The sequence below is a fragment of the Mustela erminea genome, chromosome 5, assembly GCF_009829155.1.
Source record: "Mustela erminea isolate mMusErm1 chromosome 5, mMusErm1.Pri, whole genome shotgun sequence".
NCBI lineage: Eukaryota > Metazoa > Chordata > Mammalia > Carnivora > Mustelidae > Mustela > Mustela erminea.
In genome coordinates this window covers 39,198,788-39,416,020 of record NC_045618.1, presented here as the reverse complement: position 1 = coordinate 39,416,020, position 217,233 = coordinate 39,198,788, and the positions used below count along the sequence as shown (strand labels likewise).

At 46.7% G+C, this 217,233-nt stretch overlaps 2 protein-coding genes, 1 long non-coding RNA gene and 1 pseudogene across 7 annotated transcripts; 1 reads left to right on the top strand and 3 right to left on the bottom strand.

The window, feature by feature from the left end:
• Nucleotides 1–5,902: 5,902 nt before the first annotated feature.
• LOC116589808 lies at nucleotides 5,903–8,164 on the bottom strand. The gene is made up of 2 exons (XM_032341458.1): nucleotides 7,199–8,164; nucleotides 5,903–6,144 (listed from the first exon to the last, which is right to left on the bottom strand). Exons 1-2 carry the CDS (start codon nucleotides 7,949–7,951, stop codon nucleotides 6,133–6,135), a joined length of 765 nt encoding a protein of 254 aa, XP_032197349.1. The 5' UTR covers nucleotides 7,952–8,164; the 3' UTR covers nucleotides 5,903–6,132.
• Nucleotides 8,165–32,760: 24,596 nt separating this feature from the next.
• Nucleotides 32,761–194,600, bottom strand: CGNL1 (cingulin like 1). 5 transcript variants are annotated; one of them, XM_032341441.1, is made up of 19 exons: nucleotides 194,366–194,600; nucleotides 130,778–132,373; nucleotides 129,929–130,023; nucleotides 127,767–127,872; nucleotides 124,973–125,074; nucleotides 124,281–124,429; nucleotides 122,776–122,911; nucleotides 113,094–113,306; nucleotides 63,665–63,871; nucleotides 62,713–62,817; nucleotides 58,946–59,098; nucleotides 57,866–58,036; nucleotides 54,513–54,674; nucleotides 51,547–51,636; nucleotides 39,117–39,200; nucleotides 38,323–38,447; nucleotides 37,264–37,372; nucleotides 36,813–36,976; nucleotides 32,761–35,847 (listed from the first exon to the last, which is right to left on the bottom strand). In XM_032341441.1, the coding sequence occupies exons 2-19, from the start codon at nucleotides 132,359–132,361 to the stop codon at nucleotides 35,712–35,714; spliced, it is 3,891 nt and encodes a 1,296-aa protein (XP_032197332.1). In that variant the 5' UTR covers nucleotides 132,362–132,373; nucleotides 194,366–194,600; the 3' UTR covers nucleotides 32,761–35,711. The 5 variants fall into 5 exon arrangements, with proteins under 5 accessions (XP_032197332.1, XP_032197334.1, XP_032197333.1 ...); XM_032341443.1 differs by lacking the exon at nucleotides 194,366–194,600 and adding an exon at nucleotides 154,027–154,049; XM_032341442.1 differs by lacking the exon at nucleotides 194,366–194,600 and adding an exon at nucleotides 153,848–153,996.
• LOC116589810 lies at nucleotides 159,342–159,989 on the top strand (annotated as a pseudogene).
• A 5,376-nt stretch (nucleotides 194,601–199,976) lies between the features above and the next one.
• Nucleotides 199,977–215,716, bottom strand: LOC116589811. Its single transcript, XR_004285399.1, has 4 exons — nucleotides 215,608–215,716; nucleotides 215,206–215,301; nucleotides 204,845–204,947; nucleotides 199,977–200,370 (listed from the first exon to the last, which is right to left on the bottom strand). It is a non-coding gene; the product is annotated as an uncharacterized LOC116589811 (long non-coding RNA).
• Nucleotides 215,717–217,233: the final 1,517 nt, after the last annotated feature.

Sequence of the window (217,233 nt, the reverse complement as noted above, 5' to 3'; positions counted from 1 at the left end):
TCCTACCCACCCACAGTAGCAGTCACACATTCCTAAGAGCTGTCCTGAATTTCCCTGCTGAAGCACAGGTCTATAGAAAATTCCAGATATCTGTGTAGACACTCTTTATTCTCTTGAAATCAACCACTGAACTGAACCTCCTTCTTTCACCCTACTTCTAGAATGCTCCCATATCTTCCCTGCCTCTGCTTTCAGAATTGTCCTTATCACTCTCTGCTGCACCCTCCCCAAACTCTCCACTGGCACCTTTTGTTGAGGGGCTAACGAGAGGGTCCACTTCTCCAGCAAAGTCATAAGCCTCGGAGACTGTTGACTTGATATTTCTTGGCAGAGACAATGAGAAATTGAATCGCTGGACAAGGACACAGGGTAGGTGAGGCCAAGCAAAGCCAGGCTTCCTGCTTCTGTGTACCCTCCTCACTCTTATGTCTCTGAAGCTTCCCTTTTCTCCCTCTGCCATTCAGCGGTCACAGTCCTGGCATATTCTCCTGTTCTGAATGCTAAACAGAAAGTAAATGTTCCCAATAGAAGACAGACACATTTCCAACCCAAAGACAAGGGTATTGAATTATAGAACAGCTCTGGCTGAAGTAGAACAAGAACTACCCCATATTCATGGGGCGTTGGAGAAGAAGAGGGCAGGCTCTAGAGATAAGCAGACCAAGAGGAACCCAACACCCCGGCCAAGTCATCCAGATACACACCATTTATAAACCTGTCTAGACATGGGGCTGGAAGTCGCTGCTGGTCCACTCTGGGGAATCCAAGCTCATTGAAAATAATCCTGCCTTCACTAGTTAACTTGTGCACAGATGAACGAGTGAAATATAATATAACACGGATGAACTGGTAAAATATAATAAGTTCATTCACAGAACACATATGGAGCAAGTCCCTACAGTGTGCCAGGCATTGGGGACGCCAAGATGAAGACCACTCCCATTTTCCAGGCGTTCATTTACAATCAGTTTGAGAAGACAGGCAGGTACTTAGTAAAGTAAAACGGTATCTACCCCTTCGATGGCACTCTCTGCATTCAAACGTTTCCAAATACACCAACTCAATGAACCTTCCGGGCATCTCCATGAGGAAGGTGCAGGTCTGTCTCCTGTTCTGCCGAGGAGGAAATCACAGCCCTGGGAGGTGGTGTGACTTGTCCATGGTGCCAGAGCTAGTAAGGGGCGGGGTTAAGTAAACTCCCATCCAGCAGCCTGGCTCCAGCGTCCCGAGGCCAACCAGCTCACTCTGATACTGGGTGGAAGCAGACATGAGAAAGTCCAAAGCACTGTGGTGGGCAGGGGAGAAGGTGGGGGGCAAGCCGTTCCTCCAGCAGAGAGCAGAAAGCCTTCCCCAGGAAGGCAGCATGGGGGCTGGCCCCAAAGGATGAGAAGGAAAGGTCGGGGCATCCGGGGCCAGAGGAAACCAAGCGGTCAGAGAGTCTGGGAAATACTGTGTTATCTAGTTTAGCTTGACCTTCAGAGCAGAAGGGACTGGCTAGTAGAGCTCAGATTGCCAAGGCCTTGAATAAAGTTGAGAATCAATCCACAGGTGGTAGGGTGCTATTAAAGGTTTGGGAGCAGGGCAGGGACGTGCTCAGGCAGCAGAGATAAGAGTCTGGATGGAAAAAAAAAAAAAAAAAAAAAAAAAAAAAAGAGTCTGGATGGAAGGCAGAGACTGCAGAGCGAGCATTTTGGCGTCTGCTGAAACGGTATTGATGTAAGACAAAGAGGCTCTGTACTAGGGCCACCAGCAGCGGTAGAAAGGAGCGGAGGAATTCAAATGGCAGAAAATCAACAGCACTGAGTGACCTAGCCCAAGCGGGAGGGTTTTTGTGAATTGTAGGTCACCTTAGTGAATAGTCAGCCAATACCTGTATAGCTCCTGAGGGAAGGGGAATCACTAAAGGTCACATGATTCCTTTCTCAGCCCCGGGACTTTGCCGTGCATTAAACGCAAAGGGGCAAATCTATAATCAGGCATTCTTCCGACGTTTCCAAATAGCTCAGTGGGCTTGTAGTAGAAAACTTGCAGGTGCAAAGGCGGAAACCTTACGTATTTATGTTTTCAGGAAGACGTTCTGGTGACTGTCTTTAAGAGGAAGCCAGCTCCACCCAATGTCAAAAAAAAAAAAAAAAAAATTCTCACAGAAGGGAAGGAGTAAGTCTGGTGAGAAATGTTAAAGGAATTAGGGCCCTTCCTGAGCAGAGCTGCACAAGGAACAGCCCCTTCTGTAACCCAGTGCTTCCTTCCACGAGTAAGTCAGATTTGCCTGAATGCTTCTGGATTGGTGACTTCTCAGGAAATCCCATTTGGACTGATCAAGATATGAGTAATACCCGTATTCACATCTATACCAAAAATGAAATAGCCGATTTACAATGGGAAGTAGGGTTTTTTGCTCTTTAAAAAATAAAAAAGCCCTGAGACGTTTAATAAATGTGATTTCACGCAGGATATCCGATCTATTGATGTTATGACTACCATCTTCTCCCAGGAACAGTCTCTGAGCCAAGGATCCATATGATTACCGAGGAGGTGTTCTGAGGGGAAACCAGGAAGGGAGTGGAGACAGAGGAAAAGGGAGAACCAAGCAAGGACACCATTTTAGGGTAAGTTCCAGATCCAGCCTGATGCTGTGGACAGCTCTGGAGTACACAGTGCACCTCAGAGGTAGTCGTGCTTTAAGACAAAAGGGTGTTTGTACTCTTACACTGGCCAGTCATTCCCTGGAGTGGGGGTGAAAGGGAGGGCAGGGAGGGAGGTATATGGCTCCCAAGCACTGTGGATCTCTGTAGGGGCAAGAACCTCCCTGGCCACAGGAAATCCTCTGAAAGTCACAGGTACAAACTATTAGCGTCAAAACACATGGTTAACAGTTAGGAAAGAGACACTCAGAGCTGATAAAAGAGGGCCGAGGAGATTGAGGTGGGCACCAACCATGTCCACAACATCTATGTATTGTGTCTGTATAAAATCTAGATGTATATGCAGATACCAATGGGTGTGTAATATGGTATGGCTCAGAGTAAAGATCTCGGGTACAGCAGTAACCACAGCCACGGTGTGACCTGGAGAGTCCGGTATAAACCAATCTGAACACAGACATTCTGAAAAATTCAGAGAAAGGACCCCTCGATCTACAGAGGGGCGAGGCAGGATCCAAAAAACCAAGAGGCTGGAGAATCTGACCAGAGGGAATGTGACAGGAATAAATCTATGGTCCTCACCTTGGGTCCAGAGTCAACAATGGCACCAGGAGGAGGGAGAGGAGACCCCACACAGCAGCGTTGTGTACTAAAGCCACATGTGGAACTCAGCTTGGTCAGTAACTCCACAGAAGCCAACCTTTCCATGACCCAGAACATTTCACCTAATTTCACCATACATTAGAGAAAGGCAGGGTCTGGACCAGAGAGGCAAGAGGCTCTGCTGTGTTGTGTGAACCATTCCATGCCTAGAGTGTGGCCTTTGATTCTGGGTGCCACAATTTTTTTAAAAAGATTTATTTATTTGATAGAGAGAGAGAGAGAGGAAGCGGCAAAGTGACAGGGAGAAGAAGGCTACCTGCTGAGCAGGGAGCCCAACATGGAGCTCAGTCCCAGGACCCCGAGATCATGACCTGAGCTGAAGAGAGATGCTTAACCCACTGAGCCACCCAGGCACCCCTGGGCACCACGATTTAAAGAACATGGACCACCCAAATGATTTTAGAAGAACATGACACAGATGATCTATGAACTTGGCATCAAATAACGGGAGATGCAGGTGACAAAACTGGGGATGTTGTCTCTAGAGAAGGAAAGACCTGGGAACATGTTAGTGCCTTCAGTTCTGTCCCTGTGACAGAGCAGTTAGACATGTTCTGTGTGAACCAATGTATAGAATGGGGCTCAGAAGGTAAGATCTGCAGGGAGATGGGGTTCAATGTAATCTAAGGAATATTCCAAGAGCCAGAGCTAGCTGAGGAGAAGGACTAGAGAGGAGAACGTGGAGAGGGAGAGAGTGATGGGCAGGGCCCACTCCAGAGGTAGGCGGGGCACTCACCATCACCGGAATGTGGCTGCATGAACTGTCCCCAGGCCCACTCTGCACTGAAACCACATGGGGGACTTTCTAATAATAACTTTCTGGGATGACAAACAGAAGTACATATTCTGATAAACTTACCAAACTTTTGCCAGCATTTGTATAGGACCAGGGTCTGGAACCACTGATGGATACATCTCGTCAAGGATGTCTAGAGGGAGCCCAGGCATCAGGTAGGGAAGGAGGCATAGAGAAGATGCATGTATTCCCTTCAAATCCTAGACATCTCTGGCCCTGGGACTGTGGGATTCTAGGTTTTACATCGGAGAAGTCAGTCCAAGAAACACTATTTGATAGAGAACACAGGCTTTGGAACCAAACGAACCTGTGTTTACATTCAGGCTTCTGCTGGGAAGTCCTGGGCAAGTCGTTGCTACTTTCTAAACCTCAGTCTTCTCACCTGGGAAATGGGAGCTCAGCCTCCACCTCTTAGAGTCATTGTGAGGCTTGAATGAGAGTACAGAATATAATGCAATGACTATAGCATATGAGGTCCCTTCTGAAGAAAAGCAGGAATCACCTGGTCATTTTGTGGGTAATGATGAGCGTGAAAGAGAATGGAACACTCTTTAGATTTGGAAAAAATTCTTCAAAGCAAATACATTGAAAGTTCAATCCCAGTGCGGAGGGAAGACATTCAGAAAAGAATAAATGCTCTTATTTCCCCGTGTTTGGTTTGCTCTACAAAGAAGGACTAATACAGAGAACTTATCTGCTCTTAGCGTGTATGAAAGAGGATCGTACAACTTCAAAACAAAACAGCATTCGTTAGTTTTCAATCCTAAGGGGACCAACGATACTCACTAACATTCCTGCCTTTATACCTCTAATGAATTCATGCAAGCAGGCTTTCATAAGAGCTGTGAGGCAAATATCAAGTTTACTATAAAACAGGACATGCGGATATGAACGATGCTCCAAATTCAGTTTGCGCTGCTCCCAGTACCCAACTGGCCCCTTCCCGCCTGCAGGCGGGGCCTTTCTGTTGTGACCAAGGTCACTGGGTGCAGGGCCTTTGTATGAGGTTGGAAGGGTGTTCACAGAGACGGGACTTCAGGCTGGACAATCTAATGTTCCTCTTGGTAAGCTGGGCCCCCAACGTGGGGCTGTGCCCACCAGAGGAAAGGACACCGTTTCTAACCCACACACAGCCATATGGGCCCCGCTATCACTGGGCACGATCCTCTCCCCACAAAAAAGCCGTTCCTGCCCTAGCTTTCCCCACTTCAGCTGATGGCGGCTCATTCCAGAATCCCCGGAGGCATCCTTGACTTCACCTTCGTCTCATACCACACCTTTTATCTATGCAGCTTTACCTTCAAAACAGGTCCAAGGTCTGACACCTTTTACATCACCACCCCCTCTCCCGTGGATCCTTCAAATACAGCCTCCTCGCTGGCCTCTCTGCTCCTACCCCCGCACCCCTCTGGTCTCTTGACAGCACAGAGGCCGCCGGGATCCCTGTGAACCCACACACTCCTCTGGGCAGACCCCTGCAATGACTTCACAGCTCCTCAGACAAAAGCCCAAGTCGTGGGCCTTTGGTTTGTGTCTGTCTCCCTGAAGATCCAAGGTTTAGGAGTCACAGGTCTGTTTTGTTCATTCCTCGAACCCAGAGTCTGCAGCACTGCCTGTCACCAAGTAGGCATCAAGTAGAGCAGTCTTTTTTTTTTTTTAAAGAAGATTTTATTTATTTATTTGACAGATCATAAGTAGGCAGAGAGAGAGAGAGAGAGAGGAGGAAGCAGGTTCTCCGCTGAGCAGAAAGCCCAACGTGGGACTTGATCCCAGGACCCTGAGATCATGACCTGAGCCGAAGGCAGAGGCTTAACCCACTGAGCCACCCAGGCGCCCCCAAGTAGAGCAGTCTTGAATGAGCGAGGGGTCTTCCCACCGTCCCCAGGGCTCCAGCGTACTCAGTCCCCGTGAGGTCCCTGCACCTCTGGATGGGAGCAGTGCTGGTCTCCGGGGCTCGCCGGCTCTGGAGAAACACCCCCTTCTGGTCCAGACCTGCCTCTGACATGGCTGTGATGGCAGCACGTCAGCTCAGGCCCTCCCCTGCGGGAACGTCAGCAATCTCTCAATAAGTCAGAACTTTAGAGAACAAAAGGAACTCCTGATCCAAACCTACACAAAGCCTTGCAGCAGGGAAGTAGAAAGGCTGGGCTAAGACAGGGGAGGAAGGAAAGATATCTATAGCAGTAAAAACGAGGGAAATTAGTCACTCCCTCAGCTGTGCTGGGACCCGTGTTAACCCTTGATTGAGCTCATTCCTCCCCACGTCTCCATCACCCTCCTCCACGGGAGGGCTTACGTCCAGGTTCTTATCAGGAAGAAGTATAGACTGCCCCGAGGAGTGGTGGACAGACTGATACACTGGCTTCCGGTGGCGGCTCTGACCTGAGGTTATGTTTCTTCTTTGGGGCTTCACACCTCCCCATGATAACTCAGGGCCTTTGCATAGGATGTGCTCTCAGGCTGCTTTGCAGCTTTGACATTCCAAAGCCTTGATAAACAGAATGATTCCCCAACATTTCTAGTTTGTTATTTACTCAGATCACAAACTGCCATGTTCTCTAAGTCATCAATAGTTTATCCTTATAATAGGAGAAGACTTTGGGTCCCAGGGCGGCCGTGCAGGCTAGGTTCTGGAGAAAACTGGGCACGGGTCCTTCACTGGACATTCAGTACCGCAGGAGGAGCTGCCCCCGCGGTAGGTCCCACACCCATCCCCCCATCTTCCAGCCTGCCAGCCTGGGGACTATTTTTTTTTTTTTTAAGATTTTATTTATTTATTTATTTATTTGACACACAGAGATCACAAGCAGGCAGAGAGGCAGGCAGAGAGAGAGGAAAGGAAGCAGGCGCCCTGCAGAGCAGAGACCCCAATGCGGGGCTCGATCCCAGGATCCTGAGATCATGACTCGAGCCAAAGGCAGAGGCTTAACCCACTGAGTTACCCAGGCACCCCAGCCCGGGACTATTTTGACTTTCTGGAACACATTCTGCACCTTTACCTCTCTGTGCTTCCACATGTCTTGGGTTCCCTGGGACCCACACTATGAGGCAGGCAAGTAAAGGAAGGTTTCAGGGGTGCCCTGAAGAGACCCACCTGTCGTGGAGTTGGGGAAGCAGGGCTGGGAGAGGGAGGGGCGGCCTTGTGGTGCAGGCATACCAGAGGCTGCGGCTGGTCCCCTGGGGTGCCCTGGAGTGGGGATGGCCCTTCAGAGCTGTGCCCAACTGAGGCAAGGGGGCGGGGCCCCTGGGGAGGGGTCAAGGGCAATCCCAGTGAGCCATGGACAACTGGGAGGACCCTGAGGGAAGGAGGGAAGCAGAGCAGAAGAGCCGGGGGCAAGCTGAGGTTTGCAGTGGCAGAGCTGCGTCCTGCTTCAGATGTCATCAGGAGAGTTTTTTCCACACAGATCTCCGAAAACCCTATCTCTCCATGTTTATTATCTCCCCCAAACAACAGTCTCAGCGAATAAGAAGACAGACATATCATAAAGGCCAGGCGTTTCCTCCCGCCCCAGTTTAGATTTGCGGACAATGCATTTACGACTGTTGCACCACACAGGCCAGCACATATACTCTGAAAATAGGAAACAGCCCGATGAGAGGGGGCTGGGGGGCTGCTCGCCTGCATCCTGTCTCCCACGGGGCCAGGCCCGGCCGGATACCCCACGAGAAGCCCACTTCCGTCCTCACCATCCCCTCCCTCAACAAAACCATCCAGGAGGAAAACATTTCCCCGTCTTCGGTGGAGAGAGACCTTTGTCCCGCCTAGATGAGGGCTAAAGGGGAAAGTACAGCATGACCAGCATGACCGGACACTTCCAAAGCTCCAGTGTTCCCTCCACATGTCCATGCAGCCTCCCCAACGCGGCTCTGTTCAACGCATTTGTATTCAGATCATGGGTGTCTTATGATCTATCACTTTATTTCATTTTGCTGAAAACCCTACAGGGTACAAACAAATGTGAACTTGCCATAAGTTAAAACCCCTTAAGGCATCACTATCTGTTATAAACACTTGACTAAAAGAAAGCCTCAAGGGTCACCTGGGTGGCTCAGTCGATTAAACATCTGCCTTCAGGTCAGGTCATGATCCCGGGTCCTGGGATCGAGTCCCATGTGGGGCTCTCTGCTCAGTGGGGAGTCTGCTTCTCCCTCTCCCTCTGCTCCTTCCCCCTTTTCATGGCTCATTCTCTCTCAAATAAATAAATAACATCTTAAAAAAAAAAAAAAAGTAAAAGAAAGCCTTGTCAGTTCAGCTGGTCTGGTATATCACTCTGGTTGGACCATGTGAAATGAGATCAGAATAGAAGCCATTTTAGCCAACTAAAACCCCAAATCAATCGCACTGTTCGGCAGAATGGCTTATCTCCGTTCATGTATTTCGCCTCTATTCACCTACGAATTGAATGGTAAATGTATCGCGTAGGCTGTATGGTATGGGATGTGTCGAGTACTGTCTTAGGGCTGTAGGAAATGTGAGGATGTGTAGGAATCGTCCCCCGACCTGGGGAAGCTTCCAGTGGGAAGGAATGAGATATGTGGGCTGCGTGAAGGAATTATGCACTTGGAGCCTACAATGATAGCAAAGTACGCACGGGCAAGGAGAATGGGCAGGAGGATGGCTCTGCACAGAACCTTGTGTTGCCATGAAGTTTGCCATTAAATTTCATCCCAAAGTCTCTGGGGAGCCACTGAAACCCTTTAAGCAGAGGAGTCTCATGGTGCCCTGTTGCCATCAGACTGTCAGGGGTCCAGAAGAGACTATGAACAGACGGGGGTTGAAGGCAAAGCGCAGGGCTTAGAGAGCCACAGATCTCTAGAGATCAGCCCATGCCCCACAAGAGAGGCTCGGTAACTGTCTGTTGAAGAATGAATGAGTGCAGGGGGGCGGGGGTGGGGCTGGCGGATGTTGCGCAACAGCAGAAGAACTGGGATCTCTGGAGAGGACAGGAATTGGGATCTCAGGAAGTTTGGAACGTGTTTAGAATACCCATCATGGGAATCCAGGAGTTAACAAACAAACAATGGCTAATAGGTGTGGCCATCATTAGCCTTCGGAGAAATGCACATCAAAACCGTGACAGGATACTGCTTCAAATACACAGAAATGGCTCTAGTCAAAAAGATGAACAATAACAAGTGTTGGCAAGGATACAGAGAAGCGGGAACCTTCCTGCAGCGCTGGCAGGAATGTCAAATGGCTCAACCACTCTGGAAAACGGTCTGGCAGTTCCTCAGACAGTTAAACATAGACTTAACATGGGACCCAGCACGTCCACTCCCGGTATCTACGCCAAAGAAATGAAAACATACAGCCACTCACAAATTTATAGACAAATGCTCATGGCAACATTATTCATAATAGCCAAAAAGAGAAACCACCCAAATGTCCACCAGCTGATAAACAAATAGACAAAATGTGTTATACTCATACTGTGATATTGTGACTTCTAATGAGAAATATAGGAGCACCTGGGAGGCTCAGTCGTTAAAAGTGTCTGCCTTCAGCTCTGGTCATGATCTTGGGGTCAGGTTCTCCCTTCTGCTGGAAGTCTGCTTCTCTCTCTGCCTGCCGCTCTACCTGCTTGTGCTCTCTCTCTCTCTGACAAATATATAAAATATTTATAAATGAATAGATAAATAAATAAAATGTGGAGCCAAGTTCAATGGGTACATGCAGGTGGGCAGTGAAGGTCACATCAGTCCTTGTCTCGGGGTCAATCACAGGCTGGGTCAGGGCAGTCCTTATTGCTTGAGGGGGTAGTTTCCATTCCCCTCATGGGATGCTTTGCCCACAGTGTCTTTTGCCTGAGTTGGGATAAGCTAGAAAGAACTTAATCAACTAGAAAGTGCAGACTGACTAAGGTCAGAACAAGAGGTAGTTAAAGTCTTCTCTCAGACGGAACCCTTAACCTGTGGGATCTCATGTCTCCAGATATAGTGTCAGAAAGGAGTTGAGTTTGTAGGATGCCCGGCTAGTGTCAGAGCATTGCTTGTTGTGTGGGGCAAATTTCCCCTGCATCAGAGTGGAGTCCAGAACCCAAGAGATGTACAATGAAATACTGTTTGGCCATAAAAAGGAATGACACGCCAATCCATGCTACAACGTGGGTGATCCTTGAAAATATTACATTAAGTGAAATAAAAATAGTCACAAAAGACCACATATTTCATGATCCTATTTACATGAGATATCCAGAATAGGCAGATCTAAAGAGAAAAAAAGCAGATTAGTGGTGTCCTGGGGTGGGCAGGGGGGTGGGGGGCTTGGAGAAAAAGTGGAGATTGACTGCAAAAGGTAAGTATGGGCTTTGTTTTGAGAGTCATGAAAATGTTCTAAAATTGATTGCGGTTATAGTTACAAAACTCTGGATATACTAAAATCCACTGAGTTGTACATTTTAAAATGAGTGAATTATGTGGAATGTGAAATACATTTCAATAAAACAAAGAAAAGACACACTGGGGCGCCTGGATGGCTCAGTTAGGCATCTGCCTTCGGCTTGGGTCGTGCTCTCTGGGTTCTGGGATCGAACCCTACATCAGGCCCCCTACTCAGCAGGGAGTCTGTGTCTCCCTTTTCCTCTGCCCCTCCCCTCGACCCATGCTCGCTCTCTCTCTCTCAAATAAATAAATAAAATCTTTAAAAAATATATACTAACCGCATATTTGTGAATAAGAAGTTGACATACACACACACACACACACACACACACACACACAGAGGACCAGGCCGTGGGCAGGTCCAGCGTGGGACTAAGGTGACTGCAACAGAGGCGAGCAGTCTTTCTCTGAGCAGCCCCAGGGGCTGAGGGAAGAAAGCAGGTGGAAAGACAGTAGCAACTAAGGATAGCTAATGTTTGCTGAGAGCGTCTATGATCCAGGGACTACAGAAAGCTTTACCCACATTATCTCATTATAGGTACAAATACACACATATAATTATTCATCCCATCCTGCCCTGTGAGGTAGGTGCTCTCATAAATCCCAGCGAACAGATAAGAAAATTGAGTTCCAGAAAGAGGAAGTAACCTGCCTACCGTCCCACAGGCGGTAACAAGGAAGGCCTGGGGACAAGGCCCAGGCAGCCTTCCCCTGAGCATGTGCCCTGAACGGAGGGTGAGGGCTGGAGGCGCAGGTGGAGGTCAAGGACAGTAGGATGGCCGCGCGCTGGGAGGGCCCAGGTCCCTGTGGTCTCCATAAGGACGAAGGACTGGTTCTGTGAGGGCGACAGTGGCGTGTGGAGCTAGAGCGCCAACTAAGGAATTTATGGTTCCAGCTCTGGCTTCCTTCTTGGAGACGTGCCACATTCCAAGGCGTGGAGTCCGTGAGGCTGAACAGAGAGCACAGGGACTGGTCGTGGGGCTTGGGCTGTGAGGGCAGACTGCTCATCACCCCAGATGGTGAAATGATGGAAGTTTTCCAAATCTCGAAATTCTCCAAAGTTTGAAGGGATGTACATGCCTAGGGCATATCCCAGGGGGAAAGTTGAGGGGAACTCTGTCACTTACCAGCCAGATGTGGAAACCAAACCTGCGAGAACCAGGACCCTAAAGGATACAATTACCTCAGCCCGTGGCTCCCAAACTTGCCATCACCTAGGGCAGCGTTCAGGAATATCCTCTAAGAATAGCACCTTTGGACAGATTTTGACTATTCAATCACATTTTCACACGTAATTATTTTTCAACACTTTCATTAACTGGACAGACTCACAGTTGCCAGTTAGAGCTTCTGACCAGTTGGAGACCACCACCCTTGCTGGCTGGGTTGCCAGAAGCCACAGGCCGGGAACCACGGATCTCATCAGCCAAGGAGGCAACACTCGGGAAACTGTAGAATATTTTTCTACCAAGCTTTCCAGAGTAGTGGAATGGCCTGCAGTCCCCCCTGAGAATATCTGCAGCCCCATCGGGGTGCACCGGCCTGGGTCAGCAACCTTGACCTTGCCTTGTCTCCTGTGGTTAGGGGTGGCTTGTGACAGATCTGTGGAGGGTTGGGACAGCTGCGGATCTGGCCAGGGCTTGGGACCCTGGAGGACAAGGTGCTGCTTATTTAATTACTGAATGAAGCCTAGGGCATCGAGATTGCATGAAGACTTCTTCCTAGCTTTCTAGAGTATGGCCAAGTCTGTGTGATTTTGTGCCTTTCAGTAAAGGTCTAGTGTCTAAATTGCAATGTCCAGTCAAAATACAAAGCAAGCCAGTTTTGGAATTTTTAATTTTTCAAAGAGCCACATTTCAAAAAAGTGAAAGGAAAGAGATAAAATTAATATCAATAATGTCTTTTAAGTCACTAAATCTAAAATATCATTTTGATACTAATAGTGAGGTTACTATTTATAATAGTAAAATAGTAATGAGATATTGGATATATTAGGGGTACTAAGTGCTCAAAATCTGGTGAATGTGTTGTCGTCTCAGCACATTTCAGCTTAGACTAGCTACACGTCAAGCGCTCAATAGCCAGCGGCTACACAGCTAATGGTGGGGGTGTGGGCAGCACGGGGATGCCTTCCTCAGACCCCAGGCAGTGTTGCCCCTGCTTATTCCAACCCCAGGAAAGCCCTTCTCTGAAGGTGCCCTCAGGGATCAGCCAGGCCAGCTACTCAGCCAGAGGGGGGCCCCCTGCTGATGCAGCCTGGGGGGTCAGGAGGGATAGACCAGCAGGGGCAGGCCCCTTGGGACAAGTTTTTCTTGTCACTTATGGTGTTCTCCTGCGTTTTGGACGCTTGTAGCCAGAGCCTGCCAGCCTCGCTGCCCACAGAAGCCCCAGGACACATTCCTGTCTGGCCAGAGGGCCCACAGCCTGCACTCTGGCTCCTCTTCCAGACAGGAGTGAGGTTACTCCAGATGCTCCCCACAGCCCCTCAGCATTGCTGGGGGGATTCTCTAAGCTCACATTGCCCATCTCAGGAGGAGAAGGAGGAGCTTGAGCCCCCTCTGGATGGTCTGTGGGACATGCTAGACTCATGCTTGGCTATGCCCTCGGTGCTGCCATGAAGGCCTTGAGGTCTCTTGGGCCTGTGTGTCTCCTACAAGTGTCTTCTCTTTTACTGTTGTTTTATGGTCTTAAAAGAGCTGAGTACTCTATGAGTAGGGTTTCAAGAAGGAGCAGTGATAAGTGAGTGAGTTCAACCTGCCGCTTCACCAAAGATCTGTGCCATCTTGCTGAGTTACTTTGTATCTCTAGGCCTCTTCTCCTCTCTGAAAAATGCTGCCAATAATACATACCTCCCAGGGCTATTCTAGGAATCAAATGAGGCAGCATTTATAAAACACTGTAATAGTAACTGCGAGGTATATGATATGTACTCAGCGCACCATGGTTCCTGTTTCCAGTTACTAGATCTGCACTGAGACAATGGTCTGAAGGCAGCAAAGAAATATTCAGCCTCTACTCAAGAAGAACTTCCTAAATTCCTAAACATTAGATCCTGGAGGTTATCATTTGCTGAAGATGTCATCTTCCCACACCCATGAAACCTGAAGATTATGACGGGCAGACAGAATGCAATGGTTGCTTTACACACAGTCCTCTCTGGAAGCAGGAACCAAGGGAGATGGCTCTGAAATCACCAAGAATCAGTGCATCTCTGATGAGTCAATATCACAGGGACTCAGGACTACCGAAATAAGGCAGCTCACTGTCGCTGGGAATCTGAATTGCTTTATTTCCAGGTGGTAGTTTGTTGGACTATTAGAACTATCTCTGAGCAACTGTAAATCTAAAAGTGGGTTATAGCAACAAGTGATGTAGGGTAGCACCGCAAATTGTATTTAGAGCTAGAAAATAAATCTGAATTTAAACAAGGAACATCCAGGCTAGGATTCTGGACTGCTCAGGCTGCGGAAACACACATCTCCCCTAGGAGCTGGGTTTCAAAGGGGGCTTATCCATAGAATCTGATATCTTTTTATCCAGGGAGAGTTGATAGAATAAGAAGCTCATGCAAAGAATACTTAGGAATACACAGACTTTGGTGAGAGAGAGAGAGAGAGGAACCTCGCTTCTCCGAGGAGTGATCATGCCTGACCATTTTCAGAGGAAATCAGCATACGCACTGATATTAATGTTGGGGGAAAGCAGTTTATGTGATTTATAGATGATGAAAAACCGTTTGAGAAGGATCTTTGGCAAAGACTCTTTTTAAATAAGCCCTGGTTGTGAGGAATGTTCTCCTAGGCACAGAGAACTGGCAAAAGGGCAAGAGGGAAGCAGCATTTGTGAACAAGAATTGCTGCTGGAGAAGAACTCAAAATCCTGGAGGCTTCTGGATCCTGGGCTTTGGACCATTCTTGTTTCTTCTGAACATTTTTAGTGATTACATCTTCAATGTTTAGGAAAATGAAAATAAGTAAAAAGAAAAATTCCTTGAAATCCTGGCACCAATCTCAGCTTTTTCATGAATGATCTTTGTATAAGAGGAAAGATCTAGAGAAATCTTGCGGATGGAACATGGTACTGTTCCTCCAACAATGCTGAGCTTATGGCCTCTGCATAGAGAGGGATTCTGTAGGGCTGGATTTGAGAGGGCCTCAGAAACTAGTCTACTCTGTTGTGGATTCACACATGCCCCATCGCAGATATGCTCACGTAAATACTGGCACTCAGAGAGTTCCCTCGGGAAAGGCCAACATCTCACTGGCCTTAACACACCTTAGCAGGGATCGCTTTGCTTTAATAAGGCCACTTTCTAATAAGGCCAATTTTTAATAAGATCACTCTGCTTTAAAAGCAGAGCACAGGGTGCCTGTGGCTCAGTTGGTTAAGCGACTGCCTTTGGCTCAGGTCATGATCCCAGGGTCCTGGGACTGAGTCCCACATCGGGCTCCCTGCTCCATGGGGAGTCTGCTTCTCCCTCTGACCTCCCCTCTCATGCTCTCTCTCACTCCGTCTCTCTCTCTCTTGCAAAATAACTAAATAAAAATATTTTTTTAAAAATAAGTAATATAAATAAATAAGTAAAAACAGAGCACAAGGCTCCAAAGGAAAGGGAAGAAGTCCAATGCTCTGAAAACCGCAAAGAACCATACAAAGAGAGTGTCATAATTGGTCCTAAGTCTGGGATTTTAGGTAAAAGTGTAAAAGAGCCTCCACACTGAAGTCAGGTATCAGTAGGAATGATCGTCTAAACACATGCAAACATGAGACATGAAGACCCCATACACCTGCCAACTTGTCCTGCAGAAAGATAAGAGGATCACGGCTGATTGAGAAAGTCCTCTGCACTGTGGGACTGTGAGCTGGGGAGTCATTGGGCCAGCTGGCCTGCGACTGGCTGGCTTTAGAGACTGTCATGGTGGCTGCAATGAAAAAGCATGAAATCCCCCTACAAGGGGAGTGTAATCAAACAACTGTACAGGCACTTCGGACAACAGCTTGGCATTCCTCAGAAGGTTAAGCAGAGAGTTACCTTATGACCCAGCAATTCCACTCCTAGGTGTATACCCAAGGGAACTGAAAGCATATGTTCAAATAAAAACTTGTACACTTACGTTCATAGCAGCATTATTCATAATAGACAAACAGTGGAAACAGCTCAGATGTCCATCAACAGATAACTGGACAAACAAAATGTGGTCTATTCACACAACAGAATCTTATCAGCCATAAAAAAGAATGGAGTATCAGTACATGCCACAGAGATGAACCCTTGAAAGCACCAGGCTAAGTTCAAGTTAGACACGAAAGCTTATATACTGTATGATCTCATGAATGTAAATTGTCCAGAATAGGCAATTCCATAGAGACGGAAAGCTCATTAGCGGTTGCCAGCGCCAGGAGGATGGGGTGGGGAGTTGGGGCAGGGAGGAATGGGGAGTGACTGGTATGCATATGGGATTTCTTTGAGGGATGATGAGGACGTTCTGAAATTAGATAGTATTGATAGTTACACAACTGTGAGTGTACTAAAAGCCAATGAATTGGGGTGCCTGGTTGGCTCAGTCACTTAATCATCTGCCTTCAGCTTAGGTCATGATCTCAGGGTCCTGGGATCAAGCCCTATATTGGGCTCCCTGCTCAACAAAGAGCCTGATTCTCCCTCTCCCTCCCTCCAACTTGTGCACTCTGGCTCTCTTTCTCTCTCTCTGTCAAATACATAAAATCTTAAAAACAAAAAACAAAAAACAAAAAAAACACAACGAATTGTGTACACTTTAAATGGGTGAATTGTATGGTATGTAAATTTTTTTTTTAAGATTTTATTTATTTATTTGACAGACAGAGATCACAAGCAGGCAGAGAGGCAGGCAGAGAGAGAAAGGGAAGCAGGATCCCCGCCAAGCAGAGAGCCTGATGCAGGGCTCAATCCCAGGACCCTGAGATCATGACCCTAGCCAAAAGCAGAGGCTTTTACCCACTGAGCCACCCAGGCACCCTGGTATGCAAATTTTATCTCCATAAAACGTATATTAAAATAAAATACATGAAAATCCCCAGAATGCTTAATTTTCCCTTTCTGATGCCCAGAAAAGTCTTAGCCTCCCTCCAAACACACCAAATATATATCAGCAACTAGCCTACAAGAAAGAGTGGGGATTGAGCAGAGTGGAGTAACCCGGTGGGAAGCTACTCATTCCATGTGAAGAAACCAGTGCACTTTTCTTTAATAACTGACAGTGAACTGTCTAAACACTTTCATTATCTGTGAAAACACTACAAAGACAAAACAGCAGAATCAGAAGTGTGAGACCAGCCCCCCGCCCCGACCACAGGACACACCTTTGGCTTTGGTTGCCTGTTTCAGGAAAGTAGAAGGCCAGCTCCACAAGGCTCCGCCCTGGCAGGTGCACGGAACAGGAAGAGGAGCTGGGAAATATTGACGCTGGTGGGAGAGACAGAAGCACACACAGCCAGACACTGTCATCACAGTGCGGGCTTCCCCCAGTCATGGGAGGAAACAGAACAGAGAACACTCAGTCCGATGCCAGGAACCTTTCAGATAGGTCTCCTCCTCAACCAATTTTACCTTCTGCTGACAATTATACTTCTGTATACGCAGCTTCCAGCAAAACACCCAACATATGTGGGAGCTCAATAAATATGTGGTTCATGAATTAAGAGCAACATCACTATGACAGCAAAAAAAAACAAAAAACAAAAAAAACCCCAACTTCAATGTCGTACAAAAGACTCTTGGTTCATATACATAATAATTAGACAAATTACTTGATCTTTCTATGCCGAATTTTTCTTTTTGCTAAAATAGAGAGAATAATGGTATCTATCATGTAGGCTTATCACAAGGATCTGTAATGAGCTCATAAATAACCACCTATAGTACAGTAAGGACAAATGAGTGTCAACTGTCATTGTTATTCCATGGAACACTGTGCAGCTGTTAAAACTGTGCTGAAGAAATATATTTTATACATGGAAAAATTCATGGTAATTTGAAAAGCAGATTATGTATTATTGGAATTATATGGAATTATGATTCCAAATTTTACAAAATAAACATGCAGAGAAAAAAATCTAGAAAAATATACATGAAAATATTAATAGTTCTTTCTAGATAGTGAGACCTGCTCCCCTCCTCTTCTTCTTCTTATTCATATTCCTGTAACCAATAATCTATCTGTATTTATTAACAATAAGTACAAATTACTTGAATAAGTGAAAAAACTTAATATTCCATTTGGATTTTTAAAAAAGCATTTGACATAATAATTCCAATTTTGGGACACTATTCTGAGAAATAACCCCAAATACCAAAGGAAATATTGCTTAGCTTATAAAAATTAGGGAAAGTGTATTTTCTATTCGTTATAAAACAATATAGTGATTTTAAAAGATATTCAGGATATCCTAAAACATTAGAATAATGCTTTAAATATTAGAAAATATTACTGATATTTAGTAAACTAGAGTCAAAATATTGATCTCAAGCATACAAGTAAAAAGATTAAATATCATAAACAAATTAAACTAGAAAGAATTAGGAAAAAACATTAACAGGAAAAATCATCTTTAGCAGAAAGCATGTTTGATTCTCTGTCCTTTGTTGATTAGTCAACTCCATTTGTCACTTTTTGAACAGAACAGGGTAGATTCTTTCTCAGTGATTCACAGATTAACTTAGAAACTTCGAGACTTGGGGCACCTGGGTGGCTCAGTTGATTAAGCATCTGCCTTCAGCTCGGGTCATGATCCCAGGGTCCAAGGATCAAGTCCTGCATCAGGCTTAGCTTAGGGGAGTCTGCCTCTCCCTCTGCCTCTGCCTGCCGTTCCCCCGCTCCTTCTCTTGCTCTCTCTCAAAAATAAATCAATAAATCTTACAAAAGAAAAAAAGAAACAAACAAACAAACTTCTGGACTCATTAGAGCATCAGTTCTTCCATGGGTGACTGGTACCCTATTATTACACAGGACTAAAATCATCACATCTATTTGGTCTAGGAGGAGAAAGGCCCAGAGGAAATATGCTTTCAGTTCACAAAATCATACAGTTTAGGTAAATATAGCCATGATCACTGATCAAAATGTGAGACAAAAGTCATTTCAATTCCAGCATCGATGAGGTCCCTCCTACAGAGATGAATAATGAGACACAGTCTTCACCATGGTGGAGCTTACCACCTAATGGGGAAGGGCAAAACAACTACCAGCTAACATGATCCGGGAAGAGCGACATTAGAGCTAGGACCAGGGGAGCCCAGAGAAGGGAGCAATTTGTATCTAAAGGGTCAGAGAAGGCTTCATACGGGACTTTTGTACTAGCATGGGTACAATTTTGGCAGCTGGTGGGTTGAACAGTCAAAGCCCAAGCAGGGATGATGTCCTTCATTGAAAAACTAACAGGCAGAGTGTAACCGATGACTCTCAAGGCTCTGTGTTGGTTTGAAAAAGGATCAAAATCAGCCAAATGGCCCTTGGAGCTGCTAACAGGGACAGCCCTTGCATGAAGGAGCAGAGCTTGCAGACATCTGGGGGGACATGGCAGGATGCCATCTCACTCAGGAGGGCACCTAATTCCAACCTGTGTCTCAACAGGGCTGGTCTCTACTGACCACAAGGTCTGCCTGAAGGAGGTCCCCATGGCCACAGGCTAACCTGAACATTCTGGACCCCACAGTTCCTACTCCAAGTTCTAGTTCACCTTACACTCGAGACAAAAACCATGCTGGAAAAAACCTTGAAAGTTATCAAATATACTCCACTCCCCAGGGAGGGACTAGATGAGGAGAATTCTGAGGGCCAAGCAGATGTTAGTTGGGGTAGTTTCGGGAGTGGGGACAACCAGCAGGAGGAATGAGATCCAAATCACTAAGCACTCCCTTCTACAAATGTGTCCTTACATGCTGGACAGCTTGATGCTGAGGTTGGTGTGCGTGGTCATTGGGAGGCAAATCCCTGCAACAAAGCCTTAGGAAACAGCAATCTCCCCCTCCATCCCCCCCACCCCCCCACGCCCGCTGTCTCCTTCTAGGTTTGTCCAGTGTGGTGAATGTGGTGCTCTCTGCTGCCACCCAGTGGACATACTGAGAATAGTCAGGGAGGAAATGCAATCCCAAGGTTCTCCCAGTGCATCAAATTCTTGGCTGTTCTGAAAACTCTGGGAGTGAGGCCAGCAGTCAAAGTTTTAACAAGTCCTCCAGGCTACTGTGATGAACACTCAAGTTAAAAAAGCAACGATTTAGACTCAAGTAGTGATTTGCACCTTGGGACGTTTAAAATGGATAATTAGAGAATTCTCAATGGGGAGAAGATGATTCTTCTTATTGATAATCAAGGATAATACTAAATGTTACCAGCCACTTAAAAAAATTATTCATCTCTTTCTCAAACAGGACACGAAAACATAAAACTCAACCCTCTGGTTTTTGTTGTTGTTGTTGTTGATCCAGAATCTCTTGCTTATAAATATCACTGCTTCCCTGTTTCTGGGAGTCTTCCATCAACAAAGTAGGGATAGATGGAACATACCTCAACATCATTAAGGCCCTATACAAAAGATGCACAGCTACTATCCACCCCCAATGGGGAAAAACAGAGCTTTTCCCCTAAGGTCAGGAAGAAGTAAGGATGTCTACTCTTGCCATTAGTACTTAACATAGTACTGTTTGTCTTAGCTTCAGCAATCAGACAAAAAAAAAAAAAAGAAGAAGAAGAAGAAGAAAGAAAAAAGAAAGAAATAAAAGGCACCCAAATTGGCAAAGAAGAAATGAAATTTTCACTATTTGCAGACAATACATGATACTCTATGTAGAAGACTCCACCAAAAAAATTGCTAGAGCTAATACACGAATTCAGCAAAGTAGCAGGATTTTAAATCTATGTACAGAAATCGTTGCATTTCTATATGCCAATAACGAAGCAGCAGAATAAGAAATCAAGGAATCGACTCCATTTGCAATACACTAGAAACAATAAGACACCTAGGAATAAACCTAACCAAAGAAGTAAAAGATCTGTACTCTGAAAACTATAGATGACTTACGAGAGAAACTGAAGAGGATGCAAAGAAATGGAAAAACATTCCATGCTCATGGACTGGAAAAGCAAACATTGTTAAAATGTTTATATATCATCCAAAGCAATCTATGCATTTAATATAATCTCTATCAAAATACCACCAGCATTTTTCACGGAACAAGAACAAACAATCCTAAAATTTGTCTGGAACCACAAAAGGCCCTGAATAGCCAGAGCGATTTTGAAAAAGAAAAGCAAAGCTGGAAGCATCACAATTCCAGATTTCAAGCTCTATTACACAGTTGTAGTGATCAAGACAGTATGGTACTGGCACAAAAACATAGATCAATAGAACAGAACAGAAAACCCTGAAATAGAGCCACAACTCTATGGTCAACTAATCTTCGACAAAGCAGGAAAAAATGTCCAATGGAAAGAGGCCAGTCTCTTCAACAAATGGTGTTGGGAAAACTGAACAGTGATATGCAGAAGAATGAAACTGGACCACCTTTTTACACAAAATAAATTCAAAAATAAATTCAAAATGAATGAAAGATCTAAATGTAAAATAGGAAACCATCAAAATCCTAGAAGACAGGTCACCTGGGTGGCTCAGTTGATCAAGTGGCTTTCTTCGGCTCAGGTCATGATCCCAGGGTCCTGGGATCAAACCCCACATCAGGCTCCCCGCTCAGAGGAGAGCCTGCTTCTCCCTCTCGCTCTGCCTGCTGCTCTGCCTACCTGTGCTCTCTCTCCATCTAATAAATAAATAAAATCTTCCAAAAAAATCCTAGAGGAGAGCACAGGCAGCAACCTCTATAACCTCAGCTATAGCAACTTCTTACTGGACACGTCATCGTTGCCAGAGGCAAGGGAAACAAAGAAAAAAAAATCAAGATAAAAAGCATCTTCACAATGAAGGTAACAATCAACAAAACTAAACTGTAGCCTATGGAATGGGAGAAGATATTTGCAAATGACATATCTGGTAAAGAGTCAGTATCTAAAATCTATAAAGAACTTACCAAACTCAACAGCCAAACAAATAATCCAGTTAAGAAATGGACAGAAGACACCAATAGACACTTTTCCAAAGAAGACATCCAGATGGCTAACAGACACACGAAAAGATACTCAACATCACTCATCATCTGGAAAATACAAATCAAAACAAATAAGAGACACTACTTCACACCAGTCAGAATGGCTAAAATCAACAACACAAGAAACAACAGGTGTTGGCAAGGATGCAGAGAAAGGGGAACCCTCTTACGCTGTTGGTGGGAATGCAAGCTGGTGCAGCCACTCTGGAAAACAGTATGGAGATTTCTTAAAAAGTTAAAAATAGAACTACCCTAACTACCCTATGATTCAGCAATTGCACTACTAGGTATTTACCCAAAGGATACAAAAAACACAGATTCGAAGGGGTACATGCATCCCACTGTTTATAGCAGCAGCATTATCAACAACAGCCAAAGTATGGAAAGAGTCCAAATGTACATTGACTGATGAATGGATAAAGAAGATGTGGTGTGTGTGTGTGTGTGTGTGTGTGTATGCAATGGCATATTACTCAGCCATCAAAAATGAAATCTTACCATTTGCAATGACATGGAGCTAAAGTGTATTATGCCAAGCGAAATAAGTCAGTCAAAGAAAGACAAATACTATATTATGTTGCTCATATATGGAATTTAAGAATCAAAACAGATGAACACAGGGGAGGATGAAAGAAAAGAGAGGAGGGGAAAAAACCACAAGAGACTCTTAATGACAGAAAACAGAGAAGTGATGGAGGGAGGTGGGTGGGGGATGGGCTAGATGGGTGATGGGTAGAAGGCAGGCACTTGTGATGAGCACTGGGTATTGTATGTAAGTGATGGATCCCTGAATTCTACTCCAGAAACAAACACTGCACTGTATGATAACTAACTACAGTTTAAATAAATTTTTAAAGAATCTTCCAAAAATAGGGGTGCCTAGGTAGCTCAGTCCTTAAGCATCTGCCTTTGCCTCAGGTCATGATTCCAAGGTCCTGGGATCAAGCCCCATATTGGGTTCCCTGTTGGGCAGGAAGCCTGCTTCTCTGTCTCCCACTCCCCCTGCTTGTTCCCTCTCTCACTTGTGTGTCTCTCTGTAAAATAAATTTTTAAAATAAATTTTTAAAATTTTTTAAAAATTATTTTAAAATTTTAAAATAAATTGTTAAAAAAAAATCTTCCAAAAATGTAATCCCAAACCCATTTTCTAGCCTCACCTCCAATCATTCCTCTATTTCATTTATCTAGACTCTAACACAACTGGCTGATTCTCTGAATCCAGGCATTCACCCTGTCCTTTGTACCAAAGAGGCACCCATCTGTAAGATTAAAATCTCCTTCACAAAGCCTTCCCCAATTCCCCCAGCCAATAGCAATCTTTCCCCTCATGAACCACATCATAGTTCCCCTGTATCTCTTCTAGCGCTCATTTTTCTGCCCCCCTCGTTTTTTCTTAGTGGTCATTTCTTATCCCTTTGAGTCCAGGGACTGAGTTCTACTTATCTCAACGTAGGCCAGTGCAGAGCAGGTGCACAGCTAAGGCCCTTAGAAAGGGGAAACGGAATAGCTTTGGTCTCACGAAATAGCATCTCAGAACAAATGTTGGAAATAAAATCGGTGGGATGCAAATACTGCAACACAGCAGTAACTTAGGAGCCCCAAATGAGCTGGGCTAGGCTGGGAAAACAAACATTGGTATTGTTGAAAGTCCTCTCTGCGACTCCACCGCTGATGGCCTGGGCTCTGGATATGCAGGTCTGCTAAACCACCATTGAGGCCAGTAGTGACCACAGCTCCCCCTGCTGGCCACTACAGCGATGGCACTAGGACTCACTTGTAGGTAGCCAGCCCTGTGAAGCCTTCCATCCCATCAGTCTCTTAGACCCTTAAGGAAACACCAGAGAACCCAGGAGCCTTTGGAAAACTACACACCTGCAGCCACCATTTATACATGGTTATTGGGGCCACCTCCCACAGACCCTGAGCCTTTGGTACAAATCTCGTAATGCCATCTCAGGAAAATAAGGCTGACCCTGGCTGACCCCAGGCCACTTGCCCCAACGGTCCCAATCCTCAATGCCTTCGCCAATAAATGTCCCTATATTTAGGATTTTGACCATGTGGACCTGCTAAAGGAGAGAAACTCAGTGGGTCTGACAAAGGGTGGGACAAAGAAACTGGGACAAAGGATGTTCTTAAAAGAGAACAAAAACCCAGTGGGAAATCAGAGAGTAAGGAATCCAACCCCCCTCCCCACTCCCTGAGAGAAAGTGTAAGAAGCAGATGAAAGTCGCCAAAGAGGGACCAAGGGATGTGATGCCTGAGTGCACAGGTGGGAAAGGACAGTCCACAAGGCAATCTGGGGCTGACACAGCCATGGCCCAGGGCTTGACCACAGAGTCCTAGGCATTTCCTGGCACAGGGATTTGGGTGCCTGGATCCCTTCTGAAGGCCTAGGCCTCTTCAGACAGATATTGGCCTCTTGCAGTGAAGCCCCCTCATGTATTTGGCAATAGTTACCGGAGAAAAAGCCTTGTGGCAGCCTTCCTTCAGGATCACCTCACTGGGTCAGGAGCTCTAGTCCTGAATGTAGCCCAGCTAGTGAGTCGTCCAAAGGCAGGTTCCCTTTTTTGTGGGGAACGTTGGGGAAGAGGCAGCCTGAGGGGTCGTGGGGGGAGTCCCAGGGCCCACGGCCACCTCACCATCTTTTAAATCCCTTCAAGTTGCTTTCATTTACTTTTCTGTGAAGGTGCCCCATGGGGACACTTACAAATTCTGGGGCCTGGATGAAAATCAAGAAGTTGGCTTGGAAGAAATAAAAGAAACTAGAAAGAATGGTTGCTTCTGGGTAGAGATTTAAGAAACCGGGGTCAGGGATGGAGAACTCTTTTTTTTTTTTTTAACTGTTTTACTCTATTACATGATTTGCATTTTCTAGTCTATGCTACTTAAAAAACACACTAAGCTTTAACAGAGAAAAAACTGAAAGAAAAACAATGGACAGATCTCCAAAGAACATCTTGTGAAATAAAGCCCACTGGCAATACAAAAGGACATTAACCTGATGAAAGAGATTTTCCTGCTCTTCAGGAAGAGACGTAAATTAGCAAGCTGCGGGCCAGGAGATGTGGGGGAAAGACCACATTTGTATATTATTAGTGTCTGTGTAAACTGCTGAACCCTTCTGAAAAGCAATTTGGTGACACTTCCAGTGACTTAAAGATTTGTTTTTCACCTCACACCCCAGTAATTCCACTTCTGACCTCTACCAAGGCAAATAATTTGAAATATGGGTTTAAAAAAAAAAAAAACCCTACAAATACAAAAATATTCACGGTAGGAAGGCGAAATTTAGACTCCTACACACCCAATAATATGGCCATGGTAATGTACTCAATGGCTTGTTTTGTAGCGTTGTAAAAAGTGATAAAGATTATCCAGTATCAGGAAACTGGCTTATCGGAATGTTAAGCGACCACACCGCATATATAAAATCACATAAACACCGTGGTTGTGGTTATGTTCAAAGAAACTGCACAAGGAGAAAAGACTGGAAAGAAATGTGCTAAAATGCTCATGACCGTGGAATCAGGCTGGTGGGGTTATTTGCTCATTTTTGGTAATACCGTTGTCTTATTTTATTTGGAAAAATAAACACATAAAGAAAGAAATGAGGTCTTTCAGTCCCTCTAGCTGCCGTGCGGGAGTACCCGTGAGGCCTCTCTCGGCAAGTTAAGGGGTGATCCTATTTCCAGAATCTTCCAGCTGGGAAATGCCTGCTGAAGGAAGAACACCATAATGGCCGCCTCCATTGCCATACTGTTAGAGGAGCTATTCCTGGGATGGACGGATTCCAGCCACTATGGTGGAGCTAAAAGGGAAGTCTACCAAACGAAAGCACACATTCTGATCAGAGAGGGGCCGGACGGAACACAGCAAAAGAAACATGGCAGCCAGGCCCCAGCTGGGCTGAGTGATGTGCGTGGCGCCCTCCTCACCCATGTGACCGGACAAGAAAGGTTGCAAGCACCGGGGCCCATCGAGGCAGCAGCCAAGGAACAATTGCAATTCCAGGCCAAGACTCGGTGAGTCCTGGGAGGACAGAGGATGCCACCACTCTTTGTTCCCTAGGGCAGATAGCCAGTGAGACCTTGGTCTTTGTGAGCCTGGAACTAGGCGTGTGGGCACCACAGGCAAGCTGAAAATGCCACTTCCCAAATGGGCAAACCACTGGGTGTTCCTTCAAATCCGTACTTGAATATTTGTCCGCCATATTTGAGAGACAGATGGGTAAAGAAGGGGAAGGAAGGATCTCTGAGGCAACATCCCAAATGTGGACATCCCAAGTCAGCCAAACTAGAGTCCTGCCCCTGTCTGCGTTCACTATTAGAAAGCAGCTTAGTCACCACACCGTTACTCAAGTATGCCCCTTGGGGGGGTCTCCCCACTCCCCAGTGCAGCTGCCATCTCTCCCCCTAAGGCTCTCACCTCCAGTCGTCCCACATCCCATGCTTCATTGACCCTGGACGCTGCCACAACTGGCTGATTCTCTCAATGGTGGTTGTCTCTGGAGGGAGAAAAGGAAAGAGCAGGGAGTGAGGGGCAAAGGGAAAAAAATCTTCAACTTTCTCTAAACATTTTATTTATATATGGGAAGCAGATATGACCCAATGCTAGCCACGGTTAATTCTTGGTGGTGGGAATACAAATTCCTTAAACAAACAAACAAACAAACACACCCAGACTCCTTAACTAGAAATCCTCAGAGATCTGTTGCGGTGCTAACTTTGTGCATTTCTGTCTTCCTCATATTTGCTGCTTCCTAAATCCCTTTGTTGCTGATATTGGTAACAAAGTCTGGACATATACTGGTACTTCTCAGAAATACCCATGCCCTCCAGGCTGCACCCCTCTAACCATCACAGGGCTGAGCGAGCCCGGCTTATCTTGGGCACACCCAACCTTTCCGTGGGGCCTGGGAAGGCCGCCCCACGTCAGTGAGCCCACAAACACTCTGTACCTGAATTTTAGAATCCAGCAGCAATGAAATAAACAAATCAAAGAAAAAACCGGCCTTGAAGGGGAGGAGACAGTAGAGACGGTTTCTTATTCCAGAAAAGGAAGCTGGTTTGGGAAGCCACGCATGAGACAGGAATGGATGCTGCTTGGGAGAGTCCGGGCTTTGGATCACGGCTGATCAGATGAGGAGGTGGTGGCCAGGCTGAGGGGAAGCCAGTTTTGTTTCCTAGTCCTTCATCAACCAAATGCCAGGAGAATCTCCCCAGGGAGACTGGACAGTGACTTGGCATATCCCCTTCGAGAGGAGCCAGGAGCTAGAGTGAGTCTGTTACCTTTGACAGATCCAGTTCCCCCTGCCTAGCTCCAGGGGAGCCCTGTGGCCATCTCCAAAGAGCCCTGGATCCTTGGCTGTTGATAGGCTGGGAACTGCGGGGAACCCCTGGCACCCTGTGAAAGGCCAGGCAGCCCTAGCCCCAGAGAGGGACCTCAGCAAACCAAGGAGCCAGACCACAGGCTTATCCATCCGGCCCTTTTGAAAAGCCAAAGGGCATTTAATCCGAGATAGCTGGTTTATCTTAATCTCCAAGCCCTTCCCTGGACAACAAGCCTGTCCTGAAAGGACTAGCAGGCTGAGGTTGGCCAGGTTGGCAGCCTGCTGCTGGTGGGATGGGGGCATACAGAAAGGAGGGGGTCGTCCAGAAGTTGGAGCGCTGTGACCTCAGACAAACCACCCAGACTTTGGGCCTAATGGCCTCCGCTAGGGAAGTCTAGAGACGTCAGTGTTGACGGCTTCAGAGGGGCAGCAGGGAAGAGTGGCCAACGACCCGGGAAGCTCCGGGTCATAAGAGCAGCAGACCAGGGGCTCTCCCCAAGCTCCACTATTTACTAGCTGGTGACTTTGGACAAATTATCTCTCTTTCTGCACATGTTACCCAACATGGGAAAGGGGTTTTAACACTAGTCCTCTCACAAGGCACACATTAAATCAGATAAAAATGCAAAGATTCCTGGGCCATGTGTGTCTGCCCAATTGCAGCCTCCACCCTGTTAAGGGATTTTAGATGTTCATAAAGCATCAATCCTACACATTAAAAAGAAAAAAAAAATCATTCAAGTGGATATGTTCCTGGGATGCAAGAGTGGTTCAATATTTGCAAATTAATCAATGTGATACATCACGTCAACAAGAGAGATGATAAAAGCCATATGACTGGGGCACCTGGATGGCTCAGTGGGTTAAAGCCTCTGCCTTTGGCTCAGGTCATGATCTCAGGGTCCTGGGATTGAGCCCCACATCGGGATCTCTGCTCAGTGGGGAGCCTGTTTCCCCCTCTCTCTCTGCCTACTTGTGACCTCTCTCTCTGTCAAAAAAAAAATAAAATCTTTTTTTAAAAAGACATATGACCATTTCAATAGATGCAGAAAAAACATATGACAGAGTACAACCACCATTCATGATAAAAACCCTCAACAAAGTAGGTTTAGAGGGCACATACCTCAACATAAGAAAGGCCACATATGAAAAAACCACAGCTAACATCATACTCAAATGGTGGAATACGGAAGGAAAGCTTTCCCTCTAAGGTCAGGATGCCCACACTCATCACTTTTATTCAACACAGTAATGGAAATCCAAGCCATGGCAATCGGGTGGCGGGTGTGGGGGAGGGGGAGACATACGAGGCACCCAAATTGGTGAGGAAGGAATAAAACTTATGCTACTTGCAGATGACACACGATATATAGAAAACCCTAAAGATTCCACCAAAACACTACTAGAACTAATAAATGAATTCACTGAAGTCACGGGATAAAAAATCAACATACAGAAATCTCCATTTTTATGCACTAATAATGAAATAGCAGAGAAATTAAGAATGCAGTCCCATTCACAATTGTACCAAAAATGATAAAATACCTAAAAATAAACTTAAGCAAGAAAGCAAAAGACTTATACTTTACAAACTATAAAACACTGAAGAAACTGAAGATAAGACAAACAAATGGAAAGATAGTCCATGCTCATGGATTCCAAGAAAAAATACTGTTAAAATGTCCATTCTACCCAAAGCAACAGACTTAATGCAGTCCCTATCAAAATACCAACAGTGGGGGGCGCCTGGGTGGCTCAGTGGGTTAGGCCACTGCCTTCGGCTTAGGTCATGATCTCGGGGTCCTGGGATCGAGTCCCGCATCGGGCTCTCTGCTCGGCAGAGAGCCTGTTTCCCTCTCTCTCTCTCTCTCTCTCTGCCTGCCTCTCCATCTACTTGTGATTTCTCTCTGTCAAATAAATAAATAAAATCTTTAAAAAAAAAAAAATAGAATTACCGGGGCGCCTGGGTGGCTCAGTGGGTTAGGCCACTGCCTTCGGCTCAGGTCATGATCTCGGGGTCCTGGGATTGAGTCCCGCATCGGCCTCTCTGCTCAGCAGGGAGCCTGCTTCTCTCTCTCTCTCTCTCTCTCTGCCTGCCTCTCCGTCTACTTGTGATCTCTGTCAAATAAATAAAATCTTTAAAAAAAAAAACAAAACAGAATTACCATACGATCCCAGAATTCCACAACTGGGTATTGTCCCAAAGAATATGAAAACACCAATTCAAAGATACATGCACCCCTAGGTTAATTGTAGCATTATTTATAATAGCCAAATTATAGAAAGAGCTCAAGTGTCCATGGATAGATGAATGGATAAAGAAGTGATATAGAGAGAGAGAACGCCATATTATTCAGTCGTCAGAAAGAATGAAATCTTGCCATTTGTGACAGCATGGATGAATCTAGAGTGTAACACTAAGTGAAATAAGTCACTCATACGTGGAATTTAAGAAACAAAAGAAATGAACAAAGAAAAAAGGAGACAAACCAGAAAGAGACTCTTAACTCTGGAGAACAAACTGATGGTTGCCAGGGAGGTCGGTGGGTGGATGGGTAAAGCAGGTGAAGGGGATTAAGAGCACACTCACCAGGATAGATGCTGATGTGTAGAATCGTTGAATTACTGTATTGTACACTTGATACTAACACTCTATGTTTAACTCTACTGGAGTTTATGCTATCATTTTTCTCCATAAGAATTTTTTTACATTTATTTATTTATTTAGGGAGTCTCTAGACCCAGAGTGGGGCTCGTACTCATGACCCTGAGATCCGGAGTCCCATCCTCTTCCGACTGAGCCAGCCAGGGGCCCCTAACTGTGATCAGCAGACTCCACCCTTCCCCAGGCAAGAGTCAGCCTCTGCCCACTTGCAAGCATCCAGAGCCCCGTTCCCACTGGGACCGCTCCTCCCGGGCCCACAGAGACTATGCTGTCGCCTCCGGGAAAGCAGCCCACCATCAAGCCGGGGGGGTTTCAGTCTCCAACCCAACCACCTGACGTTCTTCAATGCGCGGTTCTGGGGTGAGGGGTTTTCTCAGTGACCTCAGTGGAGAGCGTTCTGTTGAGAACAACGGGTTGATTTTGGATCGCAAATGCGATTTTGAATGTAAAACTAACATGAAAGGGACACTCTACGATGAAGATTATTGTTATATGTGGTTCTAGAAGGATCTCACCAGAGAGTAGCCTGGGGTTGGGAAGATGAATGTTCCCTGAGAACCATCCAAACTCCAGGACTTGCTGATGTTTCCGAAAGAACACCTTCCGTGCAACGAGACAGTGGCGAGGCCCAGCGACCTCCTCGAGCAGCCATCCCACCCCAGACTGGGCCCAGGCAGCGAAGGCAAGCGCAACACCAAGCGGTTGTTGAAGGTAAAATGAGAGACGCAACAGCAAGTGGCACCACAGACAGTTGGGTTAGACGAGCAGCTAAAAATCTGTGACTCGCCTTGTCCATGAGCAAAAAATCTGTGACTCGCCTTGTCCGTGAGCTCTGCGACTTCAAAGGCTGATTTGATTTCCACCTGCCTCTAACTGCTGTGCTGAGTGGGACAGGCAACAGGTGGCTGAGCTGCAGAGAAGCTCACACCTGAAGAGACTCTGAAAGAGAAAAGATCAGGAGGCCTGAGGGGTCAGGAGCAAATGAAAGACCTCTGTCCTCCAGGGCGGTGAGTGTGGGGGAGGGACAGCAGAGCTTCCTGGAGAGTCCCAGAACCAGACCCAGACTCTGGACCTGACAGTTCCATCTCCAACCACGTGCGCTGGGTCAGGAACTATAAATGGGAAAAATAGACAAATTTGGTAATGTCATAAACATATGAAGGACTTAATATTTAAATCTAATTTCCACTTAGTTTAATAATCACCATTTTGATAATTATACTGTAGGCTCCTACAGGTGCTAGACTGTGACTTAAACCTTGTACTTGCTACAACAAACAGCTGGCCTGGGCTAGCAGGTTCTGCTCCAAGGGGGGCCTTCCCCACTCCAGATGTGACTTAAGTCAAAACACCCAGCTTCTCCAAGCCTCCATTTCCTTACCTGCCCAAATTTCTGCCTTTCTCATGAAAGCGTTTAATTCTGTTTACCCAGAAAACCTCTGGAATCATGCTCCCCGTAACCAAGAAGTCACTGACAATCTGTTGTGAGACCAAGGGGGATTCCTCGTGGTGGGAAACTTTGCAAACATCCCCGGCACAATGGGTAGCATTGTTGTGTCATTTGGAACCGTGCTGGCACATTGTTTCCAGCCTCGATAAACCTGGCATGGGGCTCAAAATCTTGCTTTGCTCACAGAGACAGGCGTGAATGCCTGCGATGATTTTCAGCGCCCTGTGCTCAACGGGTCTGAGAGCAGGGTCAAGGCGTGCAGGTCCCTCTGCAAAGCCTGGCACACCACCTCCCTGTGGGGTTGTTCAGCTCCTGCCAGGAATGGTCTGTCAGGTCATTTCCCCCTGTCATGTGAAAATTTGGAAAACTTTCTGGTTAATGACTATCTACCAACAAAGACAGAATCACTGCTGCTATCAACAAATTCAAGGAAGAAATGTCGAGAATGCAGACGAGGGTGCCACAGGCCCGGAAGGACTTTTCCCTTTGGCTCTGGGCTCCCCTTGGGTCTCCTATCCCCACCAGGAGGACCCTGAATGGGTAGGTTGGGGGGTAGCTGCGGGGAAACATAGACCAAGGCAAGGGGCATAAATGTAGTTTCAAAAGCAGATAACACCAGAAGGGACACTTCTTGCTACAAATGATAAAATGATACCTCAATAAATCTGACCTTAAAGAAAAAAGCAAACATCTATACAAAATCTTTGAGGACTTATTAAAATTAGAAAATCTCATTTATATCTGAGATGCTCCCTCTGATCAGAATAAGAGGGGCCAAGGGCTGGGTGGGTGGGATGGGTGGCATGTTTACATCGCTGGGGGCATCGAGGGGGCAGTGGGTAGAGCTCTGGGCAGGAAGCAGCACCCCCTTGCAGGGGCCCAAAGAGTTCAGTGAAAAGCTGCACTAGAGAGCAGGCAGTTCTGGGAACACACCAGGGCTCCTGAGGGGCTCAGAGGAACAGCAGCAGGAAGCCAGGACCAACGTAGGACCAGAGGCACAAGGAGGAGATAGGGTCACCCAAGTCCTGTGGGAGCTGGAGCCATGATGGAACCCCCACCCCCCACCCCATAGGAGCCACAGCCAAAAATTTTGCACAAAGCACAAAATGTTTCTTTGATAACAAAGAAATATCCAACCCCTATGTGCTCGTCCTGGCTGACCCCCAACAGAGCAGCCATAGGTCACCGAGAGAGCCCGGGGCCTGCAGGGATCGGCCTCCAGGCCGCAGGGCAGAGAATCTATCTGAGGACAAAGAACCAGCCCTGTAGGTCCCATTCATGGAGAAGGAACCCCCTTCCGTAAACTGGGGACCCCGGTACCTGTTGTCAGCCTGCTATCAATCAAGAGAGATCAAGTATAAACTGATGGCAGGAGGACCCGTTTGAGTTTAGGAACAAGGAATAAACAGGGTGTGTTTTGTTTCTCCTCAGTTACAAACACACTCCCCATGTTGCCTTTTCCTGCAAATGGGTAGGTCGGATTTCTCAGAACACCAGCATCTGCAGGCATGTTAATTCTCCCAGTGTTTACCACGGATCTGCGCCCACCCTTCTAATTTCAGAAACCGGTTCTGGGCATGAAATGCCACCACGTTCCTCTTCCTCAAGCAGCCTCCAGCCATTCACCTTGGCTGTTTCTGGGTGCACCCGGAGCCAGGCTCTGGAGAAAACAAGGGAGTCAAAATAATGGCAGAGTCAAGATTCCTGTCGGGTGACAGCATTTATTGAAAGGCAATCTTGCTTCATCCAGTTCACGTACATGGAGGTAGCTGCCCACAACCATCTCTTCCCCATGACAGCCCAAAGCAGTCAAACATCCCCAAAGCCCAAGTGCAAAAGAATAAGCTTCTTGCCTTTGTCAAAGAATGCTCCGAATCAGGGAAAAAAAAAAAAAAATTAAAAAGATATACGATGATTGTCTCCTCGGCATTGCATTTGGCCACATATTGGTTTATTAAATAAAATATTTTCTTTTCTTTTTAAGCTAGCTAAAGAAAATATGGAGTAGGGTTAGTTCTTAAAGCAATAAACGGGAGAGGGAGGAAGGAGTATATAATAAAATCAAAGAATAAGAGCATGTCAGAGTTGGAAAGGACCTTGCACCACAGTTCTCATTTATCCTAGACGATCTTGGGCACTGAGAGCACAGGCCCCATCAAGGTCACCCCGTCAAGGTCATCGGGGCAAGGAGCGTGAGGACTTGAAAATATCTCAAGGCCCAGCTGGCTGCTCTTCCCACCCCCCTACACTGCACACCTCACCGCCAGCACCATGCCCATGTAGAGTGTCGCCCAGGTTAACATTTACAACGGCCCATCTTTGACCATGAGGATGCAAGACTTTTTCACAGGGATCTCTGTTCTCTTTCCACGCATACCTTTGCTTCTTGCAGCCAACCTCCCGGTAACCACGAAAACTGGCCAGAAACAGTGACTTTCTCACAAACCCGAGATAGACACTTGCCCCCTAAAGTTCTTTCACCTCTGATCTTCTCTGCTCCCACCTGAAGTTACGAGTGGGCTGAGGCATTTTTAGGCAGACCTCTTAGCAAACAGCTAATAACAGTGGAAGCAGCAGGGAAATCAGGAATATATTGAGTTTTGGAGAACTTCCTGGGAATTCCAGTGAGTCAGGCCTGTTGTGTCCCCAAGAGGACAGAGGGGCTCCAGGGCTGGGTATGGAGGAGCTCGGCCTCTGTGCCCCTTTGTATGACTATGGTCCTGCACTCCAGGAGGGGATCTGGGTCTGTTGTATCACGGCTGTGTTCCCGGTGCCAAGGACTGTGACTGACACATGGTGGATGCCCAATAAATTACTGGCTCTATGAATGAATGGTGAAAGGGACAAATCTCTCCATGCCTCAAATGAGTAAGCAGAGGCAAGGTTCACTCCGAGCCAGCAGAGGAGGAGGAGGGCTTGGCTGTCCAGGCTCCAGGAGCCCCGCCTATTGGGGAAGTGGGTGGTGACACCAGGCGATCACTCTGATCACTCTGAATCCTATTCAGTGGGCTCTGTGACCTGGGGTAGGTAGGGCTCCCTGCTCCTCTGGTTCCTGCATGGAGTTCTCTGGTCCATGGGCTTGCCATCTCTTAGGACACCTGGGGACACTGCTGACCCAACTGAACATAATCCTCTCTGCCCCTGTATACATGTACATCCTATGTGGTTCTCTCTCGGGCCATGGCCCTACTGAACTGTCCACTCTGCCCAGGCCCTGACCTGTGGGGGCCTGTCTGTGCCTGGACTTGGTCTCTGGGCATCCCTGGGACCGGTCACAGTGGGCACTGACACCAGGAAGGCCAGGCAAGACTGCAAGTTTCCAATTCCTCCCTCCCTGTGATGCTGTTCCAGCAATGTGGCCTCGCCCCAGAACTCACCGAATCCCGGTTACTTCGTGCCTGGTGCTGGCCCACGTCCCTCTGTCCCAGGAAGTCAAGGGGAGCCTTCCAGTCTGCACAGACACACCTCTTGTCCAGCTTTATCCCCCTCACTTTCCTGACATAAACTCAAGATCCGGCTCAGTCGGCCCCTTGCCTACACATCCCCCAGCTTTCACAAACTTGCCTCTCTCCCTGCTTCCCCACAGCCGCACACGCCTGCTTATCTCCTCTCCTCCCTCTCCCATGACCTTCCTGGAGGCCACCCGCCTCTTCCTCACACCTTCCCACTCCCCACCCAGCAGCCACCCGAGGCCTGACGTGGGTGGAGAGGAAAGGACCAGTAAGAAATGACCGAAGGACCCCAACCCTCTGGAAACCACATCATCTGTCAAAAACCTGACTTACCAGTCTTCCCGCCCCAACTGTGGCAAAGAAATTGCAGTTGGTGACTGGGAATTGGTCTCAGCATGGTTCAGAAATTGTAACGTCATTCTAGATAAAATTAGTAAGCAGGCCACAGAGACCAGTGACTTCTGACTTTCTCTCCTTCTGTAAGTTGTTCACCAACACCACTTGAATTTCTCTTCTCCGGATGAATTGTCCCTTATCACTATGACAATCCCTTTTCTCCAACTCTGATGTCAAAAGTAGTCTTGGTGTTCTACCCTCTCTCATCTCTGCGTCTTAATACTTAAAATCTAGTAGCTCCATGTTTTAAAAAATAGTAAGACAGATGTGTGGAGTTTACAAACAAGCCGCCCCACGAAGCTTCTGGAACATTCCACAGTGGAAACAGCAGCAGCCCAAGAGAATCTGTATTCAAATATGTACAGTCTATACATCATCTCCTCCCCCGTACAATGGCTATTTGATAACAATTAGCATTTTGGGCCCTTTCCCTCAGCCGGGGAGGGAGGGGGGGCAGGAGCACCACTACAAACGGTAAGGCAGACAGCTATGCAGAACCTGAGCTCCCTCCCGCCGAATTAGAGCCTCCAAACCCCACAGTGAGTGATGGCTCCTATGCCTTGTGCATCAGCATTTAAACTGCTAGTTGTCCGGCCAAGGAGAGGTGTGCCACCACTCAGAGACCCCAGGAGGGATGCAACATGGAGGAGTCAGCCTGTTCTGTAAGGAGGAGGCGCGGGGGTCTCCGGGCTCCGCCCTGCGTAGACACTGCCTCTCCTGCTCCCCGCTGCCGGCGGCTGGCTGCTGGGCCCCGCAAGGCATGACTGGCGGCCGCCGCAGCCCCGGGAGGGGCCTCAGATCTGGCTGATGGCAGTGCTGTCCTTGGGGAAGGTGTAGCTCAGCGGCACCTCATGGAGGCTCCCCCCGTCCGTACTGAGGTCATCATCGTCCGTGTCGTCCAGCACCTTGCTCGGCAGCTTCTTAAGTCTGCTGAAACAAGAGAGGGCGCATGTCTCGGCCCTGGGCTGCAGCTTATCTCTGGTCAGGGGAGGAAGGAAGGGTCTGGGGCTCCTGTCCCTCCCCCTGCCCCCGCCGCTGGGATGGCACAGAAGCACGGGAACCAGTCTGCTCCCAAGCGTTCCTCCAGCGACAGGGAGCAAACAGCCCACGGGCGGCTGGTGTTGCTGGGGAGGGCTGGACAGGGTTGGGACAAGTTCAGCAGTCCTGGTTTTTCCTTTCACCTCAAGCTACGGTATGTCTCATTGGGGTGCTGTTACTGATCCTGTCTTAATTAAAAACGTTGATAGCTGGTTTACCGTGGGTTGTCTGCATTCACGTTTTACAGTAGTGCATTAATTATCTACCTTGATTACTGAAATTTTGGGTGCCCGCTTAAATGGTGCACTCTAATGCCAGTCCTGGGGCCATGGTCTTGATGGACAGGCCCCATTTTTGGATTCTCAACGGGCTGGGGTGTTCTGCCCATTTCCAAGAGAACCATAGCCAGCCTCCGAGAAAGGCTCAGCTCTTTGCAGGAGCGTGAACCGAAACTCACCCAGTACCCCAGTGACCCTCGGGTGGGTAAAGGGACCCCCACCCCACACCCCTTCCGATCACGGCAGGGGAGTATCAGAGGCAGTTCTGTCTTTGCCGCGACCATCTAGCCCTCACAAGGATAGGAAGCCAAGCTGTATCTTGTTTCTCCCTAAAAGCAGGACTCCTAAGGGCTGGTCTAGGGGACCAGGGTGCTGGGGGCTAGGCCTCCTGCTCTGAGCCCCAGTTTCCCCTTATGGATAAGCGGGATGAAACCTGCCTGGCTGACAGCAGGGGACTGGGATGGGGATGACACAGGCGAGGGGGCCGCAGCCGGCGTCCCACGGCAGCCGTGAGCACGCCTGGACAGCACCACACTCGCCTCGGTGTCGGGGGACGGCAGGGCCGCCGCTCTCACCCACCTCAGGTCCTTCTTCATGGCGTGGAGCTGCCCCTGCAGCTGCTCGTTCACGTCCATCTGCTCCTCCAGCTCCCTCTGCAGCTTCTTCTTAGAACTTTCCAGCCTGTCGATCTCCTCCTCCGCCTCCTCCACCTGTCGCTTCATGGCTTTCAGGCGCAGGCTCAGCTGCAGGGGGAGAGCCGGCAGGCTGAGTGCGGCGGGGGCGGGGAGAGCCCGGCACAGAGGGGCCCGCAGTCCAGCCGCGTCTCCCCAGGCGACCGCGGGACAGCAAGGGAGCAACCGCCTTGGCTCCGGGGCTCAGTTTGCTGAACCCCCAGCCTGCTAAAGTAGGCTGGAAAGGCCCCCTTGTTCCACGACGTGCCTGGGGAGAGGGGAGGACAGGACCGGCCTCCACAGCTCTACCGCCCGCCTGCCTGGGGCAGGAAGTGTCATCTGACCGTGAGGTGCCTCACCTGGTCCTTCTGGTCGGTCAGCGACAAGTGCTCATCATCCACCTGCAACACCAGCTCCTTCACCTTCCGCTCTAGCCGGCGGTTGCTGAGCTGGAGACTGGCCCGGTCCCTGGAAGGGCAGGGGGAACACAACCGAGGACCCTCTCATCCAGCCCCCCAGGAGGCTCCGGCCAGACTGTGAAGGAAAGGAAGCTCCAGCCAGGTGGCCTGGTCAACTCATGGCTTAGGGCTGGAGACACATGATAGTCAGTCTGGGAGGAAAGGGCTGCTCCCTGGACTGGTGAGGGAATGCGGGCTCCACAAAGGGGAACGCCTGACCCGAGGCTGCAGATCCAGCGACAGGCAGAGCTGGGATGGGGACTGCCCCGAGCTCTTCCAGTCCCAAGCTTTACTTTGTAAGGTGGGGGGTCCCCGACTGCTGGAGCATGAGCAATGTGGGTCTGCTCCAGGCTGCTCCAGCCCAGCCCCAAGTCCTATTAAAAACATAACGTACAATGCTCTGTGCACACACACCTCACCCCTTCCAGGAAGCTGAGGGGCCAGGAGTAAGAACGGAGGCCAGCCAGGCTCAAGCCAGTGCCAGCCCTCAGGCTATGATCTTGGAGCTAGGTTGCAGAGAATCTGCTGGAAAGGAGGGCAGCCCTCTGATCCCAAATACCTTCCACCCACTATGGGGGTCCTGCCCATTTCTGAGCCAGCACTGGGCCTCTGCCCCTGCTCTGGCCCTAGGGGCAAAGTCGACCCCTGCCTCTACTCCAGCTCCAACTCAGTAGCCGATGAGGCAGCCTGGTGTGCTGATGGGTGGAGAGAAACAGCCAGCACAGAGTGGAAGCTGGGGGCTCAGGCATGGGAGGCCTCGCTGTAGTCAGCTGGCCAATACTCAGCCACCTACCTTCCCAGTGCTTACTGGGTTGGGTCTTGCTTGTCTCGTCTATTGTCTTACTCTACCTTCCTCAGAGGAAGGCTCGTGAGGACAGGAAGAGACACAAATGGGAACGCACTGTGCAGTGAGACCACCACTGCCTACTAGGCCTCTGCACCTCGGCCGGCCTGTCTCACCTCTCCTCGCTCTCCAGACGGTCCTCCAGCTCAGCGATCCTGGCCTCCATCTGTACCACCAGCCCCTCTTTGTTGGACCGGTAGGAACCTTCCAGGTGGAGAATCCGGCTCTTTAAGTCCTTGTTCTGGAATCAGACAGGGGTGCTGTGGGGGCTCATGCGTCTCCCACACTCTCCATGCAGGGTAGTGCGGGCTGGGGCGCGCCCACAGTCAGCCACTGCAAGGACCGCGGCCCCCACCCAGGAAGCCTGGCCCTGGGGCACCCCGGGGAAGCCAGGCACGTCTCCAGGGAAAGGCCTTGCGTCGGCTCCTGGCAGGCTAAAAGAGATTCTACCACATTCCCTTGTGAGCCCAAGTGAAATCTTTGGCTGCCGTAGGGCTCCTGGATGTCAGGCCAACAGGCGTGGCCTTGTTTTTGTATAAACGTATGTGGGAGGTGGGGATGGCAAGAGAAACCAGCTCCTGCGCCAATATCATATATGATCTTGGTAAAGAATTTACATGAATAGCATGTAAAAGAAACGATTCCAGGAAGCTCTTTTGGCAACTCATGGCTCTTTTTCACTCCCTTTATGTCAAATCTGGGTTCTTAGGATCTAGGAGACGCCACCTGCAAGTCCTCCCCCACTAGCTGCTCAGTCTCCAAGCGGATTTAATATTACTGGGAATACCTCTCTGGAAAAGGTCTTCAGAACACCTCCACCTCTCAGGTGAGTTAGGCCCCAGAGTTCTTGGGGTGCCATGCAAAGGAGACCCCACCGAGGGAAGGGGGTCTAATCCAAGACCAGCCTTACCTGCCTCTCCAGGGAAATCTTGTCACACTCCAAGTCCTGCTTGATGGCTCTCTCCTGCAGGAGCTCGGCCCTCATCTGCTCCACCTGCCCCAAGGAGAACAAAGCCCCGCAGTTAGAGGGGCCGTCTCTGTATCCAGGGGACTGAATTCCAACCACCAAGATAGCTTCTCTTCATCATGCCATCTCCTCTTGGGGCAGGAGCTGTTGCTTAGAAACTCTTGGTTTCATGATGATTGCAAAGACAAGACACAAACAACGGTAATGGTCGTAACAAACCCTGCTGTTAGGGGCTGAATGGTGTGCCCCCCTCCAAAGAAATGTATACTGAAGTCTACCTCCTAGTCCCTAAGATATGACCTTATTTGGAAATAGGTCCCTTATTTGGAAAACCGAGCTCAAGTGAGGTCATTAGGGTAGGCCTTAATCCAGTATGACCAGAGACCTTATAAAAAGGAGAAATTTGGACTGAGGGACAGACATGCACCCAGCAAAGTTAACCCCTTGAAGAGGGACACGGAGAGAATGCCACGTGAGGACGGAGGACCAGAGGGAGCCATCTATCGTCAGGGACTGCCAAAGAGCCAGAAAACCTCCAGAAGCACGGAAGAAGCATGAGAGAATTCTCCTACAGGTCCAAGGGGAGCACGGCTCTGCTGACACTTTGATTTCAGACTCTGGGGCTCTAGAGCTGTGAGATAGTACATTTCTGTTCTAGGCCACCCCATTCGTGGCACTGTGCGAAGACAGCTCCAGAAAAGTGGGTTCACCGGCCTCGCACTCCACAAGTACCATCATTGTCCCCACAGTCCCCACAGCAACACCGGGAAGTAGGTAATCCTCCTTCTGCAGATGGCACTGGGGCTCAGAGAAGCTCATCAGCTTGCACGGTGCCCAACCACCCTGGCCAGCTCGCCCGGCTCGGACGATGTTCTCAGGGCATAGGATGTCCGGTGCTAAAATTGAGCGTCCAGACATCATTCGTCCGGGGATGAGTCAGCAATCCAACTTGCCCAAGATGTACGCAGCTAGGAAGAGGGGGAGCTAGCACTCCTCTGAGCTCCTGACTGCTGCAAGACACGTTCAAACTTCAGGAAATTCTTCTACCCTTAGCATATCTCAGATGCTGCTAGACTGCTCCCTTCGTGGGCTGGAAACAAAAGTCCACAAAAGTCCCTGGCAAGGGCTGAGCGTTACAAAGGATTTCGTCTATGTTAACAGGACATGGGCCTAGGGGGAGCAGTCCCCAGAAAGAAATCCCGCGGCCTGCCTCTGTTTCCCAATCCCCAGGGCTTTCTGGGCAGCAGTGACTGGAGCCCCAGACCCTGTTCCCAGGACTGTCCAGCAGAGGGCAGCCTGAAGAAGCCGGGAGAACTGAATGGGGTGAAGCAGCAAAATAAAACCACCCCTTCCTTCATAAGATGGGGGTTCAGCCTGGGTAAGAGGTGCACCCACGGCAGTCCTTGGATGCCTACAGTGCACCTGTGATGGTCTCACTAGCCTGACCTCCACTTGCATTTTCACCACCTGTACAAGCCCTTGAGTAAAGGAAAAGCCCAGCCCTCCCCTGCCTTCTGCCTGGGCGGGAGCTGGGAGGCAGGGGTGGTGGTGGCTAAAAAGAGAATCAGAGGGAACACAGCCATGCTGGGCCATGCTTGCATCTGCTCCCATCTCCCACTATCCTTGCCACGGTGCATGCACGGAATGAAAGGCAGCATGGTATGCGTGGCCCAGAGTGGGTTACAGGGAGGGCTGAGGAACAAAGCTGGTGATGGGTGGGGTCTGGACCTAGAGGAGGCTGGGCCTCTGCCCACAGGTAATGGAGTCCCCGTGTGGCCAACATAAAAAAAACCCTGAGCATTTTTGCATTTCTGACTGTCAGGCTTCTAAGTCAGGGGGATTCAGAATTCTATAGCAGGGACACTGACGCCAGGGGGAGTGATACACGTGACCAGAGAAAGCAGGACTAGAACCCACACCAAGCCTACTCACAGCCCACTACTCTGCCTGCCCTGGCTCTCTGGACCAACTTGGTGCAAAGACTTCAGCTCTCTGGACCAGCTTGGTGAAAAGGCTTCAAACAGATCAAGGGTTTAAATAAAGCGGTCACAAAAAAACCAAGCCCTGGGAAAACGGCAATCTCCTTAGGGCACCCTTATATGTAAGCACAGGGTAAAAATGTCAGCAATGCTAAGGATCAACCGGCAGAGCACGGAGAATTCCATCCAAGGCCCAGCTCCCACCCTGTCTGGCCCCAGAGCCCCTGAGAAGTAGCTATTACAAAGGTGCTGGAATATTCCAATAACTGCCACATGAGCACAAAGTCCACAGCTAACGAATGCGGGCTCACAACCCCACTCCGCCCGGCCTCCAAACTGGCTGACACACCCCACAGGAGCATGGAGGACGTCAGTGGTCCTGGGCCACGGGACTGCCATGTGCCTCCTGTGGGGGGAAAGGGCTCGGTTCACGCCCCAAGGGCGGAGGCCAGGCCTTCACCGGGAACACGGTTAAACTGTCACTGTAATGGGAAGTCATTACCCAGCCGAGCAGCAGAGGCCCGGCTTCTCCTCTGGCTCTGAGTTCACCTGTGTGTGACCTCAGCCACCTCACGTCCAGTAAGCAGATTCATTTCTAACACAAGGCACCTGAATGAATCAGCCTGTAAAGGCCCTTTGAGGTGGCCGGCCACACCGTGAAAGCACATTCTGGTGGGTGCTCTGTGGTTCTCCCCTTGCAGAAGCCAGAGGCCCCTGCCCCCATCCCCCCGCCGGAGTAGCCACCCCATCTCTCCAGACACCGAGGAGTGTCCCGGGAAAGGACGTGCATGTCCGTGCGTGTTGGGGCAGAACTGGTCTTGGAATGACGGGATGGGTGACAGGATGGGTTCATTCCTTTGCTCCAATGATGTTATCAGTCCTAGGACACTGACGAAGACCAACACAGGACCTGCCCTCACTGTAGCCTCATGGGGGACAAAAGAATAAGACCCATACATGTGGGGGCATGGCAGTGATCACAGCACAGGCATAGAGGGCCAGGGAAAGGACGCCTCAGTTGTGACCCACCTGAGAGGCCAGGCCAGGCTGGAGAAAGGGGCAAGAGAGGGAACACAGCTTCCCAGACCAGGGCTACTGGTGAGTCAGAGCGATGGTAATCAAGAGGACGGGGTGCTGGAAGAACCAAAAGGACTGGACTAGACATGGAGGGGCAAGGGATACGCAGGTTAAGAGTGAGGGGACAGGGAGCAGTCCCACGGGGGCTGTTATTACATGGTGACCAGAGCGAGCTTGGATTGTACTTACTGAGGGAAGTCTTGAGCATTTTTACAGTGCTGTTCACTTAGTCCTCACCCCCCACCCGCCCGGAGGAGACAGGTCCTATACCAGCCCCTTCTACCCCTAGAGTCCAGGAGAGGCTGCAGGCAGGTGAGGACACGAGGCGGTACCAGCTGAAGCCACGGGCCTGATGAGCTCCCCAAGGAGAACTGTATGAAGAATGAGGAAACCCCAGAGCTGTGCCCTGGGGAGCAACCCCTCCCCTGACCCATCTCCCATTAGGAGAGACTGGGATGAAACCAGGACACTGCCCTGTCCCACAAGCCAATCAGGGTGAGGACTGAGGAAGGTCAGGCAGAAGGAAGCCTGGGGGAAAGCTCCTGAGCCAGACAAGAAGTCAGCTCTGGAGGGCTCGGCAAAGAGGGGAACCCGAGTACAGAACCTGGGACGGTGCTGGGTGTGAAGAGATAGGTAAGCACCTCTCCTCGATCTCCAGTGGTGAGGAGATGACAGCCACAACTGGAGGGCTGGGGACGTGAGCGCCCCTAAGAGGACTGCAATAGTGGGGCCTGGCACCTGTTAACTGGCAAGGGCGAGAATCACGGAGAAGGGGCAAGTTACAGACACTGGGCAGTAACAAGAATGGAGCGGACCAAGGAGACTGTGTATGGGGAGGATCAGGACACAGGCCTAGTGCTGGGGGCAGCATGGTGGGGGGTGGGCAGAGAACAGAACTTTCTCTGAGCCTCTGAGAGAGAGCACAGCGTAGGACTTCACGGGGGCAGCTCTTGTAGCTCAGACGCATGGGAGGGAGGGAGGGAAGGAAGAGAAGGAAAGGGACATCATTTTCCCAGAAGTGGGGAATAAGGAAGAACTATGGGCTTGTGGAGAAAGAAGGAAATTTAGAAATTTAGTCGCTGTGAGGCATTAGGCTGAAAAATACCAAAAGACATAGAAGGGCGGCAGAGCGGAGACGAGGGTGTGGTTGTAGCTGACTGTCCACGGCATCTGCTTTTAGGCGGTCGGGTCCTGGTTTCTGCAGCTGTGCTCCAGGCCCGAGGACCACGGAGGGCAACATCAAGAATCAAAGCCCCTGGTGACATGCCCGGGGTGACTCCAGCGTCCTACACATGCCTGGGCCCGTCAGTCCTCCTGCCGCTCTCCGAGGCAGATATTATCACCCCTTTCCCAGGTGGGAGGTTCAGGAATGTTGGAAGCAGCTTTGGGATTCTAACCCAGGCTTTCTGGCCGAAAATCATTCACTCCTTTTCTGCCTCCCAGCAAACATGGAAGACCCAGGTCTCTCAGTGAAGGAGAGACCATTCTGGCGGGGACTTCCACAGTCGAGCAAGGCAGACAAGCTCCAGGGAGGGACTCAAGGACCACCAAGGGGCCACGCGGCACTGGGCCCAGACTGGGAGGGGTTCAGGGAAATCCCTGTGACTCAAAGCAGCAGCCGAAGTCTCCCTCCCTCAGTGCCACAGAGTGGAAAATCTGGGTCCTGCCACGAAATAGGCCTCCCAGTGCAGAGGAAGACTCAGGGGGCAGCATCCCAGAGGTCTCCTCAGGTTCAAGACCTCCCTGGAGGGACACCTGGGTGGCTCAGGGGGTTAAGCATCTGCCTTTGGCTCAGGTCATGATGTTGGGATCGAGTCCTGCATCGGGATCCTTGCTCAGTAGGGAGCCTGCTTCTCCCTCTGCCTGGCTCTCCCTCTGCTTGTGTGCGCTCTCTCTCTCTCTAGCAAATAAATGAAATCTTAAAAAAAAAAACAAAAAACAAAAAGAAAAACTCCCTGGAGAGTCCTAGGCAAATGATGGTGCCTCCCAAGACCCCCCCCAAAACAAAATAAAACAAAAGTCATTATTAATACTGCCCTATATCCCCTCAAAAGATGGCTATTAAGATGGACGTACAAAATAAATCAGAGTGAACTACAGGAAGGAACAAGTGCGCAACCATAAAACTTCACAGTTGCTGGGACTAGGCCGCCCATTTTTCCTGACTTTTTTGCAAACCAGGCATTTTAGCAAGCAGGAGAGGCTTCTTTCACTTCTTCAATAAGGACAGTCTGACAGAAAACTCTCAAATAAATCCACTACATGGAGCCTTATACAAGGAATACCGTCTGGAGTGACGGACAATGTTCCCAAGGCTGGGTTTCACCGTAAACCAGAAATGTTTTAGCTCTGCTCAATACAGCGATCCCTAGGACCGGCCCGATGACTTGAGAAAATTCCGAACCAGATCCTCCTTACCCTGAGCCCACAGTGGCGAGAAGGGATGAGAAGAGAAGGGAAGACACGAGAAGAGGGGAGGGGAGAAGGGAGAGAGAAGAGCCTCCGGCTTGGCCAGCTTCCTCCTAGAGACCAGAGAAGTAAATCTGAGGCTGGGAAAACATTTCTTTATATAAGCTTATGCTTTCCGCGCTGTTTACCCTTCAACGATACTAAATAGACCGAACAAAAACTTTCCAGTCAAATTAAAAACAGAACAGGAGCTGAAGGCAACAGTTTATCACAGCTGGACTGAAGGAATGCTAAACCCCGAGCATTTTGATCGGAAATAACAGTATCAGATTCCGGCGGGCTTTATGTCAGGCAGCCACGACCTGAGCCAGCTCTCAGGATTAGAAGCAGCTGCCTTCCAGGTTAATGAGAAACCAGAGATATTTATGATCGCTAATAACAACATCTCACCCCATCACCTGTGTTTACCATTGGGCTGTACGTAGGGGGTCTGGGACCCTATACTCCTGGCTGGTGTTAAAAACACCAGGAAGATCCTCCATCTTAAGAGAGGAAAATCATTATTAACTAACTATACACAAGGGGTTTTAGGCTGCCCGTACAATCAGAGCCAGTTCTGAGACCAGGATTATTTCAATTCAAAGGAAAGCAGCCCCATTTTGATCTTCTAATCACTGGCTGCTCAAAGAGCCTGACTTCCCGGTACCCTATGCCACGGGAAGCCTGACCCTGGTGCAGAACAAGGAGCAGGGGTGAGCTGACCATCAGAGCGCGGTTCCAAAAATGAATGAGAGGGCCGCAACTTGAGCCACTGGGATTCCCTCTGTTGTTGCCAAGGCCACAGGGAAGCCTTACTCAGCCCCTGGGAAGACTGTAAAGCCGCCCAGAGCTCTGGAGTTGGTATTTTTCCTCCTGTCTGCCAGCTGCCTACATTAGAAGAACCCTCTTTCCACTGGACTGGGTCATCTCAGCTTCCATGGCCAGGGAAGCACCTCTCCACGGAGGCCCAGTTCTACTGTTAACTGTCTGTACTCAGCCACCAGCAACAGCACGGCAGTGCCCAGTAACTAGAACAGCAGCCTGTAGGACACATTTCGAAAACACCAATGCCGGGCCTCTCTTTCACTGTGTAAATCCTGGACTTACTGAACAGTCAAGAAAAGATCATTAATCTTCATCCATATTAAGAGACACCGTGGGGGCGCCTGGGTGGCTCAGTGGGTTAAAGCCTCTGCCTTCGGCTCGGGTCATGATCCCGGGGTCCTGGGATAGAGCCCCGCATTGGGCTCTCTGCTCAGCAGGGAGCCTGCTTCCTCCTCTCTCTTGGGCTGCCTTTCTGCCTACTTGTGCTCTCTGTCAAATAAATAAATAAAATCTTAAAAAAAAAAAAAAAAAAAAAAAAGAGACACCGTGGCCTTATATTTAACTTGGGAATAGAGGCCCCAAATGCATTTGGAGAGGTCTTTACTAGTCTTAAGTCTGATGCTGGAATGATGGGAACAGGTGGGAGGGAGTATCTGGAGTCAAATCCTGGCTCGACCTCCAAGCTTCACAAGCCTAGGTGGTCACTTACTCACAGCCGAAAACAAAGACACAAAAGCATGCGCGGCAGGGGACATGGGGCCCGGCACATAGCAAATCCTCAGTAAAGACAGCAATTGTAAATGGAGACTTGGTTTTGGAGAAAGGAGAGAAAAAAAGGATTTTTTTTGGATTTAAACAGACCAAAGCCAGTGAAATACCCAGTATTTAAATCAATTTTCCTTCAACTTATAAGTCAGAAACCTCCTGAATCAGGTTTGAAACCACATTTGGGTGAGAAAACAAATACGCTTCACCTCTGTTTTACAGAGTAAGACACGATTTTATCAAGTCTAAATCCGTGCCTTCTCCCGGTTAGATTTAGAAACAAAATTCAAACATTTAAAAAGTTGGGGGGGAAAAAATTCCCATTAGGATTTCCTGAATCCATCAGTCTAAAAAATTATATCCTGAGCATGTACGGAAAAGAACAGTTGGAACTCACAAATAAATGTGCCCAGCATTTACTGAGTGTCGAATGTATGCACAAGAAGGGGGAAAAACAGACAACGGGTAGGATGTTTGATCTCATAACTGCCTTTTCTATTCTCTGTCCCAGGGAACAATTCAGTTGAGCTTCCTCTAGGTCTCCCTTTCTGCTGTTCTTACTCACAAACCCACCACATTAATCTAATGTACGCTTTTGTGTATGCGTCACTGTCTGCTCCACAGTCTTCGATGGCTCCCCACTGTTTTCAGGATAGGGTCCATTCAATACCCTCTAACTGCCTCTCCAAACTTACCCCCTGTTATTCCCTTATGGAAACCAGGAACCCGATCAAGTTACAGTAGTCCATTCATTGTCCCACAAACACTGTAAATACCCTACTTCCCAAGCCTAATTCGCACTACCCATTCTGTCTAGGATTCCAGTCCTACTCCTTGGTTTGTCTAAATCTTGCCCTTTCTTCAAAACTAGCTCCAGGGGGCGCCTGGGTGGCTCAGTGGGTTAAAGCCTTTGCCCTGGGCTTGGGTCATGGTCTCAGGGTCCTAGGATTGAGCCCCGCATCAGGCTCTCTGCTCAGCGGGGAGCGGTGCTCCCCCACCCCCGCCCTCTGCCTGGCTCTCTGCCTGCCAAATAAATAAATAAAATCTTTAAAAACAAACAAACAAAACTAAACTAACTCCAGGTTCACCTTCCTCTAAGAACTCCCACCATCATCCCTTGCTATCATGGCCTTTCCTTTGTGAGCTGCCTGAATCCTGCACTTGGCACTTCGTATCTGTTGCTTTTTGTTATTAATTATCCATTTGAGGGGGCATCCTCCATCTCTCCAAACACAGCACTCACGGACAGGGGCCAACCTGATCATTTCTGCAGCCTCCCCACCATGCTATTTGTGTACACGGTAGGTCTTCCCAGCACCAGTAGAGAGAAGCCTGTTTGGGGAGCCAGGAGATTTGCGACCAGCTCTGCAACTGACCACATGTGCGAGCCAGCGGGATCACGGGGGGCCCTGGGCCTCAGATCTCCTGCGCACTGCATGAGAAGTCTGGGGAGAGGAACTTGGAGGTCGTGCCAGATCTAAGAGTCTGTGAAAGGGGTTGGCTCATATTGTGAAAACTTTTTTTCCCCCCAGATTTTCTACCTAAGCCCTGCCACTAAGATGAGGGGAAAAAAAAAAAAGAGAGAGAGAGAGAGATGTTTGGGGAAAGTAAAATTCAGAAGAGGAGCTTATAAAAAAGCAGAGTTTAGGTAAGACCTATAACCTTTTCCCTTTTCAGTTGAAAGAGCAAGATCCAAAAAGGCTAACTCCCCATTCATTCCCTCTACAGTGCCTGGAAGCAGTCTGCTGAGCCTTGCAGGCTGACACTGTAAATCAGGTTGGAGATACCAGACGGGAACAATTTCCTATTCTTCAGGGAATGTCCCTGTTAAGGAAGCATCACAGGTTGGTGCTTGGCAGGGACAAGAGACAGGGGTCTTAAGTTTGGAAGTTTCCCCTTTCTCTGATTCTGGCAGGAAGGCCGTAGGCCCGGGGCCCTACATATTGACCTAAGCGGATCCAAGATAGGGCCCGACTGTCGGTACCCAGGGCTCTTCCTTGGAACCTTTACTTTGTAAGGCAAACAAGAAGTCTCAGACTGACCTCAGAGTTGGGTAAGAATTAAACGCCGTCCTGCGAGGCAGGCATTTGTTCAGCTAGCTCCCTACGCTACCCTTCCTCACAAATCCAGAGGCAGCCGAGGCCAGAAGAGACGCCTTACCTTGGGGTAACGTAACTGTTTCAGCAATTCCTACAACAAGGGGACCACAATGCTCCCTTCCTCCACTACGACAGGCACCAAGCTTTACCCCCTGCCCCCCACCTCAGGGAGGGCAGGGACAAGAAAGGAAATAGAAGGAGAAAACAGAACCAACAGGGCGAACAGGCTAGAGGCTGTGGAACCGTCCCTCGGGCGTGCACCTCAGACGCGGGGTAAGGTTGGGGACTTCAAGGGACTCAGACCCTTGGTCAGACACAGCCTCGTCAGAGGAGCTCAGCGTTGGAATCTGGAGAAGAGAAGCACTTTCACAGATGTTAGAGATGGTGCTCAGCGACGCTGGGACCGCCCTGGGACCCCATGGGGCTGGCACAGGAGTCAGACCCGGGAGTCAGACCCAGGACTCACGAGCCCATGAGCTTTCCAGGAGACCAAGCTCGTTCCCTTAACCTCCTCCCTGGCCTTCCTTCAAGTTCTGGGCTCAAAGGATCTTCAAAGGACCCTGGCCACATCGCGGAGAGCAGTTCTATGCCTCAGGAGCTCAGGTGAGAGGACGAAGAAACCGGTCTGAGCGATCAGTTTTCATCAGGTTGGGCCATCAGCTGAGCTGAGCAAGGCAAGCCCTTTCTGTTCCAGTGTGTCTGTGTTTTGTTTTTGGTGTCAAACAGGGGCCTTGGAAAGTCTGTTTTGCCTGCCTGGTTATTGACAGGATGACAGACTTCGCCACCCTTCCTCCCCCCCTCAGCCACAGGCAGCATTAGCAAAACAAATCAAAGGCTGCTTCTGTTATCAGGAGTGCTTAGCAGATCCTGAAATGCACCACGGTACCATGGGGGCTCAGCCACGCTGGCAGAAACGTGTCATCAAGCACGTTTCCCTTTTCTACCAGGGAAGAACCTAACAGATGCAGACTTTAGTACCAACGTACAAGGGCTCAAGGGTCAAGGTTGGATGATCCATCTGGACTTGAGGTTTTCAAGACAGACTTTCCCTAAGCTTCTGCAGCTCCTGCTTGCTGGGCTGCACACCCCGCGAGGAGGATGGGACTAGCACAGCCCTGGAACGTGCAGACAGAACTTAAAGCTGCGCTCAGTGGGAAGAGAGGGCAGAGCCTTGGCCTGGAATTTCTGCACTCTCAGAAGCCAAATAGCATGACTATCTTACTTGTTTGCAAACAGTCTGTCAATAGGGTGCCTGGGTGGCTCAGTTTGTTATGGGACTGCCTTCGGCTCAGGTCGTGATCCTGGAGTCCTGGGATTGAGTCCCACGTCAGGCTCCCTGCTCGGCAGGGAGTCTGCTTCTCCCGCTGACCTCTCTCCTCTCATGCTCTCTCTCTCTCATCCTGCCTCTCTCTCAAATAAATAAATAAAATCTTAAAAAAAAAAATCTGTCAATAGGGAAACAATGGCTGATGGAAAAGAAGCCAGTGATTCCCCTTCAACTTTGACGAGGGGCTGCCATCTTGGAATGGCATCGTCCCCAGGCTTTAGAACTTCCGGTTCTTCCTTGTCCTGAGGGGAAGGAAAGGTGGGGCATGTGGGGAAGTCCAAGAACGACCAGAGGAAAGAGCTTCTTTGGATATAGAAGATTTTGCCCAAATTCATGTGTATTTCAGATTTTTAATTTTAATTCTTCATAAAATAGATAAAATTTCCTCATTTGTACTCAGCATCACCCAAGGCTTTTAGGTTTAGTTTGCTTTGTTGAATTAAGAAAGTGCCTGAGGGTGCCTGGGTGGCTCAGTCAGTTAAACATCTGCCTTCGGTTCGCGTCATGAACCCAGAGTCCGGGGATTGAGTCCCACATCCGGCTCCCAGCTCCACAGGGAGTCTGTTTCTCCCTCTGACCTTCTCCTCTCTCATGCTCTCTCTGTCTCTCTCTCTCAAATAAATAAATAAAATCTTTAAAAACAAAACAAAAAACGTCCCCGAAACAAATCAAGAGGTGACGAGTCTTCTGAATGTCTATGTATGGTTTCTCTGGTACCATTTTTAGAGCCCAGCACACAACTAAGTTGTCATGGAAAACACATCCTTTCAGAGGTTTCTACAGACAGCCAGTGGTATCATGGATATGGAAAGCTGAGGTTACTGAACACAGATTCTTTTCAAAACTGCCACTCGGTGTGCTGAATCCTGTCCCATAATGTTTCCCCATGTGATATGTCAAATCATTTGGGCAAGGCAACCAGTTAAGGGGACCACCGCTCTCCAGTGACAGGATTCCCTATCCCCAGGACAGAACTCAGCCGCTCTAAACTCTTTTTTTTTTTTTTTTTTTAATTAAAAAATGGAAACATGGGGTGCCTGGGTGGCTCAGAAGGTTAAGCCTCTGCCTTCAGCTCAGGTCATGATCCCAGGGTCCTGGGATCGAGCCCCGCATCGGGCTCTCTGCTCCGCGGGGGGCCTGCTTCCTCCCTCTCTCTCTGCCTGCCTCTCTGCCTACTTGTGATCGCTCTCTCTCTGTCAAATAAATAAATAAAACCTTTAAAAAAAATAAAATAGAAATAAAAAATGGAAACAAAATTCAAAAACCATCGGATTATATGGAGTGTCGTTTGGAAAATTAGTTCTATTAACTCCAGTGTGAGGACAGCCAGTACCGTCCCTGGCTGCCTCCCAGGGTTGCTGTACAGATCGAAGGGAAGTAGAATTCCTCACCTCTGAGAACTGCAGAAAGCATTCACTCGGAAGAGGTGGTTGCTGTCCTGTGAAGGCTTCATAGGTGTGTGTACTGCTATTTAGCTGGTGAAGTTCTTAAAGGACAAGTCTGCATCGTATCCTCCACGTCCCATGGCACTAACACTGCACCAGCTACCCAGTTTCACACAGTTGCTTGTTGGACTGATGATTCTTAGAGCCTCTGCTCTAAAAGCACTTTGTCTACTAGGGCTAATAGACTGTTACCCATAACCATTCTGGAAACTTCCACTTTGTGTGCTTTATGTTATATATTAAACCTCCTTCTTCACGGCTTCCTACGGGGAACACTACCCAGCCTTCCGTCACTTCTATAAGGCAAGAACTTTTCTTCCCTCCTCTAGCTGAATCCTTTGCTTTTTGCCTCTCACATTTCCTTTTCCAGGAAGGACTATCCGTTCATCATTCAACTACAGACAGTACCTGTTCCCTGCTCCGAGTGATCCTCTCAGACAGCAAATCCGAGTTATTTCTTTCTTCTTCCAGTTCCATCTCCAGCTGAGACACCTTGTCCTAAGAAAGAAGGGAGACACAACACAGTCTTACAGAACTCGCACTGACCCAGGTGGGGTGCATGGATGGCCCTGGGGAATGCAAACCTCCAAGGCCGATCAGAGCTGAGTTATCACCAGAGTTCGGGGAGAGGACGCATCTCCTTCTCAGACTGTCAGAAAAACCGTGTGGTATTGCTTTCGTAATGGAAGATGTAATTGTGCATTTCAAAAATTTGTGAAAGGAGAAAAAATATTACCCCGAACCTAACATAAGCCTAAGGACATTTTAGCCTGTTTCCTTCACGTCTTTTTTCCCCCTTAGGAATCAGTTCTTTACAAAGATCTACCTAAGCCTAAGGTCCACAGGTTACCTGTTAAAAGGCAATGTGGGAGCTCAGACATCATCCAAGACACATTTCTTTAAAAATTCCAAGCTCTGGACAATGCTTTCCCTCCTTCCTGCTCAGTTTCCAAGAGCCTTGCAGGAGTAAAGGCTATGATGTACTATTGCCTGTGCCTCTTTTCTAGGGCACCTCAGACACTTCATGCATTATGTAGTCAGTCCCAAATCTGCACCTGAGGAGCACAGGGACAGCAGTGGCCCCATAATTCCAGAAGAACTGTCATTTCTGTCTTCCTGGCTGGCTCCTCGCTTAACACCACTGAGTGTTAAGAGAAAAGCATGTCAAAGTAGCTGCATTTAGGAAAAAAGACGCTTCTAACACAAACCACCCTACCTAGCATTAGGGGCTTGTGAGGTCTGTGCACAAGTTTCTCCTGTCACCTGCCCATGTATCATATGTCTGGATTAACTCCGCGCCATACCTGCTAAAAAGCAATCGTCATCGTGAGTTTTGAAACATGAGTCTGCAGAAAAACACTGGAAAAACACTGTCTCTATAGTCGTCAAAGTAGGGCTGACAAGCTATGGACGTCTCCAAACGGCCCAAAAATCAGACTTACTCACGTGAATGAGTAAATGTCTGTGAATGCCTTCCCTGCTAGTGAACGACATCTTCAGGGAACCCAGAAAGCTCTCTCCCGTGAGCGGACAGGCTCGAAGACCAAGTTGGAACAGAACGCCGGGCTCTGCTCAGACAGTCCTATTTGTCCTCCGGTCCCTGACGCCTTGGAGGCCATCTCAACAAGGATCCCCAAGTGCCGCATTTACATAAAACAGCCACCTGAGTTTCTGCGTTTACAGAAAATGCCTGGTGTTGAGAGAGCTCTTGAGTCCTGAGAATTAATTGGTTAAGTGCTAGTGAAGGAAAAGGCAAGACATTTGTCACGGCGAGACAGTCCTCCCAGCTGCCTCTGAGGGGAGGCAACGCTCCTGCAGCGTGCTGCCCAGCGGTAGGGCCTTGAGAGCTGTTCATTTTGTCATTAATGAAGAAATATCTAAAACAGTGCCCAGGGGCAAGGGACGCTCCATCCTGTCACTGCTTCTAGACCTTGAGCTGGCAGAAGGAAATGTTCTTTCAGTCAGAATGTTCTAGAAGAAGATGACAACCCAATGCTTAACTAAAAGCACCTCCTCACAGTCCTCTCTTCCTGTCTAAAGTCTGTGCTATTCAAAACCCACCAGGAGCATTCAGGGGCCCAGGTCAGGGGTCCATTACACCAAAGGTTCTCACATAGCTGCCCAACATGGCTTTAGCTTGCTTCGAACCAGACTGTCTGGGTCCTTGACAAATCACTTCCTAGTTAACTGGGTTGACCTTAGCTTGCCTTAACATGACCCTCTCTAATGAGATCAGAAATAGGAACTATAGCAAAATACACAGCAATCCTACAAAAGGACAACAAAACCATGCCAGGTTATTCCAGTGTCTAAAAAGGGCCCATCTAATAAAATCTTCAATGGCTGAAACATCCCTCCCTAGATGGAAATTGCTACAAAGAGGTTTTAAAAGTTATTTTTATTTATTTGCAAAATTGAACCTGACATTCCACTGACTTTAAATTCAAACCATCTCTCCCTGTTCTTGAGCACTGTCTTTTTATCAAAACCTTGAGAATTTTAACTTCTCCTATAAGTCTGGGAACTGATTCTCTCCCTCTCTAAATTCCACTGGGATGTGGGGTATGTGTGTGTCCAGCGAAGGGGAGGGTGTTCTGGTTTGGGGCTGGGTTTGATCTTGAGGACTATTCTTTTTCATAAGCTCAGGTGGACTGATGTTAGGATTCGTCCTGTCCTGCCCAGGTGCTTGTTCATATTTCGAATCTGTTACTCAATTCCCTTTTTTTCTACCGTGTTGTGTTTTCACCCCGTGAACAGGCCACCCCCAGGTGGTGACCCCAGTGAGCACATTCTGACACACTGTCTTAGACTACGTATATATGGTATATCCAAAAATGAACTGAGCCACAGTTTGCTGCTAGCTTTGGCAAAGCTGGACCATCTGTCAGGGAAAAAAGGGCCAGAGTCAGGAGAGACAGGAATGGAGTGTGTGGTGTGACAGAGGAGCTGCATGTTCCCAGGAGGTAGGTGGTTTCGTCCTGGGGCACAGCTCAGCCCCTCCCTAGATCTGCGGTAGTTTTGTGGCCTCTGTAGTTGGAAGCACTTCCCAAAGCAACCAACAGAAAATGCATCGTCTATGTGCCCTTACGTAAAGCCACCTGGCCTCTCTGGAGCTCGGTTTTGCTTCCTCATCAAGACAAAGAGGACACTGTGCTAAACTGTTTCCATCACTCCTTCTAGCTCTGACATCTCATGAGTCTGTGAACTACCAGCTTCTTCCTCAAATCAAGAAATGACTTTACTCAGGTCTGCCTGTTTCAGGGAATAAAAACTGAAGGATCCCAAAGGCTCGGGTGTGCACAGAGAGGCCACTTGTCTTGCGCCCCACGCTCACCCTGCAGGGGCCCTGGCTCACGCCCGCATGGCCTACAGACCTCCATCTGCTTGACGAGTCGGCCTCGGTCATCCTTGAGGTGAGTCTTGGCCTCCAGCTCGTACTCCAGGTCCTTCAGCGTCTGCTCCAGAAGCTGCCTTTTCGCAAGTGCTTCATCTTGAGCTCGCTGGTAGTCCCGTAGCTCCTCCTCCATCAGGCGCACCTAGAAGGAGGGCTGGGTGGTTACCCGGGCTGCATCGGGAGAGCATCTGGACAGACAGCACAGAGGCGGACCCCACAGACGATCAGGGGGTGCCCATATCCTGCAGTCCAGAAGACCCTGAGCCAGTCCTAGCTCCCTCTGGGCCTCAGTTTCCTCTCCTCTAAAAAGCGGCAGCTTCCTAGCTATAGGGAGCAACCCATGGGGTTATAGATTCAATTTTGTACATGTTGGCCAGCATTTTGAAATTTAATAGAACAGAAAATATCAGAGTACAAAGAGATATTGTTTTATGAAACCTCTGTATTAGACTCTCATACATATGTATGGATGCACATATTACTGGGTTGCGATGCAAGGTGTTGTTCTGACTATAGAGGTCACGGCCAAAAACACTTGAAAGTCACCGAACTAGGTAAGTGCTTCCCACAGTGCAGGTCATTACCCACCTGTACCAGCATCATCTCAATGGAGGGTCAAAATGAGGGGAAAATAAAAAACGAAATTAATGACCCCAAAACAACTCACAGGCACCAAATCCAATAATACAAACAGACATAGGAGGTGAAACCATCTGCTCTCTAGAAGAAAATCCTGCCTCCGCTGTCATAATGTACAGTGTTTTTTTCATCCACAAGGTGGCACTGAACTAACAGCTTTGAAAAAAATGCAACAAAAAGATTGACCCGTGAGGGGTCGTCCCTGTTTTCTACTTCTCTGGAGGGTCCCCGAGGGGACCAGCCACCTCAGCACATTGCATGTTCCTCAAACATCTGCGTGGATTGATTCAGTGAAGACCAGGGCTACGTGTTTTGTTTCCAACTTCCTTCCCACTTGGGGCAGATACAGGGTATTGCGTGAAAGCAGTCTTCGGAATAACTAACTAGTCTGGGGCTTTAGTTCCTTGATGACAGTGAGGGGCATACTCCATCAGAGCACAGCGTCCTTTGGGGGTGATTTTCACAGAGGAGCTGGGGATGCCTCAAAGTCTTTTGGGGGTGGGAGACAACAGGTTAGGATAGTTTCAGAAGCCCAGTGGCTAGACTTTAGGAAACAGGTTCCTGGAAGCTGACAGGAAGCCCTGACCTTTCTGTGAGAACGGCACAGCCTGAAGAAGGCCTCTCCAGATAAAGCCCCTGGTCCGACGTGGTGCTAACAGTCCGTCCTACCATCTTGCGAGGGCTCTGTCAAAAAGAGCACTCAATGAGGCCATGCCCCAGCAGATGTGGAGAGCATCTGGGATCACAAGCAGTCCTCGCTACACTAGTGATGCCTTTAAGTAGTCAGAGCTGCCCTTCGCTAAGTGGGTTTCAGACAAAAAACCAACAGTAAACTCAAGTCTTCATTCTTTAGAGATAACCTTCCTCAGAACTCCTCTGGCTCCACACCAAAGGCAAAACAGGTCAAATGTCTATTGCTCTTAAAGCAAAGAAGGCAGTGCTTTTCCCCGAGGACAGACCCCCTGCCCCCCTTATGTTAACGGACAGCTTTATCTCGGCTCAACCAAAACACAGGGTTGGGGGCCATGAACAGAGGCGAGCTTGAGTTTTCTGAGGATCCACTGTGACCCTGGCTTGCCAATTCCAACAACTCCACCGACTTCCACAGCTCGATGCAGGGCAGTATCTGCCTGCACTTTCCTTCCAGAATGATGAGGTGTCCATCTCTGCCATTCTGACCGAAGCTGTGTCTCACAGGGCTGCACCACTGACAAAAATCGAGGAAGAGCCATCTTTCGTTTTCATCATGAGGAATCTTTTTTTGAATGACTGCTCTTTTATAAACAAGACTGGTCTCCTTTTGGCCATAACTAATCTCTCTGGATCTCAGTTTCCTCATCTAACTAGAGAATCTCTAAAGTGTCTTCCAATCCAAAGATTCTGGCAGAATAATAACCATTACACAAAAAGCAACAGGAAGGGGGGTCATCGTGACCCTGTGATTTTTCTGAAATCAAAGCAGCAGAACCCTGTATTTGTTGGTGTTCTGGCAAATATCCGAATCTCCCCCACAATCTGCCGTAGAAATACAAATGACTTTCTTTTAATGCCAGAGAGAACTGTGATGTCACTATGCTAATTTCAGTTATGGGGGCCCTGCCTTCATACGCCCCTGCAGCAGAGGGGACCTGTTATCAGGATCCTTTCAGAAACATTCTAGAAGTCTGTAATGAATATCCTTTGTTCTTTCACACAGTACCAGCACTGACTCATGGGCGACATTTCTTTGATCATCAAAGATATTAAAAGTTTGTTTTTAAAGAAAAACTTGTTTTCCTGTGGAATCTTGATGCTCTTGGCCCTGCTTATGAAAAAAAGCAAAACCTTGGACTCTAAAAAAAAAAAAAACCTTAACATTCGTGTCCAGGATATACAAACCCTCAGCTCTCCAGCCTCACGCGTTATCTCATTTCATTATTAAATCATCGCTATTTGGTGTGTTTTCAAAGAGGTAAAACCAGATGCTCAGAAAATTGGGGTAAGTTGCTCAAGGTTATCCAGCCGGCAAGAGGCGTAACGAAAAACTGACATACACTGTACTTGTGTTTTAGAACTTTCAGCTTTCCATTAAAATAATCAAAAACATTCCCATGATTTTTCTCAGTTCTTTATAAATCAAGATTGAAGGGAGCAAACACTGGAGGTACTTTGTTCTACTATTTCTAAGTATAAAACTAAAAATATGTTTTAATTATTTCAGTACTCATAAATTCCTGAAGATTTCTTTTTGTCCCCATTATCATTGTCCTGAAGCTCACGTCCACCACACGCGCTCTCATAAAAGTCCGTTTTATAAATGAACGTCAAAAAGCAATTATTTACTATAATCCATGTTCTAGAGTTAAGTTAAAACACCAGTATACATCAATCCTTAAGACACAGCTGGGTATACCAGTGGTGCTCCATAAATGGCCGCTAAACATTTTAGTCAGAAACTCTTGAATTAATCGAGAAAATGGTAACTTTAAAGTTATGTCAATTTCACCCCAGAGGCCCTGGGACTTTGTGTCTTTGAATGCCATTTGCCCCATGTGACCATCCTAAAGGTTAACACTGAAGAATCAAGTCCAAGTGCTGTCTTCCAATATACCCTGAGTCTCTCCTAGAAGAGGTTCAAGGCAGTCTCCCCGGATACTTTGAACAAAGCGAGGGTGAGGTGGGGGTAAACCAGGAACCGATCTGGCCAGGTATTACCTCATCCTGCAGTTTCATGGCAGTCAGACGTGACTTTTCGGCCTCCAGGGATTTCTCCTTCAACTGCCTTTGCATTTCTGCAAGCTCCCTGCGATTTTTCTCCTTGTACTCATCCAGCTGATTCTGGAGCTCCAGGGTTGATACGCGGGACACCTCGACAATGTCAGCCATCTGGAAGGAATGACATGGGAATGACATGGGTGTGAGCCCACCCTGTGACGCTCCAGCTGGGGCCTGAGAACCAGGTTTGGGTTCCATCGAAACAATACATCTCTTCCTCTTCCTTCTACAACCTCCCCAAAGATTTTGCAAAGCACCTGGTCATGGGCTGTCCAGGCTTAGTCACCTGTAACATGGAAGCAGCAACAAGGAGCGAACAAGCACACCTTTCATGGCTGGATACATAGCCCAGGGTCATGCCCCCTTGCTTTGCCACTTACCAGCTACGTAACTGGGCCATGCACTTAAACCTCACTGGGCCTCTGTGGTGTCCTCATGGGAAATATTAGAATCATCATATCTACCTTACAGGGATGTTGTCAGAATTAATACATAAGGGAGAGAATTCCAGTTACAAAATAGCTAGTATAGTGACTGGTACACAGTAGGTATCAGAAGATGGCAGGCATTCCTGTTGGCTCCTAGAATCGGGGGAGCCCCTCAGCTCTGTGCTTCCCCCCTTCTGGGGATTTTAGGGCAGAGGTGGGCAGAGATAAGAAGTAACAACTACTAGACTTTGAAACTGCCTTTCAAGTTCCTGGACAAGAAAGAGGGGTGCAGATGCAGACGTTACCCAGGGTTCTGAATCAGATAACATTTGTTAAGTCTGCCCTTACGTGCCAGGCTTCTTTGGGTAGTTGCTGAGAGGAGTTGGGCCCAGAATCCAGAGGATACTGGCATTTTCTAGACCAGTTTCCCTTTAACTGGGATTCTCAACAAGTCCAAAGAGCTGCTTCAGGGGACCTGGGAATCTGATGCATGCCTGCTTAGACAAAAGGGCAGGCTCTCAACAGGTCCTCAGAGAGCACTGGGCCCCAGCCCAGGTGTTCTGCCCACATCTCTCGCTCCCCTGGCTCTCACCTCCTTCTGCAGTTTCTCGATGGTCTTGTCCAGGTGCCACCGTTCATTCTCCATCTCGTTCTTCAGTCTCCTTAACTGCTCCTTCTGCTCTGTCTCATCTTTGAGCTTTTCAGACAACTGCTTCTGCTCCTGGGTGGCCCGACTCAGATTTCTCTGCAGACGGCAGGGAAGGGACAACGCAGTCACCTACTTATTGGGTCAGCCCCAGGAACAGGCAGCAGAGGGAGTTCTGCAGTCACACCTCAAAGCAATCAGACCTGCTACATGGGTGATAAGGAATAGGACCGAAGCAAAGCCATCACAAGACCCAAGGACATGGTTGGTTCTGAAATTCAGGGACCCAAATGCAAAGTTGACTCAGCCAAAAACATGCATGAGAATAAAGGGGCAGACAAAGGATTTATTATAGAAATACAGAAGATGACCAAGGTTGCTTGGGCCAGAGATTAAGGACAGTGTCTGAAAACATGAAATTTCCAAGTTCGTGCTTGCAAAGAGAGGTAAAGATGTACATCAGACAAACCTGAACCAATGTGGCCATTTACATCCTGTACTATACAGCAGTACACCTCACGTTCTAGAATTCCCTCTGCTCTGCAGATGCATCTTAGTTAAAATAACCAAAAATGAATCCATGAGGAATGAGAACATTGACCCATAGGTCAAGAGTCCACCTGGGTGGAAGGAGTTGTAATCCACAGAATCCTGGGTTGGACGCATACACAGAAGAAAAAGGAATCTGGCAATCCACAGGGAGATAAACTTGATGAGTAGTAGGTGTGTAATGGAAAAGACACTAGTTAGAAAAGTGCAAATAAGTGTTGATTAGTGATTCAGCACCAAATCCTAGCACTTACCATAAAATGAAACTATCTTGGGTGCACTATTTCCCTAGGATGCCCTGAAGCTCTCACCTCACCCGGTCACAGAGCCTGACCTTCTTTATGTAAAAACACAGAACTCTAAAACAAAATCCTAAAGTATCTTAGAACGATCATGCTGGCTTTTTTAAATGGCCGAGTGCTAGGGCCACTGACATAAAGATACCAAGAAGGGGCAGAGCTCAGAAAGGGGCAGCATGACCCAGACCTGGGCTAGATCATCTAGAAAATGGTCTCAGGGACTGAGGGCTGAATGTGAGTTGCTACACGCCTGCTTAGGACTCGTGTCTTGTGTCCCCGCAGATGCTGTTGGAAAGACGATGGTTTATATCTGTACAGTGCTTAACAGTTTACAAGCTGCTCTCACGCATACCAACTCAGGCCTCTTGAAAACACTCCCAAATCACTTGGGGCACTGCTGGTTTGCAGAGCACAACCAGCCATGCTACTGGCCAGCCCTGTGACCTGGGTCCAAAAAGCCACCTGTGGAGGCCTTCTGGCTCTTCCACTCTGCTAGGACAACTGCACTCAGAACCAGCCAACACAGCTGGGCTGCTGAAGTTAATTGCGGTGGGAAACCAAGGTCAACAAAAGCCATTGGGAGAGAAGAAGGTGGTAAATGGAAGGTCATCAGAAGTTCAGTGTGGAGGCAATTAGCAGGAGTGTGTCCCACCATAGTCCAGCTGGGCATACACCAGAAACAGGGTCACCTCCTGGGATTTGTGTTTGTGCTTGATTTTGTGGTGCTGGAGGGCAAAATGGAGTATGCAGGGTAAGGTAAGCAAGGTATGGTTCCTTGTGTGGGAGAGAACTCTCAATAACGTACCTCAAAATGGAAATTCCCGAAAAGCAACAAATGCAGAAGGACATGAGTGTCTTCCTATAGGATCCAACTCAACCCGTGCCCCTGCAGACCCCCCAGCCTCTCTTTTCCTCCTCCTGGATCCCACTCCTGGAGGCTTCAGGCCAGCAGCCAAGCCAGGCTTGGCTCCAGTCAACCTCCATATGGTGTGTGCATCTCTGTTTCCCCCTTAGCTGAGGCAGGGCTCCCCGTCTGGCCCCGGTCTCCCGTGCCACTGGAGACACCAGACTCACCCACTCTGAGCCTGGGTCCCCGCCCAAAATCCCACATACCCTACCCTGACACTCATACATTTGCCTGGAAGAAATGTTGCTAAATTATTTAAAAAATATTTCTTGTAACTTGCCTCTATTACAAGGTAGTAAGATCTGTCAAGGCAAGGAAGAGATACCCATCTGGGTATGTCTCATAGCCCAGCTTCACAATGAGGGCTATGATAAGAACTTGGTGGCTGGAAATTAATACCTATCCCCAAAAGTGGTCTAAAGACTTGGTATGTCAGAGTCACAGGGTGAGGACGGAGTATTCTTAACTTTAAATGCAGATTCTAGCCCGCTGTGATGGAGTCACAGTTTTTCTGACTACCGAAGGCCCATAAATTTAGAGTTAAGAGTTACCCAGAAAATTCTAACATACTTTAAATTTTAGAGATACTGTTGAGAATAATGTTCTGCCTCCTCAGTCCCTCCAGAAATGTATTCCAATACACCACTGCTGATAAAACGTGTTCCAAACTCACACCCTCCCCATTGTGCAGCTGGGAGTTAGGAGTGAAACGCTGTTGCTACAGTGGCTCTATTTCCAAGACCAGCGATACAAGCCCACTAACCAAAATACTGGGACAAAAACAGGCGGGAAAACGATCCGTCCGGAGAACACAAAACACAGGTTATTTATAGCGAGGTATAGTGAGTCGTACCCTTGAGCTTGAAGACCACCGTCTGTCAAGACACAGAGCCTTTTCCTGTATGACTGAGGAAGGCTCCTGTTAGTTCCTGTTAACAATCCGAGTGGCAGGTGTGCCCACGGCTCACAGGAATGAGAGGCTTGGTCAAACGGAAGCTGGGACTGCGTCTGAGCTGCAATCAGGCATTAGGCAGATTTTCAAATCTGAACGCTGACCGCTTTGTCAGCCCCTAATCTTTTTCATATGCTCCTTCCCCATCCAACGTTCTCATGGAAAACGTTAACAATCTCGTCTTTGACAACAGCACAGAATCACTGGCTTTGGCCTCCTCAGAAGCGGCCTGAGGAGTGCTTGGTGCTGGTTCTTTAAAGGCCGGAGAGGGTAGGAGGAAGGACATACCTGCATCCCACTGAGGTCTCTGTGCAAACTCATTTTAGAACTTCAGGGCAGACTTTTTTTTTTTTTTTTTTTGGAATGTACTTCCTACAATCTTGGTAACCTTCAAATGGGAAAAGCTAATTTTCTAAGAATCTACTGATTACGAATACAGATAGCTATCTAGTTTCAAAAAAAAAAAAAAAAAAAAAACCGACTTCCCCCTGCTTTTAATAGCTGTTCTGAAGGACCGCACTGTGTGGAGTATGCTTGCCCAGAGGAGAGAGGAAATTGGCTTCTGCCAGAGAGCTGACTCCACACTGCCTCGGGGACCGAGCCTGCCGACCTTCTCGCACAATTCATATTTTATCTCTGGAAAGCTGTCAAGCTCTTTAATGTCTACACCAGGGTTTCTCCACCTCGGCACCTCTGCCCTTGGGGGCAAGACAATCACGGCTGCGGGGGCCGTCCTGGTCTTTGTAACACCTTCAGCAGCAGCCCAGCCCTGCCCACTCGACGCTGGGAGCGTGTCCCTGGCTGTGACAAGCGAAAATGTCACCAGACATTGCCAGATGTCCCCCGGTTAAGAACCACAGCTCTAGACTGAGGGTCTGAAATCCAGTGTGGTTCTTACTACAGGAAACTCCCTGCAAGGAAAGGACCCATGGCGATCTATCCATGTCTGTCCCATGCTGCTTCTCCGGCATCTTTCCTGAGGAGTAAAGACAACAGCTGTGTTTACCTGCGCGTCTTCCAGCTCGCTCTCCAGGGTCCTTCTGGCTGATACAGCTTCTCTTTCTTCCTTTCTTGCCTGCACGAGGGCCTCCTCTAATTGCCGGCTTTCACTCTGCAATGACACACGGGGTCAGAGTGCACACGGATGCATGTTGTGCCTAGAGAGCGGGCTCGGGGGCGTGAAAGGAATGTGGGAGACATCCAAGGACATAGCCAGCAGCGGGCCCAAGGTGGCACACGACAGGTATGCTCTCAGATGTGTGTGCCCGACTACAGCTCCCTATTCCGCCAGAGGTGAACGTGTGAATCATGGGCGTGACTGAAAATACATATCCAGCCTCACGTTCAGAGCTTCGGAAAGAGCAGGTATGGAATGGACGTGGGCACACACAGTTCTGGAAAAGGCTTCCAGGTGATTCTGATGAAGGAGCATTTGGGGAACCCCTGTTGGAACACGTCTCCCCGTACACTGCTTTTGTCCCCTCTTGGACTGCCGGTGCGAGCTCTCACTGCCCCCTGTGCGAGGGTCTCTGGCTAACAGCCTCCCACTTCGAGAGACCCGGCAAACTAAGTAATTGGTGCAAACTGGTGCGGGTTCAAAATCCACCAACTATGTGTTAAAGAAGAAAAAGTTACCATGCGTGACAATGTCTGATGGTGGTATTAGGACCAGTGTCAAAAAGTGGAGGGTGCCTGACGTCTGGGTGAGCGGGGACGCTGGTGTTCCCCACTCTGACCTCATCAGCCCCGTTCCCACCTCCTCGACAAGCTCACCTCCCATTTATGCCATCACAGAGGAACAGCAGAAAGGGGCTGCCGAGACGATGTGGTCACCATTGCTTCCACCTTTCCTACTAAATCGTGATAGTAAATCCCCTTGCGTTTCCAAATCCACAGACACAGGAAAAAGGAAGGATCTGCAGCGGCCAGACCTGGGTGGAGGGCCCAGAGAGCCTTACCTCGCACTTCTTGAGCATTTCCTTTGCTCGGGCCTCGTCGCCCTTCATGTCGGCAATCTGCTCGCGCAGGCTGGCGACGCGCTGCTCCAGCTCCTCGATGCTGCCCCGCAGCTTCTCATTCTCCTCCTGCAGAGCCTTCACGTGCATTTCAGCCCCCTGCTGGCTCTGCTCCGACGCGCTGCTCCGACTGGCCAGGACCTCGACGTTCTGTTAAAGACACGGATCGGGGGCACGCGGGAACCGCCGTCAAGGGGCTGTCCCCGGCTGTGAGCACGGCTGGCATTTATTAAAAACCCGCGACGTGCCAGGCCCCGTGCACAGCCAGGGATCGACATGCTAGAGCCTGGAGGCCAAGTCCAGCACGTCACCTGTTATTAAAAATAACGTGTTCCTGGAGCATCGCCACATATGCTGGTGAGCACGCCGCCTGTGGCAGCTTCCACGCCGTAGCCGCGGAGCGGGGAGAGCCCGACGCCGGCAAGGGAAGGCCCTTGGTGCTGCAAAGCCTCAAATATTCACTCCCTAGCCCTGTACAGAAAACTGTCATCACCTTTACCTGCATTAAGTCTTTGACATGGGATTTCAAGCTTTTAAGGAACTCTAGGCCACGGGTACTATCACCGTTTTAGAGACAAAGAAACGGAGACTTGGATAGATGAGGAACTCGCCCAAGGTCACTTAGGAGGAAGTGCACCTGGGAAGACCAACTCCAGAACCTGTTCTTGGGAGCACTGCCTTCTGCCAAGTCCACATCCCTGACCCCTCACCACGGGCAGGGCCCCTTGGCGGAAGTTCTAGATGAAGGACGGTTTCTGTTTACAGTTTTTTAAGGTCCAATACAAAACGGAAATTAAAATTCACTTGAATTATGAAAGAGGTCCTCGTGCAAGCTCTGGGCACCATCTTCTGAAAATGAGCTCTGGGCTGCCCAAAATTCCTAACAGAAAGACATGGCGACAATTACAGTGTGATTACTGCTGATTCCCAATGTTGCGTGGGCTTTGTTTTTTGGTTTTTTTGGGGGCTTAGTAACATGAAGTGATAAATGGCCTTGTCCAGAATTCCACTTCTCCCAGAAGATCTCTCGCCTCCCATTTCTCCACTATTCTAAAGAGGCCAACGTCAGCAAATCAGATCCTCACGGAACAGCCGTGCAGATGCCTACAAGGAAGGGAAGGCCCAGTGAGGACAAGCGTTGGCTTTGAAAGTTATGTCATGCCCCCGGGGAGAGCTATGTGCAGGAACTGCTTGTTTGCTTGCATAGCCTTCCAGAAAGATCTTTAAATCTCTTGACAGTACAATAAGCTATATTATTCTGAACTTAACCAGTTAGAGAATTTCAGAAAACAGAGTATCTTTTCAAATGCAAATGTTTAATTCTATACATCTGGGAACACCCATCACAGTCAAGCCACTGGGTCAGAACACAGCTGGTGTCCCAAAGGAGAAAACTCAAGTGCCCGACCACTAAGGGGTCTCAGGACCACTAGGGCATCCTTTCCTACCGAAACCAGCAAGATGAACAAGGAGAAATAAAGTGTGGTTGAAAGCCTGAGGAAGGATCCAAAGAATCCGATAACTGGTCAGACCAGGGAAGGAAAAAGAAAAGTCTAGATTGCCCATTCCTGCCCTAACTTTCCCATTAAAGCATGAGACTACAAAGCTAGAGTTATAAGACAGCAAGGCACTGGCGTTAGAATAAACCTACAATTCAGTGGGACAGAACTGAGAGCCCCCAAGCAAATCCAACATTTACAGTCGATTGATTTTCAACAAGGGCACCAAGAAAATTCGATGGGCAAAGAAGAGTCTTCAGTAAAGGGTGGGGCAGCTGGATATTCACAGGTAAAAAGATGAAATCGACCCCCTTTCCTTACACCAAACACAAAAACTAACTCAAAATGGATCACAGACCTACATGTAAGATTTAAAACTATAAAATCCTTAAAAGAAAACATAGGGGTAAATATGTGTGACCTTGGGTTAGGCAAAGTCTTAGATGCCATCCCAAAAGCACAAGCAGAAACAACGAAAAGTTAAGCCCTTTGGGGCTACCAGTGAGACCATCAGAAAGTGAAAAGACAACCCAAAGAATGAGAGAAAACAGTTATAAACCCTCTATCTGATAAAGGGCCCATATCTAGAATATATTTTTAAAATTCTTCAATAATAAAAAGAGAACCCAATTAAAAAATGGGCAAAGAGGGGCACCTGGGAGGCTCAGTCGGTTAAGCATCAGACTCTTAGTTTCAATTCAGGTCACGAAATTAAGCCCTGCGTCAGGCTCTGTGCTAGGCATGGAGCCTGCTTAAGAGTCTCTCTCTCTCTGCCGCCTGTGCTCCTCCCCTGCCCCCATGCACATGCGCAGTCCCTCTCCTTAAAAAAAAAAAAAAAGGTGGGGGCAAAAGGACGTGAGTCAGCCCCTTTCCAAAGAAGAGCTACAGAAGTCCTACAAGCACCTAAAAAGACGCTCAACGTTATCAGTCATCAGCAAATGCAAATCAAAACCATAACGAGGTGCCACTTCGCACCCAATCAGGAAGATAACAGCAACGGTTGAGGAGAACTCGGAACCTTACACATTGCTGGTGCGAGTGTGAAACGGCGCCGCCACTTCGCGAAACAGTTTGGCAGTTCCTCACAAGTTAAACAGAGCTACATGACCCAGCAGTTCCACTCTCAGTGTATACCTAAGGGAAATGAAAACATGGGCCACACAAAAGCTTGCACAGAACATCACAGCAGCATTATGCCTGACAGCCAAAGAGTGGAAACAACCCAACGATCCAGCGAGGGATAAAAGGGCAAACAAAATGCAGTATATCCACATAACGGATGAGGTACTGACCCACACTACAACATGGATGAATCTTGGAAACGTTATGCTTGGGGCACCCATGTGGCTCAGTCGGTTAAGCATCTGCCTTTGGCTTGGGTCATGATCCCGGGGTCCTGGGATCGAGTCCTGCATCGGGCTCCCAGCTCCACGGGGAGCTTGCTTCTCCCTCTGACCTTCTTTCCTCTCATGCTCTGTCTCTCAAATAAATGAATAAAATCTAAAAGCAAAAAAATTGACAGTGGTGATGGCAACGCAACTCTAGGGACATAGTTGAAACAGGTGACTTATATGTCATAAGAAGTATGTCTCAACACAGCCAGGGGAAGACAAAGGAACCCGGGCTACAGAGTCAGGAGAGAGGGGAGAGGCGAGGTGCCGACCTCAGTAGTCTGAGGTCCCGAGGCACCAGGGAGAGGAAGAGCAGGCTGCACATTCTAGCCGGTGTATGAGCACACGCATGCACTGCTCTCTTGTTCACCCAGAAATCTCTGAAAACCACATCTGATGTGACCTGAATGGGGGCCTAACTGGCCCCCTGACGCTGTGTGTGATGTCTAGGACTTGGTATACTCTCCGATCTCAAGTGGTGGACGCCCCTCCTGAGGCCTGAGGGAGTTCAGGCCGGGAGGATCGGCCGGGCAAGGGAATAGCCAAGCGGGGCAGTGGGGCTCTGCTCCAGGGTCAGCCTTCAGTAACACAGGCTGGGTGTGCCTCCAGGGGCTCTGCGTGGACGGAGAGGCTGAGTACTGTTTGCACGCACTGTCAAGAGACAGTATGTTTTCCTCTGTATCTTCCTAGAGGGGAAGACTACATTATGTTTACAAATAAATTTACCTTAAACCTCTGTTAGCATACTTTTCTAGAACCCCTCCCCATCCCTGTGTCCCACGCCCCATATACACCCAGGCCTCTATTTTATATCAAGTCCATAGGCCCAACTTCCTTTTCTGGCAACCATACCTGATCCCCATCATATCCCTTTGTTCAAGGCAAGTCCTCCATGACTTCCCAGCAGAGGAAACAAAACTGGTCTTGAGGTCCTCCTAAAGCACCCCCTTCCAACTCTGAGCCTTGGCCTAGGCATCACCTTTTCCAAATGCTTACTCCTGTGTCTCAGGAATGGGGTGAAGGGCAGCAGAGCTCTACAGGGCCCAGAGCCGGTAAGGACTGACTCAGGACGAGGTCACCAGAGACAGTACTGCTGACCTCACTCAAGTTCCTATGAGCCTTTGATCTGAAGTCCTGTCTGTCCGCAACAAGACTACAGCGGCTGTTACAGCATTAGTAAACTAAGGAGCTCACCATCTCTAAAGATTCATTTAGCCGTTATCTCATTACTAGTGTAAAATCTGCTTTTTTAAAAATTAACATCTAATGTATTATTAGCCCCAGGGGTACAGGTCTGTGAATCATCAGGCTTATATACTTCACAGCACTCACCATAGTACATACCCTCCCCAATGTCCATCAAAATTTTAACTATTATTCATTCCAGCAAGCAGTCACAAAGTGTCAGCAAAAACCAACTCTAAGGGACACCTGGGTGGCTCAGTGGGTTAAGCATCTGCCTTCGGCTCAGGTCATGATCCAGGGTCCTGGGATCAAGTCCTACATCAGGCTCCTTGCTCAGCAGGGAATCTGCTTCTCCCTCTCCCTCTGCCTGCCACTTCCCCCTGCTTGTGCTTTCTCTCTCTTTCTCCCTCTGAGAAATAAATAAAATCATGAAAACAAAAAACAAAAAAACCCCAACTCAAATTCCTCTGCCACTCCAAAAGGTTGGAAGCACCTTGTAGTCATCACCACAAGGGCAAAAGTAGCAGATGTGCTCCGTTCTGTTGTTTGTCAAGACTGGACCATCCCTTAAAATGGCAGTGAGATCATCTCTTCACCTTTCAGGCGGCCAAGGTCAGAAGGCGGTGAGTGGTGTGAGGTCAGAGGTTCTCCTCGTGCCACAGCTGGGGGTGAGGGAGGGGGGCTGGAAACTGGTATAAGGTCCTGGGGGGGGGGGGGGGGCAATGTGGTAGTATTAATCAAAATTATCACGTATATTGCCCGTGACTCCACACCTCTTCTTCTCGCACTCATCCTACATGTGTGCAAAGTGCCATAGAAACAAGATGATTAACTGTGGCATTATAATAGCAAAGGATTGAGCTGAACTAAATCCAACTGATGGGGCATTTGTTAAACAAGTTACATCAGTTCAATGATAAGCTGTGCGGTGGGAAAAAATAAAGGAATGAGGAAGTGAGGAAAACACAAGGGACAGAACGGGACACAGAAGGGAGGTTTACATAAAAGGAAGGCAATGGGAGATAACTAGGTCATCCCCTGGCTACCCGAGAAACGGGTAGCACGGGCTGGCCGTAAGGAAGGGAAGCAGTGTTATGGAAAGGAGGACAGGGATATAATCCATTGCAAACTTTCTTGTAACTCTTGAACTATGGAACTTCGAGAGATATTACATTTTTAAAAAATAAATACTCATTTTCTTGGAAGAGACTATCCATGCCCACAGGCACTTGGGAGGGCAACCGCCTCCCTAGCCCAGTTTTCGCCTCCTCCAGCCGTGAGGAACCCTTCCCCGACACATTCGCAGATATGTCTGGGCCCTGAGAGATAGCGGAGCCGAAGCCCCGGGAGCAGCTGTACAAACAGCGGAGAGCCAACGAGATCTCCCACGCGGGTTTACATAGCTCAGAAATTCCTTTTCACCACATATAGCTGGCAGAGTGGAAAAGGCCCAGATGGCCCAGGAGTTGCGCTTATGTGAGCACATCTCCAAAATTCCCACCCAGCAACCCGAAGGGAGAGACATCCAATGTGGGCTGATGAGAGACATCCAAGGGGCTGCAGAGAACTGCCTTTCAAGGTTTGGGTTTTTCCAACAAAACTGCCTATAACATTTTGCCTCTGACACCACGGTGTGTTTCATTCTATTCCAGGCCTCTTTTTATATTAAGATCCAGTGCCCATGGTGCTCTGGAAGAGGGATCACGTCTCCCCTGCAGCTGTGCTGAGCCCTCTCCTCCTCAGCAAGCCCCTCCACGTACGCCTGTCTCAACCCACCTAAAGCAGACGTAAACCACCTCAAGAAAGGAGTTCTCGGGAAGGAGTTCTCGGTTGGCGAGAGCAGATGCAAACCCAGGCTGTGCCCATTTCGCTGCAAAGCATCTTTTAGCCTCACAGAGCCTTACTTCTCTCACTTGACAAAAGCGGATGAAGTTACCTCCTGGTTCACTGTTGTCACTATCGAGGCAGGAGTCCTCGCCACTGACAGGATTACCAAGCCAACGAAACCCACGTATGTTCCCCAAAGGGCAGGACTTGGCACAGTTCGCTTACTGTGGTTCTAAATCCTCAAACTTGGCTTCCGACCACAACCTGCACGTTTCGGGCAGCTACATGTCATAAGGCTGTATTTCCTCAAAGAGAGACCTGAGATCTTCTAGTGGTCTTTCCAGGACAACTGCACTGGACCATTCTCTCATTCCAAGGGCAAATCAGGTTTCTTGGTTGGCTAATTCATTAAAAACTTAGCCTCATTTCCAGTCGAGGATGGTCTGCTAAACTAATGGCAACGAAGGAAATTTTTCAAAAATAGACAAACAGCATGTTTCAGTGTGCTGAATTTCCACTACTTTCAAAATAGTTGACTTTTAAACATATGCTCCAATTACTCTTTAAAAGGGGAGGAAAGGATATACAACTGTATCACAAAAAAAAAAAAAAAAGGCAAAATCCCAGTTTTTGCCGGGTACCACCATTCCCTACAAATGACTCGCTTATAAATTGGCCCATTTCCATGAGTTAAAGCCCACATTTAGAAATGCTCACATGTCCTCTGGAGCCACAGGAAACTTTTATCCGTGACGAGCACAAAATTCCCAAACAGGCAGAAAAAGCCACACCTGCGTGTTTGTTCTGATCCAAAGGCGCTGATGCACTTTCCTTGCAGGAACAGACACCGTGTGGACGGGTTCACTCCTGGCTTGGCGAGAGCAGACCTAACACGTGGTCATAGCGGGCTTTACTAATTAACAAGGCCTCTGGCATAGCAAGCTTTTGTCCCTTTTCTGTCTCCCTGTTTTGCTGAACGAGTGAAAACCCCTGAGGCATGGAGGCCAGGAGTCCAGGCAATGGAATGTTGGTCTGCGTGTTCCACGCCACTGGCCGCCCCCACACTCCCGTGTTTTGAGGCTGCGGGATCTCAGCCGACGGCGACCCAGAGTGGCCCCTGGGTCAGGCCATCTGCTGGAGGTTCCTGCCTTTTCACCATCACAGCTGTGGACGTCCACTTTCACCTCCCCAGGGAGCACCTGGGGCCCAAACAGCCAGTCCCTTTCTCACTTGGAATGTCGGAGAACCCGGTCCCCTGTGTGGCGTCCTCAGCATCCCCCTCACAGGAGCAACAACTAAGCAGCATACATTGTAGTCATTAGCCTCTCATTTCATCCTTTCCCTTGTTGTCCATGAATTTCCATGATGTAAAGCCTCCAAGCCAGGACTTTACACTTGCCTGAGCCTCAGACTTACCTGGGGATTCTCGAGAAAAGCTCACTCTGACTCGGGAAGCCTGGGATTCTGCATTTCTTTTCTTTCTTTCTTTCTTTTTTTTTTTTTTTAAGATTTTATTTATTCATTTGACAGACAGAGATCATAGTAGGCAGAGAGGCAGGCGGGGGTGGGGGTAGCAGGCTCCCTGCCGAGCAGAGAGCCTGATACAGGACTCGATCCCAGGACTCTGAGATCATGACCTGAGCTGAAGGCAGAGGCTTAACCCACTGAGCCACCCAGGCACCCCAGATTCTGCATTTCTAACAAACCTCCAGTGAATGCCAAAGATCTCACTCTGAGTGGTGAGATTAAGACAGAGGAGAAGCTGTTGTGACCTTGGGGCATTCCTATGGAGGCCCACAGCATAGGCCTCAGCTGTTCAAGTCCTCTGAGCTTCCTGCTCTGATTCCAGGGCCCAGCGTGGGCCATCAGGTGACTTGGACGTGACCGCAGGCTTTGCAGCCAGCCCACAATGGGACTTATGCAAACCTTTGACCCCTCTGAGCTCAGTTCACACCATTAAAGAAGTATAACAAGTAAATTAGCTCTGAATAGATCAGAAAATTAAAACAAGGTAAGAGATAGAGAAGCTTGAAAAAGCGGGCATCCCTACACTCACGGAGAGTGATGGGGTTTCCCTTCCTCCTTGCTGACTCTGCCTACTTACCATTTTTTGGGCAGAGTGAGGTTGAGCCACAGAAAAACACCATCTCTTAAATCCCTGCTCTACATCAGAGCTTCCGAAAATTCTCTCACTACATTTCCCAAATGCCAACAGCATTCCTTCCCCATGTATCTGTGGTTCAGAACAGAATCGGTTATACAGTTGGACTCCGCCGTGAGAGGTTTGTTTGTGTTTTGGCAAGGGAGCAGCACACGAGTGACACAGGAACCCATGTGGCAAAGGGAACAGTGGAGAAGTCGAGGGTGCTCATTATCCGAACCCCAAATATCTTCAAGGAAGTGCTAATGCCAACAGCAGGCACAGCGGTTAGAAGATGTGGATTCTGGACCAGACTCGGCTAACAGTTCGCTCTGTAAGGCGCTCAAGCCAGTCCTTTAACTTCGTCGGCCTGCCGTTGGCTCCCTTGTTCATGATTGGGCTCATTCCAGTGTCCCGCCAGCTCTCACAGTCTGGGATTCTAGAATGAACTTGAAGAAACTGGGGCAGTCATCAGGCAATCGTGGAATTCAAGAATTCCAGAGGCTTTACTCATTTAACATCATGCTTCAATTTCATTTTTGCAAAGGCTGCCAGCTAATCTCAGATCCTTTTTACCGGTGTCTGTACCCTGGCTTCTGGCCGTGAGGACCCTTATCCAAAGGTGGGCAACTTCTGGCCACGGAGTGGAACAAAGTGCCACTTCATTGCCTTGACTCACCGAGTTTCAGTGTATTATATTTAAAGAAGATACCGTTTATATCCCGCTTTTCTCACTGCCCTGGTGGTAGTCTTCCTTCTTACCAAACCACCTCAAAGATACTCCCTTTTCAACAGATTCAGTTACCCAGTTTTCTCTACATACCTGTGTGATTACAGAGGTTAAAAATATCCCTGGTTTTCTTCACAATATTCTTGTGAAGTAAGTCAATATAATTCCCTTTAAATAGTTAAAAAACCTGCAAGATTTGCTCTCAGACGTGGCCTGTCGTGCAGACACAGGTCCCAGACAGAAGTTACACTAATAAAATACCTCACATTTGTTCACAGAATGCATTTGACATAGGTTCTCATTTAAGCCACGCAACAAGCCTAGAGAGAAACCCAAGATGGGGATAAAAACACCTCTGATAAAAATACTCGGCCCCCAAATAGGTCAAGTGCTTTTCCCAAAAAGCTACACGCTCACCAGTTTAGGCTTTGACATACGGTATGATTGCACTGAGAGGAAAGGTCCAGAACGGGCAAATCCACAGAGAAAGAGAGTAGACTAGTGATTGCCAAGGGACCAGGGAAGGGGGGATTCAGATGATGTAAGGGGGCTGCTTCACCTGGGGGTGAGGGACAGTAGCTATGGGTGCCCAACCTTGTGAATACATAGACGTCATGGACTGTACATTCTAAAAGAGTGAAAATGCTGAATTTCACGCTAGGTGAGTGATATGTTAATAAAAACAAAAGAAAAAGAATTCTGGCCTTGGCATCAGCTGACCTGACCCGGCCCCTCTTGCTCCTCTCTAAGCTTGGTCTTCCTGTTGTTCTAATCACGAAGGGGGCATTGCTCCAAGCACAGAGCGATGCCCTGGGCGCACGGTAAGAATTGGATCAATGACAGCTGCACATTAAGTTCAGGTAGCCAAGGGGAGCCTGGGTGGTTCCGTTGGTTAAGAACCTGCCTTTGGCGCAGGTCATGATCCCAGAGTCCTGGGATGGAGCCCCGCATCGGGCTCCCTGATGAGCTTCCTCCCCGCTTCTCCTTCTCCCTACTGCTCCCCCTGCTTGTGCTTGCTCATTCTCTTGCTCTCTCTCTCTGACAAATAAATAAAATTAAAAAAAAAAAAAAAAAAAGTAAATTCAGGTAACCCAAAGTCACACAACCAGGAGTTATATCCAGCTTCAAATCCCTGTCTCTGATCTCTGCTACCTGCTTCTAGGTTCTTCCAAGTACAGCAGCAGCTTCATTCATCCAGAGAAAGGAGAAGATTGATACCTGGCAACTGGGGGGTTTGGCGATGTCCACCCACCCACCCACCCTGATTTAAAGCCAGTGGGAGGAGAAAGGAATATGCAGTTATATCATGCAAGGAGTTTCAAGGGCTTCTCTAAAAGAGCCTTAGGTTATAAACTTTGGGGTTTGTTTTTTTTTTTAATTTTTGTAAAATTTTATTTATTTATTTGAGAGAGATGGGGAGCGTGAATGCACAGGTGGGGGGAGGGGCAGAAGGAGAAGCTGACTCCCCGCTGAGCAGAGAGCCCCATGTGGGATTTGATCCCAGGACTCTGGGATCATGACGTGAGCGGAAGGCAGCTGCTTAACCCACTGAGCCACCCAGGTGCCCCAGGCTATAGCTTTTAGTTATGCTTTTGCCTTTATTCTTGTTTTATACCACTCCTTAGAAAGTTCTTCCAGCATCCCTGGGTCCTCTCGGTTTTCAGGGTATAAAGGAGCCTCACGTCATATTTATAAGACACCACTTCCCTCATCCTGAGGGCCGCTGTCTAAGGTGATCTCGGAACCAGCAAGTAGCAGTTCTTGTTTATGGAACCCAACATCCTCCCGCCGTGTGGCTGTTCCTGCGGGGAGCTGCTAGCTGGCCGACGGGACTGCCCCCACCCGGTACCATGCACCTAGAGTTCTGTATCACCAGGAAAATATTGGGGGGGAGGGGAGGGGCAGGAAAAAAGCACCCAGTTATTTTGTCACCGACAGGCCAGACAGCTTTCCAAATGGTTAAAATCAGCTCGCTGTCAACACACACATGCCCAACAGGTTGAACAGGATTTTTAAAGAGAGAAGATAAACAAGCAGGTTCTCCAGAGCATTGCCAAGGCAGAGTTATGGCGACCCTCCGAGATTAACCAAAGGCTCAATCTAGAAGCCAGTAGGTCCTAATTGCATTCACAGTTCTATACTGTTCCCTTCCCAGAAATCTAGTTACTATGAAAGCTGAGCCTTCAACTTTTCCATTTTGCTGCTACCGTACTTCTACACATACGGAAAGGATTAACCTGAAATTGGAGAAATCACTCCATTTAAAAATTTTGAATAAAAATTCTTAGACCAAGAACTCTCAATCAGATGACCGTTCCCATATGTGCCTCTTCTAGCCCCCAAGCTAAACCAAATTTCCATGCAGAGAATTGTCCTCTTCTCCCTTTGTCCCCCATTTCTGTGGCCGAACAGGGACAGGACAAAGAAAAGCAACTGGCTGGACCAAAACTCTCCCCAAGCTTTGAGGCTGGTTCCCACAATAGCCAGGATTAAGACATACGACAAGAATGACCTTTATTTATTTCCTCCTTCAAAGATGTTGCCTGTTTCCTGGGACAGGGCTGAGCAGACTGAGCTGCTATCAAGCCTACGCAGGATCCTTGGGCCCTTCCCTGCGGGCCCGCCTGCTGGGGTCGGCAGCCAGCTCTCACAAGCAGAGGGAGCACAGCCAAACAGGGATGTCCTAATCTAGGTGCTAGGGTCACCAGCCCACTCAGAGTTTTGGCGCCAATAACAACTTCTCTGAATCACGGTTTGGTTTTCTTACAAGCAAGGGTGGTGTGTTATGGATCCATTCACTGCCCGGATCAGGGAAAATGAAAAATAATGGTGCCAAGTGTCCAAACACCAGTCACTGTATAAAGAGCAGTGTCCAGGAAAGAGTGAGTATGTACCACCCAGAAGTTATAGAACAGAAATCGCAGATTTCCTTTACGACAGAGGCTTGAAGGAGGCGTGGTGAGTTTCTGGCCTCCTTCCCCTCAGACCAACTATCTCTGAGCCATGGCTGCTGGCACAACTCTCACTCACCAGCGTAAAGAGAGAACAAAATGTCACCTTTCCTGTCAGAAAAGCTGGCCAGGTCCTAGCTCTAAGAGCCACTTCCTGATTCACAAATGCCCCTCCCACTGCTGCAGCAATCACGGGCCAGGGTCCCGCAATAACTCTGATGAGCCAACCTCCACCCACACCCTGCCATGACCCCCAGGAGGAATGTAACATGAGCAAGATAGACTTTTCTTCGTTAAGCCCCTGAGATGTGGTTATTGCAACATAACTCAGCCGATCCCATCAGGGAAAGCCCTACTACATACAGGTTCAGCCTGCCCGTCTCCAGTCCCCAGAGAAGAAAACTCTAGGTCTAGGACAAGCTTCATCCTAAAGAGCCCATGGGGCTGTCACAAGGAAAGATCATGGGCTTCTGGAGTCAGGCAGACTTGGGTTCAAATCTTGACCCTGCCACCCACTGGCCACGGGACTCTGAGCCAGTCCATTGGCCCTGAACGGATCTGCAGTGTTTTCAACTTTGACATGGCAATTCTATTACCTGGCACACGAGGTCATGGTGGGGATGAAAGGTCACGAATGTGAAGAGCACAGCATGTGGCCAGCCATGCAGTATGCACTAAAGAAACAGCAGAGAACGTAGTGACCCACACACCATTGTCTTTGCCCTGCTCTGACCACTTACCAGCTGTGCACCGGGAGCCTCTGCTTCCTGCTCTGCAAAATGGGTGAGTAGTGCTGTGCCCACTCTCAGGGTGGCCGCAAGGGCTCCGTGTGAGTGGGTCTAGGGGCAGCTGCTCAGAAAATGAGACTACCCCACCTTCCTCCAGCCTGTCCCAAGGGAGCCCTAGTGCACCGAGGGCCAGGGAGGCTGTGACCCCCGGTGCCTGGAGGGCCCAGTCCTTGACCGGCCTTCTGCCCTGGACTCCCAGTTGCTCTCTGGGCACTGGCCTCGTCCCCCAGCCCCAGCCAACCCACTGGTTGCCATTTACCAGAGCACAAGCAGTGCTTCTGCTAGGGACTCTGAACTTGGAGACCTACCGAACTGCCCCCTGAAGTTCCCTCACCAGCCCAGGTGACCCATGAATTTGAGAAGTCACCTTGAACATTATCCACAAAGATCTGGGCACTGGTCAGGGGAGGTCCCTCCCCGGGGCTCCCACTGAAAATTCAGAGAGGGAGCCTGGCGGGCCCTCTCTGCGCGAGCGTCAACATAGCACTCAAGCGAGGCTCTTAGAACAACTGGCCACACACCCAGGACAATCTGCCGTTTGCCACCAGAGCCCCGGCCAAACACTTGGAGGGTCCTGAGAGCTGTGTCCGTGGACAGTGACTCAATGAAATGCTATCGTGGGTCCTGACACATCCCAGATGCTCACAAGGCTCGGAGAGTGGCCTACATGGAAGGAATGCCGGAGGCAGGACGGAGCCGGCAGCCTGGTCCCAGGGCAGCCCCTTGCCTGCTGTTCAACCTGGGGCAAGTCACAAGCTCCCTGAGTCTCCTTTCCACAGCCATCAAATGTCTAGGGCAAGATAATCCATTATGGATTTAAGCACACCCACTGAGGGACTACACTGGATAATTACACGAGTTGTACGTAGGGGGCACAGTGCCATTCTTAAAGAGTTTAAAGTGCCACAAATGCATTAAACATGTTCACAATTAAAATATAAGTAGTCATGGGACGGCTGGATGGCTCAGTGGGTTAAGCCTCTGCCTTGGGCTCAGGTCATGGTGCCACGGTCCTGGGATCCAGCCCCGCATCAGGCTCCCTGCTCAGCAGGAAGCCTGCTTTTCCCTCTCCCTCTCCCCCTGCTTGTGTTCCCTCCTCTCTCTCAAATAAATAAATAAAATAAAAATTTTGTTTAAAACAAAATGAAATATAAGTAATCACAGCCTGAAGAGAGGGTTGTGAGCACGACGGTCTCATGGCCTCCAAGACCGCGTCTGTCTCTGTGATTAAGAACATGGCGCCTGCAGGGCAGATAAAGTTTATTTCCTCTCTCTGGCCCACCAAAGTTTCCATTTCTCCAGATAAGTTAAAACAGACCTGGATATTATTCATTCGTTCATATCTGACTCATAAAGTGGTACAATGTCAGCACTATTTGAGATACCAATTTCTCTGGTTCAAAGCCCTATCTGAATCTCCAATACTCCCCCCCCCCCCCCGTCTCTGTCTACCCCCGCCATGTGTCTAGCAGATAAGCAGCCATCAGTCTCAGCTTCCAGGGGCTGGAAACACACTGCCTCTCAAAGCAGGCCCTTCCGTTTCCTGACAGCTCTCAGCCATGAAGACATCTTCATGCTGAGCTGATGATATCTGCGTTCCTACACGTCACTGGGACCAACCAAGAATGATACAGTCCTTCCTCACGATGACAGCGGTTCCACCATGTGAAGCCCCATACCTCCCGCACACCACTCTCTCCTGCCCTTTCTTCTTCAGGCGAAACTTTCAAAGGTCCGTCCTCACCCACTGGGGCATGGTATCAAGTACTCTTTCAAGTGTGGGTCCCCAAACCAAAACAATGCTCCCTGAAGAGTCTGGCCCAGTGTCCCCCTGATTACCAGATACCCCAGGCTCCGGAGACAAAGTCTTACAGGAAATAAAACAGCCGGATCCCTCCCAGATACAGGTCTGCACAGAGGCCAAAGAGGAAACGGGTGCTTACTCAAGCCCACAAGCCAGAGAAAGCTTCCACCACCTGGAAACCTACAGACAGACACCCATGAGACCCCACCCTGGAACCCCTGTGAGCAACACTGCTAGGACCCACGGTGACAGTCGGGATGTCCCCGCAGCAGCTCCACTCCTGCTCCCATCTCTTCTTTGGCTCCTAGCCCCTTTCCACTTCCCCACCCCACCAGGGCATCTCCACCACCCCTCTGGCTCCCCAGTATTTCTCAGACAGCCCCAGAGCTCACCCTGTCACCCCAACACTGTGCTCTTTGCTTGTAAGTTTTCTGAAGGGAAAAAGGACTCTTTTTCCCTTAGCCTCCTTTCCCTTCCATATTTCTCTCTTTTTATGGCCCACACCCTCCACCCTGCCGCTTCCAGTCGGCGACGGCGACAAGAGAAGAATTAGGCACAAACAAGTCAGCTGCAAAAGACTGGGAGCAGGGGACAACAGTCGAAAAGGACAGCTGCCCAGCTTCACGGTCGTACATCGTCCTTCTCCCCAAAGACCTGTTGTCAGTATCAGTGTTTCTTAAGGCCATATCTAAATGTGCTTGGCAACTAGTAAAATCCTCCAGGGGTTACAGTTTAAGTAACAAATTGTTCCGAGGGGCAGCAGCACCACCCCATCCCGTTCCAGGGCTAGGCCTGAGGAACTGGACCAGAGGCCCAATTCCCCAGTGGCCCCAAGTGAGCTGCTGGTGGCATCCCACAGGACAAGGCCCCGGGCCGGACAGGCACAACAGCATATACTGAGCGCTCGCTCTCTGCTGGCACTGGCCCATTCCCAGGGCATCTCACTCAACTCCTACATGACCCCTCCCCTCCTGAGCCAGACACCGTCAACTCCTTTACTTAGAAGTAAGGAAATGGAGACACTAAGAGGTCAAGTAACCTTGGTTTCAAGGCTAGAAAGCAGTCGAGCCAGGATATAATCCCAGGAGACCTGACTTGAAAGCCCAACAGACTTAAGACTCAACGGTGAGCCCCTGGCAGGTAGGGAGGGCCTGCATCTCCCTCTGGGCCCACCCCCGTGCCTGGCACACACTGCACTCAAATTCAAGTTCAATGAATCAATTGGTTCTCTCTGTTCTTCAGTGTCTAAGTATATTTGTATCTGATGGCAGTCATCAACACACACACTGCCCCAGTGCACATTTATTTTATATCACTTTTTTATCATTAATGTACACTACCTCCACTGTCATGTGCTACATCAACTTTTGTTATCTGACCTGAGAACCTAACCCCCGATTTATAACAATGTTGCCATGAGAAAATCCTCCCAAACACCCTGCATAAAAATAAATTTTTAGCACCTTCCTTTCCTAAACCGAGGCCCCAATTAGCAGATTCCTTCATTAGGGTACAGTTTACCTTTGCATTACTAAGAGACCTGTCCTGACTCAAGCCTGCTTCTCCTCACTGACTCTGCCTCAGGAAAAATGCCTGAATTTCAAAGGAATGTGTGAACTGGAGACTCCTCACAGTTTTCACAAAGGCCCCATTCTCAATCTGAATTTTTGCACAAAATTGTAAGTTCTGAGAGGCACTGCGTCTCGCTTAACCTGATAAGTGATTCTCCTAATTAGTGAATCTTAAAAGGATTTAACAGGTATGATGCTAAGTGAACTAAGTCAGAGAAAGACAAACATCACATGATTCCACTCAAATGTAGAATTTAAGAAACAAAACAAACAAAGAAAAAGAGACAAACTAAAAAACCAAACTCTTAACTATAGAGAACAAACTGGTGGTTACCAGAAGGGAGCAGAGGGGCGGTGGGCTGGGGGGTTTGGAGTGGGGAGAATGGATGTGGGGATTAAGGAGGGCACCTGTCTGACGAGTACCACGTGTTTGATGGAAATGTTGAATAACTCACGGTATTTTATATCTGAAACTAATAAAACACTATATGTTAACTATACTGGAATATAAAAAAAAATTTTTAAAGAAAAAAAAGAATTTTCAGTTCCTTGAGATGGCTAAAAGGTTCAGCTTGGAAAGGGTCTGACATCTTGTAGCCACTCATTTTCCAAATGAGCAAACCAGGACCTGGAGAGGTTAAGTGACGTGTTTCAAGTCACACAGTGGAATTTCCGCCATGGTGGGAAGTCGGTGGACTCAGCATTATCTATTAACCTTGGTTGTACCTCTCCTGCCCTTGACAAGGACAAGGTGAACACACACCTTCCCTCTAGCACGGCCTGGGAACCCAAGCAGTCCAAGACAGTCCTGTGTCCATCTGGCCTCAGAAAAACACAGAAAAGACTCTGTTTCGGCCTCCTGCCCCCAAGCAGTCACCAAGGAGAAAGGGTACAAAGAAACACATCCTTCTGTTTCCTTCTCAACCTAAAAGATGTGTTTTTTTCCCCCCATCCCTCCCCTCACCCACCAAGGCCAGGCTCTTACCTCCTGGCGTCTGGAAAACGAAGACACCTGGTTCTAACACTCAAGGCCCCACTCCACTTGTCTACGGTATGTCTTCCAGACGGGCTTTGCCCAAAGGATCCTCCACCACCACACAGCTCAGCTCAGCGTCAACCGTGACTCCTGACATAGAACAAACTGAATTCACACTCCTAGCCTGGCTTCCAGATCTCAGCCTGAATTCAACTAACTTTGCCCGAGACTCCAAACCCTGTATCAGACCCCACTCTCTACTCTGTGTCTCAGAGGACAGATCTCTGAAGAGGATGTAGAGCCCTCTTCAAAAAGTACCGTCCAAAAGAGAGCTGTGGGGCACCTGGGTGGCTCAGTGGGTTAAAGCCGCTGCCTTTGGCTCGGGTCATGGTCTCAGGGTCCTGGGATCGAGTCCCACGTCGGGCTCTCTGCTCAGCAGGGAGCCTGCTTCCCTTTACCTCTCTCTCTCTCTGCCTGCCTCTCCATCTACTTGTGATCTCTCTCTGTCAAATAAATAAATAAAATCTTTAAATTAAAAAAAAAAAAAAGAGAGAGAGCTATGTAATACGGCATTTCTCCCAAAGTAGTCTATAAATCAAACTACTGTGGAAAATTCTTTGGGGGGAAAAAACAACTTTTGTAGGCATATAATCTGAGAAATTCTTACAGCTGAGTCCTTTCTTGGGTAACCATAGCCCACATATTAAAGGTTTTGAGAAGTCCTGTAATAAGAAAAGCCATTTAGAACTTTATCTCGGGAGTCCTCAAATTTGTCTCTTATATATCCTCTGCTCTCCATCCCTCCTGCCACCATGCCAGTCTAAGCTGTCACCATTTCCTTCCTGAACAACAGCAGAAACCTCCTTCCTGGCTGGTGTGCCCACAGCCCCTCTTTTGCTCTCTCCAATCTATCCCCCACACATGAGGGCAGGAGAGAGTGTTTTGAATCCCCTGCTTAAATGTTTCAATGGCTTTCCCATGCTCTTAAGGAGAAAGACAAAAACAAAGAGCAAATCTTCTTAACTTGGCTCACAGGGCTTCCATGGTCTACCTACCTTCCCAGACCCATCACATCTCATATTCCTCCTCACTCACCCCATCCTTCCACTGGCCTTTTTAAACCATGTTTGCTCCTACCCCAGGGCCTTTGCACCTCTACCTGGATGACTCTACCTCCCCAAAACATTAGCTCCTACTCAGCCCAATCATCAGTTCCTCAAGGAAACTGTCCCTAACCCTTCAGCCTAGGTCAAATCCTGGCCCCTCCCCTCCATGAGCCTTGTCACTTGTCACAAAGTTGCAATTTTCATCTACTTATACAATTTTTTTTTTTATCCTTGTATATTCTCTCCCAGTGGGCTGTACACCTTCGGAGAGCAAGGAGCACATGTCCACTTTTGCTCAGAAGGATTAGTATAGTGTCTGGCCCAAAATAAACACTCAAAATTACACACACACACACACACATACACACTGAAGCAATCAATGGGAGGCAAGAGCACATGACGTGAGAAAGAAAGTACAATACAGTATACTCTGTAGTACAGACAGAAACCAAGTGTGATGCTATGGGAGGCACGGGAGACTTAACTCCACCTGGGTGAGCCGGTAAAGCTGCAAAGTGCTCAGTGCCACACAGAGAAGGGAAGGGAAAGGCTGTGCACACCAAGGCAAGGAAGCCAGCCATGGCTGGCTGCTTCCTGCTTGATTCTGCTCTAGGAGACTGTTAAACCATCTCCTCTAGCACAAAGCCTAGTGCTCCCAAGTGAGAAGTGAACCTCTCCCTGTAGGTCAGCAGGGCTCAATTACATCAGGGGAGCCTGGGGGCCGCCCTCCCCCACGTGCGTACGTGGGCCAGCCTCCGTCTCTGCTGCACGGTGCACACACCCAGATCCCGGTGGTCCGGAGATGAAAGCTGTGGTGTGCAGACTCCTTGGGGCCTGCCCCATGCCTCGCCCTTCCTAACCCTCCTGCTCCAGTGGAACCGCCCCATTTCTGGAAACTGCAAGCCTCTCTCTGATCCCACTCTATGGCTGGCCCCTGTCCTCCGTAATATTCCTCTTGAGGCAGAATAAGAAGCCTAGATTAAGAGGGATCAGGTCCCACGTGACCCTTTACTGCGGGCTTTGACTTGGCTGTTTCCAAGTTCAAGCATGTGTGTACGTGTCTTCGGTCTGTTCCCTATCCGCAGGGAGACACACGCCAGACACTCCTCCAAGATTTAGCCAAGAGGAGGAATCCCATCAGGAACCACTCCCACCCCTCCACTTCCCAGCCCCCAGTCTCACCAGGCCTGTTCTTTGTTCCACAAAAGCAAACAGCTGGTTCCGCCTGCCAGGGCAGATGAGGTACACACACACCAGGGCAAACAAAGAGGCCCTCTTGCACAAGACGTTCCTTCCTGCGGGGCTGATGCGGTCACCGGCACCCTCTGTTTGAAGTCACTGGCTGTGCTGGGCACCCACGGGGACCTGTGGTCACTGGGCACAGCACTCCCTGCCCTTCTGTTTCCACTGCCACCCCAGGTGGACCTAACCAAGCAGCCTGTGGGGCCGGGATATCTGCTGCCACTGTGATTGCTGGGGTGCCGCTCACACCAAAAGTGCAGCCCACTCCCCTGCACGGCAATCCTTGCCCAGGCCTCCCCTCTCCTCTCCTACCTGGCCTGCCGGCGTCCATCTGTCGCATGTGCAGAGTGCCAAGGACCGTGCAGCCAACGATCCAACAGCACCCTCACCACAGCTCTGCGGCTCTGCTCTCGTCCCCATTCGACGGATGGGAAAACCAGGGCACAGACTAGTTAAGCGACATGCCCCAAATCATCCACGCCCAGGGTCCAAACTGGGTCTACCTGAATAGAGGCCCCAGGCCACCGACCACTTTTTTGAACGCCTTGGTAATTCCTCTACAAAAGGGACCTGTTAGGGAGTGGAGGACTGTATTAAACCCAAACGTTGGGTCAAACATAACTCTCGGTCGGTTGGGTGGACAATTCCATGGATAATTAGAACCATTTTCTTGGAAATAGTCACATTTTGGTTTTAAGACCCCACAAAGAAGAAAGTGGGTGGTTTGGGTTTGGTCTCTCTTTTTGAATATACTTGCTGCCTTTGGGAGTGTATCCAATTACACGTTAGTCAACCCTGTGAGTATTTTCCCTAAAAACACACATTTCCTCCTCTCGTCTCTCACCCGTTTATCTTATCTCCACTCCCCAGAGCTCAGGAGGCTTCCCTCCACGGTCACTCCTGGTTATCAGTGTTGCTTCTACAAGCAACATTTATCTGGATTGCTAAGACATTCTTGGCCTTCCAGAAATATGCTTTCATTTTTCTTGTCAATTAGTTACTTTAGATGCTTCCAAAGTTACGCTTTCCTAGGAAAATAGATGCCTTCCAAACTCCCTCACCCTTCACGTGCCATTAACCGAAGCTGCAACAGAACGGGACCTGAAGACTTTAAACTGAAGTCAGTCTATACCTGGAAAAATGATGCTGGTCGTCATCCAAGTGACATTAAACGTTTCCCAAAACAACGGGCACTGGCTTAACTCTCTTTCTTGGTGTTTATAAGCACCTCCCCCAGAACCGCTCGTCGATGCTGTAACACGCGGAACCTGAGGACAGGAGGCTGGCTCTACTTTCGTATTTTCCCAGACAGACTGACCCTTCCGAAGGCTGATATCACCATAATCCTTTCCTTCTCTCCTTGGCGGTGCTCCTAGGTCAAAAGGCCAAAGTAAAGCCCTTTCTGAGAGTCACCAAGGCATAAAACCAGAAATTCAGGTTATACAATAAGTTTGGTTTTAAAGAAAGCGGGAGGTAATTGGCATGAGGAATTCTTGACACGGAAGGGAGGCCTTCTATGAAGACAGGTCAAAACATCCTCAAGGCATGAGAACTGGCAGCGGTCTCAGAGTCGCTGCGTTTTACAATCCACGAGGAAGCTGGTAATGAGACCAACACAAGGTAAGCCTAGTGGTCACAAGCTGACTGACAAAGCAAGAAGACTATTAATGATATAATGCAAATGAACTGCTGACAACTGGTTTCTGGGGGACATCTGCAAGCTTGTTCAGCGGCTTTGCAGGAAAAACCTCCTCTAGAGACAACAGGGAAGGTCCCTGGTTCATGGCACAGAGGGTATCACCTAGCTGATTCTCTAACCTACAAAGCCCCTGAGAGGATGTTAAAAAAAAAAAAAAAAAAAAGACCCTTCCTCAAAGAATTTTGAAGTGATGACAACCATCTTCACAGCTCCTCTTCTTTTTTTTTTTTTTTTTAAGATTTTATTTATTTATTTGGCAGAGAGTGAGAGAGCACAAGTAGGCAGAGAGGAAGGCAGGCAGAGAGAGAGGAGGAAGCAGGTTCCCCACTGAGCAGAGAGCCCGATTCAGGACTCAATCCCAGGACCCTGAGACCATGACCTGAGCTGAAGGCAGAGGCTTAACCCCCTGAGCCACCCAGGCACCCCACAGCTCCTTTTATATTACCAATGGGTGATAAATCCCTAAGAAAAGAGCAAAGAGAAAGCAACTACCTACAAAGAAGAGGAGCTACCTTCTGCCTTTACAATCAGCATTCTACAAGAAGCACACGGAGATACTCAGAGGGATGGCAAAAGTGCCAGTGTGTGAGCTCATGCCTAGACACTCAGGTTTCCAGGGAACACCCTTGGCCAAAATCTGTTGGATGGCATGCCGGCTGAACGCAGCATACCATCACCAGTGGCCGGAGTTCAGGAACGAACAGAGAAACACATAATACTGTTGCTCTGGGATGGAAAATATAACACACACCAGTTTGCAATTAGTCTAAAATAAAGAATCAGGCCCATTTAGGCCCAAACAAAAAGAACAGAAAGTTCACGGGATTGGGGCCTTTCCCAAAATAAAATCCATCCTTCCTAATGCTTCTTAATTTTGTATTACTATTTTTAAAGGCCTAATCGTCTACACGAGTCATTTATTATAAGCCGCTCATGAGTGAGGAGTGTGAAATGCTGAGTCTGGGTGCAGATGGGGGGAAAAAGACCAAGAGACGGGACAGAGGCCGATGGGACAGAGGCCGAGACGAGCTCTTTCACACCCTGGACTTAACAAAACCATGGCGGGAACCTAGAGATGAGGAGAGAATAAAGAGAATTCTTTGTATTTCCATCATAAATAAAGCTTTTTGGCCTCCAGTTCGGAACACAGAGCCTTCTCACTTGCACACTATGCAGTTACAAATATTCACGTGACGGCTATGCCTTTAAAACAGTAAGTCACTAGATGAGCCTATAAATGTAAAATTGTTCCATGGCAAGAGCACAGGCCTGTAAAAAGGATGGTCTTTGGAGCTTTCTTGACTTGTAAGATTTAAGCGATTTTCAGGTTGGTATCCCCAACCGGTGCTTCCTACATCTCTGAGTGGTTACCATTTCTCTTACTCTTCTGAGTCTGGGGGAGCCCAACCGTGGCCGACGATTTCAGATTTCCCCTGCACAGACTGAGGACAGAAGTCTGCGTTTCTTGGAGATGGAGACCACGTCTCAGTTTTCTTCTCAGTCACCATGCCTGGAACAGTGTCCTATGAACAACTGAACTCCATAGATTTTTGCCATTTGCCGAACACCCCCGAGTGGGGAAAATTACTAAGTGCCTGTGATAACCACAGCAGAGGGCAAGAACAGAAGTCCAGACTTCACAACCTCACTGCATCCAACAAATGGTGCTTGGAGGATTCTGGAGTTTGACGGTGTGCTTACTTAACGCACGTGAGGCTATCTGTGTCCGCACCAGGGTTGACGCAGTGGAGCTTATGGCCCTCCAGCAGGCCTCCAGAGCTTTCAATCCTCCATTCTATACTTAATCCCCAAAAATGAAGAAAAAAGAAACAAGAGGTGTCATTTTACCTCTTTTCAGTTTAGTCAAGCTTATTTTTAATCCTTTGCCTCTGCCTGTTGAGATCATTTGGAATCTCGAATCCATGGTCTAGTAGTTGGGCTCTCTCTGTCTGCTCTAGGTTTTCTGGTCATGGAAAACAAGTTCACAGAACAGGGCCAAGAATCCTGTCTTCTATCACTAGGCAACGCCTTCCAAATCTCTCTGTAACCCCAATCTCCTTGCCTAGTAACCCTGTTAAAAGATAAAGCACATGACTTCTGTGAGTTTTCTATGACTTTCCGGGATTACCTCTTTCTTCAGCTCTTACTCAGATGTTTATTATTTTCCAAAGAAGGGCAAAAGGATCAACGCAATTGACCTTTATTGCCATGAATGTCATTGCAAATTTAAAATCATGAATTCATTATTAAAAGCATTAGTTCTAGTCTAATCTACTTCCTTTTCTGATCTTTTTTCCTGATATTAAACCAGATCTCAGAATCACAAATACTCAAACCCGCATCTGCCTGCTTGACTGGTCCCCTTCTCCCACCAGAGCAGAAGGACAGATGTGCTACCATAATTCTCAGTGTCAAAGTCAATCTGGAAATACAATGCCCTTACCACAAGGGCTGTTCGAGCTCCAGGGCAATGACTGATTTCTCTCTCAGTCACAGGTGAGCCTAAAGCCAGTACAAATGACAGCAGGCATGTGTGGATCTTAGCATCTGTCCTCTTTCTCTGCTCAGGGTCCCCAAAACTCTGGGCTAGGAAAGAAATGTAGGTATAATTTTCAAAACTATATGTCAGAAGAAGCTTTACTTCCCCGTTTTTACCTCAGTATGAACAGCAAACATCATGAGGTTGATCACGTTTCTTTTTTCACTCTGACCACCAGGAATCTCAGGGATCTCTAGACAACATAGGTGGGCTCTATTTGGTGTCCAGTTTCCCCAGGATTAACTCTATTTGAATTTCTATTTCCTATAGTTTTTTAATCTTATCATACATGCTTTTGTGAGTGGTATCAGAATCATCCTATAAAATATATCAGAATGTAAACAAAGTTGCAAAGCTATTGCTTAGGGAAATTTCCCTTCCAAATGCGAGCCTGGCCACCCTTAGTATTTGCACTGTGCTATTTGGTAAAATTGCAAGTGGTCTTCTGAAATGTGTGTGATGCCTCTGAGGAAGGAAATCAGATCAGACCTATTTCATATTCTGGGACCACTAAGAGGGTCAGACCTTCTTAGTCCTCCATAAGTGGTGCCTATCTTCCTGCCTGCCAGCTCTCCTTCATTCTGCCCTTATCAGTCTGAGAAATCGAAGTCTTCGGATGATAAATAAAGTGGGCTCCTCCAGATTAGTTCTCCTCCCTGTGGATGTCACAGAGTGAAAGCCTTAAATGAAGAAATAAAGCCTCTTTAGGAGAATCCCTGGGCATGAGGCTGGTGCGGTGGGGAGGGGAGAGTTGGTGTCACCGGTACCATGTGAACCCCACTCAGGATGAACCCCATTTTTGAGAGCACTTTTACCAAGAGCATCTCATTGTGAATTTATGCTGGGCTTGAAGGCAGAAAGAGCAGACATTTCTCTTACTGCATCATGGCATCGGTATCCGTTCCTCTTCTCCCTCTTGGCCACGATGTGGGCACCTCTGGGTACAAGGACCATAAGTACAGCAAACAGTCGTGCACACGGTAGATCCATGAAGTATTTGTTCTGATGCTCAACCGTTCATTGCATCAGCTAACAAACCTGTGAGTGCCTGCTGTGTGCCGGAGAGGGTGCATAAACATGAATGAGGAGGGCATGGTCTAGCGGGGTGGACAAGGGTGTGTTAACCACAGTGCAATGTGCAAGAGAGCTAACAGAGGTACACGGGGCATGCAATGGAGAAAGTTGTGCCATCAAAAAGAGGTGGTTCAGGAGGACCTCAAGGAACAGGTGCTGAACTGGGTGTTAGGAGATTTCCCCAGGTAGGTTTACTTTGTCAAATAAAATCTATTTTTCAGAACAGTTTCAGATCAGAGAAAGGCTACTTAGCTAATTTAAAAGTCCCACAGACCCCATACTCAGTTTCCTCTAAGATTGCATCTCTTATTAGTATGGTACACTTGTCATAATTAATGACCCAGTATTGATCCATTATTATTATTATTAACAGAAGTCCATACTTTATTTAGTTTTCCTTAGTTTTTACTTAATGCCCCTTTTCCGTTCCAGGGTTCTACGGAGGATACCACATAACATCCTGTCTCCTTAGGGCCTCTTGGTTGGGACAGTTGCAAAGACTTTCCTTAGTTTTTGAAGACCGTCCAGGTTTGAAGAGTACAGGTCAGATATTTTGCAGAATGTCCCTCAACTGGAATTTGTCTGATGCTTTTTGCATAATTAGACTAGGGTTATGGCTTTGGGGGAAGGAGACAACAGAAGTAAGTGCATTCTCATGACATCAGACCAAGGGTATATGTGATCAATCACTGTTGTTGTTGACCTTGATTACCAGTGTGTGTCACATTTCTCCATGGACCCCCACCCCCCAAAAAAGTTATTTTTTTTCCCTCTTTCCACATTGTCGTCTGTGGAAGGAAGCCACGACGTACAGCTCACACTTAAGGGGATAGGGAGTTAAATGACCTGCCTGAAAGCAAAGTACCTATATAAATTATTTGGAATTCTGTAAGGGAGGTTTGTCTATTCTTCCTCATTTATTTATTTATTCAGTCATTTGTTTATGGACAAATGGATACTTGTATGGACCCTTGGATATTTATTTTCTATACCCAATACTATTTTATCTTACTGCTCAAAAGTGTTCAGGAGCTCTTTCAGTTGGCTCCTGAGTCCCTTAGCCATACCTGCAACAATATGGTGTGTGCGTGCGTATGTGTGTGTGTGTGTGTGTGTGTGTTTCCAAACGTACGTACGTGTGTGTGTGTGTGTGTGTGTGTCTTTCCAAACTTTCTGGCACTACCAGGTAGGTTTTTATAATATGGCTTCTAAACAGCAAAGTCCCACCATGTTGACATCTTCAAGCACACCAGCGCGAAGACAGTACAGAGAGCTTTAATATAAGAGAGGACCTCAGAGTTGTTCATCTAGTGCCCTCCTCAGGTCACCTCAGTGCCTGAGGTCACAGAGCCCTTCTGAGGAACCTCTGTTTTCTATTACTTAAGCTCATTTCCCTTATTTTTCCACTGTTCTGACTACCTAGTATTGCCCACTTGTGAATGCCCAGTCAACCACAGAGAAACTGTGTCCATCACTGAATCTCTCCAGGTAACCAAGGGACCTCAGTAAGGCTGCAGGCTGAGCAGGGTCAAACATGTGCCTGTGGAAACTTCAGACAGTCGGGAAGGTGGCACTCTTTGTTTTCCACAACAGTTGAATTTTCCTGTGCTGCCTCACTCCCTTCTGGTTTAAACAGTCTCTTTTGGGGAAATGCTCTAACTTCCTCACATCCAGGCCTCATCACCAAACCTAAAGTCCAGGAAACAACTTAGGTGGTAAGGGGCCTGGGAAGTACACCTTAATGGGGGCAGACAGGTCTAAGACCATTCAGTAGGGTACAAACAGCCTCTTCAGCAAATGGTGAGGGGACACCTGATATCTACATGCAAAAAAAAAAAAAAAAGACATTAGAACCTGAACCCCACACCATCCTCAAAAATTAAGTCCAAATGGATCACAGACTTACATGTAAGAGTCAAAACTATAAAAACTATAAAACTAAAATAATAAAACCCTTAGCTGAGGGGCGCCTGGGTGGCTCAGTGGGTTAAGCCTCTGCCTTCAGCTCAGGTCATGATCTCAGGGTCCTGGGATGGAGCCCCGCATCGGGCTCTCTGCTCAGCAGGGAGCCTGCTTCCTCCTCTCTCTCTCTCTGTCTGCCTCTCTACCTACTTGTGTTCTCTGTCAAATAAATAAATAAAATCTTAAAAAAAAAAACAAAAAACCCTTAGCTGAGTAAGTCATCATGACCTTGGTTTAGGTAATGATTTCTTAGATATGATACAAGTAACAACAACAACAAATTAACTAAACATCATGAAAATTTAAAACGTTTGTTTCTCCAAGGACAGCATCAAGAAAGTGAAAAGACAATCCAAAGACTGAGAGAAAAATCTGCAAATTATATATTTGGAAAAGAGACTAATATCTGAAATATACGAAGAACTATTACAATTTAATAATTTTTTAAAAATCCAATTCAAAAATGGGCAAAGGACCTGAACAGACAGTTCTCCAAAGAAGACATATAAATGGCCAATCAGTACATGAAAAGATGAGTCATCAGGAAATGCAAATCAAAACCACAATTCAGGCCATTTCACACTGTTACATTGGCTATAATCCAAAAGATAAATAATAATAAATGCTGGGGAGAATGTAAGGAAATTAGAACCCTCACACATTGCTGGTGGGAATATAAAATGGCACAACTACTTTGAAGATCAGTCTGGCAATTCTTCAAACATTTAAACATAGAGTTACTATATGACACAAAGATGCCACTCTTAGATACATACCCTAAACAAATGAAAACATCTTTTGCTACAAAAACTTGTACACTTCATATATTCTGTATGTATACACAGAGACTGTAGAATACTGGAGACTCTTTTAAGGAAGACAATCTTTTTTTATTTTTGTTTTTAAGATTTTATTTATTTATTTGGCAGACCGAGATCACAAGTAGACAGAGAAGCAGACAGAGAGAGAGAAGAAAGCAGGCTCCTTGCTGGGGAGAGAGCCTGATGCGGGGCTCTGTCCCAGGACCCTGAGATCAAGACCTGAGCCGAAGGCAGAGGCTTAACCCACTGAGCCACCCAGGTGCCCTAAGAAAGGCTATCTTAAGGCTTTTATTTTCATACCTGGCAGCACCTGGACTTGGACCTAACACTAGTTCATTTGGACACATGACCTCTAATTCTAGACCTGCACATTATAAGAAGAAGCCCGTACAGGCAAGATTCTCAATAACACTATCTTCAAAGCTAGCAACTAAACACAGTTCTAATCACCCAGTCCCATATAGATACCTGCCTCAATCTTGGGCCATCTTCTCTCTCTCTCTTTTTTAAAGATTTTATTTGTTTATTTGAGAGAGAGAACATACACATGAGCTGAGCAGGGAGGGGCAAAAGGAGAAGGAGAAGCAGACTCCCCACTGAGCAGGAAGCCCCACTCAGGGCTCGATCCCAGGACCCCAGATCAAGATCTGAGCCAAAGGCAGATGCTTAACCAACTGCACCACCCAGGTGGCCCCACCTTGGGCCCTCTTAAAAATATACATCATGTGAACAAAAAGTATACAGATTTATTTGGTAACACCCAATGACAAATTTTATTATTACCAATTATCAGAGAATACCACCCCCTTCAAATTCCTAAAAACATTAGTATTTTTTTAAATGTAGTCTAGAATGAGACAGACAGCCAACAGAATAAACAAGCAAAAAAAAAAAAAGGCAGTCTAAGCCAGTATGCCAAATATTCCCACTAAGCATCATTCTTGCCCATAGAAACAAAAATAAACCAAATTTCTTCTTTAATAGCTTTTTTGACTTTGCATACCTGAAAAAAAGTAATGTTGACTCAAGGGAAAGAAAACTAAGGAGGTTAAATAAACTCAAGAAGAGAAAGGAAAAGCTGTTCTTTGGAACTCACTTATAATCTTGAAAAACTCATCCCCCAAGGAGTGGTGGTTCAGATCGTCATAATATATATGAATTTCCAAACTTAACCCGACTTCTCTGAAGTACACGCAAATGATATAGGGTATCTGATCTTAGTCTTTTCTATGTGTTGTGCAATTAGAGTTTAGTGTGGTTGTGCTGTATTTAAGTCTGTCCACTCAAAAGCTTTCCTCTGCTAAAATCTTGGCTTGCACCAGGAAACAGTTGAACTGTGCTGGGAAAATCAGTGCCAAAGACGTGAATTATCTCCACAGTACTTCAAGCATGGCAGGCAAGGCCAAGCCTACAATTGCTGTGACATCAGTAAGAAGTTCTAGAACACATCCTCACAGTGGGAATATAAAACTAGGGCAGAATTCAAACAGCTTCTTCTTTAGGATCATTTAACTATTTCAAGTGCCCATTGGGGCCAACCAAGATTGGTAACTCTAGCTAGTTTCCCTCTTGTGCCAAAGACCTTTCCTTGGATGTCCCAAAGGCCCTTCAAACTCAACATGGTCACACTCAATATAAATTAGATGGAAGTATTCACTCAATTACCACTCTGCTAAGACTCCTCTGGATTTTCAATGTCTCCAATATTCATCTGGTCATTTGGTATGAATGTCTAAAGGTCACGCCTGACAACCTGTTCTCAGCCATTCAATCAGACCATGGCTACAGGCAGGGACTCCAGTTTAAGGACTCAGATAGTAGAAATGAGGCAGAGGAGGATTGGCAGATTAACCTGAGAGCTAGAGGCTAGCACACATCATGATAATAACAGTTTACTTCTTCCAGAAGCATCCATCGTCTTTCTTGCTAAACCCTGTTTCTCTTTTACTCACTGTTAGTTAACCACCTCCTTCTTTCTTCCCTCCCCACCCTCTCCCTGACCCTTGCAATGATACCATTCCCATTTCCACAGAGAAAAACAGAGTCACAGAACCCTAAGGTTTGGTTTACATTTTTCTGACAGGTAACTTAATACAGGAGAGGGAGGGAAGCTTGATCTGGGCCAAATTTTTTGGCCACATCTGGTAGCCAAGCCCTGTGGGAGATAAAGTTTCAGACTTCAGCACAAGTGAGCCCAACCCTGTCCTGTAGTATCAACAAGGCAGCTGACCCAAAAAGGTCATCCTCTCAGCTTGTCTAAGTAGTCTGGGCTCTGCTCCTGACTCGCCCTCACCTCTGATTCCAGTCCCTTGACTCAGCTACTCATAAACTCAAATTCTGGCTCTCCTGATTCTGGCCTGGTTTGCTGACTTACCTTGGCAACCTTTTTGATTTCTCTACAAGGAGAATGCTAGGCTAGAGCTCCATGAGGCTGGGGCACCAGAAGAGGTAGCAGGTAGCTAAAACCTTACTAAATCATTGTCCAGGGAGCTATGTTGCTGCCAATAAAGAAAATGCAGATGTTCTACACTTATTCACCGAAAGACACTCCAGATATACTGTGAGAGGAAAATATGCATTTGTCAAAAGTATGACCTGAAACATATATTTATTTTTGTGGTGCCTGGGTGGCTCAGTGGCTTAAGCCTCTGCTTTGGGCTCAGGTCATGATCTCAGGGTCCCGGGATCGAGCCCCGCATCAGGCTCTCTGCTCAGTGGGGAGCCTGCTTCCTCCTCTCTCTCTGCCTGTCTCTCTGCCCACTTGTGATCTCTCTCTGTCAAATAAATAAATAAAAATTTTTAAAAAGAAACATATATTTATTTTTTCCTATCATATGCTCTTATGCATTATTCAAATTATTTGAAAGCACGCTTTTTCTAAGATTTCTTTTACTAAAGCAACTATAAAACAGAAAAATTCCTTAAAATTATTACCTGAATGGGGAAAATGGCAAATATGATAATTTATATATCCTCTACCACTTAATTTTAATTTGCAAATATAGATGGGTTTGTAAACCATAAAAAGGATGCATTCTCATTCTGTTGATGATATAACTAAGGCTGTGAGTGGTTGAGTGGCTTATCCAACTTGAAACAATCCATTGCCCAGGAAAAAGAAAAAATTTATTTTTAACCCCGAGATTTATCTATATTTACTATTTTAAAGTCCTTTTCTGGGGCACCTGGGTGGCTCAGTCGGGTTAAGTATCTGCCTTCAGCTCAGGTCATAATCCCAGGGTCCTGGGATACAGCCCACGTCAGGCTCCCTGCTAAGTGGGGAGTCTGCTTGTCCCTTTCCCTCTCCCACTCCCCCACCCTCATTCATGCTCGCTCACTCTCTCTCTCAAATAAATAAATAATCTTTAAAGTCCTTTTCTAGTAAAATATACATTCTTTTCAAGAACTCATGGAGCATATACCTCGATAAACCATAACCTGGGCTGTAAAACAAATCTCAACAAACTCAAAACAAGTGGAATCAAGCAAGTGTGTTCTTTGACCACAATGGAATTCGACTGTAATCAAAAGAAAAGACAAGAGGAAAATACCCAAACACTTATATAAGTTAAACAGCCCACTTCTAAATAATGTATGACTCAAAAAACCCTGAAAGAAAAGAAATAAGAATACATTTAGCTGAATGAAAATTAAAATACAACATATCAAAATTTATGAAACACAGCTAAATCTGTGCTGAGGGGAAAATTCAAGGAGGAAAAGTCTGAATTCAATGATCTAAGCTGCCACCTCAAGAACCTAGAAAGAGGAGGACATTATAAACTCAAAGCAAACGGAAGGAAGGTAATAATAAAGATAAAAGCAGAAATCAATGAAACTTCAAACATAAAACAATAGGGAAAAAAGTAAATTAAACAAAAGGCTGATTTTTTTTTTAAAGATTTTATTTATTTATTTGACAGACAGAAATCACCAATAGGCAGAGAGGCAAGCAAAGAGAAAGGGGGAAGTAGGATCCCCGCTGAGCAGAGAGCCCAATGCGGGGCTCGATCCCAGGACCCTGGGATCATGACCTGAGCCGAAGGCAGAGGCTTTAACCCACTGAGCCACCCAGGCGCCCCAAGCCTGATTCTTTTAAAAGATCAGTAAGATTGACAAACCTCTGGCAAAATGAGAAAATAAAGATAAAATACAAATTAGTAATATCAAGATTGAAACAGGGCATTGCCACAGACCTTGGAAGCATCAAAAGGATACTATAGGAATACTACAAACAACTCTATCTACGTGAATTTGACAAGTCAGAAGAAATAAGCCAATTCTTCGAAAGCATAAACTACCACAGATTACCCGAGATAAAACAGATCATTTACCTGTCCCATACCTATTAAGGAAATTTAATTCATAATTTAAAAATTCTCAAAATGAAATCTCTAGGCCTACATGGTTTTGCTGGAGAATTCCACCAAGTGTTTAAAGAAGAATAAACATGAATTCCACACAATGTTTTCCAAAAAACAGAAGAGAAAGAAACACTCTTGATTCATTTGATGAGGTCAGTGTTACCCTGTGAAACCAAAACCAGACAAAAATGGTACCAAAAGAATATTCGCAAAAAAACCCATAACTATAGACCAATATCCCTTACAAGTATAGACACAAAAATCCTAAACAAAATAACAGCAAGTAGAATTCAGCAACATATAAAAAGAATGAAACACTAAGACCAAGTGGAATTTATTTTGGAATGCAAGACTGGTTGAATGTTTGCAAATCAGCAGAAAAATCACATGGTCAGTTCAGTGACGCAGAAAAAGCATTTGACACAATGCAACACCCATTCATAAAAACCACAAACAAAAATAAAAACTCCCAGAAAACTCTGACTAGAGGGGAACATCCTAAACTTGATAAAGAGCACCTACAAAAGGCTTATAAATAACACTGGATTTAATGGTAGAAGACTGAATGCCTTCCCATTAGGATCAGGAGTAAGGCAAAGATACCCATGCTCACCATTCTTCCTCCGCAGAGTAGTGGAAGTGTTAGCCAGCATAGTAGGGCAGGAAAAAGGAAAAAAAAAAAAAAAAGCATACAGATCAGAAAGGAAGAAATAAAACTAACCCAGATGATGTAGTTGTCAATATAGAAAATCCAAGAATGTGTCCTCCTCCTTTTGAAAAGGCTGTATGAATTCTCGGCTGGAGTGTAAATTTTTTAAAAGTGAGTATTTAAATGTGAATCATTAAAATTCTTCTTTTGACATCTTTCCAGGGGTGTCTCTTTAAACACCTGCTCAAAGACCAAAAGAGACCGCTACCACTTATTGGACTACAGTCCTAGCTTCATCAGACCCATGAATGCCACTTGGAACTCTTTAAAACCTTAAATCCAATGCACATTTTCACACCTAGGCTCAATGCTACCGACAGTCCCTATAATCGGGAGGCAGAGGTCATCCATCTTGGGTGACAAAAGGTCCATTTATCCTCTTCTAGCTTCTCACACCTCCCATTTTATTTTCAAAGCCCTTTATTTAGTAACCACATGTTTTTAACACGGCAGTGCAGCCAACACGGCTGTTCTGCGCCTAGGATCACTGTGGGCCAGTACCCCTGCGGCAGAAATCCTGCCCGGGATGGCACCGAGCTCATTTAGGCTCCATCCTCTGCCGCCCTGCTTGGGTCGCTCAGTCATTTTTCCTCCATTTACCCTCTAGACCACGGCTCAAACTCCCGACTCCTCTGTCTCTCGTGTCCTGATGTTCCCAGCCCCCCAGCTTCCTATCCACACCACCGCCACCCCCTCCCCCTCCCCCTGATGTTCCCAGCCCCCCAGCTTCCTATCCACACCGCCACCACCCCCTCCCCCTCCCCCTGATGTTCCCAGCCCCCCAGCTTCCTATCCACACCACTGCCACCCCCTCCTCCTCCCCCTGCCATCCTTCTTCCTTCCCGCCTCCACCGCACCTCACTGCGCCCATCACACTTCCAAATGACAACTGTCCCCCTTGCCCGTTTCTAATGCTGATTTTCCCTGTAGCTGGGCACTGGCCCCATCCCCGGTCCTGCCCCTTCTAGCTCCTGTCCTTCCTCTTCCTCCTCTCCTCCTTTCTGGCTTGCTGTGTTTGTCAGTCCCAGCCTCCACACGCTCCCGTCTTGGCCCAGCTGCCTTCCCCAGAAGTCCATGTGTATTTACAGAGTCCGTGTGGGTTGGCTGCCGACGACTGCTGGCCAGTGTGCTAGAAAAAGTATGACCAGGAACCAAACACTATGTGCTGGAACCATCTCTAACCGAGTCATGGTGCCTTCCTGGAGGTCTAGGGAAAGGAGAAGGGCAGCTGGCCGTCTAGGGCATCGGGCAGCTCTGGATAGGGAAATGACTGCATTCCTACTTCAGAGAGCCATGTGCGACCCAACACGTGGTCATTTGGACCACTCCCTGACACGTAAGGCTGCCTCTGGCTCCCCGCGTATTTGTTAGCAGCCTAGGCTTATCCAAGAGCTAACTAGAACTTCTAAACCCGCTTTCTTTATTGCTTTGGGTTGCTTTCATTTCAGGGAGGGGAGAGAGCAAATTCTACAGTGAGAGCTCCCCCACTCCCAAACAAAGTGCCTCTAGAAGCAGGCATGCTTTTTTGACTTGACATTAGGAAGTTTACGCAGTTCTACCTTCACCTAGCACCTGTGGTAAAAGATTAAGACCTGCTCAAGAAATGGGGCTGGGGATGCCTTGGGGGCTCCGTGGGTTGACTTTCAGCTCAGGCCATAGTCCCAGAGTCCTGGGATCAAGCCCTGCATCAGGCTCCCTGCTCAGTGGGGAGGGGAGCCTGCTTCTCCCTCTACTTGTGCTCTCTCTCTCTCTCTCTCTCTGACAAATAAATAAATGGAATCTTAAGGAAGGAAGGGAAAGAGAAAAGGAGGGAAGAAAGGCAGGTAGGAAGGAAGAAGGAAAGGGAGGAGGGAGGAACAAAGGAAGGAAAAAGAAAGGAAGAAAAGGGGCTATGAATTTAAAACGAAGGCTGTGTGGTGTAGGCTGGCCGGGAGCCTGTCCCCCTGCCTTCCCACCGAGCTCTCAATGTAGCTCTTGTTCTCTAGCAGGAGGAGTGGCTCCACATGAAGCCAGGTCTCCTGACCTGGGATGACATCTTTATCTCATGGACACCATGAATATGGTGAGCAAACAGTTGTCCCCTGCTGGACACAGTCATGACCGATGTAGATGAATGCCCACTGTAAACACGGAGACAGCAGCCACCTCTCAACAAGAAGTTATTTCCGAGTCATATTATTTTGTTAGCTCAATGCCAGGCCAGGCTCTGACTCACTTCCACCAGAGTTGTGTCAAGGTCAACATCGGTGGCTGCAAAGAGGTACAGTAAATTATTAACCCTGGTTCTCCACGGGGCCCAAGCCAGCCACAGAGGTCACCACCTGCCAGCCACGTTTTCTCCCCAGTTCAGCAGCGGAAAGTTCACGGTACACAGCGCACGCATCTGCCTCTGCCCGGAAGGGTCACTGAGACAGAGACGGGGAAGGGCAGCGAGCTGGGGCTATAAGGGATACTGGTCGTAACAGGATGGGGAGCAGGAAGCTGAGCAGGCCAGGTCGGCGCCCAGCAGCTTGGAGCCTCAAGACACAAAGTCCCAAAGCAGCAGTGGGAATCTGCTCCTCGCACAAAGTCAGGGGCTAAGAGACAAAGAAGGAAAACACCTGGCCAGGCAGAGAGGACCCTGCATATCAGAGAGCGTGTGGGATTCCAACGGCGTACCGCTCCTTTGGATTTGGCACATGCTGGACTCAAGTCCGGAGTCCTATTTATAAACCCAGCTGGCTCTAGAAACTTCCCTGAACAGACTCTGGAGGGCAACCCCAATGCCTACTTTCCAGAGCTTTTTAATGCTTTGGCTCTTGCTCCAAAGCCATGAAGAACTCCGTGCTTTCCAACTGGATTTGCAGGCATCAGAGGCTTGTCTGCCTAGTCATCTGGCCACACTTCTCCTGGTGCAGGACCCACATCTGTAGGCTCTTGGGCAACACAGGGATGCAAAAGGCAAAGTTTTCACATCCTCTTATGCCACATCTGCCCACATACTTTCAGATCCTTCTCAACGCCACCTCTTCTGGGCTCTGCCATTTACTTGCCTGACTTTCTCCTGTCTTGTTCCCAAAAGTCTCTGATGCACATCCAGCCCTTTTTTCTAACCGCAAGTGGACTCAGAGTTTCCCTAAATCCAGACGCAGCCAATATTCCTTCTCTGGACCACACACTTGAGAAACATATGCAGAAATTTAACAAAAAATCTTAACAAAAAGAAAGAAGACGAGGAGAAGTGTTCAAAGGAGAAATATGTGCCCTTGGCCATATTTTCCCCTCCGTCTGTAATTCCCTGAGGATAAGGCCCATCTGCAACTTTGGAATTTCTCAGGAAAGGAACCAACCTCTCCCCAGTCCCTTCTCCCACCCAACTCCTACCCGCTGCCGACAACACAGCATTAACTTTGTTCTTCACGACGAAAACTGCTGCAATCACCCTGTGGAACGGACATCTTGCCCTTTATTTGGTCTCTCATGAAACCAGCCGAACAATGCTGGCTGCAACAAGTTCTGTTCCCCAGTGATCCCTGGGGCAGGAGGAGTTTTCCATTACATCTGCCTCTGACTTGTGCTTACCCACACTTCCAGGATCCGAGCGTGTGGTCACCACGAACACATGACTTAATCGGTAGCTCAGAACTCACTAGGTCACGTCTCATCGCTGCAGAGGACACCTACCCCTCCAATGGCTTTCTCCTGGGATCCATCTGCCACCGACGATACGCCTCAATCCATTCACGGCAAATATAGAAGCCCTCAAAAATATTTTGTTAGTAAGGAAGTACGTGAACACGCAAACACATCTATCAGTTGCCTAGGGTGAGACTACGGAGGATACCAAAATGAACAGGGAAAATGGGTATCCCTAAAAGTCTCAGGAGACAACAACGCAGAGTGTCCTATCTCCAGCTCAGGATGTTCCCTCCGTCCGGAATGCCCTTTCCCACCTGGAAGTCACCTCACTGACTTTCATGCTCCCAAGACATGTCCATGTCTCATGCCCTCTTGGGGAAGTCCCTTTTCCTGGCCCATCTACATGGGACAAAATCAGCCCCTTTGTATTTCTGAATAAAATGCTGGATGCCTTCACGTCTCATGATGCCTAGTGAATACACAGCTATGGGCAAGGCGAAACGATACATGTTCCCGGAGGGACAGAGGCTCTGGGGATCTTAAAAAAAAGGGCAGCAGCTACAAGACCACAGGAAGAGGACGTATGAGCTCAGTCCAAAGGGACAGCGGGATTCTAACTGGCAGAGACAGGGAGGGGGTCTGGGGCAGGAGAGGCATTGGAGACAGACAACTAACATGACCTAAAACAGGGCACATATGGCAAGGGCTTGCCAAGGGGACACAGGGCAAGTCCAGGAGGAGGACAAAGGAAAGCAAATCAGAAAAGACAGACTGACGCCAGACTACATATGACTCTGGGAGACAGGCTCTGTTGGTACTGCTTTCCCCATAGAGAGAGGAGGATTCTGGGGATGACACATGTGGTCTGCCAAAGGATGCAGTCATCACTCACCTGCCATGCTTAAGGTCACACAGCCTTCATCTGTGTAAAAAGCAAAGAATCTATATGCACGCATACTCACACACACATACTAGACATGCAGATTCCAGTCTCTCAACAGTAACACATGGTGAAGGCGCCTGTCCAGAGCACTGCAACATGGTTAGCAGCATCCTCGGCCTCCACCCACCAGATGCCAGCAGCTTTGCCCTGGTTGTGACAACCAAAATTGTCTCCAGACGCAGTCAAATGTCCCCCAGGACATGTGGGCAGAATCATGCCCAGCTAAGAACTCCCAACACAGACTACCTCCCAAAGAGGTCAGGAATTACAAGGATAGGGAGGAGGAGAAAAACTGAGGGTATTTTGCTGATTGGTGCACAGAAACTGAATTTTTTTAAAAATGCAATGTTACTCTACAAAATAGGGCGCCTGGGTGGCTCAGTGGGTTAAGCTACTGCCTTCGGCTCGGGTCATGATCTCGGGGTCCTGAGATCGAGTCCCACATCGGGCTCTCTGCTCAGCAGGAGGCCTGCTTCCCTTCCTCTCTCTCTGCCTACTTCTCTGCCTACTTGTAATCTCAATCTGTCAAATAAATAAATAAAATCTTTAAAAAAAAAAAAAATAAAAAAATTAAAAAAAATAAAAATGCAATGTTACTCTACAAAATAAAATATGGTACCCCAAAAAAGGATCTCCCTGCTGCTAAGCAGTGGAGACCAAGCCCATGTCTCTACTCTGTCTACTGGAGGGGACCTCAAAGCAAAGGCCCAGAGGTGGCAAGCAATGCTACTGGGGGCACGGGGGTTTGAGAGAAACACATAGTTTTCTGGAGGCAACAGAGATGCTTTAGTGTGACTGGTGCCGGGTTCACCACAGAAAGGGTGAAGTGAGGACCAGGGCGTAAAAGGCAGGCGAGAGGCAGCTTACGCAGCACTCTGTAGCAGGAGAGAAGCCGTGGGGGGGGCTGCGGGGGGGGCAGCTGCACCTGCAGCAAGAGGGAGTGATGGGGAGGGGCCGAGTCAGGAGGGGAAACAGGAAGAGCATCACCAACCACCCAGGCTGACCTTAAGGAGGCTGAACTGCGGCAGCGGCCATGGAGAAGGAGATGAGCCAATGGAAGGGAAGCCGCGGGCGCAGAAGCCACGGACCCTGGCAGCAGACGGAAGGTGAAAAACAAGGCAGAGACAGAGACCCCAGGGACAAAAAGTAATCATTTCCCACTAAACTCAGGGGTTCCTGTGTCCCACCTAGCAGAGGCACAGATCTGTACCCCCATTTCATTGTACATGGGATCAACTCAAACGGTATGAAAGGTTTTATACACAATTTTTAAAGAGTTTTCCTCTCACTCCATCCACCTGCTTATCCCCAAAGGCAATCACCATTTACTGCTCTGTATCCTTCATGAGCAACTGAATACCTGCACAAGTTGAATACCTACCTGCACAAGCATATACACATATGCATTCATTTGGGGCTTGTTTCTGTTAATACGATCGGTATTCCATTTACAATAAAAAGGAATTAAAAACAAGGACCAGAAAACTTCTGGAAGTCCATCGCAGACCCAGACTTAGAACCCCGACCTCTCCTTAAGCTGATATTCTGTTTCGCTGTTGTACATTCTGATTCATTCACACGGAGACTACTTAGTGAGCACTCCACAAAGTGTCAGAAATATAAAGCGTTTAAGATGGTCCCTCCTTTCAGTTGAGGAGAATGACCTATGACTTAACAGGAACGGTCCAAGGACACAAGAATTAGAGTAACAGTGTGGCAGGGTGCTGTATTTCTGCTGGAGTCAGTAAGCTATTAGGAAAAGCGACACAGAAGAGATAGCTTTGTCAAACTGTGGATTAGGTATCTTTTACTAGACACCACACTGTCCCCGAACTCAGCAGCCTAAAATAACACTAAACATTTACTAGCTCACAGAGTTTCTGAAGGTAAGGAATCTCGAAGTGACTTGGTTGGGGAGCTCTGGCTTGGGTTGTCTGATGAAATTGTATTCAAGGGGCGCCTGGGTGGCTCAGTGGATTAAGCCTCTGTCTTTGGCTCAGGTCATGATCTCAGGGTTGTGAGATCGAGCCCCACATCGGGCTCTCTGCTCAGCAGTGAGCCTGCTTCCCCCTCTCTCTGCCTGCCTCTCTGCCTACTGTGATCTCTCTCTCTCTCTGTCAAATAAATAAATAAAATCTTTAAAAAAAAAAAAGAAAGAAAGAAAAAGAAATTGTAGTCAAGATGCTAGCCAAGACTGCAGTCATCTGAAGGCTGGAGTGGGGCCAGAGGATCCAGCTCCAAGATGGCGCACTCACATGATTGTTGATGGGGTCTCAGTCCTTTACCACAAGGGACTTCCCACAGGCTGCCTGTGGGTCCTGACAACATGGTAGCTGGCTTCCCCCAGAGAAAGTGACACAAAAGGAAGCAAGGAAGAAACTACAGTGTCTTTTATAACCTGGCCTTGGAAGTCAGACTCTACCATTTCCTACTGGTCACCCAGATCACCCCTATTCAACACAGGAAGGGACTACGAAGGGGCAAGAGTACCAGGAAGCCCAGGTCACCGGGGGTCATCTCAGAGGCTGGCTACCACTACGGCCTTGTATATCCGGGTTTGTTTGGATGTTGTACCTATTTCTGTGTCCACACTGCTCCTTCTCTAATGGACTTAAAGCTTACGACATGTTCCGTTTTCTGCTTAACATGATCAAATAATAGTGCCAAATTTTTCCACCAAGTAGAAATCTACTTAATGATCTTGGCAGGTCTTTAGAAAAATGTTCATCAGGCAGAGTTTAGAGGGTCAGAGAGAGTATAGAGGATCAGGGAAAGTATAACACAGATTAAGTAGGATTTCTGGTAATAAAATTAAAGTGTTTTTACTTTCAGTTGTTAAGGATTTAACTACTTGCAATATTCTAGTGGCTGCGACAGTCCCTGCTATTGAAAAGAGACCCTCTCATTACACAGCCCAGTCCGTGGGCTGACCGTATTCATGCCTGGGCACGCATCTGGTTACTGGCCCTCAGTGAGAGGCTACTGCTCCTGTCTCGCTCACATACCTGAGCTCCGGGTAGCATCCATGGATGCCTCGGAGACCTCAAAATATTCCTTCCATTTGGGGAGACAGGCAAGCACACCACAGAGAAATTCTCACTACTTCTATAAATGCATGAAGGCATTTCCAGCACTGAGACATTCAACCACCTTAGCAGACAAGAAACAAATGACAGCTTTCCTCCTACAAACCTCACCACCCATGGAGCAAACTTCTCCCTTCAATCCAAGGTCCCTATCCACCCTCATGCACTTGCTCATGGACACAGACTATAAATCCAAGCAACTAGTACTGGCAAAGAGCAAAACCTCACCCGCCCCCCCCAAAAAGTGGGGCCCCTCACAATCTTACTCCTTTCCCTTTCTGCCCCTCAGCAGAGAGAGGGGAAGGTAAAAACCCCATTAAAAATGCAACCATAGGGACACTTGGGTGGCTAGATCAACAACCCACTCCCAAGATTAGGAACTGAGGCCAACGTCACATCTCCTGAATTACTTGAGCCTCGTCCTCTGGTCAGGCCTCAGTACACGTGGGAAATGGACAAGGCAGGCAAGGCAGGGACAGCATGACTTGTAGACCAGGCTGTTGTGTCACCCTTCCTGAGGCCAGGGTAAGGTGTTTTTTTTATTTCCTTCCCCACCCAATTAAGGTTCAACACTTTCTCTTCACACTGCATGAGAATTCACTGCGATTTTCTGGGTCATCGGAGTGCTCTGGGTGTCCTGAAAGCCTTGCCTCCACCACCCCTCCCACTGGAGCTGCAGGAAAAAACGCCCTCCTGCTTAACCACACTCATGAAGCCTCGAGGTACCATCATTAAAGCCTGGCCGATGTCCTACCCATCCCTGTGTGAGGAACCTTCCTAATGCAATCTGGCATCATTTCTTCCTCCTGCTCTGGGATGCTCTCCACAGAACAGCAGCAGCCAAATCCCCTCGTGATTCCGGAGAGAAGAGCTCCATTACTGCTGCTGTCCGAACCAGGAAATCGAGGTCCTCCTTGTAACCACTTTATTTTTTTTTTTAAGATTATTTATTTATTTATTTGACAGAGAGAGAGAGAGAGATCACAAGTAGACAGAGAGGCAGGCGCGGGGGGGGGGGGGGGGGGGGGGGGGGGGGGAGGAGCAGACTCTTCACTGAGCAGAAAGCCTGATGTGGGGCTCGATCCCAGGACCCTGAGACCATGACCCAAGCTAAAGGCAGAGGCTTAACCACTCAGCCACCAAGGCGCCCCACCACTTTATTTTATGAGGTCCTCCCCTCTGGAAATCTTAACTGCAACTGGAATCTAATTGACTCCTTAAATAAATGCAATCTATTTTAGCTCCTCTCCCAGGTCAACGTTCTTTCTTGGTCTTGCATTTAGGGTATTTAAATGTCCAGGATTTCTAATTGTCAACTGTGAGTTTATTAAAAGTTGCTGTGTACAAAGATAGCAGCTTTAAGGGATGCTAATGTCCAGAAAGGCTTGAAAAGGTCCTGGGGGAGGGAAGTTCTCTTTTTCACTTCTAATTCTTAAGTATTTGGTACGCAGGAGACACTTAGGGTGTCCAGGTACAGAATGGATGGACGTGCCACTTCTCTCCTGAATTTTGCCACCCAAAGCAGTAAAACTTTCCTGCTCTCCCCACCTGCCTGCGACTCCACCACAGCACCAAAACATCATCCTCTTACCTGCAAGGCTTTCTTCCTACAAGACTGTAAACGATCTTCGAAGCTAGAGACATGGCGCGCCCACCTCTGAACTCTCAGTGACTGACACCGCAAAAGCATACTCCCACGTTTGTTGAGAAGGGAATGGCTGTCTCTGGGACTCTTACTCTGTCTTCCACAAACACAGCAAGTGAATCTGGCAGCTCAGTTAAAGCACCAGGAGTGAAGTGCAGAGATGTCCTGTTCACCAAGGACCCCCACACTTGGGGTCAGAATCGCAGTGGGGAGGGGGCACATCTAGGGCTTACACTGTGGCTCCCAAACAAACATGCTAGGACATCACACCATGCCTCCTATGTAGCTTTTTTTTTTTTTTTTAAGATTTTATTTATTTATTTGGCAGAGACAGAGATCACAAGCAGGCAGAGAGGCAGGCAGAGGGAGAGAGGGAAGCAGGCTCCCTGCTGATGCGGGGCTCGATCCCACGACCCTGGCATCATGTGCATCATGTGCCGAAGGCTTTTAACTGACTGAGACACCCAGGCACCCCTATTCAACTACTTTTTAATCAATACAGAATGTAAAAGAGCAATGCAATGACAAAAAGAGTCGTTTCTTCAGGAAAAAAAAATGGAGAGAAGAGAAATGAAAGGAGACCTTGTTTAACCTTGAATCTTCCCCATTTCACTTTTGCCGATGGAGAGTTCTAGGCCACCCTGGGCACACGTGAGTCGGTGGAAAAGAGATACTTCCCTTTACCCAGCCAAGTGCAGCCCTGCCACTTCTTCTGTTCTCAACAGCGGCAATGCAGAGCGAGCGGAGTACCTGAAGGGAGCAGGCTGAGGAAATAGGGATTTCTTACAGGTTCTCTCACTATCCTGACTCCCATGGAGAAAACAGAAATGAGATTTTCCCCTGAAACAACCCTATCTTTAAGAGAGGCAATTCCATTGATCCTGAGATTAGCAGTGGTTTTGCCATCTGACCCTCTGCTGACCTTTTGCTTTTATTTTATTATTTATTTATTTACTTACTTACTTGTCAGAGAGAGAGAGAGATCACAAGTAGGCAGAGAGAGAGGGAGAAGCAGGCTCCCCACCCAGCAGAGAGCCCAACGCGGGGCTCGATCCCAGGAACCTGACATCATGACCTGAGCAGAAGGCAGATGCTCAACCCACTGAGCCACCCAGGGGGCCCAACCTTTTGCTTTTAAAGAAACAGTTTACAGGTTGTAAGAAAAGAGGGAATAAAAATCTAGAAGTGACACAGGAAAGAGCACTAAAGCATGTCTTCCTTTTTGTAAGACTGAGCGACATTTCCAGATTGTTCGGTGAAACACAAACACGAAGAGTCATAATTTGAGGGCAGCTTTGGAGGCGAGAAAAAGTTGCGACATTACTGAGTTTGAATAAAATTGATGTAAGTGTTATAAAATTTAAAACGTGGACGTAATGTTAGAATGACAGACACTCTAGGGAGCGAAACAAGATGAAAGCACAGAGATCTGTATATAAATATGTAAATGCAAAAACAGGTTGCTTCTAGAAGTTTCTCAAATATATCATTCATTAAACCAAATCCAGTGCTCTTGTGCCTGCTCTCCTGTTCCTGGACCTGGCTGCTTGTCCTCACGTCTCTGCACTTGCGTCATCCCCCGCCTCTCCTACCCGAAGCCTTCCCGGTCTGCCAGGAGTGGCAGGAAAGCCTGTCCTAGGTCCCTAGAACAAACACCAAGTAAATGTGCCCTCCCCAACTGAAAACCACTCAGGTGTCATGGCATTAAGGCATTCAATGAGTCCTCCTATCCCTCTCCGCCTCACCTTTTCTATCTTAAAGTCTTTTTGTGTTCTTAAAACACACACACACACACACACACACACACACACACAAACCCAAAAATGTGTGTTATTATAAAAAATTTTAAACATTAGCAAAAGTAGAGCACATAGTAGAATTAGCTCTTTACCCATCACGCAGCTTTGATACATAGCAACACACGACTAATCTTGTTTCCTCCACACCTCCACGTACTTTCCCCCAAGTGGATTATTTTAAAGCAAATTCTCCAGACAGCCTACCATCTCACCTAAAAATACTTCGGTAAATTTCCTTAAAAGATAATGGACTCTTAAAAAGAATAACACTATTGTCACCCCTAAAACTTTTGGTTACTTTATTTCTTGAAATCCTTAAATAAAGAGACAGTGTTTAAATGACTCCAGTGATTTCCTTTCTTTTTTTTTTTTAAGATTTTATTGGGGTGCCTGGGTGGCTCAGTGGGTTAAGCCGCTGCCTTCGGCTCAGGTCATGATCTCAGGGTCCTGGGATCGAGTCCCGCATCGGGCTCTCTGCTCAGCAGGGGGCCTGCTTCCCTTCCTCTCTCTCTGTGATCTCTTCCCTTCCTCTCTCCTACTGTGATCTCTCTCTGTCAAATAAATAAAGAAAATCTTTAAAAATAAATAAATAAATAAATAAATAAATAAAAATTATAAAAAAAAAAAAGATTTTATTTATTTATTTGACAGACGGAGATCACAAGGAGACAGAGAGGCAGGCAGAGAGAGGGGGAAGCAGGCTCCCCACTGAGCAGAGAGCCTGATGTGGGACTCCATCCCAGGACCCTGGGATCATGACCTGAGCTGAAGGCAGAAGCTTTAACCCAATGAGCCACCCAGGTGCCCCAACTCCAATGATTTCAAGTGTGTGTGTGTGTGTGTGTGTGTGTGTGTGTATGTATTTGCTATTGGTTTGTTTGACTTGGGATCCAAATATGGTCCACGTGTTGGATCTGGGACTCTGCCTCTCCAAAGTCTCTTTTAATCCGTACCCATCTTAACTTGTATTGTTCCACAAGGCTCCAGCCCAAACCCGAGTGGCATTTTCCCACCTACGAGGTGCTGAATATGCTGGACTCAGTACCCCGGGCGGGCTCGGCCTCCACGCTCGAACACCACTCACGTTCCCTTACACGCTGCCTCTCCTGAGCACAAGCCACCTCCTACAGCACTTGATGTCTGGGGCATCTGCTCTTTCCTCCTCTGTAGTCAGCTCGAGTGTTACTCCTCCCCGCTACAGTCTTCTGGAAGGTACATTTATCTGATTTATCTTCATAACCTTCATAACACCTTGCACTTGGCCATGGTTCGGTAAGTAAATCTGTAAATGCTCGATTTACAAATGATACAAATGGAGAAGTGAAGGACGGCGGCAGTCGGCCACACATCTTCATCGTCCCTCCGCTTCCCTCATCCACTCACAACTGAGGTAGCTGTCACTTAACTGCTGTCTGTTGGGGTCGTAAAACAGCCTGCTGGCCCAGAAGTCATACCACACAATACAAAAATAAAAGTGGCGGGGCGCCTGGGTGGCTCAGTGAGATAAAGCCTCTGCCTTTGGCTCCGGTCATGATCTCAGAGTCCTGGGATCGAGCCCCATGTCGGGCTCTCTGCTCCGCGGGGAGCCTGCTTCCCTTCCTCTCTCTCTGCCTGCCTCTCTGCCTGCTTGTGATCTCTGTCTGTCAAATGAATAAACAAAATCTTAAAAAAAAAAACTTTATAAAAAATAAAAAATTAAAAGTGGCTCCTTTAACACCCTCAAAAGGCTTGTGTCTTTTAGACACATATTAGTCCTTCGAAGATCGACACTAACATGATGACAGTGCTCCCCACAGACAAGATTTAGTCGTTTCCGCAAGAAACCATTCGAATTCATCCATGAGAGACCCCAAAACAGTCTAACATCTTAGGACTGTCAGGACTCAAAGGGAATCTCCCCTTTTGTCTGTTTATTCCTGTGATCCACAAACGTTTACTGACCTCCAAGTAAATGCCACACACATGAGGAATGCCAAATGGGAAATGACGACAGTCCTGAGTATGACAGGGGAGATAAAACCCAGGACAAAATTTCCAGCATCCACAGGTCCCTGGAAATGGTAAGGCCCAAGAAGCAACCAGGGGCCTTTCGTGGAGGAACTGGACATTTGAGCTGAGCCCACTCTCTGGAAAACCTGGAAACACTAAACCATTTGCCCTTCTCTTTTGCACAAGGAGTTGCAGGTGGGAAGGAGAAACTAATGCTCTTAGACGCGCTTCATTTTTCTCTCAGACAGCAGTCACTCACAACCCCACTCCCTGCCCGTTTCTTCGCTTCGGTCCTGGCCAAGGCCACAGACTCAAGGACAGAAAGGACATCTCCTTTTCAAAACTAGAACAAGTCTTATAACCCAAAAAGTATGTCAGGAAATATGGTGTCAAAGTCCTTAAAGGTCCTTTGAAAGAATGTCCTTTGACAGAACCCACCTTTCCAATAGACATGAAGATCCAGTTCCCTACGGGAGGAGAACTCAAGTAGCTCACCCAGTGACCCAGACCACCACGGCTTGGAGGGAAAGATCTGCTTCATTCTGCTTGAGGAAATCCCCCCAAACCACAGCACTTGTGAGTTCTCGTCCGGGAAGCAGTCAACCTGTTCTTAAAAAGGCGTAGCTGCTTAAGTCTACACAAACCACTCTTACAGAGTACCTATTTGGAATACCTGTAAAATGTCTGTAACAGAACCTGACAGTTTTCACCAATTGTCGCAGTAATGTAAAACTTTAAGTGCTCAAGCTCAGGCCAGGATGAAATATTTGTTATTTGACAACTATAAGATAGCACTTAAGGGGTTTTAGGCCCCAGGACATTGGCAAAAACCAGAAACACTAATGCCAGACAGTTGGGCTGCCTCCTAAGACTTACCAAGTAAGTCTTTTAGTCACAGTGGTGGTAGGAGTCCCTCCTCTGGGGCAAGAAAAGGTTAAAGGCTTGTGCACACACACATTTAAGAGACACTCTACCAAGTTTAAAAATATATTTAAGAATATATTTAATTCACTCTCCTCCAAGTAGTTAATAGAATAATCTTAAAATTCTGTTATAGAATAATCTTAAAATTCTATTCTAGAATACCCACATCTAAATCATTTAATAAAAAGGCAGCTTCTGTCCACTAGACTGACGTAATTTTTTCCATTAGATATGATTCTGTCACATTTGTTCAGCAACCACCTTCAGAAGCAAACGCTAACTGTCGCAAAGAGACAATCGTGATGCTCTTTAAGAAACTGCATGGAAACACAAAAGCAAGGTACAGAGATTCACAGAGTCATAGCAGGGTTTCTTAAAAGACCTTCCACATCACCATTGAAGAAAACCCAACAGGAACCATGCCACAGGGACTGATAATCTACTTAAGAGGGGAATCTGTCTTCCATTTACTTTCACTCATCAGACATCACACAGATGTAGCTGTGTGCCAGACACTGTGCTAAACTCAAGAGACAAGGATCACACACATGCTGTCAATGTGCTGATGGGTTGAGTTTGGCCCCTACCATTCTCTTCCTGCTGATTTAAAAGCCGGGAAATCTCACATCAACATCCAGATATCTGGCTTCTTTAAGAGAGAGAGAGAGAGAGAGATTGCAACATGGGCCCAGGATCCCTTGACTAACAACTTTCAACAGCAGCACAGAAGCAACTGACCCTATAGCAAAGACCCTACACACTTCCTAGTTTGCCACAGTCTCCACCGTGCCCTACTATTACCCCAACAACACACCCGGAGGCCCACTCATTTATGTCCTTTTTGGGCCCTGAGGTACTTGGGTTTGCCACTCCCACTCTAGAGAAAAAAAGAGGGGGGACAAAAATGACCCCTGGCTGAAGAAGCTCAGAGTCTAGTGAAGTCGGTAGACAGGATGAATTACAACATGGTATGTTATAAACTACAGCAGAGGAATAAGCAGGGAGCTACCAAAACCCTATTGAAGGGTACCACTAACCCCATCGAGAGGAGGGAGGTACCCAGTCACCATCACAGGGGAAAGGACACTTGGGGAGGGTCTTAAGGGATGAGAAGATGGTCAGGCAGAAAATTGGAAGGAAGTCAGTCCACATGTGCACAGAGTTGAAAGGACTAAAACAATACGGAGTTTTCCGGAGACAGGGTTGGGCAGAGAAAGGACCTACTACACTAACAATTTTGAACTTATGTCTGGGGCAATGGTGAGCCAAGAGAGCTTTTAAGCAGAGGCTGACATGATCAGATTTGTCCTTTCGGGAAAAGATGCCGAAAACCTTGAGGAAAATAACCTGGGGCAAAGCTGGCATGCACCCCTTTGGATGCTACAGGGAACCCCTTTGTGTGGGTTTTCAGGTGCTCAGAAACCCTATGTTCTCTGCCCACGACAGGCATCTTGGTGAACTCACCTGTTACTTCTTTCGCAGACCGGTACGCGTCAATGAAGTTATCTTTCTTGAACAGACATAATGAAAATGCTGTAAATTAACATCCAGTACTGACCTTTGGAAGGGTAAAAATGCAACAGGCAAGGTTTCTACAGATTATCTCCGTTCCACTCACCTACCCTGCTTCCCTTCCCCACTTCCAGTGTCTCTGAGAGGACGCAGAAGCTTCTAACAAAACCCCTTGCCTCCCGGGTGTGGCACAAGCTTAACTATCCTTATATTTAAATCACTATAAACATGCCCCAAACCCCCTCCTCAAATACCCTTCATTATCACCCATGTTAACTTGAGCTTTGGTGCAAGGTCTGGAGGTGGTGAACACACGCCGGGTTCAAAGAAGAATCATCTTACTCAGTAGCTTCCTAGCATGTCCCCCAAGAAACAACAGCCCAGAAAAGCCTGGAGTGAGGACACCAGGCGGCTGCCCAGAAAGAACTGAAGATGGGAAAACACACACACATCCTCTCAAAGCAACAAAAAATTAAATCAGTTTCCATCTTCTCCCCCAAACTAAAGCATATCTCAAAAAAAGCAAAAGAACAAAACAAAACAAAACAAGAACCAAAAAAACAAAAACCAAGGCAAATCACCGAGAAGAGCTTTAAAAAAACAGTCTCGGTTATAACAACCCCAAACAGACTATTTCCCAGACTTTTTATTGTTATAACAAACAAAACCATCTTTCACTTCTTGTCATTTGCAATTACCATGCCGTAATTGAAAACCAGTGAATCACTATGGAACTTCGGGGAGAGGGGGGCCTACTCCCTCAGAGCTGTTGCTGTCATCGTCACAGAATGACACAGCAACAACATCAAGAGTTCTTTCCTCACATCTCTAACCTGTGCATTGCAAAGACTCTAAAAACTTCATGCTCTGTCATTTCTCTCGTTCCTTTAAGGCGGCATGGTATTTCGGAGCATTCTCCCCTTCAAAAGACCTCAACATAATTTTTCAATCTATTCGCAGGAGCCAAGAATTCAATTAAGAGAAAAATTATCTTGAGAGGGTTTGGACAATTCAGCCCATTAACCCTCATGGAACTCTGCTGAGAAAAGAACCTGAACCGTGCAACGGGAGGCGTCCCGTGTCAAAAGGAACCGGTCAAGGCAGGGGCAGGGGTGAAGGATTCCAGAAATCTGGGCCCAGCCTGCCACCCTGCCCCATTAGCAAAGCCACACGGTGCCCCGGGCCGCCGAACCTGAGGCCCAGCCAGAGGGGTCCAGCTCTGGGTTCTGCGAGAGGCTCGCGCATGGGCCTCCAAATCTCACCTCGAGTGAAAGCATCACCCATGTAACAATTTTTAGATTACAGACTCAGGATGGTCAACAGCAGCCCTGCCAAGCTCTGTTTCCATGATCTGATGAAACTGAGCTTCACTGTGTAATGGAAAACAACTGGCACGGGTGTGCGCAAGGTGGTCTTGCCCCTTCATCTGTCCCCAAGCCGATGCCCGGGGTCCGGCCAGACCTGGCATGGTGCCTCACCTTGGTGGCTTCTTCGACGCTCTCCCTCAGGGCCTGCAGCTCTGCGTCGTACTGCTCCTTCAGCTTGTCCATCTCCAGGTCGTGGCTGGAGACCTCTTCCTTCAGGGCTCCCTTCAGGGCGGTGAGCTCCCGCTCCCGCTTCCTCAAGAGCTCCTCCTGCTCCTCCTTGGCGATGAGCAGATCCTGAAGATCCTGTTTTGCCTGTAGGAGTTCCTGGAGAGAGGAAGCACAGAAGGGGAGGTGAGAATTAAACCTCTTCGCTGAGGGCCATGCAGGTCCTCCCCAGCGGGGCGGCCCAGATGGGCTGCCCTACTCCCTAGCCATCCTCCGACTCTCTCCTCCCCACACCACCCACCACTCTGGACCATCGCCCCCTCTCCCTTTCACTCCTTTGAGGCCATCATGCCCTCGATTTGTCTGTCATGGCTTTTTTGAGTTTGATTTAATTTGAGAGAGAAAAAGGGAAAATGATTCCATTTTCATTATTTTGAAGGGGCACGTCTGCCTTCTCCACCTCCTTTCTTTCCTGTGCAGTGAAAGGTCTGTCGCCCTTGCAGTCAATGGGCTTTTGCGTGCTGTCGCTTCAGTGGGGGCCATGCTGACGGGCCGGCCTCCCTGCCTCCACACCACCCCTGGGACCCAAGGTCCTGGGACTGGGGCTGACTCCGCCCCTTCTCCCCCTGACCCGCTCCCTGCTCTGAGCAGGTGCAACACTCCCATCTTCTCCTTAACTGCCAAGAGTTTCCGAAGAAAGTCACAAAACTGGGGCAACAAGTTCCACTACAAATCACATTACCTAAACCCAAGTGTGTCCTGCCAGAAGCTCAGCATTCCTTTTACTTCACCATCTTTGTCCCAAACCCACTGAGCTCTCGTCAAGCCCCAGACACCCTCTCTTCCTGCGGGCGGGGACTCCAACACAGCCTGCCTCAGCTTCCTCGGCACCCAGGCTCTCCTGTGCACACCAGGCCCTCTCCACCCACAACCACTTCACGCACACATAGCTGCCTCTCACCAGCCTGCTCCAAGCCTTTCCTCCATCAGTGATTTTTTTTTAAAGATGTTTATTTATTCATTTGACAGAGAGAGATGCAGCGAGAGAGGGAACACAAGCAGTGGGAGTGGGAGAGGGAGAAGCAGGCTTCCTGCCGAGCAGGGAGCCCCATGCAGGGCTCGATCCCAGGACCCTGGGATCATGACCTGAGCTGAAGGCAGCTCAACTGACTGCGCCACCCAGGCGCCCCCATCAGTGATCTTTCTTCTGTCATTCTGTTCTCCTCTGTTTCTTGGATCTATGTCCTTTTCCTCGGGGCATAAGAATCCCCTGGGTCAAAGGCAACAAAACAAAACAAAAACAAGCTTTTCCATGAAACTTCCTGAAAGTGTAATTTCTGTTCACTATACTTCTTGACCACCGAGTCACTCCCCAATCTCTTGCTATATGGCTTTGGATCCTACTGCACTAAGACTGCCCCCTCCAAGGTCATAGTGACCTCTTAATCACCACATCCAGGCTTCATCCCAGTCCTCATTCTTCTCGACCCTTCTTTGACCCACCCCCCTCCACCCCGTCTCCTTAAAATTCTCTTTGGCGTTGCAGTTCAAAGACAGTCCGTGCTCTTCCCTCAGGCTGCTGCTTCTACCACAATTTCTTCTGGCTTTTCTCTCTTTCTTCCCAAAAGCTAAGATGATCCCTAAGAATGCAACTTGCATTCTTTTTTCTTTTTTGGCAAGCTCATCCATGTTTCCCCCAACTATTAATGCTAAGCAAGTAACTCCCAAACCTTTACCTCTGACTCCTGCCTGAGTTCAGACCTGCACTTGCGGCGACCTGCCAGACACATCCATCTGGATGTCCCTTGGGCACCTCAGGCTCAGGAGGTTTATATTTTTCAGTGAATTCATCAAGTTCTTTCTTTTCCTCCTCCTCTGTTCATTATTCTTATAAATGGCATCACCTGCTTGAGCTTGGAAGCGTCCATGACCTCTCTTGCCTTTGTCCTTGTCCTTGACCACTCAAAAGTTCTTTAACATCTTAGATCCTTTCCCTCACCTCCCTGGTGTAGGCTCTCTCACCACCCACCTGCTTCCTGCGTCCAGCCACTCAGCTGGGGCCCCTATGACATTATCCACACGCATTCCCTTGTCTCATGTGCCTTTCTTCCCTCTTGGTCCCGCCTCTCTCTGCCTCTCAGAAAAATCTCTGAAGACATAGATCCAGCAGGACCTCCTCCAAGAAGTCTTCCTTGACTGCCCCTCCTGATATCCTTCTCACTTTAGCTGGACGTCTCAGAACACGTAATTCTTTTACCTTGCAGTCCACACAGACTCTTTTCTTTTCTACCCTGCTAGACTACAGCCCCTTGAAAGAAGGATATTGATCTGATCATATTTTTGGTGCACGGATCAATGATATCGGGAATGTGTCTGTTCTGAGTATAAGTGAATTAACATGTGCAATACCCAGAAGTCTGCAGATAACAGAATTCTAAACAAGTGTCTTTTTTTCACAGGACGCACACATCCTGTGCTCTTAGAGCTCCCGTGGAATCAGAGGAACGGCTGCCACCTGGGGACCCGAGGCCTCAGAGATGAGAAACTTTCCATTCCAGGGAGTATGTGACTCGTGAGGGGATGAAAATATAACTGGCAATGGAATCTCTTTCCTTTTCTCTAGAATATGCACATTTTTGAACCAGGGGAACCCCCGCGGTCCCAGGGAAGAACCACGCTGCAGAGACCAAGACTTCACCCTTCCAGAAACTCGCAGGCAGGCACTGATGGAGTCGGTGAAATGCCGAGGGACTCATCCAGGTCACTACAGTAATTTGAGTGCCTCTGAAGCACCAAGCACAGAACACATGAGCCAGTCTTAGGAAAACGGAGCCCATCCTTAGATTTGTCAAAGGGGGACATCCTGCTTGGTGCGAGGCTGACGGCCCCTCCTCCAGGAGGACCAGAGATGCCTCCATCACTGTTGTTACCGGCTACCCCTGCAGGTCTTCCTGGGCCTTCTGCCAGCCTCTCCGTAGAGTCCCTGTGATTCTAACCCCTGTTTCCTGCTCTTACTCTCACACATTTCTCAGTTGTTTTGATGATAAGGCAGTTCCTCTTCCCACACTTATCTTTTCCAGAATATAGCTGTGCTTTGTGTCGCCTTTTGTGGAGTGTCACCAGCGCATGTCAAGAACCTAGGTTTTCACAGTCTGTTTGACACCAACGTGCTGTTATCTGTGGTTGCGGCTGTCGCCTGGGCAGCCCGTGTTGTACAGATCCTATCAGATTACACCGCACTGTATCATTTAGCAGCCCTTGGAAGTTGTCCAGGGTACAGACCAAAGGCAGAAGAGATTTCAAAAACCTTACTTCACCACCTCAGCAGCCTTACTGCCAATCATCTCAAAAATATAAATTTCAAAACACAAGTAACTGTCCATCGGAGATGAGCATGTCTCTCTAGGGACACCAATCAGAGAAAACAAAGGGAGGTCTTGGCCAGTCAGAATCAGCACTTTCAAAACCTCTATGCATCCAGGCTCGCTGCAGATACAAAACCATCCGGGAGATAAAAACCGAATGAATGTGTATGTGTGTATGTGGGCAGGGAGGGGCTGCAAATTTGACTGTGCCTGGTATGCAGTAACGTAAAAAGAATTGTGCTAAGCATTTCCAAAACTCCTAGGAGTTTTGTTACTCCTATGAATATTCAAGGCGATTAACAGTATTCTCATTCTTTTTCTTTTTTTTTTTTTTAAAGATTTTATTTATTTGTCAGAGAGAGAGAGTGAGCACTGGCAGACAGAGGCGGAGGGAGAAGCAGGCTCCCTGCTGAGCAAGGAGCTGGATGTGGGACTCGATCCCAGGATGCTGGGATCATGACCTGAGCCGAAGGCAGCTGCTTAACCAACTGAGCCACCCAGGCGTCCCAACAGTATTCTCATTCTTAAATGTAAAACAAAACAAAAAACCTAGAGCTCTGAGAAACTAACATGACTAGGACCACACAGCTCACACGTGCAAGTCTGGGACACACTGGAGACCGCTGCCCTTCTCTTTACCATGCAGCCCCTGTGGGCCTAACAACAAGCCTACACACTCGAGGAGGAGAGGGGCAAACAATTACACCGTGCTTGCTCAGTCTCTTCGAAGCAAACACAACAGAGCACTGTGTCTGGCTGGAAGTGCTCTAAGGAGGTCCCTCTCCCTAAAGAAAAGGGACAAGCCCAGAACCTGAAAGGAAAAAAGAAAAGCTGAAATAAAAAGGAAAGTACACTCTGGCACCTGGCTGCTATTAGCAGCAGCAAGTGGCTGTCCCGACAGCAGGTGCGCTGAGACCCACACACCAGAATACCAAGCCAGCAGCTCACTTGCCCATAGAAAGCCTCATTTCACACACCACTGACTCACCAGTAGTCCACGCCAAACTGAGAAGAATGCTGATCTCCTCTGTGTGCATGTTTCCCAGAAGTTATAGGTCTCTATCGGAGGCCCACACTCATTGAGAGGACACAGAAAAGGTCTTATGACAAAGCTGTAGCTGATAGGGAATTATGTAATTTATTCCCCCAAAAGAGTAGCCTAGAAAGCATATCACAGTTGACAAAAAATGTATTTCTAGGTTTTTGTTTTTTTTTTAATTAAAATTTGTAAGCTGTGCAGTCCTGTCCTACCAGGGTTTTACTGTTAGAGACCTCATTTCTGAGCACAGTCTATCCTCGGATCAATATAATTTCAATACCAGAATATTTTAAGTACTCACATCTTGGAATATGCCAGAGATAAGCCATTACCAGTCTCTGCTGCAAGGAGGCCCATCCCATCAGCACCACAGGCTCCCATCAAAGACGCTGGTTGGGGATTAGAAACTCCCCCGTCATGGTACTTAGAGCAAGGACTCATGTTCACCCATTACCCCCAGACTGGAGAGGAATGAATTTACCGACAAAGAAGTGGTTGAAAACTTATTTTGTAATCACTTTTGCAACTTGACTTAAAAAAAAAAAAAAAAAAGCCCAGAACGATCAACTTTTTAACAGAATAACAAAGTCACCTCTTTTTGGTCAATTCTATGGTTTATCCTAAGAGAATGGTATTTTTTACTCTTTCCTTCTTTTTTAAACTTTATTCTCTCTTACTGTTACTTTACTGATTTTGTGTTGGTGTCCAATGTTATTTAACAAAATGCGAAACATTAAAAGAGCTTTCATGAAAAATCTTGTGCATTTGGCAAGCCTCCCCAAAATAAAAAGCCTTCAGCCTTTTTCAAACACTCAAAAATAGAAGTGTTTAATGTTCATTGTGTTTAAGAACCTGTTCTAAGCCAAATGCCATGGAAAACTTGGCCATAACTATCATCTGTTATCAGACTCCCCCAGGCCACTTTTCATTAAGATATAAAGAATAAATTGAATGTGACAAGGAGATAGGGTCTATTTTATTAGTGGTATAGAAACCATAGGTCATGTTTTCACTACTGCTGACAAGTTAAAGGCACTGATTGAAACAGTGAGGATGAACCTCCAGAGAAAACCACTCTGACACCGAAAACTAACTGTGCCCTAACTCATCTTGCAGAAAGACAGCAGTAGATGCTGTTCCTCCCATTACAGGAAAGAGGCAAATAATCAGAAAGCCAACAATATCGGCTATTTTCAGAGCAGATGTGCTGCTCTGTTTCCTTTTCTGTGTCTTTCATCACCAGCCTGAAAACACATCACTAAAACTGAGGCTCATATCCTTATCCTAGTGACCACTAACAATAAATAAATAAATACACTATTTAATTAAATTATATTCATTCATATATGCTCAGTGCATTGTGCTTAAAAAGACAAAGAAGCATGTGGTTCAATTCAGAATTATTTCCTTTTCTTAAATAGTGACAGTTCTAAATTAATTTCAAAACTGAAATTTATTTATTCATTTGCTCTATTGCTTGGCACCGTGTGAGGCAAGACATGGGGGAAGAAGCATAACTGACGTTCTTGAACTAACTGGCTAGCAGAAGAAAGGGGCAGATATAAAATAGATCAAGGTCAAATGGGCTAAAACGAACCTATAAGGAAACAGGATTTCAGGTGAAATGACAACTAACAATTAGAGGTTTCAGTTAGTGAGAAAATCCAGCAACTTAAAAGACTTCCCAGCAGCAAAAATAACACCCTCCCCTTTTAGAATCAATAAAGTGTCCACACAAGAATCATAGGATATGGCGAAGTCTTCTATTTAAATTTGTTTGTGAAGCTACATTTTTATTGAAAGCCATAAACTGTTCAGTTGACATCATTTCTGGGAACTTACCCCTAGGAAGTCTTTCTAAAGAACTAAAAGGACACATGTGAAAAACATTCAACACATTTTTACGTCATTTGGGGAAAAAAAAAAAGAGAGAGAATCAATAAATAGAGAAAGATGATAAAATTTATTATGGCTTATCTCCCTAAAAAATGAAATAGGAAGAATCTAGATTATAATAAGGAAAAATGAACTTTCTAAAAGAATTCTTTATTTATTTGAGAGAGTGAGAGCAGGTACGTGCAAAGAAGGGGCAGAGGGAGAACGAGAGAGAATCCCAAGAAGACTCCACAATGAGTGCAGAGCCCAACACAGGGTTCAATCTCATGACCCCAAGATCATGACCTGAGCCAAAACCAAGAGTCAGATGCTCAACCGACTACACCACCCAGATGCGCCTGACAAACGAACTTTTAAAAAGCAGGTATCAAAGCTGTAGGGACACTATAATTGTCCCTAAATTATAGAAGGGTAGATGAAAGCTATCAACAGATAGGGAGACAATGAAGAAATAAATGTAGATATTAAAACAGAAAATATAGAAATAAAAATGTTTTCACCACCCCTCCGTTCTAAAATTCCATTTTATAATTTAAATTTTTATTTATTTATTTATTTATTCTGAGAGAGAGAAAGTGAACATGTGAGCAGGGGAGAAGAGGCAGAAAGAGAAGAGAGAGAGAATCCTAAGCACGTTCCATGCTCTGCCCAGAGCCGATGTAGGGCCCCATCTCACAACCTTGAGATCATGACCTGAGCTGAAATCAAGTCGGACGTTTAACAAACTGAGCCACCCAGGCGCCCCCATTTTATGATGTTTTAATATTTCTGCAACAAATACACCATTTTCAAACCCCATTCTTTTTTTTTTTTAAATATTTTATTTATTTGACAGATTGAGAGAAATCACAAGTAGGCAGAGAGGCAGGCAGAGAGAGAGAGAGAGGAGGAAGCAGGCTCCCCACGGAGCAGAGAGCCCGACGTGGGGCTTGATCCCAGGACCCTGGGATCATGACCTGAGCCGAAGGCAGAGGCTTTAACCCACTGAGCCACTCAGGTGCCCCTTCAAACCCCATTCTAATGTACCTTGTCTTTGTAACTCAGTCCCGAGAAGAAGGCAGAGCCATGAGAAGAATATAATATCACGAACGTGGCAGTTTTTAGGATAAAGCCATTGGATTAAAAAAAGAGAAACAGGTGCTAAGGAACATACCCAAGGCCTTCTCAGGAGAAAAGGTCTACGTGGAGACAGAGAGATGCTCATATAGGAGAAGGGAAACAATTCCCCTCTGCCCGTATGGTAAAATGAATTCATGAGCACATCTGCAACTGGGTGGCCACCAGCATTCTTTTTTCTGCCACCACCAAGTCATAGGGAAGAGACTCTAAGTTCCAAAGAGCGAGATCTAAAATCCCTCGAGGGAATTACTCCCAACACGAAACAAGGAAGGGAGTGAAAAAACACTTGACAGCCCAGGCGTAGAGGCAGCCAGAAACTTGAACTCCACAGCCAGAACAAAGACAAGACCCAGGCCCTTAGGGGGAAAGCTGCAGAAAATGAGAAGTAAATGCTGACAAGGTACCTTTACTGTTTTACTTTTTTATGGTTTCTTCTTCTTCTTCTTCTTTGTTTTGCATTGTTCTAAATTGTGTATCATTTATTCGTTGGCTGTTCCTATAAACTGAAGCTTATATGGAAATAAGCTTCAAAACTATGCCAAAGGGGCGCCTGGGTGGCTCAGTGGGTTCAAGCCTCTGCCTTCGGCTCAGGTCATGGTCTCAGGGTCCTGGGATCAAGCCCCGCATCGGGCTCTCTGCTCTGCAGGGAGCCTGCTTCCTCCCCTCTCTCTCTGCCTGCCTCTCTGCCTACTTGTGATCTCTCTCTGTGTCAAATAAATAAATAAAGTAATTTTTTAAAAAAAAACTATGCCAAAAATACAGGTTATGATAATTATAGCCAATATCGAGACATCTAAATAGGCAGAGATAAAAGTTCTATTTCTGATCTTCAATTATACCCATTTCCAATTTTTAAAAAAAAGTAGACATTCACAGCCTATGTGTGTATCTACCACATTAATAGGATGGCAGTCTAATTCACGGAAGAGATAATAACTGTCTTTGAGAAACCACACAATCATTAACAAACGCTAAGCAGAAGAGTCGGCTTCATTTACTGACTCATGGATTGGTAAGAACTAAATAGTCAATAGGGAATATACTGATATGGGCAGAAGCCAGACAGGCAGCCTGTGTACACAGCAAATGCATCCCATTCATTCATTTACTCACTCACTGTTTCACTCATAATGCATCCATCCAACCATCCGCCAAATATTTGCCAAGTGCTATATGTCCCCGGCACTGGAACAGCTGATAAGGATAAAACGCCAAGCCAACCACCACCAACCCTGCCTCCTAGAGCTTACATTCTTATGGGGGCCTTGAAAAAAATCTGTGATAAGTGCTATATGGGCATAAGCATCTTTAAAATACTTTCCCATAACTAGCATCACTTACAAAGTGTTTTTGTCCAAAGTTTAACCCAAATCTATTAGTGTTTAGGCGTAATTTCAAATGTACTGGAAATGTAGGAGACAGTGGAACAAGTTAATGGACACATAAGGAAATAATCAGACAAATCCAGAATGTGGGCCATTGGTCCACATTCCATCAATGGAATGGAAAGGGAGCAGGAAATAGGAAATTGGTGGCAGAATACTAAGATAAATAAACTCAGAGAAAGAGAACAATGAAAGCAATACGGGATTCTTGACTGGATCCCGGCTTGGGGCTGGAGGAAACAACTATAAAATATACTGGAGGGACAACCGGCAAATTTTGAATAAGAACCAGGTATTGGAATTATTGTTATATTATAGGAATTATTCATTGTTTTAGGTATGATAATAGTATTGTCATAACAAAATTCCCTAATTTTTTAAAGATGCATGCCAAAGAATTTAGGGGTGAAGTGTGGCGTTATCTATAATTTATTTTGAAACGGCTCAGCAAAGATGAAGAGATGGACAGATGAAAAAATAATAGGATAAATGAATGGACATGAAGAAGTGGGGAAGTAGGACAAAATGTTGACAACTGTTGGATTTGGGTTGGGGCTCTATGGAAGTTAATGAATTACTCTTTCTACTTTTCTGTACGGTTGAAATTTTTCCTAAGACAAAGTTTAAAAACTATTACAGAGGATGCTTTTCGGGAATCTAGCCATCGGCACAGCGGAGCAAATGCACGTAATGGAATACGGCTTGTAGTATCCAGACTCCACACACCCTGCCCCCCCACCCCGCCCCATCCCATCCTCTCCGGGCAGATGGGGCCTGCCTCACCACCTGATCCCACATCCCCCCACCACCACCACCTTCCTTACCTCAATCAGAGCTCCCTTTTCCCTGTCCTCAGATCGTTTAGCGCTGTCTAATTCATCATGCATCTCTGACAGCTGGTCCTGAAGATCCCTGATCTCGGTCTGGTGCTGTTCCCGTTCCATCTTCACCTGGAACAGTCTGGCAGGGGAAGAGGCCCATCAGAGAGATTGTGCTAAGCCTTACATTTTTTTTCATCCAGTCTGATTTCAAACATACAGACGGTTAAGCAGAGTCATCAGAAGCCCCAAGGTGTCTCCCATTTTGCATTCTACACTGAACAAGGAATCACAAACCAGAAAAGGCACTGGTGAGAACTCATGTCTGCAGTTTAATTTGCCCAACAAGAAGGCAAGTGAGCACTCAAACCAATGGGGAAGGCTATACAGTGACAGCTTCTCCCCAAAAGGAGACCGTAGTGTACAAGAATTTAGATGACAAGAAAGAAATTGACCCAAAAAAGCAGAACCTCTTCGATAATGCTTTCACTAAAGCCATCCCACTCCCTACCCCCTATCCTGCCCCCAGCCCTGGAAGAGCCAGTAAATTACGGCCTACTTGGCCAATCTGGCCCACGGCCAATTTTTCTAAGGAAAGTTTTATCGGAATACAGCCATGCTCATTCATTTACATATTACACACAGTCATTTGCACAATACAATGGCAGAACTGAAGAGGTCCAACGAAGACCATATGGCCCATAAACCATAAACTATTTACCGTCTGACAGAAAAAGTTTGCCAACCTCTGCTCTAAATCAAACTCACAACTATTTTACCTTTTGGTTTTGTAAAGTCTTCACTACACCTTAAATTTTATTTTATTTTTTCTCACCAATGTTTCTAAAACTAACCTCTAGGCATGTTTCAAAAACAAAATCTACATCATCAAAACTGCAAAGGCAATCAAATGATCTTATTATATAGTTCTTGAATCTCCTCCTGCTTAAACCTTCACTTAAGATCTCTACTGTGTCTGCAGAGCTTCATAGCACTGGACGTTTGCAGACTTGGGTTTCAGAGCCTTTTGTCACAGATTTTAAGATGACGCAATGACAGGGCCATCTTGGCTTTGACTCTCCCTCTCTGCAGACTCAACAGAGGCATAAGCACTGGTCAGCATCCTTCAGAATAAAATTCACAAACTGGGAGATCACAGAAGTCACAGGACATGTGCTTTTTGGAGGCTAGGGCCAGGCTCCTTGAGATCTCTGTCTCTAGGTATCCCTACTCAGCATTCCCTGCTTCCCGCTTGCCAGCTCTAGGAGCCCCTCTCAGGGCTGAAACTTTACCAGGCATCCTTTAAGGTATACAACGAATTTGTTAAATCATTAGCCTTCCTGCTTACAGTCTGTGTGTGTTACCAGCTTCGCAATTTTACAAGGATGAGAAGGAGAAAAGGAAGGGTCAGTAGCTCCTCTAAATATCTGGAAGGCTGGGTAGTACTGAACAGACAAGAAGGTTCTGGCCCCACTGGATGCAAGAACCCAGGCTCTGCGCCCAGAACTCACTCCTCCAGGTTCTTCCGGAGCTCCCCTTCGCTCTCTTCCAGACGCTGCTGCAACACGGAATTCTCTTCCACTTTACTGTCATGCTGGCCCTGGAGCTCTTCCAAGCTTGCTCTCATTCTCTCTCTCTCTTCTTTCATGTTCTGCTGATTCTAAGATGAATGCATGTGATTTTCAAGCTTCTCCAAGGAACGTTAATGTAATCCCACAGAAGGCTACCCCGAAACTCTCATGGACTCCGTGTCTTTGCACTCATTTATTAAACAACTTAATCAAGCCACATAATTAGGCCTGGGAGTTTGCAACTAGAAAGAACATTAAATACTGAATGAGCTGTAAGACTTCTAAAAGAAATACCAAGGCAGCTAAGGTTCAGTCTGCTAGTTCTATTACTCGGTTTGGATATTTTACATGCATTTAGTTTCCTACTGACCCGCCCGAATCCAACAGCGCTTTAATCCATCAAAGCAAACAGTGTCTATGGGTTTCAGTTACTTCAAAAAATTTAAGAAAAAAAAAAGTTCTTTGGACAGCAGGAGTCAAATATGCAGGAATTTACTCAGTGATGAGAGGAATGTTTCTTTGGGGCAGGGGCTGGACACTGGCTTTCGCTTCACTTGGGCATCCAGATTTGCTTAAAATATTCTTTGTAAGACAGAAATTTTAAAAATGACATAAAAGAAAAAACCAGATACCTTGACTTCTAGTTGAAGCTGTCTCTGAAGTTCAGCCACTTCTGTGGTCAGCTTGTTTTTCTGTTCCAATAGATCTCTGACTTCGGACGAAGGATTAGAAGCCTGTAATTAATTGAAGAGATACCCTAATATACATGTTCAAGATGCTTTATTTTATCTTTCTTCCAAAATGTAATCCAAGCAGTAACATCAAAATCCTAAGACCCAATTCAAATGTAAAGCCCTCCAAAGGAAGGGGCACCAGGAAACCCTCCGGGAGTGACCGAAGGGCTCTGGACCTTGATCAGGGTGGTGTGTACACTGACACATACCTTATATTAAAAATTCAACGAACTTGACAGTTAAGATTTGTGCAATTTACTGTATAGACGTCATACCCCAATAAAACAATGTAAAAAGATAAAAAATAAGTATTTGTTGAAGATTCCTCCACTGCCTAAGGTTATACCCAAAGCCCACGTTTCTGTGTTCCCAAGGCCCTTCGTAAAATCTATTATTATAAAACTTCCATTACACTGGGAATCATTATTCCAGAACCTGAGATGTTCTCACTCTCTGCACAGGTCTGTATTCAAGTAGTAAATAAATGTATGTTGGCTGAATTGGCTTTCTTCTTTTAGAGGCTGCATGTCCACAAAGAAGGGAGATAGAACAAAGAGGGGTCTGATTAGAGAGTCTATTAGAAAACAGACTCTGATCTGAGTATTAATATTAACGATCTCATTTTTTTTTCCCTCATGAGTAGAGTAACAGGATAATGCTCTCAAAACGATTTGGCTAAAACTACAGAGAAGTGGTTAGAACGCCACAAAAGGGGAAGAGAGAGGATAAAAGGCAGGAATCAAAACTAGAAAAAGACATGTCTTGGGTCTCACGGGCCTGAACCCAGGTGTGAGTTGTGTGTGATGAACTTGGAATGAGGTACTTCCTCACTACTCCTGTGAAGTTAACCGAACCCAACCATCCACAAAAACACAGGATTTCCTATCTTCTTAGGCAAAATGAGAAAAATCCATTATGGAACTCTAAATCCAACCCAATGAGGGAAATGACACATTGTTGTCACACGAATGAAAACTCTACCTACTCTGCTGTTTCCAGTATGGTCTTTCCTTCTCTCAGAGGAAATCACTCCACTGACACCAAAAAGGTAAAACTCCAGAGCCTCTGCCCACAAATAATCACATTCAGAAAATAACGGGGAAAGAACAGGAGTAGAAAAGTCTGGGCAATTAAGCAGTCATGGTGCTGTGATCTTAGCAAGAAGTCTAAAAGCTATGGTTTATCTCATCATCTCTGGCTTAACGGGTTTCCCCTCCTCTTATCTCACCTCTCTCCAAAAGCTACAAAAGGAATGAATTTCTGCAAATACCTCATTATTCATTCCTCTCCAAAGCCCATCAGTGACGGCCCATCACCTTCAGCCAAAAATGGAAACCTCTACGATTTCTGAGGTCTTTTCTATCTGGCACTTCCTCCCACATCCTGCCTCTCTGATCCAGCTACACTAAATTGCCTCTAGTCCCCTAAGCATCACGCACACCGGCCTTTTTGTATTTGTTCATGCTGGTCCCTCCACCTAGAACACTCTGCCTTGCCTTCTTCTCCCAGAGCCTTCCTTACTCTTGGAGACACTGTTAGTGTCCCGGATTCCAGAGGGCTTAACCTAACTTCCCTAGTTTGGTCTGGATACCCATAGCCTGTAACCCACAAAGATAATCTTCACATCAAGGCCAAAGGATGTATCACCCTAAAAATATGCAGTTGAGTGAAAAGCAAGAGTCACCCTGATAATTTGGATTTAAGAGTTTTAGCACAAAACCCCTAAATCAATTTTAAGAACTATGTAGAGCCCCTGAAGCCTGCCTATAAGCTAGGTGTATAATTTAAAGATTCCCCCAGGGGAACAGTGCCTGTGTGCATGTGTACATAATCGTTTTAATGGATGCCATAGCAGCAGTCATGGGTTAGCTGAGCGTTGACCAGTAGAGAAAAGAGGGAACTGAGGCCTAAGAACATCCTGTATATTTTATATGCATTTAGACAAACTTGCTTTGAATTGTCTCGGGTATTATACTCTTTCCTTTCCATGCAGAATTCCCCGGGAGGGACAGAGAAGACACACAAGCAAGAAATGGGTCCCAGTTCAAGGCGGTGCAGGACTGAGGAACAAGCTTCTAGCCATCCCTACCAAATGTTGCTTCCTTTCAGGGTACAAGGTGTGTCGGGCACGTAGTCAATGTTCATCCAACATGAGATGACTCCTTCAACAACAAAAAAATCTCCACGGGCCAACTGGATTCAGTACAATAAATGGAACAGGCAGTTTTAAAAAAAAAAAAAAGAATTTGGCCCCACGCCACTCCTTCCTTTCTCTTCCACCCACACCTGCTGGCTTTACCAGTCTCTAGTCCTTATTCTCTGACGTTCTAGAGCGTGGGTCCGGTCACACTTACCTTCTTCCTTCGGGACCTCGGATTACATTAGGGCTCTCTGTCCCTGATTTCAGTTTGTCCTTCCTGTACTTATTTTCTCTTTCTAAATTTCACCACCTTTCTGTTTCATCTTGCTACAGGTTACATATTTTTTAAATACAATCTCTTAAACACCTTTCTGAAAAAAAGGCAGGCGCACCATAATATTTACAACATGGATCTGCCATTTTAGGTCCTGCTCACTACTCGGGTAACTTCCCACTTACTGCAATAACCCAAGGTACAGGCTGGAGGAACAGCAATTTGTTTGCCACATTCCACGTTAAATGCCCTCTGCAGAATACAGAACTCCAATTTACTTGATTATTTCCTTGTGTGCTCCCTGCTGCTCGAGACTTCAAAGTCTGGATTTTCTCAAAGACCAGGTTGACTTTCCGTTTAGTGGCGTCGTCATTATCGGTGCTTCTGGGAAAGAGGGAGCAGAAAAAACAGTGAGGGGTATGACCACAGGTCTCGGGATACCTGAAGTGCCATGACATACAAACAACAGACCCGTTTAAGAAGATCGATGGCAAGAGGTATGAATTAATTAAGGCTACAGACAAAGCCAGTGTGAGGAGAGCAGGATGGATGATGTATTTCTCTCCAAATAAGCTGTTCTATGTTAACATTCTGTCTGGGACGAGGGTTCCCATTTCCAAGAGGGAATGTAAAAGAGAGGCACCCACATTCTGAGCCTGGAGAAAACATACAGTGAAAACTTAGTAATTTGTTGTTGTTGGACTCAAATGACTTATATTCATTCCAGCAAGGAATTTCTTGTGTGTGTGTGTCTCTCTCACACACAACCCACAACCACACTTTACTTATAAATCTTATGCTAAGAATGATCTACAGTGACCTTAACTGGCTTTTTAGTCTGTGTTTAAAAAAATAAATCGCCCCAGCTGAGACTGTCAACACCAGAGCTTCGTCTACACGTTCACAGATAATGATCAGAGAGTTTTGTTTGTTTGTCTGTTTCTTAGAGATTTCATTCATTTACAAGCAAGAGAGAGAGAGAAGCAGACTCCCTGCTGAGCCAGGGGCCCGACAGAGCTCGATCCCAGGACCCCGAGATCAGGACCTGAGCCAAAGTCAGATGCTTCACCGACTGAGCCACCCAGGAGCCTCAGACAGTTTTACTAACTTCGACCACACCTTCTATCACACATTCCTGGCAATGAGAAAAAAATTTTTAAATACGTTCCCTCAAATAGTCACCTCCTGTTAACGTCTGTCTCACCAGTCTCTCAATAAATCATGAGCAAAAAAATATATAAAAGAATTTAGAGAAAGAATTCTAAAAAGCGAAAGCTCTTCTCCCTGAATCTTACCATGGTAAAACCCTTCACAGAGAGAACCAACATCTAGCTCTCGGCTAGAAGAATCTCTTCAGTTAGTCCCCACCCCCACCCCCAGGCCAAAAAGAGCCCCTCTCTTACATTCTGAACCTATTTTGTCAGCTCGATAATTGTAAGGTACGATAAAAAAATGTGAAGTTTTGATACCAATGAGTACTTGCCAAGTGACTTGCAGTCACGTCGGGTTGTAAAGTTTTTTTCCCCCTTTTTAATCCTATCTGATGAGACAATGGAAACAGAAACTGCAAATTCCTGACCTAATATCTCAGCAAGGACTGAAAACCAGATTACTCAAACTCAACCTCCAAGATAAGTCTGTGAAAAGCAGTGCTTTTAAATGACTCATACATGCTTTAAAAATCAAGGAAGCAGGGGCTCCTGGCCAATGTCAGCTCTCAGGAGGGGAAGAGGTGGTTTTATTTATCACTACTAATACGGGACAATTGATTACTACTGCATACATGACAAACTCAAGGTGAAAGAGTCAGTCAAAACTGAGGAGGAGACATTCTTCCCATCTTTGAACTTTTTTTTAAACAATAGAGAGTCATTTGAAAAACAGGGGTCCCTGGCTGGCCCAGTTGGAAGAGCACACAACTCTTGATCCTGAAGTTGCGTGTCCAAGTCCCACAATAGATGTAGAAATTACTTAAAAAATAATAATAAAGGGATGCCTGGGTGGCTCAGTTGGTTAAGCCGCTGCCTTCGGCTCAGGTCATGATCCCAGAGTCCTGGGATCGAGTTCCGCATCGGGCTCCTTGCTCAGTGGCGAGCCTGCTTCTCTCTCTGCCTCTGCCTGCTGCTCTGCCTGCTTGTGTTCTCTCTCTCTCTCTCTGACAAATAAATAAATAAAATCTTTTTTTAAAAAAATTATAAAATAATAATAATAAATTATATGGCTTTATTATAAAATGAGTTTATAAACTCATTTTCCCCCTGCTCTTCATACCCACACCCAAGACTCAAAAACTGTTGTGCAAACTCCAACCACTGACTCCTAAGCCTCAAACAGTTCACACAGTGCAGGAAGGGAGGGCAAAACAGAAGGTCTCAGAAAAGGAAATTAAGACCCCCATCGGTAAGGATGAGACTTTGCTCCTTTAAGGAAAATCACTGACCCCTCTTTGAGGTAATTGTAAAGTATCTGCTTGGCCGTCTCCTCATTGGTTTGTTGAGTGAGCTCTTGCTGGCCTTTCAACAGATCCGGAGTGGCCTGGAACATAAAGCCAGTTATTAGACCACAGGATGAAGTTTCCAGGAAGAAGGCAAAACCCTGAAGCAGAAGCTTCCAAACACATTCCTACTTTCCAAAAACAATTCCTCAGGTAAGGATCCTCATTACAATGGCTCCACCACTCAGTAGCTCCATAACCTTGGGCGACTTACTTAACTTTGCCTCACCTCAATTTTCTCACCTGTAAATGACAGATTAATAGTACCTACCTTCACAGGGTTGGGGCAATCCTAGAATCTATAACAAATAAATAGTGCCTGACACTTACCAACCTTATCATCATTTTTACCACTATCATTATTTTTTATGGGTACTACCAAAACACTAAATATACCACTTAAGTCAATTCCGTCCCTTTAGGAGTGACCTAAATTAAAATTAACCTAATTTCTCAGGCCAGATATTAACCCAGTCACTCAACGTCAGGAGAAAAATCAATGTATCTATACAAACCGAAGCACTGAACCTCGGTGTGGAAACAAATTCTGCACACCTGCAGATGTCACACAGACACAAACAGGAAAAACGAAGCAGAGAGTGTCTGACAAGTCCCCTGACAGAAAAGTCCACGACGGGATTCTAGCTGTATCTGAGTTAACCTGGAAAACCATACAATTGGTAGTAGGTTGAAAACTCTGTAGGGGAAAACTGAAAGAAGTCGGATATGCCGTTAGTGAGGGTCTGCGTTCCTGTAGCCTCCTGCAGCAAGAAAGGAAAGGCCCGCGGGCATTACCTGAGTATTGGAGGTGGAAGTAAATGTCTTCACAGAAATCTTCTTGGCGCCAGAGTCGGGCAAAGTTGCTGGTGGCCGATTCTGTAACATCAGCTTTGCCGTGGCTGTTTTGATTTCCTCCTCCTTTTTATTCTGTGCTGGGAGGGAAGAAGCGTGTGTGTCTGTACTCTCCTGACCACCTTTGTTTTCTGGAACTTTCCCATCTTTGCTCTGCTGGGGAGGCCTGAGGTGGGCCCCCTGCAGCCTCGCGAAGGCCCGGCCCACGCTCTGTCTCCCCCGGTGCTCCTGAGCCGGTGACCTCTGCGGGCACACCTGAGACGGGCGGAGAAGGTGTTCGCTGGACTTGCCCAGGTTCCGGCTAAATTCGTTTAGGTACTCGGGGTTCCCCTGGAGACCAAAAGGAAAGGCACTATCCACGCTTCTGGACCGCTTCCTGTCTTCCGGGTTGATTCTGTTACGCTTCCCAGACCTTCCTCTCTTCTGGAGCCCAGGTTTTTGGTCAAACTTTTCAATCAGCTGGTCCACACCAGGAATTGATCCTGTATCAATATCCCGCCCAGTTCCTGGCAAGAAGGGGATATAGCGTCTGTTTTCATGACGGTTCACATTGTCGGCATGGATGGCACATTCCTGGTCATCAAGTAAAAATCGGTACAGAGAGTTGGCCGAAGTGGGAGTTGCCGATGAGGAAGAGGACCTCCGGGACCGAGCTCCATCCAGAACGGGTCCCGCAGAATCCTGCCGCCGGAAGGGAAGCACGTCCGGCCTGGCCTTCTTGGTCTCGGGATGGGTGTGTGGGCTGTGGGCTGTTAGGGACCTCCCACTAGGGGACAGGGCCTCCTCCACCAGCCCCTCCTTGGTGCAGCTCTGAACATTTACGCACACTGAGGTCTGCTTCTTGGGGTCATCGATGACCACAGAGCTGCACAAACGAATGGCCGTCACGTTCGATTTGCCCACATCTTCCAAAGGAGGGCCAGTAGGCTGAGAATTACCAGGTTTCGGGAAGCGAGTCCAAGCCTGCTTATTGTTGGAACCTTCTTCTGGTCGAGTGTTTAGCCAATTACTCTCAGGAGGCTGGGGGTTTTTTAAGTTCAAGTCATTCTTTTCCGGGTCATAGGGCTGCAAAAGCTCGGGATGCCTCTGAAAGTTCAACATGTGGGATGGCTTCACTGGCCCCTCTTTGCATTCGAGAACCCCATTCTTGCCCTCAAAGAGAGAGGATTGTTTCAGGTTTCTCACTGGGCTGGGTTGGGCATAAGGATTTTCTGGGAGCTGCAATTCCTCAACGCTGGTCTCCTCCAGCACAGACCCGTTGCTGGAATCCAGGGGCAGGTTACTTCTCACTGGAGATGGGAATGATGGCCCATTTTCAGGAAAAGATGGGCCAGCCATACACCGCTCTGTGTTATTCAAGACTATGTAGGGGTGGCCATCAATTCCCTGTACCCGGATACTGACACCATAAGAGCCTGCCTTCGAGGGTTGGGAATTCCGTGACTTTTTGCCGTCATCACTTGCGAGTCTCAGATGGACGCCATATTCTTGCTGCACATGTTGATATTCACCGAAATACAGCTCCATGGTTCCCTGCTCCTGTGACCAGGGAAAGACAGGGTAAAAAGAAGACATTAGGTTGGAATTACACCTGTTTAAATGAAGATGATGAGGGGAAAGTTCAAAGAAAGCGCAACACTTTAACCAGCAAGGACACTTCGGAACCAACTGCTCATCCAAACAGGCCTTTCTGGATGCCCTCCATGACCATGGAGTTGTCAACACCAGGCTTGAAACCTGGCCTCTGCGGGGAAGACGCATAACACCTTTGGCATAACCACCTTATTCTGTTTCTGGCTGACAGGCCGTTCTGGTTCCTTTGTTTTTTTTTCCCTTAGTTGGTTTCCTCACACCTTATGCTATTTATTTTTAACCAATAGGATGTTCCAGTTACTAGCATTTGAGAACAAGGTACTTTTCCATGAAACGATTAAGACTGAAGGCATTCTGATGGTCACCACTTTCTCTTCTCTCCTTCCTGTTGGAATAGTGCTTTCTACCTTTTTTATGCACAATCTTGCTTTGAAGTCTTTCTATTTATTTGGATATAATGTTCAGAACATTGCTTTACTTTGTTCCTGAGACTGACAATGAGAGCGGATGATTAAGAATAATTTTTCATCATTTTTTTCTTACCAAAAAGGTTCTAGTAACACATGGATCTGAAAAATGTTACAAAAAACTGAAGACTTGAGGTCCCTTATTTTGGGGTGTGTCCTAATGCCAAGGATCAGTGCCATGACCTCTCTGGGGCGTGGCCACCATCGTCAAAGACCGAACACAGATCACCAGGCAGGACACCCAGCCCACCCCACACCCTGGGGCCTCCCACCAGAAAATCACTTCCACCCCCCCTTGGAGAATTCCGACAGGAAAGAAGCCCCAAGAAGAGCAGTAGCATCAGGTCACACATAACAGCTGTCTCATTTCTTTCACTCCTAGGGGCCTTTTTCAGGTTTCTTTCTATTCTGGAGTGAGCCTGGGAGCACATTTTCCAAGAAAATCATCTATCTGATCCACATTTTCAAGTTAATTTGCAGAGAATTTTACAAATTATGAATCATTTCATCTCCTTTATAATTTCTCATTATCCAGTTACATTTCTTTGTGCTTTCTTCACCTAATTTTTGATTGAGCAAGTAAAACGTGATCTCTCTCTATATATTTTTAAAAATAATTGTTTCCCTAAAGAGTAGCTCTCAACATTTCTCAATCATTTCCCTTTTTTAATTTTCTTATTGAGTTCTAGCTTCATCTCTATTATTTCCTTCTGCTTTCCTTTATTTTACTTTGTTGTTTGGTTTCCAACTTCTTGACTTGCACACTTCATTTATTTATTTTTATTATTTAATTACATCCCATGAGTTGTGATATCTGACTGTGTCATTTAGGAATTGCCTTGGTTCCTACTAACAAAGAGACCCAACTTAGCAACTCTGGAGTTAGGAATTTTTTTCTCCAGAGGCAGGAAGTCCAAGGCCAGAATGGATGATGGCAGGATATTTCTGAGGAATACCTCTTTCATCTTTTCCATTTATCTACTTTTAGCATGCATTAGACACCTTAGGATTACAAAATGGCTAATCCAGCATCACATACGTCAAAAGTTCATTAGGTCAGCTGAGTCAACCTTTTTAAGGAGGTTTCGTGGAAGACCCACCCATCAATATTATTTTATATCTATCTCATTGGTGAGAACTTAATCATATAGCCAACCCCAACTATAAGGACAGATTGAGAAATAGGGATGTTTAGCTGGTCACTGACACTCTCAACAAAATCAGTGTCCTGTTGACACTGGGAAGGCAGCCAATAATTTCTACCACAGTAACGTTTTTAGCATTATTTCCTAAGTAGCTTCAGTCTGTGGATTTGATTTCTTCTTTGATCCATGAGTTGTTTTTGAAAAAGTTTTTTCATATCCAGTAAGTCTGCTGTTGTGTTGTTTTGGCTTGGAGGGTCCCTATTTCTGTATGTTGTGAATTTCTACATGCACTGTAGTAAAAAAAATTAAGTTTCTACTATTCCTTCCTTTTTAAATGTATTGAGGTTTCCTTTGTGGGCAAATGTATGGATAATTTTTGTCAACATTTACTGGGTAATGGGTATAGTCTCTTTTTTTAAGGTATGGAATTCAAAATATATCCATATAATTTACCAATTTTTTATTCAGCAACAGTACATCCTGATTTACTTAATCTTTCCAATTTGTCTTGAGTCTGCCTGGATATATCTGTCTCTTACCGGCCTAGTGCTGTCTCTTCTGTTTGATGATTATTCTTCTAAATATAAAACATGTTAGACATCATCACCTCCAGGTTTACAAAGGGGAACAACTTACAGAAGGACATTCATGTGCAAATCCATTTTTAACTCACCGACCCCAATGATTTCACGACGCCTACTTTTATTTTCAGGCTTATCCTGACAGTATTAGGCGATTTCATTTTTAATCAACATTAAACAAGATATAATGGAAACTTGGATTCTCCAGCTTCCCTTTCCCATCCGATCACATTCCCCAGAGGAAACCAAGTGCAAATGTTAGTTGTTTCTCTAGTACTCATCTCTATGTTGCTCAGTAATATGCCTAAAATCAATTGCCTAACTCACCAGTTTTACATATGGGCGATGACATACCATACAGGCAAATTTCTCATTCTGTTAGCTTCTCAATAATATTAACTATATTTATATTATGATTACATATTAATAATCAACCAAAATAATATATAAGTATTATATAAATATTTATTCACTAAACAGCTACACTGTAGGCTATGGCCATCTTTCTTTACAAAACTTTAACTTGTCTAGGGTTAGTATCTGATTGCTAGTCTCACTTGTCTTATTCCCAATACACCTACTTATCCTTAAATCTTTTGTCAGCTACATCACGTTAGATGTTTACCAGTACTAATTTCAAAATAACCAAAACATCAGATAATTTGGTGATCTTTTCCCCTGGTGCCCTGCCCTCTGCTGCCTTCCATCCCTGAACCTTTCATTAGGGTCTTACATTGCTCTCTTCCTTCTGTGCTATACTGTGTCCAAAATTTCCTCTTTCTTAGTTTACCCAATTGGTCTGGGGGAGTTCACTTCTGGTAGCTTTTTAAGAGGTCCAAGGGAGTAAACTTTTTGAGTCCTTGGTGTTTTGAAAAATGTCTTTATTCAATGCTTAGTTTGATGATGGAGAGTCTAACTGGATTTAGAATCCAGGTTAGAAATAATTTTCCCTCTGATTTTTTAAAGAATTACTTTGTTATCTTGTACCTTCCAGGGATGCCATTAAGAATTCTTCTATTGGGGGCACCTGGGTGGCTCAGTGGGTTAAAGCCTCTGCCTTCGGCTCAGGTCATGATCCCAGGGTCCTGGGATCAAGCCCCTTGTCGGGCTCTCTGCTCAGAAGGGAGCCTGCTTCCCTTCCTCTCTCTCTGCCTGCCTCTCTGCCTACCTGTGATCTCTGTCTGTCAAATAAATAAATAAAATCTTTTTAAAAAAGAAAAAAAAGAATTCTTCTATTAGGACAGCCTTTCCTCTGTGTGTGCCCTGTGTACTCTTCTCTGACAGCTTTTAGGACCTTTTCTTCATCTCTACTGTGGTTGAAATTTCACCTGATGTATCCTAGTGAAGGTCTTTTGGGTTTGTTTGTTTGTTTAAGATTTTATTTGTTTATTTGACAGAGATAGTGAGAGAAGGAACATAGCAGGGGCAGGAGAGAGAGAAGCAGGTTTCCCACTGAGCAGGGAGCCCAAAGCAGGGCTCAATCCCAGGACCCTGAGATCATGACCTGAACCGAAGGCAGACACTCAACAACTGAGCAACCCAGGGGCTCCATGAGTGAGGGTTTTATAAAATATGGGCGCTTGGGGTGCCTGGATGGCTAAGTCAGTTGAGTGTCTGCCTTCAGCTCAGGTCATGATCTGAATCCTGGGATCAAGCCCCACTTTGGGCTCCCTGCTCAGTGGAGAGCCTGCTTCTCCCTCTGACTGCTTATGCTTTTTCTCTCTCATTCTCATTCTATCTCAAATAAATAAATAATTCTTTTTTAAATGGGCACTTAATATACTTCTCCAATTTGGAAATTCATGTCATTAGTTCTATTAAATGTTCTGGTGTTATTTCTGTGCTAATGTTCAGAGAACCATTTTATTTTGCTATCTTAATACTAAGATATTAGTAATGTTGTATCTTTCACACTGAGTTTCAACTTTTTGGATTTTTTTTTCCTCAACTATTTCTCAACTCTGTCTTTTTAGTTTTTCTTTTTTGAGAGCTACATCCTCACCTTCTCCTAAAATTCAAGTATTTCATTTGTAATCCCCAATATCTCCTTCTTATTCTCTAATTGGTTCTGTTGCATTCTAAATGCTATTCTCATTTTAGACATGAAATAGCTTCTCTCTCTCTCTCTCTGAAGATACTTTAACTTTTTTCAAAAGAAAAAAAATTTTTTTTCCTGCTTTCTGCAATAGGTCCATCTTCTGTAAGGTTTCTCATTGCCGGTCCGTTTTGGTCCTTTCTTTCCTGTTGAAGCTTTTCCTAAGAGGACTCAGATCCTTGGCCGTCCAATCCTATTGAACAGTACAGTCCTAAAAGCAGATTGGAGCCTCTGCAAGCATGAAGAGGTGTTATTAGCTGGTGAGCTTCAAGGAATAGGGTGTACCAAGATTTCCAATGAGGGACACGCACATTTCTGTCATTTCTGTATCTTGGGCATTTTTTTCTGGACTGGTCTGATTTCTCAAGGAAAGAATCTGGGGCTGCACGAGCTTGGCTGCTGGTGTCAGGGAACAGGGCAGGGGAAGAGCATGGAGGTCCCAGCTCTCATTCAACCCCCTCTGTTTTCAGCCGTCCCTATCTGCTTCCAAGATCTGTCCAGTTCAGTTTCTCCAGGGAACAGACCTCCAGCCTGCTCATCGGGGTGGGGAGGAGGAGCAGAGGCAGATGGAGGTCTAGATACCAGGGTGTAGAGAGAGCCCTGGAGAGCTGGTTGTTCAAGGCACTCACATAATTCCCTAGGTTTCAGCCCCTCATCCCTGCCTCCTAGGGCAACGGACGCCTTCCATCTCTGAGCCTCCCAGGGGCTCTGCAGGGTAGCCACCTCATCTCTCCACCACCACCAACTCAAGGGCCTGTCCTCCACTGGTGAGCTAGCTCTCCTCCACGAGGTCTGCCATTCCTTGTCTTCGAAGCTTGAAACACTCTTGTGCCTTTACTATCTTCCCAGTGGAATTCTGAAAAAGGGATACATCTCCTGCCTGTAAACTGATCTAGCTTGACAAGGCTAATAACATTTTCAAAATACTTCAAAACTAGGACAAAAACAGCAAGCGTGTCTTAGACTGCGGAAGCAATGCACAGAGGCCAAGACCAGAATGCCTGGGTGTGCCCCGGTCCCGTACGCGAGCAACACTGGCCCGTGTTATTCTGGATCTTTACAAGCGTTTGCACTCATTAAAGTTTATAACAAATACTTTTTTCAACAGAAGAGTTTCTAAGCAAACAAATGTGTTCACTGCAATGTTTTGTTTATGATATTTGCTAAATGGGGTCACATTTTACTCACCAATAATCTCTTCTGTGCTGACTCTAAGTTTTCTATGAAAATATTCCTCCTAATATTTATTAATAAAATTCTTTTCTAGGGTTTTACAGCCCCTTTCATTAGCTGTTGCTACTACAGTCAACACTAATTACATTTCAATCTTTGAATAAGGCCACCTTGGTTTATTATAATCTTAGCTCCCTGTTAGCAAATTAATCCGCATATTTGAATTTCATGAAATGTCCACAATTTACATTTCCTTGACAACAAACCTCAATCCAATATTTTCACAGAATGACATTTCCCGGCTGGGCACTGGTGTTTTAAACAAATGTGGATTTCCTTCCCAAGCACAGTGTAAACACTGAATTAATGAATGAATTCAAGGACAGCTGTTCATTTTCAGACACCAGGCCCCGCTACAATCCTAATGCTCTCCACAGAACACACTTCTCGGCTGGGGACGAAGCCCAACCAAGGACTTACATAATTTGGCAATAAATGCAGACCAATTGCCAGAAAGTAACATTGTGGCACTTGGCAAATAAAAGTGGTGTTTTGGAGTGGAAATAATGCTTTCGGAAAAGACCATTAAATGATGATAATTGCTTTAGTTAGCGAGATCAGGGAGTGTGTTTCTGAGTAAGAACAAAGAGGTTAGCACTTGGAAGAACTACGAACATATGCCAGACAGAAACAGTTCCTCTCTCTGGGACATCACATTTTATCAGCTGGGCACAGAGATTAGTCACAATGCTGGGTCACACATCGCCACCTCATTGCTCTAATTCCCCATGGCACCCCCAAAACCTGGAAACCTATTCACCAGCCCCTCCAAAGGCCCTGCCAGCTACCGTGGAAACAGAGTTAGGCATTCGGAAATGTCTCCACCACGGCTGGCCCTCCCTCCTGAGGCTGACAGTCCCCACGAGCCAGGCCAGGCTGGCCCAATCACCCAGCAAGGCTCCTGGCATGGGAAAGGGATTCTGTGGATGTCTGCTTGGAATGAGTAACTCCCGTTTTATCATACAAGTCACTTAAAAGAGCGCTTCAACTAGGAACTTCAACTAGGTAAAAGTGAGAAATCAGACTGAGAAAAGCCAAAGATTAGCAAAATGCTTACTAGTTTTTAAATGTACTTATTCCCGGGGCACCTGGGTTGCTCAGTGGGTTAAGCCTCTGCCTTCAGCTCAGGTCATGATCTCAGGATCCCTGCTGAGCAGGGAGCTTTGCCCTCTCCCTCTGCCTGCTGCTATGCCTACTTGTGATCTTTCTCTCTGTCAAATAAATAAATAGAATCTTGAGAAATAAATAAATAATGTGCTTATTCCCAAACATGACAGAAAGAGGCAGTCTTACCTAAACTAAGCTTTACATTCTTTCTTTTCTTCTTTCCTATCTACCTATCAGTTCTGTGGTGCAAACATAGGAAACTGAACAAACTTTTAAGGTTTCGAAGGAAATGTCTTCACACAGTCAAGACTTTGGAAAACTGGGGCACCTGGGTGGCTCAGTTGGTTAAGCAACTGCCTTCGGCTCAGGTCACGGTCCCAGAGTCCCGGGATCGAGTCCCACATCAGGCTCCCAGCTCCATGGGGAGTCTGCTTCTCCCTCTGACCTTCCCGCCTCTCATGCTCTCTCTCACTGTCTCTCTCTCAAATAAATAAATAAAAATCTTTAAAAAAAAAAAAGACTCTGGAAAACTCCCTGGGAAAACCATTTCAAAAATAAAGTCTGAGGTTTGAAAATGAAGGGAGAGTGCTGACTAACCTACAGAGTTCAGTATGGTTTGAGTAAGATGAGAAGGACAAGCAACATCTTAAATGAGAATGAAGAGGGGCGCCTCGGTGGCTCAGTGGGTGAAAGCTTCTGCCTTCGACTTGGGTCATGACCCCAGGGTTCTGGGATTGAGACCCACACCGGGTTCTTTGCTATGCAAGGAGCCTGCTTCCTCCTCTCTCTCTCTCTGCCTGCCTCTCTGCCTACCTGTGATCTCTGTCAAATGGATAAATAAATCTTTAAAAAAAAAAAAAATGAGAATGACGACCAAAAGTTTTCCATCTGGGGGAAAAAATTAAAAATTAAATTTTTAATACTGTGTGCTGCAGCTTCCCCCTAAATCTATCCACTTCACACAAAAAGTAAGTGGATAAAGAGAACGGGGAGGAAAAAAACCTATCGAAAGACTCTTTTTATACTAAGGATAGATGTTTTGGAGAATCCACCAGGAGCATAAGGATCGGGGGCCACAAGGACTAACCAATCTGATCACACTCGGGCTGGAGCACAGCACCCGGCTGGCTTTCCAGGGACCCCCATGTCTCCTCTGGAAGTCTGCTCCCTCCCGTCCCCACAGATGGTCCCAGTACATCCTTCTCTGTTCCACTTTTGTCCATTTTGATCCCACTCCTCTTTCCTTACTTACCTGGTTAGCATGTGTGTTACCAATATATTTATAATGTTCTTTTCTTCCTAACTTTATTTTTTTTAAAGATTTAATTTATTTGTTGGTTGGTTTGATTGTTGGAAAGAGAGAGAGACAGAGAGCACAAGCGGGGGAGTGGCAGGCAGAGGGAGAAGGAGAAGCAGCCTCCCTGCTGAGCAAGGAGGCAGATGCAGGACTAGGCCCCAAGACCCTGGGACGGTGACCTGAGCCAAAGGCAGATGCTTAACTGACTGAGCCACCCAGGTGTCCCTTTTCTTCCTAACTTTAATTCTAAAATTTGGTGACTGACATTTTATATTCGACATGGTCTCTGAAAGAAAATACAGAATTCATGTCCAAATAATGTTGAAGATATATTATTCATTCTTTTTCACCTCTTGACCCTAAAGCGATTTCTAAAATGTTCTCCCCACAAGAGACGGAAGCTGACGGTTGTGAGGACAAGCAATGGAGCCCAGCACCCAGGTGCAGCGTCGGGGGGAACGTGTCTGACATTTGAGTCCAGTCCAATCCTGGCTCTGGACAATTTCTTTAACATCTCTGAGTATTTCCCTATCTCTAGAGTCAGATTACTGATGATGACTGCATAAGGTAATAGAGAATATTAAATCATATACTGTAGGCTAAAGGAAATAACAGAAAATCATAAGCAAAAAAAATTTAATATGGCGCTTACGGCCTCAAGAAAGCTAAGTTCTTGGGGCACCTGGGTGACTCAATCTGTTTAGCAGCTGACTCTTGATTTCAGCTCAGGTCATGATCTCTGGGTTGTGAGATAGAGCCCCGTGTTGCGTTCCACGCCAAGGTTCTCTCTGTCCCTCTGCCCCTCCCCCACTATCTTAAAAATAAATAAATAAATAAAATTTAAAAATTTAAATTTAAATTAAAAAAAAAACTAACTTGGATCATAAAATATTTTTAAATAAGAGGCAGAGGCTAAACACCCCACTGGTTCACCAAACAGCATTAACCACCAACATCCTGAAATAATTAACCAATTAAGAAAGCAGACAACAGCTGAGAATCTAAAGTACAGTGCTGTGTCCATAGTGGGAATTCAGTAACTAATTGCTGCAAGAATAAATGTCTTTGTTGCCAGGCGCACAGAAAAGACCTTAACCAGAGAGACCCATGACATTTGCTATATGGAGTGGAAACCCAAACACACAGACACAAGGTTACCTATCACTGCTTTTTGCTATAAGCGAAACTCGAGCCCCCAAATCCTCAACACCGCCCTCCCTTTGTCACTGACAATCCGTGTAGACATAAAATAAAACCTACCTGCCGTTCCTGACACGACACTTACCTACAACTATCTACACTGAAGCCAAATATCCAAGAAATTCACCTCCTAAAACCTAGGGGCATCTTCTTACGTTTCTCAAGACACTTCTCCAGTCTTGTCACTACATCACAGTCAACTTCGCACCCTGGGGTGCTCCTCAAGTTCCGCGCATACGTTAGGCTCACATTCCCACTAATGCCGTTAGAACATTCTACCCGGCCACCAAGAGGCCACCACTGACACAGGTACCCAGCAAGAGAATCCTCACCCTGTTACTATGACCTTGACTTCAAACCCTTTCTTCCTCCATTAAAAATGATCTCCCTTCAGCTACAAAAACCTTGTCAGCTACCCCCACAAGGCCTGCCCGCTCTGGATTCCAGGACAGTCCACCTTACCCCGCTCCACATGGTCACGGCTCTTCTATTAATCAGTTCTGTCCCAACCGCTGCATTTTAAGTTTCTCAAATGCACATAGTGGCTGCACCGTGCCACAGCAGGTACTGGAAGCTTTCTCTGTAACCTGTCTGTTCAGAGCCTCCCAGCCCCTATTTTCTCCCTTTTAGGGATGTGTCAACGTTTGATGGGCCAGTGATTTCCAAGGTCACACCTCGCTCAGGGGCAGCGATGGATTTAAGCCCAGACCCTCTGTCCCAAAGACCTGAGCTCTTTCTGGGGCAGAGATCATGTTTTCATTCTTCTGCCTCCCACAGCATCTGACACAATCACACTGGCGTGGTCACTGGAAAGCTGTGGAAAACGCGCCCCCATGTCCCACCGCACCAGCATCCAGCAAGCCAGCCTCTGTGGACTGTCAGATGTCAGGAGCGGTGTAACCCTCCAAGGAGGCCTTCCTCTGGCACCTAGGACAGTGTCTTGCATGTAGCAGGCACCAGATGAACGAATAAATGAACTAAAATTAATAAAGTATGCACAATGCACATGGGCTTTTTAAAAAATTTGAACAGTATTTAAAAAGCCCAATCTTTCCCATATCAAATCTCCTATCCTACCGTTCGTGGGTGCTCCTATCTCCAGCTGTTATATGAGTCACTGTTTTTTATTTTAAAATTTTAGTTATTCATTGGAGAGAAAGACAGAGAGTGTGCATGATCAGGGAAGGACTGCGGGGGGAGGGGGCAAAGGAAGAGGGAGGAGCAGACCACCCCGTGGGGCCTGACTCAGGGCTCGATCCTAAGACCATGAGATCAGGACCCTGAACTGAAGGCAGATGCTTAATCCACTGAGCCACCCAGGTGCTGCTGTGTCACTGCTTACTTAACACACTAGAACCTGATCAGATCACAGTGGGTTTTTTCCCCATCCCCAACAGCCGCGTTTATAAGACGCACGTACTTCAAAACAGAAAATAGGCCCTGGGTTATCAAGCATCTCCTCAGGGAGGTAAAAGGGACACTGGAATTCCAACAATGCCAGCTGCAACCAGCCCGGTTCCCAGAACTCCCCCAAACACGACCGCTGCAAAGGGAATTCCAAAGCCAAACATTCGCCCCTGGAATATATGGTATGTCTTCTGCAAAGCATCTCCTCCTGGTCACTCAAAGTAAGGTTAACCAGGGAAATCTGGCCATCTTTTTCCTCATCAGGGAAAAGATGGCGGCCGCTGGCATCCTGAGCACATCGCGCCAAACGACTGCAAGGGTCCATGGTATGCAGCCTTCCCACCTCCCTGCACCCATCAATTCCTAAACCAACCAAGTGCCCTAAATGCACCCCTCAGTTGTTTGCACAGGACCCAGAAAGCAAGGCTCTAAGTGACAGGCACCTGGATTTGCCCACAGACGCTTCCTGAGTCCCACACGGCAGGACTGCTAAAAGCAAACGGAAGATCACACTGGGTAGCCACCCCAAAATCTTAAAATATATAATAAAAATAAACCTAAAGTAGCACAATTATCATATGAGCTCACTGATATGAGGAATTTGAGAGGCAGGGCGGGGGGTGGGGTGCTGATGGGGTTGGGAAGGAAAAAAATGAAACAAGATGGGACCGGGAGGGAAACAAACCATAAGAGACTCTTAATCTCACAAAACAAACTGAGGGTTGCGGTGGGGGGGGGGGGGGGTTGGGTTATGGACATTGTGCTATGGTGAGTGCTGTGAAATGTGTAAGCCTGATGAATCACAGACCTGTACCCCTGGGGCAAAAAATACATTATATGTTAATAAAGAATTTAAAAAAAAAAAACTAAAGTAACAACCCAGCAGATTTCCACATGCATAAATGCAGGTTGTCTATTAGCCATTCAGTCTCACCCCGAGTCAGATAAACTCCAGATGGACGACAATGGGCGACAAGGGAACGGGGGACTATCCCAGGGCCCAAAGTCACACCAAACAGGCTGCATCTTGCTCTCACCGGTTACTCAGGTTAACTGGAGAACGGAAAGTTCTTTGAGATAATCTGGGCATTTCTGAAGTCCTTTCCCTGCTTTTCCCTTCCTGAAGCACTCCCACCCCCTCATCTCCAACTTCTACTCTCTGTCTTCTGCCCCAGTCTCCCCGTTGGCTGAGCCCGTTAGCACGAGAGTCTCAACTTACATTTGGAAGCTGCTACGGTGTGAATGCTTGTATCTCCCCCACCTTCCCAAATTCATGTTGAATTCCTAACCGCCAAAGATGGTGGTATTAGGAGGTCGGGGCCCTGGGAGGTGCTTAGACTCTCAGGAATGGGATTAGTGTTCTCTTAAAAGAGACCCCAGAAAATCCCCTAGCCCTTTCCACCTCATGAGGACCCAGCAAGGAGGCATCAGCCCTGAACCAGGAAGAGGGCCTCTACCAGAAGGGGGGACATGCAGGCACCTTGATCTTGGACTTCCAAAACTGTGAGGAATCCACTTCTGTGGTTTATAAACAACCCAGTCTTTGGGTCAGAGCAGCCTGAAGGGTTGACGGCAGAAATGAACAGGATATAAACAAACACATAGATTCAAATGAAATGGGTGGGGAACCAACACTCACAGCTCCTTTCAAGGCAAAGAATCTATCTCCTCTTGGGTCTCATTTCCCAAGTGCAAAATCCACCTCCCTCCCCAGTCTCGAGGGGCCAGAAGCACCTAAAGCAAAAGTCAGAACAGGGAGCTTTTCTGCCTGCCCTCCTGCCTTCTTAACCCCAGCCCCAGCACGGGTGGGGCTGTCTTTGTTTATGCAGAACCACAGAAATATCATCACTTTATGCAGATGTGTCGGGTACAGAAGTTTCACAATTCAGGATGCTCTTCAATAATTAGAAATTGAAGCAGTCACCAGAAACAGAAGGTTCCATTACGTAAATAAACAAAAGTAATACTTTTTTAGCCTTTTGGGGTTTGTCAGGATATTCTTTGGTATTCATAAGAATACGGGTATTTTTAAATTTCACTCTCTTGAAAGCATGCTAAAAAAGCCCACTCAGAGCCACACTATCTTTATTGTGTTAAAAATACCTTTGCACAAGCAGTTTGTGATGTTAAAACCTATTCCTAGGTGTCCCTATTTTAGTCTTTTGCAAGCTTGTATCAGTACATGTCCTCAAAGAAAAAATTCTCAACTTTTATCATTCTTATGATAGCATACAGCCAAACCAAATCTGTACATTCAACAAAGTATGTTTAAGAAGCCAATACAATTCAAACTCACAACACAAATTTTATACCGAGGATAAAGTTCATTTTGCTGAAACTGAATCACCGTATATTGTGTGAGCAAGACAGTGACCCTACAGTCCAGGCAGGTCCTCCTGTTCTCACGGCGCACGTGTCACCTTGTACAAGCCTCCGTGCCCTTTCTTTATTCAAACGACTGCGTAAACCTTCCTTTGGGCCACCTGCCACAAAACTACCAGGTCTTCCTGTGATGCAACAGCCTCATTTACGTGCCCACAGTATCTCGGTTTTTCTTCCGATAGGTCATGATAATTAAAATACACTAATAATACCTGAAGCCCAGCCCTTGTAAACGTAGCCATTGGAACTGAGTGTTGGTATCCACAGACGACCTGGTCACTGAGGATATGCTGACCCTAAGCTTCTGTTTAGTCACACCCAAGTTCTCGCGGAGAGCCTCTCTCAGGGCTAGGCCCCCTCCTACCACAGAACTTCAAACAAGTAATTCAAACAGTGACAAGTGCTGTGAAGAAAATGAGGCAGGGCAAGGAGAGAACAAGGTGGTGGTGAAGACCCGTCTGGGCTACCATGGTCGAGGAAGGCCTCTCTGGAAGGGGAAGAGTTGACTGCAAGGCTAGGGGGAGGCCTTTGCAAGCTGCGTGAGCGCCAGGTAGACAGAACAGCAAGTCTAGAGTTCCCAAGAACGGGATGTCCTATAGGAGTTGGAAAATTGGCAATAAAGTCAACTCGGCCAGAACAAATTGAGAGGGAGGACGAAAGGTGTCGGGGAGGGCAGAGAAGAGGGCAGGAACCAAATTATGGGGATGTGCGGGCATCCGAGAGGGCTCTGGGTCTCATCCCAAGTCAGGTGGTGGGACACTGACACCAACGCGAGTCAAATGTTCGTGAAAGCCAGGGGCTGGGTGAGCTCCCCTAGGAGGTAACGCAGAGGGAGAGGCTGAGGACAGAGCCCTGGGGCCTTGCTGTGTAGTGTGCTCCTGGACTAGAGTCACAGCGTCCCCTGAGAGCCCCACGCAGACCCAGCGAATCATGATGGGCATTTAAGGAGATCCAAGGAGGGCCTAGCCCATGGCTGCAACACTGAGAAGAGAAGGAACAGACGGATACCAGAGCAGGGACAGCCAGGGGAAGGGAGAAAACCAGGGAGTGTGGTGGCCTACAAGCCTGCAGAAGCTAGTGTTTCCAGAAGGAAGGACGGTCCTTGAGCCAAACACTGCTACTAAGCTGATGAAGACTAGGGAGCATTGCTGTTTTAAGCAGCGTGGAGATCAAAAGTGACCTTGGTGAGAACTCTCTCACTGACTAGGAAGGCAGGGAAACCTGACCACAGTTGGCAGCAGCAAAACAGAGCAAAGACAACTCTTTCAAGGAATGTCAATTATCACAGAAATGAAAATACAAAAATACAGGCAGTTGCGGAAAAAATTAGATGCCTCCCTTGCCCAGCCCACTCCCCTCCACCCCAGTAGGAGATCTCTGGCGGATTTGCTCCCAATTGCTCAGGAATGCAACTGCAGCCTAGGAGGTGCCAATGAAACGCAAAACCTGGTATTCACGCTCGAAAAATCCTGAGCCAAACCTTCCCTAATTTTATGGAATATTACTTCTCTCCCTCCCTCTGGCAGTTGCCCATTGTCCTGGTTGTGGCTGAACCTTCGAGGCTGCGCCAAGAACAGCTGAAGCGGTATGGTCTGCATTTAATTTAGACCAACAGTAGAAGTCCATGGAAATACCTTTTCACCCTGGCAATGCCAGAAAAGACAGAAATAAATCCAGCCTAGAAGAATCCAGAGGGAAAGAAGTCACTCCTTTTCCCTCTCCTACAAAACCCCTTGACTTATCCATGCCCATGCCGAAGCAGAGGAGAACCTACTAGAATCATGTTCTGAAGGGAAAAAGGCTTTCAGAGACCATGTAGCATACCCCTGACAGCTATTAGATGAACCACTTTCAAGCTCCTTAGTTCTCAGCTTTTAGACCCTAACTGCTGCTCTGGGATCCAGCCCCACCTCCATTACCACTTCTCCCACACCGGTAACACAGGAGCAGCAATTCCAGTTTACTTTCCTCTGCCTGCTCCCAATATTGACGTTAGTCCCTCATCTCTGTTTCATTGTCCCACAACTCACCCCGCGGGAGCCCTCCTTGCATTCACAAGAATGACAATAATGTAATTAACTCTTAAACACTCACACTGTGTACCAAGTACTCTTCTAAATGCTCGTATACTAAACATTAACCTTCTGAACTGTCATGTCCAAAACTAACCTCTGGACATTAGCCTAATGTTGAACATTAACACACACACTTTAATTTGGATGGGTCAGTGATGACCGTATAGAAAAATACCACAAGAAGTGAATTTACTTAAAGGTCTCCTTTTTCTCCTAGGGGCTCAATTTAGAAAGGTTTTGTAATAAAACCCAAAGTATAATTTGTTTTCCTGGCTGGCTCTCCCCAGCTGGAACCTTCTCTGAGTCATCGTGGTGGAAATCATGGTGTGAAGCTATGGCAAATTCACTCTGTACACTTTGACTGTCCTGAGGGTGGCAGGAAGCAGACATTCGTATCAACACAGGTGCCAAGTCGTGAAATGAAACAGGCAATAAAAAGTAAATAACTTTTTTGAACCCTAGACATGAAAAAGATCACTACAAAGGGAAGAGAAAAAATGAAGAGGAAAAAGGAAGAAACACAAAAGGAAAACAATGAAAGGAAGTCCCTCCCTGGCAGTTAAGAGCTGTTGTTTTTTTTAAATCGCCCATCTGGAAGAGTTGAGGGCCATCGTACATTTCTCTGGAGCATCAGGTACATTTCTCTGGAGCGTCAGGCTTGCCGTTATTTCCTATGCCAGTGACAGCTCCTGTGATTTCTGCTTCCACGGGATGAGCAGACAGCTGTAAGGCAAAGACACAATGATCTTCTAAAGAAGCTAAAGACACCTCATAATACAAGTAGAAATGTGGAGAACTCACAGCAGCATCCCAGAGAAAAATCAGCCTCGAGAAAGCCTCAGTCTTTAGTGAGGATATTTTATCAATCACATCCACGTTGCAAAGTTAGGGTTCACCAAGCACTTCCAAGCTCATGATCTCGGGCAGGACAGCAGCACGTGATGCTGTCCGGCTGACCACAGTGAAGAGCTGGGACTCGAGTCCAGCTCAGAGCCCCTGGAGAGTGTGCTTCCTGCTTCTAAAACCAGGCCCTCCTGTTCTCTCATGGGATCGGTATGCTTGGGGAACGGGGTTATGTTTTTCTCCAACTAAGTGATTATAATCTCTCCACTGAGCAGCATTCCCTTGACCCTAATGCTTATCTTTTGCCGAAAGTGTCCCATCATAGCATCAGACAATTGAAATAGAGGCTTTATCCTTGACATTTCATACATAAATGGACCTAGACCCATCTTTTACCCCCAGATCACTGGTGGAAAGGAAGGTCCTTTGTTGTTTAGAGGTAGAAAGGGAATCAGTGATTTGGTTTAAGAAAGGGTCCCTCAACAGTGCAGGGGTGCCTACCTTTCTTCTAGAGAGTGGGACATTAGCCTGCTCACCACAAAACACCGCAGGCTGAGTGGATGAAACAACAGAAATTTCTCTCTCATGTCTCTGGAGGCTGGGAAGTCCAAGATCAAGGTACTGACCAATTCAGTTCCTGATGACAGCTCTCTTCCTGGCAGATGGCAGACTTCTCACTGGGTTAGCACAGGGCCCCTCCTCAGTGCCTGTGTGGGAAGAGAGATCCCTCTCTCTTCCTCTTCTTCCAAAACTACCAATCCCACCGAGAGGGCCCCACCCTTATGACCTAACTTGATCTAACCCTAATTACTTCCGAAAGGCCCCATCTCCAAAAGCCATCACATCTAGGGTTAGGATTTGAAGGGAACACAAACACGTAGTTCCTGGCAAGTGAGTAGGGACAAAGGGAAGCAGAGGGAGAAAAGATTATGAGAATCCTGTCACCCAGTGGCAAGGAACCCCCACACATTTGGGAGATATAATTAAATATCTCCAAGTTTTTTCTAACTCTGTTCCCTGACAACTGAGTCTTCAACTCCCCATTTCTCTCTCCTAGAGAGCCATCAGACTGAATCTAGCTGTATTACAAATGTATGAAACAACTTCACAGAAGGGGGTGAGGAGAAAAGGAAATGATCTAAATAACTCTAGAAATGAGTGGAGCCCAAAAGCAAAAGGAACGATACACGGTATTTTAGGGTAGTTGATAAAGTTGTTTCCCAAGAGGAATGTGTCAACAATGCTGAAACCACTATACGTGTATACTCTGGATAAACAGTTAAGTCAATGGATGGCAGATGGTGGGGGTCTTACTTCTCCCTGTTAGAGGTAGAAGGCTACAGATTTGCAAGAGAAGAAGGCTAGAATGATCTTGTGATAGTGGATTCCACTTGGAGACACCAGTGTGATCTCGTTTAGCTCGATATCAATACAGATAGTTACATATTTATAAATACAGTATATACATATTTTTCCTTGCTCTGTCAGTAAAGACGGCTTAGGAGCAACAATACTGCAGTAGCAATGCACACACCTAGCACCCACGTCTTGGTTTATAACACTGATAGATGATCTGGTAAAAGGAACCAGGGCTCCTTGAAGAAATGGCCACTTCCAGGACTGGGGCAGGAAACATACAAGAGGGCCTGGAGCATCTTGTAGTGCCAGAATGTAAGTAAGGACTTTAATTGGGGGAGGGTGGTGGAGGAACCATGAGAGACTGTGGACTCTGAGAAACAAACTGAGGGTTTTGGAGGAGGGGAGGTGCTGGGTAAGCCTGGTGGTAGCTATTAAGGATGGCACGTATTGCATGGAGCACTGGGTGTGGTGCATAAACAATGAATCTTGGAACACTGAAAAAATAAAATTAAATTAAAGTGCTCTAAAAAAATTTTTTTAATTTTTTTTTTTTTAAACCCACAATGCTGGGGCGCCTGGGTGGCTCAGTGGGTTAAGCTGCTGCCTTCGGCTCAGGTCATGATCTCAGGGTCCTGGGATCGAGCCCCGCATCAGGCTCTCCGCTCAGCAGGGAGCCTGCTTCCTCCTCTCTCTCTCTGCCTGCCTCTCTGCCTGCTTGTCATCTCTCTCTGTCAAATAAATAAATAAAATCTTAAAAAAAAAAAACAAAACCCACAATGCTTATAGTAACGGAGATATATGTTGGACATATGGGGTTTCCAATGGCCAAAGCTGAAACACTTTGAGGAACAGATAAAGAAGTATCAAAACCCAAAATATAAAAATAAATACCTGTGAGTACAGGCTGGTATAAGCAAATGATTAAATAAATGCATAAATAGAGCAAGAGGGACAAATCTCCCATGCAGAAGAGATTTCCAAATAACTGACTGAGACAATCTGCCTTAAAGGAAGGAGAAAAGAACTCCTCACTCCCCAGTGCAGGCTGCAAGTGACTTCCTTCCAGAGAGGACAGGATGGAAAGAAGAAAGAAGAACTTTGCAATGGAGAAACATGACAACATGACCTCAGCCAGGTCCCCACGTCAGCAAGTTAACATCAGCCCTGATAAGTCATCCTGACAGTATGTGCTATGAGGAAAATGGCATTTGACCTCCATCGTCTTCCTCGCCAGGCCCCTACCGCCATGTAATCAGGAGAAAAGCAAAGGGCAAATGGCAGTAGAGGGGCATCCTATGAAATACCTGACCAGTCCTCCCCAAAACTGTCAGCATTATCAGAAACAACAGCGGTGGGGCACCTGGGTGGCTCAGTGGGTTAAGCATCTGCCTTCAGCTCAGGTCATGATCCCAGAGTCCTGGGATCGAGTCCCGCACTGCGCTCCCTGCTCAGCGGGAAGCCTGCTTCTCCCTCTCCCACTCCCCTGTTTGTGTTCCCTCTCTCGCTGTGTCTCTCTCTGTCAAATAAATGAATAAAATCTTAAACAAAGAGAGAAAGAAAGAAAGACTGATTGATTAGTCATCCCAGGAACTATCTCAGCCCCGAGAAGCGACAGCTGCCGGGAACTCGGTATCCTAGATGGGATCCCAGAACAGATAAAGGACAGTAGATAAAAACTAAGCAAATCTTTAAAAAGGATGGACTGTAACTAATAATAATTTATCAGTATTTGTTTCTTAATTGTGACAAACCAAATGTATTATGTCAACAGAGGAAAGTGGATGGACAGTCTATGAAAACTCTATACTCTCATCATGATTTTGTTATGAATCTAAAACCATTCTAAAATAAAAAGTTGTTGGTTTGTTTGTTGGGGTTTTTTTTCAAGTAACATTAAAAAAGAAACCACCAAGCAGTCCAACCCACTGCTGTGATCCTTGTGGTCGCTCCAGAGCCAACACGTGTAATTCCTGATATCTCCCACCTCGGGCCTGGAGGAGGTCACAACCCAGGTACTCGGGGCGCTTGGGTGGCTCAGTGGGTTAAAGCCTCTGCCTTCAGCTCAGGTCATGATCCCAGGGTTCTGGGATCGAGCCCCGCGTCGGGCTCTCTGCTCGGTGGGCAGCCTGCTTCCCTTCCTCTCTCTCTACCTGCCTCTCTGCCTACTTATGATCTCTGTCTGCCAAATAAATAAATAAAATCTTTAAAAAAGAAAAAAAAAGAACACAGATACTCGTGTCCTTGACCACATCATCAGGCATACCTCCCTGGTGAGCTCTCAAAGCTCTGCTCCTGGATGGTACCTCTGCCAAGAAAAAACAGGGTAAATAGTTCACCAGGACCCTGTGAACACAGAGCATCCCATCACAGGGACGTGGAGAGAAACCCAGCAAGGTCCCTAACTGAAAGGCTGCAAAGTCTGTTTCCCATAAGACAGAGGAGAGCTAAATGACTAAAAATTGCCAACTGCATTGTGGAAGGGAGAACGAGCACGTCGAGGGCTGGGCACACACGGAAGCTATACCTTCCGGGGAGAAGGCAGCATGGGGCGGAGTTTAAATGGGCCGTCAAACCAAACCCATTCCCCAGTGTCGCTTATGGACGACGGAACTCGACCTTCCTCCTCCATCTCAGAGCCAAAGAGCACGCTTCTCCTTACACAGAAACGTTAATTGGATGAAAAACAGAAGAGCTGAGGGAATCACAGAACAGGAGAAATCAAACAGGAGAAGACAGAGAAATCGGGATGGAGAGCAAGAAAGTAGTAGTGAGAAATGAGAGATAAGAGGGAAGCATGTTCACAGACTAGGATATTAATTAAACTTGCTTGATAGCCTGGTCCGCGTTTCCTGTCACAGTGACAGGAAACGCGGACCAGGCTATCATTTGGGCTGAACAGAAGGAGTGGCCAAGTTAAAACCCCATTTAAAACATTCCTTAATAAGCACCTGAGGACTCAGCTGCCCTGAGTCTCCATGTCTCCCCAGCAGAGCTCTTCACCACTGCTCCTCTCCTATAAACGCTTGTGCCCCTGACAGCGTCCCCAAGGTCTCCGACACCTTGGACTGTCCCCCGCTGGGACCCAGGCTATCACCACCCTGCTATGACCTGGACCCAGTGCTGCCAAAGCCCACCGCCACCGAGTCGAAGACCATGTCTGCCACGCGGTGACACAGATCCAACCCCAAGGTCCACCAGACACCCAGGCAACATCTCCCTAGACTCTTGCCCAGCTTCCTCCACAGCAGGTGTATTTTCTTGTTTTAAATTAATGTCTGCCTTCTCCGTCAGACTGCAAGTTCCATGAGAACAGGGGCTGTATTGGGTTCTTCTCACCATTTTACCCCCCGTGCCCTACAGCTTGCCGGACAGTGAGTTTGGGAATTGACTGACTGATTGAATGAATGACTCAAGGAATGGAGACTCCTGCCCCTACCCCAGTCTGAGACCTCCAAAAGGAAAAAAAGTACATTTCCATTCTGATGCCTAGTGCAGAGTCTGACCTTGGAATCAGCCTAACGTAGAAATGGCAGCATAAAGAGACATTAGGTGTCTAGTGCTTTTAAACACACCAGGTACGTGATTAATAGTACAGTAATAAATAATCCCGATCCCTCACTGAGCATTTACCAAGAAGAGAGCACCGTGCTGAGCAGTCCAATACATTGTTCAGCAACCCTGCCAGGGAGCTTATCACGTATTGCCATTTGCAGGTGAGGCAACGGAGGCTCCCAGGGGTTGAATCACTCCCCCAAGGCCCCCCAGATAACTGTGGCAGAGCCAGAGGTCACCGAGGCCGGCCCAACTCCCAGACGGCAAGGAGGCCTTGTTAAGAGCAGGGAAGCGAGGGCAAGGGTACAGGGGATGCTGACTTGGGAAAAGGGAAAGCAGAATGAAGTGCTGTCTGGCATTCTAAGAAGAAGAAGAAAATTCTCGACAACTTTAAAGAGGTGGTCAGCCATGGTTCCAGCAGCCCTGGGAATAGAGCATCTCCCGCCCCCATGAGAGAGATTGGGTGGGTCACGACCGTGGGAACGGGGCGGGGGGCGGGTTTCCACCCCAACACACAGAGAGCGGGATGCTGTCACTCCCATACTTAACAAACTGGAAAAGGGCTGGGGATTAAATGAGATCCTCAGTGTGGAAGCACTTTTTCAACCATACTACACTGAAGAAAAAGAAGGCATCAAAACCATATTTCTGTGGGTCCTTCTCTTCCTTTAACAAACCTCTGGTATTTGGAGACTCTGAACACGTGGCAATCGTTCAGTCCTACAAAGCAGATGGACGCAGCACACAGGGGCTCTCGAGCAGATTCAAGTCGCTGAAAGAACACTTAGGGAAGAAGTGGCCCTCTCGAGGCCCACGCCGGGCTCACTGGGAGAAAATCCTGAGGGACCGGCCTTACTCCTTCTCTGGCAGGGCTGTAAGCAGGGAGCAGCTGGATTTCTGAAAGACACCTCCGGGTCTCTCTTGGGGTCTTCGGTTCCACAGACATTCACCACAAACTCACCCCGCAGAAGAAGCACGCCGGGCCTGGGCAGACAACAAAGAGGAAGGCAGGGGGTGGAAAGGCAGGAACAACCCACACTGCGCGTCCAGCACGGGCACGAGGGGCAGGTGGGGAGCTCCCTACTGCAAGGGGGCAGGTGGCGTGCGGAAGACTTGAAGGCAAGAGGGCACCTGCAACTGAGTGGCTTAGGACGACAGCACACATTTATTTTTACTGTAAATGGAGTTCAGCTGTCTCACTGGGCTAACATCTAGGTGTTGTCAGTGCTGCCTTCCTTCTGGAGGCTTTAGGGGAACATCCGTTCCATAGCCTTTTCCAGCTTCTATTTTTTTTTTAAAGATTTTATTTATTTATCTGAGTGAGAGAGAGAGAGAGAGCATGACAGAGGAGAGGTCAGAGGGAGAAGCAGACTCCCCATGGGGCTGGGAGTCCGATGCAGGACGCGATCCCGGGACTCCAGGATCATGACCCGAGCCAAAGGCAGCTGCTCAACCAAGAGAGCCACCCGGGCGCCCCTTTCCCAGCTTCTAGAAGCCAGCTGCACCGCTTCGCTCTTTGGCCCCTTCCTCCAGCTCCAAAGCCGGCTCATTAGCCTCTTCTGACTCTGCCTCTCCTCTGACATCTCTCCTCCCTCCCTCCCTCATGAGAACCTGCGATGACACTGGCCGCACCCAGATAATCCAAGAGAATCTCCGCATCTCAAGGTCCTTATTTTCATCCCATCCCTTTTGCCATGTAAGGTGACATATTCACAGGTTCCAGAACTACAATGTGGATATCTTGGGAGGGGAGCATTATTCAGTCTGCCACCCAAATACATGGACAGGGAAAAATCAGCCTCCAGGAAAGAAAAAAAAAAAAATTTAAACGTTCAGAAAGCAGCAGGGATGAGGTGAAATCTTGCTTCAGCTTCCCCAGTTCTGATTTCCTGAGGCTGTTCTCTCCTGCCCTTGGGGTCCCTAAGATACCACTCATCTGTTCTGCCAGTTGCCTCAGAAGATTCTTCACTGTGCCCTGGCCCCAAACCATATACCCAATAGGTGGTAGATCATATGAGATGCCCTGAACCGCTAGAACCACAGAAACCCAGGAAACATAGGCAATGTATTGAGAGATAAGGAGCCAAACAGACCAGCAGACTAGACGATGGGTCAGGCTGAACAAAATGAAGTTAAACACGGAGAATCAAAGGCCCCAAAGAAACCAACTGTTTGACTCCAGGATGAGTAAGACACAGAGCAAATCTTGTTTCTTAGAAAAAAGATCTGGGGGATCATAGCTGACAACAATTCCACCATGAGATAGATGGTTGTCCACGAACACAATAATCTCTGGGAATTATACATCCAGATTCAGCAGGGCAAGGCTGTTAACCAAACTGTAGACTCCCTTCAAATCAATAATAACTACCCCCAACTCTCTCAGAAGTGTGTCTCTACACCCAAGGACACAGCCTCAGGGGACATGCAAGGAGTGCCAAGGACGAAAGAGCCTCTCGTTAGCCAAAAGAGACCTGCTAACAGGTGTTAACTCCCCCGTGAGTTAGGGACCCCCCTCTGCCTGGGGCTGGTTTGCGTGGCCAGGATGATTTCAGGACCGAGAAGCTAAGAGCAAGCACTGGGTGCAGAGGAGGAGAACAGGGCTGAGAACAGGAAAAACTGTCATCTACCATAAATACCAGAAGGGCAGCCCCGTGAAAAGGGATTAAACTTGCTCTGCATGGCTCCAAAGGTTAGAACAAGGAACAATGACTAAATGTGCCAGGGACACAAATGCTAATTCAATCTAAGGTGGGGAAAGTTCTGTAACAGTTAGAGATGCCTAAAGGTAAAATGGGTTGTTCTGGGAGACACAGTGAGTTCCCCGTCAGTGGAGGAAGACAAACAGCGTGGGGCTGCCCATTCATTCACAGGCTTGAAGGCGGGTTTGAGAAGGAATTCCAGGGTCAGCCCCTCAGAAAGGGAAGGTTCTTCCAAATCTGAGAGTCAATGATCTCATCTCCTATGTACTCAATACTAATCATCCACTTACACGTACAGAGAAAACGTCAAGATGATCCCACCAAAGAAAAGAAGCACGGCGTAAGTACAGCCGGGAACAGTCTTTAGGACGGGAGAGGATAACAGAACCGCCTCACAGCCAAGTCTTCTCCAGATCTTATCCTGCACTTTGATCCGTGCCAACGCTGACTTAAAAATAAAAGTCCCCTGCATGGGGCGCCTGGGTGGCTCAGTGGGTTAAACCTCTGCCTTCGGCTCAGGTTATGATCTCAGGGTCCTGGGATCGAGCCCCGCATCAGGCTCTCTGCTCAGCAGGGAGCCTGCTCCCCCCCACCCCGCCACCTCTGCCTGCCTCTCTGCCTACTTGTGATCTCTGTCTGTCAAATGAATAAATAAAATCTTTAAAAAAAAAAAAAAGAAGTCCCCTGCATGGAAGGAAGTGGAGGGAAGCTGCTCCTGCCTGTGGCCGGGTGTGGGGTTCTGGCTCACCCAACACCCACCCACCATATCCACCACGAAGCGGCTCCAGCCTGGACTGAAACTGAAGAACCACTTCAGGCACATCCGTGAAATCCGGCTGATCCCCCAGACACTCGTCGTCAGCCGGCTGCCCTCTTGGTGGAGGAAGGAAGTCAGAGGAAACTCGGGGACATCGCATAAAAGGCTGTGAACGTTAAAGGGCAATTGACGCCGAACACAGAAAAAATAGGAGCCTCGGTGGACTTTCCAAGAAGCACTGGACACGCCTGGTGAACGGCATCTGTCGTTGCAGGACTCGGGGAGAGCTGGAGCAGCACAGAGACTCCTCTCAGGGAAGTACTGCGAGACACTAAGACACTCGACGGGGCGGGGGGGGGGGGCGTTTGGGGGGGGGTGTAAGTGGGTGACGGAGGGCACGTGATAGGATGAGCACTGGGTGTTGCATGCAACTGATGAGTGCACGAACATTCCATCAAAAACAATGATGAGGGGCACCTGGGTGGCTCAGTGGGTTAAGCCTCTGCCTTCGGCTCAGGTCTTGATCTTAGGGTCCTGGGATCGAGCCCCGCATCGGGCTCCTTGCTTAGCAGAGAGCCTGCTTCCCCCTCTCCCTCTGCCTGCCTCTCTGCCTACTTGTGATCTCCCTCTTTCTGTCAAATAAATAAATAATATCCTTAAAAAAAAAAAAACTAATGATGGACTATATGTTAGCTAATTAAACTTAAATTTAAAAAATAATGAAATAATAATGTAATAAAAAACAGTGAAATCGAAGGCCAATGAAATCACCCACATCGAAGAAAAGAATGCAGACAAGGAGCGAGAGGTGCGCAGGACATGGCAGGGATGCCAGAAAAGCCCAAATATAAGCTCCCTGAGGACAAGGACGGCAGATGGGGTCTCGGCTTCCCAAACCACAGAGACCACGGCTGGCGGAACCAAGACCATGGGACTGAATGCCCAGCCAGAAGGGAGGGAGGCCACAGGGGACAAAGACAGACTACAGACAGCACAGGACTCTAGAAGATGACTCGGAAACTGGCTCCCGTCAGAAAAACCTCTATCCCCAGATAAAGTACCTGCTCGTGGCATGCTTCCATAATATTTTGACATGGAGAAAAACATTGCCAATGGCACCATCCAATGTGGTATAAATTTGATACACATATTAGTAAATTCCTTCAAAAGTTTTTTTTTTTTTAAAGTGGTCTTTGTGGTACTGTGCTCATTTGTATTCTCCAAGCCATTGTAGCTTATTTTCAGACTCTTGAATTAAAATACAAAACCTACAGATGTCTTATCTCACCATTTCCTTTTTCTTCTTCTTCTTATTTTTTTTAAGATTCTACACGGTCATTTGTGAGAGAGAGAGAGAGAGAGAGAGAGAGAGCGCGCGCGTGCGCGTAAGCAGGGGGAGTGGCAGACAGGGAAGAGGGAGAAGCAGGCTCCCAAATGAGCAGGGAGCCTAGTGCAGGACCCAATCCCAGGACCCTGGGATCATGACCTGAGCTTAAGGCAGACACTTAAAAATACTGAGCCACCCAGGAGCCCCTTACCCCATAATTTTCAAGTAAATCTGATTTTCTCCACTAAATCTGAAAAGACATAACCATGATAAACTTCACTCTTAGTAAGAAAAGGACTGTACTTTATCTTTTTAGCAAAGGAGAAAAGAAACTGAAGCCACACAGATGCATCACATTTAGGGGCACCTGGTGGCTCAGTCGTCAAGTGTCTGCCTTCGGCTCAGGTCATGATCCTGAGGTCCTCGATGGAGCCCCGCATCGGGCTCTCTGCTCCGTGGGGAGCCTGCTTCTCCCATTCCCAGGGCTGTTCTCCCTGCTTGTGCCTTCTCTCACTCTCTGTCAAGTGAATAAATAAAATATTTTTTAAAACTGCATCATGTTGGGGCACCTGGGTGGCTCAGTCGTTAAGTGTCCGCCTTCAGCTCAGGGCATGGTCCCAGGGTCCTGGGATCAAGCCCCCACATTGGGCTCCCTGCCCGGCGGGAAGCCTGCTTCTCCCTCTCTCACTCCCCCTGCTTGTGTTCCCCCTCTCTCTGTGTCTCTATCAAATAAATAAATAAAATCTTTTTTTAAAAATGTATCACGTTTAATACAAGAATTAAAGGTCATGCTCATAAGCCATGATAAAATTAGGGTGCAGAGGTTTAATATTTTGAAAAAGCAGTTTTACTAGGTTCTATTTATGGTTTCTCTAGAAGTTAACAAAGCTTTTTGCAGGTCTTTAACAAATAACAACAGATATATTTAGACTGTATTTATTTTTTCCTCTCTCTCTTTTAATCATTATGGAGCCTTCTCATATTCCAACCCTCCCACCTCAAGGCACACCACACAGACACACACACAGACACACACAAACACACACACAGTACACACACAGACATTACAGTGTGAGATGATATGAGAGCGAAAGTGATGAGAAGGGGCCCATCCCCTTCCATCTACTGACCAAAAACCAGATGCAGGGAGTAGAAGAGAAAGAAGATGGCTATCTGCCCAAAGGACGAAGTGCCATTTGGTTCATAAGCAGAAACCCAGGGTTCCTGTCCAGTGGTGATACAGACATGTCCCACATCAACAACAGAGGAAGATCGACAATTTCCGGAGTGCCTACTACGGATCAGGCACTACCTAGGGCCCTCTGCATAAGTTCACATTTAACCTTCCTAACATTCTTGTCAAATGGGAGAACTGAATTCCCAAGATGGCGGACCCACTGGGATCCATCCTGAGCCCCATGGAGAAGCAATGCAGCCTTGGGGACCAGGAATCTCGGTGCAAGGCCTGAGAGCAGGCCACAACCTGGAGACATTACCGGAGCAAGAGAAACAACAAAATAAATGACGGAGAAAGAGCTGTCAGATTTCATCCAAGATGTGGGCCGATCAAGAACTGTCAGCTGATGAACTAGACAGAAAGGAGCATTCTACACGATACGGTGGGAGGGGCTGGCCTGACATTCTTCTCCTTTGGGAAAGATGATGAGTGTCACTATGTCACGACCTTCCAAAAAGGAGTCTACACCCTCAGATGAAGAGCTGGACTCCCACCATCGTGGGGAGGAGTGGGACCCACAGAAGGTGGAAGAGACACAGAAGCTGAAGAAGCTGGCCCAGAGGCAGTGAGAGGAGGCAGCCCAGCAGGGGCCCGTGGTTGGGACTACAAGGACAAGTACAGCCACCTCACTGGCAAGGGGAGCCAAGGATACAGCGCACATGCTGCAGTCCGACAAGACCTACGTGTACCCATGGCCGACAAGAGGGATCCACACTCCACGGAAGAGGCCATGAATGAGATCCAGGCCAAGAAGTGTCTGTGGCAGAGTGGGAAAGAGCTGCCACCTACTTCCTAGGCATCCTGGGTCCCTCGGAGAGGTCAGGGGCCAGGGAGGGAGAAGGCTGCTGCTATTAGAACCCATTCTGGGGCCCCACCTCGGCACCACCTCCTAACAGCTGTCACTCAGGCTGGGGGAGGCTGGTGTTTGCTTAGTCACTGTTGGAGCTTAGATATGGATGTGGTAGGGACGCTGGTGAGTGCGTGTGTACACATGTGAGTGTGAAATGCACAGGTGAGTCTGTAATGTGCATTAATCTTTCTCCTTGCAGTTTTCTTCCCCATGGAGCTGGGATTACTTTACATTCAATAAACACTGTTTGACAACCTCCCGCCACCTCCAAAAAATTAGAAAACTGAACAAGGAGCTTCAGTAACACGGACAAGGTCATAAACTAACAGATGACAGGACCTAGACTCTGAGCGTATCTGGCCCATCCCACTCCAAGTCCATTTGACCTCTTCACTAGACCCATGCTACCTCCCAAGCTCGCAGTCCTCACTCCAGAAACAGGGGAGCCCCCCAACTAGGGCATGATTCCACTGAAGTGGTGAACTCTTGCTGGTCAGAACCCCCCCACCTTCTGAACTAAAATACCTTTGGGGCTGATGGCTTGTGCCTTTAATCTTCCAGAACAGAAGGAATTATTGCCTCCTGTCAAGGGCAACGCCTTGACGCAAGGCAGCATACAGTAAAGATGCTCTGTAGGGAACTTTCTGTTCCTAATTCTCTCCCAGTAGTTTTGTTTCTCAGACCAAACAACATCTTACTGGGATGTCTCTACATGTTTCTCATAAGAAAAAGAACTCCTGGGCTCCTGGGTGGCTCAGTTGGTTAGAGGACTGACTTAGACTCAGGTCATGACCCTGGAGTCCTGGGATTGAGTCCCGCATCAGTCTCCCTGCTTAATGGGGAGTCTGCTTCTCCTTCTGACCCTACCCCCTCTTGCGCTCTGTCTCACTATCTCTCTCTCCTTCAAATAAATAAATAAAATCTTTAAAAAAAAAAAAAAAGGAAAACAACTCCCCAGTTAGACTCAACTCAGAGCGGTGCCTACTCTTCAGTCTAACAGCGCTAATGGTCCTGGGACCATTCGATCCTTTCTTAAAATTCTTGACTAAGCACAGGACATGGCACTAATGTCAACTCTGCCCCCAGCCCCCAGCAACCTGGAAGCATCCTAGATTCTTCCTCTCCCTTAGGTACCACACTAGTCAGTGACTCCTTCTTGCCGACCTGCCTCCTAGAGCATCTCAGCTGTTCTCCCCTGTTCCTGTGCTGGCGTCTTCATTTGCTCCATTTCTCACCTGCATGTCAGCAAAAGTTTCCTAAATTCTCTCTCAGCCAAAAACCTTCTTGTTTTCCTCCAACCCGTTCCCCACATGACCCTGATCTCTTCAAGTGTGACCTTTTCAAATCTGTCCACTCATTCGTACTTGGGCTTAAAAATTATTCAATGGTTTCTTCCTTTACACTGAGGATAAACATACTCCTTGGTATTTTTTTATTCTCTCCTTAGCATGGTGTACCAAGACCGAGTCCCTGACAATCTTGGGGCTACCTGAGATGCCCCCATGCGGGACTGAGGGTCTCCATGGCTCCCACGAGCTTGCCTGGCAACCCCTACTCTTCACAGGCCTCACCTTCCCGACTCCCCCAGGTTTCCCGCCTTTCGTCCCCTGTCCACCCTTCCCCACACATGTCCCAGTGCTGCCTGGGCCCCCTCACTGCGATCGCCCTCTCACTTCTCCTCCTCCCCGTTACAGACTGCCAGCTCCTGGAGGGCAGGGCTGCCCTTGAATCTGTCCAGTGTTTGATTCCTAATGGCCCTCGGTGAATGCACACAGTGACCTACAGCTGGGGGCTGAACGGCAATTTCGAGAGCATACCCCTCCTGAAGAAGTACACCCCGCCTGTGCTGACTGGTCCAGGGAAAGTGCCTCCAGAAGTCCAGCCCTGGGAAGACCGCCCAAACTTGGCTTTGGGGCTTGAACGTCTCCTTTCTGAAGAATCAGTTCTGAGAGCCTAAAGGGAACGACTGGACGGTCCCCATTTGAGAAAAGAGATCTTTATCTCTGAGGGGGGCACTCAAGATCAAGGTCTCTGTTGAAGGAAATGAGTGCAGCTTACGAACGTATGTGTTCCCCATCCCTGACATTTGGGGCCCCAGGGAACCCGACTCTGCTTCCCTTTACCAAAATAAACACAGAGCAGGGAGTGTTCTGTCCTCAGTTGCTCTGGGGAAACAACTTGGGATGAACTATTTTCTTTCTGAGTATCCCACCTGCTGTAAGATCTCAGCACCACACACATTCTTAAGCAGGCCACTTAACTCCCACCCCACCCTCGCGGCTCCTAGCCTTCTGAAGAAACGAAACAAGTAAGAATACTTTCAGAGGGGCGCCTGGGTGGCTCAGTGGGTTAAGCCGCTGCCTTTGGCTCGGGTCATGATCCCAGGGTCCTGGATGGAGCCCCGCGTCGGGCTCTCTGCTCAGCAGGGAGCCTGCCTCCTCTCTCTCTCTCTGCCAGACTGTCTCTCTGCCTACTTGTGATCTCTGTCTGTCAAATAAATAAATAAAATCTTTAAAAAAAAAAAGAATACTTTCAGACACGGAACTCACTGTCAAAACCCCTTATCTGAACTTAGAAATTTAGATATCATCCAAAGGGACCGGTGTTTTCAGTAGCAAAAAGGCTGTGCGTGACTCGAATGAGGTTTCTGATGAGAGCTCAGCCACACTAGGCCGCCTTTTCACAATTATTTCCTTGAAGATGTTTTTGGGTGGTGAGACTAGAAGCAATTCAGAAAAGAGAGCAGATGCGAATTTTTTTTTCTAAAAACAAAGAAAATATTTGCTCATCTTTGCTTAAAAAAATAAATAATAGATCCCAGCGTTGGCTAAATTACAACAAGTGAGTCAAGACCTCCTATGGGGCGCCTGGGTGGCTCAGTGGGTTAAAGCCTCTGCCTTTGGCTCAGGTCATAATCCCAGGGTCATGGGATGGAGCCCCACATCAGGTTCTCTGCTCAGCAGGGAGCCTGCTTCCTCCTCTCTCTCTCTCTGCCTGCCTCTCTGCCTCTGCCTACTTGTGATTTCTGTCAAAGAAATAAATAAAATCTAAAAATAAAAGAATAAATAAAAGAAATAAATAAAAAAAAAAAAGACCTCCTATAAACACTAAACCTTAGTTCTTGCTGCCAAATGTCTTGAAACTCCTCGTGCCAGGAGGAGGCCATGCTGGCAGCCCCCACTCCAAACAGCAGGGGCAAATGACAGGGCTCTACCATCAGTAGTCAAATGATCCAACGGCTACCAATTCTACCTACCGTCAGAAAGATAGGAGGCCCAACCCTCCACATGTCCTGCCAGCCGACCAGAAATGAGACAATGAATCCTAGTATCAGTTAGTACAGAAGCACCAAGTAGCTGTTTGGGAAGTAGTCAATCTTTTGATGTATAAATGAATGCAAGAAAGAGCATTGGCTTCAGACTGTCCTCAAGGCACCACATAACTAACCAACCATCAGCCCAATACGCACGTTAATAATCTTCTGGATTCACACAGCACCTCCATGTGACTCTCTCACTGTGTTCTCATGTCCTAGTAGGCATTTTAGAAGATGTTTTTAAAACCGGCCACCACCTGGTTTCCTGGTACTCACTCTAGGCCTGTTGCTCCCACCTTCAAGGCCCTGCCTTGGTCACTAAGCCCCAGTCCCTTGGCAGTGGCTGCAGAACAAGTCCACAGGAAGTCCTGGGCTTTCTGTAATTCCACAGAGAGGTCTAGGCTGTCCACCTCCTTCCTTCTTGAAATCCTTCAGTGGCTTCCCACTCCACTGCCATCACAACAAAAGCCTGAAGATGACTGCAAAAGCCAGCGTGCTCTGCACTGCAACCCTACCACCTCTTCGAAGACGCTCCCCTCGCCAATCCCCCTTGCTGTTCCCAGAACACTCTGAAGGGCCATGATGTCCCTGTATCCTGTCTCCTTTTCCCAATGCTCTTCCCCCAGATAGCCACTCTCCTTCTGGCCTCAACTTCTTGTTGGCCATCTCATAGAAAAGACCATCCCCATAAAGTAGTATTCTCCCCACCCCCCAACATCCTCACAACCCACCTTATCTCACCAGATTGTCCTTCTGAACTCTTATCACCCACTGATAAGCCTTCTTTTGTGTTTACTGGCTTCTCCTCCAGAGGATCTCCCCCACCTAAATACAAGCTGCCAAGAGCAGGATCTTTGCTTTGATCTCCTTGCTAAGGCTACCACCACATCTTCAGGGTTAATGTAGGGTCTGGTGCAAAGCTATAAATACGGCAGTTGGCAAATCTGTACTGAATGAATGAAAAGCATTTGTATTAAATGTGAAATGCGGCCCCACAGGGTTAAATAAGGCCAAGGCCTTCTAAGGGCTTTCAGGCCTTCTCAAAACCCTGGGGAAGGGGGCAGCATCTGGGCTGGGGGAGGGGAACGTGGAGAAAACACCAAAAAAGTCAGATTAATAAGCCATCTTCTCCGGGCACCTGGGTGGCTCAGTAGGTTAAAGCCTCTGCCTTCGGCTCAGGTCATGATCCCAGGTTCCTGGGATCGAGCCCCGCATCAGGGCTCTCTGCTCAACAGGGAGCCTGCTTCTCCCTCTCTCTCTCTGCCTGCCTCTCTGCCTACTTGTGATCTCCCTCTCCCTCTGTCAAATAAATAAATAAAATCTTAAATAAATAAATAAATGAATAAATAAATAAGCCACCTTCTCACCATCCCTACCCCACATCTCTTCTCCCCTCCCCACTAACTGAGCTCACCACCCACCCTTAAACAGAAAGAGCTGAAGACTGTACATGACAGAGGAGAGAATGCTGCAGAAACAGAGAACCATGACAGAGTCTGAATAGGAGAATTTTAGAAGAGGAAAGCCCTAGCTGGGAGCAGGAAAAGCAAGGTCACATTTCCCAAATCAGAAGCAGGGCCAAATGGCCGCTGCAAGTCCGTGACCCAGGGAAGTGAGACACGCCAGCCTGGGTGCGAGAAAGAAAGCCCGCCCCAGAGATGGTGGAAGCAGTGGTACTGATGTTGCCGCTGACCCCAGAGGTCAGGGGCTGGGGGAAGGAAAGAACAAAGGCCCAAACTTGGTAACTAACACGGATACAACACTTTACAGTTTGGAAAGCACCAACACCACACAACTTTACTGATGCGCATAAAAAAGACCGGGAGGCAGGCCGCATCATTTTACGGGTAAGGAAACTGAGGCCTTGTCTCAGCAAGCAAGCAGAGGTGGAAATCTGGGGGTCTCAGGGCTCTGAGGACTCTCAGCTCTTGTAACCCCTCAAATCCAGACAAACAGTCCTTGAGCCCCCTCTCAAAGCATTTCATCCATGTTACCTAACAGACTATTTATTCAAAAGCAGGATGCCCTTCCTGAATTCCTCCAGGGATTTATTCAATGACCTCTTGACTTGACAGAAATCTGGTCTTCTCTAAGCCTTCCTCAGGTGCTTGAAACCTGAAGAGACCAGAAAGAAATCAAACCCAGGCTTCTAAGACCACTGTCTCGGGTTCTGCAAGACCACAGCCAAGAGGTCAAAACAGCAGAATGTCTGAACAAAACTGCCACCGGAAGCATTTCTATGTGAAAATGCTCCATCTGCAAAAACCTGCTGTAAGGGCCCAGATTTCCCCAGAAGTCCCTCTAAATATCATGACCGTAGCTCTCATAGAAACCTGGTCTCTGAAAATCCCGGACTGGTTCATTGGATTTATTAGAACTGCATTCTTCGGGGTGCCTGGGTGGCTCAGTGGGTTAAAGCCTCTGCCTTCGGCTCAGGTCATGATCCCAGGGTCCTGGGAATCAAGCCTCGCATTGGGCTCTCTGCCCGTCTCTCTGCTTACTTGTGATCTCTGTCTGTCAAATGAATAAAAAAAATCCTTTAAAAAAAAATGCATTCACTTCAAAATACTGCACGTTCTATTAAAACTGAAAAACACTTCATGTTCATAAGTCAATGATATTGCCGTTCAGCTGGTGAGCTGGTAGATGCAAAATTGCCTGGGTGGCTCAGTGGGTTGAAGCCTCTGCCTTCGGCTCAGGTCATGATCCCAGGGTCCTGGGATCGAGCCCCGCATCGGGCTCTCTGCTGAGCGGGGAGCCTGCTTCCTCCTCTCTCTCTACCTACTTATGATTTCTGTCTGTCAAATAAAGAAATAAAAAAAAAAAAAAGAAAAGAAAAGGAAAGAGGGGCTGGAATTTCAAGAGGTCCAAAGCTGGGCCCCTTCAAACTGAGCTGGGAGGCACGCTGCAGAACTCCCAGGTTCTTCCGCACTTGACTGGTGAGGACGAGCAAACGGCCCCCTGAGAAAGCACTGGGAGGAAAGAGACGTGTCTAACAGTCTCAACCAACACCTCAGACTGCATGGAAACGGCTGGGAAGTCAAGGCTGACCGCGGAGCACTGGCCCAGGGCGCTCCCCGGGCAGCACACCCATCTCAGCTCTGGGTGCCAACCGGAGCTGTAGGAGGCCCCCTTTCCTCAAGAGAAGCCTCAGAAAGGGAGTGGGTGGGTGTCTGGGCTCTGGGCTGTGCATCTCTTATAGAAGGGCAGGAGGAACCCACAGCAGAAGAGAAAATGTCAGCCCCGGGGCAGAGAGGGCTCTCTCTCCAGACATGGGCACTAAACCTCACGGCCGCGTTCTCAGGCTGTTTCTCTTCCTTCTGTGCAACGTCACCTCCATCTACATAGACTAAGTATTTGCCCGCCTGTCTGCAGCCAGCCAGATGTTGCCTTTCAGGGACTGCGTAGTTCTATAATTACTTCCAGGAGAAGCAAACACTCTTGAACCACTGGGGTTTGCCATGGAATTCACTTTTTCCCACAAAGGGGCGTGGGTCTTCCTCTGGCCCCCACTCTCAGTGGACCAACAATGGGGTAGGCCACCCAAATCAATGCAGCCGATGAAACCTGTTTTGAAAGAAACTCCTTGGTCTCAGTGAAGAGTTCATTCATCTCCCGGCTTTTGCTTAACAAGGAACTTGTTGTTGTTGTTGTTGTTGTTTTAACCCCGTATTTCTTGGAAAGGAGCTTTACTGTTAAGGAAGACTTTTAAACACATTCCCATTAGGCCATACTTGCAAAAACAGTATCATTTTCTTCACAGCGGAGTCTTGGCCTAAACGCTTCCAGGAAACCAGCGTGTTGTCCCGGGCTCTGAGGAGGGGCGTCAGCCTGGACGACGAAGCGAAGCTCCGTGTGAGTCAGGGACAAGCTGGTCTGGCCAAGACCACCTCTGAGGTTGCCACTGAGAAGGCAGACCCCCTTGCCAGGAGCTGGCAATCAGGGCTCCTGAACAGTCACTTTCCAAAAGGTCCCCTCACATCGAGTCCCTGGCAGGCACTGTGGAAAACTAGAGCCTACAGATGATAGCAACAGATCCCATGGTGGCCTTTCCTGACATCATTTGAAAATCACCTCCCATTTCTTCTGTAGATTCAGAAAAGTGAATCCTTGCATTTTCATTTGGTCCTTGGATTTTCATTTGAAATAACAATGCATGCAGTTGGAATTTCAAAGGCCTCCTATCCACAAACCCGTCAAAATATTTGAGCCTGTGGCACGAAAGCCCTGCACAGAGGAGTGGGAACCCCCTTCTCGGTGGCTGGGACAGAGCGACCAAAAGGTGTCTATGAGTAATTTAATACGATGCAGGAAAGGCAAAGGCCAGAGGAGCTGGAGGCTTCCGTGACACTGTGCGTTGAACCTGCTAAATACTTACGAAGCTCCTACTCCGCGCCAGTCACCTAGAGATGCGGAGGCCTCCACACAGCAGGACTGTCAGGGTGGGTTCAGCTGCTCATGAATGAAAACCCAAAATAATTTTTCTTAACTGGTAAGAAACAAGTGAGGAGCTAAGCAGTCCAGGGGAGGTATCGTGGCATCCTGGCACGTGGTCATGAGGGAGTGGGACTCCTCCTCCTTTATGCTCTGCATGCTTACAGCCTGGCTTCCATCTCCGCGGCAAGCTCGTGATCCACGATGGCTAGCGGATTTCAGCCATTGTGTCCATGTTCCAAACAGCAGGTAGGAAGACAGAGAAAAAGCAAAAGGATGCACTGTCTATACAAGTCAGTCTCTGGAACGTTCCCGTACGCCCCACACAGAACACTTCACCTTTCGCCTACTAAAGCTTAAGCGCCTGGCCCCATAGCCAGGTGAAAGGGAGGCTGGGAAGCAGAATCTTTGGGCTCGGCACATTACTACACCCAAGAAAAATATCAGGTTTTTTGGTTACCAAAGAAGAAGGAGAGGAGAGATACTGGATATAAAGCTGGCAGTCTTTGCCACAGAAGGCAGAAAAAGAAAATCTGAGGATGAGACAATCCGGCGTCCTATTACGTTCAGAGAAGAGCTAATAGTAAAAAAAAAGAAGAGGTATGAGAGATGAAGGCTCAAGTGATATTATCCCTCAGGGATGACTAAAATATTAAGTTGAAGATGCTAAATAAGACCAATTTTCTAGGGGCGCCTGGGTGGCTCAGTCGGTTAAAGTCTCTGCTCAGGTCATGATCCCAGAGTCCCGGGATCGAGCCCCGCATTGGGCTCTCTGCTCAGCAGGGAGCCTGCTTCCCTTCCTCTCTCTCTCTGCCTGCCTCTCTGCCTACTTGTGATCTCTCTCTCTCTGTCAAATAAATAAATAAAATCTTTAAAAAAAAAAGACCAATTTTCTAGAACCATCCACTTTGGATTGAATAGACTTCACGAGACATTAAAACTGATAAGGAAATTTCTTCAGCATTCTAGAACTGTGGTGTTATCAGAATCACTTGGAAGCCTTTTCAACAAGTCCCCAAGACCCCTTTTGGAAATTCTGATGGATGGGTTAGAGTTGAGGCCTAACATTCTGCACACCTTCAGGTACGCAATCTGGGTAATTCTTCTGATGCGTAGTCTGATTCAAAAACAATGACTTTAAAAAAAAAAAACAAAAACAAAAACAATGACTTTATCCAAACCCTCACTGAAAACATGGAAAATAAAAAATAATAATAATAATAAAACATGAGAAGACAATTTAAGACAGTCATGTGACTTGTCCCCAGTCCCTATCAGTGTCAGGCAGAACCAAGTGTAAAAATCTCTGTCTCTTCACTCACAATCCAGTCCTCTTTTACCTGAAGTCACCCCTTCAAGGAATTTGAATTTGGGCCTCCAGACTGCTGGACACAAATAATCCAACCATCTAACTGGTCAGCCTACCCAGGTCTTCTGGCTGAAGGGTCACAGCTTCCAAGCTAAATCTAATTTCCATCTAAATCATCCTTATCTGGCCACCAGCAGACATGGCACAACCAACCGTCTGCCAGAATCCCTACCCCTGAGGTCAGACCCAACACCTTCAGAACCTCGTGCCGCCATGCACGCCCCCTGATCAGGGGGGCACACGGAGTGATTTACAAAGGGGTATGTGGACAAGTGCGTGAGCCTGGATGTGTCTATATATTTGCATGTACATCTCTGAGATCTCAAAGACCCAGGGGAGGAAGGCTCAAGGGGTTACTCAGGATAGAGGACAGAGGCTGGAAACGATCCACGTTTCAGTCAGCATCTGAACACGATCTCTTCCTGTGTTGGGGAATTCCCCATGTACGCAGAAGAGCAGAAGAGGGGCAAAGTCCACCACCAGCTGGTAAGAACAGAAAGGCCAAAGTATCATCACTGCCCCCATGAGGCGGGCCTGTGTCCCCAGGGCGGTGTGGCCCAGGCGGCAGGTGGGCCCACTCGGAGCGTGGCTGTGGCCCTACCTCCCCAGCTTCCCTTGGTCCCAGACCATTTCTACAGGCTGGTTCCCACCTGCCCAGCAATTCTGTGAGCCTTACAATATCTTAGATCTACAAGGCCTAGTTTCTCTCACTCAGTGTTGACCTGTGATTGATGTCCTCATGGAAAGAGGGAGGCCTCGTTCCCCAGAGTTCCTCAGGGGTAAGTGGAAAACCTGAAATGGTGAGAAGGGAGGTGGGATTTAGGAAGACCCTCAGGCAAGGCTACAAAGAGCCACATGCAGAGACATGAGGGCACAGGAGGGATTTGCTTCTGGTGGGAAACTCGGGCTTCCCTTGGTGTCCTCTCTTTCTTCCGTTCCTCTCTTCTCCTTTCTGGATTCTGCCTTCCTCTCTTACCGACAGACAGGTATCCATCTCTCCTCTTTCTTGCCTCTACATCCAAGAAATCAAGGTCTCCCTTTTTGACTAAAAACTGAAACTCAAAAATACCTCCTCTGACACTTCTGACTCACAATTTGTGCTTGGAAACACCAGGAAACATGCAGAAACAGCCTTTGATGAGGGCGGAAGAAAAACAAGGGCCAACTGGTACATTTACAGCAGATAATCCCAAATTTTAAATGTATACATCATCTGATCCAGCAATTCTACTTTCAGTAATTCACCCTAGGCAGAAGAATGATACAAATACAATCCTAAATGTATAAATATTTGTATACAAAGTATTTATAACATCTCGAATGCCCATTAATTGGAAGTAGGCTAAACTTATATATATCCACATTGCAGAATACCAGAAAGCTATTTAAAAAAAAATTATAGGAGCACCTGGGTGGCTCAGTTGGTTAAGCAGGCATCCAACTCTTGATCTCAGGGTCATGAGTTGGAGCCCAGTATTGGGCTCCTCGGCCAGTGCCCCCCAAAATTTAAGCTTAAAACTTAAAAAAAAAAATGTTATATACACAGTCACAGAAAGTATCAAGATACATTCTTTTAAAAAGCTATCAGAATTGGGACGCCTGGGTGGCTCAGTGGGTTAAGCCTCTGCCTTAGGCTCGGGTCATGATCTCAGGGTCCTGGGATCGAGCCCCGCATCGGGCTCGCTGCTCGGCAGGTAGCCTGCTTCCCTTCCTCTCTCTCTGCCTGCCTCTCTGCCTACTTGTGATCTCTGTCTGTCAAATAAATAAAATCTTTTAAAAAATAAAATAAAATAAAATAAAACTATCAGAATAATATATTTAGTTTTAGAGTAGCCCTGTTTCTGTAAAATAAGATATGTTTATAAAGTTACATAAAAATCAAAAAAAAGTTTACCAAATTCTTCAAGAGTTGTTATACCCAGAGGTGATAAAATAGGGGATTTTGAATTTAAATCACACATTTCTGTAGCACTTCCATTTTGGTTACAAACAAGTTATTATTATTGTAACAAACAAAAAATAAATAGAAGCAGGAATGGCTTTTGAGCATGCAGAACAGTGATGCTGGGAAGTCACTGTTTCCTTTCTAGGCAACACACAGCCTGGGACCCAGCAGCCAACATATAACATGGTTCACCATCAGCTTCCTCCTTTTCTTCTTAAACACAACCCTGCACAGTTGGAAATCACAAGCCCTAGCCCAAAGCCAAGAAGAAGCAATGACAGAAGTGTGAGTTGCTGTGCAAGCAAACAAGGTATCAGTTACAGGCAATGATAGAAGGACCACAAAAAGCAGTCCTATGGAATAGAAGCAAATTTCCACAGCTACTTACTGTAGGAACAAGGAGACTTAGGTACCTAGAGCCTCTAACGATATCTCCACATGAAAGCAGCCCAAGTGTCTATTGATAGATGGACTGATAAAGAAGAGGTAGTATACACACACACATACACTCCTGAATGTATTTTAGGTATATACCTAAAGTACAGGTATATACCTATATACAGGTATATACCTATATATATATGCACACACACACATACATATATATACACGCACATATGTGTAATGGAATATTACTCAGCCATAAAAAAGGAAGAGCTCCTGCCATCTGTGACAACATGGATGGATCTAGAGGGCATAATGCTAAGTGAAATAAGTCAGACAAAGACAAATAGCATATGATTTCACTCACATGTGGAATCTGAAAAAAAAACCAACAAACAAAAACCTAGAGTCTTAAATAATATAGAGACTAGTGGTTGCAGAGGAGAGGTGGAGGGGGGAGGTGGATGACATTAGATAAAGGTGATGAAGAAGTACAAACTCCCAGTTATAAAATAAGTTATGGAGATGAAAAGTACAGCCTAGGGAATATGGTCAATAATATTGTAATACATATGGTCACAGATGGTGACTATACCTATTGTAGAAGGTACGGAATTGTTGAATCACTAAGCCGTACGCTTGAAACTATGCAATACTGTATGTTAACTAGTTTTCAATAAAAAAAGAAAATGTAAAAAGACATCTTCACATGATAAATAAGACTAATAAGAATGAAAATGGTAAACTTAATTAGTGTCTAGGTTTTAGTAATTCAGGACAATGTGTCCCTACTGAAATTTTAATTAAAAAGCTAAATATTTAGCCTTATCCCTTAAAAAAATAAACTGCAGAAATCAGGAATATGAACTAATATGAAATATGTAATTGTCCAACATATTCTATAATTAAGCTATTATTTTTAGTTAGGTTGTATTTTCTGAATAAAGTTTTATGAACCCTGGGGTTTGTTTTTAAAGACGTTAGAGTAAATATTCACTGTCCTTTTTATTTTTAAAGATTTTATTTATTTATTTGACAGAGAGAGATCACAAGTAGGCAGAGAGGCAGGCAGAGAGGGGAAGGAAGCAGGCTCCCCGCTGAGCAGAGAGCCCAATGTGGGGTGTGGGGCTTGATCCCAGGACCCCAAGATCATGACCTGAGCTGAAGTCAGAGGCTTTAACCCACTGAGCCACCCAGGCTCCAATTCTCACTATTCTTTAAAAAAATTTTTTTTAATTTGAGTATAGTTGATACACAATGTTAGTTTCAGGTGTACAACTTAGTGATTTGATAAGTTTATACAAAATATTTATCATTCTTAAAAGTTATTCCCCACGCACGCAAAATTAACTTATACCCACAAGAGAGAATTTACTGCAGCCTAGCAAGCTTCAATAAAGATTCCATACCTTTGCTCTTGAGAGAAGACCAAGAAATCTCTACTGATTGTCATGAAGATCCAAAGTAGATTCAATATTATAAAACTATATATTTCTTGGGGCACCTGGGTGGCTCAGTGAGTTAAGCCTCTGCCTTCAGCTCAGGTCATGATCTCAGGGTCCTGGGATCAAGCCCCACATCCGGCTCTCTGCTCAGCAGGGAGCCTGCTTCCGCCTCTCTCTGCCTACCTCTCTGCCTACTTGTGATCTCTGTCAAATAAATAAATAAAATATTTTTTAAAATAAAAAATAAATTTTTTATAAAGACTATATATTTCTTGTGTATTTTTTTTCTACTTTACCTCACCCCCAATGCATTTTTATGGGCAACAAAACTTAGTCCTTGGTTTTCAGGAGATGAAGCATGGCTTCAAAGAACAAGGTTCCACCTTTCAAACCAATGAAAATTTCAGCCAATAATGCAATTTATTCAGTTATAGACTTTAATTAGGATTTTGAGATTAGATTCAATGTTCAAAAACAACAAAGAGTTGGATTTCATGCATTTGAAGAAAACAGGACAACTGTTAAAATATGACGCCTATGCACCAAAGAATGACGTATTCTCCATTCAAAGTGTTGTTCTCTGTGCATGAGTGTTCAAGTGGGTTAAAACAATAGTAGTGTGTGTACCATTGCAATGGGGAAAACAACCCGTCAGTTTAATTAAACTCCATTTACACCGGGACATGAGCCCAGTTTTCCAACATGCTCTGTTATTAGGTGTAAAATAAAACTTATTTTTCAAACATGTTGTATGGGAGATGGCTGCCGTGTGGGTTACACTTTCTCATAGCACACAGGTCCCCTCTGGATGTGTACAGCACTTCCCAGCACCACAGTACCCAGGGCATGGCAGTGCATAATAAATGCTCGCTTCCTTTCCTTTTTCCTTCTTCCTCCAAATAAAATAAGCAAATGGCAATATGATGTACCCTTGTAATATCATTAGGACTCTACTCCCGGGCAGTCCATTCATTGCTTTCTTATTTCATTATATGGGCACCCAAAATGTCCTCTTTAACAGTATCTTGCTTGTGCAAAACAACTCCAGTTTCGTATTTAGCATACCCATGCATACACATATGTGGTGGAGGAAAGAGAAAATATACCCAAATATTAACACCTGTCTATCTTTATGGTAGAAATGGAAAGTTTTTAATTTTCATCTTATACTTTTCTGTGATGTGCCAAATGTTTTATAATAAGCATCTATTGATCAAAAACCAAATCTGATACAACACAGTCCCCCTACACACTCACTAGAGGACTAAAATGGAGATGATATACAACACCAAGCATCGACACTGGAACCACTGAAACTCACACTGTCAGGTGGGAATGTAAACTGGTAAAGCCGCTTTGGAAAGCTGTTTCATGGTATCAACCACAGCTCCACAAAAAGGAAGACCCAGCAATTCTGTTCCTTAGATATAGAACCAAAGACCCAATCTACAAGGCGGTACCTGGCTGACTCAGTCAGAAGAGCACCCCACTCTTGATCACCAGGTCTTGAGTTCAAGCCCCATGTTGGATGTAGAGATTACTTTGAAAAAAAAAAAAAAAAAAGAAAGAAAGAAAGAAAAGAATGTACATACAATACTAAATAAGACTTTTAGGGCACCTGGGTGGCTCAGTGGGTTAAGCTGCTGCCTTCGGCTCAGGTCATGATCTCAGGGTCCTGGGATCGAGTCCCGCATCGGGCTCTCTGCTTGGCAGGGAGTCTGCTTCCTCCTCTCTCTCTCTCTGCCTGCCTCTCTGCCTACTTGTGATCTCTCTCTGTCAAATAAATAAATAAAATCTTAAAAATATAAATAAATAAATAAATAAATAAGACTTTTAATAACAGTCAAGAAATACAAACAACCCTTTTGGGGGTTGATGTTGGGTCCCTCAACAGTAGAGTAGATAAATCAATTACTGAGGTACAGTCAAACAATGAAATATACAGTGAGAAATATAGCAATGTATTTAGCAATGAGAAAAAAGAAATGAATGCTAGTGAAAATCCGTGCATGAATGTCAACATAATGTCGGATTAAAAAAAAACCCAGACACAAAAGAGCACACTCTAGGGGCGCCTGGGTGGCTCAGTGGATTAAAGCCTCTGCCTCCGGCTCAGGTCATGATCCCAGGGTCCTGGGATTGAGCCCCACATGGGGCTCCCTGCTCAGCGGGGAGCCTGCTTCCCCCTCTCACTCTCTGCCTGCCTCTCTGCCTACTTGTGATGTCTGTCTGTCAAGTAAATAAATAAAATCTTTAAAAAAAAAAAAAAAGAGCACACTCTAAATGAATAGGATTCCATTTTTATGAAGTTGAAGAATGATCAAAATTTACCTATGGTTAAAGAAAAAATAATTACCTATGGTGATATAAACAGGAAGGTTGTCATCTGTGTTGAGGAATGATGCCTGGGAGGAAGTGAAAAGTTCTATTAAACCCTATACACTTGGGATTGCTATACTTTTCTACCTTAAAAAAACTAAACCAACCGGGTTTGCACCATAGCTCTAACCACTTACTAGCTATATGGCCCCGGGCAAACTCTCCACCTCTCTAGGCTGCTGTGTCTACATCTGTAAGTGGGGACAGACACAAACACAGCACCTGCCTGGGGGGAACGCGTTGGGAATGGAAGCAGACAATGGCCGCAGTGTCTACCATAGCACACAGCATGAGGACACGGCCGGATACCCAACAACCATAGCAGAGGTGATCATCTACTGTGGTCTCACTAGGGTGCCAGGCACTGCCCCTGGCTTTTAGCTCTCAGTCACTCTGGAATACCATCTCCCCCAGTGGGGGCTCGCTCTCCATCATAACTCAAGGCCAAAAGCACAGGCAGGAACCCAGACATTCAGAAATTGTCTCTGTAGAAAGAACACGAGCCCCAAGATATATTTCAAGAAGGGTGAATCACTAGTTATGCTGCTGCTGAGATTTCAAAGAAAGGAAACTGGCAAGAGTCACACATGAGGACTAAATCCAGGCCATTGAAGAGAAAAATGACTGCAGCCTCTTTTCTCAAAGCAGTAGCTGCTTCCTGCAGGAGGAGAAAGAATATTTTCTTCCAGGGGAATAATTCATTTTAAATTACAGGGTCATTTGGGAACTGAGAGAGCTCATCTTTCTTCCCTAAGGAAAGAGGAGACAAGGAACTCTCTGTAAAGTTTTTCATGTTGTTTAAGCTCAGTTTTTAAGCGGCTGCCTTCGACTCAGGTCATGCATGATCCTGGGGTCCTGGGATCGAGCCTGGAGTTGGGCTCCCTGCTGTGCAGGTCTGCTTCTCCCTCTCCCACTCCCCCTGCTTGTGTTCCCTCTCTCGCTCTCTGTCAAATAAATAAATAAATAAAATCTTTAAATAAAAGTTGTTCATGTTGACTAGCTAAATCTACTGTCCTTTCATGTAAGTCAGAGTCACAACTAAAATAGTGTATAAAATATATTCTTACCGTGTAACATAACTGAAAGTGCTGACCATGAAGCAAGGAACTCAGAGTACATAGATTATTGTAGTTAAATGAAACACTATCAACACCAGTAGAAAAGTCTCTGGTTTACAAGATTAACTGGTAGATTTCAGAAGGATTCAAATCTCATGAATTTTTACTTCAATTAGTTTTTCATTTACTTTCAACTGAGAAAAGACAAAGACAAACTACCTGGTTTTGAACCCAGTCCCACTACTCACTAACTTCATCATTTTGGGTGAGTTACTTAATCTGTCTGTGCTTTCCTCAACTGTAAAAATAGGAAAATAATAGGGTTATTATTAACGACTAAGTGAATTAATAGGCGTGAAGTGCTTAAAACAGTGCCAAGCACTACCAAGCACCACAGAAGTGTTATGACCCTAATGTTTATATTTTCTGAAATAGATGCAGATTTCATCTAAAATTATCAAATTTAGGAGAAATGGGCTGGCTCAGTCAGGACAGCATGCGACTCTTAATCACTGGGTCATGAGTTCGAGCCCCACATTTGGTGCAGAGATTACTTAAAAAACAAATAAATAAAATTATCAAATTTAATCACACAATTTGCAGCTATAGGATAGACTGTCTGAAAACCAGAGGAGGATGTATACTAACATTATGTAAAGTGAGCATAACCATTTGGGTCTGTAGGGATCCACACACACGCGCACACAGACTCTCTTTCTCCTTCCCTGCTCTTATACTATTCTTCCTTCTGCTCTACCTCTTACTTCCTCCTTCTTTCCTTTCTCTCTCTCTCTCTCTCTCTCTCACACACACACACACACACATACATAAGTAATTTAAATCAGGTCCACTCTAGAGCACGATGTACCAATGATCTCAGGATCTTTGGATCCCCAAATAAATCCCAACAAAGATGTGAAATACTACTCTTCTTGCAAATATTTCTAAGGATCCATTACAAAAACACACACTGAAAAGGTATATTTGCTTCTTTTATTTCAAAAGCCTGCTGGAAATTTCCAAGGCACATTTGAGCCACAAAGCTGATGGGTGTTCAAACATGGACTTTTTTCAGTCTTAGCAGAAAAGGCCTACTAAAATTTTACATTTTCCTCCAATTGTGAGCGCAGAAAGCTTTTCATTTTATTCCAAAGGAAATGATCTTACCACAGTTCAACGGTATCTTTATTGTCTGAATAAAGTGGGCATCCGGTGGCCATTACGGAGAGCCAAATGCTAAAACCCAAGGGTATAAAAGTTAAAAGCAACTTAATGGAAATGTCAGTTACAACATTCTTTCTTTGATTTACAAGAATCAAATTCAGAGAGAGCCCTCAAGCAAAGGACTTATGAAGAGTTTCAGCACAACATAATGAAAGCACCCTACTGCCCCTTCTCCCTGCCCTTTCCAATATAAAGACTTTTCAATATTCATATGCTTTTGCTTTTCCACATGGCAGAGAATTCTACTCGAAAATACTACTACATATAATTCTTTCATTTCACCAATACGCACATCCATACTTTTCTACTAATACTGACCAATCAAATAGAAAATCCCTATCTCACTATATTACCTGCTTTCTTCCTATAATCAGAGTGACATAATTAATTTTCTGATTTGTTAGTTTGGAGTATCAAAGAGCCTTATTTTGCTTACAAAAATAATTGCTCAGTTTAGGCCATCCAGATACCTATCCATTGAAGCCACAACTATAAACACAGCCAACACATGATTGTGGTTCCTGTCTTCGCCCTACCCCTAGTTGTAAAAACCTTACTCAGCTTTATTATTCAGAACCTGGCGCAGTAGGCTTCAGCTTGAGATGAATGATGAACAGAAAGTTGCATACTCAGATTGATTTTTAGCAATGAATTGGATTCTGGGAGCTCAAGGAAATAGGAGGAAACAGAAGCCATATTTTATTTTCAAAATTAATTTCCAGCAGAATCGATTTTCTTGCTGACTTGAGCTGCTAAGTTGGGTTTTGGCAATTCATAAAGCTGCTTTGGGTCTTGATCTAAATATTCATTCATTCTTCAAATGTATGTTTGATTCTACTATGTGTAAGGCAATGTGCAGGATACTAAAGGAGTTTTTTTTTTTCTTTTTTTTAAATGACCCTGTTTCACTCCTGGACTTTTCCCCTTCCCCAGCCAATCATACACAGCCAAATGGCACTCCCATCCCCTCAGAATGCCCACGTTAGGATCCTGGTTTTTTCTCCTTAAGCTCCTGCATACACTAATACCTGTTATTTTCTTTTTTATTATAAAGGTACTTCCTACAGTGATTTTTATAAAATTCAAACAGTCAAGAAGGACATGAAATGAAAAAAGAAATTTTCCTTCCCACGAAATAACATGTTTCTTGGGACTTTTCACAGAAATTTATCTTCGTAATCAAGAATTAAGATTTAAAAAAAAAAAAAATGGGATCTCAGGATACATATCAATGCGCCTTGCTTAAAAAGGAAAAAGAAAACTTACAGTATATTTTGTGAATTTTTCTTTATCTGTACTTACAGATTTGCTTAATTCCATAATGTACTAATATATTTAACCAGTACACTCTTGGAAGATTCTTAAATTATTTCCAGTGTTTTGCTATTATAATGCTGCAATGGATATCTTTGTATGTTTACCAGCACACTTGCGCAGGTATATCCATAAGATAAATTCCTAACCGTGCAAGGGTTGAGTCAGAATGTACACATTCTTAATTTTGAAAGATCATCTTGTGGCCAGCACCACTGGCTGCCTACAACTGCCCTTTTCCCTCGGCCAGCAAAGCTCCAGTTTCGACCCCTCTCCTCTTCATACCCATCTGCTTCAGGAAAGACTAGGCCTCTACTGAACCCACAGATTGGTCTAAGCGAACCACGGGAGTCCACTCTCCCATGCAAGTCATCAGTTCGGGGTGGCCATCTGACCCAGTTTTGCCAAAGGGGGCAGGGGGTCCTAGCAAAGGTTTCCTCTGCTTTCTTCTTTTCCTGTCCCAGGTCATCCCTATATATGAGCACACAGGTTGGAGCAGCGGCAGCCACAACAGGACTGTAGGAGAGATGGGCTCAGGAACAAATCAAACACTGAGGCTGGCAAAGAGAAAAAAGGAAATGCATCTGGGTCTTCCATTAATTGATGCCCAAACTGCCCTACCTTTGGGCTTCTGGTTTACAAGAGATAATAAATGTCTTTACTATTTAAACCACTTTTTAAATTTTTTAAATTTTTTTATTAGCATATAATATGTTATTTGCCCCACGGGTACAGGTCTGTGAACTGTCAGGCTTACACATTTCACAGCACTCACCATAGCACATACCCTCCCCAATGTCCATAATCAGCCCCCCAAGCAACCCTCAGTTTGCTTTGTGAGATTAAGAGTCTCTTATGTATTTAAACCCCTTTTAATTGAGTTTTATTTACTTGCTGGTGAAGGTATCCCCACTGCCAAACCACTCCCCAGAAAGAAGTCCACTGGCTTTATAACCTACCCATGGTGCATGGGAGTGTCTCATCTCCTCACCCCCTTTATCCCCGTCTGTTCTCAGGGCATTCTCACTCAGTGGCCAGTCTTTTTTTCCTTGGAGAGCCTGACAGTTCATTTAAAAAGGACACCCGGCAAAGAGGTAATACAAGGGCTGACTCCTCTTGGCCAAAATTTCATTGTGCTCCTCCCAAGGCATTGCACTGAGGCATGAGGCTGAGTTGACTCCTTCAGGAAAGCAGAGGCTGCCATTACAGGGCTGGGATATGCTGGAGCCTTAAAGCCAGTTCTCTGCTGGGCTGAGACAGTCACAGGCATGTAGAAGGACAAGCCCTAGACTGGGTACTAGGATCACCTCCTTTGGATCTGCTACCTATGAGCCACTTGGCCTAAGAGAAGTCACCTAGCCCTCCTGAGGCCTGTTTCTTCAGATAGAAAAGGAGGACTCTGGAAACGAAGGCCCAGGGTCCTTATAAAGATGAGACAGCATGCAAGAAGGCCCTGTGTCACTGCCTGGTCCACAGCGGTCACTCCCGTGGACCTATACTGAGAAGGGACCCTGCAAAGGGTAAGCCAAACCTCCGGCCTCCCTGGATACTTTGGCTCTTTGTCCTCTTTGCTCTACCTGTTGCTCTCTTGCCATCAATGTGGGAGCAGATCAAGTCACGACTACTGACCAGAAGGAAACCCAGTGCATCCCTTCTGCCCCTCCCATAGATATTCGGAACTCCCAGGAGCACCAGCACAGTGAATGAATACGAAATGGTATCCAGCTACCCAGGAGTCAGTGCGTGTCAGGCTAGTTTATAACTACCAAGGCCTAGGGTGGTAGCTGGACAAAACGTCTTTGATTCTTCACCCAGCTGGCCTAGGTTCCACAAGCTCCCAAGACACTGGTTTTCCAGGTTCTCCCATGCTTCACTCCACTATAATGGAGTAACACAATCATATTCTTCATCATGTGACTTTACAGTATGTCCCACTAAAATGGACCAAGCTCGCTTCCCCACCTGACTGATATGGATTTGGCCACGTGTTTGTCGTCCAATGGAATGTTGGCAGAACATTTGGAAGTTATGAGCTAAAGTCTGAAGAGTCATCATGCATTTCCACTTGACATCTTACGCTATGGTGATCCGCCCCAAGATGCACATGCACTAGGTAATTGCTGCCCCTTCAGCCTGAGCCCCAGAATAAGAAACACGGAAGAGACCCGAAGCCAAATGGAAGCCTGGCCCAGCCAAGGCCAGCATGGGCCAACCTGACCACACCCAATTAACAGATGACCAAGTGGGAAAAATCAATGTTTTTGATTGTGAGGCATGGTGATCTGGGGTTGTTTGTTACCCGGTATGAATATGCAACAACAGTTAACATAACCACTGTAAGAGCAAAAAAGACAATTATAAATTTGCCTGGTACATATTAGACATGAGATAATAAAACACGTGCACTTATTGTAGGGACAACTTACTTCATTCATCAAACACGCAGAGCATTTCTATACATGTGGCACCATGCTGGCCCACGGGGAGCTGAGAAAAACAAAAAATACAAAGGCAACCAATTCCTGCCAGCGTCTTCTTAGTCTAGCAAAATTCCAAGGTCCCTAATCCTACTGAGGTAAAGAGCTCTGGGTTAACAAAGCTTCTCTCCACTTCATTCATTCATTTATTGTCCGAGGTTAAATCACAGAAGGGATGACATTCAGCGTCTGCGCACATAAGTGATCCTATCTATTTACTGACGGAGGAATCTACTTTCTTCTACAGATGTACTATTTAACTAAAACACAAAAAGGGGAAGTTATTTTTGTAAAGACAGAATTGAAGTTATTTTTTAATGAGCTCCTTTGTTCTATTAATTTTTCCTTATTCATTCAACCTATATTTACTGAGCACCCATGATCTGTGGCGCATGAGGCAGCACACACAATTCTCAGGCCCAAGCCTTGACTGCTGAGGTGCAGTCACAGAGAACAAATGAATTATTTATAAGTATAGTTCAGGGGGGCACCTGGGTGGCTCAGTGGGTTAAGCCGCTGCCTTCGACTCAGGTCGTGATCTCAGGGTCCTGGGATGGAGTCCCACATCAGGCTCTCTGCTCAGCAGGGAGCCTGCTTCCTCCTCTCTCTCTCTGCCTGCCTCTCTGCCTACTTGTGATCTCTGTCAAATAAATAAATAAAATCTTAAAAAAAAAAAAAAAGTATAGTTCAGGGGCGCCTGGGTGGCTCAGTAGGTTGGGTCTCTGCCTTCGGCTCAGGTCATTATCTCAGGTCCTAGGATTGAGCCCCCCGTCGGGCTCTGTGCTTGGTGGGGATCCTGCTTCCCCCCCATCCCGCCTACCTGCAATCTCTCTCTCTCTGTCAAATAAATAAATAAAATCTTTAAAAATAAATAAATAAATAATAAGGGTATATAGGTCAGGGGCACCTGGGTGGCTCAGTTGGTTATGTATCTGCCTTTGGTTCAGGTCATGATCTTGCGGTTCTGGGATGGAGCCCTCCGTCGGGCTCCCTGCTCAGTGGGGAGTGGGCTCCTCCCTCTCCCTCCCCCTCTCCCTTTCCCCCCTGCTTGTGCACAGGTGCTCTCTCAAATAAAGAAAATCCTTAAAAATAAATAAATAAAATAAAAATAAACGTATAACTGACATATCTGCACAATGTCCAAAGTTTAAAACAAAAACAAACAAAAAGAAAACCACACAACTCCTTATGGTTTAACTCCAAAGTCCCTGCATTTTACTTTTCTTTTTTTTAAGTTTTTATTTATTTATTCGACAGATAGAGATCACAAGTATGCAGAGAGGCAGGCAGAGAGAGAGAGAGAGAGAGAGGAGGAAGCAGGCTCCCTGCTGAGCAGAGATCCCGATATGGGGCTCTATCCCAGGACCCTGGGATCATGACCTGAGCCGAAGGCAGAGGCTTTAACCCACTGAGCCACCCAGGTGCCCCTGCATTTTACTTTTAAAAAGATTTCATCTCAATTGCAATGCGAAGATTTCACCATTCCCCTTTCTCCTCTTATTGAGGACAAATAGAAGATGGTTTCAGCCATATTCTTTCTTTAACTCTCCTCCACACAGAAAGTTGCGGGAGACTCATACATTCAAGAGGCTTGGGCATGAAGTCTTCTCAAAGGTCATTCGGAACTCTACAACCATATCCATGGGTTTGCCCTTTTTCTTCCCATGTTTACTTCCTCCCTCAAAGAGCTCTCATAGACTCACCAAGCATGATTTCTCCAACTGGAAGTCATGCTTTTTAAGGGTCCGGTGATACCACTCTCTCCCATGGACTGCACAAGCCTGCCAGTACACAGGTAAATTAGCTTTGAAAGCAAGGAGCGTTTCTACAATTCTAACTGGGAATTCACAAAAGTGAAGTGCCAGAATGAAAAGAATGTATGCATGTAAACCTCCCTACCCAGACATTGCTCCAAGCACCTTGGACATATGAACTCATGTACAGAAGCCAGGATTTGGACGGAGCAGTCCAAGGCCAGAGGCCAGGCTGGTAACCAGCAGGCCCTGCTGCCCCTCGGTAAATCCCAACCTGTGCCACTGAGTCTGGTCTTTCCCCACCCTCCTGTCCTCAGCCAGCATAATTCGGATCCCCAGGGAAGCGGCATAAAAGGAAGGCATCCTAGAGGGCCCTTTATTTCAGGACATAGCTTTTCTCTGGATGCTTCTCTGTTTCAAACTCTATAAGCTCCCCCCAAACAGCCAACACCCTGCTTCCTCTCCGGGTGGGGGGGGGGGGGGTAGGGGGACGGCTGCTCATCTCTCCAGAACCAGAGCAAAAAGCAGAGCGACCTCGGCTCTAGGGGCCGGTGGCCTCCTTCACACCAGAAAGCTCCAAATCCTGACCAAAAGCTCAGGCCTCTCCTGAAGGAGCCAGAGCCCCAGAAGCCCGGAGCTGCTTTCCTAAATGCTTTCAGCTCTTGTTACTGATGCCATCCACCCTGTTCCTAAGGTCAGAACAGGGGCTGTGGGGAACACATCACCCCCTTTTTACCCCGGTCCCACTGCAGGGAGCTAGTTTGCATCTCCGAGAGGCTTTAGGCCTGTCCGATCTTCCCCAGGTCTGCCGGAAGGGGGAGGGACAGGGAGAGAGTCAAGATTGTCTGGATTAATGACAAGCCACAGATCTGGCCCAGGCCTCCACCTGGAAATCTCAAGCAAAGGATATTATTAAAGTCACAGGTTAAGGATCACTCACTCCACAGCTTCTCATTTAGAAGCCTACAGTGGCGTTCAGTGTAAACACTTCCCAAGAATGCTTTAAAACTGGGGGGAGGGTTTTATTAACCAACTTCATGGAGGGCCACTTCTCATTGTGGAAGGCTTTTAAACAGAGGAATGAAAGGGGCCTGGTAGGTGTTTTCCAGACACTTGTTTTTAAAACCTGCCACTCTGTCCTCGGGAAACGAAGCGCAGCTCCCCTGGTGCTCACTCCTGCTGCTGATTCTTCAACAGAAACAAAATCCCTGATAAGACCTGCTCCCCCACAGCACCAAGAACCAGGCTGCTTCCTTCCAATCTTCATTTCAAGGGCCATTAGAATCACCAGGTGGGAACCGTGGAAAAAAGAAGGCGGGCCAAGAAGGGCCAGAAGGAAGAAAGGAAGAAAGACACTGAAACGCCTGCAAACCAGACAGGACTTGGGAAAAGCACAGGCCAATGGAAATGAGGCATGGGCTGATCTCGGGGAAGGCCGGGTAAATTAGAGGCATGAGGTCCCGGCACTGACTGGGATACGTGGAGACGCCTGGAAAGCCTGAAACAAAGGGCAAGACGCCAGCCACCAAGGCCATATAGTGTATAGCATGCCGTGTATAAGAAATGTCCAGGACAGGCGACTCCCAGGGAGCTGGAGAGGAAAGCAGGGGGTGCAGGCCCTGCGGTAGGGGGTAGGGGGACAGGAAGTGACTTCTCTGCGGGGATAGGGTTTCCCTCTAGGCAAATGGAAAATGTTCTGGAATTAGCGGTGATGGCAGCACAACACCGTACATGTACTTAATGCCACCGAAAACCTAAATTGCTCAAAGCGGTGAACATGGCCAGTCTTATATTACGTGCCTTGTACCACACTGAAATGTTAAAAGATACTGGAAACTCCAGAGAAAACCTTCTTCAGCTCCTAAACCAAGAGCCATCCCTTCCTCACCTGAGTAAAATTACACATGCTATAGACTCAAAGTAATAAAGAATGCTATTTTCCTAATAACAACACATGTACCCCAGTAAGCTCCCCATGCGCGCCACCCACTCAAGGACACTTCTCAAGGACACGTCACTTCCCCACACCTGTGCTCAGGTGGGTGGTGGTGTTATCATCAGCCTCGTTTCACAGGTGATGAAACCGGGGTGTAAGGAAGGTCAAGGAGGTGGCCCAGGGTCACAGAACAAATAAGGGAAAAGCCAAAGGCTGAACTTAGAGGGAGGGGGACCTGCTAGTTCACAGCCACAGGCATCCTCTCAACCCCTGCACAGCCTCCGAGTCATGAGCTCGCTGCCCGAACGGTTTCCAGGCTCCACCTCGCCAGCAGCACAGCGTTCTTTGGCTACTGAGCCTGAATCCTTTTCAGGGCCGTTTACTGAGTGGCCGCTTATGAACGGGGCTCTCAGAAACACACCCCCAGAAGGCACACCTCGGAGCCGGACCGAAGCTTCGCATGCGTACAGCGATTGTCACGTGGGCACACGTGAGAATTATTTCATTTCGTTTTCTTTAGTCCTGGAACGGCATGAGATAGGAGGGTTACCTGGCCTCTGTTAAGGAAAAGAAAAGCAAAACTCACAAGGTCTGTGGCTGACCTTAAGCCACACACCCGGGCAGGAGCCTGGCTTCAACCCAGGGCCCCACTCTGCCACCCGCCACTGAAGACCGGACAGCAGACCGGGATTATAACCTACCCCAGGCGTTAAGGGGGTTTAGCATATAAATTATTGAAATTGATATGTAAATATATGTGTATTATTTATATGTAAATAGATGCAAGCAATTACAAATGAAGCGAAGCACTTGACGGAGAGGAAAGTACTCTTCCCACACTTCAGGGGCACCTGTGGGGAACCCCAGAGGCAGCAATAAAAGGTTCATTTCCATTTCCTCCTCCCTACTTAAGAAAGAAGGGCTCTCTCGGCCCCTGGCCTGGCTCCCTCTGGTAAGAAATGCGGAAAAATAGCCACCGCTGTTAGAGCTCCCACGTGCCAGGGCTCTCAGCCTGGCAGGACTGACTTTTGGGGCCAAATAATTCTTTGTTGTGGGGGCTGCCCTGGGCACTGGAGGGTCTTTAACAGCATCCCTAGCCTCTATCCGCCAGATGCTAGAAGCCACCGCCACCCCCAGTCTGACAACCAAGAATGTCTCTAGAGATCGCCACCTGTCCGCAGCGGGGCCCCACCTGAAAACCAGTCTCTCATGTCAAAGAGACGTGGTCCCAACAACTCTATGAGGCAGGCACTACACCCCCATTTTACAGGTGAGGAAACACGTCCGTCTGGATGGAAGGGGGAGCTGCCCGGAACGCCTCATTCCTGGTGAAGGGCAGTCGTGGCTCCCAACATGAGTCGGAGAAACCCCAACGTGCTCCCCCGCTCCCTTGCTGTGGAGACAGAATGAGGACACAAGGGACAGAACCACTTTCTACGGCTGTGGCCCTAGCAAACTAGACGGGGGACCTGGAGCCTGCTGGTATGTGGTACTCAGCCCCAAAGAAAATGTGGTCTGCTGGCTCTCCGATAAGAGCCGTCCCAGCAATGTCTCAGTCTGAAGGGCCTCCTTCCTCACAAAGCACCCTGGGCACTGCCAATAGTAACTGCTTTTCCCACAAACATGAGATCATGGCCCTGGAACACAAATTCTATTTTTTTTTTAAGATTTTATTTATTTATTTGACAGACAGAGATCACAAAGAGGCAGAGAGGCAGGCAGAGAGAGAGGGAGAAGCAGGCTCCCTGCTGAGCAGAGAGCCCAATGCGGGGCTAGATCCCAGGACCCTGGGATCATGACCTGAGCTGAAGGCAGAGGCTTTAACCCACTGAGCCACCCAGGTGCCCCCAAATTCCATTTTTTAAATGTGCTTTTTTTCAGGAATTCTGATTACTTTTATGAAACACTCCCCTGTGCTCCCTCTTGTTTTTTGTTGTTTGTTTTTTGTTTTCTGTTTAGAAATCACTGCAGGGGTGCCTGGGTGGCTCAGAGCTTAAGCCTCTGCCTTCAGCTCTGTCATGATCTCAGAGTCCTGGGATCCAGCCCCACATCGGGCTCTCTGCTCAGCAGGGAGCCTGCTTCCCCCGCCTCTCTCTCTGCCTGCGTCTGCCTACTTGTGATCTCTGTCAAGTAAATAAACAAATAATCTTTTTTTTAAAAAAAAGATTTTATTTATTTATTTGACAGAGAGAGAACACAAGTAGGCAGAGAGGCAGGCAGAGAGAGAGGAGGAAGCAGGCTCCCTGCTGAGCAGAGAGCCCGATGCGGGACTCGATCCCAGGACCCTGAGATCATGACCTGAGCCGAAGGCAGCGGCTTAACCCACTGAGCCATCCAGGCGCCCAACAAATAATCTTTAAAAAAAAAAAAAAAAAAAAAAATCACTGCAGCTGCTAGAGAGAAGAAATACAGGGACATCTTTGTGTTCCCAAAGGCCACTGCCTTCCATCCTTCCGTCCACAAAACCTCGCCAAACACCTCTTTTCTGCTAGACACAAGGATACCCAGTCAGTGGTGAGATCCCTCCTCTTCATATGTCTGCTTGCAGGTTTGTGGGAAGTGGAACACGTACACAGAGGGCACCGATGGTATTCTAATTGTGAGATAAAGGCATATACAAGCGGGCTTTTTTGGTCAAAGAAATGAAGGAACCAATGCAGCAGCAACCAGAGCTCGGGGTCTAGGGAAACCACCTGAGCCATTAAGAACACAGCTCAGGGCCAGACGAGTCTGAACCCCGGGGCCCACCACTCTGTAGTGACACAACTTGAATGACTTGCCCGATGTCTCATGGCCTTGTTTCCCTCACCTGTAAAATGGGTTTATGGGAGTACCTGGTCCCTAGAGTTGCTATATTAGAAGTCTCCCAGACAGAGCTGGAAGTAAGTTTTCTAGGAGGATCTGCTATAATTATGAGAATTACTGATCTCGGACAAGTCCCTGGGGAAGTCCAAAGATGACCCCCCCACCTCCTCTCTTCTGTACACCACCCAGCTGCCTCACACCCAGGAAGTTAGCCTCACTGTAGGGACCCAGTGCTGTCGGTCCAGAGCAGGCCAGACACCAGGCCAGCAGGCTTTAATCCCTGCCCCACTCCCCATTTCTCCTCTTTCTTCTCCTTCCCTCTGCCCTCACCATCCCTCACCCCCAAAATTCACAGGTGGCCCAGGGTGGCAAGGCTGAGCCAGTCTCCCTGCATCTGGAACAAAGGGGCTCAATCCCCACACCAAAAACTCACAGGAGAAGAAATCTTAAATTTGGTAAAATCTACCCTACAGTCTCTTGCCAACTACCCCTATCTCTCCCTCCATTCTTTTTTTATCAGTTCCTCTCCAACGCCTAAAGCTTCCACTGTAATCACACTCTCAGTAACTTTTCAGGTTTTTGCTATTAGATTAGGGCAAGGAGAGAGGCTAATCAACTTTTCAGCTACTGCTGTGTAATTCTAAGTCACTGTTTTTAAGAAGGAGGATAAAAATCCCCTAGGCAAAAATCTTTTTTTTTTTTTTAAAGATTTTATTTATTTATTTGTCAGAGAGAGAGCGAGCGAGAGCGAGCATAGGCAGACAGAGTGGCAGGCAGAGTCAGAGGGAGAAGCAGGCTCCCTGCCGAGCAAGGAGCCGGATGTGGGACTCGATCCCAGGACGCTGGGATCATGACCTGAGCCGAAGGCAGCTGCTTAACCAACTGAGCCACCCAGGCGTCCCTCTTTTTTTTTTTTTTTTTAAGTGACCAATACACCTACAATGAAGTTCAAAGATATATATTAATTCATAGGTTATACAGAACGTCTTCATGGCTTTGATAACTGGGCCATTTCTTTTTCCTTTCAAATGAAGTCCAAAGAGGCCAACTGTTGAGAGTCTGAAATCCCCAAACTCCCACTTAGTACCCGACTCCAGACCTCACCAGGTTCTTGACCCAGAAAATGGGACTAACAGTACTGATGTCACAGGATCCCCAGGAGGAGTCCTGGCCACAGTAGGTCCTCTCCCTGGTATGGGCTATAGATTTGCAAGGGAAAGCAAGAAGGCCTGTTTCAAATGCGATAAAATGCAAGGAGAGAGAGCCAGGGACAGTCAGAGATTAAAAACCAAGAGAATTCCTGAAGCCAAAACTAGAAAATCTTGGTCACCTTGCCTCAGTCCTCTGTGATTAAGGCCAAATAAACAACAGTGAAATATTATTAATAATAGAGGGGCTTTATACTTCTTAAAAAAAAAAAAAAGCTACATAGTAACAACCTGAACCATTGTGTACTCTACCTAGTGCAAGCAGAAATGATACCACGTGACTGGGTGGCAGGGAATAAACCTGTCCCTATAAACAAAAAGTCTGCCAGAAATTGTCTATGTTCATGACAAATGTCCTGCGCTCTAATCCCTAACATACTAATTCCATGATGACCCTGTACTGAGTCCCCTGCAAATGTTCCCTGGAGCCAATCCTTCTCAGATTGAAATACTGAGCTACAACCCACCATAGCAATGAACACACACTCATAACCTTGTTTTAAACTCATCTTTACTAATTATAGCCCCACAGGGCCTCGAAGCCTTTACTACCTGTAATTTTAGGAGCTTGAGGTAATTGCTATGCAGCAAAGGTTTGTTTTTGTCGAAAGCACCACATAAATAAGAACTGAACGTGCACAGCTTTATCTTGTTCCAGAATGTTCAACACTGGATTTTGCTTTTAATTTCTTACACCACAGCCAAGTAGCTACAGAAACTCAGAGGTTTGCAGAGTCTGCAGAAATGCGGGCTTCTCTCTCATCTAGGATGTGGGATCCATTCAGTCTTTCTGAACAGCCTAATCTATGCTCTCCATTAAGAAGCAAAACATATCACCTGGTTAAAGGGAAATGATAAATCAATCCCAACCTTAGAGGACTGGATGTTAGAAAAACAGGGTACAGAAAACACACTTTCTTAATCAGCTCTGCTTTAGTACACAGAGCAGCAGAAACCACGGAAGGCTCTCGAACCTCCACTCTGCTACTTCCTTGCAGCGCTGTGAGCTACCACAGGACCCAGGCCCTCGCTGGGCCTCCGCTTCCTCACCTGTAAGGTGAAGCCACTGTCGCCTGCCTCTGGAGTAGGTACAGATTCGGAGCTACGGAAGACAAGAGCTGGGCACAGGACCCGGAGCTCAGAAGGGGGTCAACAAACAAAAGGTAACACCTCTTATAACCCCGGGGTTATTAGCCCAATGGGTCAGCTATTTGGAAACCACCGTCTGGAGCGGAAAAACAGTGTGAAGTCCAGTTCTCGGTCCAAAGAAATGTGAACTAAAGTGACAACAGAATGATAAAGAATGAGTGTTGCTTGCTGGCTGGAATTGCAGACAGGAAGCAAATCACTTGCTCTCAAAGTACCCAGCTGTGACTTTAAGGAGGCACCACGAGCTCTCCCGCCCACCCAGCAGAGGTAGCTGAGGCTGCGGCTAAGGATGCTTCCTTTGCCAGTCACCAGCAGCCCCAAATGGATCCAGCCCCGGATCCAGCCCCGTTCCCTACCAGCTTCCCAACCCCAGGGAATGCCCTCCCCTGAGCAGTTAAGCCCTCCCTCCACCGAAGGCATCTGCCAGAATCCGGCTGCCTTTCCTCACTCCCCAATAGCTCCCTGCATGATCTCTCCTCTCTGTCATACTGACGTCAGTCATTTAAAACTTGATGTCCAGGAGCGCCCGGTGACTCAGTCGGTTAAGCATCTGACTCTTGATCTCAGTTCAGGTCTTGATCTCAGGGTTGTGAGTTCAAGCCCTGCGTTGGGCTCCACACTGGCTGTGGAGCCTACTTAAAACAAAAAGCCTTGATGTCGAACCTAGTCAATTCTAATTTAAACCCTAACAAAGCTTCCCAGGGGCCTGCCCATGAACTGAGAAGGCATTTGGCCAGGTGCAGCTTGCCAGGGCCACCTGGCTGCCCCTCACAGTTCTTCGTGTGTGTTGTGATTATAAGAGCTCCCAGCCTACTGTAACCCACTGTTTTCATCTCCGCCAGACGTCAAGCTCCCTAAGTCAGAGATGTCCCTTGTTCCCCAAGAACTCAATAAGGGAATGCAGAGCTTTGCCGGTAATAGGGGCAAACAAAGGACAAACAAAACCTGGTGTGAATTTAAGATTGAGGCACTGTCTCTCCCAGGGTATATTGGCTCTGGGGACAGAGGGAGGGCAGTGCCTGACAGAAGGTAAAGACAGGTTGGTATCTGGGCATTGGACTGCAGACTCCCATAAGCTTCTCAGACATGAAAGCCGGTCAACTGTGGTGATATTCCCATCACATCCCTTTTTTCTTTTCTTTTCCATTGTCAGAGTCTTCATGCTGTAACTTGTTTCTTGATAACACCAATGTCATGTGACAAAATAAAGTAAGCACTTGGTCATTCAGGGAAAATTACCCAATTTTCAGTTCCCTTGAACTTTGTTTTTCACTGCTGATGCCAACCTCTCAGCCATTGCACTGCCCAGATCAGAGAGAGCAAAGAAAGGAAAGGCACAGAATCAGCTGTTGTTTTTTAGAGGTCGATGGCATCTCTTAGATAAGTGGGTTTCAGGGGGAAAGGCAGTTAAGGAAGCCATTACATTTCTTTAACCACTCTGCACCCCCAACTGTACAAGCAAGTTAACTGTCCCTACTTAAAGAAAGAAAAAAAAAGAGGAAACCAATAGGGTTGTCTGCTCATAACACCAATCAAAAATCACTCTTCTGAGTGTCATATACCCTTCCTCCAAATGAAGAAGGCCCTTGCTAACTTTCTTCTTGTTTTCCTTTACTTATTTCCAATCACTTTAGAATATCAGAGTTGCAAGCCCTAAGTGAGAAATATTTCAGTAAAATTTGTTTGGAGCCACAGATACTTACTTTTCTTTTTTTTTTTTTTTGGCCAGATGCACTATTATATTCAGTGTATCCGCTGCTGTTCAAGGGCAACTTTTCAGACACCAAGAATTCAACAGCATCCTCAAATAAACATTTTCCCCCAAAATGGCGACAAGATTAGAAAGGTTATAAGCCACACGATACCATGCAATACCACAATAAGGCAGGCTTCATTTTGTTGGCCTGGTGCAAGGAGGGGGGAAAAAAAAATCAAAAGTAGGAAAACACTTTCCATATGGTCTTGTTCCCCAAAGGTTGAGGATTCAGGTCAGGGGCCACCCTGTGAGACCATGCACTCCACATAACCTCCATTCTCAAGCCAAGACAATTAAGACCGCTCCCACAGCAGCCCCATTTCCAGCAATTGAACACAGTGATAGGAGCAGGGTAAGCAAGCAGAAGGTGGGAAAAAGAAAATCCAACTGGCAGAACCACACAATTTTTTTTCCAAAAGTGAATGGTTCTTTTGACTCATGGGAGGGGCTAGAAATGAACTAAAACGTTTCTCCACCTCTGGAGAGCTTTCTCTTAAAAGTCACCCCGCTCCTAAGAAAAATGCCAATTAGAGCTCCAGTCAACACCTAAAAATAAATAAATAAATAAATAAATAAAAGCCACCAGTTTGTGGCCAGGTAGCAACATCTGGATGGAATCTAATAAAAACATCATACTTGGATACAAGAGAAAATTAACCAAGATCCAAGCAGACTGTCACAATAGCACAGACACTGAAAACACACTTTCTTAATAAAATATATGCGATCAAATTCAGTCAATACAGATACCCATGTTCAATTTCTCCTTTGTCCTATTTCCCTGTCATTTTTAAGATCATCCAAAACGTGGCTAAGGACTCACCTCAGCTGTGCGTTACTGCTGTAAGGCACCAATTCCGTAATTCAGATATTACTCTATCAATAAGAAACATACACTGTGTTACAACCACTGTGTGATTAAACACAACGGGAATAAGCTTAAGTCACAAATGCTGGCACATTAACACAAATTCAGCGTTAAGGATCTTGTTAGCTTGCTTTCTTGAAGAACAAAACCTCACATCACAGGCAAAATCATTATCTGTGGCAGAGGGTCTCCAAAAGTTCACAAATCCCTTAAGTACTGTCTTTTTAATCTGAAACCTTTTCCCCCTAGAAGAGTCACACTTTGTTTTGCCTGAGCAGGACAACCCTGTATTATAACCTTGATCCTGCAAGGACTTTGTGGCTTTAATTCCTACACTTCCCACCTCCTGGACAGAAAGTGCCCAGGCAATATTTACTGTAAACAGAAAGGCAGCAAGAAAGCATACTCCAGAAAAAGGCACCATCTGCAGTCTAAGGTTGGCAAGCACCCACCAACAGGCTCTCCAGGTGGAGAGGTGGCCCACAGCAGGCAGTCAAAAGTGCCTGAGATGAGCTGTTAGCACCGATCGTCCCCAATACAAAAAGTGGCTGTGAGAGCAAGCGCCAAAGCCAGGAGGTTCTCTGATGGGGCTGCACCTAAGAATCACCTAGCTTCTTGATCCCATAATCCAGACTGCCCCACCTCCCACCCGACCCTCGGAATGAGATCTCTAGAGATGGGATCTAGACATCAGTATTTAAAAAAAAAAAAAGAAAGAAAGAAAGAAAAAGAAAGCAAGGAAGAAAAAAAAAAAAAAAAGAACTCCCTAGATGTTCAGCCAAGTTTGAGAACCAGTGCCCCAAAAGAATTCTCAATGTGTTTTGAACAGCGCTGGAAGGGCACTGCTTCCTTGGGGTGGAAGGGGTCCGCACACAGTAAACACACAAAGTTTTTTAAAAATCCTGTGTAACTCCAACATGATAGCCAAGCACCTGTCTAGAGGCCAAGGAGTGATGCAACTTGGAAAAGTCCCTTGGAAAGCAAGGCTCTGTGCTCTGAGAGAGGCGGGGGCTTTTAGGGAAGACCTGCCTGGCCGGGGACCGCCGGGGAGGGAGCCGCGGCCACAAGCCCTTTCTCCGCAAGGGGCTGTCTGCACGAGCACGCCGAGAAATTAAATAACACTGGGTGGGACAGGGGCTGAGGTGCTCCGTGGGGGACCTTGGCTTCCTCGCAGCTGTCACAGGAACCCGGGGGTCGAGGCAAGGCGCAAAGGCTGCCAATCCCTCTTCTCTGCAAGGAGGTGGGTCCAGAAGGCCCAGCCCCAGCCCCGACGCGGCTCCGCCGGAGTCCGCACCATCTGTTGGGCCGGGCGGCGGGCGGGAGCCGCGAGCGCACCTTCCAGCCCCGGCACCCGCGCGCCTGCTGGCGGGCGCGGCACCGTCCCGAGCCCGCAGGGCGGACGCGCCCCCGCGCACCTGGCGGAGCCCCAGCCCCTCCTGTCCCGCCGCCGCCTCGGAGTCACATCGGCCCCCGGCCCAGCGCCCGAGGCCGCCTCACTCACCGCCGCCGCAGCCGCCGCCGCCCAGGTCGCGCTCCCGCCACAGCCAGCAGAACCCGGCCCGAGCGCAGGGGCCGCGGCGCCGCCAGGAGGCCGGCCGAGCCCGGCCCGCCCCGCCCTCCGGGGAGGAGGGGCAGGGGGCCGCGCGGGGGCGAGAGCAGCCCGGCGGCCGCGGGACCCAAGCCCCCTCGCTCCCCAGCCTCCGCCTCGCGCTCCGCTCCGCACCCCGACTGGGGCTGGGCCGCGCGCGCCGCCCCGCGCCCGCACCTCTCCCCACCGCAGCGCACCGCACGCCTCACGCCCCTCTCCAGCGACGCTTTGTCTTCCCCCTGCCCCGGATCGGAATGCCCTCCCACCTCCCCTCCGCCATCGCTGGGTGTCTTTCTCCTGCAAGCCTCCAACTTTCCAAATTCCCGGACACCCCCGCCTCTCCCCCCGGCCCGCCCCCGCGGCCCCTGAGCCCAGTTTTCGCTTTACCCCTCCCTGCAGCCCTTTTAACCCCAACTGTGCAGAAACTTTTCTTCCACCGCAATCGACAAATATTTATTGAGCACCTACTATGTCTAGACACTGGGGGAGGTGTGTCAGATAATAGGTGCCACTTACAATCTAACAATAATACAAGTCTGTCCCTGCTAGGGAGGCCGGAGACTGGGGTGCCCCAGGTCGCACAGTTGATGGTAGTAGGACTGGGATTGGAAACCAGATTTCTAGCATCTAGTTTAGGCCCGTTCCAGGATGCCCCTGACTAGCTGGGAGAGCCTGAGACCAAGTATGAAATGAGGGACAGGATACCTATCCCACCAGGCTGTGAAAGTTGCCTGAGAAAATATGGAAATGTCAGGCAACCTGTACTTAGTAAATCAGCCGTTGCGGACATACTGAATGAAGAAGACACTTGAAAATTCAATAATCTCAAGTAACAATATAAGAAGACTTTAAAAAGTAATAGTGAATGGAAGAAAATATTTGCCAATTATATAGCTGATAAGGGATTAATATCCAAAAATATATAAAGAATTCCTACAACTCAGTAACAACAACAACAATGGAAAACCAGACAAACTGATTTAAAAATGAGCAGAGGATCTGAAGAGACATTTTTTCCAAGGAGGACATACAGATGGCGAACAGATACGTGAAAAGATGTAAACATCACTATGCAAAGACATCAGGGAAATGCAAATCAAAACCACAATGTCATCTCACACCTGTTAGAATGGCTATTCTAGAAAAGACAAGAAGTAACTATTGGTAAGGATGTAGAAAATAAGGAACCCTTGCGTGTTGTTGGGAATGTTAATTAGAGCATCCATTATTAAAAAAAAAAAACAGTATGGCAATTCTTCAAAAAATTATAAATAGAACCACCATATCACCCAGCAATTTTACTTTTGGGTATTTATCTGAAGAAAATGAAAACACTAACTCAAAAAGATATATGCACAACCCCCCCTCCCCCGCCATGTTCTTTGAAGCATTATCTAGAACAGCCAAGATAGGAAAAGAACCTAACTGTCCATCAGTGGATGAATGGATAAAGAAAGTGTATGTATACATAACATACACAAATATGTATATGAATAAATGATACATATATATACAAATTTTATTTTAGCCATTAAAAAAAGATGGAAATCTTTTTTTTTAAGATTTTATTTATTTGGGGCGCCTGGGTGGCTCAGAGGGTTGGGCCTCTGCCTCCGGCTCAGGTCATGATCTCAGGGTCCTGGGATCGAGTCCCACATCGGGCTCTCTCCTCGGCAGGGAGCCTGCTTCCTCCTCTCTCTCTCTCTGCCTGCCGCTCTGCCTGCTTGTGATCTCTGCCTGCTTGTGATCTCTGTCAAATAAATAAAAAAAATCTTTAAAAAAAAAAAAAAAGATTTTATTTATTTATTTGACAGAGAGAGATCACAAGTAGGCAGAGAGGCAGGCAGAGAGAGAGAGAGAGAGAGGAGGAAGCAGGCTCCCCGCTAAGCAGAGAGCCCGATGTGGGACTCGATCCCAGGACCCCGAGATCATGACCCGAGAGGAAGGCAGCAGCTTAGCCCACTGAGCCACCCAGGCGCCCAAAAAAGATGGAAATCTTGCCATTTGCAATCGCATGGATGGACCTTGAGGGTACTATGCTAAGTGAGATAAGTCAGAGAAAGACAACTTAAATGTGGAATCTTAAAAAAAAAGAAACTCATGGACACAGAGAACAGAGATGATGGGTGGGAGCTCTAGAAAGTAGGCGCTCAGTAAGTATTTCTTAAGTGTCTTAAAAGCATTAATCACAGGCAGTTAGGTTGCTCAGTCAGTTACGCATCAGACTTCAGCTTTGGTCATGATCTCAGAGTCCTGGGATTGAGCCCCATTTCTGGCCCCAGGCTTACCGGGGAGTCTCTTCCTCTCCCTCTGTACTTCCCTTTTTCCCCAACCCCCACCTGGTTCCTGCATGCACTCACTCTCTCAAATAAAATCTTTTTTAATAAATAAAAAGCAGGGTGCCTGGGTGGCTCAGTTGGTTAAGCAACTGCCTTCAGCTCAGGTCACAGTCCCGGAGTCCCGGGATCGAGTCCCACATCGGGCTCCTAGCTCCATGGGGAGTCTGCTTCTCCCTCTGACCTTCTCCTCTCTCATGCTCTCTCACTGTCTTCTCTCAAATAAATAAATAAAATCTTAAAATAATAATAATAAATAAATAAATAAAAATAAAAAGCAGGGGTGCCTGGGTGGCTCAGTGGGTTAACGCCTCTGCCTTCGACTAAAGTCATAATCCCCGGGTCATGGGATCAAGCCCCACATCAAGCCCCACATCGGGCTCTCTGCTCAGCAGGGAGCCTGCTTCCCTTCCTCTCTCTCTGCCTGCCTCTCTGCCTACTTGTGGTCTCTGTCAAATAAATAAAATCTTTTTTAAAAAAATAAAAATAAGCATTAATCAGCAATTGCCCTCTACCCCAACACTTTGAGGCCAATAACAAAAATAAGAGGAGCCTTTGAGGGCAAGGAGAGAGACAGACGGGGTAGAGGTTAGTTTATCAGAGAAGCAGCTGTTATCAGGTTGCATGCTCAAACCCCTTCAGTCCTAACTGAAAGCAAACATTTCTCTCTAGACAAGGCTTCAGAAATTTTGGAAAAGCATCCTTTCTTTATTTTTATTCAGTGTAAGTCTTTCTCCCTTGCCTTTTGCAACTTTGCCTGTAGAAAGAGATTTGGTGGAGAGGGCGGTTGGGGTTTTTTTTATTGTTTTTGTTTTGTCAATTGCAGCAACCTGCCAGAAGTGAAATTTTCAGGAGGAAGAGTCAAGAAAAAGTCTCTTTTCTCCACCCAATTTTGTGTCCGTGGAACACATGATGCAGAAATACGAAAAGAAATGCTGTGGTATAAATAACATAGAAGTAGTGATGCAGAACACGGGAGGGGCCCCCGGGAAAAGGGGGCAGCTGCATCCTGTGGCTCCCGCTGCCAGGATGTAGGGAAGGTGGGAGTGATGGGAGCGTGGAAGGACAAGGACGTTTGTGGAAGGTGAGCTCGGACATTCAAGACAGGAAACAGGAGGAAGTGCGTAAAGCAGAAAAGAGTAAAGTGGTTTATTGGGTTGAAATGGAGAAGCTCTGCTTGGGCAGAAAGTAGGGGCGGAAGGAAGCCTGAGACAGGGTAAGGGTCCAGGGGTTACTCCAGAAGGGATCCCTGGACATGGAGTGAGGGAGCAGGAAAAGTGAGAGAGGGAAGGAGGCAGCCATCATGAGGCTGCGATGGTGCCTCTGGAGAAGATGCTCCACGCTTCGCCCACCCCAGAATTGACAAGCTGAAGGTCAGGGATTTGAGGGTGGGGGTGGTAGCTGGAGAAATTTCCCAGAGGCCCAGCAAGGACTGCCCCTCGGGCTACACTCCCCACCCCAGCTGCCTGGGGCAAAAGCGCTCCCTCCACGTGGGCAGCTGACAGCCCTTAGTGACACTGGGTTTGCACAGATCTATCCCAACAGCGACAGCTCTCATAGCGCATGTGGGTGGGTCCTCAGGACCTGCCTCCTGCAGCTACAGCAACCATCCCGCAGCTTCTCTGGGTAGGATCCCCCCACTGCATCACTCCCAAGCTGTTTCACAGTGGAGTGACTCCCTTGGAACCTTAGAGGTCAGACCAGTCCCACCAGCCTGGCACCACAGCGACTTCTGTGTCATCCATGGAGACTGAGCTGTGCCCTCCCCAGCAAGGCCAGGCTCTGAGCCAAAGCTGAGGGGAGGCCATTCCCTGGATGCTCTATCTCATTTCTAGACCGTCCACCCTTCCCACATGAGGCTAAGAACCTCTGTCTCCAGTGAGTCACTTGTCTAAGAGTTCACTCTTGGAGGTGCTAGAGAAAGATACTTAATATACCAAACAATTAAGTTTCTCTTTGAAGTTCTAGAGTCCTGTGGGCTGGCAAACTTGCTAGGTCTTCCCTCCTTTGGCCTCCAGAAGAAAAAAAAAAAAAAAAAAAAGTAACCCTTTGGCAAGGTGTAGAAAGCCATGCAGGCTCTGGCCCAGATAGCCAGAGAATTCAACAAGGGAGCCATGCCCCTGCTCACCTCACCCTGCACTCTGGGCCTGCTCTCTAGGCTCCTTTACCTAGAATGCCCTTCTCCTGGCTCTTTATCTTTAAAAATTTAGCTCAAGTCCTTCCTTCTCTGTCCACCCATGTTGCCGTGCAGAGTTTTTGCACAGCACCTTTTATAACTCAGTCCCCCCCACACATGGTAAGCCCCTCAGCCGCAGGGAGAGGGCCAGACCCCTCACTGAGTCTCCAGACACTCACGCATGGCAGGTGTCCCAGTAAATGTTTGATGAATGAATAAACAAACACATGCTATTCCCCGGGCACAGCCATAGCCATCAGGAAATGCACTGAAAACAGGTTCTGAGTTCATTTTGTGGCCAGACCAGGGAATATAGCCCAGCCCATCTGATTCTAACAAAACTTGCCCTGTGGCCTTGGACTGGTAATTTAATATCCTGTAGCCTTGATCCCAGGGTCTCTAAAGGGAGGTGATATTCATGAACCCCACAGGGAAGAGGTGGAGTCTAATTACTGTTTAAAGATCCTAAATAGCCTTTGGAAAAACAAATGTGTTTGTGTGTAGTGTGGAGGAAGGTAATGAAGTTGAGTGTGCCATTAACACGTTCTTATGCTGTGGGAGACAGGAAGATAAAGACACAGTCACTTTATTTTTTTACTCACTTTAAAGGTAGGATATCCCTATCATATAGGTGAACATGTCAAAAGAGGAGGAGGGAAAAAATGAAACATGGTTGAGTTGATTCCACGCTGCCCTTCCAGAATTTCCTCTAAGGGGACTATGAATTTTTCCCACAGGTATTTCAGTGCACACAATAAAAAAGAGAGAGAGAGAGAATAGCAACATTAGGGAGATCCAGCATAGTCAAAAGAATTTTACGTTCATTTTGGGACTCTGTTGACCCCAAGCAGGGCCGAACTTTCTAGAAGCTCATCATGCCTGTCTGGAGTAGGAAAGGCAGCGCTCAGCGGATCAGCCGAGGGAAGAACTAATAGAAACAGGACGAGTTCACAATCCCTGTCTCCTCACTCATTCTGACATCACTGATACGAATTCAATGAAGACGCATTTGTTGAATCTTATCCCCCGAGTGTCCCTGGCTATGTCAAAACAACTCAAGGATATAAAAGACTTGCCTTTCCACCACACTTTGGCCAATGTCAGGATAGCTCAAATTCCAAATTGAAAACAGAACTTTAAAAAAATTTTTTTTTTTTTTAAATTTTGACTCTGTGGGCCACATTTTCTCTGTAACAAATTAATGAATCTTTTGTCCGGGGTTGGATCACTTGGTCATAGATCATCTAAGCCATCTTTTGGGCCACATTCTCAGACCAACTGGGCAGCAGATGAGACGTGAAATACCAAATGAGCTGTTTCTAAATGTTGCGTTTTTGTTTATTTAGGATTGCCAAAGCTCTCAAGCAAGGGAGTTCTCCTTCCGGAATGCAGTTTTCTGGGTATGTCTGAAGAAGAAATATCAAGGGATAAATTGGTAACTAGTCCTGAAATAATGAAAACTAGAATTTAGTTTATTTTGCAAAAGTCAATACTTTTTATTTTCCTAGCACTGAGGTGTAAGGAGTTGGCATAGGGCTTATGAGCTGCTACTAAAGGGTGGGCTGAAGTCCACAGGCTGGTGAATCCCTCTGTCTACAGTCCTGTGACCAAGGAGACAGTGACTATAGTGGGAACTTGGATTTCCGGGGCAGTCTGAGGAAATTCACGTTTCCACATTTAAATGTCAGAACCACCTGGTGAGGTAGATGTTCTTATCCCCATTTTACAGATGAGGGAGTTGAGGCTCAAAAAAGCCACACAGCTTGCCCAAGACCAGCTCCTTAATGAGTAAGTGAGGGAGCAATCGCCACGTCTCCTGGGTCTGTCAGCTCTTCTTGGAGAATCCCAGGCCTTCAGACTGCAGGCATCTAGGTAGATTCATCCCAAGCCTTCCTTCCCTTGTTTTGGAAAGGGTGGGTCATCCCCTCTCCAGCACCCTGCACGAAGTCAAAGGGCCCTCAGCACCAGGGTGGCCGCAGGGAGTTTCTAGATGGGGGGCTGGAGGCAGTTTTCCCCCATGTGCTTTATTTATGCATTTATTTTTAAAAGATTGTATGTATTTATTTCAGAGACAGAGAGAGCACAAGCATGAGCAGTAGGGAGGTGCAGAGGGAGAAGCTGAGCAGAGAGCCCCACACAGGACCCTGGGATCCTGACCTGAGCCGAAGGCAGACACTTAACTGACCGAGTCATCTAGGCGCTGGGCCCCCCACTGCACCTCTGCTCACCCTCGTGTGCTTTAGGCTCACACTCAGGGCTCAGAGGGGACCACATGCCCCCAGAACCCAGCATGGAGCCATCCCTCCGTGTCCGAGAACTCAGTCCCCCCCAGCCCTGAGACCCTTCCATGAGTGACGAGGACACAGAGATGGATGTCCAGAGGCCTTTCCCTCACCACATTGATTTCCAGAATTTGTGCCAACACAAATGATAATGACTTTTTTTTTTTTTTTTAATGATGACCACTTTTAAGCTTTGGATGTGGGCTTGGAAAGAAGGAAAGGGGAAAGCAGAAGTTCGTGTGTAAGTGTAAGTGAGCCTCACGAAGCTCTGCCTGCAGGACAGACTAGGCAAGAACTGAGCTGGGCGTCAGGGGCCAGCACAGCCAGAGTGGAGAGAGCTTACACTGGTGGGGACAGGAGTCATCCTGGGCCTCTCCCTCAGGACCAAAGCTTCTCTTGTTCTGAGGCCTCCGATCCACTCTGTCTCTGAAACCACCAGGACCCAGTCAGTGGCTCCACATCAAACATGGCATTAAATGTTGGCATAAAAGACTAGACCCTCAAAAATGCCTCTTAGGCTGTCATGGGTAACACAGCAGAATTTCCATCGGGCTCACTGAAGTGGTTTAGAGGCCGCCACAAACCACCTGAAGTGGACAGGACGTAGTAAAGACAATGTAGGCATCACTATTGCCAGGGCCAAGTCTAAACACTACTGATTTTTTAAAAATTACTGGTATATTTTAAAGTGAACAGAACAATTATATTTAAGGGTACTCAAAGATGTACTCTTACACTGGCTCCTTCACTATAGGGCTACATGGTCTTCTGTGGTACCTGGGCACTTGGGCATAGGTTCCTTCTTCCAAAAAAATATTAAAATTGTATTTTACAAATGCATTAGTATAAAGCATGTTAATATTATACAGTAAAACATGTTCTTCCACCTAAATGTTCATTTTTTTCGCCTCTAAATTTAAAATAAATTAATTATGTCTGTGGATTTCTGAGAGTATTGTGGGCCTGGGCAGTGTATATGCTGTGTCTCATGAATGAGTATGCCTTGTTTATATACGGAGGAGGGTTTCCACCCCTACACTGACTACATGGCGAACTTTAAGAATTAGCTTTGTTTGGAGTTCCACCCCAGGGCAATTAAATCAAAGTCTCTAGGGGTGGGCCCCGGCACCCTATTTTTGACATTTTTAAAAGTTCTAAGAATATTTTCCTTGTAAGGACGTTAAGTTTCTCAATAACAAATTATCTTGTTGTTTTCTTTCTTTCTTCTTCTTTTTTTTAAGACTTTATTTGTTTGACAGAGAGAACACAAGCAGAGGGAAAAGCAGGTTTTCCGCTGAGCAGCGAGCCCAACGTGGGACTCAATCCCACGACGCTGGGATCATGACCTGAGCAGAAGGTAGATGCTTAACAGACTGAGCCACTTAGGCACCCCAACTTACTGTTTGTTTGTTTGTTTGTTTCTAAAAAAAATTGTTAAGGGACTATCCTTTGAGGCTAGAGAGAGACTGCCATTCTGTAGGTCAATTTTCCTAGTAGAGAGCCTGACTGTATTTTATGTCCATCAGACAAAATCTACTTCTCTACATCGCAGTGGGACGATGTTTTTGAAATATTAATGAAAAACTTCCCTTTCCTTTCTGCTCTCTGTAGCTGTCCCTCCCCTTTCCAAGCCCCTGTTGTTTGGCTGTTGCCTTGAGGGTGAGATGTGAGGTGGTGGGAGGCAGAGAAGAAAGGAATTCAGAGTGCTCATTTTTAAAGGCCTTTGCACTTGGGGGTCTCTAGGCCTAGACCAAAATTTGGGCAATGTGAGGCATAGCTGTGGGATTTGCTCTGGAGGAATAGAAAATACTAGAGGAGAAGAGACTAACTGGGGGCAGGGAGTGGTGGTTGAATGTGAAGAAACCACTGAAACAAAGGAGAAAAAATAGATGTGAGGACCACTGCAAGGGAATGAAGGAGTAATTTGGGAGCCGCCATGCTGGCTCCCAGACTAGGCCAGCTGCCGCTCCCTGGGCGAGGCTTCCCTCTCTCCACAGTCAGCCCTTTGTCTGGTGACCACCCAGGAGGCGATGTCCACTCGTGCCAAAGATTTTGCATAGCCCCTTCTCCTGATCCTGGATGCTCCTTTCCTACCTGATAATATTCTAGAACATTCTTTTTTTTTTTTTTAAAGATTTTATTTGTTTATTTGACAGAGATCACAAGTAGGCAGAGAGGCAGGCAGAGAGAGAGAGAGAGAGAAGGGGAAGCAGGCTCCCTGCCGAGCAGAGAGCCCCATGTGGGGCTCGATCCCAGGACCCTGAGATCATGACCTAAGCTGAAGGCAGAGGCTTTAACCCACCGAGCCACCCAGGTGCCCCTTCTAGAACATTCTTAAGCTCCAAGAAGGTGGAGGGAGTTCTGGATATCATGCTGTAATAAGATGGCCTGGCATATCTTCACAGGATGACAAAATTTTTAGAAAATACAGAAGAAGTGAAAGATAACGACCACAACATAGTTCAATTCATGTTTCACGGCCTTAAAACTTACACCTAACGCCAGAAAAAGATCTCTCCAGTCTGTGGTAAAATTCAGACATCTCAGAATTAAAAGTTCTTTAGTGGATACAGCAAAGGTTGAAAACCTTTTAGGAATGAAAATGACCTACATTTGATTATATGGAGACAGCTGAGAAGTATGATACTAAGGGACATTAAAAAAAAAAAAAACCAATAACATAATGTAACAAACTGAATTTGGCCAGAACATTCTCTGATAAGGGAGCTCTTAAGATCACACACGCCATCTATCTTAATTATATACCTGTCCAAAAGATAGAGCACAACAGGAAGAATGAAGTTTTAATGAGCTTGGAGGACTATAAAACGGTTGCTTTGTTATAAACTCTGCTTGTTATATACCAGCAGGGACAAAATATTTGTTTTCTATTTTAAATTTTGTTTTATTAAAGCCAGGATTTTGCAAGATTTGCAAGAAATGACAAAGTAGAAAGAGATTTTTCAAAGCAGGATACTTTACTGCCTCTGAAACGCAGCAGCTGGCAGTGTCCGTGTCGCTCTGTCTGAATTTCTTTCTTTGGCTGTTCTGCTTGAACGAGAGGTACTTAATAAAATGGATAGCTTTCGACACAGTGTGTTTTGGTGAAAATTTTCTGGAGATGGATGGTGATCGTCTCACATCAGTGTGATATACTTAATCCCAGTGAACTGCCCACTTGAAATGGTGTACATGGGGGATTTTATGTTTGTAGATTTCATCGCTATTTAAATAATAATAATAATAATGAGCCCCTGAGTCCAGATTGGAGGGGGAAAAATACAAAAACGTTGTGTTTGTGGTTTTGCTTATGTGCCTACATGTGTCTACTTATATTTGACAAAAGGAAGAGAGAAGAGGATTTACATTTATTTTAAAAAGAGTTTTCTGGTTACTTGTGTCTGGCTGATGAAAATACAAAACATGAGCATCAGTACATGTCTAGGATGTTGTGGAGTAGTAAAAGCATCTAGTCAATGGAGGAAATTTGCATCTGGCTCTTATTTTAGGAAATATTATAATTACATGCTAATTAACTAATGATAAGAAAAAAAATCACCACATTCCTTTTAACATTTAGCGTCTTATTCAAGCTCACCTAGTCATGATTTCTTCCAGTCTTATTCCTGCTCCTTACCATGCAAAGCACTCACAGGCAGAGAAAAAATCCACACCACCAACAAACTTGTCTTCTGAAATCTCTGAAAGATACCAGCATATTTTGAAAATGTTTCTTATGCAAATGAACTATTGGAGGGGCAGCAACAAAGCAGTATTAACATGCACGTGGTAATAAATTCTTTGTATTGGCCTGGATATTGTAACATGATCTGTTGAAAATGGGATTAATGATGATAAGAGGCGTCATTTTTTGGAAAGATATCCGTGACCTAATATTCCTATTGTTCTCCAACAACTCCACCAGTAATGGAAATGCTCACTCGGTCTCCTCTGCCTGATTCTGACACCCATTTCAATAGGTGAGGACCTGGGAAGAGGGGAGAGAGGAATTTCCATGTGCCAGGCTACACAAGGTTTGTATTTATTTATTTATTTATTTATTTATTTATTTATAAGGAATTCATCCATCCATTTGACAGAGAGAGTGAGAGAGGGAACACAAGCAGGGGGAGCGGGAGAGGGAGAAGCAGGCTGAGCAGGGAGCCTGATGCGGGGCTCAATCCCAGGACCCTAGGATCATGACATGAACCCAGGGCAGATGGCCGACCCCAACCGACTGAGCCCCCCAGGCGCCCCTATGCAGGGTTTTAAATGCATTGTCTCATTCAGTCCTCATAATAGCCCAGGCAGTATTGTTATATCCATTGTGCAGGGAGGAAACTGGCACCCAGAGATTATATGATTTGCTCAAGACTGCACAACGAGGCAGTGCCTGGGTGGCTCAGTGGGTTAAAGCCTCTGCCTTCGGCTCAGGTCATGACCCCGGGGTACTGGGATCCAGCCCCATCGGGTTCTTTGCTCAGCGGGGAGCCTGCTTCCTCCTCTCTCTGCCTGCCTCTCTGCCTACGTGTGATCTCTGTCTGTCAAATAAATAAATAAAATCTTTAAAAAAAATAACAAAACACTGCACAATTAGCATTTTAGCAGAGCTAGGATACAAACCCAGATCTGCCTAACTCCAAGGATTACGTGCTTAATCATTGTGGTGTATCACATGTCTATCGAGCCAGCTCTTTTATCCATGTTTATCTAAGAATGCATATTTTTTCATTATAGAAATAACGCAGACCTTCCAAGTCAAGATGGCACAGACTAAAACCACTCTCTTCTATTACAGATACAGAAATAAAGGAAAGATGAACACATACAACAAAAATCTTTAGCTAAAAGACTGCCCCTGGGAACTTGTGGAGAGCTAAGGTCAGATATGAGCCGGGGCACAGTCTCCCATGGCTGCTTGAGAATGGGAGCCATATTCACGCTCCTCAGAGTGGGAGCAGATTAACCTGAGAGCCTTGGGTATGAAGCCAAGACTGGAAATTATGCTTTCTGCTCAAGAATAGGGGCTAAAATAGCTTGCTTATTAGATCTAGAACTAAAAATATACCTCTTGCCCACAGCAAGAGAATGACACAGGGTACTTGCATGACTGAAAACTGTCTCACACCCAATTTCCAGAATTTAATCTCTGCCCAGAGAAGAAATGTTAGACCACTACCCTAAGATCAAATTTTAAGAATGTGCAACCAGGAAAACACCCAACAGTGAAGGAAAAACTCATTTGAAAGAAGAGTCTTCCGACAAAATGGCAAAACATATGAGTCAGTTCAGTGCTATGAACTCTGGCTCAGGTCCAGCAAATGAGGTGATTCATGCTGGCAGAAATGTAGATAACACCACGAGAGAACATATAGAGTAAGAATATATACATATTCTTAAAATCCCCAGAGAGAAAAGAAGGGATGACATTCATAAATCAAAAAGAAGCAGCTGTGAAACAAAAACGGGCAAGTATTGGGGCACCTGGGTGGCTCAGTGGGTTATAGCCTCTGCCTTCAGCTCAGGTCATGATCTCAGGGTCCTGGGATTAAGCCCCACATGGTGCTCTCTGCTCAGCAGGGAGCCTGCTTCCCTTCCTCTCTGCCTGCCTCACTGCCTACTTGTGATCTCTCTCTCTCTCTGTCAAATAAATAAATAAAATCTTAAAAAAAAAAAAAACAGGCAGGTATTGAAAAGCACTAACAAAAAAATATTGAGGGGCGCCTGGATGGCTTAGGGGGTCAAGCCTCTGCCTTCGGCTCAGGTTATGATCCCAGGGTCCTGGGATTGAGTCCCGTGTCAGGCTCTCTGCTCGGCAGGGAGCCCGACTCTGCCTACTTGTGATCTCTGTCAAATAAGCAAATAAAATCTTTAAAAAATAATAAAAAAAAATATTGAAAAGGAAAAATAATCATTTAACTAAAAATTTAAAGAGAGGGATAATTATCAGTTTGGACACAGCTAAAAAGTACAGCAAATGAATTATAAAATACAGCTGAGGCAATCACCCAGGACTCAGATTACAGAAGTAGAGATAGAAAATAATGAAAAAAAAAGGTGAGATCTCCAATTCCAGATAAGAGTTCCAGATAAGAGGGCGCCTGGGTGGCTCAGTCAGTTAACCATCTGACTTTTGATTTCAGCTCATTTCATGATCTGAGATTGAGCCCCATGTCAGCCTCCATGATTGGAAGGAAGTATGCTTGAGATTCTCTCTCCCTCTGCCCCTCCCGCAACTTGCTCTCTTGCTCTCTCTCTCTCTCTCTCTCTCAAATAAATAAATAAATAATCTATCTTTAAACAAAAAATGTTTCACAAATGAACAGGGAAAATAAGGGATATGCAAGGATAAAATGCCTAAGGATATCCCAAACTGAGGAAAGACATTAGTCCTTGGGTTTTTTGTTTTGTTTTGTTTTTAAGATTTTATTTATTTATTTGACAGAGAGAGACATAGTGAGAGAGGGAACACAATAAGGGGGAGTGGGAGAGAGAGAGAGAGAGAGAGAGAGAGAGAGAGAGAGAAGCAGGCACCCTGTTGAACAGGGTGCCTGATGCGGGGCTCAATCCCAAGACCCTGGGATCATGACCTGAGCCGAAGGTAGACACTTAACAACTGAGCCACCCAGGTGCCCTGAGTCCTCAGGTTTAAAAGGTCCCATTAATTGAGAACATCAGGGATAAAGGGGAAATGTTAAAAATTGCTAGTAAGAAAAGACTATTCATATTAACAATAGACTTTTTTGCAGCAATGACAGATACCAAAAAATAGTGGAATAATAATCATGACTAGGCTGAGGGAAAATCACAGCAAATTTCATAAATGAGAATTCTATACTCAGGCTTGTTATTCAAGAACAGAGGTGAAGGAGCGTTTGGGTGGTGCAGTTGGTGAAGCATCTGACTTTTGATTTCACCATGGGTCATGATCTCAGGGTCACGGGATCAAGCCCTGCATCAGGCTTCACACTGAGCATGGATCCTGCTTAGGATTCTCTGTCCCTCTGCCTGCTTGGACTCATGTTCTCTCCGCCCCCACCACCAAAAAAAAAAAAAAAAGAGCAATGATTAAATACATTTAATAAATCAAGACTAAGTGATTTTACTTCATACCAATCCTTGCTATGAGAAATAATGTACATTTAATGAAGAAATGGAATAACAGATGAAAAAGTAAGCAAAGAGGTGTGCCTGGGTGACTCAGTGGGTTAAAGCCTCTGCCTTCAGCTCAGGTCATGATCTCAGGGTCCTGGGATCGAGCCCTGCATCGGGCTCTCTGCTCAGCAGGGAGCCTGCTTCCCTCTCTCTCTCTCTGCCTGCCTCTCCACCTACTTGTGATCTCTGTCAAATAAACAAATAAAATCTTTAAAAAAAAAAAAAAGAGAGACAGTAAGCAAAGAAATACTAAGCAAAGGGATGCCTAGGTGGCTTAGTGTCTACCTTCAGCTCAGGTCATGATCCTGGGATCCTGGAGTTGAGTCCCACATCGGGCTCCGCACTCAGCAGAAGCCTATTTCTCCCTCCCTGACTCCCCCTGCTTGTATTCCCTCTGGCTGTGTCTCTGTCAAATAAATAAATAAAATCTTTTTTAAAAAATCAATAAATACTGAACAAGGCAACAGTAAAAACATGTTGGAAATCTACATAAATATTGACAATTCAAGTGATAAGAGCAATTTTTTAAATTAGGGCCCAGAAAAAAAGAAGCAGAGAGTTACTTTCTGACTCATTCTATGAGGCCAGCATACTCTAATACAAAACAAGATAAAGATTCCAAGAAAGGAAAATAATAGACCAATAACTCTCATGAATATGAAAAAGGTTCAACAAAGTATTAGCAAATCAATTCAGCATTGTATTAAAAAAATTAAAAGTGGGAGTTATTTCAGATATCTAAGGCTAGTTCAACATTTAAAAATCAGTCTAATTTACCACATAAGCAAGCTAAAGAAGAAAATCATAAGCATGACAACTGTTGAGGGAAAAAAAAGCATTTGATGAAATTCAATGTCCATTCATGATTAAAAACTCTGAGTGAACTGGAAATAGCAATTGTCTGAACTTGGTAAAGAATATATATAAGGGGTGCCTAGGTGGCTCAGCTCAGGTCATGGTCTCAGGGTCCTGGGATCGAGCCCCGCATTGGGCTCTCTGCTCAGCAGGGAACCTGCTTCCCTTCCTCTCTCTCTGCCTGCCTCTCTGCCTACTTGTGATCTCTGTCTGTCAAATAAATAAATAAAATCTTAAAAAAGAAAAGAATATATATAAAACTCCTACAGCTAAGATCATCATACTCAGTGAGAAACTGAATGCTTTCTCCTGGAGATCAAGAACAAGGCTAGGATGTCACTTCTCACCACTCTTAGTCAACATGATACTAGAAGTTCTGGCCAGAGCAATTGGGGAAGAAAATGAAGTAAAGACAGAGAGACTGGGAAGGAAAAAGCAACGGCCTTTGTAAATAATCCCAAAGAACTGATAACAAAACTCCCGAAAATAAGCAATTATAGCAAGGTCATAGGATGTAAGGTTAATATAGTTTAGTTAATTGCTTTCTTATAAACCAGCAACAAACAATTGGAATTGGAAATTAAAAGCCCAGTACCGTTTATACTGGCAACCCCACCCCAAAAAAGGAGCACTTACATAAAAACCTAATGAACTATCTTTAGTATCCATTTGCAGCCAACCTCAAAACCAATGAAAGGAAAAATATCTAAATAAATGAAAGATATTCTGTGTTTACAGATTAGAAGACTCAATATTGTTAAATTGCCAATTCTTCCCAACCTAGTCTAGAGATTCAATGCAATTCCAAACAAAATCCCAGCAAACTATTTTGTGTGTATAGACAAACTAATTCTAAAGTTTATGTGGAAAGGCGAAAGCCTCCCATATGATCTGGCGATCCCACTTCTAGATATATATCCAAAGGAAACGAAATCAGGATCTTAACAAAATATCTGCACTCCCACATTCACTGCAGCATTACTTACGATAGCCAAGATCTGGAAACAATTTAAGTGTCCACTGATAGATGAACGGGTAAAGAAGATGTGAGATACACACACACACACACACACACACACACACACACACACACACACACAATGGAATATTATCAGCCATAAGAAAGAAGGAAATCCTGCCACTTGTGAAAATATGGATGGAACTTGAGGACATTATGCTAAGTGAAATAAATCAGAAAGATACTGTATGGTCTCGCTTAAATGTGGAATAAAAAAAAAAAACTGAGCTAAGAGAAACAGTAGAACAGTGGTTGCTAGGGGCTGGGAAATTAGGAACTATTGGTTAGAGGGTGTAAATTTCCAGTTAGAAGATGATTAAGTTCTGGGGATCTAATGTAGAGCATTGTGATTATAAATAACAATATTGAACTATATACTTGAAAGCTGCTCAAAGTAAATCTTAAATGTCTCCCTACAAAAAAAACAAAAGGTAATTATGTAACATGGTAGGGATGATAACTAACCCTTTTGTTGTACTCATTTTGTAACATAGAAGTATATCAGATTATCACATTGTGACACCTTAAACTTACACAATGTTATATGTCAATCATATCTCAATAAACCAGGGGACAAAAAAGAATTGCCATAATCCTTCCCTCAAATCTCCTGAATGTTAGGGGTGCCTGGGTGGCTCAGTCGGTTAAGTGGCTGCCTTCCACTCAGGCCCTGATCTTAGGGTCCTGGGATGGAGCCCCATGTTGAGTTCCCTGCTCAGCAGGGCGTCTGCTTCTCCCTCTCCTTCTGCTCCTCCCCATCTCATTTTTTCTTTCTCTCAAATAAATATAAAATCTTTTTAATTTCCCAAACATTAACGTCTTATATGGGCCAAAATACAATTATAAAAACCAGGAATTAACACAGGTACAACATTACTATATAATCTACAGGTCTTACTAAACGCTCACCATTTGTCTCTCTAATCATCTAATTCCTTTCTCATCTCCAGGATCCTTCAGGATACCCCACTGCACTGCATTGTTGCTTCTTCTGCTCTACGATGGCTCCTCAGTCTTCCTTGCCTTTACACCTTCATACTGGTGTCTCAGATTCCAACCCAACACTACAGGCTCATTCTAGCCTCCCCCCTCTCTTATTTGTAACTTCTTTCTCTGCCAGTGAGAAAATTGGCTCTCAACATCTACAACATATTTACTCATTTGTTCAGCCCTACTCTCTACATAAAGTAGTTTCAGAATTGCTAACTTACTTTCCTGTGAGAAATTAACTAGGAGTACTGTCTTGAAATAGAATCTTTTTCTTTAGCCTGACAGTATCTAGTCAAATTCCTATTTCCTAAAGGTTTTGGGGTTAGTTCTTTTCTACCCCCACCTATCAGTGTGATTGTATTATTCATCTGTACTGGGTTCATTTGTAACAACCTGTGTTCTATTTGGGGAACACACATCCTGCTTAATTTTTTAAAAAAAAATTTATATACAGTGAAACTCACTCTATGTGCTTTGTAGTCTTATGAGACTTGACAAATGTCTAGAGCCGTATCTATGACCACAGTCATGAAACAAACAGTTGCATCCCTCAGCAAAAGCATTCCCTCAGCTGCCCCTTTGTAATTAGCCCCTCCCCACACAACCCCCCCCCCTTTTCTGGAAACTACCGATCTGTTTTCCATCTCTATAGTTTTGCCTTTTCAAGAAGGTCCAATGAATGGATTCACGTAATAGCTTGAAGATAGCTAGCTTTGGGGATCTGGCTTCTTTCACTTCGCAAAATATGTTCATTTTCCTCTTTGGGTCATGATCTACTGTCACAGTTATTTATTTTGCTGCTCAAATTCCCCAGACTTGGCTCTTGAGAGCCCTTTTAAGTGGGCTCCTGGGATCTTGTCACATGTCCCCACCGTGTTTCAAGGACTTCCTTACTTTCTGGCACCACAAGCTCTCCTAGCTTATTTTCTATTTTCCCTTTTTCAAGGGAAATCCCAGTCCATTTTTTTTTCCAAGAAAAAAAAAGAGAATCCACTCTAGTGGACCAGACATCCTGTCCTCCCAGAAGAGGACCTGGAGAGAAACTGACTCATTCCCCCCTGCAGTGCCCAAGAAAGAGGAAAAAGAGTTCTTGGTTTTTTATTCCTCCTCAGAAGGCTCTGAGGTGGCAGATTAGAGGAGCTAAGTAAAGATATGGGTTTTCTGTGCAAATCAGGCTGTCAGAGGGCTCATACCAATGTTGACATCACGCATCTATGGCTTCTGTGATTCTTGGCAAGATTACCAAAATGGCACAGTACATGGAAGCCTGTCCAAGGTTTTTGAATATGACGCAAAGCCTAGGATGTCCCTGTGTCATGGGATGCAGTCTGGCTACTTCTATGCCCATGCCCTTCCACTCCCCACCACTGGGAGTCACATCAGAGTAGTTACACAACTTTCTCATCAAAGTGACTAAGCTGAGGAACCCCTGGACAGCTATATAAAAACTATGTTTAGGGGCACCTGGGTGGCTCAGTGGGTTAAGCCTCTGCCTTCGGCTTAGGTCATGATCCCAGTGTCCTGGGATCGAGCCCCACATTGGGCTCTCTGCTTGGCAGGGATCATGCTTCCCCCCGCCCCCTGCCTGCCTCTCTGCTTACTTGTGATCTCTGTCTGTCAAAGAAATAAATAAAATCCTAAAAAAAAAAAAAAACTAGTTTTAGAAATATGTGATTCTCTTAAAACTCCTTGCTAAAGCAGTGTGTGTCAGCGGCAGGCTGTGGGAGTTCCCCGAGGTTGCTATGGGAACTGGTGTCCCCGAATTTTAAGTGCCCCCTCCCCATTAGCAGCTGGCTTTTAGCAGCTCTTTGGAAGGAGGGATGTTTCACTCTTCTTTGAAAGAGGAATATCTCTTCCTTTGGGTTGTGAACCATTAGCCAACGGGGTTTCACTCAGGAAAGAGATGTGCTGTGTGACTGGATTCCCTCTCAGCCGTGGCAGCCCAGAGCAGGTGAGGGGAGTCAGACCTGCTCTCAGAAGGAGACACACCAGCAGACGCTGACTTCTGCTTGACGCCAGAAGCCATGTGTAGCCTGCAGGGGGAATGCGTGCTGTGAGGCCAAGGGGGAGCTGTAGGTGGCAGGAACCGCACTGGGTGCCGCAGGGCCTACTGGGGTCCCCTCCCTGCCCAGGGGTCAGCACCACAGACCAGATTCCTGACTCCTTCCCCTTAAATCCTAGGCTGTGGATCCAATGCCTATGTTCAGGAGCCCTTGAGGTCATTAACAATCGCTACCAGTGAGTTGCATTTGTTGGCTGAATGATCCCAGCATGTTCCCATGTTCCAGATGTGACCTGGAAGCCCTCGTTCCCAGGAACCTGACTCCATTGGTCAATGCTGGTCCAGAGAAAACTTAGGTGCCTGGTATCGTCAGGCCGCCATGTAACCCCATCCTGGACCTCACAGCCACTTCTGCAGGTACCAGTCTTCCTGGATCAGTGGGTGAAGAGCATCAGGTTCGTTTAAGGGCAGCACCAGTGGCTGGGCTGAGGGTAGGCTCCAAAGGCTTGGTCCACGGGGCAAGTGGGGACCCAGGAAGGAGGTAGCTGTGTATTGTACCTCACACATGCACCAGGGCTGAAAAGTTGTGAGCAAAATATGAGGAGTCAGGGAGAAAGCGGGAAGGTGGGCTGGAGAGAGCAGCTTTCCTGGACCAGGGCCCGAGCGATCCCTGCAGGCGCTGGGTCTGTCCCTTTGGGCTCAGAGACACCGCTGAGGGAGTCTGTAAGAGTCTCACCTGTGCACTTCTGGAGGATTCTGGATGCTGAGCTGGCCGGAAGGCCCAGGGCTGAGATCCCAGGACTTTCTTTTTTATTTTATCTTATTTTATTTTATTTATTTGACAGAGAGATCACAAGTAGGCAGAGAGGCAGGCAGAGAGAGAGGAGGAAGCAGGCTCCCCACTGAGCAGAGAGCCCAATGTGGGGCTCGATCCCAGGACCCTGAGACCATGACCTGAGCCAAAGGCAGAAGCTTTAACCCACTGAGCCACCCAGGCACCACTCCCAGGACTTTCTGAAAGTGTTATTTGGTACTAAGGTAGAATCCAGGGTGAGTTAGGACAAAGCATCTTCTTGTGTGACAGTCAAGGGCCCAGGGACACTGTGGCTCTTCCGAGTCACCACTAAGTACACTTGCTTTTGTAAACAACAGGTGAAGGACAAGAGGAATTACTGCCATCTAAGGCAGTGGTTCTCTGCCACTCTGAGTGATTCTAATAGGTGGCCAAGACAGAGAACTTCCGCTCTAAGACAAACATCTCTAACTTTAAAACAACGTAAACCGTGTGAGCATCACGCGGAGGCAGGCTGCAATAATTCGGTTCAGTTCCTTACTAAATGAAAAAAAAAATCCTCTAAGTTGAATCTGCATTTGGATATATCACTACTCTCTGGGCCTGGTTAGTACTTGGATGGATATATCACTACTCTCTGAAAACAAAGGTAGAAGGATTAGGAAAACAGATGGTACCGTGAATATCTTCCTATAGTTGTGACACAGTCCTTCTAGTGATGAGAACACAGAGCTTTATTTTCTTCCCGTGGCTACGGTAGTTGTCCTCTAACACTGTACAGAGAAAGTGGACCCATGGGCGCCGGGTGGCTCAGTCAGGTAAGCATCCGCTTTCAGCTCAGGTCATGATCTCAGGGTCCTAGGACGGAACCCCACATCAGGCTCCCTGCTCAGCGGAGAACCTGCTTCTCCCACTCCCCCTGCCTGCTGCTCTGCCTACTCATGCTCTCTCTGTCAAATAAATAAATAAAATCTTTTAAAAAAAAAGAAAAGAAAAGAAAAAAAAGCTGACCCAGAAGCCACACACTGGTCGAAGGAAATGCAAGATTCAAATTCAAAGCTCTACTAAAAATATCGTCATGGGCCGGGGGGATGTCTTAGCTCTGACCCTAAGCAAAACTGTGATGTAGGAGTCCCTGCCACATACCTCATCACCGACAGTGGGCCAGGAGCTGCCCCAGAGTTTGGAGGATGAGGTGGACCCAGGCAGCCGTGTCTATCTACCATGACTCCCAAATTGAACCTGCAGACAGGGGACCCATGAAAAAAAGGAGGGCCCCAGAGAGGGTGATGAGAACAGAGTTGACAAAGGCTTCAGGCGCTCACTAACTAATGACCTTGGCATTTGAGATTGGCGGTATTAGACTTTCTGGGTGTGACCTGTTGGAAGAGAGAGACTTACCCTCTGGTGGCTACTGGGAGAGAAAAAGAAGTTAAGGGACCTATTCATGAATCAACTCAAAATCACCCAAATGTTGGAGGGCATGAAGCCTGACATCCTTACTTCAGAGACATGGAAATTGAGTCACTGGAAGGTAAGGGGACTCACCCATGGTCACACAGCCAGACGGGGCCTAGAGACACCAGACGTCAACTCCTTCATCTAGTCAGCCCTGTCCATTCTCAAAGCACTTCCTGAGCCCTGAGCATATGACATATGACACATAGGTGATGGGGGTATAGTGGACACCCTGTCACCAAGGAGGTCACTGTCCTCTCACACATCTGGATTGGTTTCCTATTGTGCTGTAACAAACCACTACACGTTGGTGGCTTAAAATAACACCAACTTACTATTTCATAATTCTGTGGTTCCACAAGTTCAATGTGGGTCTCACTGGGGCCAGAATCAGAGGGTTGCCAGGGCTGTGGTCCTTTCTGGAAGTTCCAGGGGAGAATCTGTTTCCTTCACTTTTTCAGCTTCCAGAGGCCACCCACATTCCTGGGTCACGGCCCTCCCTTCCTTCTTGTAAGCCAGTGATGCCCGGCAGGGATCCTCTCATACTGCCTTCCTCCGCCCTCCTTCTGTGCCCCTCTTCTGCTTTGAAGGACCCTGGGGATGGCCTGCTAATCTAGGGTAACTTCCCCGTCTTCAGGTCAGCTGATTAGGAACCTTAGCTCCTCTTTGCCATGTTACAACACATTCATAGGTTCTGGGGAAAAAACATCTTTGGGGAACCATTTATCCTGCCTGCCCCACTTCCCATGAGACTGTGACAACCCGGTTAGCAAAAGAAGGGCTGGAATCAGAAAGGCTCAGGAGGGCTGGACATGGTGTCAGAAGAAGAAAACTGTACCTGGGGCTTGTCGCAGGCTGGAGTGTTTGCACATAAATAGGGGACTGCGGACGGGAGGCTTGAGACAGAAAGGATCTGCACATTCCTCCCTCACCAAAGCACACACGGGGTGTGTTTCCCAGAAAGTGGAAATGGTATGCAGGGTCAGGGAGGCCCAGTTCTTTCTCAGGGCCAGAGGCGTAGTGTCTGGAATGAACTGGACGTTTAAGAGCTAACCTGTTACGAAGTCAGTCAAGAGAGAAGAAGGACAAAGCTCCCAGCCCTGCCCCCACCGTAGACCGGCTAGCTGCTCCGAGACTCTCCGCACGTCAGGTGGACTGTCAGAGAATCTGCAACCTAAAGGGACTTAAAATGAAATAGTCTCCCAGCTGGTTTCCCTGTCTTCAGCTGTCCTGTTGTGTGCCGCCCCCCACCCCCCGAGAGTGCAGCTTAAACACACACACACACACACACACACACACACACACACCCTGCTGGCTTTGCCTACCCTTCACAATAAAGGTCTACACTCGACAGAAGAGTCCCTTCACCCCGTGGGACCTGCCGTTCCCTGCCAGCAGCTCATAGTCCCGAAACACAGTCATCTTTTCATCCTCGAGGCTTCTGGAATAAACGGTCTCCCTTCTCTTTCTGGAAAACTCTAACTCACCTCTCAAAACCAACTATTACTTCCCCAGGGATTCCGGCAGGAACTGAGTGGCTGCTTCTCACCTGCTCTCACTGTCCACGGCCCCCTTTTCCTGCTGAGCTGAGCACATCAAGGTCAAGGAGCTGTCATTTTCCTCTGTTTCCCCAGGACCTACTGAGCAAGGAACCTGGCAGAGCCAGTGCTCTGGAAATGTTTGTCACGGGAAGAAGGATTATAGAAGGCTGGCACG

What these genes read in the sequence shown, in the direction of transcription:
- CGNL1 (XM_032341441.1), bottom strand. Translation starts at nt 132,361, where the DNA reads ATGGAGCTGTATTTCGGTGAATATCAACATGTGCAGCAAGAATATGGC. An exon ending in GCGTCGAAGAAGCCACCAAG is followed by an intron (nt 63,872 to 113,093) that starts GTGAGGCACCAT and finishes TGTCTTTAACAG; the next exon opens with AACGTCGAGGTCCTGGCCAG. An exon ending in AAATGCTCAAGAAGTGCGAG is followed by an intron (nt 62,818 to 63,664) that starts GTAAGGCTCTCT and finishes GTGTCATTGCAG; the next exon opens with AGTGAAAGCCGGCAATTAGA.
- LOC116589808 (XM_032341458.1), bottom strand. Translation starts at nt 7,951, where the DNA reads ATGGACATGTGGAGGGAACACTGGAGCTTTGGAAGTGTCCGGTCATGC.